The sequence below is a fragment of the Lissotriton vulgaris genome, unplaced genomic scaffold, assembly GCF_964263255.1.
Source record: "Lissotriton vulgaris unplaced genomic scaffold, aLisVul1.2 SCAFFOLD_292, whole genome shotgun sequence".
Lineage (NCBI taxonomy): Eukaryota > Metazoa > Chordata > Amphibia > Caudata > Salamandridae > Lissotriton > Lissotriton vulgaris.
In genome coordinates this window covers 1636471-1902919 of record NW_028249215.1, presented here as the reverse complement: position 1 = coordinate 1902919, position 266449 = coordinate 1636471, and the positions used below count along the sequence as shown (strand labels likewise).

The window sequence follows — 266449 nt, the reverse complement described above, 5'->3', positions numbered from 1 at the left end:
CGCCCGGCAGAGATCAATCCGTGGTATTTCCGTGATTTCAAGACCCGCTCCCTCCTGGCCAAATCTATTGATCTTTACTTCTCCGAGAATGTGGGCTCGGTGAGGTCGGCCGTCACACTCTGGGAAGCCTTTAAGACGGTGCTCCGTGGCGAGGCCCAGGCGATCATCGCTGAGACCCGTCGAACTAGAGACTCTGACATGCTGGCTATCGAGCAGGAAGTGCTGCGCCTCGAGGCCCAATTGGGACCCGATCCGGACCCCTCTGTCCTCCATACTCTCTCGCTGAAACAAGCGGAGTACCACGCCCTGGCCACTAATGCCGCTCTTGTCCTGGCCAAGGAACAGCGAGGCCGTATTTATGATGTGGGCGATAAGGCCGGGAAGTTGTTGGCTTGGCTTGACAGAAGGGAGATGGCCAGCCGTGTGGTGCCCGAGCTCATCGGAGATGACGGTGTGGTCCTTACGGACCCTAGCGCCATTGTTGATTCATTCGCTGGCTACTTTCAGGGGGTCTATGAGTCTGCCTCTGACTTTTCGGAGGCGGACTCGTCGGCCTTCCTCTCCGATATTGACCTGCCCAGCCTTTCCGAGGAGGAGAGGGAGGACCTGGATAGGGACATCACTGCTGATGAGATTGACCTTGCGATCCGTTCACTAAATACCGGGAAGGCCTCCGGGCCTAACGGTATACCGGTGGAATTGTACAAAATCCGTTCGGACGCGGTCTCCCCGCATCTCCGTAGAATGTTCTTGGAGTCCTTTGAGAGAGGCTCTCTCCCCCTGGACCAACGACTAGCTACCATCGTGGTCATCCACAAGGAGGGCAAACCACGGGACGTTTGTCGCTCATACCGTCCTATTTCCCTCCTTAACGTGGAGCCCAAGGTCCTTGCCAAGTTGCTGGCTAATCGCTTGATTGGAGTTATTGGCGATCTCGTGCACCCCGACCAGTCTGGATTCATCCCCCACCGTAACACTGCCCTTAACTTGCGCCGCCTCCATGGTGTTATGGCCAGGGCCCACACTCTTGAAGAGCCGGCAGTTCTGGCGTCCCTGGATGCCACTATGGCCTTCGACTCGCTCGAATGGCCGTACCTGTGGGCAGTTCTGACCAAACTCGGGTTTGGGCCTGTCTTTGTGAGCTGGGTGAGGCTCTTATATGCGGACCCGATGGCCAATGTCACAGTCAATGGTCGCCTCTCGGCGCCATTCCCCCTACGTCGCGGTACTAGACAGGGTTGCCCCCTGTCCCCCCTCTTGTTTGCCTTGGCCCTCGAACCACTTGCAGCATTATTGCGTTCGCATCCTGACTTGAGAGGCATTACATGGGCCCCTGGCTTTGAAGACAGGGTCTCCCTGTACGCCGACGATATACTGCTTTACCTGACTTCCCCCTGCAGATCCCTTATCGTGGCCTGTGATGTCATCAAACTTTTTGGGCGGTACTCTGGCCTGGTTATCAACTGGGCCAAGTCCTCCCTATATGTCCTCAAGGGGGATACTCCGCGTCTCCCTAGAGGCTGCGGTATTCAGATTGCCTCACGTGGTTTCAAATACCTGGGCATTTACATCTCTGGTAATCCCAAGTTAAGGCATGACAACAACCTGCTTCCCCCTCTTCAGCGGTTGCGGCGTGACGTGGACAGCTGGCGCCATCTGCCACTCTCCCTCCTTGGCCGTGCCGCTCTTTTCAAGATGATGGCCCTGCCCAGGTTCCTGTACGCACTTCAAAACGCTCAGGACCCTGTCCCAGCCCGCTACTTCCGTGATCTCGAAGGCCTTCTCCGTACCCTCCTCTGGGAGGGTCGCCCCCGCGTTGCCTTTCACAAACTCACGCTCCCCTGGTACGATGGGGGCATCGCCCTCCCGGACGTGCGCCGTTACTATTGGTCCTCGCAGTTAGCTGCCCTAAACCATGGCTTCTATGGCCCAGTGGTGAGTCCCGGCTATGCCATGGATAGGTGGCTGATGGGCGATGGTAATTACTATCGGGCCCTATACTCTAAGTCTTTTGACCGAAAGTTGACGGGCCCCACCCGCACGGCTGTCCGCACCTGGCGAGCGGTTACTAAGGCACAAGGATGGCAGGGCAGACTCACGAGGTTCACTCCCCTCTTTGATTCCGACATCCTGGGTAGACTATGGCACACCAAGGGATTTGATAGATGAGACCTTATCGGCATCAGCAGAGTTGATGACATGCTCTCCAAGGGTTTGATTAAGACCTTCCCCCAGTTACAAGCTGAGTACCAGCTGGGCGCGACGGAGTTTTTTCGCTACGCTCAGCTGCGACATGCGCTGCTTTCGGCCTCTCCGCCGGACGGCGTTATTCCCGAAAGCTCCCCACTGGAAGACAGGATCCTGGATGGGCATATGCCGGACAGCGCAATCTCACTCTCATATAAGAAGTTAATCAATGCACGCACGGACCTCCTCCTTAGTTTGAGAGACCAGTGGGTAGCAGATGGCCTTGAATTGGACGACGAGGATTGGCAGAGCGCGGTTTCCTCTCCTAAGGAGGTTGCCATTTCTTCCCGTCTTCGCCTCGTGCAGTTCAAGGTCCTGCACCGGGTGTATATGACAGGGCCCCGATTGATGCGCATGGGTTTCTCGCCTGACGGTCTCTGTCGCAGGGGCTGTGGAGCTCCTGCCACTTTTCTACACATCCTCTGGGACTGCCCGGTGATCGCCTCCTACTGGAGAAGGGTACACCGCGTTATGGAGGAGGTTACTGGCGTGGCTGCCCAGGCGGAGGCCCGTCGATGCCTCTTGAACGTATGGGAGCCTTCCGACCACAACGTTGCACAGACTAGATGGGTTACCCTTGGGAACATGGTAGCTAAGAGGGACATAGCCCAGAGATGGGGTGCGGCCGAGGCCCCCCTACTGGTACAGTGGAAGGCCAACATGGACTGGTGCATGTTTAGGGAGAAGACAGTCTATGTGGCCAGAGGGAGACCTCGAACTTGGACTAAAATTTGGGGAGCATGGAATGATTTATAGGGGGGATGTGTGCTTACCGCCGGAGCCAATCAATCGACATGATAATGCTTCTCCCTAACCTGTGACACCAACTGAGCTCTAGTGTAATATAGTCTCCTGATACCTTCCCCCTCTCGCCTCTTTCCCATTCTGCAATTTGTCCTTGATACGTGTTTCCCTGCCTCATTCCCTACCCATCCCTGACACCCAGCGTCACACTTTATACACTGCCACTTTCGCGCCCGCGGGCGCCTGTTGTTGTATTTATATCATATAAAATTAACCTTCGATGATTATGTCTCAATTGTTTGACACTATTTTTCTCCTTTATTCTTGCTGCCTTGCCTCCGGGATGTCAGGCTGAATAGCTGTGTGTTCTGGTATCAATAAAGGTTTTCAAAAATTTAAAAAAAAAAAAAAACTTCACTAGCCAAAACTCCCATCTCTCTCCAGGGAGAGCATTTTTCACCGGAGTTATCTTGACATTTTTATTCTTGCCTGGAAATTGCTGAAGGCAAAGAACGCAGCAGCAGGTGCTTTGAAAACCAAACTAAACTTGCAAGCACGGTGCCCCCTGAAGTCAGCGCCTGGTGCGGTGGCACCGGTCGCACCGCCCTAGAGCCGGCCTCCTCCATAGGTAGAAAAGCTGCCTCCTTCTCTCCCTCTAAGACCTAGAACTTCTACTACTGGCCTCCTCCTCGTCCAGTTGTTAAAAACTGATCCTCAGAAACAAGGACCAGCTACTACTCAGTGCTTCACCATGAGATGTTTAACTGATTACAAATACATGTTTAGCCTCCCGAATAAAATGTCTATTTCAAGAGTCAGTGGCTCGTGTTTTCTCTGATTCTCCTTATTTCGGACAGTCTCCTGTAACAGAAGATCAACCCGCAGCCTTTAGGCCTCACCTGATTGCTCTTTACAAAACACTTAATTACAACATTTTTCATTTGGGAGCCGAGTAATCCAGGGCGGAGCTTTATCTGTAAATGTCTGGTTCGTTTTCCTCTTTATTACGGTTTTGTCTGTGCCTTGATTGCTCATACCCTATTCAGTAGTCGCTCCCTCTTTGAAACATATTAAACCTTCTGTCAGCGTTGTAGCTTAGGTGTGATGTTGGCCACCATAACCGGAGGTGAACATGACTGTGTGTGTGTAGTGCTGTGAGGTGGGTCTTGCAGGCGGGTTCTCCTCTTCCTGTGGGATTAATCACTGGTGCTCATTTCCTCTCTCAATGATGTTTATTACATCCTTTTCTAACCCTCTGCTGTGCAGCCCCCTCCGTCTTGTGTTGGTGTGTAATTATATTGTACCATGAAGAGGAGCTCACATTTGACACTTTGCCAGCCTGTTATTACGGAAGCACACCTACACATGCAGGAAACCTCCTAGTTGCATCATCTAGTGTTGCATTCCTTGCTATGTCTTGCTGAGGGTCAGACAAACTCTCTATTTTAGATGCGTGATGTGCTAAAAAGCAGAGTACGTGTGAAAGACTGTCCTCCACCTTTCATCGTTTCACTGAAGTTATTTACATAAAGTACATTAGTCCTGCAGCTATTACACAAGTACATTTTACTCCTGTTTCCACCGCGAGAGAAGCTGCCCACATGTTTCTGCACTTACCTGCTCTCCCCACTGATGTAACTCAAAGACAGCTATGAGTACGAAATATATTTTTAGATCTAAAGCAGACGAGAAATATAGACCTATCGTAAATCTTGCTTAACGACCTATCTTGAACCATGGTAAATACATCTCATATTTCTTCAAGCATATACAGTAGAAGGCGGGGGAGCTCTGGGAGAACAGGGTGGGCTGGCATGGCTAGGCCTCGGACACAGGCGAGGCATCAGGGTCTTTGGCTGGAATGGAAAGCGAGAAGGGGCAGGTTAACAAATCAGCCCACCCCAAGTGCTCTGAGTTACCTATAAGCAATGCCATTGGAATTATGCGATTCTGCGGCCGTGACGATGTTTGCATGATTTTGGATTTGCCGCACTTGCCACATAAGCCATCATCTTCCACATAATCTGCTGATTTATTTTTTTTGATTTTTTTTATTTCAAAAGTTTTTATTAAAATATAACTGTGCCCCCAAACATCCACGCTGAACAAGAAAGTGATGAGCACATGGGAAGCATTGACAACAAGACAACTCAGTGACGAGGAAAAAAGCAAACTGTGGAAGTCAGCCACAACTAACAAAGTCACGCCGCAATTGGCGCAAACGAAATTCTGGCTCCTTCATAGAGCCTACTGGACCCCGGCGAGACTACACAAAGCAGGCATAAGGGACACTGGAACATGTTGGAACTGCGACAAATAGAATGGCAGCCTGGAACACCTCATTTTCGAGTGTCACAAAGTCAGGAACTTCTGGAATAAAGTGAACACTTTCATCAACGCTGTCACAGGCAAAGACATACCAATTAGTTTCGTTGGTCTCGCCACAGGGTTCATGACGGACTGCCTAGAAAACAAGGAGGAAAGGGACCTAGTGGACATCCTACTGACAGCGGCAGTAAAAATCCTGCTAACAAACTGGAAGAACACGGCCAAAGCCACTTTCAAAAACTGGATAAACTGAGTCACCTTCCTCAGAGGCGCAGATAACATCACTGGCAATTTCTCGAAGGAGCACAACGCCAAAAACGACATGTGGGAAGCCCTCGACGCTCACTTGGAAACACGCCGGACCTAAAACCCGACACCCCCCCCCCCCCCCCCCCCCCCCACTATCTCCCTCTCCGCTTTCTTTCTCTCTCCAGGGGGGGTCATGTTGTATACTCAAGGACAAGCCAAACCTATACCCTAACTATGTATACAGCGGACAACCTGGTGGCGAAACAAGCCCAACCCCCGAATGTATACCCCCCTAGAAAACACAATTTTGACAGAATGTGTGACAGTCAATATTATTTTTGCATAACGTACTTTTATCAAAACCCTAATTAGTGACAACTCATAAACCGAGGGGCGCTGAGATTTTGAATTTCCAAACTTCCCACCAGTCTTTGGATCCGTGAATGTCATCAAAGTCAACTGGAGGGCGGTCACAGCCACGGCCCGTCCAGGTAAGAGCGGTGGGGCGGTGAGACCGGGTGAGGGGGGATTTCGACGGACGATAAACAGGGCAAATTCATTATTTATTTAATTTCCCCTGGCCATCGTGTAGTTACGGGGTAAGGTGACGGGTAGGTAGGAGTTAGATGGTGTAGAGTACATATGTTTCTGCCTACTAAGTATGATCTGCTTCCGTGCAGAGATGCATTTCTGTGTTTACAACATGGCTTTACACCATATATCGTACACTGTTGGCACTGTTTAGGAACATTAACCTTGTGTGTTAATTAATAGAAACGCTTTAACAGTTGCATGGTAGAAGTGGTTTGTTGAAAGGTTTGCGACGATCTATTACGGAGGCAAATATTGCAATGACCAGAGCCTGCAGATCTAACTTTCCTTTCTCAGTAGGATTGATCCTCCTTTTTCGATTCAGGGTTTTTTGATTAAAAAAAAAAAAAATGTACAAACATTTTTATTGAGTTTTTTTGTAATAGCCAAGTCAAACTGGCCTACAGCAGAAGATAAGACATCCTAAATCAAATGTCTAAACTCAATGACATTTTTACTATATGCGCAGACCAACCCCACCTCCCTCTATGCCCCACAATTCGACAATGACCACATCTCGCAGTACAGCCCAGAAGCACCCCAAGGAAAACTCAAGACCAGACACCATATTGTCGTACGTCCGCATCAAGTAGGGGCTCCATAGTGAAGACCGGGGCTAGGACAAGACCCCTGTAGTCCACCCACCGCTGTCAAATCTTTGTGTGTTTTTGTGGGCACTCTCGCGCCCGATACACTTCAACTTTCAGCCTCATGCAGTGATCAATTACTCTAGTCTAGCAATATCCCTCTTCGCCAGTGTCAGGCCCAGGAATAGTACATTGGGTTGGTATCTATTTCCTCCCATCCCCTCAGTGCTGTGGAGCAAGAATAGCCTCTGATCCTGTGGGACCACCAAAGAAAGAACCTCCTCGATGCAAGACACCACACCAGAAGTCGCTAACGCCACACAGTCCCAAACTGGAGGAAAGGGTTTTGGGAATTTGTTTAATTTTTTTGTGCTCCCCCTTCTGTCAGGAGCCGGATCTGTGTATTCAGCATTCCCCGCAATATCACTCCTGCGGCGTTTGTATTTTCATCATGGACTCTGGTTTGTACTTTTACTCATCCCCGTCTGTTCATTCTCTTCTGGAGTTTGAATTTGTCCATCAGATTCCTGAACACGTGTGTTTTTTTCGGTTTATAGAAGTTCAGCCTCTGAGGCTGCTCCTTGTGACACCTGTGGTTGAACCAAATAGCACTTTGGAAGCCCTGGTCTGTATTGTTTGTCTCCATCTCTGCTCTTTCTGTATCTAAACGTCTTTATTTTGATGCCTTTCAGTGACAGGCTAAAAATGACTCCTGAAAATAATGCAGAAAGTAGCCCCAATTTGCAAAGATAAATAACACCTAGGTATGACTAATCATGAGATACACAATGCTACAGCATAATCACAGGGACTCCTAGGCAGATGGACGATGTTTGTTGTCTTTGCACTTCTGTCTCTTCACTGACGAAGAGCCTGGCAGAAGTAGTATCCCATAATTATGAAGACAAGTCTTTCCTGCATCCCCGTTCTTCTGCCCACACTGTGTGTGTAATTGAATTGTTTGTGAAGTGTTCCGGCTTCTTCCCAGTTGGATGAAAATTGTAGTCTTGTCAGCTCTGTACAAGCGCTGAATTCCTGGCAAGTGGCTTCAGTGATTTCGAGAGCTTGGTGGGGTTTGAGGAGGGGTTGGGGCCTGGCATTTTTCTTCTGATGTGTAGATGAAAAAGTATCTTCTAAATGTCAAATGCTGGGCCGAATCTCAACCGCTACCATATGTTAGAACTTCTCTTTCTATAATATTAGCTGCCATTAAAAGAAACCAGAAGCAGTGGTTCATTTGTTTTTTGCATAATGACTGTTCGCTTTATTTCACCTCCAATTAAAACATAGAATTATAGATGAGCAACTGTGAGAAACTTGAGATTGTGAGCGACATCATACACAACTCAAGCTAAGCTGTCGCCTCTGATGTAACTTAGAACCACTTTGTGAGAAAACGTCCCCATTATTTACTGTTATCCATCTACATTTTTAGAAATGGAGCCCACTTAAAACATCTGCTACTGCTTTCAAAGATTTGCTAGGGTTGAGAACCCATGGGATAGATGTACACAACATGTCCTAACTCCCCTCAGCCCTTTGTTACCGCTGGTGTCCTGTCACCCACACAAACCACCTTTGGGCCATCACGTCCCTCCAATCAAAAACAAAATACATGACATCCTGCCATGCTCCCACACCACCATTAGCATTTTTCCCAAATAAAATTAAAAGTACCGAATGTCCTTCCACCCACTCTCCCCACGCTCTTCATTTACCACCCTCTGCCCATCCAAATTTGAAAAAGAGCTGGCCCTATGCCACCCACTTACACCATACACTGCTTTCACTTCAATCCACACCACTTCCCAGCAAATATATAAAAATAGCACCTGGTCTACTGAAACTTACCCCAACCACTCCTTCCCCCAGTGCTGTGCAATCCACATTCCGATGGAGCAGAGAACAAGCACTGCACTGACATACTCTCTGGTAGCCCTTCATGGCTACCACGAATTCCTCTCTGGCAAAGCAGCAGGGTGAAACAACTTTCCAGCTGTTATGACATCATAGCAGTGAATAACCAGATTTAGAATCTGGTGTTCACACTAATAGCTCCTGGTGAGAGCTGTCCATAACTATAGATGGGTAATGGTGAATAACTGGGATTTTATTTTTACCAAGGGTTTCTCAGTGACATCAAATAGACAAGAGCAAAGGTCAAGTTGTCTATGATGTCACGCTGGAACCCAAGGTGAAAACTATCCTGGTATTCACTGCTTACCCATCTATACTTGCATGTTATGTAGTCCTGCCCACCCCCATATAATGTTCCCCCTCCTTTCAATTCTATTCAGGGGCAAAGGAATAGAAGAGAGCCATACATAACATCCTGCCTCCCCTCCCAAGGATAAAGTGTTTGCCTCCTGCCACCCAACTTCTACATTTACACACCTCCACCCCCTGCCGAATTGAAAAAATGACCTAGTGTCTAGACAACATCACCCTCTGTTCAGACCTCCCCTTCCCTACACTCACATTTAACAAGCATTAGAAATGCAACAGGTCCCTTATGTGTTGGACTTGAAGTTATTTGCATTATAAATACCATATGTGGCAAAAAAAGGGCCTATGGGACCTCTTTTGGCCACATATGATACTGCACTCTGGAACATGGCTAGGTAAAAAAATATTGGCATTTATAATGCCAATAAATCCAAGTCCAACGAATGCGAACCCACAGAAAGGTTCCGTCATGCCAGTCATCCAGTCTATTAATAGACTGTCAATAATACATTAGGTTTCTGTGGCTGCCTAAATAAATCAAAAGGCAATGCAAGACTAAGAATGCAAGCTTGCTTGGGTGAGAATAGCGACCTATAAGTAATAAGTACCTATGGCTGGTGTAAAGGCAAACAGGAGTATTAGCATACACGAGAAAGTAAAACAAAACGTGGCACTCGTGGAACGGGCTTTGCACTGATAGTTAGAATGTATATAGCATGGCCGAAGGGGGCTGCGGGCCAGAGCGGGATCCATGTATGCGAGACCATGGGGGGAGCAGAACAGGAAGGCCGCTCTGAGCAACCACAGCTATCCCGCTAGAAGCAGCCCGCGGTGATGTATGATTGTCAGCCACAGAAGAGCGTCTTTCTTTGAATAATAGTAGACATCATGCCAGTTTATTATTAAAATGCCAACTGCTTTTTAGTGACTATAGAGGGCATTAGCATACAAAAGAAAGTAAAACAAAGCATGGCGCTTGTGGAATGGGCATTGCACTGATAGTTAATATGTTTACAGCATGGTGTGAAAGGGCTGCGGCGCCATTTTTGACTGTGCGCCCATGTTAATATAAAAGCGGGCGCAGTGCTGAAACTTAAAGCGCGGCGCCCGAGGGCAGGATGGGGCGGTGGGTGCCATTGTTTACTGTGCACCCATTCTGTTAATCTAAAAGGTTGAATTTGCAGAGGCCTGCGGGTAATTTAAATTGTAAACAAATGTTTGACAGTCGAGTGCACAGCAACAGAAAGGCGCAACTAAACCATGTTAAAGATGAAGCGCGTTCTGAAAGAAAATGTTTTACTTACACAATGGCCTCTCGCATTGTATGCCGCTTCTTCTGAGCATTTGGAAGCAGTGAAAAAAGGCTGTTTAAAAAAAAACGGTTCCAGGAGAGCACGTACTGCCTGCAACAGCTAGTAGGAGAAAGTCCTTTAAGAAAATAGTGCTTACAGTCTGTAATTAAAACATCCAGAGTAACAACACAAGTAAAAGGGACAGTCCTCCTGGGAGGTTACAGAAGTAGAAAAGGCGGTACTAAGGAGGGACTATTAAGCCTATTGAAGAATCAAAAGCAACCATTTAGAAAGGACAGTAACATAAGCCAATTGAAAAGATAGGTGGATAATGGGCGAAGTTTCAGGTCCATAACTGATTACAGCATGTCTCGAAGAGACAACGAAAGCACTGCCTAGGCGAGACCTAAAAACATTACTGGGTCTCTGGCCAACCACCTTACCACACCCAAATGGGAAAAAATACCTTGCCTCTTACCACCCATTTGCAGCACCCTCTGTGCCTTCCCTCTCTGCAGGAGCCGACTTTTCTGCCCTTACTTTCAGAGCAGAATACTGGCCCCGTGCTGACAGTGCCTCTGTTAATGCTGCTCCTCAAGAGGGTCTGCAAAGACCTGATGCTGACAGGGGAGCAGGAATTGGAACAAGCAACACTGTGCCTGCAGTCTCCTGCCTTCCTTGGGGCTGTGGAGGCCCGGGAGATGCGGTGGAAGGGGGGGAAATCCTTTACAACGCGGATGTTACACCGCAGTTCCCTTACGACGCAACTTTTACAACGCAAGTTGTAACAACGAATTGCGCTGGGGGGCACTCCAGGATAGTAAATAGTTTAATTTACTATCCAACTCCTTCCCTACTATCCACGGGGACTGGAGTTGGAATAGTAAATTAAACTATTCACTATCCAGCCCCCAACAACGCAAGTCGTGGTAACGACTTGCGTTGTAAAACATGCGTCGTAAAGTACTGCGATGTAAAACATCGCGTTGTAACGACATACATCCGGTGGAAGGTGGTTGAGGCTACCAGATGAAATTTTGTCACCTCGTTCTGGTCTCCACAGACCCAGACGAGGGGGCGAAGAAAACTGAAATGTTTCCCCTGGTGAAATTGTAACAATGGGAAAACAGTTTAGTTTCCCATTGTTATATAATAGGTTTGAATATCCAGATATTGGTCTGGTTATTTATGATACAGACTTCTAATGGAAGCCATCTATAACAAAAACATTTTCCCCTTTGAAAGTTTATCTTTATTTCCATATATTTCAGTCAGTATTGTTCAGTGGCGGCTCCTCTACTAAGACGGAGGAGCGTCGCCCCACTCCTTGGCAGCAGTGAAAGAAAATAAAAATAAAATGATAATAACTTGATGTTATCATAATTTTATTTGTTCCTGCTGTTGCAGCATGGGGGCGGGGCTGCTCTGCCCACAGATTAGGGCAGGGGAGGAGTGGTGGCCACACTGAAACACACATGGCGCTTTGGCTGTCCGTCTTGGGCCGGCCAAACAGTCATGTGCACTTTGCATGTTCTCCACCCAAGCTGCATTACAGCCTGGGTGGAGAACAAGCCCAGGCTCCCAGTGCCCAACTGAGCGCCGAACTACGGCACTCAGACCAATCACAATGCTGCATACAAATTCTTTTCTACCCACCTGCAACAAAAGCATGACCCTGTCCCAGAATCCATCTTTCCACACAAGCCTTCTTCTTACCTGCATGCTGTACTCTAATATGTGCTTGCATTGCTGCGACTCCAGCTGTCACTGTTGTTACTGCACAAAATTTCACGCCACTTGTGCCATCATTATGAGTAGCTCGGAATTCTCAACTAAGCTGATGAGAGCAGTTGCCAGCTCCATTGGGGATCACAGGTGGTGTGGTTTTTTTCGCAAAGGTATTTCAGGATACATTATACCACATTTTGTACCTGGAGCAAAACATCTAGCTACTTGGTAGACTACCCCTTTAAAAAGCCCGAGATTACTGGTTGACAAGTGGAAGTCGGTGTAGAAACACTGATTTCCACATGTTCTTCCTTATTCTGTAGTGCCGCACAGATAGTCAACCTATAACCATAGGTGATAACTCTGTAATACTTGATTTAGTTGCTCAGTATTCTGCCAGTCAGTACCGGGTGACTTCCAATGTAATGGTGGGCCTTAAAAATCCAACTGCAAGTTGCAGCCCTATACACAATAATAAAAGGAGCAGAGCAAAAATGGCACCCTTGCAGTACTAAAAACCCGATTTCAAAAACCCACAGAAGTAGCACAGAAGAGCCAATAAGTTTAGGAAAAACCATCACTAACTGAACAGACGCTCTTTGATATTACAGCAGCATGCCACAACGGAAGCAGCAGACAACATGTGATGACCTGCTTGTGCATAAAGCAAACTCTCATAACTGTTCAGTACTGTGTCTGGCTGAAAACTGATTGCAACATTGCCACACCTTTGTTATGCAACCCCTGGAGTGCACAAATCTAAAACTTGGCATATAGAGGAAATATGCACTGTCAGACAATACAGAACAGGTCCTATCCCCAGCTGCTTGCTTAATCCAAATCCCACAGAAAAAGCGAATTCCAGTGTAGACGTTTAAAAAAATGACAAAGGACACCGCTATCAACACCAGTGCAGTCCTTAGCCCCTTGAGTCTTTGATAACCATCGCTCTAGAAAGAATATGCAGGCACAAATCACTACTCCTGCACCCTAAGGGCTGATTGGTAAAAGCTCTGCTAGTAAAACACTGCCCTGCTCTAACATATCAACTAGACATAAAGCTAACCTTATAAACCTGGTCTTAAAACAAAAGCAGTGGTTTCTAGATGTGCCACACATGCACCTATGTTGTATTTTAACCACCATTCACATATTTCACTAGTTACACAGCTAGGTAACCCCCTCACTTGCACTCATCTTTACGGTGACTTCGGATCTAAAAGATCTCCGACAAAGAGACCCCAGACCCGTTAGGCATTGCAGCGCCGGCCTGACGAGGAGCGCCCAATTATGAAGCATGACACCTTAACAGGTGTGTGAGGGCACCAAGATCTGACCTTCAGGTCTTCCTATGACAGGATTATCAGCCACAAGGGTCAACCCTTGGTGACCGCCTTTGGCTGAGGAGTAACTAATCCTATCTTGAAATCCCTTCTTATGTTGCTCATCCTTTCTATAGTACATTGAGTAACTACGGTTTTGTAACCTTTCAAACATAAATAAGGACTTCAGAGTTGCCGCTTAGCTACACACTGCCCAGTCAAACTCCATTAAATGTCGAGTTTCACTGCCATGCTGTTAACTCCCAGTGCTGTTCTAAACCGCATTAGAACATTGGAATGTTGGGAGCTCATTGAAAACAATGGAGTGCTCCGGGGTAATAATGGCTGGTATAAGCCTGGAGCTCCAACATTCCAATGTTTCTTTGTTCACAGCTCTGGCTGTGAACAAAGGCTTCAGGGAGCCCGAGGGGATTCCAATCCCTCACGCTCCCAAAAGGCTTTATTTTTTTGGTTAGAACATTCTGCCCTCTAGTGGCAGAATGTTCTAATAGCCTTATAGCCCTTCGTAGCTGGGCTATGCCGGCTATTAAAGTCCCTCTCCCTTGTTAAAGGCCCTCTCCTTCGGCTCGGGCCCTTAACGCTGGAGAGGGCCTTTAATAGCCGGTATTGCCCTCTACCACGGGCTGTAAGGCTATAACGTTCCTACTCTGCGACCCCTTAAGAGGGTCGTAGTTAGGTTTCTGGAGGTTATCTTGAAAGGCATACAGGTATAGCTGGCCTATTTGGAAATCAAAAACAACAATTGATGGACAGAATGCAGAACAATGTCATACATGCACCCCAGTACAGAGATCTGGGCCTAAATCCATCGTTTTTTTGCACTCCACACCACCCCAGTTCAACATGGCCATATGCAAATCAGCCTTGACCATGTGCCTCATGGGAACAGTCCAGCCCGAACTGCCAAGCCATGTCTTTCCTTGACCGGAATCAAGCATCCTAGGACCGGTTTCTGGCTATCAGCCGTCTTCAGCCAGGATAGCTTGACTCCAGTGGTGTGGAGAGCATGGGACTCACGTCTGAGCATACCCATCCCACTCGGGGTGACAAATGCAAAAACAACAATTGATGGACAGAATGCAGAACAATGTCTTACATTCACCCCAGTACAGAGATCTGGGCCTAAATCCATCGTTTTTTTGCACTCCACACCACCCCAGTTCAGACAGGGCCAAATGCAAATCAGCCTTTACCCTGTGCCTCATGGGAACAGTCCAGCCCGAACTGCCAAGCCATGTCTTTCCTGGACCGGAATCAAGCATCCTAGGACCGGTTTCTGGCTATCATGTGGTATAACATTGTTGTTAAGTAGACATGGGGAAGCAAAGTTGTGAGGTGTGGCATGTTGCTTATATTTTTTGTGTGTGTTTAAGGCGGGAGGTGTATGAGTCAGGGGAGGTGGTGCAGCATGTGGGTCATGTAGTAATGTTCTAAATTGTCCAATGGATGAGAGGAGGTTAGAAGAGAGGTGCTGTATTGCTGTATCTGTGTTAGGTGTGGTGGAAGAGTGAAAGCTTGGCATTGGAGTGTGTTCCTTTGTGTGGTTTGAAAGATGGGTATATGTTTGTATTTTGTGATGGTAAGTATTATGAGGTGTTGCGCATTGAAGATCTTGTTGTGCTGGTGTGTGTGATATGTTTTGCTTTTGAGGAGTAGTGAAAGGGGTGCTGATGTATATGTTTCATGCAATGGATTTCATGCAATGGATTTGCTTGTATAGTATTGTTTGTGAGAGGAGGTTGTGACGTAGAGGGGGTGGTGATGTGTTTATGAGTAGAGTGTATGTTGTGTGTAGGAGGGAATGAAGTAGAGGTGAGAGTGTCTATCGTAGACTGGTTTGTTGCAAGAGTTACAAAGTGTGGTGGTGTGCAGTGTGTGTGTTGTGCGTTAGTGTTATTATGGTAGAAGGGAGAGGAGGGTGTTTGTTGGACAACTGATGGAAGGATGAATATGCGTTTGTTAGTGATAAAAGGTTGTCTCCCAAAATAGAGTATGTGAGTCGCTATTAGGAAGGGGTGTGACAAGAGCGTCACAAGGGTATGTATGATTGTTTTGTGACTGTATTCCGGTCGTAAAACAATCACAGTTTACCGCCTATTTCAAGTAGGGAGTAAGCCAGTCGTAAACTGGAAGGGGTCCTTTGTGACTTGCTGCAAAACGTATTTTAAGAGCAGGCAGTGGCCCCACAAGCCACTGACTACTCTTAAAAAATGAAACTGAAACATTTCATTTTGCTTTTTGAAATGCAGCCCGTTTTCCTTTAAGGAAAACGGGCTGCATTAAAAAAAATGTTTAAAGTTGCTTTATTTTAAACAAAACCGAGACATGGTGGTCTGCTGTCCCCAGCAGGCCACCATCCCTGTGTTATTGCCCATTCCCAGTGGGTCCAAATTGCGACCTGCCTCATGAATATTAATGAGGCATGTCATTTGCGACCCCATTGGGAATCATTAATGTGTCTCCGACACATTAGTACATTTCATTTTGCGACTTCCAAATTGTGAGTCTCTAAAAAATTCAATTTGCGAGTTAGAAAATGTAATTGTCGTACATCTGGCCCTAGGTCCTTATAATCAGTCAGGTGAATTAAACTCTCACACCCTCCTCAATATTAAGAATTCCTTTTAACTGGTGATCGTTTACTCCGAAGGGCTTTCCTACAGCTTACTCCGAATTTCTCCCAGTATGTTGCTAAACTCTTCTCAGCTTGCAAGGAAAGCCTAACAGAAGAAAACTGAGCTAGTTAAATCTCATGCCTCACAAAACGTATTAAAGGCTTTATTTTACAATATGTAAGACATAAAAATGTATATATCTGTCACCTTGTTCATCATGTCGTAAATTCACTTCGCCAGTTCTACATGTCAATCTTGATGGTTCAATAACAATTGCATTTAGAACATCTGGTACAATGTAGCATCATATCAATAATTATCCTACTCCAGAAGCCTTGCCTCCAGCCCAACCATATATCATGTCTCGGATGCACAGTCCCCCGCTCCTAAATGACTTTCCGTATAGACATACAATAATACAACATCTCGAATTACAGCTGTCAGTGTTTATGATAATAAATCTGATACAATCATCCCACTCCCTCAGACACTATACCATTTTCTGATTGAGAGTTTGAGGCTTGTTTAGTTGTTTAGTCGAAATGGACACCATGTATCCCTGGGGCGGGAAGTGGATGGCATGATACTGGCGTAGGTCTCTGCAATGACATTGCAAGAAGCTAAACTGCGCAGCCAGTCCTGTAATTTGGGTGCTGTCTTCCTACCCCAGTGTATGGCAACTTCCCTTTTTGCCAGTAATAGTCCCAGTGATGCAAGACGTCTGACCCCCTTTGGGAAGTTCACTGTGTACCCCAGTAGCGCAATCTCTGGAATAGGATTGAGAGGCAAGCCGACTATTTTCCCAAGAGTAGAGTGAATGCCAACTCAGTAAGTAAGGGCATGTCCATGCCAGGTGTATGAAATCGGCGTGAGGTGCAACACATTTTAAACATGTATGCTGCCTAGTTGCAGCTATCCTGTGTGCCTTGGCAGGTGTAAAATAGGCGCAGCGAAGAAATTTGAAATGAAGCAGCTTATGTCTGCTATTAGGGGATATTTCTTTGGTGGCCGCACAGCATTTGGACCACTGTTCATCTGTTATTTGCTCGCCTAGATCTTCTTCCCAGTCCTGTCGGAGCTTAGTGTCACACACCGGTCGCATGGTAGCTGTTAGAAATGGGATTTCTGGTTGGCTAAGGCTTGCGCCAAAGTCAGGCAGAAACCACCATTCTACGTCAGGGCAAGGAAGTCACCCGCCAAGATAACCCCTGCTCACCCCCCTGGTAGCTTGGCACGAGCAGTCAGGCTTATTTCGGAGGCAAGTTGTAAAGCGTTTGCGCGCTCACCCAGCAACAACACCCAAGGCCCACCACAAAAGAAACTCCACACAAGGTTATATATAAAAATAGCCTTTGTATTGTACAAAACACATTAGATAATAAATACACACTTTACAAGGTGCCATAGGCACGGGCAGAATTTTTCAGGCGAGTAGGTAGATGGGACAGGGCCACGTGCGCCACTGTCAGGAATAAACACTTTTTAGAACTAGCACTTGGTAGAATCAGCACTTTGTAGGAATAGCACTTTGTAGGAATAGCACTTAGAGCACAGAATATAAAATCACTGTAGCACAAAATAGCAACTGTAGCACACAACCAGTAATCACTGGTTAGAGGTAAGTACCACCTACGCAACCCTAACCACCTTAGGAAAATATCACGCAGGGAATCATGAACTCCCTAGTAGGACCTATATTAGGAAAAACAACCTCCTAAGCATCAAATACATTCAGAGGTATAAAACTTTACATATGATGCAGAAATCACATTAGGCAGGTACTCCCAAATTGCGCAAGAATCACATAGGGCATAGACACATAAATGGTCCCCAGACCAACTGGCCTCTCAGGGGCTGAAATGCCCTGTGTCCACCTAAGTCCGGGCAGGCTGCGCAGGCAGCAAAGCAAGACTGCAGAGCCTAAGCGGAGCAGCTGCCCAATAAGTGCTGGGCAGCCGTGGAATCAATGGGGCCAACACGTTGGAACCTCGTGGGCTCTGAACACAAACTGCCCCCTTGGAGCCTCGTGGGCTCAAGGAACAAAAGCTACCACTGGGGGGAGCGGCCCGCTGCCAACCGGGGCCGCTCTACCCTCCAGAGTAGTGCCCCCAGGAATGCAGGAGCCTCGCAGGCTCTAGCCACCAAAACACTTGTGGCCCTGTGAGCCTCACTGGGCTCAAGAACAAATGCGGGGCAAGGTGGGAGCGGCCCGCTGCCTTCCGGGGCCGCTCTACCAACAAAGGAAAATGCCCCCGAAGACGTAGGAGCCTCTCGCGGGCTCTGAACCAAGAATGCGCCAAGCAACGTTGGAGTCCCGCTCGGGGGACTCAGGGACTCAAGGAAATGCCCAGGAGCCTGGGTGGCTCTAATTAGACAATGCACGCTTCGTTGGAGTCCCTCTCGTTGGACTCGGACTAAACTAATGCCCCCGGTGGAGCCTCGGTGGCTCTAAGCAAAGGTCCTCGCGCTGGAGGGGAGGGCCGGGCACCGGCAATGTGCCCTGCCACCCTCCTCTTCAAGAATGGACCCCGGGCCCCACTCACCGGATCTGCGGGCTCCTCCGGACTCTTCTGGCCGGTCTCCGACGCGGAGAGCAGTGCGTCTCCTCTCAGCGCGGCGGCGTCTCTGCTGCGTGCGGGCTGACTTCGGCGATTCCCGGCACCAGGCGCCAGGCGGGGCTCTCCCCCTCCTCAGGGGAGCCCCGCTCGAGCCGGCGCTGGCGTCCTCGTTTTTTTTCTTCCTGCTCGCACTGGAGCGTGGGGTGGGCTCCCGTCAGCTTCCGGTTTGCTCTGGCGGCCCTGCCCACGTCCTCGGCGCGGCTGCCTGACTTCCTGGGATGCCCGGGCTGCGACGGTGAAGTTCTCGGGGCCAACGAGGGGTAGGCACCCTCTTTTTAGGTTTACAAAAACGCGGGGGAGATACCCTCAGAAATAAATAAATAACACAGGGTGGGCTCCCGTGAAGGCAATGCAAAGGACCGGGGGATACCCACGCCGGGGAATCCCGCAGGAGGTGATCCCAGCTCCGGGCTGCAGCTTAAAAGTGAAAGCGCTCTGCTGGAAAAAGAGATTCAGCGCTCCCGGGAAAATAACACACAGCGCTTCCCAGGCGCTGTAAGGAGGGACACAGTGCCCCAAAGCACCAAAGGGCAAAGTCCTCCAGGAGGGGGGGATGAGGGGGGGTGGGGCGCAAAGACTGGACCCAGGGGCCTGCTCACAGGGCCCTCCAGGCAGGGAGGCAGTCCCAGTGGCGGTTCCTCCTGGCACCCAGCAGCAGCAGGCCCCCCTCCAAATTCAGCAAGAGAACCTTTTGCAAGGGGACACCAACTTCTAGAAGTGGCACTTCCACACTAGACACATTCACGCCGCACACATCATCGCGCAGCATTTAATCACACGAGTCCGCACATACCATACTCGAGCTTGCACTCCCCACGCATCAGGAACTAACATGGACACATGCATTCCCCATGCATTCCTATGGGAGGGCAGGCCAACCTCACTACACGCACGCACTATACCCTGGGACACAGTGGTAAAGTGCGAAGAAACCAAAAATCTCTACCACCAATTCACTTTCATAAGCAAAAAGTTCAGGGGTGAACCTGCCAGAAGGGCCTAGTCCAACAGTAGCGCTAGCTTTGTACAGTTTGGAAATGAGACGCACTCCGTCAGAGTTCTCTATTACTAGAGTGAGTGGGGGAAATAAGTCCGGTTCAAGTGGAAATGTGGGGAGCATAGCCCGCAGAGCCGACCGCACATGGGTCATAATAAATTGGGTCATAAAACTGCTATCAGTGTACCGTGTATCGTCCTCAAGTGAGAATACATGTCCCTCAGGATATAGATTTCCTATTTTGACTACGTCTAACGTAGCCTGCACCAGGCCTTCCCCAGGACTTGGGATTCATCTAGCTTTTAGCAGAGGAAGGGCGGTCTGCGGAGGAGTATAGGGTCGTAGCGCCAGTGAGCTTTCTCGATCTTCCCCATGCCCAGCTGGTGGTAGACACCGATTCTATGTCGCGTGGATCGTGAGGGAAACCCCGTGCCTTGCTAAACTTACATCTGTGTTTTTTTGTTCAAGCGGGTCAAAAAAGGTTAAAATGTATCTTTAATGAATGCGATGGTTATGAATTGAGCATTACACCAATTTGCATTAACAAGGACCGATTTTCATCAAAGATCTTCTCTAAATTCCTTACATTTTTGCCCGGGAACGCAGCAGGCCAAGCATTGGTGGTAGGTGAATGATGAGGAAGATCATATTTTTCTCTTTGTAAAAAAGATCAACTTTGTTTCCAAAGAACTTGTTTTCAACAAAACAGTGGTCGTTCATGGACGTCGATTCACCAAAATCCCAAGGGTAGCGGAAGTGGCATCATATACCCTTTTGCCTTAACCCCTTCCATGCTGATGACAGAACGGTTCCGTCATCAGCATCGGTTGAGCTGTGCTGATGACGGAACCGTTCCGTCATGACTCCGCCCGCGCAAGGCGCAGTCAGCACAGGCGGAAAATACGCCCCGCACGGAAGGGGTTAATGATGTCACAGGAAGTGATATTATATGACCTTTCACTCTGAATCGTCCCAAGAAGTAATGTGTCATGACCCTAATCCTGATGACATCACATTAACTAACATTGCTGAAGTTACATCATAATTGCACATTTAATATTCTATATCCTTCTAAGGGAGAACAGCAATAGACTTTGAAAAATACTCACTAAATATTCAAATCCTTTCATAGCGTGCCTAGCTAATGAAACCTGACAGCCCCCATGAGTTTGCCCAATTATATTTTTCAAATGTGCTACGGGTGCCCCCTCTTATATCACAAATTACCTCCATTGCTAGTACCACCATTTTGCTATGGTGGACCCTTTTGCCCAAACATTACATACAATATCCAGTGGCAGAATTTTCCTAATACTGCTTCTCTTGCACTATGGATGTCCCTTATGTCAAAGGTTATGTCTAATATGTTGTGGACCACATTTTGTCATGGATGGCCCCATGCCATTGCCACAGTTGTCTTCCCATACGTAAAGAATTTCCTCCAATGTGCATCACCAGCATTTTGCCACAGGTGCTACCTACGCCAAGGATTTCGTCCGGTAGGACAGCGCTGGCATTTTTTAATGGGTGCCCCATTCCAAAATGTACCTACTGGGTGCCAGCACTGGCATTTCGCTGAGGGTATCCTATATGCAAGTATTGCCTCCAGTATGCCAGTGCCAACATTTTGCCAAGGGTGCTTCTGTACTTCAAGAAGCATGCCAGGTTCAACAGCGGATTTGCAAGCATAACAACACAGGTTCACTTATATTCACTGACTCACACTCATTCTCTCATTAACACTAATTTGCACTCATTAATTTTCACCTAGTGTCTTGCACTCTCTTTTTCCTTGAATCACTCACTCGCCTTCGCTCTGGCTGAATGATGCATATGCACTCATTTTAACACACACACTCCCACGATCTCACATGCAAACATACATACATAGACATATACACGCTCGCACACAAACTCACTCTCACCCACATGCATGCACACAACATACATTTAACGCCCTTTTATTTTTCTTACCTCAGATGCCAGTGAAGGTCCAGATCTTGCTGCTCCACTTTTTATTACACTAATAGTGAATAATGAACTATTATTCACTATTAATGTAATAAAAATGAGCAGCAAAGAGGGTTGGAGCCTGACTCTGATAATGCAGACACCATAGTGTTCCCGGCACTGCTGTTGCCACCTATGAGGCCAGGGGTCTCAAAGATAGTGCCAGGGGTAGCATGGGGTAAGCTAGGGGTCTCAACTGCCACCCCTGTGGACCCCTAAATGACGTTCATGTGGTTGTTCACTTTTTTCTTTGCCAAAGGCAGTTAGTGCTGCATGCATAAGAAGGGGTTTTTAGATTTGCATGTTTCAGACCAGCAATGGAAATGATATTCTGTTAGTGACGTACATTTTAAGGTTAGTGCACTGACAGGCCTCCGCTTGAGATCACATTAACGTCATATTTCAGCCCTGTGTGAACTCTTTCCATGGTGCGTGACCTGGGGCCATGTTTTCTCTCAGAATCTCATTGTGCATTGTGTCACATGGTGGGGAGTGTTAATAAAGCAGAGCAGTCTGTGTAGTGCAAATGAGATGAAATCCGGAGAGCATGTGATCCAAAATTCTTGTTTTTTGCAACTTGCAAAACACCATGCTCTTACAATGGCCATTGTTTGAAGATTAGTGATTAGTGGGCGGCTAATAAAATCATGCGTCTAACTTGTTTTCTTTTTTTAATACACGTAAATTGTGAACGTTGTTACTTTTTTCAAAGAATCTTCTTCCCAGTTTTGAGGGAATGGTTAAAACTGTTGCTTCCGATGGCAACAATATGAGATCCACTTTAAAAGTAATGGAAACATGGAAATCTTTGATTTTTTAACACCAATGTTACTTATACAAATATGGAAGCATTAGCCACAGAGCAGCAAAGCCACCTGTCTTCCCTTAACCGTTCACCATGCTTTACCCAGAAATCAAATGTTTTGCAGCACCCTGCACCTCCAAGCAGAGCCCAGCCCTTTCTAAACCCGGTTTTAGAACAATGGTGCATTAACCAACCAAAATTATGTTTTACCAAAAGTCAGGTTCTCTTTCCCCAATAGCTGGAAAATGAATTCTCTATATGAAATTGTGGGCCGAACTCTGTCTCTGGTATAACCATGCTTTCAATTCAATTCAAAAAGCTTTATTCGACTGTGTGAAATACAATCATGAAAGTGCACAAAAATACATATATATACAAGTCATGTTTAAAAAAGTTAAAACAACAGAAACAGATAATCACAGGTAAAATATATGATATCACGGTCAAATGTGAGTATACTGTTTGTCAAAGACATGTTTACGGGGGTAATATAGTTCGGCTGGGAGTTAGCCTTCCATGCTTTTTCTGAATTTCAGGGCTGTTTTTAAAAATTTGCATGTAAAGAAAGTGCTGTCACAGTGCAGCATTTGGAGATATAGTACTGCTGGCTTTATTTGCACAAAGTTCAGTTTCTTAAGCAAAGGTTTTAAGAATATTTTCCGCGGTCTCGTATAATAAGAGCATATGAATAAAAAGTGTGCCAGATCTTGCGGAGACTTGTTGTCGCAGCCGCAAGGTGGCAACACTTGCCCTCTATGGGCTCCACTCGGTACGGCTAGCATCAGGTGATATAAACCAAAGCGAAATCTGCTCAGCAAGAAGCGCTCATATCTGGAAATGGACCAGGATAGGTATGGTTCAATTCGTATACATGTTTTAGTTAAAATATGTCTCATTACACTACCCTTCTTCAATTCAATTTCTTCCCTAGCAAGCTGTCGGTTCAGTAAGAAAGTGTCCTTTACGTATATTACATCATGCTTGGATACATGCTGAGGTGTTAGGAAGAGATCCAACCTGCCCAGATCTTTAAGGCAGTTTCTGATGTATTTTAGCCAGGGTATCTTGAGTTGCCCTTCCCAGGTGAGTGCTTCAAGAAGGATGTTATGGGTTAATGGTATTGCGTCGTTCAGCCAGCAATTTAGCCTGCAAAGCAGAGGATTTACAGCGAGCTTATCTCCTAGATGTGATATGCCCAATTCCTCATGAGTGGAGAAATTAGCAGTGCTTTGTGGTAGACACAGGACCTGTTTTAAAAAGTTATTTTCAGTGATTGTAAGGGCGTCCGCTGGAGCGAAGCCCCAGAGTTCACTTCCGTAACAGGCGACCGCAATGCTTTTAGCTTGGTATAATTTCATCAAGGCGATCACTGGTGTATTGCCCATTTTGCATGCAAAGTCCATTATTCCAGCGTTGGTCCTTATTAGTTCGCCTTTCTTTTTGTTTATAGCGGGACCCCATGTAAGTTTATGATCAAACAATACTCCAAGGTATGAGAAGGTTTTTGTTGTTGGTATTTTTTCCCCGCTGACAGAAAAGGGGTAAGGCTTTTTTGATCCTAAGCCTATCTTCATGACAAATGATTTGGAATTGTTGATGCTCAGGCCACGCAAATTCATAAATTGAAGAAAGGAATCTAATAGTTTCTGAAGTCCAAATGCGGTTCTGGATATGAGGACGGCGTCATCTGCGTAGAGCAGAACAGGGACGCCCTTTTTCCCTATGCAAGGATAGTCCGTGTCGGTTTTTAAAAGATGCTCCTCAAGACCGTTTATATATAAGTTAAAAAGAAAAGGCGCTAAAATACAGCCCTGCCTAACCCCCCGATTGATTTTGAAGTCTTTAGTTACTTTCAAGTCTTTTGTGTATCGAACATTTGCACGTGTATCATTATGAAGGTCAGCCAGAAAATTGATCAGGTTGTTTTCAACGCCCATGTTCGACAAGACGTCCCAGAGTTTGCTTCTATCAACACAATCAAAGGCCGATGAAAGGTCCATGAAGGCCATATATAATGTTCCGTTTCTGGCCAGGGTATACTTGCCACTGATTAAGTATAAGTTCAGGCATTGAGTTGTTGTTGAGTGCCCCGGTCTGAAGCCATACTGAACGGGTGTCATTATGTTGTTATTTTTGGCCCACGTGGACAGCCTGTTTAAGAGGATCCCTCCCACTACTTTAGCGACTGAATTTATCAGGTAGATTGGTCTGTAGCATGCTGCGTTAGTTCTGTCGCCCTTCTTATATACAGGAACGATGGTGGAGGCTCCCCAGGTCTTTGGAACCCCAATTACGGCCCGGCATTAATAACTGCTGTGAGAATTGGGGCCCAAAAAGAAATGTTTGATTTGAATAAGTCCGGGGGAAGGCCATCTGGACCCGGGGCTTTGTTACTAGTTAGACCGTGGATCCCCATTTCAACTTCTTTGACTGTAAAGTGCAAAGGTGCGCCTTCGGGAAGTTTGGTAACTTGTGTTGTTTGTGGGGCGTCGCTCTTGAAAATTAAACTGAAATGAGAGATCCATTCGTTCTCGGGCATAACAGTTCCGAGACTGGCAGCGTTGGGATCGTCGAACAGTGGCTTGTTGATTATGCTCCAGAACTTCGAGCTGTTACCCAAGGTTGAGGGATCAAGCAAGGTTTCCCAAATGTTCTTTTTTATGATCTTTTTGCGGGATGCCAGAGCAGTTTTATATTCTGATCGCAAGACCTTGATAAGTGCGGGGTCTCTTGATTTATTCTTGAGGGCAGTTTTCAGTTTTCGATTGGCTGATGAGCAAGTGTGATCAAAGTTGAACAGTTGTTCCTTTTGTTGGTACAGAGAGCAATTGATCAATTCTTTTTGTAACCACAACAAAGGCAGATAGGATGGATTCCGGGGGTATGGTATTAGAGGTACAAAGGTTGAGTTCTTGTTCACAGCACTTTATGACAGACTCATGCAAAATGTCGCTATTTATCGTAGACCATTTCAGGCGGCGGTTGTTATTAACCGGTTTTAGTACTCCCGGGTCCTTGAGGTTTTTCCGGAGTACAAACGGACCACGTTGTAACTCAAGGTAGAGCGGGTTATGGTCACTATAAGTGCTTTCAAGTATGTCAAAGTTTAAGACCTGATTTGCCACACCAGCTGAAAGAAGTATGTGATCTATAAAAGAACCTGACTCTGATCCTTTATAAGTTGGAGTTTTAAAGGTAAAAGAGTCATCTTTCAGAGATAGTACCATACTCAGGTTCAGGACATCTGTTAGAGTGTTCATACTTGTTCCTCGAGGGCAATGTGTAAAGTGAGGACCTGATCTATTTCCACAGCCCAGAGAGCCCAGGGATGTCACAGATGGATTTCCACAAATATGCGTGTTAAAATCGCCAACAATTATTTTGTCCCGGGACAGTTTTGTCATGTTTTCACATAGGAAATTTTGAAGAGTGACGATATTACATTCTCCTGGTGATGTGGCAGAGTTGTAGAAGTTGACCAGGGTTAATCCTTTTTTCCCCTTCCTGAGATCCAGTATCTGAATATTCCTACTATCCAGCTGTGTGTTATTTATCTGGGATATGAGAGACAAGCTGATAAATGTTGCTAAGCCCCCCTTTGCCCTACCACTAGGTGAGGGAGATGCGTGGACAAAGAAGCTTTGATAGCCCTCAATGAAGACGTTATTGTCTACAAGCCAAGTCTCCTGAAAGCACAGTATGGTGTAGTTTTTGACAAAAGATACCCACATCGAGTCGTTTACTTTAGCAGCCAGTCCTGCGACATTCCATGACAGGATTTTGATGGAGTTGAAATCATTGTGATCTGTCGATAACTCTGTGGTCATGTTAGGTGAGGGGTGCGGTTTTGGATTAACATTACTTGCTGGATCTATCAGTTGACCTCTGGTAGTGAGTGGGGAGTGGAGAGCTATGGCGGTAGGGGAGCTACTTGCTTCAGGTAGGGGAGGGATAGAGGCGTGATCTAGGGGAGGGCTTTCTGAGCATAAGGTTTTCGTCGTTGTTACAGTGTTAGCTAGAATAACACCTGAGAGGTCAAAGGTTATTGTTGGATTATCCTTACATGTTGTGTTAAAATAAACTTGGGTATCTAACCGGTCAAGTGAGGGGCCAGGGGGGAAAGCGGATGGCAGTCAATCCACCTCGTCCATATAATCATAGGTGTGTAAGGCGTCATATCTATTTGATGTTGGGATCCCGAAATGATTATATCGTAAATGCGAGTGTTTATAATCTCGGTGATGAGTGGGCCCTAGTCTCTCAAATGTTGCTGGGGGTGGGTAGTTGTACGTTCTGTCTTCCCAAGAGTGATCATATGTGTGTGGTTCTAAGTCCACAAACATCCCTTGAGTTGGATCAAGAGGGGGGGCCCAAGGTTGAAAGTGAGATTGCGGTGCAAGGAGCCCTTCTTGGACATAGTGGCGTTTATAATTTTTCCTTTGGCCATCCGAGTGAAGGGGATAGAAGTAACTTAGGCCCATTGTTCGAATCAGACTATTTGTCGCGGAGCTCCTCCAGTTTGCGATAAATTTCGCCGCTCCTCTGTTTTTAAAAGTGACCACGATACTATCACCCTCTGTAGATTTAAATCGTGTACCCACCCAATCTACTCGCTTCACGTGGGAGATGGTTCCTATTATATTGGGGGTAAGTGGCCTGTGGATAGTTAGCCATTGCATCACTTTGTTCTTTAATTCCACGTAGGATTCCCCCCTATTTTCAACTATTTTGGGTACCCCGATCATGACTATTGTGTAGGCATTAGACTCTGGTGGTAAGTTAATATGGGTGGATGTTCGTGCCATGGCTTGTCTGGGTTGCTGTACTGCAGTTGCTTTAGTAGGTATATTCACAGTTGGTAGAATGGGATGTCTTGATACCTCATCGGGAGCGGTATTTGTATTTGAAGGACAACCCTCCGTAGCCCACTCACTGTCATCGTCATCCTCACGTATGTGGGTCATTTGCGTGTTGTTAGTGGGAATAGCTGCAGTCTTCTCTGGGGGATGTGCTATTTGTGGAGTTAAGGGCGAATCATTAGTAGCAGGGGGACCCTGTTGCTGTGTCTTTTTCTGTTTACCTGTTCTTATTAGTGGGTCACTTGATTTTTTTACTATTTTTGGATTTTTAGCATTAAGGGTTGTACTTGCTGGGACAAAAGTAGGGCTTGTATTGGGCATTTTTAATAGTTTGAGGATGCTAGACGATATTTCATGTTGCGCTCTCTCGAATTTACCTAAAGCCTTTTCAATGTTGGCAATCTGTTGGCTAATGGGTTGTAAGAGGGATTTAACCAGGATTTCGATCTCACTCATAGATGGTGTTTTCACAGTGGGTGTTTTGTCTATGTGACCTGTCTGATCATTGACCTCAATACTCTCTGCGTTGTTCTTGCTGTTTCGGTGTGCCTCCAGAACCCGAGAGGGAGACGATGGGGCCCCCGTGAAGATGGATTCGGTGGGTTTCCCCTGAGTTGGTTTCTGCCACATATCTTTAATTGAGCGTTTCGGTTTGGCTGATAGGCAATGGTTTTTTTTCATGAGGTGTTTTGTTTTGCGTTTTTTCCGGATACACTTGGGGATACTGGTTTGTTTAGAAGTTTGAACTTCTGTCAAGTGGGTAACCGTTGTGTGGCTCTCTGTTAAATGAGCATCAGGGACTGGTGACGAAGTGTGTTCACGGTTTCTGTTGTTTCCACGGTTGGTTAGAATCAAGAGGCTACTGTCCAAGGTATTCACTGTAGAGTCAGTAAACAAAGTTTTTGGTGTATTATCCTTGACATGCGACCTTGGTAGGTCTGTAAAGGATTGCATCAGTAGGGATTCCTGTGATGTAGAGGTATCGTTCATATTTTGGGTATTGTTTGTAGTATGTGAGGACAGGTTAGGGAAGCACAAGTCTGGTGTCAGAGAGAGTCGCCTCTCTGTGTCCTGGATGGCATCCGCCACTACACTAATAGTTTTTTGCAACATGATGTCTATGGCAGTTATAGTGGGTAGTGGTGTACTCACGGTTTTTAGTCTGGTGTTAGATCTTGTTGCCATCGGAGTTTTCTGTGCTTTGGTCATCCTTGTTCAGTATTTAATTATCCACACTCCGTATGTTCTTTGCGTTTGTTTGACTTAGGGATCCTATCTGTCAATCTTAGGGAGGTGGCCCGACCCGGCCACTTCAGGCCCCTGAGGGCCACAGAGGGCCCGCCCTTTGCCCGGGCTTAGCCCCGGGCGCTCCCGCGACGCGGGGGTGACGCTGCCTTTATGCGCCGCCTGGCGCGATGGAGTCGGCGTGTGGCGCCGCAAAGGCTGTTGGGGCTTGTAGTTTGGGTGCCCCCCTCCGCTCGGCGGCCGCTTCTCGTGGTCAGATGCGGCGGCGGGAGGGGGACACTGCAGGCAGGCTCCAGGGGTTGGTGAAGATATCCCCTTTGAAAGTTATCCCCTCGCTCGGTCAGGCTCCTCAATACTTAATGCAGCAATCGCCGTTCGCGTCACCCGCTCGGCCAGGGTGACGCTGCCTTTATGCGCCGCCTGGCGCGATGGAGTTGGCGTGTGGCGCCGCAAAGGCTGTTGGGGCTTGTAGTTTGGGTGCCCCCCTCCGCTCGGCGGCCGCTTCTCGTGGTCAGATGCGGCGGCGGGAGGGGGACACTGCAGGCAGGCTCCAGGGGTTGGTGAAGATATCCCCTTTGAAAGTTATCCCCTCGCTCGGTCAGGCTCCTCAATACTTAATGCAGCAATCGCCGTTCGCGTCACCCGCTCGGCCGGGGTAACGCTGCCTTTATGCGCCGCCTGGCGCGATGGAGTCGTCGTGTGGCGCCGCAAAGGCTGTTGGGGCTTGTAGTTTGGGTGCCTCCCTCCGCTCGGCGGCCGCTTCTCGTGGTCCGATGCGGCGGCGGGAGGGGGACACTGCAGGCAGGCTCCAGGGGTGGGTGAAGATATCCCCTTTGAAAGTTATCCCCTCGCTCGGTCAGGCTCCTCAATACTTAATGCAGCAATCGCCGTTCGCGTCACCCGCTCGGCCGGGGTGACGCTGCCTTTATGCACCGCCTGGCGACATGGAGTCGGCGTGTGGCGCCGCAAAGGCTGTTGGGGCTTGTAGTTTGGGTGCCCCCCTCCGCTCGGCGGCCGCTTCTCGTGGTCAGATGCGGCGGCGGGAGGGGGACACTACAGGCAGGCTCCAGGGGTTGGTGAAGATATCCCCTTTGAAAGTTATCCCCTCGCTCGGTCAGGCTCCTCTATACTTAATGCAGCAATCGCCGTTCGCGTCAACCATGCATATAACCATGCTGCAATTGATTTCTACGTAATCATCCATTTTTACTTTGCAGAATTTGTGTTTTTTTGACTGAAGTTGTTATTGTGACACAGTTGACCACTTTCCAGTGTATGATAATATACCTTCCTTTTTCTGTAAATATCAAAGTTACGAACAATGCATATCAGTACGCATCTCTGTGCCTATTAATGTCAAAGCTACTTTGTTAAAGAAATAGACTTTTTTGAATTTTAAAGAAATTTTATCATATTTTCATTATTAGCACGGAAGCCCTTCCTTGGATGCGTGTGGCCGTTTACCAGTGGTACGCGTAGTAACAGTAGATTTTGTAGTACTCAGTATAATAAGCTGCATGGCTAACTACGTAGGGTCCCAAACACAATAAGACATGATCTTGCTACCAGAACAGATTCACTTGGACTTCATGTGTATCTGTAGCTTCCACTTCTTTGTGTGCTACGTGGGTGGTTAATTATACGCGGTCTTCCACCATGAGTCCCTGTTCTATTAGTGATGATGTTCCCTTCATGTACACCCCAACGTGTAGTGCAACACAAATTCTACTGAAATAAAATACATGAAAAAAATGTGTGCAGAGGTATGGAGTGCCTCACGGAAGTAACACCATGAAAGTCCACTGGTAGGTTTTCACCAGTAGGCTCAGGTTCTTATCATTAGCACAACCATACTAAAATAATTAAATATAAACAAAAATAATGTGCAGGTGTAGTGAGCATATAGTGAACCAGTCGTGAAAAAACTGGTGATAGGCGCTAGGACGTGTCTCCCTAGTGCTTATAAATTCTGACCCCAAAATAAAGTGGAACCTGTGACTTTAGGACCACGTTATTAACAATAAAAACGAGCTAAACCTACACTAGCTGTCCTCTTTTTTTCAATGCCATGGGTTTGCTCACATTAAAAGACACTCTGTTGCCTTCTATCTCCATAGAGGGCCAACATGTTTCATTGCCATAGTGTATTTAGGCAATTTCTTCAGGGCAAGGGTCAGTTTCACCACTCTGCATTCATTTCACATGTAGATAAATACCGCTTGAGCATACCGGTGACCCCCTTTCATTTTCACTGTAGTGGTCCGTTCCCAGTGCTACTTCTTCTTAGCCAGGTTCGTTTAAGTGTACTTCCTTAACTCGTCCACTATGTATGGTCCCAAAGGCAAGACCTATTGGCTATGCTAATGCTTGTTTCATAAGCTCCTGTAGTATCTGTACCCTACTCTGTGGGAAGCCTGGCAAAGTTTTTGATGAACAGACGTTAGCTGCTTCTTTGGTCTCTGGGGGAGCACCGTATCGTCACTGCCCCATCTTACAACTTTCTGGGCACCTGGGTCTCTGAGAGTGCCTCTGCAGTTAAACATCTGAAGGAGCTTAAACCTAAAATTGACAAAACCATTCTGTCGCTAAGACGCTTATGCCACCGCTTGGACAGTCCCTCAGCAGAACCAATGTTGACAGTGCTCCGGGCAAAACTGATCCCTGCCATTGCATATGGGCACATAGCCTACCCTGGTGCATTTGACAAAGTGGTCAACGCGGCCCAGGCGAAAGCCTATAAGATGGTGCTACAGGCCCCTAGATACGCAAGGAACAATAGATTAAGGCTAGAAATAGGCCTTAAGCGACCTGAGCTGGTATTATTGGGGGACCTTTTAAAACTCTATATTAGAGTATTGAAAGCGCCAGAACATTCGTAAAAGCACTCCCTAAAATCAATCTTTGATGATGTGGGCTCCCCCTGGCACTCAAAGGTAGGACAAGCTATTGCAGCATTGAAAATCGAAAGAAGGAGTTTGCCCCTGCACGAAATTCCATTCTCAGCCTGGGCCCAAGCAGTTAAGCGCCAAGTCCGGATGATTTCCTTTGGACTTGACCTTGCATCTCTTCGGCAAAATCCACTAACTCAGGCCCTGGACAAATCATATATTCCAGGTAAACCCCAACCTTACCTGCAAGACCCAGTATCCACTTACGCGAGAAAGAAAATTTTGTACTTTCGACTTTTGGCCCTCAGGATCATGGACTTCAACCCCAAATGGGCCCGTACGGATGGCACCTTAGCCTGTCGTCTATGCAATTACCGTAAAGAATCCTGGCTACACTTGTTGTGCTGCTGCACAAAGCTGGCCAATGACCGCCATCGCTTGCTGCTTCTGATTTTACGGAACACGGTCTATAGAACTTGCAGAGAGGCTTCGGACTGGTGCCTCTCAGTCTCCACGACCTGTTTGATAGCCAGAGTTGGGAAATTTATACACCAGGTAAAAATGGCACTCGACTCCCACTTAACGGCATTGTCTGCAAAGTAACTGGAAGCCTTCGGCCCCAGTTATCCAACCTGGGCTGGTTTAAAGATCCAAGAAGAATCCATCTTTCGTCAACAGCCCTTGGTACATGAATTGACTCTACCGAACTTTCATGTGCCCCCCCTTATCAGTTGGGAAACACTGGTGCAACCTATACATCACTCCTTTTAAAAGAACTCTGTTTTGGACAGCTAATCAGGACTAATATGTTAGTATTTTAACTTAAAGTGACTTTCACTTTTATGAGTGGATGGGACATGTGAGGGGGGGAGTCGGGACGTTCATAAAGCTTTTTTAATTTTTTTTATCTTATACTGTAAAGATTTTAAGTAATCATGCAGTTTATTAATAAAAATGTCAAATTGCTTCTTTGTTGTGGTTGCAGGTAGGTTAGCTTTGGACCGACCTGCTTTACAGGTAGGCATGTTCATCATGGGAATGTATGACAGAACCACACATACCATTACCACTCAGTCTTTACCACACAATGCCTTTAACAAGCACGGCCTTTACCACGCAAGTCTTTACCATGCATATGCCTTCACCATGCATACCTTCACAATAAAAATGCAAGTATATATCAGGTAACTAAAAACCTATATAAATTGTTATCAACCCCTAGCCCCTAAACTCAATCACTCCAAACCCTAAATACATCCTTACCACCCAATGCCCTTACCCCTAAATCAAAAAAATACCCTTACCCCCCTATACCCCTACCAACCCTAGAAACACCCTTTCCACCCAATACCCTTACACACCCCTAAAAACACCCTTACCACCCAACACCTTACCCTAAACCCTAAAATTACACATAATGACCCTATCCACCCTCAACCCTAAAAATACCCTTACCACCCAATACTCTGACCCTCCGGTTATGAATAGGGGTCTCTTGTTTACTGTGGCATGCACCCTGTCCAAGTCGGGACCCTTCCTTCCAGCCAGGATAAGGGTTTTACGCACCCAAGATAAACCCTGCTCACCCCCTTTGTAACTTGACACGAGGAGTCAGGCTTATTTTAGAGGCAATGTGAAAAACATTTGTACAAAACACACCCAGTAACACAGTGAAAACATCACAAATGGACCTCACACCAGCTTAGAAACATATTGTATCTTTATCTGAATAAAACAAGACCAAAATTTGATTTTTAGAAGGTTTTAGCAATTCTGTACATAGGAAACTACAGATGCAGTGATTTTACACAAAGTACCTTCAGATGCATCAAAATTCACAGGGCAAAACAGCAGCAGGGGAGGGACGCGTTGGAAAACAAAGTGATGTGTCAGTTTCTGAGTCCTTGAGGAGGCGATGCATCAGTTCTGCTGCACGTAGGAGAAGTGTTGGGTCAAAACCAGACTTGGAGGAAAGCAATGCCTTGAAATCCAAGACTGTTCTGGTCTGCGGATGATGCTTCAGAAAAACAGCCGCACAACAGGGCTTGCGTCGGACTCAGTGCGGTGGTCTTAGACTTTAGAGACCTGTGCGCTGAACTCTGGCTGCAGCAGTTTCTTCGGCTGTGGGCAGGTGCTGTGTCGATTTCGCCGGCCACACGGCGCGGTGCATGGAAATTCTTCCCACATGGCGATCCTGCATTGGAAAAACAGGCCCTAGAAGGGCGATGATCCATTTTGTGTCTGGAGTGCCAGTCCCCTCTCCCTAGCGGTGACTCGGCCCCGTTACTCCAGCGCCTTTCCTCAGCACCGACCAAGGAGGCTCTGCCCCTCCCCTCTGCATCGTCTGGTACCCATTAAGCCACACTGGGATTCGGACACGGTCTCGCACGGTGGCCTCTCGCCAGTCAGAAGACTCTCTGGCACGGAGCCCGACCTGAGCCATGACTGATTGGTGGCCCCCCTTTCACTGAGGTAGGCCTCGGGCGGCACTGCCTTTCCCCAGCGCCTTGTTTTGTTTCCCCGTTGTGAAGAGGATTGGAGTGGTCCCCTCGACTTCTGTGCATCAGCAGTGGTCTTGCCTCAGATTCTTTGACTTGGGGATACAGCTGGTTGTTGGTGACATTACAGTTTTTTTTTTTTACAGTTTTTGTTCTTATTTTATTTTGGTTTTATTGTCCCCATCCATTTTGACTATTGAGTTGCCCCCCCACTCGGCCTCTTCATATTCCTCACGAAAATGGCAGCAACTGGCAATGGTAACGGAAGTAGGACTAGACCTTTCTGCCCCCTTTAATAGGAATTGAAATAGGACTGCACCATACAAATAAACAAGGGTCGATTGCAGCTCCCTTAACCAGGCCTGACCAGGTGGCGGCCATCTTTTGACAGTTTCCAACCCGAAATTCCACTTAAATACCAATGAAAAGACACCACACAAGTCTTTATCCTACTTATATATATTTATTTATTTATCTATTTACTTATACTAAAGTCAAGCCCCTCTGCACTCATTATGAGGTCATGGTCAAGGGACTATAGTACATTGTAGGATTCTGAACTTAGTATACTGTTAGTTGCTCAATTACAGTCTTGCCTTTTGGGCTTTACTTAACATACTCTAAATTTATGATTGATGAATCACCACGTCTGGAAGTGACAGATGACCTATGGTCTAGGGCTTTGCTGGGACGTCACTATACAACCATTACTATATTACTATATTTCCATGGTTGTTTATTCTCCTTAGCGGACTCACATACTTCCCATCCTTAGTCCATTGCAGATATTCCTCTGTCCTATTATTTTATTATCTTATTTTTTGATGTGTTTTATTATTGTTGTCTATTTTGGTATACTTTTTATTACTATGTTGTTCTTTTATTGTTGTTTATTTGATGTGACTTTGCTGTTCCCCCATTAGTTATTCTATTACTGTGATCTCCCACATTTCCCAGTAATTTTTGCGTTGGCTTAATGAATCTCTTCCTTATTTCCGCCTTTCCCTTCCCTGTTGTGATTTATCTTTTGGCTTAATCTGTGTGTTTCCTCGCCCTCTCCATTCTCTCCCAATCATGCCTCCCCTCCATCTTTCCTTCTCTTCCTCAGTATCTCCTATCTCGAAAATTGGTCCCAATTCCTGGTCTATCCTCTACCCTTCACATCTCACCAAACATGGTAAAAAAAACTTTAAACACAAGCTCCTCAGCCTTCACCCTGAAACCTTATTTGCCGATTTCCACAATACAGTCAACTCCTCCTTAATCACTAACTACATCTTCTTCTCCAAACGCCCCTCTAAATGGAAAAGCTTATTTCTTCAACACCTCCCGATCTTTAACTCCCGCAATATTCTGTATGGTGTTAAACTTTCCACCTCCCCCTCCTCTTCCTTTCCTGGAAACATTGACATTTCCATCTTCAAATCTGGTAATCTTCTCATCCAAGCGTCTGAAAATCACCTCTACATCTTCGAACTCCACTTCAGCGTCTTATCCCACTTCCTCGATCAATCCTTGAACCCCCCCCTCCCTCCCACCCTAGCACCCCCCAGTCCCATTATCTCCCCCTTTACCTCCTACCTCCCTAACTCTCCTCTCCGATCTTCCTACAACCTCTCTCAATAACGACGTCTACTCCCAACCTACATTGTCTACTCGAACTCTCAATACTGGTACCAGCATTGACTCCCTACTCCCCCCAGCCTCATGTTCCCTCCTCCCTGGTCCACCCAATCGTCCATCCAGCCCTGTTGCCCTCACTCTACCGCAATTGTCCCCCATAGCTGACTGCGTTATCACCAGCTCTGACTCCCTACCCCCAAGCTCCCCCCTACCTCTCCTTACGGTCTCCCCCACTCTACTCCCCCTAGCCTCACGTACCCTCCTCTCTGGCTCACCCAATCTTCCACCCAGCCCTGTTGCCCTCACCCAACCGCAACTGTCCCCCATAGTTGACCACGTTTTCACCAGCTCTGACTCCTTACACCCAATCTCCCCCTTATCTCTCCTTACCGTCTCCCCCACCTCCTCCATGATCCCTGAGGTTCTCTCTCAACCACTACTAACCACTCATACCCCAAACTGTATACATTTCTCCGACTCTCTTATCTCGCAATCACCCAACTTCTCTGCCTCGCTCTCACCCACCTTCGCTAATGGTTCTCTCTCCCCCTTCCCCCCTCTGTCCCCTCCCCTCCCTCTTCCATCCCGACCCCCAACCCTACTACCCCTCTCCCTCACCCCTCTATCCCTCTTTCATCCCCGACTCCCTACACTACTTCCCCGCCCCCTCACCCCCCAATCCCCCAATACCACCGCGATACCTCCGACTCCAGAATCGCCCACCCCTTGGATGCTATATATCCCCTCCCTCCTCTTGTACTCGCCTCACATAATCCCACAGCAACTCCTACAACTCCCCCGCTGACCACTCCCTCTCACACGCCCTTGCTCTCTCCTTCTACCCTTAACACACCTACTTCCACATCCTGTTCTATCCTTCCCCTTCCTTTAAGTAGTGATCTTGTTAAACCCAATTCCCCAACCACTCCTATCTCCTTGATCCCTCCCTCCCCCGCCATGAAAGATCAAACCCATCATAACCCCCTTCTCCTCCCCCCCCCCTGGTTACCCCACCCTTCCTCTCCCTAATCCTAACACCTACTCCTCACTCCTCCCAAAAACGGTCGATCCACTCCACTCCTCTCTCCTTACACTGTCACTCCTTAATATCGAACTTCTCCTCTCGTCCCTTATTTTAGATCTCTCCTCCCTCAGATCTGAAGTCTCACTCTTTAATAAAGCCCGCCTCGGCGGGTCTTGGGCTCAATTTCCCCGGACCTGATAATTCTCGCCTCGGTGCCTATTCGAATCATGGGTCCCACTCTGCAACTCTAGGCAAAAGCTTGCTTAATCTCCACAACGGCCCCAACAGCGCTAGGATGCCTGGCTTCACCTTGGGGGTGCCCAGGAGTGGGCACTTCACAGGGAAAGGCCAGGAAGGGTTCCACAGCGGTATGTGCACAGCGCCTTGAGACCCCTTCAGGGGTGATTCGTGCGCTATATAAAAGCACTACATTTACATTTACATTTACTTCCCACAGCAACAGCTCCCCCATTATTGACACCATCGAGCACTCTTCTCATGACGCCCTCCTCCCCTCAAACTCCCTGACCTCACCTAAACCCATGGAACCCGCCAATGCACCCCTACCCTATACGGCTGCCTTGATCTCCTCTCCCCAACATATTACAGACCCAATATCCGTGGAGATTAACTTATCCCTGAACCCTCCCTTCTCCCCCCTTCCCCCACCGCCCTCCAGTCCCCCGTTCCCTCAGTCTACTATCCCTGTCCTCCTAGGAACGAGTTGTCTCCCCCTTCACCCGTCATCTCCTAGACCCCCTCAACAACTATCTTCTATCCTCCCTGATCCCCGTACGCAATGCCCCGACACCGCACCCCTCTACTGCATGCTGATTAACTGCCGATCCGCATCCTGCCATGCGACCAATATTGCTGAAATCCTTCTTAATGAAAACATTGATATTGCATTCCTCACTGAAACCTGGCTCAACCCCCACTCTACTCCTATCCTTGACTTGCTCATACCTCCTTGCTATTTCATCATTAGAAAAGACAGAATAAAGCAAATGGGAGGAGGCCTTTCCCTAATTCATAAAAAGGAACTGAACCTCACACTCGTTCATCTCCAGGACCCTTCTTCCTTTGAATACCTTTGTGTTGATCTTACTGCCACGGACTCCCCCACCATTCGGCTACATACTATCTATCACCCCCCCGGTAATCCCATCCCCTTCACCGTTGAGCTGTCTGATCTCATCACCCAATCCTTGCTCACTCACTGCAAGAATCTCTTTCTTGGCGACTTTAACATTCACTGGAATAATAACTATGATCCATCTGTCATCCTCCTTAAAGATATCATTGACATTACTGACCTGACACAACTCTGCCAATCCCCGACTCACTCTAAAGGCGCCACCCTTGATGCCATTATGACTAGCAAAGATCTGGCTTCTCTCTCAACGATTCTTCCAGTCGACTGGTCTGATCATCACCTTATCCTCTTCACTATGAACTGCTCTATTCCTCTCCCCACTCCTACTGACACTATACCCTTGAAACATACTTGTAATCTGCACCTTATTCCCCCCGGCGAGTTGGAATCCTCTATCAAATCCCGTTTTCTCTTCCCCTCCCCCTCTCACAGCACCAATGACCTAACTAAACATTACAATAATTAAATCTAAGTGCTTGACCAAATTGCCCCAATCAAAATGAAACCGCAAAAAAATATTCCTCCCAAATCCTGGTTTAATTCTGACCTTAATAAAGAAAGACGGGCCCTCAGACAGTCGGAACGCTCTTGGAGGAATCATCCCTCCCCCGATAACCTGACACTCCTTAGACACGCCAGAGCCAATTACAAGAAGCACATCTTCGCTGCAAAAGCCTCTTTCCTCCGCACCCAACTTGACCAGGCTTAAAACCGTCCCAGAGAACTCTTTAGCATTATTAAAAAACAAACCTCCTTTGGCCCCCTAAAATAACTGCCACTATCGAAAGATGTGAAGAAATCGCCAACTTCTTTTCGAACAAAGTCAACTCTATTGAATTATCCTTCTCTTCTCTTCCTCTCCCATCCCAATCTTCCATCAGCCAACAACACCCCCTAATATCCATACTTCACCATGCCCATCTTTCCCTCCGTGCCACGACCCTTCTATACCCCCCTTCTCTACTCCACCCTGACCCTATCGCTAAAGACACCTCTACCAAAAATAATGCCTCCTGGAAGGAATTTCAACTAGTTTCTGAATCTACTGTCCTCAATATCATCTCTAAACTCAAACCATCCTCTCACACCAATGACCCTCTACCCGCCCAGTTTTTCCAGGAACTTAAACACATCATTGCCCCCATCTGGACTAATATCATCAATTCCTCCCTTGCCACGGGTTGCGTCCAAGCATCCCTTCAACTTGGTCAAATCTCTCCCATCCTTAAAAACCCCACCGCTGATCCTAATGACCTGAACAATCTACGCCCTATCTCTAATCTTCCCTTCCTCTCCAAAGCCCTTGAAAAATGTGTACTTTTCCAGTTCGACAAACCTATCACTTCCTTCAATCTCCTCGACGTTTTCCAATCTGGTTTTAGAAAAGGTTACAGCACAGAAACTGCCATGCTCAGTATCACGGATGACATTCATCGCTCTCTTGACAAAGGTGAATCCTCCCTCCTTAGCCTCCTTGACCTCTCTGCGGCGTTCGACACTGTTCACCATCCCACCCTTCTTAACACTCTTAAGGACCGCTTTGGGTTTGAGGGCATTGTTCACCAATGGTTCTCCTCTTATCTCCAAAACAGATCTCAACAAATTAAACTCAGTCACCGTCTCTCCAAACCTCAACCTGTCTCACTTGGGGTCCCACAAGGCTCTATCCTTTCTCCTACCTTATTTAACTTATTCATGGAACCACTCACCCTCATCCTAAAACAAGCTAATATTAGTTACCACCTCTATGCGGACGACACACAACTATACTACAAGATCAAATCCCGCCATGACATCCATCTCCTCAATGATACCTTGAATGAAGTCCAAGCCTGGTTCCATCTGAGTCATCTTAAATTGAATCCCAAAAAAACTGAAGTCATTCTTTTCACCCCCAAAAACTGCTCTCTGCCCATCCAACTCTGGATCAATGACATCAATGCACTCAACTGCTCCCTCTCCACTTCTAACTCTGTCAAATCCCTGAGCATCAGCATTGATAACAATCTTACTCTCGTCCCCCACATTAAAAATGCTGCAAAATGTGCTCTCTTCTCCCTTCTCCACCTTAAAAAAATCAAACCTTTCATTCCAGCGGACGATTTCAAAATTGCTGTCCAATCTGTTGTACTTTCCAGACTTGATTATGGTAACGCCACCCTTGCTGGCACCCCTAAAGTCTACCTTACCCCGATCAAATCTGTCCTCAACCTGCGGGCTAGACTCCTTTCAGATTGTATACGTTTCGATCACATTTCTCCTATCCTCAAAAACCTTAACTGGCTCCCAATTGAAGGTAGATTCACCTTCAAGTTGGCCTGTATTACTCACAAAGCCCTTCACCAGGACACCCCCTCTTACCTCTCTGACAAACTACAAAAAGCTGGGTGCTCCAGGTCCTTGAGAAGCACCAACGCCCTTGTCCTCATCCCCCCCGAGACTCAACTGTACAAAGACACAATCACATGCTTTCTCTGGCAATGCCCCTACGATCTGCAACTCGCTCCCCAAAGATCTTCGTTGCAACCCCTCCTACCCTCTCTTCAAAAAAAGACTCAAGGTGCTTCTTCCAAAGAAATATTGGGGCACCTAAAGTCCCTATACAGATTCAGTCATCATTTCATTCTCCTCAACCCACCCCGTCTCTCTTCTTTTCCTACTGCCTCCCCTCCTTCTCACTCTACCCTTTTCTCTCCTATCTTTCAATCCATCCTCATCCCCCCTACCTACCCCTAAATTACTCCCTTTCCTCAATCTCCTCTTCTAACGGAAATGTTTGATCCCATGCCAGTTTATTATTCACTCTGTAACTGTTCTATTCTGTACTTGATGTTTATCTGTTCTTATGTTTATTATGTGTTCTAGATATGTACTCTTCTTATCTGTCTGTAAAGCGCTCTGATACTCCTGGGTCCAGTAGTACTATATAAAACCTTTTAAATAAATAAAATAAAAAATAAAATACATTTATGTAGCAGGAACTACCTCCAAGGGCCCAGAACTGGAATTGGCACCACAAGGCAGGTCAGAACTCCAAGCAGGTGAAGTATTTGTATCCCTGAGACTTCTTTATAGGAGGCAAGCTCTACTTCAAGCCCTTGGAGAACCTTCTTAAGCAAGATACAGCAAAGTAAAACTCTAGTCCTTTCCACTCTCCACAGACAGAAGCAGTAACTGCAGGCCAACCCAGCAAAGCAACACACAGCAAAAGGGCAGTAGTCCTCCTGACAGCTCTTCAGCTCTTCTTGGCAGGGTCTTCTTAGTCCAGAAGTGTTCTAAAAGTCTGGGGTTTTAGGCCCCATACTTATACCACTTTTGGCCTTTGAAGTTGGTGTACTTCAAAAGTAAGTCTTTGTTGTTTACAAGTTGTTCTCTTGCCCAGCCTTGCCTCCAAACACACTCCAGGGGTGCGGAGACAGCACTGTGAGAGGACAGGCACAGCCCTATTCAGGTGTCCGTGACAACTTCACCAACTACTCTAGCTCAGGAAGACCTATGAGCCTGGTGATGGGTCATCAGGATATTCAGGACACACCTCGGCTCCCTTTGTGTGACTGTCTAGAGTGAATGCGCAAACAAGCCCCTGTCAGTCTAAACCAGACGTTGCTTTCGCAGGAAGGCAGAAGCACAGGATGGCTAAACAAGAAAATGGCCACTTTCTAAAAGTGAAAATGTGCTTCCAGACGTTGGAAGCATCCCTTGTTGAGGCACTACCTTTGGTTCTTGAAAAATAAGACTCCTCCAGTTATTTGTTTTCAAACATAAGTATCATTTATTGTATTCATTTAATTCTTTTGTGAAGTTTTAGAATTTATTTTTCCTTCCATTTTCACATATGTCTGTTTATAATTAAGCATTAAGTCTTTACACTTTGCTCCAATGCATTTCGGCCATAATGGCCTTTTTCCGGGAGCTTTCCTGTCAATGAAAGGATATTGTATCCTAGCATTTTATACATCTTAACCAAACCGATATATAAAAAGAGCAATCAATATACATTTCTTTGCGAGATACACACAATGCAGACTCATGGTTGTGTAATTAAATGTTTCGGTCTCTGCCCCGTGTGTCTGTTTGTAACTATCCATTACAGTGAAATTGTAGCGAAAAAAAAGTTCACTCACGTGTTTAAATGGCCGTGGCGTCTTGGTTGTGTGGAACGATAACGGAACGAGCTTTCTGATGTTATGCTCCAAACAGACGAGTCTATTCGCGTTTGGTGCGATATGAGTAAACTTCAGGTTCAGGTTTTAATGTCTTTATTTCGATAATGAAATCATAAAAGACAGTTTTGACAAACATTTAAAACACAGTTTCATTATCTCTACATAATACAAAAAGTCTTATAAAATGGATATGCCTATATATAAACAACAGACTAAACACAATATGGAATCCACAGTTAAAAAGTGATTAAACCGTTAAATGGCAGGAAACAAGACATTGCTTTTAACAAAACTTAAAAATATATGTGGCAGTTGCTAAAAGATACTATACACTTTACACACTTTACACACTTTATTTGATCATGTGATGATTGAATTCCTTCTTACCCTAATTGCCCATGCCCAGCCCAAATATTTAGCCAAACATATCACAGTAAATTCAGATGTGTTTGTTTTTAAGGCCCATATAGCATCTGAGGATTTTTTACATTTTAATCGTTTAAAAATGGGTTTTAGCCATTTTGAACGGGGTTCTCTATATTGGGGACAGGCGAACAAAAAATGCCCCTCTGATTCCTTACACCCGGGGCAGCAGCTACAAAGATTAGTACTGTTGTTGCTCCAGGATGAGGTGAAGGAATTAAGGGGTAATGAGCCCACTCGAAATTGGTGGAACAGTTTTCTGTCCAATGGCCTGGAGATAAGATCCCAATATGTCTCGCGTGCTGGGTCCAGTTTGAATCTTAGGAAACGCCCCGTCAGATTATCAGAGCTGGATGCATGTGCCATAGAGGAGCGAGTTGAGGCCCAGAATAAACTCTTGAATTCCTTTTTTGGGGGGAAGTTGTTAGTGCTTGGCGAAACCCACAAGTGACTAAGACCCATGTCACACAGGCTCTTTTTCACCGACTGAAGCCAGGGGATTCGCTCAGAGCCCCCAATTGCCTTCACCTCGATTAACTCCTTGGCAAAGAGTGTCAACTCTTCCGTAGTCCACAAACGCCTCCAAGTAGACACTACTCTATACCTTGCCATGTCTGTTATTGGGAGGCAGCCCATGTCGTGTCAAAGAGGGATTGAAGGAGTTGATTGGGGAAGCCCCACCAAGTTGCGAAGGAACCTACACTGGATTTTGTACAGGCTTGAGAGATCCATAAAGCCCCATAACTCTGCCCCATAGAGCGTCGCAGCATTGATTTTAACATCATAAATTTGTAATGCGGGGGCTACTCTTTTGGTGATAGATTTCTTTTGCTCTCGCAAAAGGCAACCAGTCAATTGGGCTAGTTTTAATTGCTGGGTCTCTATTTGGGGTATCCAAGACAAACGGCAATCCAGAGTGAACCCCAGATACGTCATCGTGTCAACTTGTTCCAGGTTTACCCCATTAAGTTGTACACTACTACGTATAGGTTTTTTCCTGGAGAAAACCATAAATTTGGTTTTCCCCACATTTATCTGGAGGTCATTTTGGTTGCAGTATTCCTCAAAGTGATTTAGTGCCCTCTGCAGACCCCCCCTCGTCTTTGATAAGAGGAGGGTGTCGTCCGCAAAGATCAACATTGGGAATTTAGTCCCCGCCAAGGACGGTGCATCCGTATTAATAGACCCGAAGAATTTAACGACCTGATCTATGAAGAGTAAAAATAGGGTGGGTGCGAGAACGCACCCCTGGCGGACTCCTCGAGACACTGGGAATGTGTCCGTAGTTTGCCCTTGTGCCCCCCATCTGACCCTGGCGAAATTATCTTCATGTAGTCTAACAATAATTTCCACTAATTCCCCCGGCATTCCTAGGTCCCTTAATACCCGCCATAGTTTTTCCCTCGGCACCAAATCAAAAGCTGATTTCAAATCTATGAAAGCAGCGAAGATGGTACCCCCACCAAGTATGACAAACTTCCAGAAAATCATACAGAACCTCAAGACCTGGTCAATGGTACTTGTACCAGATCTAAAACCCGCCTGTAATGGGGACAGTATTCCTTCAAGCTCCATCCACCCATGAACCCTCACCAAAATCATACGAGCAAACACTTTCTGAAAGCAGTCAATTAGGCTAATTGGGCGGTAGTTCCCTGGGTTAGATCTATCTCCCTTCTTGTATATGGGGAGAATCTCTGCCCCTTTCCATGTCTTGGGGATAGGGGCACCTCTCGCTATGATGTTAGCTATACTAGTTAAGTAGGGTACCCATAGGCCTATATTTACTTTAAATAGGTCTGCCGGGATTTGATCCAACCCAGGTGCCTTCCCCCTCTTTGTTAACCCTAATGCATACTCCGCTTCTGCTTCAGTAAAAGACAGGGTCGTGGTTCTAGGAATTGTTACCGTTAACATGGTTGGTCTGGACAGGGAGTCAAAGGATACTGGACAAAATTGGGTAGAGTAATGTTTAATCCAATCTTCCGGGCATACATGGTTAGATGGGGTACGAAACTCACCATCCTTTCCGCATTTAACAATGTCCCAGAATTTGGTCTGGTCGTTTGATTTACTGGCGTCCAGAAGGTCCGCCCAAAAATCGTCTTCCCATTCCTTCTTAGCCACCCATTGCACTTTTTTGTATCTTTTCCTGGCCTCTTTAACTGCGACAGAATCTCTAGATTTAACTTGCTCAATGAGGTAGCTATGGGCCTCTCTACATTCTCTATTGTACCATTTTGCTCTTGGTGGATTCTGGTGCCCAGTGTTAGACTTACATGGCTTGGATAGAATAGTTTTAAGTTCAGAAAAACAATTGTCATGTAAGTCCATCATCTTATGTAATTCGCCCTGGCCCTGCTCAACAACAACGGTCCTCATATGGTTTAAAGCATTTAACACCACATTTTCAATGTTGGCCAGTATCGTTACATCATTTGAAATTAGAGCCCACTTCACTCTCCTCCGATCGTTTGATATGGTTACAGCCCCTTGCCCCCTAGGATCAGGATCCCCTAACCTTATCTGATCAAACATTTTAAAAGTCAGGGACAGGGAGTTATGGTCACTTTCTGGGCGTATTATGATTTCCATATCATCAATTACACTCCAATATTCCATTTTTATAAAGATGTAATCGATCCGACTTTTCCTCACACCATTGTCAAAGGTGGGTTTAGCTTCAATGTCTGATTTGGTGCGACCATTCACAGCCCTTAAACCCCATGTAAGGCAAAAAGCTGTCCAGTTCAGAGCGGCCTCCGTCGCTTTGACAGGGACTTTATTAGAAAGTTCGGGGATTTTCCACGTAGCGTCTTCTTCAAACCCCCAGTTGTCCTCCGGCAGATACAATGGCTCAATCGTACAGTTGATATCCCCAGCCAAAATGATGAATGAGGTTTTATTCCAGCCCATTAGTAGTGTATCTAAGGCAGCTATCAACTTGGGGCATCGGCCACCAGGGAGGCCTCTGGCGTATATGTTGATAATAAGCAAGTCCTGCCCCCCTGCTTTGCTCAAGCTTATGGCCAAAATATCCGGATTATCTATATGCAACTCTGCAGCTGAGAAACAACAGGCCTGTTTTACCCATGTGGTTAGTCCCCCAGACGCCCTCCCCTTTATACCTTTTATTGCAGGTTTAAAAAAGTTTAAATATCCAGCCTTATAGAACGGAGCTGTAGCCCACGTTTCCTGCAACAATACGACCTCGTAATTATCTATGAACCCCAGCCAATCCTCAGATACTAGGCGTGACTTGACTCCAGCAACATTCCAGGACACCATGTGTGAAGTTAGTAAGTCTGTCTCTGCATGGTTGTTACTAACTGAGAGTGGGGAATGGGGACTCGAGAGGCAGGTATTTATTGGTCCAATTTCCTCTATGTTAGGAGTGGTAGCATTGATCCCCTCAAGCCCCCTCTGCTTCCTGGTTATATGGGGCATGGGCAGTTGCTCCTTTGCTAGTTTTAGAGTGAGAGTGGATGGGGTATGCACTCCTTCAGCTTCCACTGGTACTAGGTTGGGTGGCTGGGTCGGAGCCCATAGTCCGTCAACCCATTCAAGGTCTGACAGTGCTTCAAAATGATTGTAGAGGGGAGGATAATATTGGGGATAGTGTATTGCAGGCTCTCGAGGTCTTCCCCCTTTAACTTTCCATGGATTGTGGTCCATGGGGTTAGTTTGGTGTGTATGGGGGTAGAAGTAGCCAAGATGTAAGGTCTGGACATCACCCAAACGGGCGAATCTGGCTTTCCTCTGGATTCTATCCACTACCCAGGGGTCTCTGAATGAAACTAAAATACAGTCCCCTTCTAGATCTTTTTCACCCTTTCCTACCCATTCTACTCTCCTTACGTAGAGGATTTCGGTAGGGGACGACGGGGGAAGTGGGCGGTGTTTGTTCAACCAGAATGTGACCTTGTTCCGCAAGTCCACTTGGGATTCTTTGATACCCTCTCTAAGGGGGGCCACTCCTGTTAAGACAATTGTGAATTGACGCGCTTCTGGGGGAAGGTTAACCCTCGGTGGATTTCTTATAGTTCTATTATTTGTCTTTTTATTCCTATCTGGATGTGGGGTTTTATTATCCCTTCCCGGTGCTGGTGTATGTACCAGGGTATTTTTTTGTTGGTTTGATACACCATTCACTTGGTGTTTTTTCCCCTGTGAGATGTTGGCTGCTAATGGATTTTTGGCCTTAATTGATTCTTTGGTTGGGACTCTGCTAGCAGATGGTGTAGTTGCCCCCGTTTGTGGTTTCTTATTTAAATTAGTAGTCGATGTCACTGCGGGATTGGTTAGAGTTATCCCCGTATTTAAAGTTGTACCCCCTGTTGGGTTTGAGCCCCTCAACTTTGAGCTAGTGGCTGTTAAATTTTGTAAGAGGTCCATGTTAATGTTAATGGCTGCTTCTAAAACGTCTATTTTAGCAGACATTATCCTGGCACTCTCTAAGACCGGAAGCAATAAAGTTTTAACCATTGCTTCCATTTTTGTCAACAGGACGTCATCGCTACTAAGACAGGTTGGACAGGGGTTTGAAGACCCAGGTTGGGCCAATGATGGGCAAAACACTATTGGGGGTGCTTGAGTGGACTGGGAATGGGAAGAGCTATTCGCTTGATCTAATTTGGGTTGTTTCTGTGTCATAACTCCCTGTGGGCTTGAAACATGTTTTCTTTTTCGTGATGCCTGTTTAGTGGTTACTAGTGGCGGGACGGGGGTACTGGGTAAGATAGGGACTTCTAATTGCGAAGTTCCTGGCGAACTACGCTTATCATCGTTCTCTATGGGTAGGCTATCCCCGTCTGTACTAGACACATTATTGTCTGAATTCTGGTCCATATTTTCTTGTGGTCTAGGTGTTGTAGCTTCGACCCCATCCTCGTGGACTATTATGTCAGCGGCTGATGAAGAAATGCAGTTAAACGCTGCATTGGTTAGTGGGCTTTTTACTCGAGCCAGGGCACCTATTGAGGAGCGTTTCCCAGTAACTAAGTCCAGGGACAGTCTGTGCTCAACCAGTTCAATTTCTTTTTCTAATATTCCTGTGGCTCTGGTAATAAAGGCATCTAGGGGGCCTGAGACAACACCCTTTGAGGTTTGGATATGCACTAATCGTTGTTTACCAGATCTCAGGGCCATATTTGAGTGCAGGTGTTTAGAGCCTCTGGGTACAGTTTAACGGAGTATCTAAATATAAGGTAGAACCTGGAGTATGGGCCCAACCCAACCTCGTCCGACCCTGGACGGCCACAGACGGTCCCGCCCTTGTCCCGGGCTTCTCCCGGCGCCCTCCCGCGCAGCGGGGATGACACTACTCTTTTGTAGATGGCTGATTGGACTCTAGGGGCGGAGCCGGCAGGGAGAGCAGCCCAGGTGACCACGGGCGCGCGGGGGCTCCTGGAACTTGGAGTCCCCCGCTTCTGGCTCGCAGCCCTGCCGGTCAGAGAAGCAGCACACCTGAATGCCTCACAACCGCTCCTGGCCGCGAAGCGGGACCCGCGAAGCGGGTCCGGCGAGGGGCAGCGGCGGGAGCAGGCAACAGGCAGGCAACACAGGCAGCAACGACCGCCCTCAGCTCCCTCCTTGGTCGCTGGAGCAGTAGGTCCGTAGTTTTGGCAAAGGAATCCCTTACTTTTGGAATGCGCATTCCAAAAGCCAGTTCATTAATGGCCATATGCAAATCAGTCCGACCCTGTGCCTCATGGGAACAGTCCAGCCCGAACTGCCAAGCCATGTCTTCCCTGGACCAGAAACAAGCATCCTGGGACCCCTTTCTGGCTAATCAGCCGTCATCAGCCAGGCTAGCTTGAATCCAGTGGTAAAGTGAGCAAGAGACCCACGTCTGGGCATACCCTGCCAACTGAGGGCGAAAAAAGCAAAACCAAAGGGGATGATGGACGGAGTGTTCCCATGGGGCACAGGGTCAAGACTGATTTGCATATGGCTGGGTTCAAACTGGAATGGCATGGTGAGCAAACAAAACGATGGCTTTAGGCCCAGATCTCTGTACTGGGGAAAATGTATGACATTGTTCTGCCTTCTGTCCATCAACTGTTGTTTTTGCATTTGTCACCCGAGTGGGACGGGTATGCTCAGACGTGAGTCCTGTGCTCTCCATGCCACTGGAATCAAGCTATCCTGGCTGATAAGGGCTGAAAGCCCGCAACCGGTCCTAGGATGCTTGTTTCCAGTCCAGGGAGGACCTGGCTTGGCAGTTCGGGCTGGACTGTTCTCATGGGGCACAGGGTCAAGACTGATTTGCATATGGCTGGGTTCAAACTGGCATGGTGAGCATAAAAATCGATGGATTTAGGCCCAGATCTCTGTACTGGGGTGAATGTATGACATTGTTCTGCATTTTGTCCATGAACTGTTGTTTTTGCATCCTCTATTGCTCTGCAGTTGTTTTCCTCAGTGTTGTTCACCTATTGGAAACTGTAATAGTAATGCATTGCATGCCTGTTCTGTCTGTGGTTCTCTGTTTCCTACTACATATTCTAATAGTATTTATCTCTGTTTCCACCCACTTTGATGTTTCAGGCTTCCATCTTGTTACCATGGGTGCTTCTGTTGTTCTCCATTTCCTTGAGATCGGACGTTTTACTTAAAGTAGTGATAAGTCTACAAATTTACTTACGATTTTGGCCTTTTTTTGGTCTTGGCATAGATCCTAGTAGGCAAGTTGTTAGGTTTTTGAAGTTTCTTCTCCTTTTGTTTCAGTTAATGTTGATGCAACTTTTGCCCAGTGGTCAAGTTAGATCGTCACATGACTATATTCTTCCTTTCTGCATCGAAGACATCAGTCTGAACCTCTAGGGTATATGTGATGTGGAATCAGATGTATCTAATGGTTTTACAGCCGCAAACAGTCCGAATTGGATTGTGCAACATTAAAACCGCTTTTTCCAATGTACTAAACCCATTTAAGAGGACAATAATGTTTTATATTGATAATTGAGTCCCTGAGGCTGCTTCTTATTAGGAGTTTTTAGCGCCACCTTTCGTTTTTTCCTTTCATTAGTCCTCTGGTTACTTGATGAGCAGGCTTGGTCTATTTATCATCTTTGTGAATCTCTTCCTTTCGTTATCGAGTGCAAGCATACTTATCGATCCATCTGTTAGCTTCAGTTTCCTCAGAGAACCTCTGTGCCTTTCCATCTGTTATTATTTTTTACTTGCCCAGAAACAGCAACATGTTTTTTCTCTCTCTGCTCCTCTGTTTTCGTTTAACTTCTAGAAAGTTGTACCTGGCATTTTCACCGGGAGGGTGTAACCTAGGAGCACAAGAATCCTGAGCTTTTTGCATATGGGTTGCTTTTTGTATTGCTTTCAGGAGTATTAAGTCCCTATCCTTGTAATTCAATATTCTATATGTGGTCGACCCCTGTGAGGTGTTGTGAATATTCCAAAGATATTTAAGGATTTTTCAAGATTGAGTCTTTTGGTATACCATACTTCCAACATGGAGCTTCCCTCGGTTGTGTCTGTCAACCTCAGAAACCAGATATTCCTTCTGGTTTTGTACCACACCTCCATGTCTTCTGCCCTGAATTCCAGTGTTTTAGCTCTTTCTTGGGGCTTCTGTATTTTTTGTTGTATTTCACAGGATTCTGGAATCACCTTGATATTCTATATTTCATTGTCAGAGACTCTTTCTGCCAATTTAATCAGGTCTGTTGGCAGCAGGCTGACCTCTGTTGCCACTAAGTCTATCTTGTGTGTTGCTGTAGCACTTTGTTCCTCCATAGCTAAAGGATGAGATCAGATGTGCTCTCTGTGAAATCTATTGGGGCTACAAATGTGATCTGACAGTTTCCTTGTCTTGTAGCACTTTCTTGTATTACTTTGTTGTGATCTACTACACCTAGTCCTGCTCCTTTCTTCATAGTTTCCTTGTCGGTGTTGGTGCTCGTGTTATTTAAAGTAGAAACGTGTTCTTCAGCAAAGGAATTAATACCAATCAATTCCTGTAGTCTCTATACAGTGCTATAAAGTGCTGCTTGCTTCCTTCCCGTACCTGGTAAGTGAGATATTGCATACTTTTTTTCCACAAGTTATTATTATTATAAAAAATTTTTATAGAGCGCGTAGTCACCCTGAGGTATCCCAGCGCTAAAAATCCCTACACCAGTGGGGGCGGGGGTGAAAGGAAGGGGACAGCAAATTTAAAACAGAAGCAAATTATAAACAGAAGCAATTTCAGGTAGAGGTGGTTGAAAGTTGTTAAGGGAATAAGTGGGTTTTGAGTCGTTTCCTGAATCGCAGGTAGTTCGATTCTTTCCTCAGGTCTCGAGGGAGGGCGTTCCATAGGCGCGCTGTGTGGATCGAGAAACGTCTTCCACCCGTGCGGGCTTTCTTGAATCTGGGCAGGGTGATGAGGGACTCCTTGTCCGATCGGAGAGATCTAGAGGCTTTGTAAGGTTGTATAAATTTCCTCAGAATGGGGGGGCCCTGATTCTGTAGAAGCCTATGGGCCAGGCTTAAGGCTTTGAATGTTACTCGTTCCCTCACTGGGAGCCAGTGAAGGAGCTTCAGAGCAGGTTTAGCTGAAGCTCTGGCAGGAGTATGCGTGAGGATCCGGGCTGCAGCATTTTGAATTTTCTGCAGTTTGTTTAAGGTTGCTTCTGGTGCGCCCAGGTATATAGCATTGCTATAGTCCAGCCTGGACAGTATGAGGCCTTGGATGAGAAGCCTTTGCGATGTGGGTGGAAGGAGGGGCAGGATCTTTCTCATCGATTTGAGTAGCCCGAAGCAGGTGCCTGCTACTTTTTTGGCCTGCGTGGTGAATGAGAGATCTGTTTCGATCCATACTCCCAGGCTTTTTACTTCCTGTTTCGGGGGAGGGGGGGCTCCCAAACAGGGTGGCCAGATGTTCAAAGGGAGGGTGAGTCCTTTCTGACCCAGAAGGAGAATGTCAGTTTTAGACCCATTCAGCTTTAAGGCTGGGTTATTCATCCACCCTTGGATCTGCGTCAAGCAATTGAATAGGTCCGCTGGCTGTTGACTAGGGTGGGAAAGGGAGACAACTAGTTGTGTGTCATCCGCATAACTGACAATGCTCACTCCGAATGGGATGACGACATCCTCCAGTGGGGATATATAGATGTTAAACAATGTGGGGCTCAGGGAGGAGCCCTGAGGCACCCCGCATTGGAGGGGTGTATCGGAGGAGCGGGTGTTATTTTCCCAGATCTGGAAGGAGCGTTGGGCCAGAAAGGATGAAAGCCAGGATAGAGCGGTACCTTCTACTCCTACCTTCTTGAGCCGTTTAACCAGGAGTTGGTGGTTGACGGTGTCGAAGGCCGCGCTCAGGTCGAGGAAGTTGCTGCAGTCTTGCGAACAATCTCGGCTCATTTTGTTCTCGGAGGACCCCTATTTCCATTTTGCGTTCAAGGGTCAATACTCCTAATGCCAGTCAAATCCTAGTTATGATCTATTTTCTCTGCCAAACCAGTTGGGTCCTAACAACTGTGCTACACGTTTTCCCCATGTTGTTATATTATAAATGTTAAGATACGCCTATATCAGTGTGTTAATTTTAATGTTCAGTGCCCACTCACACGGGTTCATTTACTTTCCAGCCCCAGTTCTACAAGCCCAAGTCAACATCTCCTTTGCGAGCACCGACCACAGGTCCAGAACTCTACCTTTAGTTGTTTGTTGTGATTTGTAAAGTAAAAAAAAAAATTCGGTTGGAATCTGCTGCTGCCTTTTATGCTCTGGTCGCTGGAATGCTAGTCTGCGCTCCCCCCCCCCCCTTCTGAAACACAGGGGAGCTTACTTCCTGTCAGCTATGAAGTGCACTGGTTCAACAGCTTGCCTGACCTTGTCTTCAGGATTGGACTCAAGATGCCAGCTAGACTTTGGATTCAGTAGGATTTCCACGCTGCAGCTTTATTCTCTTGGTGCCACCCCTTTTCAATATGCCAAGCAACATCTTATTGTGTCTTATCTTCAGTTCTGCTTTTTGGACAATCCAGCTCATGCTTAGATTCTGTTGCTGGGGGTGCAGGATGAGTTTCTGTATCACAGATTTCTTAGGTTTTGATGCTTTTCACTCAAAGAATTTAAGATGTAGGATTTAGCTAGAGCAGGAGCTGAGCAACAGCACGTCCCCACTCTTTCGGCCTGGCCACCCACGTCACCAACCAGATATTTGTTTAAGATCATTTTGGCATAGACACTTTCATTAGGTTGTGTGGACAGTATTGAGACAAGCAGACTGAACCTTTTAGTAAGATGTTCTGAGAATCTATGGCTATTCATATATTTAAGAGGATGTAGGTTCTGTGCTGGCTCCCATGGACATCAAATCTTGTTGCCATTTTGAGGTATCCGGTCCAGCCTGCATGCTTTTGTCAAACACTAAAAACCTTTTAAGAAAAATAGAATGTTCAACGAAGATATTTCCCAAGAAACGTTGTTGTAAGAATATTGCATAATATAGTAGGAGTTTGAAATTGGCAGTCATCTGAACACTGTTGGCATTGTTTTTATGCTGTACCGCTCCCAGATTTTCTCAATAACAACAAAACAAACTGATAGGACAGACTGCAGCTTAATCGTTAACCGTGCTGTGGCACGAAAGGTTTTTATTGTTTTGCTTATACTGGAAGAAAAGCATATTTCATCAATTGTGGGGATTTCAGTGTAAATTCTTTCCTTGGCTTTATGGAGTGTGTTAAAAGACACTCTGCGGGCCTCTGCCAAGCTGAAGTCACTCCCTCTTGAGAGGACATTGTGTTAGAGACTCTTCTTTGAGGGAAATATCTGCAAAAAAACTGCAGCAACAATCTCATGGCTGAAGATAATGTTTGGCCTCAGGCAGGGACTTCTGCTTCCTAGACCTCTTTCATATCATCAAGACCGCTTCTTTCTGAAGGCAGAGACCAATCTCCCTTGACCAGCTTCCACTTGAGTGAGAAGAGCATCAGACATTCTGCAAAATCTGAAAGTTACCTACTAGCCCTTCCTCTAGCCCTGATTCGCAAGGGCCAATCAACCGTTTCAAGAAGGTAACAAGCGGCCCCTGCAAATCAAGGCTTGGTGCTCAGTAGAATATTAGCTTTCCAAGTCTCTTGATTCTCTCCGAGTAAAATGAATGTACCAGTCAAGGTCTAGTTCAAAGAATGTGGTGTGGTGGTGGAGACCAGTATAACACATTTGCATCAAAATGTGGTTGTCCACTTTAATCTATACTAATATAATAAAGAGAGAGCCCAAACCTTTGAGGCGGGTAATCTCTGGAACCACAGCACCAATCACAACACCCAATACAGCGTTGGAAAGGGCAGTTGCAGCCGAAGGACATAGGCTATGCAGACGCCCACCATATACATTTAAAAGGTAAAAGAACCGTGCCAGCAAAGTAGTCCCTTGTGGGCGTGTCTGCGTTGTGCTGTGGGCGTGTGCTGTGGGCGTGACAAACGCTGGGGGCGTGTGGTACGTTCCGCCCTTCATCCCATGTCTCATATCGTGTGCTAATCCCACCCTGCTCCCTTTAAAAACCCCTGCACCCCATAATCATAACCCACCCTTACTCCTTAAAATACCCTAACACCCTTAAACACTAACCCATCTTCACCCTATAAATATACCCTGTACCCCAAAACCCAAACCTATCCCTAAACCCTAGAAATACCCCTGTACCCCAAAACCCAAACCTAGCCCTGAACCCTAAAATACCCCTGTACCCTAAAACCCAAACCTACCCCTGAACCCTAAAATACCCCTGTACCCCAAAACCCAAACCTAGCCCTGAACCCTTAAAATACCCCGGTACCCCAAAACCCAAACCGACCCCTGAACCCTTAAAATACCCCTGTACCCAAAACCCAAACCGACCCCTGAACCCTAAAAATACCCCTATACCCCAAAACCCAAACCTAGCCCTGAATCCTAAAAATACCCCTGTACCCCAAAACACATACCTATCCCTAAACCCTAAAACTACCCCTGTACCCCTTAACCCAAAACTATATCTGAGCCCTTAAAATACCCAAACACCCCAAAACATATACCTCAGTATCACAAAACATATACCCCTATACCCATACTTACCTTATCCAAACATTAAAAAAAAAAACATGCTTTTACCATTAATGCATTTACAACGAATTTCGTTGTAAATGTATGCGTGGTAAAAGCATATAAAATGTAATGCCATGCGTTATAATGGCATTGCGGAGTCATGGTACTTTCGGAGTGATGATATGCGGAAAGAAAGTTGCGGAATAATGGGTGTTTACCCTCCCCGGTAAGTACATTGGTGGCACGGCGGCCCACATCTCCAGCAACATACTCATATTTTTTCACCACCCATTTAAAAAATGCACAGTTCTCTCTCATTGATGGCCAGCACAACATACACTTTTAGACACACCTCCCGCTACAAGTTCTAGAATTGCGAACTTTAGAGCTGGGGAGCTACGTTCGAATCTCGGCATCAGCTCAACATCCTGTGATTCCAGGCAAATCGCTTTGTCTCCCCTTGCCTACCACAAATGAATGTGTTCTTCTGTAATGTAAATTGTGCTCATGCCATGTTGTCGAGTTTGCGCTATATAATATTGCAAGGAAAAATAAAGTTGGGAAACTCGAGTTCACACACTACTGAACGCGCACTCTTAAGTGCATCAGCAGTGCACTTTGAATCAGAGCATTTCACAGGCCTGTCACAGTTGAGAAATGCTATCAAAACGAAATCCTACAAAACAGTATACTACTGGCCGGCAGCAATTCATATCCGGACAACGTCGGGACGGGCTGCTAGTAACACTGTAAATATGTACAGTGAAAATAGGAAATCAAAGTGGAGAAGTGTGGCTCAATGGTTAGAGCGGCAGACTCTGATGCAGAGGTCTAGCCCGGGACCAGGGTTCAATTCCCCGCCTCGGCGGGTCTTGGGCTCAAAAATTCCACGGACCTGATAATTCTCGCCTCGGTGCCTATTCCAATCATGGAGTCCCTCTCTGCAACTCTGGGCAATAGCTTGCTTAATCTCCACAACGGCCCCCACAACGCTAAGGATGCCTGGCCTCCACCTTGGGGGTGCCCAGGAGTGGACGCCTCACAGGGAAAGCCAGGATGGGTTCCTTAGCGGTATTCGTACAAGCGCCTTGAGACCCTTGCGGGTGAGTAGTGCGCTATACAAGTATCAATTTACATTTTTTTTTTAAACAATGCAAGATTGCATACCAAATGCTCATAAAACAAATAAAGTGGCAAAAGAAGGGCCCTTACATTACACATAGCAAATATTGTTCACCATCTGTCGGATTTCTGAACTTGATCAATTTGATGCTCATAATTGTTTGAGAACAATAAACATCACAATCATCTTATCAAAACTAGTAGCTGATCGAGTGCCTTAAGAAAATAACTCGAAACCCACAAGCCCCAGGGCTAAAGCAAAAAAGGTAATAAAGTTTTTTTATTACTATTTTATTTTTCAGCACCCCATCTCGAACTAAGTGTCAGGACGGGTCAGGGCCTGTACTGCCGAGTGGCAGCAGCAGGGAGCAGTAGGCTTCATTTTAAAATGTACAGGTCTCTTTGGCCAGCCATCTTGGGACAGGCAGCCAGACCTGTGCATTTTAAACTTCTCTAACCTAGCTATGTTAGACAGCTGGGTTAGAGAAAGAGCAGGCCTCCAGTGCTCTTGAGAGCGCTGAGTGAGGCCTCTCTCTCAAATCCTGTGGCTGCTCTCCTGCTGTGAGAGCAGCGCCAGGATTGGGTAGTGCAGTTTCCTGAGTCCAAAGCTTCGAGAAGACACCTGAGGGAGTAGGACATCTCGCTGTAAGCCAGAAAGGTTAGTCTATTTTATTTATTTATTTATTTGTGCCTCTTGCCTCACCACCCTTGGTACATACCAGCCGCCACTTACCTAACCTCCAGGACACCATTTGATTTCTTGAGAGATTGTTTCAATTCTTAATTTCTCTTCATTTAAGGATATTACTCCATCACGACTCATACACTAGCTCATGTGTGTTTCACAATACCAGGTTTTATCGTGTTTGCTGTGAATCCAAGTGTTGCATTGACGTTTACAAAAAAATGATGTATTGAATGCTTGAGTTAATCTCAGCCACTAGTAATTACTCGGGGCGCATCCCAGTCCATCATTCTTTTGCCCACCATGCCAACTCCGTTTGGATCCAGCCATACGTAAATCAGTCTGGACTCTGCTCTAAAAAAAAAAAACAGTCCAATCCGAAATCCCAAACCAGGTCTTCCCTAAACTGCACCTCAAGCAACCCAGCAGCTGTTTTGCCCTGATTGGGGCTAGTCATTCAGGTGCATTTTAGTTCCAGTTGCAGAGTGAGCACAGGACCCATGGCTGGTCGTACCCATTTCACTTAGGGCGGCACACTGAAGTAAATTAAAAAGTAATGGATGCATTCTTAAATAATCTCAGCCACTTTCTTATTTTGCGTGAGTTCAAGTGGGACCACTTTAGAGAGGTGTTCCAAGGAATAGTTTTTAAGAGCCTAGCCCACTACATAGGTGAGGAGAGGAGGATGAATGTAAGGGAGCGAAATGACACCCACAAATGCGTTCCTGGTATTGTGTGCAAGGGAGTCAAGGTGATACAAAGTAGTGTTGTTGCAATGTTTGTGTGGGAAGAATTAAGGCGCATTTCTGCTATGTGTCCCTCATGACCTTTGATCTAATTAGCTTCTTCTGTACTTGTTTTATGCCAATTTTTACCTTTAAATATCTTAAAGTTCTTCTTTTGTTTGGAGAATTTGACATGCCTATGACAGAACGCTTTCTATATGTTCCCCACCCTAATTAGCAGGCTGGTTTGGTTCGTGATTATCTCAAAAGTAACCTTCAGGCATTCCACGAGTCTCTTCAACCTTTGATTTACACAGCCATTTGTCAGTGTAGTTAGGTTTTCCTCTGTTGTGATCCTTACTCCTGGCTTTGTTATATGTTATGTTATAGGCATTTGTTAGAGCGAATACGACTCACACCCGGAGGTGTATCTCGACGCTTAGCAACCAAAACAGCAAGTGCACTCATTAAAACGTCCTCGTTTTTAAAGGTTTTTTTAAATTTTGAAGAATTGTGGCACAACCGGATTTGCAGAGAAAGCCTGTTTCAGTGAAAGTGGGTAAGACCACCAAATCTGGAAGTGCAGATACGAGGCGTTTTGGGTACTCTTGATGCGATGATCTGAGCAGTTTTGTAGGCTGGTGTTGAGTGAATCTATCATGCAAGTAAGTAGGAAACTGTTTGGTTAGTGCCTTATGGGGCAGACAGTGCAGTATGAAAATGGCATGTTTCTTAACTAGTAGATAATGAAGGGCTTTCAGGATGGGAGCAGAGGGTGAGCGAGAAGGGAGGTTGCAGATTAATTGGGCCCCTGTATTCTGCACCACTTGGAGCTTAGCCTGCAGTGAATCATTTGCTGCCACTAGTAGTGCATTCCCATAGTCCAAGCGACTTGTAATCAGTGCTTGGACTAGGGTTTTTCTTCATGACGCAGGGATCCATGGAAAGACTTTCCTAAGTAAACGCATAGTGGCGAAACAGGTGCCACAGGTTGCGCTGACTCAGTCTTTCATAGAAAGGGTCTGATCCAATTTGACGCCAAGATTTTTAACCACCTGTTTTGCAAAAGGGCAGGTCCTAATTCAGCAGGCCACCAGTCCCTTGACCAAGACCCTAAGCCTTGCCAAACAAGACTGTCTCAGTTTTTTCGCCATATTATTGGAGGCAGTTGTTGCTCATCCAATCAGCAATGTTCTTCATCAGCACGCACACCGTGGTTTATCCATATCTGACCCTGCCCAAGGGAGATTACTATTGTGGTTTCATCGGCATAAGACACAATCTCGAACCTGCTAGATCTAACAATCTGCACGAATGGGCCATGTAGACATTAAATAATGTAGAGCTGAGGGAGGAACCCTGAGGGGTCCTTTATTGACCTGCATAGTGCGGGAACTAAAGGCGTCTATGGAGATGGTTTGGGGCTGGTTGCTGAGAATATTCCTGATTCAGTGTAGTACCCTGCCATGTATACACACGTAGTGCAGTCTTCTGATTAAAATTGGGATTGACTGTGTCGAAAGCTGCTGACAGATCTAGCAGTACCAGTTTTATTGGAGTACCTGCGTCTAATGACAGTCTAATGATATCAATGACTGACACTAGTGTGGTTTCAGGGCTCTGCATCGCAATTAAACCAGATTGTGATGGGTCAAGGATCTTGTGCTCTTCCAGATAGGCGGCCAGTTGTTTATTTATGTTACATTCTAGGCATTTTCCTAACAGAGGAAGCAAAAAGATAGGTCAGTAGTTGGAGAGAAATTCAGGATTGGCATTTTTTCTTGTAATATTGGAGACACTTGGGCAGACTTCCACTCAGCCGGGAGAGAGACAGAATATAAAGAGTTTAAAAAGCTGAGTGACACAGGGCCCAATACAGTGGGTTAATAAGGATGCGATCTGGGGGGGTGGGCGGGGGTGCATATGTCCCCTGGGGAGCCAGATTTGATGCTGGCCTGAATCGCTTGTACCTGCTCTTGTGAGCATGGTTCAAATTTCTCTAATGCAGACATACTATTTGGGGAAGTCAGATTGAAATCCGTTTGAGTCCCTGGTTGACATTGTGCGGCAGGGACATTTTCATAGATGGCGTTGATCTTATCTTCAAAACAGCCTGCCAAAGAATCTTATAACAATTGGATGGCTGGTATGGAGCGACTGCAAGCGCGCGGCTTTACATATTCGTTCAAAGTTTTGAAAAGCTCCTTCGTGGAATTTCCTGCTAGATATATTTTCCCTATGATGTGGTGTTTGCAGGAGACTTTGATATGTTTATGTCGCTGTTAAGCGACACCCTATAGGTTTCACGCTCCGAAGGACATTTAGTCAAGTGCCGTCTGCGTTCTAGGCATTTGCACTTGGATATTTCCAGTTGCAGTTCATCAGCGTACCAAGGAGCATGGCCTCTGGGTGAAATAGATGATGCCTGTTTAGGTGGAGCGATTTTTATCAGAGGCCTTAGTGAGAGAACCGTGGTATGCGGTCAGGACATATTCCAATGTGTGAGGGGTCGCAAACGACGCAAGGATTTCGGAGCTGGAGTCAGGTGAGACTGCCTGCGAGTTTCCCCTTACTCCACCGATTCCTGAAGTGGACTTCATAACCACTTGGCTACTAAGGATTTGTAACTTAATCAAACAGTTGTCATCCATGTTAGAGATGGTGGAGGTTTACTACTGATTTCTCCGGAGTTGGAAAAATTAGGTCTAATGTGTGACCTACTTGATGTGTAGGTCCTGTCACTTTGTGAGGAGCCCAATCAGCTCCATGTCCGTTAAGGGCAGGACCACACTAGTATCCACATGGAAATGGAAATCACCCGGGAGCAGGAAGTTGTTAGACGATAAGATGTTTGGTACAATGCAGTCCATGATTGCATGGCAGAAATATTTTTTTGCACCAGGCAGGCAGTAAGCAAGTGCCCCCTTCCAATAATTGGTGGGGAAAAGTGTGATTTTAAATATACACAAATCCACACAGTCTGCAATTAGGGTATCAATAGACTCAAAATTCAGAGAATCTTGAAAGGCGATAGCGCCTCCAGGTCTGATCTCTCTATCTAGTTTAATCATGGAGTAATTCTCTGGTAGGATCAGTGCGATGCAAGGAAGAGCTGCAGAAATTACCTGGGTCTCCGTAAAGAAGCAAATGTTAGGGTATAGAGTATTATTAAGAGCCTATATTTCAGTGGAATGCTTGGCCTTAGACCTGATGTTACATTGTAAGCCCTCAAGTGCCTGTGGTACCTTGTAAGATGTAGCCCCCTGCCTCTTTAGTTATAGGGGGTATGGGAAGGTAAGTACGCAGCTTCTCAGTCCCAGTTGAAGACGTGACAGCCAAACCAGAGAACCGACACTTCTTATATGAGATTGGGCCCTATAAGAAGGGGTGGATACTTTTGGGTGTTGAGTTTATTGCACATTTGGTACAGTTCCAGCGTTTTGTAATGCTGAATTGTATGGCTTCCCATAAGCGTGGAGAATTCTATGGACCAAAGAGCAGGGGGTCTAGCCTTTGGTGACGTCCAGGCATGGATGGGTGCAGACAGACTTGCCTTTAGCACGCCCTCTGCATGTCCGTGCCCAATGGTCGCTTAAATAGGTGTCTCTGAAAGGAGCAGCGCCTAGACCCCCGACCTGCCAAAATTGCGTTTTTTTGGGTCAACAAGGAAGTCGGCAACCCATAAAAAAACTCTCTCCGCTCAATCAGCTGTTACCACGGCATACCAGAGAGTGTTCGTGATTAGAAGTAATCCCCTTTAGAAATGCGGTTCAAAGATTAACAAATAAAATCACTAGTAATTCACAAAGATTAAAAATAAGCGTGGAGTGACAAGCACTTGCCAAGCAGTTACAGCGCTTTATGATGGTTAGGCATTAACTAGTGCCGGAACAGTCTTGGTGCTTACCCAGTTTTATGTGGATGTCCATTCAGTTGTGTCTTTGTCTGATGATGCAATTCATGAGAGTGACATAACATTACGTGTATATATATAAAGCTTATTTGTACCAAACTCTACAGTTCTCATTTTATCAATCAAGGGAGGACGATGGGTAATTTGGACCAACTGGGATTCGAACTTGGGACAGTGGGTTCAAAAACACCCCTGCAACAGATGCATTAGTTCACTGAGCCAGCAGACCTGTCTCTGCTCTACATTTAGGGGCCTAATGCGATGGAGGTCAGAGGCTTTCCGAACCCCATCATCGGTTTCAATTCCGACCGGCTGATTATGTATCAACTGTCAGAATTTAACCAGCTGGCTTCCCCATCAGCAAGTCGGAACCAGATCGTAATCCCAAAGGGCGGGCCTTTCAGCCCTTGGGATTACAATGCATGGTTTCCATGCTGTCCTGTCCGACATGGAAACCATGTCGGAAAGCATGTTTGGGGGCCCCCAGTGGGGCCCACTTCTGGGCGCAGCCTCTGGTTGGTGGCCGAGGGGGGCACCTGTGGTACTCCTCTGTTAATCACTGTACCCTATTCATGGTGCAGGGATTAACACCACCTCCCATTTGTCTATGGGGGCGTGCTCTATGGCCGATTTATGGCCGTAAGACATGCTCCCATAGTGAAATGTCAGAATGCGACAGAGTGAGGCGGACGGGACCGCCGACTGGACATCGGTCGGTCCCGTTTACAAGAAGGTATTGGGCAGATTCAAGTCCACCCAACATCGTAATCAGCCCCTTAGTAGCAGAAGAAAGTTGTCCTGGTGGTAGCAGTAAAGACAAATCCGTGTTTTTAGAAAAGTCTACTTTTTAATAAGAACAATACAAAAATGTTTTTAGGGAATTTTTTCAATAGAATATGCTGCATGTTTTCAACATTTTTTTGCGCATTTTTATCAACAATTGGTTTTCAGCATTTCGTAAAATTCTTATACACATAGATCAATATTAAAATCAAATGGGAACATATTTTGAACTGCAAGTGACAGCAGTTTCGTTTGCTAAGTAAAGGGGAGTTCAACTAATCAAAACTGCTCTGAGGTTGACGGTGTACATATTTATGCAATCTTTATTGCAATAGTTTCTTCAGGAAGATAATATGAAAGTTGTAATTTTTTTTTGCCGAAACTTGTGCTTACTCTCGGCTCAAAAAACAAATAAAAGTAGGAACATGATTTAGAGATAAGCAGTCAAAAACTTGTTCACCTTCTGATACAAAATCTAAACATTTCCTTGGTCATTTTCGCAACCTGACTTCAGCTGTAGCCAATAGTTTAAAACAGGAATCAAAAAACATGAAATAAAGTTGTTATTGCCTTTGTGCTGGAACACTTTGTGAAAACCACAGCAATTAACTATTGTATCCAAAGAAACATTCAGAGTCTCTTCAAAACAGCCTGAGCAGCAAGCATGCCACTGTACTCACTCTAGATAGTTTATCTGTTGTGTTGGATTTCTATGTTTATATTCCCATTTTTAAGTGGAGTCTCCCCTTTCACAAATGCTGCCTGGGGGCCATCTTTTGAAAGCAGTTCATGTTTCCTATTCTACAATGGTTCCATCGCCCATCTTTGTGAGTGTGGGAAAGCATTTTTTGCCGGGTCTCGATAAGCAAAAATGCTGAAGGAGCAGAGCATTTTGATTAGATTTTCCTGGCAATTTGCAGATTTTTGTCTTGTCATTTGGCTCCAGTCTGTGTATGTTACTTATTGATTCCCTTTTGCTAGACACTCCACTCTGCCCAACTTTCCTTGCCAATGGCTAATTGATTTGCCTTCCACCTTTAATTTCCATGCCAGTGGGCAGTCTTGTACACATTTTTGGTGTAAATTTCTCTGACTTGTAGTGGCGTACCGATACTTGCTGTCACCTTTCCTCTTCAACTGAGCGAGCTTCACTCTGACCCATTCCCCCTTTTCCAGCGATGTTTCTTTGACTTTGTGTCTCCTGTTATAGTGGGCTGTGTAGATCTTCTGCGCTTTTTCCAGGTTGCTGCGTACCACAGCCGGAGACCATTTGCTTTGTACTGTGCGTTTTTTCCATGCCACGTTGTCTCTGGTGAATGGGTCCCTGCCCCTTAATATTTTTAATGGGCTGTATCCGGTCTTTGTGGGAGTAATTCGGTAAGCACATACTGTGCACTTGAGTTCTGCCTCCCAGTTCTTCCCTGCATTGATGGCCGCCTGAATTGATCCCATTATTACTCTATTAAACCTTTCGACCAGGCCATTCCCTGCTGGATGATATACCCGGGTGTGTTTAGTTTGTATTCCGTTGCGTTCCATGAACTCGTTCTACTTGTCAGACGTGAATTGGGGTCCATTGTCACACGTTATGACCCGTGGGATCCCTTCTCTCAGAAATGTGGAAGTAAGGAAGGCCCCTATGGAAAGTTTTCACAATGGTTTTCGTGTCCAGGCACAGTCTATGCCCAAGACTTGGTCGTCTATGCACAACACGCTTTCATCGTCGTCTTCGCCGACCCCTTCTTCCGTCTCAGAGTCTTGGGCCATGTACTTGACTGACGTTTTCCGGGGTTTGCGTCTTCAAACCTTCTCGAAGTGTCCCATGATTCCGCAGTACATGCATTTGGCTCTGAAGGCGGGACATCGTTTGTCGTGGGCCGCATGGGCTTGGCTTCCGCACCTGTAGCAACTGTTCTCGTCTTCCCCTTGAGGCTTCCGGTTCATACCTGTCTTGGGTAGATATTTCTTGAGCTGCTTACGTTCTTGTGGGGTGGCGTCTGTGACTTTGCTCCCAGTAGCTTTACTGGCATTTTCCTTTTTGGCTGCTTCAGCACACCTCTTAACGAGTTCCGCCTTTTTGACCAGGGCCACTCTCTCCTTGAGGGGAGCTTCTCCGCTGACCCACAACTTCTCCTGTATCGATGTGTTTACCGTATGCATGATGATTTGGTCCCCTATAAAGTCGTCGTAGAGTTCTCCAAATTTGCAGGTGACTGCCAGTCTCTTAAATGCCGCCATATAGTCGTCCACTGATTCCCCCGCTTCTGTTTCCGTTGGAAAAAGTTAAAGCGGTCAATCGCTATGCAGACCACTGGCTTATTATAACTGTCTGATTCCTCAATGGCGTGTTGGAACACATCTTCGTCTCCGTCCGGTCTGGTCTTCTTTACCAAGTTCATGTACACCCTGATGCCTTCTGGGCCCAAGTTGTGCAGTAGGATTTTCTTTTTCCGCGTGCTTGGGAAGACTTCACCCCCTTCTTCCTCCAGAGCTGACAAGTAGTTGAGGAAGTATTCCTTCCAATCCTGTTTCGGTAGAAAGGGAACTGGCTTAGTGAGGGAAAAGGTTTGGGCGCACATGGCTTCCGGTCTTCTTGATGCTGCTTCGTTCACCCTGTGCGGAGGGCTCCCTGGTGCACTTTGGTCTTGTGGGCTGGCAGCCCCTTCCTGGGTGTCTCTGTCCTCGCCCACGCCGCCTTGAACCTGGTGAGCCTGTGTCGGGCATCCAACGGTCTCTCGGCTTGCTTGTAGTTTCTAGATCTTGTGTGGTGCCTGGTCCTGCTGCGACTGGGCTCCCCCGCTGCTGAGGCATACCTGTAGGGGCTCCCTTACCCAGTATGTGTTGGGTGGGTGGTGCTTAGATGGCCTGCTCTGCTCCCTTGGGGTGAGCTGGTCTTCTCTCCCACAGATTAGCACCGTCGGTCTCCTTATTGCCCATTTCTCCTGACGTGGCTTGGTGCTTGTGGTTGGCTGGGTGGTGTTCTCTAGTCTCCCTCTGCTACCCTTGGTCTGGGGCTTATTCGCTCCTGCTGTCCGCAGTGTGGCACTGCATGAGTGTCTTCTTCACTTTGGAAGGGGCACAGCTGCACCCCGGCGAGGGTGTCCCCAGTCTGTCCTTGTAGGCTGTACCCCCTTGTGGGGGGGTCCTATGCAGTGCTGTGTCCCTTAAGTGATGTGGAGCTGGACAGGGTCGTGCTCCTCCTGCTGCTGCCCTTTGAGGTGTTGTTGCCGTGGGGGAGGGGCACTCTGGGCTTCGTGACTCCCACCCAAGTGTCCTGGGCGCTGAGGCAGGCTTGGGTTCTGTGCGCTGCAGCCGCTGACATGCACATGCAGTGAGGGAGGGGCTACACGTACTCACGGTACCACTGCTCTTCCCGAAGTGCGTGACTGGCCGGCTGCGCTGCTCGTCGCTGGAGCAGCGCCTCTGTCCTGCTCCCTGTAGAAGCTACCCGCTTCGGTACACTGACCTCCGGCGGCTCCCCTGCCGCGCTTGTTATCGTTCCCTCCGTCACGCCGCGCTGAATGTGCCTGGTAGGCGCCGTGTCCTCCTCCCCCAGCCTCGTCGCCTATTTGTAGTGAGGCAGAGGGGTTCATTTAGGAGGCGGACACTCAGTTTTTAAGTATGTGAGTTCCTTTATTAGGAGCGCCGGGGTGAGGCTCCAGCTCAAACATAGGCTGGGCTACTAATAGCCAAACATGGCCGCCCGCGCTCTTAGTGTCCTCGGTCACGTGGTGCCCGAAACACTAGAGCGCAACACTTCAGAGTACTTTCTTGTTTTTGGTTATCTAAGCTTCACTGTTTGAGGTTTAGGGTAAAGGTTCGGTCTGTCTCGGCCTTATTATGATCCATGCTCTGGGATTTGTGGACGATTGGCACAAGAGATCCCTATTGCACTCTTTTGCAGCAAGACTCTAAATTGTTCATGCACTTAAATTCCTTTTAACCAGATACATTTATTATTTTTTGGGGGTTAATATGAATCACTCACTATTCAGGATTCCAAAAATCCAGGAGCTCATGTTTCAAAATTTTAAAGTTCTCTTTATTCTTCCTTTAATTCAAGTACTGCAGTTAACCATTGGTATCAATTGTACACTTTTAATTCCACAAATAATGTGTAATGAGCGCAACTGTCCCAATGGAATTCGTTCTACATCAAAAAACACATTCTTTGATTAATAAATTACTACCTAGTCAACTCATCTTAATTTTCAGTTGCCTCTTTTGGTGTAAAAACCGGAAACTAGCTAGTTTCAGCCCGAGGGGGTTTAACGCAGAGGCAAGGCTCCTGGAAAAAATAAACATGCTTCACCAGACAAGATGCAACATTTGTTTCCTTCAGGAAACACATCTGCCTAAAAACCTGATTCTGCCTTAAATGCAAATGACTCTCAAAACAATGTCTAGCATCAAGCTCTCCAAAATGAGCCTACCTTCAATGAGAGAATTATTTTGTCACTGCGAATTTGTGTGAGATCCTAAGGATTGTGATGGATAATGCTGACTGGTCACTTATTTTACTTGCATGCTCCCAATTTTGAAAATGAAAAAATTCTCAAATCTGCATTTGATATGGAAAATTGCATAGGAGGCCTAAGCAGAGGAGGTGACCTGAACAGTGTTAAAGTGTTTGGGTCCTATATCTGTTGATTTTACTTTTGTCAAGGAATGAGAGATTACATTTTGTGAGATATTGTCCATTTAATCTTGATACATGAATTTAAGAACCTACTGCAATTTTTTGTTATTTTGGAGAATGTAGGCAGTGGTACTTTTCTATTGTTTAAAACTCAATAAAGAGATTTGATCATTAAGATTACCGTGTATGGTCTCACACTCTGTTTCAGAATATATGTGCAATGCATTATGGAGCTAGACTTTGGTCTCACTATTCCTTGATGTGCTGTAGGGCCAATGTTTTTAAAGTTCCTGGTTGAGTGGAAAGTGTTTGTTATCTAAATCCCATCTTTGCTCAAATTTCACCATGAAACTTACATCTTTGTTACGTAATTTAGTGGTCCAGTAGTCTCTTTGATCACCAACCCTAGTGTTCCATTAATCGCCATGTGAAAGAGGACAAACATGTTCTTGAGATATCAGATTTTACTGGTTTAATATAATGAGTTATGGGCTTCAGTTCTACTACTTTGAAACATGTTTTTCTGAATAAATATGGCCTCTTTACAATGTATTTTCCTTCTCTTCTCCCGTAGGTTATGGAGGAAGTCTTTAAGGTGGTGACAACCAATATCCTTTCAAAATGCCCTGAAGATGTGGAACTTTTCCACAAATATGTATCTCCTGGACAAAAGGTATGGCACGTTTCGAAAACTATTCTCCTGAGTCTGTCCTTGTTAGCAAAAATAGCCCTGGCAAAGCCAATATATTAGATCTGTTTGCTTTGCCAATGTTTTTTTAAAGTAGCCCATAAACATCTGATTCTTTAAAGTATGCATCACTTAAGATTTTTTCCAGTGGCAAGAGAAATTTGCGATCATACATGTTTGACAATTACTGATTGATTTTACAATTTTGTGTTCACATTCGAGATACCTAGATGCTACTAAAGATTTCTGAAGTATGACTATACTAAAAGGTAGAATTGATTCACATGTACATTATTTACTTCTGAAATCATTGTTTGTTTCTTACCTGATTATTTGTTTTAATGCTGCATTTGTGTTTCTTTTATCAAGGACAGGTTAGAAAAAATGCTGAAAAATAAGTTTGCTATGTAAGTAAAATCATGTTTATCACTTTTACAGCTCATGTATATCATATTCTTTTGTTATATGGTTACTGTTTGAGCATAATGTCAGTTTTGCTTGATCAAAAGCAAATAGGTTTATTATGAGTAAAATAGTGTGAAATCTTAAGTATGTTCTTAAAAGGTTTACAAGTGAATGGTGTCCTCTGCAAGGCTCAGAAGAGCAGTTTCCCTTTTTCCATATTTTTCTGGTCTGACTGGTCAGCACACCTGGCAACCAGAAACATTTGTGAGCTACACTGGAGAGGTCTTGGGATCCGCCCACATGTTAAGAGCCAGGAGTACATGTTTTGATTGGGCAGAAGTTGTGTGCTTTCACAAAAAAAGTGCTTACCATAGATGGTACTTGCCCTCCATGCAGCTGTTATCATTTTGTTTATTTATCCAGCTGCCTAAGCTCAAACTTTCAAGGGCATACACATGACATTGGAATGCTATTAAAGTATCTTAGGTAACTAGATAATTGATGTTGTTTTTCTCTGTCAGCAGCACACAGGGAAGGAGGGCAGTCATTAACCTACTTGGATTTTTAGGTCTGGCTTGACCGTGCAATTGTCACTTTTTTTGTTGTGTACACCAACAGTATTCTATAGTTCTTTGCTTCAACACAAATACATATCGATTCACATGCTATTTACTTCTAATGCTTCACATTACCATACAGTCTTTCTTTGAAGCCAGACCTATTGGCATTGCCAAATCTTGTTCTACAGTTCAACAGTTAGCTCAAATACTTTATGTTCTGGAGTACTTGGAGTGGTCTTATCACGCAATGCACTTTAGATAATGAAACACAAATACAAGAGTAATAAGACCAAAAAGTGGCTGGGTTAGAGTTGCGCAAAATCTGTCTTTACAGTGTACCCTATTTTGTATTTGTGGCAGTGCTCCAAGAACCGGATGCTGCCACTTAAACCCCTCCAAAATTTGAGGACAGACATCCTGAAAACATAAGTATCAAAATAGTCCTGAGCACCAATTCAATTCAAAGTTGGTAGTCCACACGATGTAATGAAATACAACACCAACTTGTAGCATACACGTGTTTCGTCTTACGATAATTCAACCATTGACTTCATCAGGGCCCATTAGGTAAATCTTCAAATATATAACAATATGTATCCTTCGTTCCTAAATACAGTTGATATCTGGTAGCTACCACATATTTCTCTTCACTCAATCACTTGTTCATGTTAATATCTATGATCCGAGTCCAAATACATATGTGGACACTGCATGGACCGTTTTTTTTGCCTTTCCATGATATGTATTCAGAAACGACGACGTATGTATTTGGACTTGGATCATAGATATTAATATGAACAAGTGATTGAGGGATGAGCAATATGTGATGGCTATTAAATACCAACTGTATTTAGGAACGAAGGATAGATATATATATATTTTTTTAAATATTTGTTATTGAAAACAATGCAGGGCACATGTTAATCAAGTGGCACAAACACTGGGCATCACAGATTACATTAGATCTTTGCGACTTTCTACTCAGCAGTAGACTTAGCTGGCCAAAAAAAACAATTAAACAAACTCCTTCCCTTTAATACTACCTTGGATTCCCTCCCTCTCCCTCACCCCTTATTCAGATTCACTCTCCCCATCTAGCGTTGGCGGTTCACATAGATAACCTCTATATTTGTTCAAGTCCTCCCAGATTTTCTCCCATTTCCGGGGACAACCCCAGTGCAGATAAACCACCCTCTCCGCCATCATTGCCGCTTCCAAGTCCGAGCACCAATCTGTAAGCGTCGGTACCTCCTCGGATCCCCAATACTTGGCGATATTTCGTTTAGCATAAATTACACCCAGAGTCACCCAGTCCTGAGCGGGGTGTGTGAGATCATTCGGCTCCCAAAGGTTCAGGAGGCAACACCTCGGCTCCGGGAGAATGGACACTTCAACCACCTGGAACACCGTTCTCATGGTTTTAGCCCAGTACACTGCAATTCGGGGGCATTGCCATATAGAGTGAAAGAATGTTCCCTCCTCCCCGCAACCCCTAAGGCAAAAGTGGTGTGTGGCCCTTCCTATGGTGTGAAGGGTGACCCTTGTATAGTATACTCGGTGCAATATCTTTAGTTGTACTAATCTGAGCCTAGAGGGTATAAGATATTGCTATATATTTGAAGACTTACCTTGATTTACACAGTGGGGCCAGATGAAGTCAGCGGTTGAATTACCGTAGAACGAAACGCGTGTTGGCTTCAAGTTGGTGTTGTATTTCAATGGACATATATGAAGCTTAAAAATAAAGATTGAATTACAACAATTACATTGTGTGGACTACCCACTTTGAATTTAATTGGTGCTCTGAACTATTTTGAGACAATTACAAGAGATTGCTTTCAAACCCTTATGAGCACAGATCTACATCTATATCTATCTATGCTAATATAATAAAGAGAGAGCCCAAACCTTTGAGGCGGGTAATCTCAGGAACCACAGCACCAATCACAACACCCAATACAGCGTTGGAAAGGGCAGTTGCAGCAGAAGGACTTAGGCTATGCAGACGCCCACCATATACCCACCATATACATTTAAAAGGTAAAAGAACCGTGCCAGCAAAGTAGTCCCTTCTGGGCGTGTCTGCGTTATGCTGTGGGCGTGTGCTGGAGGCGGGACAAACGCTGGGGGCGTGTGTTACGTTCCGCCCTTCATGCCATGTCTCATATTGTGGGCATGTGCTGGGGGCGTGGGCGTGTGCGGGGCGTGGGATTACGGAAAAAAAGCGAGTGTTCTGCCCAATATTTCATTGTTTTTTCTTCCCAGGTTCTGTACATTCCAGCTCTGGGTGTCCACCCTGCTCCCTTTAAATACCCCTGCATCCCATAATCATAACCCACCCTTACTCCTTAAAATACCCTAACACCCTTAAACACTAACCCATCTTAACCCTATAAATATACCCTGTATCCCCATACCCAAACCTATCCCTAAACCCTAAAAATACCCATGTACCCCAGAACCCAAACCTAGCCCTGAACCCTATAAATACCCCTGTACCTCAAAACCCAAACCTACCCCTGAACCCTAAAAATACCCCTGTACCCCAAAACCCAAACCTAGCCCTGAACCCTAAAAATACCCCTGTACCCCAAAACCCAAACCTACCCCTGAACCCTAAAAATACCCCTATACCCCAAAACCTAACCCTGAACCCTAAGAATACCCCTGTACCCCAAAACCCATACTTATCCCTAAACCCTAAAACTACCCCTGTACTCCATAACCCAAAACTATATCTGAACCCTTAAAATACCCAAACACCCCAAAACATATACCTCAGTCCCCGAAAACATATACCCCTATACCCATACTTACCTAATCCAAACATTAAAAAAACATGCTTTTACCATTCATGCAATTACAACGAATTTCGTTGTAAATGTATGCGTTGGAAAAGCATATAAAATGTAATGCCATGCGTTATAATGGCATTGCGGAGTCATGGTACTTTCTTAATGAAAGTATGCGGAGTGATGGTATGCGGAAACAAAGTTGCGGAATAATGGGTGTTTACCCTCCCTCCGGTAAGTACATTGGTGGCACGGCGGACCACATCTCCAGCAACATGCTCATATTTTTTCACCACCGATTTGAAAAATGCACAGGTCTCTCTCATTGATGGCCAGCACCTACATACACTTTTAGACACACCTCCCGCCACAAGTTCTAGAATTGCGACATTTAGAGCTGGGGAGCTATGTTCGAATCTCGGCATCAACTCAACATCCTGTGATTCTAGGCAAATCGCTTTGTCTCCCCGTGCCTACCACAAATGAATGTGTTCTACTGTAATGTAAATTGTGCTAATGCCATGTTGTCGAGTTTGCGCTATATAATATTGCAAGGAAAAATAAGGTAGGGAAACTCTAGTTCACACACTACTGAACGCGCACTCTTAAGTGCATCAGCAGTGCACTGTGAATCGGAGCGTTTCACACGCCTGTCACAGATAAGAAATGCTATCAAAACGAAATCTACAAAACCATATACTACTGGCCGGCAGCAATTCATACCCGAACAACGTCGGGACGGCTGCTAGTAAAAATATTAAAAAGATAGTTTGTGGCGTAGGGTTTTCTGGGGGCTGCCTTGCGTCTGGAAAAGTTTCCTTTTTAAGATCTTTAAATATATTTTGTGTATTATTGAGAAGCTCTCTTGTTATTCCTAGAACTCATCCGAAATTTGATGTAGCTGTGTTCTTTGTCTCTAGGTTTGTCCTTAGTGCTGTATGTATTATGTAATAAAATTCCGTATTTCTCTTATATCCTGGATTCTGTATATCGCTCAGGACAGTCTCAGGGAACTTAGGTAGGAGATACAAATGAAGGGGAAACATTAACACCCAGTAGTCACTCAATGGATTGGCGTAAGGCTGGAGTCTGTTGTTAAGACCCTTAGTACTTGCTAATAATTAGTGATTTAAGAACTTGATTAGACAACCCACAGTCATTAGAGTTACCAACCCACTCCATGTCATTATGGTACAGTCTCTGGTCTCCTAAACTCTTAAACAACAATCACTGTTTTCAGGTGTGTTAGTCCAATTAATTTATTGGAAGCATGTAAGACTACAATACCCAAAATGCAATAAATGGTCACACGAAAATTTAGGACTGGAAGCCGTGTTCGTAAAAACCTGGAAGGTGGTGTTCGACTTGAAGATCCTCAATTTGTTCTTGCATGATATTGTAGTAGCTGGTCTTAGGCATCCACCCAGCTGGCCAGCAAGGCCTAAATATAAACAGTTCTAAATATTTTTGCTCTCTCTCATAGTCTGTGTTGGAAATGGCCATTTTTGCAGGGTCACCCCTAAACGTTTTGCCTAACACCTCCCCTTTTTAGGTCGAGCTGGCGTTGGAGCGCGAAGCCCTCCCGCCAGCGAGTTCTATAGTCACCGTGTTAACTGGCAAGGGAGATAGAGCTGTGCACGAGCCGCTACTGGCCTGTGCACGAGCCGATTCAGCTCTGTGAACGCGCACGTCTCCGGAAGACGTGCTGCGCCCGAGCCGCCTCCCGCTTGTTATTCTGGCTCCCCACCTGTCTGAGTTTGTTCTTGTGCACAACGCTAACACGCTGGCCAGTAGACCACTTCTAAAGTTAAATAAAGTCCACACGGGCTAATCGGCAGGTTGTGCCACTGCAGCTTATCAAACACGAAACTGGTTGTACTCATTAGGATTTTTACCTCTAACCTTTCGGTGTATCCGAGTAAACGAACCACAGAGGCCACTTAGTCATGAGGCCCAATAAGTAACTGAGGAACAGCCAGGGGCGTAACACAGGCCCCTGCAGTGTGGGGGGGCCCTCACGCTCCAGGAGCCCACTCACTGACTCTCAGCAGAGGCAAGCAAGGCAGCCTAGAAGCCTAAATTAAACAGTGATCGCGCAGGCCCCACGGACGGTGACAGGATCCATCTATTTAAACATTAAATTCCAGGGGGTTAATAACACTGGCCCCTGCAGGGGGCCCCCACGTTCCAGGGGCCCCCTCACTCTCGGCAGAGGAAGACAGCAAACTTAACCAAGTCTATTAATGCGCACACAGCATGCCACGGCCGGTGACTCTATAAACATTAATTATGGTGCCGTGGTGCAGGCGCCCTGACGGCCTGCCTGAGCCTTTTTTTTAATAATTAAATAGTTGGTGCGCACTGCGCAGTAGTCAGTACGCCCAGGCGGGGCGGGTCTTCTCCATAATTATGATGCGTGGGAGTGGCGGCGAGCAGTGGTGGTCTATGCATCTGCGTGCCGCGGTCTTCAGGGTGGGGGCGGGATTGGCGACCAAGGCTGCCAATTTTGTCATGCACATGCGCATTGTAATTTAAACTGCTGTAGGGTGCGACTGCCGTGGTAGTAGAAGAGTACTTAGCCCCTGCCCTTGGCCTGGTGGCTAGCCACGCCTAGTCGCCCTGTCTTCTGCTGGCCGCCTTCAAAGCTGCAGGCCAGCCAGGCCTAAGGTGAGCGAGTATGTCGTGTGCTGTCATGCCTGCTCAGAACTCGGAGGAATCGGATCCGATCTAATGATTAATATGAATGAAGCTGGATATGCATTTTCAGGCATTGGTGTTTGAGAGCGGCGGAAGCTGGGTGTTATATAAAGAGGGTACCGGGCAGGTAAGTGTTTGATGCAACGGACGAGGGGACGGACTTCTCCTGGTGAGTACACTGCGTGGGCAATACTAACTAGGATAATCTTGGAGAGAGAGATTTTACTCGGGATTTGGATTGTAATTGGATTCTTTGGTGGCGTGCAGGCTTTAGGCATGCATTGGCACTCTTATTCAGACACACACATATATCCATACACAACACACAAATACTCCTGAAACAGATAACCACCCACATTCACACCTTTACTAGGGACACTCTAACACGCAGAAAAACAGATCCATAAAGACATGCTTGTACTCACACACAAACATATACAGACATCAAACTATGTGTAACCATAAACACAAAGACACACGTATACACACACACACACACCCTGCACCTGCAAGCAGAGACCCTTGGAATGACGTCTTTTATGCAGTGAGGGTACGAGTCAATCAGAACGTGGGGAATCTCAGACAGTGTGAGCCATGAAAAAAACAGGTATAAGGGACTCGACATGCATAATTGCATATAGCTCAGAGGATGGGGGATGTGACTTGGTTTGGGTGTCTACAGCTCCAGAAAACAAGAGCCAGGGCGTAGGGGCATTCCATTAGTCCAGGGCAGGTGTACCCCAGGAAATTGTTGCGTTATAATCTAGGGCCCTGATCGATACTGTGACCTTATGCCCCTAGTCGGCTATAAATCCATTTATTCCCTAAATTGGCATAACCGTTCAAGTGCAATATTCAGACACTCGTCTCTGGCCTCACACGAACAGAGCCACATTTCAGAATCGCTTTCTCTGCCACTTCCTTTGCAACCAATTAGTGCAATGACATAGCAGAAGTTACTATCTAAGATTCCTAGATTAACACTCCAAGTTCTTCAACAAGATAAAAACTCAGCAACCTGGAAATCCCCGCTTGCTGTGTTTTGATGAGTAATAGAACTCTAATGAGCACTGATAGACGATCACTTCCTAGTGACATCTTTATTGACGTCTTATGTCCAAAAACGTACGTCAAACAAGGCACCTTTCAGGTATAAATATTACCAACGTTGCCTTAAGCAAACGCTGTCTCGCTGTGCTGATGAAGCTGCTAGCTGTCTCGCTGTGCTGCTGAAGCTGCTAGCTGTCTCGCTGTGTTGCTGAAGCTGCTAGCTGTCTCGCTGCTGCTGAAGCTGCTGTTATGCTGATGATACCATAGCTGCTATCGCTACTGCTATCGCTGCTAACTAGCGAACGATGGTGTGGTGAACTTAGGAGCTGAACAGCCGTCCCCTGCAAGAGCCCAGCAGATGCAAGCTGCCAACGGACGCTGCCCCTCCTCCTCCTCCTCGACGCGCTGAGAGAGACGCTGTCTTTTCTCCTGCAGAGAAATCCAGCTCCGGCGTTTCTAGTCTACCCTTGCGGGTGACTGGGATATCGACCCCCTGAAGGAGATACCAGACCTCCATCATTCTATTCCAGAGGTATGGTGTTGACTAAACCCTTAAGAGAGAATTCCTGAAGCAAACCTTGGCAAAACCAACTTAACTTAAAGCTACTTACTTACTCCCCTCCCAAGTATTAGGCTTAGGTCAGGTACACTGGGGTAGGCGCAGTTAGAAGCACCAGTTGAGTATTTTAGCCTAATGTATATATGAATGTATATATGTTTTATTCATTTTAAACCATTGTATGGCTAAGAAACCATATCAATGCTTTCAAGTATTATTTCGCAATACTCATCTTACTGTACGTACTTTTTATAATAACAAGTCTTGCAATTGTGGCAATTCATTTCTCTTGTACGAGAAGAAAGACTGTTCAATAAATCTTACCCTTTATTGACAACGCCCATCTCTCTATTCTCTACATATTGTGAAAGTAAACTGCACAACCACTGACTGAGTAAAATAACTGTCTATTGTTTCACACGACCCTAGAGATTGACTCTTATCTGAGGAGCAAAGTTGTCATGTTGCACGGTTGTTGGAAAACTGAATCCCTTCTTGGCTGTGCCAGGGAAGCTGATCACTTCCTATTCAGTCAAGAAAGTTTCCAGTGACCTCTGAGCTAGTTGGTAACAAACCCAATTAAGTTTAGCATAGTCAGTGGAGGCCTGGAAGATCCGCACTTCTACGTCGATACTACTGTTTGTTATTCCAATGCGCAGGGCCTATTGGGAAAATAGGAACTACACTACAAAATGAGCACCAAAGACTGCCAATAATGTGAAATAACCTCTAGATGCAGAGTAGGAATCTAACCAGGGGCGTAAAACAGGCCCACGCAGCTCCTGTGGTGTCCCAAGCTCCAGGGGGCGGAAGCTCAGCACAGCACTTCGGCCAGCTCCTCATAGGATCTGGAGGGGGCCCTCCACTCACGTTGCATGGGGGGCCCTTAAGTTAAGTTCCGTTACGCCCCTGCAGGTAACAGCGACCACCAGTGTCTTGCGGCAGTGAAAGCCCTGCTCCAGAGCAGAGACCAGGGCCATTGCCGGGATCTGCCCAGCCCCTCATTCGCATGTTTGCCATTGTCAGACGGTCAGACGCAGAAAGGGAAAAGCAGCATGCGTGTGTCACTGCCCCCATCCATACGAACCGTCGTGCAAGGGAGAACTGAAAACATCAGGGGAGGCTGCCTCAGACAGGCTGACCTCTCACCCCTTCCGACAGCTCTACCCCCCTCCCCCCTTCAACCCATTGCATCCTCAATTGGGCTTCCCCTAGACCAGCGCGCTCTTACTAGCCTGCTGTGTTCGCAGCACTATCAAACATACACTCACTCATGCATCATCATCTTTTCATCGTTTGTCAAGTTTGCCACTTGACGAACACGGTCTAGCTCGTAAACACCTCGCTCTGTCGGGGAAGGCGCGCGACAGATCGGACGTGAAGCAGATTCAAGAACAGGGCTTGGCAGTCCTCGTGCAGCGGGTGTCCGCTCTTGTCTTCCCCCGTGATTGGCAATATATCTAATGACAACGCATATCGCCATCAATATCTGGGAGTGTCCTCTTATTCAGTGGGCTCTCTCGTGTATGGCCGCAGGCCTTGAGGAGTGTAGCTGTCCTTCCTCTATTTCTTACTGTTACACATGAGACCAATAGGGAGCACTTTGCAGCCTCAGCAGAATATATTCTGCTGGTGGATCCATGGGGGTTTGGGTGTCCAAGACCATTGCATTATTTTTTAATAGTTTTCAAAAATAACTTATCACCTGCTTTTCAGAGTTTTTTTTAGGTCTAGCCTCGGGACAGTCTTAGCTGTCTCACCAGCATCCTGTTTTTCAAACAAAATAATAATAAAAGTACCCACGTACATACATCATACAGTGGCTGGCAGCCAGTTGTCCTCATACATCGGTCTGTTCAGTTCTGTTCACATTTTGCCTCCACCCACTGCAAGACACGTGAGCCCGCCCCTTCCGCCTATAAGTGCCTTGAGCTGTGAGTGATTTTCAGATCCATGTGATCTGGCCTGGTGGGAGCACTGGAGTCTCTTAGGAAATTCGGGTCTCACAAAACATGTGATGACAAAGGCAACTCTCAGAACAGGACAGGTGCCCTCACTCCACTTCCATTCATGCACTGCAAATGAAGAGGAACAGCCTGGGCAGCACTAGTGCAATCTTCCCTCACACAGTTGACATCATGCAACTCCCCCTACACACACATACACTGAGTAGGAACAACATAGGCAGGACCAGTGCAACATTCCCTCACAGAGAATACCCGCATCACAGGTGGCTTCCTGCAACCCCCTCCACACACGCCAGCACACTGAGCAGGAACAGCATGGGCGGCACTTGGACCACCTTCCCTCACACACAGAGCAGTATAGGCAACATCAATTGAAGGTTCCCTCTCACATAGATCAGATACAGTATTGAAGGGGTATATACACTTGAGAAGTTAACAACTTGTTACTTTGCCACTTTCAACTTATCTACAACAAGGGGTGGTGAGGGACAGAGTCTCTGAATTAAACAGAATACTCTCACCCAGTCAAGAGATCAGGGCTAGATCCAACACCGTTTTTTAGCTCACTGCACCATCCCAGTTTCAGAACCTGGCTGTATGCAAATTAGTCTGTTCCTGTCCCAGTGCATGATGGGAACAGGGCAAACCAAACTACAAAAGCCAATTCTTACACTGGGAAGGAAACAAGCTACCGGGGACCGGTTTCTGGCATTTCAGCCTCTTCGGCCCGGCTTGCTTGAATCCTGATGGTGCAATGAGCAAGGGACTCACATCTGAGTATACCCTTCCACGCTTAGGGTGGACAAAAATATTTACAACAAGGGGTGGTGAGGGACAGAGTCTCTGAATTAAACAGAATACTCTCACCCAGTCAAGAGATCAGGGCTAGATCCAACACCGTTTTTTAGCTCACTGCACCATCCCAGTTTCAGAACCTGGCTGTATGCAAATTAGTCTGTTCCTGTCCCAGTGCATGATGGGAACAGGGCAAACCAAACTACAAAAGCCAATTCTTACACTGGGAAGGAAACAAGCTACCGGGGACCGGTTTCTGGCATTTCAGCCTCTTCGGCCCGGCTTGCTTGAATCCTGATGGTGCAATGAGCAAGGGACTCACATCTGAGTATACCCTTCCACGCTTAGGGTGGACAAAAATATTTACAACAAGGGGTGGTGAGGGACAGAGTCTCTGAATTAAACAGAATACTCTCACCCAGTCAAGAGATCAGGGCTAGATCCAACACCGTTTTTTAGCTCACTGCACCATCCCAGTTTCAGAACCTGGCTGTATGCAAATTAGTCTGTTCCTGTCCCAGTGCATGATGGGAACAGGGCAAACCAAACTACAAAAGCCAATTCTTACACTGGGAAGGAAACAAGCTACCGGGGACCGGTTTCTGGCATTTCAGCCTCTTCGGCCCGGCTTGCTTGAATCCTGATGGTGCAATGAGCAAGGGACTCACATCTGAGTATACCCTTCCACGATTAGGGTGGACAAAAATATTTACAACAAGGGGTGGTGAGGGACAGAGTCTCTGAATTAAACAGAATACTCTCACCCAGTCAAGAGATCAGGGCTAGATCCAACACCGTTTTTTAGCTCACTGCACCATCCCAGTTTCAGAACCTGGCTGTATGCAAATTAGTCTGTTCCTGTCCCAGTGCATGATGGGAACAGGGCAAACCAAACTACAAAAGCCAATTCTTACACTGGGAAGGAAACAAGCTACCGGGGACCGGTTTCTGGCATTTCAGCCTCTTCGGCCCGGCTTGCTTGAATCCTGATGGTGCAATGAGCAAGGGACTCACATCTGAGTATACCCTTCCACGCTTAGGGTGGACAAAAATATTTACAACAAGGGGTGGTGAGGGACAGAGTCTCTGAATTAAACAGAATACTCTCACCCAGTCAAGAGATCAGGGCTAGATCCAACACCGTTTTTTAGCTCACTGCACCATCCCAGTTTCAGAACCTGGCTGTATGCAAATTAGTCTGTTCCTGTCCCAGTGCATGATGGGAACAGGGCAAACCAAACTACAAAAGCCAATTCTTACACTGGGAAGGAAACAAGCTACCGGGGACCGGTTTCTGGCATTTCAGCCTCTTCGGCCGGGCCGAAGAGGCTGAAATGCCAGAAACCGGTCCCCGGTAGCTTGTCTCCTTTCTGGTAAAGAATTGGCTTGGTAGTTTAGTCTGCCCTGTTCCCATGATGCACTGGGCCAGGGACAGACTGATTTGCATATAGCCATGTTCTGAGCTGGGATGGGGCAGTGAGATAAATAACGGTGATGGATCAAGCCCTGATCTTTGGACTGGGTAAGAGTGGTCTGCTCAATTCAGACACTCTGTTCATCACCACCCCCTTTTGTAAATCGATTTTGGCCACTATAGGTGTGGCAGGGTATACTCAGACATGAGTCCCTTTCTCACTGCTCCATCAGGATTCAAGCAAGCCGGGCCGAAGAGGCTGAAATGCCAGAAACCGGTCCCCGGTAGCTTGTCTCCTTTCTGGTAAAGAATTGGCTTGGTAGTTTAGTCTGCCCTGTTCCCATGATGCACTGGGCCAGGGACAGACTGATTTGCATATAGCCATGTTCTGAGCTGGGATGGGGCAGTGAGATAAATAACGGTGATGGATCAAGCCCTGATCTTTGGACTGGGTAAGAGTGGTCTGCTCAATTCAGACACTCTGTTCATCACCACCCCCTTTTGTAAATCGATTTTGGCCACTATAGGTGTGGCAGGGTATACTCAGACATGAGTCCCTTTCTCACTGCTCCATCAGGATTCAAGCAAGCCGGGCCGAAGAGGCTGAAATGCCAGAAACCGGTCCCCGGTAGCTTGTCTCCTTTCTGGTAAAGAATTGGCTTGGTAGTTTAGTCTGCCCTGTTCCCATGATGCACTGGGCCAGGGACAGACTGATTTGCATATAGCCATGTTCTGAGCTGGGATGGGGCAGTGAGATAAATAACGGTGATGGATCAAGCCCTGATCTTTGGACTGGGTAAGAGTGGTCTGCTCAATTCAGACACTCTGTTCATCACCACCCCCTTTTGTAAATCGATTTTGGCCACTATAGGTGTGGCAGGGTATACTCAGACATGAGTCCCTTTCTCACTGCTCCATCAGGATTCAAGCAAGCCGGGCCGAAGAGGCTGAAATGCCAGAAACCGGTCCCCGGTAGCTTGTCTCCTTTCTGGTAAAGAATTGGCTTGGTAGTTTAGTCTGCCCTGTTCCCATGATGCACTGGGCCAGGGACAGACTGATTTGCATATAGCCATGTTCTGAGCTGGGATGGGGCAGTGAGATAAATAACGGTGATGGATCAAGCCCTGATCTTTGGACTGGGTAAGAGTGGTCTGCTCAATTCAGACACTCTGTTCATCACCACCCCCTTTTGTAAATCGATTTTGGCCACTATAGGTGTGGCAGGGTATACTCAGACATGAGTCCCTTTCTCACTGCTCCATCAGGATTCAAGCAAGCCGGGCCGAAGAGGCTGAAATGCCAGAAACCGGTCCCCGGTAGCTTGTCTCCTTTCTGGTAAAGAATTGGCTTGGTAGTTTAGTCTGCCCTGTTCCCATGATGCACTGGGCCAGGGACAGACTGATTTGCATATAGCCATGTTCTGAGCTGGGATGGGGCAGTGAGATAAATAACGGTGATGGATCAAGCCCTGATCTTTGGACTGGGTAAGAGTGGTCTGCTCAATTCAGACACTCTGTTCATCACCACCCCCTTTTGTAAATCGATTTTGGCCACTATAGGTGTGGCAGGGTATACTCAGACATGAGTCCCTTTCTCACTGCTCCATCAGGATTCAAGCAAGCCGGGCCGAAGAGGCTGAAATGCCAGAAACCGGTCCCCGGTAGCTTGTCTCCTTTCTGGTAAAGAATTGGCTTGGTAGTTTAGTCTGCCCTGTTCCCATGATGCACTGGGCCAGGGACAGACTGATTTGCATATAGCCATGTTCTGAGCTGGGATGGGGCAGTGAGATAAATAACGGTGATGGATCAAGCCCTGATCTTTGGACTGGGTAAGAGTGGTCTGCTCAATTCAAACACTCTGTTCATCACCACCCCCTTTTGTAAATCGATTTTGGCCACTATAGGTGTGGCAGGGTATACTCAGACATGAGTCCCTTTCTCACTGCTCCATCAGGATTCAAGCAAGCCGGGCCGAAGAGGCTGAAATGCCAGAAACCGGTCCCCGGTAGCTTGTCTCCTTTCTGGTAAAGAATTGGCTTGGTAGTTTAGTCTGCCCTGTTCCCATGATGCACTGGGCCAGGGACAGACTGATTTGCATATAGCCATGTTCTGAGCTGGGATGGGGCAGTGAGATAAATAACGGTGATGGATCAAGCCCTGATCTTTGGACTGGGTAAGAGTGGTCTGCTCAATTCAGACACTCTGTTCATCACCACCCCCTTTTGTAAATCGATTTTGGCCACTATAGGTGTGGCAGGGTATACTCAGACATGAGTCCCTTTCTCACTGCTCCATCAGGATTCAAGCAAGCCGGGCCGAAGAGGCTGAAATGCCAGAAACCGGTCCCCGGTAGCTTGTCTCCTTTCTGGTAAAGAATTGGCTTGGTAGTTTAGTCTGCCCTGTTCCCATGATGCACTGGGCCAGGGACAGACTGATTTGCATATAGCCATGTTCTGAGCTGGGATGGGGCAGTGAGATAAATAACGGTGATGGATCAAGCCCTGATCTTTGGACTGGGTAAGAGTGGTCTGCTCAATTCAGACACTCTGTTCATCACCACCCCCTTTTGTAAATCGATTTTGGCCACTATAGGTGTGGCAGGGTATACTCAGACATGAGTCCCTTTCTCACTGCTCCATCAGGATTCAAGCAAGCCGGGCCGAAGAGGCTGAAATGCCAGAAACCGGTCCCCGGTAGCTTGTCTCCTTTCTGGTAAAGAATTGGCTTGGTAGTTTAGTCTGCCCTGTTCCCATGATGCACTGGGCCAGGGACAGACTGATTTGCATATAGCCATGTTCTGAGCTGGGATGGGGCAGTGAGATAAATAACGGTGATGGATCAAGCCCTGATCTTTGGACTGGGTAAGAGTGGTCTGCTCAATTCAGACACTCTGTTCATCACCACCCCCTTTTGTAAATCGACTTTCAACTTATCAGCTTGCAAATTGGTGACATTTAAAAAAAAAAGGGGATTAGAAAGGGATCTTGGGTGGCAACCCAAACATTGCTCTTCACACCCTGAGCCACAGACACGAGGTATCTGGTGGTTCTATCGCATTGTATGTGGAGGAATGACACAAAGGTCTATATTTACTAATCTTTCACACAACGCAGTGTGTGTGTGCGCTGAGTCTGCATCCCATTGGGCAATTTCTCTAGCCTCCTGGCTGCAATCTCTAGGGCCGAATGCCCCTGCCTCTGAACTTTTTGGGTCACGCCTCCCAAAATAAAATGTAATGCAATGCATAGTAAACAACTGTGTTGCATTACATTTCTTTACAAAGCCACATAATGTGGCGCAACTCGCACTTTGCATGGCTTCGTAAATATCTACTAAGATTTTGCATAGTGCCTGTGCCACAAAAGTTGCACAACCTCGAAGCAAAATGTTAGTAAATATAGCTTCAAGTCTGTAAACTTGGGCCCAGATTTTGAAGCCCTTGGGTTGCCATTATATCATGCAAGGTGGTGCAAGGCAACCCAGGGGCTTCAGTGAGATTTACTAAGCCATGCAAAGCCAGCCTGTATGGCTCTGCATAGCTTAGTAAATCCAGAGTAACACAAAGCAGCGCAAGTCGATGCCTTGCATTACTCAGCGTTGGGAAGGGGAATAATATACTTGACCAAAACAGAGGCGTAATAGGGAGAAATATCTTTATTCCTCCTCATTATTTCTTCTTTCAAGGTGTACTGCATCCTGTACCACAAGTAGAAAGAGGAAAATGCATCTGAAAATAGATTTTGTGCTGAATAGGTCCCTTCCTGCACAAAAAATTCCTACCTGTAACACAGGCATGCTTCCCCCATGGTGTAAGCGTGCATTTGCGCTAGGTTGCAGTGTGTGCGCCAGCACAGAGAGCAGGAATGTGCCATACATTAGTACATTTGATACATTCCTGCTTTTGCCATTTGATGCAGTGCAGCAAGTTGTGTTGCTGGGCTGTGTTGCGCCAAAGTTAGTAAATGTGTGCCTTGGTGTTGTGCACCACTCAGTACCGAACATATACCTCATAGCATCCATACCCGACATGTGTATGGATCTACACGCTCGCTTGCATGGCCCTACGGCTTTCCGCCATTTGACGGGGAAATGCTGGATTGCTTGCTTTTTAGGTTGAGCAGACCTACATTCAATGTGTAAGCATTGATGGCGTCTGCTTTAGACTTATTGTCGCCCGTATTTAGGAATGAAGACACGAGTCAGACGCGCGCTTTTTCATAGTCAGTTTTGACCTCGGGAGCGCGCGTCTGAGCCACGCTTACGCAGACGAACTCACCACACACACACACAGACACAGCCAGCCCCCACCCCTCTGCATGCACGCACACACGCTGCCACCCCATCATCACACACACACATACACGCAGGCAGGCACACACACGGGTACAACACACGAAGGCACATACAAGCGCACGCCCCCTCCGGCTTACATACACACACAAACGCGCACACACACTCCCAACCCCGCTCACCGGGCACACGCAGGGCTTCCATCCCTGGGGGGGCGGGCACCGTTAATGTGCCCCGACGCCCCCCCTCACCTTCTCCTCTTGTCCTGTCCCTCTGTGTCTAGACTCCGCAGCCCGCTCCGTTGTTTCTCCGCCCCTTCAGGACAGTTCGTGCGTGTCACGCCTCTCCTTTCTCCCGGCCGGAAATCCCATTTGCGTGTCAGGACTCGTTTTCACCACGCATTTTTTTTTGTTTTGTCGCGGGCTTGTTTTTGATTCGAAGACGCCTCTTGCACCAAAAAAAAAACAGTAGCAGACAGCAGCTGCTCATGGTCTGGTTGTTCCCGTGTTTCAACTCTACAATTTTGCAGCGAACTGTGCCCTAACTACATGGCGTAATTACACAATGTGGTGTAATTTCAGGACTTTTACGTAAGCAGCCTAACATGAAATTCTAAAAATGGCACAGATTACATCAGCGTAATTAACATTCGGCCCGGGCTAAGAAAACGAAGGCAATACGTGCGGAATTCGGGGTGGTTAAATACCGATTCTGCACGTTAACTCAGTTCAAGGGTAAACTCGGAATAGGAGGTATTTACCACATCCAGCAAGTATGTCACTTTGAGGCAACGTAGTTTTTCAGGTGGTGTTCGTATCTCTCCTATTCACAATACTTGTATGAGAACCATGTCCTTATTTCAGCCCAGGCACTGAAGGACTGGCGAGGGCAATCTTCACAGCCAGCAGCTAAAGATCAGTGTCAGATTCCCCTGCCAGCAGAATGGCCAAGCAGGCCAGGCTACAAGACTGGATGAGCAAGTACCATCCCCATTCTATGACTCTAGTCTTCATGATAGGCAGTCTTTGTTGCTGCACCTCAGTGGAACAGTAAGGAGTGCAAAGTTTAGAGAGAGCTAGAGTCAGCAGAAAGGTCTTGGGCTACATGCGTGAGCCTGGTGGCACGTATGCAGGCTGGAGTTTGCTTAGCTTGATGTTGCATGCGCCTTCAGGCAAGGAAAGGGGTTGCAGCTGGTTGGCACACTTCTGTTGGCATCCAGTCGAGGAATCAAAACTAAAGTGGATGGGCACTTAGACTTTTCACAAGGTCGTTTGATAAGAGCCAGGCTTCGAGGGAAGTCATTTTTTGAAAAGGTCATAGTGTTTAATGATAGCAGGCTGGTTGGAGATTTTGCACTTGGCAGATGATAGGAAACTGGTTAACGTATTTGTAGTTTTTTTTTTTTTTTACATCATAGTCACCCTTTGGTGGATTTGGCACGATATCGTCAGTGGCGTAAAGTTTGCAGTAGAGCCAGTGGGAGGACATATGGTTGGTTAGCCAGAGCTAGTTTTTGTTTTGGGGAGGTAGCTCTGTAGACATTCCTCACGTCTCGCAGGAAAAGGCAAGAAGTAATGAACAGGAAGTAATGTAATGTAAGGGAGGGGAGTTGAAGGATGTAGTGCACGCCTGTACCAAATGCCAGCAGCTGAGACATCTGCTACAGAACTTGAGGTGGGAACTGCTCTTACGGAGTGGAAAAAACAATTTGAAATGGAAGGAAGGTATAACCTGCATGGACAGTCACTTGGTCTTACCATTTCTCCTTGCCGATGCACACCTATTTGCTTTGGCCATGCTTTTTAATAATTCTGTTCCACATTGGCAAAAAAACAAAAAATACTTGTCTCCTAATGCCGAACTTCAGCAGAAAAAAAGCCTGAAGAAAACTATCTTGATTCTACAGTGGTCCCTTTGACTCGTGCACATGCATAGTGGATTTTCATCACAATAAAATACACTGAACATAATCTTCACAAAAGTTATTTACAAAAGTTTAAGCTATTGGCATTATAAATTACAATAACTTTTACTTAAGTATTAATTATTAAAAAAAATTAAAAGCCATTGTTATTTGTAATATCAATACATCTAAATCACGTAAATACAACATCTATTCCATTACAAATGCTATAGGTGTCACATTTGCGAAAGTTATAACTATTGGCATTGTAAATGACAAACCTATTAATTTAGCTATTTTCAAAACCAACACAAAAATTAAAAAATTGTCATTTACAATACCAATAGCGCAAACTTTCCTAATGCGAGACCTATTGCATTGCAAATGCTTGTTCCTTAATTTGTTTTTGTTGGACTTAGGACTCTGTGCACTTTACCGCTTCTAACCAGTGCTAAAGTGCTTGTGCTCTCTCCTTAAAACATGTTAGAATTGGCTTATACCCAATTGGCATGTGTTAGAACTGGCTATTTCTGGTAGGCTAAGGCTGACGCCAAAGCCAGGCAGAACCCACCATTCTAGTCAGGGCAAGGAAGTCACACGCCAAGATAACCTCTGCTCACCCCCTTGGTAGCTTGGCTCAAGCAGTAAGGCTAAACTCGGAGGCAATGTGTAAAGCATTTGCGCCAGCGCACAACAGCAACAACATACTAGGCACACCACAAAAGAGACTCCACACAAGGTTATTATAAAAATAACTTTTGTATTGTAAAAACACATCAGATAAAATCACACATCTACATTGTGCCAACTGGCACGGGCAATATTCACAGGGATTATGTACACCAGACAGGGCCACATGGGCGCCTGTCAGAATCAGATATAGTACTTCTAGATAAAAAATAATAAACATAAAATGGTAATCACAAAGATCACAACCAGTAACCACTGGTAACAGGAACCAGGACCTTACTAGGACCACCTGTACTAAAAAGAACAACCACCTAAGTATCACACAGCATTTAGGGGTCTAAGAAAGAATACATTACTCATGATGCAATAAACCTACATTCAGAGGAGTAGAAAAGACAACCACCTAAGTATCACTCAGCGTTTAGGGGTCTAGGAAAAGAACACATTACCCATGATGCAATAACCTACATTCAGAGGAGTAATAAAGAGAAACACATGATGCCTAAAGCATTCAGAGGTGTTAAGAATAAAGCACATGATGCAATAAAATACATTCAGGGGTGCAGCGCAAGAAGACACATGATGACTAAGCATTCAGAGGTGTTAAGAATAAAGCACATGATGCAATAAAATACATTCAGGGGTGCAGCGGAAGAAGACACATGATGACTAAGCATTCAGAGGTGCATAATAAATCAATAGCTCAAAAACTCACATTAGCAATAACTATTAAAAAGCATAGAAATCACATTGCGCCAACACTACATAAGCCACTACCTGTGGCAGTCCCTAGGCCAACTGGCCTTGTGGGGCAAAGGTGCCCTGAGTCCAAAGTCAGGGTGCGCTGCCATGCAGCGCCAGTTTCAAAAGTACAAAAAGCCTAAACGTGGCAGCTGCCCACAAAGTGCTGGGCAACTGGAGAATCAACAAAACTGCGCCAGGGCCCTCACTGGCCCTTAGGCGCAAACTGTGCCACACTGTTGGAGCCACACAGGCTCTGGGACAAGGCAGGCCCATCGTTGGAGCCACAGAGGCTCTAAAAACAATGTGCTCTCTGGTAGGAGGGGGCGGGCACCGACGATGTACCCCGGCGCCCCCCTCCAATTAAAATGGCCCCCCCAGGGAGCCTCTCGGGGCTCTAGAACGTTGGGGCGACCCGCTGCAAGCTGGGGCCGCCCTTGAAGCTCTCGTGGCCCCCCATGAACAAGGAGCGCGAGCTCGCGCTTCGGGAGGGGCGCACACCGACAACATGTCCCGGCGCCCCTCCCGCTCGTTTGCAAAATTGGTGGGGCGGCCCACTGCCATCCGGGGCCGCCCTGACTCAGCACCCACCACGGGAAGAAGAGAGGAGCGACCCGCTGCCATGGGGCCGCTCGAATGCTGCCTCGATCAGGCACTGCCATTCGCGGAGTTCCCCGCCTACCCCCAGCCCTTCAAACACTCACCCGGCTGTTCGGGGGCGGGGGGGGGGGGGCTCTGCCTCACACGCGGCTTCCTCTGCTGGGCTCCCCTGACAAGCGCCAGACCTCTTCTCTCTCCCCGGGGTCTCCCTTCACTCGGGAGCCCCGGGGAACCGGGCAGCCAGCTTCCTGTCCTCCTTCGAGCCGCCTCGTCTCCCGGCCGCACTTCACTCCTTTCTCCCGCCTCCCAAGCTGCGGGGCGGGACTTCCGGCCGGCCGCGAAGGGATTGGCCGGCCGGCCAGGTACTTCCGGGTCGCCGCGGGCAGCGCGGCGGCCCTTTCCTTAGACAGGCAGGCGCAGGCACAGTTTCCCGAGGAGTGGGCTCCCTCGTGGAAAATACATAATGTCACGGCAAGGTCCCTGGCAGGGTAGGCACCTGCCAGAGGACAATAAATCCAAAATAAGCGAGGTGGGCACTCGCAGGATCGATAATCCACATACGGGCAACATCGCAGGGTAGGCACCTGCCAAGTCTCACGCATAGGGCGTGAGACGCTAAAAACGCCCGTAATATCGCAAAGAGTGCTCTCAAGGCGCTAGGGGCATAGACAAGCCCACAGGAACGACCCCTGCATTAAGAAGGGTCCCAGCATCACAGGTGAAGGTCTCCAGGGCAGAACAAAGTCCAGCAAAGGTCCTCAAAGATGCAGCCAGGCAGGGGGACAGCCAGGAAGAGTCCCCCAGCAGTCCATCAGATGTCCAGGAGCTGGGCAGGGCCCAGGGATTCCCCTGAGACCCAGCAGCAGCATGCCCCTGGCAGATTCAAGTTAGAAACAAGAACATTTTGGAAGGGGACACAGCCCCTTCTTATATACAGGAAAGTCTTTGAAGTCCTTGGAAGTCCTTTGAAGCAGGCAGTGTGAGAACCAGCCAGAACTGGTTACAGGGAAGTCCCTTCAGTATCAGGGACAGAGGTGTCAGTCGCCCAGCGGGAGGTGGAGCCAGCTTTGTAGTTAGGCAGGCACAGCCCTTCACTATCAGGTGCCATCTCCTCCCACTTCCCTGGCAGCAGATGCTGCCTTTCATCCATGGGCTGACTCAGACAACCATTTGGGCTCTCCATCCCCTGTCATCCTCAAACCAGACAGTCAATCCACAAGCAGGCCCAGGCACTCTGGGCCAGGCTCACCAGCCAATCACACGCCAGCAACAACTTACACAAATATGCCAACTTCCAAAAGTAGTACTTCTAGACTAGACACAGTCATGCCGCATACATCATTTTGCAGCATTCACTCTCACGAGTTCATACATACCAAACTTGCCCCTGCACTCCCCACACATCAGGGACTACCATGGGCATACATATTCCCCATTCATTCCTATGGGAGGGCAGGTCACTCACCATACATACACAGAGAGCTCCAGCACTTTACACTGTACCACAGTGAAAAAGTGCGCAGAGGCCTAAAATCACCAACACCAGGTTCCATAAACAGGCTAGGAAAAAGCAAAAAGTCTAGGGGTGAACCTGCCCAACGGGCCGGGTCCAACAGCATGTTTAATGCACTTGTAATTCCCTTGTAAGGTAATACTACATGTGCCAAGGGACTGCACTTTTAATGCTACTAGTGGGCCTGCAGCACTGATGTCTTAGGCTTGCCATTTCAGAGCCTGTGTGTGCAGTTCACCTGCCATGTCAACCTGACAAGTTAAACCTCTTTGTGTAGAAGCAGGAACCTCATCAGGTCCCCCTAAGTTCCAGATACACAGGCAACAAATATGAATTGACAATCATACAAGTTGAAACAATTTCTTCTGTTCTTAATCCCATTTAATCCATTAGTAATCCATTTGAATCCATACGGTTTGTGTTTCAATGTTTCAACAACAAGTTCAACGAGATGCCTATCCAGGCGTTTCTCCTGAATACATGGCGATTCACCATTCCTTATAATTCAGCATAGATGATGTAAAACAAAAGCATTTCGAGCAAACTGCCCTTCCTCAGGTGTAACAGTGATAAAAAAGATCTCCTAAGAACCAACAATCACTAGAACGACACCAAACATACTAGTATGACATGTCGTGAAATTAAAATGATGTAATCTGATCTCCATCAAATGCATCCAATAAATAAGGTGGAGACTAATCAAACATGTGTATGTAAAAAATAAACCTAAATAGTTTGTGCAACATTAACAGGCGTAAATTACATCGTGAAATTAAATGCTGAATAATGTGCCCTCATATTTGTACTCTGTTCTAAGTGAGTGTGCCTGTGCTGAAAACCCTCACTGAAATTGTGCACGGAATATGCGTAAAAATACTACTACAGTCACCAAAACCCCATAACATAACAGAGCATTTTAAACTGATAACTTAAATGCGCCAGTAACTGAAAAACTAATTTACCTGCAACAATAAAGCACACTAGAACTTTCCAATCCATAAATGAATACTCTGATAAAACAAATGCGAGTGTGTCGAGATATTTATAAATTATCCCATGTAATTAGCCCGTGGCAAGTGACACCAGTACAGTGTAAATAGACAAAATACTGTGATCACGACATACACCCACTATGATGCAGAGAAAGTGAACCACGAATTAACAATGCTAAATGAAAATCTGATACACAAGTTGCTTTAAAGGCAAAAACATGCATGTAATAAACAATACAATTTTCAAAACACAAACAATATTAAAACATGAATAAATGAAACAGGACATATGATAATATAGACAAATATGTGCAAATAAATATGAATGTTTAATCATTGACAATTTCTTGTATGTACACAATTTTTTCGATGTTTACTAATTAGTTTAAAAAAATCATAAATAACTCCGGTTGTGTTCTCGAAACAGCAAACTATGAAAAAAAGTGAACCTCCAGTTTTATGTACCCAGTAAACTGCTTTCGTGACCATGATAACAAAATGATGAAACTGTCTCAAAACACGGTTGTAAAAAAACTATCTCATTGACGTGAACTTGTTTGTCAATTCATATTCGCTGGCTGAGCAACATATTCATGCGGACGGACGGACTGAGCGTGCTCCAGGTTTCACGCCTAAACAAGGACTTTTGTAATTTGCTGTGCATTCTACTACATTGATGCATAAAGATAAACCTTTTGCCAGGCCCAAACCTTCCTTTTTAATAAATATAAGTCACCCTTAAGGTGGGCCCTAGGCAGCCATATGATAGGGTGGAGTGTATTTAAAAAGTTGGACATGTACTTTAAAGTTTTACATATCCTGGTTGTGAAAAGCTGTCTGTTGTTTTTGACTACTGCAAGGCCTTTATATCCCATAGGATAACATTGTGATTACCTTATTACGTTTTGTAAAAGTAATTTCCAAATGGGAACATATATTTGATTCAAGTTTGGTGTCTCTGGAATCACAATTTAAGATCACAGTTCCTAGGGAAGTAGGATTTTAAATTGCAATTCCGAAAATTCCACTTTCAGAAAGTTGGCATTTTCTTACATTAGCTCATTTGGTACCTGTTGACTGTCTCATCATGTGTCTGGGGTATTTGACAGTTGGGCTTTGTGTATTCCTCTTAGACAGCCACACACAATGGGAGCTTAGTTGTGACCTGATGGCCGTCTTGGCAGGATGGAAGGGAGGAACTGGGCATAGCCTCGCTTACACCTGTTTAGACTGTGTCCTGTTCACACATCAAAGGGCTACATAACCCCTTATAGTGAGTTTGGAGCCAGGGCAGGAAGGACAGAGACTCTGTGTACTTCAAAGACATGTCTATGAAGTGTACCCTCCTTCAAAGAAACAACTGGGTATAAGTACTGGACCTCAGACACCATCAACTCTGTACATCTCTGGACCTGTGGAACCTCTCCCAGGAAGATGGACTGTTGTGCTGCTGAAATGACTGTAACTCTGCTGGATACCACTCTGATGGAGCTGCTGCCTTGCTGTGCTGACCTGCTGCCCTCATGCCTGGAGAGGAAGACCTGGACCTAAAATCCATTTTGAATTGAGGACCCCAGAGGGACTCAAAGGGCTTCTCAGCTGGCTTCCTGATCTGAGCCTCATGGACATAAAAGGCTCTCCAATCTTTAAAGCGTTCCCGACCTCTCCAAGACGCACCTCTCAAGTCCCTGGGCCCTTGGTGTGGTTTTCCCGCTCTTAAAGTCATGCTTTTGGGCTCTTTCAAATGAGCCCTTTCTCTCCTGAACCGCGCCGCTCACACAAAGTATCAGTGCGGGCCACTGCAAGTTGATCTCTTCACCCAGCAAGCAATGTCCGCTGGCGTGGATCGCCACTCCAACGCCCGGCCTGCTCTTCACACCCTGTGACCGTAGTCGGTGACTCTTTCCTTGCTTCCGGCGAACTTCTGCCCTGCGAATGGGGCTCTTGGCACAAAACGTGAGAAGTAAAACTTCAGTGGGACTAATGTGGGACTGTATCCGATATGCGCTCAATCACGTTTGTGAACTTTTGTATTTGACCCAGTCCTGCGTAAATAGATATCCCCGGTTGTTGCTTTATGCTTTTAAGCACTATTTTAGTTTATTCTTTAAAAATTCCTAACTCCGGTTCTACTGATTGGATTTTTGTCGTTTTGGTATTGTTTTATTTATTAAATTAAGCTCTATTTTACTAACTTGGTGTTTTCCCAGTTTTACTGTTTGAAGTGTTGCACAAATACTTTACTCATTGCCTCTGTGCCAAGCTACCTGAGAGAGACCACAGGTTAATTTAGGGTTTACTTGTGCCTTGCACTGACTAGGATTGTGGTTACTGCTTGACCTGGGCTCATACCTCAGTCATCGAGGAACCCAATTTCTAACAGTCAGCGTGCCATAGAAGTTGGCCCTTGAAAGATGTTAATGCTCTTTTAGTGCCAGTCATACTTCATAGCAGCCCTCCAATTCCTGCTGTGTTAACCAGTGCTATAATATCTATTAAATGAGGATAGAGGAATTACAAAAAGTTCCTTACCCAACAACATTTTATTTTTTTCCTAAGATTCTAGTACTAGAGATTCCTCATGCCCAGCCCATTCTATTTAATTACTTTTGATAGCAATAAGACATTTATTTTTACAGTTTTAAATTGTTTTTCCCCTGAATCTGCTGGTGATTGCATAACTTTCACCCACATATTTATGTAGTATGTGTTATCAGCAAATCCTCCCAAATAGTTGGATGAATCATTTGTTATTGCCTTCTAGCTTCATACTAAGAAGTAGACATTATTCATTTTTCGTGGTAAACATGACACACTGGAATCCTGAGAATCTGAACATCTTCTGTTAATAATGTATAATTTTAACTTGCCTGACGTCCATCCCTTTCTGATCCATTCCTAAGTCTTCCTACTCAAATACTGTTCATTTATGAAAATTGAATAGTGGAAAAACACCTGAAAAACTAATTAGCAACAGAGGTATACAGGGCTGCATTTGAATGGTTGCACACATGATGTTGAGTTAGCTGACTCTCATTCAGGGAGTGTTTCTTCACTTCTTTCTATATCCTATTTTTCTCATGTGTTACATATCTAATGGTATCAGGGTTTTGTCCAAGGGCAGCTTCCTCCATTCGTAAAGTGTGGCACCGCCCCACATTAAGGATTGTATAGGATTAAGTATCAGCGCTTTAGGTTATGATGTGAAAGTGTATGTGTGCTTTCTACAAGCCCTAGCCCTGCCCCAAGTGCATTTTTGGCAAACCTTCCCCCACAGTCCCAACTTACCGTAAGTATACCTCTGCCCTAGCTACTTTCTTGGTGCTGAATGACAAGTCAAATCTTTATGGCCCTGCTCTGCTCAGGGAAAAAGATACTGTATGAGGAAGAGACTTCCACAGTGCTGTCTCTAAGGTGGAAAACCTACATCTGCTAAGACGAGGTGCATTAAGCCTTGGAATTGTTAACAATAAGGCACAGGAAGTTCTTTGGAGAATCAGTGGAATAATTGCTTGTGTGATGGTAGTATCAACAAGCAACAAATGGTCTGGGGAGTCAGAAGAACACAATACAACTGCAGATCATTGGTCACAGAGATGAGGCAAAGTCACAGTAAACAATGTAGCAGCCACCAGAAGAAAATGTGATTCCTGGCATTTGGCTATCGCCTTCCGTGTTGTATTTGGCAGCTCTTGATACCCACAACAACGGAGTAGGGATTGCTGTATCCATCACCATTGATGTTTTTCTTTCCGTACCCCTCTCATAGTAATGTTACATTGTCTGGTATCTCGCGAGTTGGATTTGGGAGCATTATTCTTTGCATCTCAGATAGGGTCCTTCTACTTAGACTTGTTGACCATCTCCATCTTCCAAGGTCTGGCCTTAGAACAAATCTGCAGGAGCACTCAAGTTTGTGTTGACCATCTCCATGTCTGCAAGCCTTTCTAGTGTTAGCCCTGACCATGTTTTTATGATGTATGCCAGCGCACCAGTGTGTCAATTTTGGAACCTTTTATTTAAATGTGATTAATGAAATTCTGTAAATAATAATAAAAAAAATTAAACCTACTGCTGTTTTTGGGGCTCTATTGGTATATAAACATCTGTGCAAAACAACATTTTTATGGGAGAAGTTTTATGGAAAAAAGGAAGCTGTAAAGAAAATTATTTTTGATGAGTTAAATAAGTAATTCTCAGTTCTGATGGCAGGATTTTTAAGTGGATAAGTACTTACAAATGTATTTTTAATGTTGCACCATGGGTATTTGTTGATCAAGGATTGGTTGTGTTCAGTGTTACAACTGACGTGTGTGATAGGTTGGTTTTGTTCACCTCCAGGCCTCTCTCTCTTCAGATCAAGAAGCGCAAATTGTAGCGTAAAGCGCCTTTTTATGGCAGGTCACGATCATTACTGATGTGACTGACCTGGACATCAATAAAAATGTCAATGGGATATCTTTGATTGAAACTTTTATAACGTTCTGTCTATTTTACGGGAGTGTTTGCCGAATACAGGGAGTACACTGAGGCAGTAAGCCACTTATCTGGTGGTTGCCCATACCTCAGGTTTAGAAAAATATATACCATTCAATTTTTTTATGTTCACCATTTTTTTACTGCATTATTTGGAGTGTCCTCCATAGAAGAGGCTGGTATTTTTCTGCTTAGCAATAGTTACAGCTGAATACACCGTAAAATGTGCTAGAGAACTATGGTGCTCATGCTGCCACTTGTGTGCAGAGTTTACCCCCAAACCTGTATGACAGGTTAAAATCAATATGAACTATAGTCAGGGCCAACTGAGTTATGCGTCAGGAAAGGGCCAAATTATGCGGCAAGGTAGAGTAAATGATGCAGGTTAACTATGATGATGCACATTTTGTAATAGAATTGCTTCATTATTTTGACATTTTTAGGTCTTGCAGACCTAGCGCTGGAGCGCGCATGCGCTCTTCGCTCTGCGAGGCTTATTGTCATCAGTACAGGGCTTTGAAAACCTCACCACACGCTCGTATGTGTGGTTTTGTTTTCGTGACAGGCTATTGGCTTTTGGGTGCATCTTTCTAAGAAAGACAAGACCAAAGTTGGCAAGGTATGCCCAGACGTGGGTTCCCTGCTCACTTTGCCACTGGATTCAAGCTAGCCTGGCTGATAATGGCTGATAAGCCATACACCAGTCCCAGGATGCTTGTTTCCGGTCCAGGAAAGACATGGCTTGGCAGTTGGGGCTGGTCTGTTCCCATGAGGCACAGGGTCAAACTGATTTGCATATGGCCATGTCTGAACTGGAGTGGCGGAGTGAGCTAAAGAATGATGATGGGTTAAACCCAGATCAGTAGACTGGGGGTGAGTGCTTGCAATGTTCAACGCTCCGTCCATCATCCCCTTTGGTTTTGCTTTGTTCGCCCTAAGTTGGCAGGGAATACCCAGACGTGGGTCTCTTGCTCACTTTGCCACTGGATTCAAGCTAGCCTGGCTGATGACGGCTGATTAGCCAGAAACCGGCCCCAGGATGCTTGTTTCCAGTCCAGGGAAGACATTGCTTGGCAGTTGGGCTGGACTGTTTCCATGAGGCACAGGGTGAGACTGATTTGCATATGGCCCTGTCTGAACTGGGGTGGCGGAGTGAGCTAAAGAATGATGATGGATTAAACCCAGATCAGTTGACTGGGGGTGAGTGCTTGCAATGTTCAACACTCCATCCATCATCCCCTTTGGTTTTGCTTTCTAAGAAAGACAGCACGCAATTGGGCAAAGGCGGACGCATGTCCCGCCTTTGCTCCGCCCACGGCCTGTTGCTTGCGGTTACCCACACAGGCCACCTCTGTTTTTAATTATCGTGCACAGATGCGTGCGCAATAATGGAAAACAGATGTCTAGCTGTGGCGCGCGCACTACTCGCATGCTTGTTAACGTGATGTTCCTCAGACTGCGTGTCTTGGAGATGGTTTTTGCTGGCAGCGCTTGTTTTTTTCAGCATGGGCTAAGCATCGCCTGATTTTTTCAGTGTATGCTCTCCATCGATGGGGACTCTGTGTCCACTTTCCATTTGTGGAGTACTCCAGTGTCCACTTTCCAATACTGGGGTCATCCGGGGTCCACCTTCCATTGTCGGTTTCCACCGGCGTGGGTTGGCACCACCATTATTTTACAGGCAGAGTTTGCCAAGCACTTCAGACTCTTTCAGCATGGGTTTAGCATGACCTTGGCATTTCCCGGGTCTACAGCTGGTGCATGTGCGTTACAGGTTGCCTCAGCATCGCTCTGCTCCTCTCGCCCTGAGCACCAAGCTCTGTCTGGCGCTGCACACACTGGTGGCATGCTTTAACTCCTGCCCGCAGCGCCTCTGTCTGCACCCCACCCGCTTCCAGTCTGTCCCTCCTCCTACCTTAGTTGCCCCAGATGCTCCCTCACTCCCTGTTGTCTCTAGTCAGACTCTGCCCACTTATTGTAAACCCCCCAGCGTCCATTTTTCTGAATGGGAGAACCTTCTGTCGCCCCTCCTCATTGGATGGGGGCAAGCATGCAGGATTTGCATCGGCCAATCGATTCTCGGTGAGGAAGGGGTTGCTGGAGAGAATCTGCACCTCTCTCCTCGCCGTCTTGCCTATCACCTCGGATCGCGCGCCACTGTCACCAGCAGAAGGTGGGGATGGTCTGGGTTCGCTGTGGAGATGGAGGGGGCGGGCAGGCGGTTGTCGCTAAGAATGGAGTAGGACTGGGAGGTGCCTACACTGGGCATTGAGACGATAGGCAGGGCGGGTCTAGGGCTGCTGCCATTGGACAGTGGAAACTAATTGCTTTGGATAACTGGCATAGAGAGAAGAGTTTAGAAGACGCTGATATTGGCTAATCAGGGGGCAGATAGCATTATAGAGTGCTAATGCAGCCAATGGACATGCGGGGATCAGGTGTATAATGATCAAACTGGGTATAAGAGGGCAATAAGGAGTTAGGGCTGCTGACGTTGGGGAATGTGATGTGAACAGAGAAGACAGAAGAGGTTTGTATGCTGTCACGGCGTAGAGAGCATGGGAAGTTTTAAAGGCAGCAGATATTGAGCATGCCGGGAGTACTGTAGCATTACAGTGCTTATGCTGCATGCTGACACTAGGCAGGCAGGGTCCAGGATGGGGGCCTGGGCAGGCATGGTCACATGGTGCTGACTCTGGACATAAAGAGTCACTGAGGTCGGTGTCAGGAGAATGGTTGGACTGGGGAAGGTTACTTACTGAGAACTGATATTGGGCATGAAGAGGGCAGGCACAGAGATGACACTGGGCACAAAGAGCTCAGTGAGGGCGATGGGATGCTTCTGCCACTGGAGGGGCTTGGTCGAGGGTGCCAGTAGTACTGGGTGCACAAGCAGCTGGGAATGTGCCCACACTGTGCATGGAGAGGGCATAGAGCACCGCTGGGTGATGAAAGGCCTACCACTGAGGAAGTGGACATGCCGATGGCAGGTAAGATCACAAAGTGCAGTCACTGGACTTGTAGGGTTAAGGACTGCAGACCGTGTGCTCGGATGCGGTAAGTGAAGTTTTCAGGGCGCTGACACTACTCTTGAAGGGGACTAAGGTTTTCCTGGCCCCTCTGTTAACAAGCATTTGCAATGCTATAGGTCTCGCATTTACACGCGTTTGAGCTATTGACATTGCAAATAACAATGTCTTTTATTTTTGTTTTCATTTTTAAAACATAAATAAAAGGCATTGTCATTTACAATGCCAATCGCTTAAACTTACGTAAATGCAAGGCCTATTGCATTGCAAATGCTTGTTTAACTTGGTAACACTGTCTGGGCATTGGTTGCACTTTATCAGTACCAGTTTAATACCTAAATATGGCAGTAAGCATCAGAAAGGTGACGAGTCCAGCTTTTCTAAGGGCTTTCACCTGCACAGCAACACGTCGCTTCATTTTTAGTAACTTTTGAACCGTTTGGACGGGGAACACATTTTTCTTTTGTTGAAATCTGCAGATTTTGCTGCACCTAATGGATTTTGTAGCAAATTCTGCAAATCTATAATTATGCGAAAATGGCCGTGGCAACACAATCGCATAATTTCAGCGACCCTGACTGTAGTATAGAAAATATGCTTTGAAAAAAGGTAACATCATAAAGGGCACATCATTGACAATGGATACATTTGAGTGTGTCCTCTCTTCATTAAGAGCTGGTGGTAAAAACACGAGTCGTGCTAGCATAGTAAACCACTGGGAACCGACCTTTAGAAATAAGAGCTTAAAGCAATGCAAGTTTCTCCATAAAAGAGAAGAAAATCGCATAGTCTTGAAACAGAGAACAATTGTGGACACTTAAGCAGCCAGTGCAATGGCCTGTGTTCGACCTCATGGTCACAGGTTCAAATCCCGATGGGTCCACTCAGCCTTTCATCCATTTGAGGTCGAAAAAATGAGTACCATTGAGTTGGGTAATAATAAACATGTGCTCTTTAGTTTGCACCGGACAATGCTTGCACTTGTAATTGTGAACAAAGGAATGCCAGGTCTGTATTGAAAAGTAAATGAAAATGTTGTTCCGTTGTCTAGCATTTTTAAACATTTAGATTTATTTACCCATGACTGGTTTCTGTGTATTTACAGAATGTCATATACTGAAGCTATTGATGTACTGAAGAAAGCTACAGATGCATTCAGATTTAAACCTGAGGTGGGTATCACTTTTGGACTCAAATGACTTTGGATGGACTGTGGTAGCTATGAACAACCTCATTCAGGGCTTTCATTGCTCTGACGTAAACAAAAGGTGACCCAATAAATGGTGATGCAATAGGTGGCTAGGTTAGTGTCCCTGCAGTGTGCATGGGTCTACAGTACCAGAAAAGAAAGAAGGATGATCTAGTGACCGAGCAGAGTGGTAGATCCTCCAGTATGTATGGTATATATGTCCAGAATACTTCATGAATTTGGAAATGTAAAAATTTGTGAAAGTGATAGAGGGTGGCATTCTACAACAAAACCTGTTAAGCCTAACCCATAGAAAAGATGACTGCCGCATCTACAGCTCTTAATATAAAAAGATCTTACACCATACTTTAGATTTCTGAATGCTGTAGCCAACTGTTGCAGGACACTGATTTGCACAAAATACCTCTTTTGTAATTCACTATTATATATTATGGAACCTGTCAATAATGTTAGTAAGTTGCACGGGCCTCACCCATAGTTTTGAGCCACCCACAAGGGGCACATAAGGCTATGCCACAATAACTAACATGATTGACTGCTCAGTGTCGCTTGATGCTACTGATCTATGAATGTGCCAGTGATGTGACCTCCTTCTCTAGTCAGTTGTCCATTGCACTAATCTTCCCCTTACTGTGCAAAGGGTGAACCCGATATGTAAACAAAGGCTTCTGCTCTGAGTTTAATTAAATCCAGCGCTCTGCTTCAGTGATATGATGGCCTAGCATACATGGGGTTGCAGCTAACTCAGCCACAACAGAATGTGTAAAGCTTACTGGCATTGGTGTGCAGGGGAAAGATATTTTGACGGAATCGGCATGTCACTAATTCTAGTGAAAAGAGCATCACTGACTTAAGAGCACTATGACCTCATAAGAAGGATAGGTTTGCAAGAGGCAGACTAGCCATACATTTGCAAGTTTGAATGGTAGATTTCCAGTGTTTTTTGTCTTCACCAACATAGGAATTTGGGAAACCACTAAGTTACAGTTTCTTCAGTGCCTGCAAGCACTTTTCTGTAATTTTGAACAAAAGCACTTAGACATAATGTGTTGCACTTCTTGTTGAAAAGAAAATAAGATTGCATATAGTTCCACTTTTTAGGTCTAGCCTAACAGACCGTGCAAGCTGCCTGATTGTGAAAGACGTATTCTGGGCTTACCAAGAACACAAAGGGACTTGGAGCCTGCCTGTGCGTACCGATGACTGGCTTTACTTGCTTTAATCGATGGCTATCCTTGTTTCAGACTGACCATCTTGTGTTTGTCCCTTCCATGGATCATAGCCTTTTTTCATCTCTTCCATTAGCTAGCTTTTGTGCTTCCTATATTCGCCTTTAGGGACAATTTTTTTCTTAAGCCCTCCATAAGAGTGCATGTGTTTTCAGCTGTCTTCCTTGTGTGCTTCTCTCAACCCACCTTCTCCTTGTTGCTTGCTCTCAACTCACTTCCTACCACTGCTGTCACTCACTCCCCTAACCTTTCCCCTCTTTTCTCCCCACAAGCCTTCCTTTTTCGATTTTCTTCAGGCCCAACAGCTGCATTTTGCTGCCAGGCCAGAGACCTAGCAATTAGCAATAAACTACAAAGAAGAGCGCGAGTCATTGAAAGAGCAGCAAACATCTCACATCCCAAGCAGTTCTCGGTTTCTGTTTTGTACTTGGTGAGCTGTTTGAGACTTTCCTTTGTAAATCAGTGGTCTTGATTATTGTGGAAATAAAAAAAAAGTTGGCAATAAAGAAAAGTCCATTAGCGATGAAAGAGAAAAATATGCCCAATCAATATCCCTCACAAGACTTTCCCAAGAGCAGAAAGCAATAAATGCCTCATGTAAAAATTACTAAAAGCAAAAACTGAAAATAGCTATTTGGTTCATTTGTCAACATCACAGTAAACATCTGCATGCCATTTCATCATTCATTATATGTGGAGTCCAAAACCTATCATACAAATGAGAAACTAAGTTTGTTGCCAAGTCAAGCATTACTCCACCATGAAGGGAAGCTTTCTGGCCATGAAGAGTCCAAATGTAAACACATTCTGAAGCTGATTGCAGGATTTTTACCCACATGAAAACTACTAGCATCCCCTCCTAATAATTGGCTCCAGTGGAATAACAGTGCACCCCAGAATGCATTGTGATTGGCTGTCACGAGTTTGAATCCCAGCAAGGCCTCTTTAGACCATTTCAATTTAACAATTGAGGGTGGGACGGCAGGGCCCACAGCGAAAATGTGTTAGTTGGGTCCATGATCAGTGCAAGAGCTGAGGAGAGCAGGGTGTAAATCCAGAGCCGAAACAATAAAGAGCCTCTTGTGCAGTAATTTGTGTGCATGTATATGTGCACATTTAGTTGTTAGTGTGTGACATTATGTCCCTGCCGAAAAAATGTGTAATTCCCCAAAAAGCTATACCTGGTGTGAAGGACCACCAAAAGTATATACGAGCACCTCGTAAAAGGGGTCTGTCTCAGTTGTGTCTGTGCTGGCATAATAATGGCCATTCAGGACTATTTTGGTCAATCATGGTCTAGTCGTAGCATAATGTCGGCCATTATTGGCGTACTAAGAGCATGAAAGACCTACTTTGAGCCATCCGGGACATAGTGGTGGCCACTCCTCACATAATAATGGCCATGACTGATATATTGTGCGCATCCTGGATATGTTGGTATCTCGGCACAGTGTTGGCATGATGGTGGGCATTATTGGCATTTTACAGCCATCATTGGTGTTATGGTTCGCCTCCACAATCTATAATTGTAATGCCTGGGCATTCTAAGCAGAAACTGTCCATGTGAGGCATTTATGCATACGAATAGTCAGTGAAAATGGTAAATTAATGTGTTGGGATTGAGTATTTCCCGACAATGAAAATTTATTTTTGAAGGCAACATTTATGTTTTTTCAGAAAAGATTTTTCTTCTGGAAACTGTAGTTTGTTGGCCCTAAATGGAAAGTGGTGTTTGATAGAAAACTGTGCATATTCAGAAACGTATGTGCTGATGCATACAAAAAAAGTGCAGTTCGAAAAAAAAGCAAAGCTGATAGTTAAACGATCATTCAAGCCGAGTTGGAGAGGCTTGCTGTTATCGTTCTGTCCTTCGCACATGATGCGTGGCTGGTATTTCATTTGTCATTTCATATTGATAAGCTTTTTCCTGGCATTTCTGTTGGTAACCTTTCCTGGAATGCTTGAGTGGCCAGTACTGATTGATAATGCTGCTGAGGGTGCGTATACTGTAATGTCACTTATGTGGTCACTCTGTTATATTTATCAAATGTGCTAGTAGCTCGGAAGGACTTTACTTGAGCAGAAGTAGCTCTCTAAACAGAAAAGGTTGGAGACCCCTGTTCTAGGCAGAGGTGAACTGGCAGCTCAAACAGACCACACATGTTTGTTTTAAATATACTATTCTTAGTGGGCAAGCCTTTGTCAGAGGTAGGGCTTGTTAAGATGTAGGTGTACAGACTCAACCGTGTTTAAAAGACACGTACAAATGTCTAGGGCGGGAGAGTGCCTGGTATTGGAGTGCATGGCAGGTTTGCTTTCCTTGAGTCAAATGTTTTATTTAAAATATGGTTTCAGCTTACTCATTATGCATGCCATATCTTTGACTTTGCTGGGTGAATTGCCTTTTAGTTGTAAGCGCTCAACCTTTTCTTGCATATGAACTGTTTTGGGAGCATTAATGAGCACGCGGTCCCGAGGTATTTTTGGAGGAACCCCGTAATTATCACACCGCTGGCTTAATGACAATATCTGTGCTGGGCGGAAACCTACGACCACATCGTTGTGTTGACAGACAGTAACAATCAAGCACGCACGAGCGCCACATCAAACGGGCCGTTCTGCGTGTGAGGCGAGCCCCGCTAATGCTGCTAATCTTTCTTGCAGTGGGGCTGCGATCTCCAGACTGAGCATGAAAGGCACCTGGTGAAGCACTGCGGAGGCGTGCCCGTCTTTGTTGTCGACTACCCCTTTGATCTCAAACCCTTTTATATGCGTGATAATGGAGAGAGCCCACAACATACGGTAAGTAAACAAACAAGATGGCTGCCGTGTTCATCCACTGCTTTTACATCTTCTGTGAGACGTCCATGAGAAATTGATACGTTTATGTTGCATACTCTATCTACAAAGTGATTCTAATAAGCTTACCTGTGTGCTAGTGCCCTTTTCCACAATCAGTATAAAAAAAACCTGAGCAAATAAGGTCTCCAGAAAGCAAATTATTTGTTTAACAATTCACAGAAATGTCAAAGAAAAGTTTTAGAAAGCTGAGGAAGGACTAGTCATACATGTGTCTGTGTGTACACGCATTGCTTTTTGTAATTAATTCTTCATTGAAGTTGTATAGAAACATTATAAAGATCTTTAAACGCTCCACTTAAAAAATACAGATTTTTTTAAGTAGCTTCCAGTAATCGAAAAAACTGGAAAAACAATCTCTCCACTGGTTTGCGTATACAAGTACCATACTACTTTAGTACAATCTATATTACTATATTAATATCCTGGACAGACGACTGGGGTATGCTCTCAGAAGATGTGTGCATGAATGCAGAGGGAGTGGTCAATCAGATTTTTCCATGTTTGACAACGGAACGTAGCCATTCCTTTTATCTTTAAGAAATATCATAAGGCAGTGGTTGGCTCACTTATCAATACTGAGTTGGACTATGGGAAAGCTTTATATACAAGCCAATCCGCATTGTGTTAAGCCTGTGGGCAGTCTAGAGCGCTGTTGCAGGGCTCGCTTCACTCTTAATGAGTGACCTGCATTGGCTCCCAGACAGTAGGTTTGTGTTTTTTTCTTCATTTGCCATTGGAGTGCTTTTAATAATGCTGTCCCCATCGAACCTCTGGCAGCTCAGATCAGATCCACAGCCTCCGTTCAGGGCTTCACTTTTGGTGCGTCAGAACATAAAATATCTCTATTCGCGAATGATGCTGTCCCCAAATAGTTGAGAGATGGGATGTGTCTGGATGCACGGAGTGCTCGGTGATCTCAACATAGAGTTAGTGGTCCTGAAAATTAGATTTAAACGAGGAGGGGTCGTAATTTGTCTGATCGGGCACTTCTTTTATTCAATACCCTACCTCACCATCTCTGCTACATGTCTAATTCCATGGATTTCTGAAAAGTAATTTATCTGATAAGCTTTGGGATTTGAAACTGTGTGTTCTTTGGGCCTTTTGACCCCTGCCACACAGTTTCACCCAATTTGGGGGCTACTTCTGAGGTTCGGCATACAGGCAGTGCCAGGCCTCTGCCCCAGCAACAGTCAATCAAATCCCTTTGAGATCTGGGGGCGGTTATCAGGCAGGCAACTTGCAGGCCTCAAGGGGCACTGATCTTCCCAGTCCTCCTCCCCTGCAGCATCAGCATCCAAACTGTTTTAGTTTGCCCTTAGTGGTACACGACTGCCACGTGGGAGGCAGGATTAAACATTTCCTCCAAGAGTGGCAAGCTAGTACTTCTGACGGCTGGGTCGTTCAGATCATTCAACAGGTTGTGCCCTTCTGTTCTTTCTGACCCTCTGTACCTTCTGCCCAAATCAGAGCGGCTTTCAGAGAAGCACCTGGCCATCTTGTTGCAAGAGGTGCAAGCTTTACTGTCCAAGGGGGGCTATAGAGAGGGTAATGAGCACGGAAATTGGTACTAGTTTGTTACTTCTGCTATTTCCTCATAACAAAGGAGCACCGAAGTTCCAACCTTTTTTAGATATTTGATCTCTGGATGTCTTCCTATGGATGGACAAATTCAGAATGCTCACACCGGCCAAGGTTCTTTCTACTCTGGATCGGGCAACTGGATAGTTGCCTTGGATCTGTAAGACACATACTTTCATTTGTCCCTCCTGCTGTCCCACAGATGTTACTTGTGCTTCAAGGTAGGCCAGAAGCATTTTCAGTTTGCCATTCACACCTTCGGCTTTATCCAACACCCCTCAGGTGTACATGAAAGTGAAGGCTGTAGTTGCCACACATCTTCAGAGGTCGGGGAAACAGGTCTTCCCCTTCTTCAGAACTGGCTGCTGAAAGTGGGCTCTCCAGAGTCAGTGGTAGACCACCTCCAGATGGCAGTAAACCTCTTGACATCACTGAGGTAAACAATCAACATGCTCAAGTCACACCTGACTCCTTCACAGAGGCTTTCTTTAATAGGAGTCATCTTGAATATGTTATGTGTCTCAATGAGAGTAGTTCTGAGGCTTTTTTTGATCTTCTGGCCACATGTATCAAGCTCGTCGACTATACCAGGTGGCATGTACAGGCTCTGCAGTGGAATCTGAAGTCTAAGTGAGACCAACACCAAGGAGACCTGTTGGATACCATCCATTTATCGGATGAAACTGCAACAGATCTGCAGTGGTAGACCCCTCTCCCGACCCCTCCCAGAGCTGAGGGTGGTGATGGATGAATAATTGCTGGGTTGGGCGGGTCATCAGGGAGAGGTGGCGATCAGACTTCTCTGGTTGAAACCAGACTTCATACTGATCTGTTAGAGTTGCTGGCCATTCTCTGCCTTTGAAAACCCTCCTACTGGCCATCAAAGGGAGGCTGGTACAGGTTCTTATGGACAACACCAATGACTTTTGGTACCACAGTAAGCAAGATAGAGCGAGATCCTCTGCCAAGAGGATCTACCCCTCTGAAGTTGGCTGGAGCATAAGGGCATCTGCCTGATCATGTGCCACCAGGCAGAATCTTTAACCCCTTCGATGCGCATGACAAGGTCAGCTCGTCATGGGTGTTACCTGCGCTGCGCGTGTGACGAGCTGACCTTGTCACGTAACGCGGGATTTTCAAAAACGCAGCGGGAAAACCGCTGGCGCGCATGCGGTTAAACATCACAGTGGATGAGCTCAGCCAACAGCACCTGGTGAGTCACAAACGCCCTTTACACTGCCAAGTGGCACAGACCATCTTCCACCATTGGGGAGATCAATGACTAGATCATTGCTATCATCGAGAATTTGCAATGTCAAACCTTTTGTGTGTTGGAGTTTTCAAGAAGGCTCTTTCTTCTAGACATATGCTGGCTAGAGTGAGTGTGATACTCCTCTATACCTTTCTGCCTTTCCTGACTCGAGTTCTGAAGATCAGGTACAACCATGCCCACGTCATCTTAGTGTCTCCAGATCGGGCCAGGATAGTATGGAAGTACAAACCTCTGGACATGAGCATTTTTTTCTCTGCTCAGACTACTGTTTCGGGAAGATCTTGTGTTGCAGCAAGAGGGCAGGGTTCTGTGTGATCTACACTTCTATGTTTTGCAATTGAGCAGCAGTTCACTTTGTTCGACTTACCTCTCAAGGTTTATAGATGGTATCCTTGCTGTGAGGTATCCTTCTACACTCACAGTATGAGGCAATAACATTTCTATGGTGAAGTCAGGGCTTGCTGTTGACATAAATGAAGGTTATCTGTTGGTCTTTCTACTTTTTTGTGTTTGCTGGACCAGCCATCTTTGATTAACTCACCAGGTGTGATGATCATGGAAGTTTTAAGCCACATTTTTCCTCCAAAACATTTTGTCATGCTACAGGAAGATCTGAGTTTGGTCCTCACTTTCCCAATGTGTACTCCCTTTGAACTGATACACAGCTGCTTGCAACATCTTTTGACTCTAAAGACGGTCTTCCTCATCATGATAATTTCAACTCCTGGTGTGAATGAACTCCATGCTCTCTAGGTGCAGCCACCGTACACCATGTTTTTCTCAGATAAACTGGTGTTGATGACCAGGGTGGCCTTTTTGCCAAAGGTTGTGACTCCTTTTGACCTTGCGCAATTTATCACCCTTCCAACGTTATTTGCTCCGCCTCACCGCTTGAAAGAGAGACTCCATTGACTGGTCCCCAGAAGAAACTTGTTTTTACATCAGTCGCAGCAAAAAAAATGTTCAGCTTTTTGTGGGGTTCTCTAGGGCAAAGAAGGGAAAGGCAGTGCAGAAAAACAGTTTGCCAGGGTGGGCAGTCCTCTGGATTAAATCCTGCTTTGCCTGTTCTTATCATCTGTCAAGCTGCAAGGTGGGTATCCGTGCACATTTCACCAAGCACTACTGCCTTGATAGTCAGGTCTTATGGGAAGGGCACTTTGCTTGTTTAGTCCTCCACAACCTTTTGATCTGGGAAAACTACACAGACCCTCCACCTTGAGAGGTACTACTTTGGTATCTATTCTAAAGTGAGGAATCAGTGTTTAAAAGTATCCATAAGACGAGCAAGTTACTTACCTTCATTGACAGTCTTTTTTGTGGGTACCCTAAGCTCAGAATCCTCATTGTCCTCCCACCTCCCATTTCTGTGAAGTGGTCCATTTACCATCTACAAATGTTCCAAATTAAAGATTTGCATATTGTTACTTCCACTTATTTTATGTTTCCTGTCTAAGGGCAAGGAAGTGGCCAACACAAAACAAAATGACGTCTCCACATATGGATGGCATCTGTATGTGGCTCCACTTCATCACTTCCGGGGTGAAACAGAGTTACTGTGGAGCCATGCGTTGCCACCTGCCAGCTCGTGGGAGCACTGCTGTGAATGCTTTCCAGATCTAGTCTGGGTCCCGAGGAATATTCTAAAGTTGAATAATCTACATATAGATAGAGTATCCACCAGAAAGAGCATTACTGGAGGTAAATAACTTGTTCTTGTGGGCAGTTCTCACCTACATCTGCATTTTACATTTGGGTGGACTTGACAGGGACAATCACTTCAAACTGACTGAGATGTTTGAGGTCATCTGTTAGCCACCTCTGCATCTTTCAATTGGATTGACCTGACAGTTGTGTTTACTCTTTATTTTAGATGTCATTGGCAAAGAGGGCCCAGAAATTCTTCAATATAAATTTCCCTAGAGTACATCTCTGTCTTTAGCAAGACTGAAAAACTGGAATTATTTACCAGTTTGGAAAAACACAGGGCCATCTCTTATTCCATAAAACCATCAATTACATTTGACTGCTGAGGAGGATCGAAAGTATCACAAATCTTTTGGATTTTCTTAGAAAAAAAGTTTGGAAAACTCATTCAAAATTACTGGGTCAAGAGTTGGAGTCTCTGGACAGTAATTGCACTTCTGTGGCATACAGTTCTGTGTTTTTCCACCAACACTGGCGACTAACACACAAACACAGTTTTACCGGGTCAAAAACAACATGCGCATTCCCATTGTGAACTGAATAGCTGCATAATCCCCATATCATAGCGTGATGTCCCATTTTGGTCAGACTCCATATTGTCCCATAGGGTCTTTCTACACTGTGCCGGGAATACAAAAATGGTTAATTTGAATTTCTGTCTGAGATTTTTAGATCTTGGAATTTCTGCATGTGTGTGTGGGTGTGCATCTTTTGCATTCTTGTTTGTATTGATCCAGGATTATATGTCTTATTCTAGACTGTTTATGATTGCAAATTACCATTGATCAAGTCCTCTAAATGTCATTCTTTTTGTAAGGTGGCAGCAGTAGATCTTCTAGTGCCTGGAATAGGGGAGCTTTTTGGCGGTAGCCTGAGAGAGGACCGGCTCAGCATTCTTCAAACACGCCTGGACAGGTACACCAGTGTTGGGTTTATTTCTTTTTGTGATTTTCTGTTTTTAGATCATTGCACCATTATTTCCAAACCAAAGAGGATTGAAGTTCTCATTCTTCTAGCCATGTGTGATACCATTTTGCTTTTACTGGATACCCTAATATGAAAACATAGTGAAACATCTGCAGGCAAAGTTTAGTATCTTATTGTATATTTCCTTGGATTGTCAGCATTTAATTGTTTTTCATTTTTCTTCACTCAAGCTTTAGCCCCTTCTGGGCAAAACAACGTTGATAATCTTGATATGCTTTAAGTAATTCACTTTCAGCAGAAAATCTGTGTAATTTGCAATGTAACGCATACGTGGATTAAGTCTCTTACAGTCCAGATAGATAATGCCTTTGTAGGCCATGTGCACAATTTAATACTAGTTCATTTCTTAACATTTATCTTCTGGATTATGAATACAGACCAATGGCTGTAGGAGAGTAGGGTCTGCTTTCCTATGGTCACCCCACTTTTTGCTTCACTGGTTTTCGACTTAATGTGGCTGTGGGCCTGATAATCAGACCCACAGCCCAGCTGCTCTCTCTCTAAATTCAATACAATGTACTTTAGGTACATTATCAATTGGATACTGGATCACCTTATGAGCCCCTGCACAGTGTACTATAGGTACCCAGGGCATAGGTGCACCCAAGGCCTACCAGGGGCTGCAGCATATCTTTTGCCACCCCTGGCTGGCCATTCAAATTGACGCAACTGGCTGATCACTCAGCTGGGGCAAGGTGGTGTAATCACCCCTTGCTTAGATATAGTATACCTATATCTAACCTTACGTCTGGACACATATACACCTATAAGACACTCCTATGGCAGGCCATAACAATACTGAAGGCAGAGTGCTTGGTTTTATGGGAGATGGTGCTCTAGCATGAGCTGAGCCTGTCTGCAGCTTTCGGAACCATGTCCTTATAGCTGTGCTAGGATATTGCAATACCATATACTCTTAAGTGCATTATGAACCTCCCGGTTAAATCCTAACTATGGTTTGGCTTTATCAAAACATGTCGAGTAAGGTGTCATACGATTTGGAATCCTACCCCCTCACCAGTCCTGGCGACCGGGGTAGCATTCCACCCTTCTAGAGGGAGAAGACCTGTTGTTCCTACTATTCCCGGTTAAAGTTAACCAGATCCTCAGCATCACAAAATGGATGCTGCTACCACAGACACAAGTCTGACCTCCTGCTGCTGGGAGTCCTTCCAGCGAGGGAGGCTTAGACAATAGGTTTCCTGCCTTGGGAGGTGCCAGCACCACCCCAGACAGGACTTTGTGTATTGGGACAGGGAGGGCTGAAAGGATTGAGACACTGCCTGGGGCACACAAGGTGTCGCATGCATAGGCCAGTTCAAACCGGTGCTGGGGCACTCCAGCCCCAGCTCTGGCGCGAAACTGGACAAAGGGAAAGAGGTGTAACCGCCCCCTTCCCTGGTCCCACCCATAGGAGGGACCTAGCAGGTAATCCAGCCCCTAAGATTGGTATATAGGTAGGAGCTGAGTCTAGAGACTTTAGATTATCCTGACTGAAACTTTGAAACGAAACTCTGGACCTTCATCACTCTACTTTGGAAGAAGACGACTGAAGGATCTCCCTTGTGGTCAAGGAGTGACCACCCTGCACTAGCAGGCACCATCCAGCGATCAACGACTTGCTTTGCCGCCGCCTCCCGCCAGAGCCCGAGCCCAGAGCCTGACAAGAACCGGATTCCCAGACATCCAACAGCCCAATCCACAGTCCCTGCAAAGCTGAGACCCGTGGAGGCGACGAGAGACGTGGGACCGGCCATCTTGAAAAGTCTGCAACCTTCTAACTGTGCATCCCCCGAGGCCTCCTCGAAGCTGTGCATTGGGGATTGAGAAGCCCCAGCCCGAGCAGCATCTGCACCAAAGATCAGCCCTGCACACTCCACGAGTTCTGCGTGGGGCCCTTAAGCATTTTCCTGCTCAACGCGTCTGCCCGGTCACTTGCCCGTTGGCTAGTGGCCATCTTGGCGACGATTCTGTGAAACTACACCGCTGGTCTGGTTGCTCCAGACTGGCCCTTGCTTCCCTCAAAAGATGCAGCACCTCAGACCTTGCTGGTCTGAGTAAGAAGCCTACATCGATTCCTTCGTGGGTTGCCTTTGCCATGGCTTGTTGACTCCAGTCTTGAAGCCGACACCGCCGACAGCGAGAGCCTTCGTGGGACAGTCCGTGCCTGCCTCCTGGTCGTTGTCGATGCCTCCTGGTCCACTTGGCTGCAGAGACAAGCTTCCCATCAGCACCTGATTGCAACGCAACATCACCTGGTTCCATCCTGGTCACTGGCTAGTGACCCAGACTCTGTCCCCTCTGCTTTCAGGTCCTCTACATCTTCGATCCACCATTGGATCCACCCGGACTCTTCTCTTCTGGCTGCCTGCAGCATCTTTTCTCCAAGGCTCCATAGATCTCCACAACGAACCCCGACACACTTTGGGACCTATGCACCCACTTCCTGTGGGTTAGGTAGCGCGAGTACTACGGTGCTCCTGTAAAGGGTTACACTCCTAGTGTCCTAGTTTCAAGTGGTTAAGTTCTAGTCCAGTCATAAGACTCCCAAAACTTTAACTTTCCATTTTTACGCACCCATTGACTTCTATACGTGCACTCGTGTGCCTTTAGACTCTGCACACGCATCCCGTGAGCCTCCTGCTCCCTAACCATTGTTAGTCCAGTGTAGCCCCAGCGATTCCCAAAGCCCTAGGCCTTACCATTGTTTGTGACGTGGTACTTATACCACTTTTTTAATATATGGTTTAGCGGGCCACCCGGCCCTATCCATAATTGTGCAACTTTTGTCTATTCTATTAAGTTACTTGTTTTGCGCTTGTGCTTCTGTGCTCATAAAGAGTTCAGCGGATTTGTTTAGAATCTGTGTGGTGTCCTTTCATTTGGTATTAAAGGGATTGCATATGGTAAAACAGCTGGCTTCACATGCCCTCTTGAGTTTAGCCTAAGACTGCTTTGTCCATGCTACCCCTAGGATAGCTGGTCTATAAGGTTGACTTTACAACCATCACCATAAGGGTTGTCTAGACTGGTGTAAGGTGCTCACTAGAATAGTGAACATCATATACCAGGCCAACTTCTCACAATGGCTTTTCTACATTAATTTGAAAAAGTGGATTGAGGTTGCTTGTTGTTGCACATCTTCTCTTCTCCACATGCTGACGAGTGGGTCGAGGTGCATCAATCTGCTTCTCATGTCAGTTCATTTTTTGGTTTCCATATAACAGAATTCTGATGTTGTTACTAAACAGCCCTCTTGGCCAAATAGGGCTCTATGTGGCTTTCCCCAACTATGGAGTACACTCTAGCCTGGCTTCTACTCGAAAGACGAATCTTAGAAAATGCTCACCCCATCTTGCTACTCTCCACCAAATTTGAATCCTTCTTATTAGCCAGACACATTTTCAAAAACCCTGCTAACTTTAGACACAAAACTGAAAGTCTCAAAAAAACATTCTAACTTGGTTTCCCTTTGGAATAACTCATCATTCAAGATTAACGGCATTCCACTTAATTGGAAATCTTGGTCTTCCAAAGGGATCCATTTTCTGTCACGATTAGGTCTAATAAATCACGCACTTTCCTTCAGAGAATTACAGTTGCAGTTCAACCTTGACAATATGGACTTTTACGATTTTCTTAAACTTAAATCTTGTATTTCTAAGGCCAATCCACCCTCCCAGAATCCACCCCTTCCTAATCTAATTGCCGTTGCTAACAATTGGGGCCATTATGGGCCGTATTACACATATGGCGCATTTGCCTTGATTGTGCCAGGCACAATCACGAAAAATGCGCCACATTAGGGTGAATGCGCTGCCCTGGGGGCAGTGCATTCTTGTGAAAAACAGAGCGACTGCTTTGAAGCGGCTCCTTGTTTTCACAGTGCAGGCGGCAACCCACATGCACGTTCAAAGGAGATTAGATCCCCTTGCGGGAGGGTGCAGTCATTGACTGCACCCACCTAGAAGGCGATGTCTGGGGGTCCATGGGAACCCCTTTCTCCCACCAGAGAGCTGCAATCAGGGGGCACACTGACAGTGAACCACCTTTTAGGTGGCACACTGTCAGTGCGCCTCCCCGGATAGCTTTTTTGCCTCAGCGCCCGCGTCTGTAATATGGCATGGGCGCAGAAGCAAAGGGATTCGCCATGCCCCCCCCCCCCTCATGTAAATGAGGGAACACCAACTTGAGGAAGCGGCAGCCCCTTCTGTAATACCAAAGTGCCCAGGGGGTGCACAAAGCAGTCGTAAACACCCGCTGAACCCACCCCCGGGGCACTTCAATAATAAGGCCTCTGGTCTCACAATACTATAAACATTTACAGTCCACCTCCACACGTCTAAACCTAGATATGCAGGCAAAATGGAACCAAGACATTCCAATATCCCAGGAGACTTGGAACTTAATTTGGAAATCGGTCGTTTCACCTGAAATCATCCCAGCACTCTCTCAAACCAAGTTCTGGCTTTTACATAGAATGTTTTGGACCCCATCTCGTCAACATAAAGTTGGCCTTAAAGAGGACCCAAACTGTTGGAATTGTAATAATGATACTGGAGATTTACCTCAGTTACCCTATTTCTGCAGTGCTGTTAGGACGTTTGGGGACAGTGTGTTCAGATTTCTCTCATCACTATTTGGGGTTTGGATTAAATGAGATTTCCACGCTATCATTATGGGATTACTTGATCCTCACATAACCTCCAATTATGATGCTTTACTTCTACATATTTTATAGGTAGCAGCTTGTAGATTCATCCTTAGCAATTGGAAAAATACTGCAGCCACATCATTCAAATCCTGGCTGAACTGGGTTGCACATATAGGAGGCGGAGACAATATTGCTTTAGAACATTCTCCTTGGAAGTCACAACATAGAGCCTTATGGGGAACATCGACACCTTCTTTGCTGCCAATAAACCTCCATGAATCCTCATGCCAAATGTATTGACTACTCCCCTCTACACTTATCATACTAAAACTTACAAGCTTGCCCTAAAGATGACATAATCACAGTGCATTCTTATCCTCCTTGCTACTACCACCCTGCGACATCTTAAAATTGTGAGCCATTGTTCATATATATTGTTTTCATACTGTCCTTTTGTTTGCTTTTCTGTGTAATTGTGAAATATTTTTAAGATCATCGTATATAATATCTGTATGTCTTACAAATGAAAAATTCTTTCGATACTATGTCTTATTATATTAATTGATAATCACTATGAAATACTATGCTCCAACTCGATTCCCTCACAGCAGCCAGTGCTACTTTTTGTGTGTTTTACTTTTGTCCTCTGCATTTTTCATTTTGAGATTTTATCGGATTACTCGTGCGAATACTTTCCTGTGTATTATTTTTGTTCTTTCCCTTCTTTAGATTGTTTGTTTTATGCAAAATTCTATAAAATTCTTTGAAGGAAAAAAAAAGAATTGTGATGTTGCAGCTTGCACCTTACTTCTTGAAGGTGTCAATATCCTATTCGACAATGTGAGCCAAAAATTGTGTGCTAGATCCACAAAGCTGAAGCTGAAGGAACATATGTAAAGTTTTATTTTTATTCTGGGTGTAAAGCATTGTAATTATTGTATTGCCCCTGAGGTGTGTCTTTGTAGCACAGTTGAATTGCTAACCTGTGGACAGGAAGTAAAGTTGTGTAAGCAGTGTGCCTCTCTGTGCAGTAGTAGTACACATTTCTTCAGCCTCTTCTGGTTTTCAGTATTATTGCTCTTCAACACTCCAAACTCTATTGGCTTGTATAGTAGTTTGAAGGTTTACTGCCTGTCTTTGGTTATATGTGTTGGAGTGTCACAGGGCTTTTTCCTACCTTCACTCTTGGATTATTTTTAAGGTAAAGTACAGAACTGCTTCTAAGTGTAGAAGAGATTATTTTCACCAAATTATCTTTTAGTATCTCAGTTATAAGCAGTCGTTACAGAGCTCCACATGAAGCAATAGACTGCTTTAGTGTGTTATGTTGCAGAAAATTGAAATCCCTTGATGTCATTGATAGGCTACCCAAATGGCCAAGATGTTTTCATACAGACTTTATATGATGTGGCTATTTCATTAGGACCATGTAGCCTAAGCTTCAAAGGTATTAAAACCGGTATGTGCACAGTTTAGACTGCCATAGACAACTAGAAATCTTCAGAAATCTTGCAGTCTAAATCACTCCCAACTCAGCTCGCTGTCGGAATCTCAACTCAACCCCCTTGTTGGGAGCTCTAGAGATATCCTCAGGTTGAATACACCTCCTCCCACCATTTTGGGCTGAGTAGCCATCTATAAAATTATGACATTGCCCAAACTCCTATCCCATGAAAACTTCCCATACGAAATCCCCAAGTAATAATTTCACTTAAACTGTTGACAGGCAGGCACACTTTTCTTTCAGCTGAGAATCTCCAGAGAATCACCTTTGAAAAATGTATTCAATCTGTATAGAAATAGGGCCTGGGAATGGCAGATAATTGTTTATACTGTTTGACCAGGGACAGAAACAACCTGCCACTTCACCTTGCACTGGACCTATCTGAAGCATCTCAACTGTAATAATGTTTTTATGGGGTCCCGGTATGTAAATCCCTTCCCAGTGACTATGAACTGCTTGTTTAGCGCCGGGATGGCGTAACATTGACACAATGCTGCTCCACCCAATCAGACTGTCTGACTTCATGAAATTGGATCAAATAGAGATCTCTAGTCAAGAAGACATATGGGAAAGTGACTGCATGAGATGCTTTGCCACTTTACATTAGGAATGGAATGTGACTTCCATAAGTCTCTTTTTGTAGGTACTTACAGCTTAGAAAGGCTATGGACAGATGTCCAACAGGCACCAACATCCGCCGGACTATAACCCACTGGAGATAAAGTTATTTGTAGACCGCGTAGGTAGCAAAGGCATTTCAAGACTCTTGTCAAGCCTAATATCCATTCCCCAAACACTTTGCAAACTTGTGAGCTCAATGGGAAAGTAGCCTAGCCACAAATGACAGGGGAATATTAAGGTGATGCACAGATGGCACATTGGGAAGTGGCCATGACAGCCAGTTTGCATGTGATCCAGTTGATTTACTTGCGTAGAGTGTACCTCACGACAGACAACTTATTCAAAATCGTTAGATTCCCCTCACCTGACTGTATGTGATGTCGTTATTAGGTAGGGGACTTTTTCCACCTTTTATGGGGCTTTCAGATAATACAGAAATACTGGCCTAACATTTTTTATTTAATTATTTAAAAAATATATTTTTATTGTTTTCCATACACAACTAACGTACAAGATGAACAATCAAATCTACATACGAGCGTGGTCTTGCCAAGGCACGTGCAATAAAATGTGACATATGATGCTACGTTCAAAGCAGAGTATCCGAGTAAATAAAAAACAGTTGTCATCAACCTGCTTAATCTGCGAATAATTTCATATTAGCCCCAGGACACCCATGCAAGAACTGCATGTATGCGATACAAGGCCTTATCACAATTAAGTCAACTTGTGCTGCCCTCCCTCAGCCCTCCTGCCTCCCAGCCACTCTCACCGGCGTGTCGATTATAACAGCAGAGTTTAACAGAATGATAAGTTATAATAATTGAACATTGACATGGCACCATACATACAGCAATATGAAATATTGTGACTATAGTAGAAGGGGGGAAACAAAAAACACTGCCATGCGCTTCCATACTTTTGCTTAAGGACATTCACATTTCGAGTCACCATCCCCAATAGGTACGCTCAATTCCGGTTTATCTTGGCTGGGGTGAGATATGCCCTGTGCAATATGAAGAAATGAACTAATTGGAATCTGGCATTCCTAGTGCCCTTTCATGCCCTCCTAACTATTTGCATCCAGGTCGAGTCAGGTATTTCTTTATCCATATCCACCTCCCAGTGGGAGCAGAGTCTCTTCAGTGGCAACAACCCTTCCTCAAGCATTTGTCTATATAAGCAGGTGATGGCCTTATAAGTGCTCTCCGCCATCACTACATACTGGCATGCTGCATTCACCGGTGGCTCTAGTAGGCCCGTGCCCCAGTATTTTTGGATGGCAGCAACTAGGGCTGTATGGATTAAATAGTGACCCCACAGAAGCCCAAAGCTCTCCTGAAGCGCATCATAGGGCAACAAGACGCCATCTCCGTACAAGTCTCCCACAACCTGCAGCCCAAGAGTCTCTCACTCCGCAAGGGCCGACCAGTCTCTGCCATGCAGAAGTGCTGTACACATGCCCAGCGGTATCTCCGGGGCGTAAGGGCGCTGCACCCCAACTCTGTTGTGGTACCGCTCCCAACAAAGCCTCAGAGTGCGTTCCTCAGCTAATGAGTCGGCATGCTACTTTTGTTGTAGCACCACAAATGACAGCACATGCCGTGGTACATCCGGCTCATAGTCTCGTTCGGGTCCCCTAAATTCCTGTACTTCCGCTTGGGTGAGGCCCTGGAACTGTGCGGCCAGGTAGTATAATTCGAAATCAGGAACAGCAAGTCCCCCCTTAGCTCTTGAACGCATCAGTGTGTCCATTTCCACCCTTCGCCTCCCGCCCCCTCAGATGAAGCCGCTCACCATAGAACGGAGCTGCCGGAAAAAGGCGACAGGTATCCACACCGGCAATGTTTCGAAGAAATAAAGTAGCCGGGGGAGTGCCAGTATTTTCAACAGGTCCAATAAATATAGACGAAATCAAATCTATATTTAGAATGACATGTCCAGCCGGACAGAGGTCCTTCAAGCGCCAAGCATCTACCTGGTCAAAAATCTTTGAAATGTATTGTTCGATGTCTTAGTAAATTGTCACCTTGCATGCAAAATCACTGTAAATACGAATCACTTAAGATGGCCACCACAATATGCACCCCTCGTTTATGTTTATGCCTTAAGCCTCACGTGGTTTGACCAATCACCGCCCACCCACCCCTTTTTTACTTCCTGGTTCGATTGCAACAGCACGCCAGGGCAGATCTCCAAGACCGTCCATATCGGTGAGTAAACCAGCATTCTAAGGTACCGCTCCTAGGTCGGAACGCTGCAATTAAGGTTCCTAATTCCCCCTCTGTCTTAACAGGCTTTCCCTGGCGTCGCCCGGTTACGATTGAGTAACGCGGCAACCCACATCCTTCTTGGGTAAGATTTAGTGCATGTCCAGAGCTCCACACTGTACCTCAGGTAATAATCACTGGATAATCCCATGTTTATTTATAGACTACTTTCCCCATTCAGGGCTGCTGGTCCGGGCCTTATCGCAATTCCGTACGGCCGGATACTAATCCCATGCTGCCTCGGTAAGCAAACTAAGTTCCTTAATTCGACCCCAGTCGCGATATAGGCACGTAATTCTACCTAGTCCACGTCCTACCGCCGACTTCAATTTTGCACCTTCGCATTAGGCACCAATAATTACAACCCCCACTTCGACTAATAGTTCGCGGACCTGAACCGAGACTACGTCCACCGTCGAGGTCCAGAATGCACGACCGTAATAGGCACCAACAATCAGCCTTGGCACAGAACGCCAACTAGCGTGTTTCACTCCGACCACAAACCCATGCAATCCTTACCCCACCGCGTTGTTACCACGTCTTCACTGGCCTCTCGTGTAAACCTTGTAAAACCTTCACCATGGTAACTGTTGTTTACACATTGCACAAGGAGTCACTTGTTCCGAACCAATTAGTGATCTGTTCTTAAAGTATGTATTTTCCTTTCTTTTCCTTTCAGGCATTTTTTGAGGTTTAGCGATAAAGGCAATTATTGTTTTGTCCTGATGATGGTCCCCATGACTGTTTAGGGGGACCGAAACGCCGTCAACTTGCTTTAGCACCTTATGCGCATATTTGATTGCTAAATTGATGTAATGGTGCTGTTTGACATTTTCTGTATAATTAACATTTAAACAGAACAACGTTTGTTTGCCTTAAAAACCGTCTAACTTTCCACCAACTGTAAACACCCTGCAAGTGTTGGGCACAGGCTTGTGTACCACACAGGGCTCCTGTGGAAGGTATCTTTTTGCTATTCTGAATCATTGTTTATTAAGTAAAACTTGAAGGACCTCTGTCCGGCTGGACATGTCATTTTAAATATAGATTTGTATTCGTCTATATTTATTGGTTCTAAATTCGAATGTACATGGGACCATTGTTGTTTGAATAAGTATGTTCCCCGAGGTCCTCTGCTGACTGAATTGGGGCCCTTTGTTGTTTTCAATATATAACTATTTTCAACAGGGCCACACGGCCTGCCACCGACAATGGTAAGGTTCCCCAAAACTGCATGCTTCCCTTAAGACCTCTCATTTCCCTCCCAATATTACCCTCTAGTAAATCATCCTGGGTATGATGAATATCCTACCCTAAATAAGGGAGGCAACTGGGTTCCCACGTGATATCGTGCACAGGCGTAGGCGGGTCGCATGCCTGAGCCACTGGGAAAATGCAAGTTTTCGCCCAGTTCACTCTTAAACCAGAGAGTGTCCGAACCTGCGAAGGAGAGCTCTCGCTCCCTCCAATACCTCCCCGGCGTCATTTAAAAACATCAAGAGGTCGTCGGCATATAATGAGATAAAATGCATCTGACCGCAGAGTCACAGGCCCTGAAATGCTCTCCCCAATCTGGAACAGATTGCCAGTGGTTCTATGGCAAGGGCAAATAATAATGGGGAGAGCGGGCAACCCTGCCGAATGCCTCGCCCCACTGGATACGAGGAGGAGATGACCGTTTCTACTTTTACCCTGGCACTTGCCGACGAGTATAATATTTCGGTCCAGCCAACATATCCCTCACCAAGCCCGAAGGCTCTCATAACAAACAAGCATTTGCAATGCAATAGGTCTCGCATTAGGAAAGTTTGAGCTATTGGTATTGTAAATGACAAATTTTGTATTTATGTGTTGGTTTTGAAAATAGTAAATCAATAGCTTTGTCATTTAAAATGCCAATAGTTTTAACTTTCGCAAATGTGAAACCTATAGCATTTGTAATGCAATATATGTTGTATTTACGTGACTTAGATGTATTGATATTACAAATAACAATGGCTTTTTTTAAAATAATTAATACTTAAATAAAAGTTATTGTAATTTATAATGGCAATAGGTTAAACTTTTGTAAATAACTTTTGTGAAGATTATGTTCAGTGTATTTTATTGTGACGAAAATCCAAGAACAGAAGTGAAATATTAACATCTTTTTGTGACATTTGTAATAAAGCTTGAAACATTGAGAGAACATATTTGAACCAGTTGTTGTTGAATGGTCGCACAGATTGATGATGTGGTGGCGCTGAGTGATGTTGTAGTGGCGACGTGTGATGCTGTGGCGTTCAGTGATGCTGTGGTAGCGCATAGTGATGTTGTGGTGCCCCTGAGTGATGCTGTGGTGGTGCTGAGTGATGCTGTGGTTATGCAATAGTGAGTGCGATATATAGATCGAGTGAGGGCGATAGATAGAGTGAGGGCGATAGATAGAGTGAGGGCGATAGATAGAGTGCGGGCGATGGATAGAGTGCGGGCGATGGATAGAGTGCGGGCGATGGATAGAGTGCGGGCGATGGATAGAGTGCGGGCGATGGATAGAGTGCGGACGATGGATAGAGTGCGGACGATGGATAGAGTGCGGGCGATGGATAGAGTGCGGGCGATGGATAGAGTGCGGGCGATGGATAGAGTGCGGGCGATGGATAGAGTGCGGGCGATGGATAGAGTGCGGGCGATGGATAGAGTGCGGGCGATGGATAGAGTGCGGGCGATGGATAGAGTGCGGGCGATGGATAGAGTGCGGGCGATGGATAGAGTGCGGGCGATGGATAGAGTGCGGGCGATGGATAGAGTGCGGGCGATGGATAGAGTGCGGGCGATGGATAGAGTGCGGGCGATGGATAGAGTGCGGGCGATGGATAGAGTGCGGGCGATGGATAGAGTGCGGGCGATGGATAGAGTGCGGGCGATGGATAGAGTGCGGGCGATGGATAGAGTGCGGGCGATGGATAGAGTGCGGGCGATGGATAGAGTGCGGGCGATGGATAGAGTGCGGGCGATGGATAGAGGGAGGGCGATGGATAGAGGGAGGGCGATGGATAGAGGGAGGGCGATGGATAGAGGGAGGGCGATGGATAGAGGGAGAGCGATAGATGGATAGAGTGAGGGCGATGGATGGATAGATGGATGGATAGATGGATGGATAGATGGATGGATAGATGGATGGATAGATGGATGGATAGATGGATGGATAGATGGATGGATAGATGGATGGATAGATAGTGTGAGGGCAATAGATGGATAGATGGATGGATAGATAGTGTGAGGGCAATAGATGGATAGATGGATGGATAGATGGATGGATAGATAGTGTGAGGGCAATAGATGGATGGATGGATGGATAGATGGATGGATAGATAGTGTGAGGGCAATAGATGGATGGATGGATGGCTAGATGGATGGATAGATAGTGTGAGGGCAATAGATGGATAGATGGATGGATAGATGGATGGATAGATAGTGTGAGGGCAATAGATGGATAGAGTGAGGGCAATAGATGGATAGAGTGAGGGCAATAGATGGATAGAGTGAGGGCAATAGATGGATAGAGTGAGGGCAATAGATGGATAGAGTGAGGGCAATAGATAGATAGAGTGAGGGCGATAGAGTGCGGGGATTAGATAGATAGAGTGAGGGCGATAGAATGCGGGGAATAGATAGAGTGGGGGCGATAGATAGAGTGAGGGCGATAGATACAGTGAGTGCGATAGATAGATGGTTGTGTGTGTTGTGTTTGGGGTTGTGTGTGTGGTTTTTGGGGTTTTGTGTGTGGTTGTGTGTTGTGTTTGGGGTTGTGTGTGGGGCTGTGTGTGTGGTTGAGTGTGGTTGTGTGATTGTGTGTGGTTGAGTGTGGTTGATCATGGTTGAGCCTGGTTGTGTGTGTGCTTGTGGTTGTGTGTGGTTGTGTGTGTGGGGGGTTGTGTGTGGGGTTTTGTGGGGGTGTGTGTGTGGGGGGTGTGGGGTTGTGTGTGTGGTTGTGTGTGTGTGGGGTTGTATCTGTGTGGAGTTGTGTGTGTGGGGGGTTTGTGTGTGGTTGTGTGTGTGTGTGTGGGGGGGGGGTTGTATTGTGGGTTGTGTGTGTGGGGTGGTTGTGTTGGTTGTGTGTATGTGGGGGGGTTGTGTGTGTGGGGCTGTCTGTGTGTGTGTGGTGGGGTTGTGTGTGTGGTGGGGTTTTGTGTGGGGGTTGTGTGGGTGTGGGGATGTGTGTGGGGTTGTGTGGGTGTGTGTGTGGGGTGGGTTGGGTGTGGGGGGGTTGTGTGTTGGGTTGTGTGGGGGTGGGTGTTTGTGGGGGGGGGGGGTGTGGGGGGTTGTTGGCTATACCAATGCTTGTTATAACGCTGAAACACACACACACATGGGACGCCACAGCAGAAACCCTTTTGCAGCTGCTGAGTCACCTTTCTCCCTCAGTCATATCACTGTTTTGCTAATCTGTCCAACCTCATCACATGAATGATCAATCAGCAGGTAGGGTGTGAAAGAGAAATGACGAATGAGTCAAACAACCAGGAAATACTTTCGGAATAAACAGCCTCAAACAAACACCAGCCCGACACACAGGGGGGGCGAAGATTAGAGGTGGTCTCTGGGTAAGTCAACAAATTAAAAGGCAGGGCTGAGCGTGGGCCCACCGAATTAATACCCGCGAAGGGTCAGCTTGAGCATGAGCCGAGCACCCCAATATTTTGCATGTAAAACGTGTAACAAACAAAATGTAAAAATATGGCTTAGTCAAAAGAACCAAGATCCAGGTTAGATATTTTGTGCCCCTACACATGGCCTGTACATTTACATAGTCTATATAGCCATTTACTAGAAATGATTTTACACACTCTGGTTTTTAAAAATATAAATGCCGATGTGAAGCCCATACCTTGAAGGTGCCTGCGGGACCTGTGCAGGAAGGGTGTAAGGAGTGAGGGGGGGAGGGGTCGGGCGGTCTAGTGAATGTCTGCTGGAGGAGGAATAAGGAAGTGTTCACATTTGCTCCGATGCAGCGCCCCCGCGCAATCCGATCAGAGGGGGCCGCTAGAGGGGTCAAGGTATTGTTAATTCAGGATACTTGCAGGGTTTTCGCAGCGGAGCTCGGTGCTCACGCTGCTGATCAAATCGGCTTTTAAGTCACACCCCTCAAATACTGGCCCAACATTATGGATGTTTAGGGTGTGACCGTCAACAAGCAGCTGGCCGCCTTCCTGGAGACAAATGGATCCCTCGACCCCTCACAGTCTGGCTTCCGTGCCAACCTCGATTTACAAAAGGGGGTGGTGATGAACAGAGTGTCTGAATTGAGCAGACCACTCTTACCCAGTCCAAAGATCAGGGCTTGATCCATCACCGTTATTTATCTCACTGCCCCATCCCAGCTCAGAACCTGGCTATATGCAAATCAGTCTGTCCCTGGCCCAGTGCATCATGGGAACAGGGCAGACTAAACTACCAAGCCAATTCTTTACCAGAAAGGAGACAAGCTACCGGGGACCGGTTTCTGGCATTTCAGCCTCTTCGGCCCGGCTTGCTTGAATCCTGATGGAGCAGTGAGAAAGGGACTCATGTCTGAGTATACCCTGCCACACCTATAGTGGCCAAAATCGATTTACAAAAGGGGGTGGTGATGAACAGAGTGTCTGAATTGAGCAGACCACTCTTACCCAGTCCAAAGATCAGGGCTTGATCCATCACCGTTATTTATCTCACTGCCCCATCCCAGCTCAGAACCTGGCTATATGCAAATCAGTCTGTCCCTGGCCCAGTGCATCATGGGAACAGGGCAGACTAAACTACCAAGCCAATTCTTTACCAGAAAGGAGACAAGCTACCGGGGACCGGTTTCTGGCATTTCAGCCTCTTCGGCCCGGCTTGCTTGAATCCTGATGGAGCAGTGAGAAAGGGACTCATGTCTGAGTATACCCTGCCACACCTATAGTGGCCAAAATCGATTTACAAAAGGGGGTGGTGATGAACAGAGTGTCTGAATTGAGCAGACCACTCTTACCCAGTCCAAAGATCAGGGCTTGATCCATCACCGTTATTTATCTCACTGCCCCATCCCAGCTCAGAACCTGGCTATATGCAAATCAGTCTGTCCCTGGCCCAGTGCATCATGGGAACAGGGCAGACTAAACTACCAAGCCAATTCTTTACCAGAAAGGAGACAAGCTACCGGGGACCGGTTTCTGGCATTTCAGCCTCTTCGGCCCGGCTTGCTTGAATCCTGATGGAGCAGTGAGAAAGGGACTCATGTCTGAGTATACCCTGCCACACCTATAGTGGCCAAAATCGATTTACAAAAGGGGGTGGTGATGAACAGAGTGTCTGAATTGAGCAGACCACTCTTACCCAGTCCAAAGATCAGGGCTTGATCCATCACCGTTATTTATCTCACTGCCCCATCCCAGCTCAGAACCTGGCTATATGCAAATCAGTCTGTCCCTGGCCCAGTGCATCATGGGAACAGGGCAGACTAAACTACCAAGCCAATTCTTTACCAGAAAGGAGACAAGCTACCGGGGACCGGTTTCTGGCATTTCAGCCTCTTCGGCCCGGCTTGCTTGAATCCTGATGGAGCAGTGAGAAAGGGACTCATGTCTGAGTATACCCTGCCACACCTATAGTGGCCAAAATCGATTTACAAAAGGGGGTGGTGATGAACAGAGTGTCTGAATTGAGCAGACCACTCTTACCCAGTCCAAAGATCAGGGCTTGATCCATCACCGTTATTTATCTCACTGCCCCATCCCAGCTCAGAACCTGGCTATATGCAAATCAGTCTGTCCCTGGCCCAGTGCATCATGGGAACAGGGCAGACTAAACTACCAAGCCAATTCTTTACCAGAAAGGAGACAAGCTACCGGGGACCAGTTTCTGGCATTTCAGCCTCTTCGGCCCGGCTTGCTTGAATCCTGATGGAGCAGTGAGAAAGGGACTCATGTCTGAGTATACCCTGCCACACCTATAGTGGCCAAAATCGATTTACAAAAGGGGGTGGTGATGAACAGAGTGTCTGAATTGAGCAGACCACTCTTACCCAGTCCAAAGATCAGGGCTTGATCCATCACCGTTATTTATCTCACTGCCCCATCCCAGCTCAGAACCTGGCTATATGCAAATCAGTCTGTCCCTGGCCCAGTGCATCATGGGAACAGGGCAGACTAAACTACCAAGCCAATTCTTTACCAGAAAGGAGACAAGCTACCGGGGACCGGTTTCTGGCATTTCAGCCTCTTCGGCCCGGCTTGCTTGAATCCTGATGGAGCAGTGAGAAAGGGACTCATGTCTGAGTATACCCTGCCACACCTATAGTGGCCAAAATCGATTTACAAAAGGGGGTGGTGATGAACAGAGTGTCTGAATTGAGCAGACCACTCTTACCCAGTCCAAAGATCAGGGCTTGATCCATCACCGTTATTTATTTCACTGCCCCATCCCAGCTCAGAACCTGGCTATATGCAAATCAGTCTGTCCCTGGCCCAGTGCATCATGGGAACAGGGCAGACTAAACTACCAAGCCAATTCTTTACCAGAAAGGAGACAAGCTACCGGGGACCGGTTTCTGGCATTTCAGCCTCTTCGGCCCGGCTTGCTTGAATCCTGATGGAGCAGTGAGAAAGGGACTCATGTCTGAGTATACCCTGCCACACCTATAGTGGCCAAAATCGATTTACAAAAGGGGGTGGTGATGAACAGAGTGTCTGAATTGAGCAGACCACTCTTACCCAGTCCAAAGATCAGGGCTTGATCCATCACCGTTATTTATCTCACTGCCCCATCCCAGCTCAGAACCTGGCTATATGCAAATCAGTCTGTCCCTGGCCCAGTGCATCATGGGAACAGGGCAGACTAAACTACCAAGCCAATTCTTTACCAGAAAGGAGACAAGCTACCGGGGACCGGTTTCTGGCATTTCAGCCTCTTCGGCCCGGCTTGCTTGAATCCTGATGGAGCAGTGAGAAAGGGACTCATGTCTGAGTATACCCTGCCACACCTATAGTGGCCAAAATCGATTTACAAAAGGGGGTGGTGATGAACAGAGTGTCTGAATTGAGCAGACCACTCTTACCCAGTCCAAAGATCAGGGCTTGATCCATCACCGTTATTTATCTCACTGCCCCATCCCAGCTCAGAACCTGGCTATATGCAAATCAGTCTGTCCCTGGCCCAGTGCATCATGGGAACAGGGCAGACTAAACTACCAAGCCAATTCTTTACCAGAAAGGAGACAAGCTACCGGGGACCGGTTTCTGGCATTTCAGCCTCTTCGGCCCGGCTTGCTTGAATCCTGATGGAGCAGTGAGAAAGGGACTCATGTCTGAGTATACCCTGCCACACCTATAGTGGCCAAAATCGATTTACAAAAGGGGGTGGTGATGAACAGAGTGTCTGAATTGAGCAGACCACTCTTACCCAGTCCAAAGATCAGGGCTTGATCCATCACCGTTATTTATCTCACTGCCCCATCCCAGCTCAGAACCTGGCTATATGCAAATCAGTCTGTCCCTGGCCCAGTGCATCATGGGAACAGGGCAGACTAAACTACCAAGCCAATTCTTTACCAGAAAGGAGACAAGCTACCGGGGACCGGTTTCTGGCATTTCAGCCTCTTCGGCCCGGCTTGCTTGAATCCTGACGGAGCAGTGAGAAAGGGACTCATGTCTGAGTATACCCTGCCACACCTATAGTGGCCAAAATCGATTTACAAAAGGGGGTGGTGATGAACAGAGTGTCTGAATTGAGCAGACCACTCTTACCCAGTCCAAAGATCAGGGCTTGATCCATCACCGTTATTTATCTCACTGCCCCATCCCAGCTCAGAACCTGGCTATATGCAAATCAGTCTGTCCCTGGCCCAGTGCATCATGGGAACAGGGCAGACTAAACTACCAAGCCAATTCTTTACCAGAAAGGAGACAAGCTACCGGGGACCGGTTTCTGGCATTTCAGCCTCTTCGGCCCGGCTTGCTTGAATCCTGATGGAGCAGTGAGAAAGGGACTCATGTCTGAGTATACCCTGCCACACCTATAGTGGCCAAAATCGATTTACAAAAGGGGGTGGTGATGAACAGAGTGTCTGAATTGAGCAGACCACTCTTACCCAGTCCAAAGATCAGGGCTTGATCCATCACCGTTATTTATCTCACTGCCCCATCCCAGCTCAGAACCTGGCTATATGCAAATCAGTCTGTCCCTGGCCCAGTGCATCATTGGAACAGGGCAGACTAAACTACCAAGCCAATTCTTTACCAGAAAGGAGACAAGCTACCGGGGACCGGTTTCTGGCATTTCAGCCTCTTCGGCCCGGCTTGCTTGAATCCTGATGGAGCAGTGAGAAAGGGACTCATGTCTGAGTATACCCTGCCACACCTATAGTGGCCAAAATCGATTTACAAAAGGGGGTGGTGATGAACAGAGTGTCTGAATTGAGCAGACCACTCTTACCCAGTCCAAAGATCAGGGCTTGATCCATCACCGTTATTTATCTCACTGCCCCATCCCAGCTCAGAACCTGGCTATATGCAAATCAGTCTGTCCCTGGCCCAGTGCATCATGGGAACAGGGCAGACTAAACTACCAAGCCAATTCTTTACCAGAAAGGAGACAAGCTACCGGGGACCGGTTTCTGGCATTTCAGCCTCTTCGGCCCGGCTTGCTTGAATCCTGATGGAGCAGTGAGAAAGGGACTCATGTCTGAGTATACCCTGCCACACCTATAGTGGCCAAAATCGATTTACAAAAGGGGGTGGTGATGAACAGAGTGTCTGAATTGAGCAGACCACTCTTACCCAGTCCAAAGATCAGGGCTTGATCCATCACCGTTATTTATCTCACTGCCCCATCCCAGCTCAGAACCTGGCTATATGCAAATCAGTCTGTCCCTGGCCCAGTGCATCATGGGAACAGGGCAGACTAAACTACCAAGCCAATTCTTTACCAGAAAGGAGACAAGCTACCGGGGACCGGTTTCTGGCATTTCAGCCTCTTCGGCCCGGCTTGCTTGAATCCTGATGGAGCAGTGAGAAAGGGACTCATGTCTGAGTATACCCTGCCACACCTATAGTGGCCAAAATCGATTTACAAAAGGGGGTGGTGATGAACAGAGTGTCTGAATTGAGCAGACCACTCTTACCCAGTCCAAAGATCAGGGCTTGATCCATCACCGTTATTTATCTCACTGCCCCATCCCAGCTCAGAACCTGGCTATATGCAAATCAGTCTGTCCCTGGCCCAGTGCATCATGGGAACAGGGCAGACTAAACTACCAAGCCAATTCTTTACCAGAAAGGAGACAAGCTACCGGGGACCGGTTTCTGGCATTTCAGCCTCTTCGGCCCGGCTTGCTTGAATCCTGATGGAGCAGTGAGAAAGGGACTCATGTCTGAGTATACCCTGCCACACCTATAGTGGCCAAAATCGATTTACAAAAGGGGGTGGTGATGAACAGAGTGTCTGAATTGAGCAGACCACTCTTACCCAGTCCAAAGATCAGGGCTTGATCCATCACCGTTATTTATCTCACTGCCCCATCCCAGCTCAGAACCTGGCTATATGCAAATCAGTCTGTCCCTGGCCCAGTGCATCATGGGAACAGGGCAGACTAAACTACCAAGCCGGTAGCTTGTTTCCTTCCCAGTGTAAGAATTGGCTTTTGTAGTTTGGTTTGACCTGTTCCCATCATGCACTGGGACAGGAACAGACTAATTTGCATACAGCCAGGTTCTGAAACTGGGATGGTGCAGTGAGCTAAAAAACGGTGTTGGATCTAGCCCTGATCTCTTGACTGGGTGAGAGTATTCTGTTTAATTCAGAGACTCTGTCCCTCACCACCCCTTGTTGTAAATATTTTTGTCCACCCTAAGCGTGGAAGGGTATACTCAGATGTGAGTCCCTTGCTCATTGCACCATCAGGATTCAAGCAAGCCGGGCCGAAGAGGCTGAAATGCCAGAAACCGGTCCCCGGTAGCTTGTTTCCTTCCCAGTGTAAGAATTGGCTTTTGTAGTTTGGTTTGCCCTGTTCCCATCATGCACTGGGACAGGAACAGACTAATTTGCATACAGCCAGGTTCTGAAACTGGGATGGTGCAGTGAGCTAAAAAACGGTGTTGGATCTAGCCCTGATCTCTTGACTGGGTGAGAGTATTCTGTTTAATTCAGAGACTCTGTCCCTCACCACCCCTTGTTGTAAATATTTTTGTCCACCCTAAGCGTGGAAGGGTATACTCAGATGTGAGTCCCTTGCTCATTGCACCATCAGGATTCAAGCAAGCCGGGCCGAAGAGGCTGAAATGCCAGAAACCGGTCCCCGGTAGCTTGTTTCCTTCCCAGTGTAAGAATTGGCTTTTGTAGTTTGGTTTGCCCTGTTCCCATCATGCACTGGGACAGGAACAGACTAATTTGCATACAGCCAGGTTCTGAAACTGGGATGGTGCAGTGAGCTAAAAAACGGTGTTGGATCTAGCCCTGATCTCTTGACTGGGTGAGAGTATTCTGTTTAATTCAGAGACTCTGTCCCTCACCACCCCTTGTTGTAAATATTTTTGTCCACCCTAAGCGTGGAAGGGTATACTCAGATGTGAGTCCCTTGCTCATTGCACCATCAGGATTCAAGCAAGCCGGGCCGAAGAGGCTGAAATGCCAGAAACCGGTCCCCGGTAGCTTGTTTCCTTCCCAGTGTAAGAATTGGCTTTTGTAGTTTGGTTTGCCCTGTTCCCATCATGCACTGGGACAGGAACAGACTAATTTGCATACAGCCAGGTTCTGAAACTGGGATGGTGCAGTGAGCTAAAAAACGGTGTTGGATCTAGCCCTGATCTCTTGACTGGGTGAGAGTATTCTGTTTAATTCAGAGACTCTGTCCCTCACCACCCCTTGTTGTAAATATTTTTGTCCACCCTAAGCGTGGAAGGGTATACTCAGATGTGAGTCCCTTGCTCATTGCACCATCAGGATTCAAGCAAGCCGGGCCGAAGAGGCTGAAATGCCAGAAACCGGTCCCCGGTAGCTTGTTTCCTTCCCAGTGTAAGAATTGGCTTTTGTAGTTTGGTTTGCCCTGTTCCCATCATGCACTGGGACAGGAACAGACTAATTTGCATACAGCCAGGTTCTGAAACTGGGATGGTGCAGTGAGCTAAAAAACGGTGTTGGATCTAGCCCTGATCTCTTGACTGGGTGAGAGTATTCTGTTTAATTCAGAGACTCTGTCCCTCACCACCCCTTGTTGTAAATATTTTTGTCCACCCTAAGCGTGGAAGGGTATACTCAGATGTGAGTCCCTTGCTCATTGCACCATCAGGATTCAAGCAAGCCGGGCCGAAGAGGCTGAAATGCCAGAAACCGGTCCCCGGTAGCTTGTTTCCTTCCCAGTGTAAGAATTGGCTTTTGTAGTTTGGTTTGCCCTGTTCCCATCATGCACTGGGACAGGAACAGACTAATTTGCATACAGCCAGGTTCTGAAACTGGGATGGTGCAGTGAGCTAAAAAACGGTGTTGGATCTAGCCCTGATCTCTTGACTGGGTGAGAGTATTCTGTTTAATTCAGAGACTCTGTCCCTCACCACCCCTTGTTGTAAATATTTTTGTCCACCCTAAGCGTGGAAGGGTATACTCAGATGTGAGTCCCTTGCTCATTGCACCATCAGGATTCAAGCAAGCCGGGCCGAAGAGGCTGAAATGCCATAAACCGGCCCCCGGTAGCTTGTTTCCTTCCCAGTGTAAGAATTGGCTTTTGTAGTTTGGTTTGCCCTGTTCCCATCATGCACTGGGACAGGAACAGACTAATTTGCATACAGCCAGGTTCTGAAACTGGGATGGTGCAGTGAGCTAAAAAACGGTGTTGGATCTAGCCCTGATCTCTTGACTGGGTGAGAGTATTCTGTTTAATTCAGAGACTCTGTCCCTCACCACCCCTTGTTGTAAATATTTTTGTCCACCCTAAGCGTGGAAGGGTATACTCAGATGTGAGTCCCTTGCTCATTGCACCATCAGGATTCAAGCAAGCCGGGCCGAAGAGGCTGAAATGCCAGAAACCGGTCCCCGGTAGCTTGTTTCCTTCCCAGTGTAAGAATTGGCTTTTGTAGTTTGGTTTGCCCTGTTCCCATCATGCACTGGGACAGGAACAGACTAATTTGCATACAGCCAGGTTCTGAAACTGGGATGGTGCAGTGAGCTAAAAAACGGTGTTGGATCTAGCCCTGATCTCTTGACTGGGTGAGAGTATTCTGTTTAATTCAGAGACTCTGTCCCTCACCACCCCTTGTTGTAAATATTTTTGTCCACCCTAAGCGTGGAAGGGTATACTCAGATGTGAGTCCCTTGCTCATTGCACCATCAGGATTCAAGCAAGCCGGGCCGAAGAGGCTGAAATGCCAGAAACCGGTCCCCGGTAGCTTGTTTCCTTCCCAGTGTAAGAATTGGCTTTTGTAGTTTGGTTTGCCCTGTTCCCATCATGCACTGGGACAGGAACAGACTAATTTGCATACAGCCAGGTTCTGAAACTGGGATGGTGCAGTGAGCTAAAAAACGGTGTTGGATCTAGCCCTGATCTCTTGACTGGGTGAGAGTATTCTGTTTAATTCAGAGACTCTGTCCCTCACCACCCCTTGTTGTAAATATTTTTGTCCACCCTAAGCGTGGAAGGGTATACTCAGATGTGAGTCCCTTGCTCATTGCACCATCAGGATTCAAGCAAGCCGGGCCGAAGAGGCTGAAATGCCAGAAACCGGTCCCCGGTAGCTTGTTTCCTTCCCAGTGTAAGAATTGGCTTTTGTAGTTTGGTTTGCCCTGTTCCCATCATGCACTGGGACAGGAACAGACTAATTTGCATACAGCCAGGTTCTGAAACTGGGATGGTGCAGTGAGCTAAAAAACGGTGTTGGATCTAGCCCTGATCTCTTGACTGGGTGAGAGTATTCTGTTTAATTCAGAGACTCTGTCCCTCACCACCCCTTGTTGTAAATATTTTTGTCCACCCTAAGCGTGGAAGGGTATACTCAGATGTGAGTCCCTTGCTCATTGCACCATCAGGATTCAAGCAAGCCGGGCCGAAGAGGCTGAAATGCCAGAAACCGGTCCCCGGTAGCTTGTTTCCTTCCCAGTGTAAGAATTGGCTTTTGTAGTTTGGTTTGCCCTGTTCCCATCATGCACTGGGACAGGAACAGACTAATTTGCATACAGCCAGGTTCTGAAACTGGGATGGTGCAGTGAGCTAAAAAACGGTGTTGGATCTAGCCCTGATCTCTTGACTGGGTGAGAGTATTCTGTTTAATTCAGAGACTCTGTCCCTCACCACCCCTTGTTGTAAATATTTTTGTCCACCCTAAGCGTGGAAGGGTATACTCAGATGTGAGTCCCTTGCTCATTGCACTATCAGGATTCAAGCAAGCCGGGCCGAAGAGGCTGAAATGCCAGAAACCGGTCCCCGGTAGCTTGTTTCCTTCCCAGTGTAAGAATTGGCTTTTGTAGTTTGGTTTGCCCTGTTCCCATCATGCACTGGGACAGGAACAGACTAATTTGCATACAGCCAGGTTCTGAAACTGGGATGGTGCAGTGAGCTAAAAAACGGTGTTGGATCTAGCCCTGATCTCTTGACTGGGTGAGAGTATTCTGTTTAATTCAGAGACTCTGTCCCTCACCACCCCTTGTTGTAAATATTTTTGTCCACCCTAAGCGTGGAAGGGTATACTCAGATGTGAGTCCCTTGCTCATTGCACCATCAGGATTCAAGCAAGCCGGGCCGAAGAGGCTGAAATGCCAGAAACCGGTCCCCGGTAGCTTGTTTCCTTCCCAGTGTAAGAATTGGCTTTTGTAGTTTGGTTTGCCCTGTTCCCATCATGCACTGGGACAGGAACAGACTCATTTGCATACAGCCAGGTTCTGAAACTGGGATGGTGCAGTGAGCTAAAAAACGGTGTTGGATCTAGCCCTGATCTCTTGACTGGGTGAGAGTATTCTGTTTAATTCAGAGACTCTGTCCCTCACCACCCCTTGTTGTAAATATTTTTGTCCACCCTAAGCGTGGAAGGGTATACTCAGATGTGAGTCCCTTGCTCATTGCACCATCAGGATTCAAGCAAGCCGGGCCGAAGAGGCTGAAATGCCAGAAACCGGTCCCCGGTAGCTTGTTTCCTTCCCAGTGTAAGAATTGGCTTTTGTAGTTTGGTTTGCCCTGTTCCCATCATGCACTGGGACAGGAACAGACTAATTTGCATACAGCCAGGTTCTGAAACTGGGATGGTGCAGTGAGCTAAAAAACGGTGTTGGATCTAGCCCTGATCTCTTGACTGGGTGAGAGTATTCTGTTTAATTCAGAGACTCTGTCCCTCACCACCCCTTGTTGTAAATATTTTTGTCCACCCTAAGCGTGGAAGGGTATACTCAGATGTGAGTCCCTTGCTCATTGCACCATCAGGATTCAAGCAAGCCGGGCCGAAGAGGCTGAAATGCCAGAAACCGGTCCCCGGTAGCTTGTTTCCTTCCCAGTGTAAGAATTGGCTTTTGTAGTTTGGTTTGCCCTGTTCCCATCATGCACTGGGACAGGAACAGACTAATTTGCATACAGCCAGGTTCTGAAACTGGGATGGTGCAGTAAGCTAAAAAACGGTGTTGGATCTAGCCCTGATCTCTTGACTGGGTGAGAGTATTCTGTTTAATTCAGAGACTCTGTCCCTCACCACCCCTTGTTGTAAATATTTTTGTCCACCCTAAGCGTGGAAGGGTATACTCAGATGTGAGTCCCTTGCTCATTGCACCATCAGGATTCAAGCAAGCCGGGCCGAAGAGGCTGAAATGCCAGAAACCGGTCCCCGGTAGCTTGTTTCCTTCCCAGTGTAAGAATTGGCTTTTGTAGTTTGGTTTGCCCTGTTCCCATCATGCACTGGGACAGGAACAGACTAATTTGCATACAGCCAGGTTCTGAAACTGGGATGGTGCAGTGAGCTAAAAAACGGTGTTGGATCTAGCCCTGATCTCTTGACTGGGTGAGAGTATTCTGTTTAATTCAGAGACTCTGTCCCTCACCACCCCTTGTTGTAAATATTTTTGTCCACCCTAAGCGTGGAAGGGTATACTCAGATGTGAGTCCCTTGCTCATTGCACCATCAGGATTCAAGCAAGCCGGGCCGAAGAGGCTGAAATGCCAGAAACCGGTCCCCGGTAGCTTGTTTCCTTCCCAGTGTAAGAATTGGCTTTTGTAGTTTGGTTTGCCCTGTTCCCATCATGCACTGGGACAGGAACAGACTCATTTGCATACAGCCAGGTTCTGAAACTGGGATGGTGCAGTGAGCTAAAAAACGGTGTTGGATCTAGCCCTGATCTCTTGACTGGGTGAGAGTATTCTGTTTAATTCAGAGACTCTGTCCCTCACCACCCCTTGTTGTAAATATTTTTGTCCACCCTAAGCGTGGAAGGGTATACTCAGATGTGAGTCCCTTGCTCATTGCACCATCAGGATTCAAGCAAGCCGGGCCGAAGAGGCTGAAATGCCAGAAACCGGTCCCCGGTAGCTTGTTTCCTTCCCAGTGTAAGAATTGGCTTTTGTAGTTTGGTTTGCCCTGTTCCCATCATGCACTGGGACAGGAACAGACTAATTTGCATACAGCCAGGTTCTGAAACTGGGATGGTGCAGTGAGCTAAAAAACGGTGTTGGATCTAGCCCTGATCTCTTGACTGGGTGAGAGTATTCTGTTTAATTCAGAGACTCTGTCCCTCACCACCCCTTGTTGTAAATATTTTTGTCCACCCTAAGCGTGGAAGGGTATACTCAGATGTGAGTCCCTTGCTCATTGCACCATCAGGATTCAAGCAAGCCGGGCTGAAGAGGCTGAAATGCCAGAAACCGGTCCCCGGTAGCTTGTTTCCTTCCCAGTGTAAGAATTGGCTTTTGTAGTTTGGTTTGCCCTGTTCCCATCATGCACTGGGACAGGAACAGACTAATTTGCATACAGCCAGGTTCTGAAACTGGGATGGTGCAGTAAGCTAAAAAACGGTGTTGGATCTAGCCCTGATCTCTTGACTGGGTGAGAGTATTCTGTTTAATTCAGAGACTCTGTCCCTCACCACCCCTTGTTGTAAATATTTTTGTCCACCCTAAGCGTGGAAGGGTATACTCAGATGTGAGTCCCTTGCTCATTGCACCATCAGGATTCAAGCAAGCCGGGCCGAAGAGGCTGAAATGCCAGAAACCGGTCCCCGGTAGCTTGTTTCCTTCCCAGTGTAAGAATTGGCTTTTGTAGTTTGGTTTGCCCTGTTCCCATCATGCACTGGGACAGGAACAGACTAATTTGCATACAGCCAGGTTCTGAAACTGGGATGGTGCAGTGAGCTAAAAAACGGTGTTGGATCTAGCCCTGATCTCTTGACTGGGTGAGAGTATTCTGTTTAATTCAGAGACTCTGTCCCTCACCACCCCTTGTTGTAAATATTCCGTGCCAACCTCAGCACCGAGACCGCCCTCATCGCCGCCACCGATGACATCCGAGCCCTGATGGACAAAGGAGAAACAGCGGCCCTCATCCTCCTAGACCTCTCCGCAGCATTCGACACCGTCTGCCACCGCACCCTAGTACAGCGCCTCAGCAACGTCGGTATCCAGGAGAAGGCTCTGGAATGGATCATCTCTCCTCGACGGAAGAACATAGAGAGTCCGCCTACCACCGTAGAAATCAGAGGCCACCGAAGTCATCTGCGGCGTCCCTCAGGGATCCTCGCTGAGCCCCACCCTCTTCAACGTCTACATGAGCCCCCTCGCGGCCATCGCACGCCAACACAACCTCAGCATAATCTCCTATGCCGACGACACCCAGCTGATCCTCTCCCTGACCAACGACCCCGCCGCCGCCAGAGCCAACCTGCACGAAGGGATGAAAGAGGTAGCCGAGTGGATGACGACCAGCCGCCTGAAACTGAACTCAGACAAGACGGAGGTCCTCATCCTGGGCTCTTCACCCTCCGCCTGGGACGACTCCTGGTGGCCTCCCGCCCTGGGCCCCGCACCCAAACCGACAGACCACGCACGAAACCTGGGCTTCATCCTGGACTCCTCCCTCTCCATGACCAGGCAAGTCAACAACGTCTCCTCGGCGTGCTTCAACATCCTACGCATGCTACGGAAGATCTTCCGGTGGATCCCCACCGAGACCAGGAAGACCGTCACCCAGGCCCTCGTCACTAGTCGACTGGACTACGGCAACGCCCTCTACGCCGGCACCACCGCCAAGCTTCAGAAGAGACTCCAGCGGATCCAGAATGCCTCAGCCAGACTCATCCTCGACATCCCACGAACCAGCCACATCTCCGGACATCTGAGAGACCTGCACTGGCTCCCCGTCAACAAAAGAATCACCTTCCGCCTCCTCACCCACGCACACAAAGCCCTACACGACCAAGGACCGAGCTACTTCAACAACCGAATCAACTTCTACGCTCCCAAACGCCACCTCCGATCGGCCAACCACGCCCTCGCCGCCGTCCCCCGCATCCGAAGAGCGACTTCAGGAGGAAGATCCTTCTCCTACCTGGCCGCCAAGACCTGGAACGCCCTCCCGACCGACCTGCACCTGACCCAAGACCACCTCTCCTTCAGGAAGAAGCTGAAGACCTGGCTGTTCGAGCAGTAGCGGCACCCCTCCTCCCCCCAGCGCCTTGAGACCCTACGGGTAAGTAGTGCGCTCTATAAATGCCATTGATTGATTGATTGATTGACCCTTCCATTCTAAGGATTCTAGAGGGCACCAACGGCTCCTGGGAGGAAACCTCAATTGAAGTGGGCTCGTACCACAAAATGGTGGAGATTCGAAAAAGCCCCCTCAAAGCAGGCCTGGTTGAGGAGCATGGATGCTTACTCCATACTGGAAGAGCAGATCTATCAAGCCAGGGAATGTACACATTACATTTGTAAGGTATGGGGACAGTGGTACCTTCACTTCATCTTCTTAGGAGGCATTCGCACACCTCCCAGTCTGTCTTCCTTCGCACACCTCCCAGTCTATCTCCATTCGCACACCTCCCAGTCTGTCTTCCTTCGCACACCTCTCAGTCTATCTTCCTTCGCAGACCTCTCGGTCTACCTTCCTTCGCACACCTCCCAGTCTATCTTCATTCACACACCTCTGTCGCTCTTCCTTTGCGCACCTCCCAGTCTATCTTCCTTCGCACACCTCTGTCGTCTTCCTTTGAGCACCTCTCAATATATCTTCCTTCGCATATCTCTCAGTCTATCTTCCTTTGCATACCTCTCAGTCTACCTTCCTTGGCACACCTCTCAGTCTATCTTCCCTGGCACACCTCTCAGTCTACCTTCCTTGGCACACCGCTTAGTCGCTCTTCCTTGGCATACCTTCCTGTATATCTCTCTTGGCACACCTCTATATCTGTATTTGCATGCCTCTCTAAGTGTAAGCAGTTTTTACAACAATATTACACAAAGCATTAGCGAAGGCAAGACGCTGATAGACCACCCCAGACCAATTGGTTCTTTTTATTTCTGCCAATATTCCTTTGACTGTACTAAAACCTAACTATAAGGTATAGTTTCTTGTAGGGGTTTTCAGGTAGATTTCATCCATTAGTTTGTTGTTATGTAAGTCTCAGTTTTCATCCAGCTACTTCGGTATACAGTATGCCGCAATAGGGCAGCACAAATTAGAAAATGACTGACTTCACTTTTTGATGCAACGTGCTGCCCTTTCACAAGGACCACATCCACAAAGAAAGTAGTCAAATTCTGCGTTAGGGCTTCTATGGTAATGTGTTTGTTGATTAAAAAAAATAAAAAATAAAACACATTTTTTTTGCCTTAACCTGTTATGTTTTCAAATTGATGAGAGTCCGGCAGCTTTACCGACAAAACAGTTTTCCACAAACCATGAAAGAACAAAACGGGAATTGCTAAGGCAAAAAGGCTGGTTGTCACTGCTAGACCTATTTGCTTTGCCAATGTTAATTTCACTTTTATTTATAGCTTTAGGTGTTTCATATCCTACATTGTGTTAACACTGATTCACATCATTAACTAATACTGTGAGTACCTTGTTAGACCAGTGATTTGCACTGTGGTGGCTTTAATGTATTACCTGTCTAATCAGATCAGTTTATTCATTTGTTTGCTATTCTGATGTTGTTGCTTTACCAATATTTTTGGTTTGCGAGAGGGTCTTTGGGGTATCCTCAAACCCAAGTAACTGGTGTAGCCTCGTAAGATGAGAGACAATGTCATTCCAATTGAAGCTATATCAGACGCACTGAAAAGGATTATTCTCAGTATTTCCTATTTATAATACAGTGTATTAAAGAGTTGTTTACTGAAAAACCCCATTAATGAAGTGGGGTATTATGAAACAGAATGATAACTGCATTACAAAGAACCAGAAAGCAAGGACTAGTGGAAGTAAAGTGTATTCTGTGAGGTGAATTTACATTGTTCCTGCGGTCCAGTTGGCTGGATGCTCTTCCTTGTGTAGTACGGAAATGTCCTGGCACATGTTCAGTCTAAGTAGATTTTGCCAAGTATTCATTGTCCCTTCTTTGCATCCTCTGTTGGGGCCAACTGTCCTAGGATATATCTGACACATGTTTTTGTTTCACTGTTTCCCCCCCATCAACTTGGACAGGGTTAGTCCTCGTTTCTCCTAACATCTGCAGAGAAAGATCTGTTTTATTACTGGGTTTTCAGAGCACCTGCATTTAAGGAAGTGTTTTGGGTCGTCACCTTTCTTACAGATTGCTGAAACACAATGCTTTTGGTCTCAGGATCACCCAATGTCTGCTGGGACAGTAGTCTAATCTTTTCAGCAATGATTTTAAACATGAATATATGCTTCTACAAAAATCAGTGAAAACAGTGCATATTGTACTGGAATTTCTGTATTTGTGTAAGATAGAGGCCTTTGTTGAAAGTACTGTAGTTGCCTAATACAGAAGGGTGTACAATCTGTACCTCCTAAGGACTATTTCTTCTAAGGAAGGAGGTCAGCAAGGATTCTCAAGCTTTTTAGAGAAAGCATCTAATCGAATACTAAGCTTCATTAGAGATTCTGTTCACAGTACTGGGTCTGAGCCCCAGGACAATGTGTCTGATATATTTTTAAACAACCTTGTACATGAAAAGATAAAGGTAGGATATGGACCTTCCAGTTTATGCACACATAGGAGCTCCAAACAGATACACCATCAGTGTTTAGATAGAGCAGTTTCAAGTGAGACTTGAGTACAAAGTAAACCAGAAAAGAGACCACAGTTTGAGTCCATCAGATATTGATGTCTGAATAAATAAATTTCCAGCCAATTCTAGAATGCAGGTTTTGTTTATATAAGGGGATCATAGAAGGGTGATTCATATAAAAGTGACTTCTGTTTTGAATATGTGTTCCTCCATATAGGTTATACCTTACCAATCCATTAAAAAGTCTGCTATGGGGAGATACCCTAGGGATCCGTTGGTAGAGTCTGTGTCTTCGAAATTGACGCTGGTGCTCACTCATGAATGGTCTTATGGTGAAGGCTTAGGGCCTTGAGCTCTACTTATTGCAGGACATGGCATAAGTACAGTGCCTTGAGGTTTGGGAGATGTTGTCCAGTTGCTTCAAGACAACAAGAAGGCAGGCTGCAAAGGGTTAGTGCCTTTGGAAATCCATCAGTGTTTTAACACGATTGTTCCCGTACATGTTGTTGCAGCAGTCCAAATATTAGGAAGTTAGTTCCTGAGCAAAGGTGGTTTAATTTAGATGTGGAGAAGGCAGCATCTTGTAATGATGGAAGAAGGCAGTCTAGATAACTTGTGGTTCATGGAACATGTTTGCATAGTAAAATATGAGTATGTGGATGTGTGCCTACAGCTCGTAAGAAAAGCATGATGTAAACGTCTTTTTTTTGTGTTGTTTCTGGGTGTCAAACAAAGGAGCAGGTGAGGAATATTCTTTAATCATGTTGCATTTTTTTTTAATAGTTGCATTTTCTTTGATTGGTATACAGGTATTAGAGACACGTATGGCACATTCACTGAACAAAAACTGAACTAAAGCAGATGGATGTACCAAAAAGTTTGAAAAAAGAAATAAATAAAATTGGCATATATGAATCCTTCGTCATTCTTCCCCAGTGACTCCGGAAAAATTAAATATTTCTTCTTGCAGGGTCTTCTGTTGGGAAAACATGTATTTTTAGCTCAGACTCTACCGGGTTAACTTCATTCTGTGAAAAATCTGAGATTTTGTCAGAGAAGGCTACACGGATTGTTTGGGGTGGATGATGGTGTTCGGCTGCCCTTACTTTCATGTGCCCGACTCGCAGTCCCACTGAATTCTACTTTGGTTATTGGTGGGTTTGGAACACTCAATTTATTTTCCTGCCTTTTAACCTTATGTTAGCCCTAGCCTACGTAGTCTTTAAAAAGGCGGTGGTTGCAGTCCATCTTCTTACGTTGGAGATGCGCATATTCTTATGCCTCTACGCTCTTGAAGGTAAGCTTTCAGCAGTCACTCGCAGACTACCTACAGACAACAGTGATTCTCCTGTCATCAATGGCATTCTTCATCAACAAGTCCAAATACCACTTCATAGGAGTCTTCCTGGATATGACGGCTTTCAATGCTTTTGTAGCCATGCAGGACATTCAAGTTGTGATCCAGATATTTCGATTCGCTTATGGGTTCTGGCTTGGATGATTTTGAGGATTCTTGACATCATGCATCCTGCTTCTTGCCTTATGCCCATGGCACACGCGTGCTGTGCAGTGGAACCTTCGTCTACAATATACCCAGCATTGGGACTGCCTCTTGAGTTTCATCTATATTTCAAAATATGTAGAGCAAGACTTTCAGTGGTGATTGACAGACGCCAACCTGGCCTCCTGCAGGCCCTTTTTCCTACCTCAACCAGGGCTCAGAGGAGTGAAGGATGCATCGTCTCTGAGTTGGGACAGTCACGTGGGATAGATGGATACCATGGCCTTTGGTTTTGGAAACAGGAGTAGCGTATCAATATTTTAGAGCTTCATGCAATTCGGTTGGCCCTGAAGGCCTTTCTCTTGTCCATCAAGGCAAAGTATGTCCAAATCCTGAAAGACAACACAGCTGCCATGGGCTGCTTTTCTCTTTCCCACATCGCTGTAGGAAGAGGCTTCACCAGTTGGAACCAAAAACATCATTTTCTTTTTACATCGAACACATAAAGATTACCAGGTGCAAGACCAACTTTTCATTGGGAAGAGAGATAATTTACTCCATAGCTATATTTTTCCTTGCAGGTGATTTATGTAGGATGCCAGATTAGATTAGCAATGTATATTGCCTCCAAGGGCGATCTTATTTCTCCAGCTAGAGGAATTGGTTTGCATGGTGATACAATACATATTCTAAAGTGTGTTGGAATCTGCAGTAGTAGTAGGTGACTGTCAAGCCTCTAAACATATGTAGTTATAGTCGCTTGTGGAGTAGGGGCAACTCTCACATGTAATTATGTCGAAGCCTTTAGTATCCATAACTTGCAATATATATTTTAAGTTAAATTAATCAAATGTTTTCTCAGAGCGTACAGTAGCAAATACTGTTTGAATGGCTATCAAAGCAATTTATGCACTGAGCTGTGTAATGGTGATTAAAATAGTACATGAAAGATAGGCAAGGGATGATCTTTGTCTGATATTCACTCACCAGTGAAGAATCACCGAAGACTGTCTCTAGTCGAGTACGGTCACAAGGTCTTTAACACTTGTATTTGTTTGATCTAACTAAGTTATGTTTTTGACAGGCACACCCTGGTGAGGCCTAACTGCAAAACTTCCAGTAGATGTTAGATGCAAAAGGCTGATGAAATTCAAATTCCAGTCCATCCTGGAACACCTCTCTTAATTTAAAAACTGTGAGAGCCAAGTCTGAGGTATTCTGCTCTAGCAGCTACTTGCCACACTTGGTATAGAGACAAAATATCGACTCCAAAATATCGACTGGACATAATATCGAGTTTTAAATATAGACTGGACAAAATATCGACTGGACATAATATCGACTACAAAAATATCGTTTTTCAGGTAAGTGAAGTAATATCGACTGTCTAAAATATAGATAGCAAAAATATTGATTTTTTAATAATATATAATATTTTATAGTCTATTTTTATGTAATAATATGTGTGAATAGTGTGTATTAATGTTATTAAATATTTTATTACATGAATTTTGTTTTGATAATAATTGCGTAATGTAATTCTGTAGCGGGTTGTGGGTTTATAGGGGAATAGGGTGGGAAGTAATTTAATAATAATTAATTAATTAATATATGTTTGTTAATATTTTTAATTAATAATTAATTGATAATTAATTAATATTAATTAGTTAATTAATTAATATAATTTTGAATATATTTTGTATTAGTAAATAATTGTTAATTAATTAATTGTAATTAGTTAATTACATTAATTAGAGTACATTTTTTATATATATAATTTTGTGTTATTTTAAAGTAATTAATTTTTATAAAATAATATTAATTATTAAAATAATTACACCTAATGTTCTAATATATTTACTTTATTGTTATTGTTAATTAATAATTAATTGGTAATTAAATAATATTGATAAATTTTGGGTAAAGGGGTATTTTTAGGGTTCAGGGTCAGTTTTCAGGCCATGGGTAAAGGGGTATTTTTAGGGTTCAGGGTCAGTTTTCAGGCCATGGGTAAAGGGGTATTTTTAGGGTTCAGGGTCAGTTTTCAGGTCATGGGTAAAGGGGTATTTTTAGGGTTCAGGGTCAGTTTTCAGGCCATGGGTAAAGGGGTATTTTTAGGGTTCAGGGTCAGTTTTCAGGCCATGGGTAAAGGGGTATTTTTAGGGTTCAGGGTCAGTTTTCAGGTCATGGGTAAAGGGGTATTTTTAGGGTTCAGGGTCAGTTTTGGGTTTTTGGGTAAAGGGGTATTTTTAGGGTTCAGGGTTAACAAATAAGATTTAAAAAAATTATTTTTATTATTTTCATTTATTATTTTATTATTATAATTTAATTTAAGTCGTTTTAAGTATATTTTAGTAATTAAAATTTAATATTAATTTAATTTAACACTGTTTTTAGTAAAGTCGATATTTTTTACATCTATATTTTTGTTAACGATATTTTGTACTCGATATTTTTGTACTTACCTGTTTGTAGATACAAACTCGATATTTTGACTGTCGATATTTTGTCCACGATATTTTGGTAAGTCGATATTTTGTCAGTCGATATTATTTCAGTGATCCGCCACACTTATGCACTTACTGGCAATGTGCAACTGTACCAATTTTGCAATTTGGACAGCCTTCCATCCTCACCTGCCAAAAACCAGAGCTCTTTAAAGCTGACGCACCTCCAGAAAACCAGATCAGACTCCAGGCTGGGTTGGAAATGTTTGGAAAACCATACAGTGAACTACCAAATGCACTGTAATGTCAAATTAATGGTAGATTGTGCTAATTAACAAGAACAACACTAACAGTGAGTCCACAGGATGTCACATTTTTGCCAGTGACTGCTGGTCATGGACTGGTAACAAACCAAAGAAAATCTCACCAAGCTATACAAGCTCCTTTCTATGGCCACTCCCATGGGGATCTCAGGTGGAAACATCAACCACTGCCACTCCTTCATCCAACGCAAGTAAGTTTTATATTCTTGGGACTTAAAAATAACAGAGCCTCTTGCAGGTCGTGGACTCCCAGGAGGTCTCATGATTTGTTCCTGGCTGAATGCACGAGGCTGGTCTGTTTAATGTGAACACACCAAGTCATATTTCATGTCCAAGCTGATATGAGACTATTAGCAATTAGCATCTTTCTGGATGACCGGCTGCATGTTAATATTTTCTTGAGTCCAGCTTCAGGTTTTTCAGAATAAGCCTTCAATCATGACATTGCAACACACTGAAGCTGCCACAAACGTATTATCTCTTCTTTTGCTCAGACTCCTGTTACCTAATGGATGTGTGATCTATTGTGAAAGGTAAGTGTCCAACCCATCTGGGCAGCACAGCGCATATTGTAAAAACAATATACTACTTGGAACATGACTGATGCCAGAAATTATGATGGCTCTCAGTATCTATCTGTGTAACTGCACAATAATCACAAATCGTCAGAATTTAGTAGAAAGTTTGGAAGACTTTCAGTACCCATAGTACATTAACTTAAGTGCTGCAACTTCACTTCCTAGTGGCCAGTTTGTCCTTTTCCACATAGTTACAGTTATTAGGAAGGCTGCCCTCTCTTTGCAACTTCATTGACCCAGAGTTTTGTTCTCTTTTTTTTGTTTTGAAAAAAAACATATTTTATTGAGTTTTTACAGTAACACATGGGCAATCGCCTGACATAAACCGTTTTGAGACAGGATAATGACAAATTACCAAGTATGGAAATATCATTGGGTATATTTTTTATATATAACAAAAGTGAAAAACAAACCTTTACGCAGACATTCCCACCCCACCCACACTGGTGAGCATTTTTAGAAACAAATACATGTCCAAAGAGAGAAAACGTTTTGTTCTCTTTCGTAGTAGACGAACACCCTCTGGTGCTGGAGTCCGACACAGCCTGTTTCTCGTTATCCAGTATGTAGCGACTAGAGCGCAATCCGTACACATAGATTGTCCATCTCTCTGCAGGAGCTGAAGACTTGCTTATTGGATAGAGAGAGAGGGCCTGTTTTAGAGCTCGTGGACAGGTTACTCCCTCACCAACGTGAGAGATATCCCCTCTGCCGTATTACAAGTGCCATAGGATTTAATGCACTTGTAATACAGTGGACTGGATAGCCGTCACATTTGTAACGGAGTAATCCGTCCACCGAACTCTAAATCAGACCTAGAGTGTTTTTATCACATACGGAGCGACACAGGGGCACAGGTTTACTCAAGAGATTACGCTTTTGTGGTAGAGCTACACACGATCACTTTCTTGTATGGCAGCAACTAAATGCACTTGAGGATCAGCTTTCTCCCTTTTTCTCGATTCTCCAGGAGCAGGAGATATTTAAAACTAATACAGGGAGGTACCCATGGGTGATTTGTCAACATGAAGCTTACAAATAAATCTGTGATGTAATTCCATTGTTCAGGCTAAGGTGACCCATGCTACTTTGATGAGAAGCCACGTATGTGTTTAACACGAAAGACATTATTTGGAAACCCCAACAAATTTAATATACAGTTATTGAGGAAATAACTTTGTTTAATGCTTCTGGTAAATATTTTTCCTAATTTTCGGTGGAAGAATGCAAAGTTAAAGTGATGAATCACTGGTCAGCAAGAATATTTTCCAGTAAGAGCTTCTTGTGACCTTAAAAACCTCAGTTTACTGTGAAGATTCATTTAGAAATGAACTATGCAACTTGCTTGATTTATAGTGTTTGTTTCCTATCATTTATCTTGTCTCTTTCCTGCTTTCCTTTTCCCTTAATACATTGAATATTGATCCAGTGAGCCATGGTTTCTGACAGACTGTATATTTAGTTTTTGGACATGGCCACTCATGAAAAATTGATGTCATCAGAAGTAATGCAGTTATGGCTTCTCAAAATAATACAGAGCGCTTAGTGTGAGCAGCATCACGAGTTGGCACAGAACAGAACTGGACATGGGAAAGCGCAAACTTTGCATATTGTAATACTAAGCAAACATACTATCTGTGCAAGAAGTAATGTCCTGATGGAAGGTAGCTGCTAGAAGCAGTAGATTTGGAATTGTCCTGCAGGAAGGTCATGTTTTCAAGTGGGATGAGCCAAGTCCAGGCATTACTGGGTGGTTAATAAAAATGAATTTACTACCTTCATCCTTACAGGGGACCAGTGACTATATTGGTAGTGAAATAGCCTGACTCTTTGTTTTCTCATGTGATAATCGACCTAAGAAAGTCCCTGCCAAATAAGAATACAAGGTGTTACAAAAATGCATCAATAGGTTATTTATGAAAGAGTCTAAAATAGTTCCTTGATTATTTGTTCGCAATCCTAAATGGTCTTTCGAAGTGCGAGTCGCTAGGCTTTGAATGTTATCTGTTTCATATACAAAACCTAAAACAAACAACGTGTTAAAAAAAAGTTACAAGAGCACCTATCTTGGAAACCTGCACATTTTCATGAATTGAAAATACAGACAGTTCTTTCTGTATGCATGACTGTACAAATGCACATACGATGTTTTTACACAATATTGCAATATGTCTTTTATTTATTTATTTTCTGTCCGGTTGGACACTATTGCTCTCAGTGGAGAAACCCCTCTCTTACATCCCCACCAATGTTGGGGTCGGAGAGTTACTCCTGCCCTTGACAAATGTAAATCGCTTGCCCTTTCCAGGGTGGGAAAGAACTAAGAATGCTGTTTTATTTCTCATTAATTTCGAAATCATTAAAACCACATACAATTTGAGGGCTTATTACAATATGGGATATTTTACGTCATAAACAATTGAGTATAACTAGAATGCCCTAGTATTGCAATAAAGATAATGATTAGTCACCTGTGTGAATACATTTTTAAAATATTTATGATAAAGTGAATTTGAGGAAGTTTTGAAAAACAACTCAACTTTCATTTTTACACATCGGAAAGCAACAAAATATTTTCAGAAGCAAAAAAAAACCTCGGATTATTGATTGTAAGCAAGTAATCACATTGCCTAAATTCCAGCAATTAAATATCTGTTGTATAGTTTAGCATAAAAAGTGCACATTCTCTCTACAGATTAATTGATGCAGTCAAATGTTATTTATTCACTGTGTCTCGTGCCAATTTTCTGTATCCAGTTTTTAAAACAACAAATCATTAAAACTTGGTAAGTGTAGTAGCAGGTAACCACTTTGTTGGACCTTGCCCTTTTTGCAGGTTAATCCAATACTACTAGTGGGCCTGCAGCACTGATTGTGACACCCACACAAGTAGCCTTGCAACCATGTCTCAGACCTGCCACACCAGTGTCTGTGTGTACAGTTTTAAACTGTCATTTTGATTTGGCAAGTGCACCCACTTGCCAGGCCCAAACCTTTCTTTTTATTACTTGTAAGGCACCCCTAAGACAGCCCCACAGGCAGGGTGCAATGTATTTCAAGGGTAGGATGTGTACTGTGGTGTTTTACATGTCCTGGTAATGAAATACTTCTAATTAGTTTTCCACTACAGCAAGGCCTGTCTCTCTCATAGATTATCATTGGAGCTGCCTTGTAACATCTTACAAGGGTATCTGCCAATATGGACCTGATACAAAATTGGAGTTTGGTGTCTCTGGACTCATATTTTAAAAACACATATTTTAGTGAAGTTGGTTTTTAAATTGCAGGTCTGAAAATTCCTCTTTTGGAAAGTTTGCATTTTCTTCTCTGCCTCTCCGTGGAATACACATCTGGGTTAGAATGACAGTTTGGCTTTTTGTGCATTCTCTCTAGACAGTCACACAAAGGGAGTTGAGGTGAGCCTTGCATATCCTGATGGGCCATCACCAGGCGATGGCTCTTTCTGAGCTAGAGTGGTGGGAGGAGTTGTCACTGACACCGGAATAGGGCAGTGCCTGTCCTCTCACAAAGCTGTCTCCACCCTCCTGTAGTGTGTGTCTGGAGCCAGGGCAGGGAAAGGCAGGGTCTTGTGCACTACAAAGACCTTTTTTGATGGTTGCCTACTTCAAAGTCTGAAATGGGTACAAGTTCTGGATCTGTGACACCATATACTCAGAACAGTTCTGGATTGAGGACATTCAGCCAGGAAGAAGAGCTGGATGCTGTCAGGGGAACTGCACTCTGCTCTTAGCTTTGCTGTGCTGCCTGCTGCTTGCTGCCTGCTGCTTCTGTCCTGGGAGTGAAAGGACTGGGCTTTGCTTCCAAGATCCTCCTTTCTGAGGTTCTCCAACAGCTTAGTTGAGCAAGCCTAATGTTGAGAAGTCACAGAGCCATCAAAGACTTCGCCTACCAGCACCTGCGCTCTCTTGCTAAGAGTCCTGTCTTACCAAGATGTACCAAATCCAGATTCTGGGCCCATGGAAGTGAGTTCTGGTGCAACAAGAAGAAGAAATCAACACATCTGCTCACATCGACATTTGGAATGAGTGCATCCATGCAAAACTCAACGTGTCTCTACTGTCTGCAACAAAGTGCGATTCCCGCTCAACGCAACAACCACGACTTACAACAGAGGCCCCAGCTTTCTGTCGCAGTGCCTCCAAGGGATCACCACTGCCTGAATTTAAATCACTGTAGTCCGTGACACACCGCTTCGACACAACAACTGCTTCGATGCTGCACGACTTGACTTTTGATGCATCATCTGCGCACCGTCCCTGAGTGCCGCTTTTGTCATTGACACTGCACTGCAGTATGGAACCAATGCATTCTGCCGCAAATGATGCATCACCTTCCCTCTGGCAGTAAGGAACTGATGCCTCGCCTCCCCTCCCTACAAATGCTTCCAATGCTAGACCTCGCCTGCGCCTCACCTTTGACTTTTTAACACATCCAAGGTACTTTGGCCTAGTCAAGTTCATCCTGTGATTTAAGGGGAATACAATTGCATTTAATCTTTAAAAATTGATATCTTGACTTGTGTATGTTGGAGTTTTGTCTAAACAAGATTGTCGTGTTGTTCCTAAGGAAGAGAAGAGAATGACAGTCTGTGATGCGGTTGATTTATGGCAGGGTAACCAGGCGGTAGCCCTGGGAATCCATTTTGTTGGATTTAGTGCCCTCACACACCCTTTCAGGTGTCATGCTTCATCATTTGGGCCTGCTCCTCGTTGGGTCGGCGGTGCAATACCCAACGGGCAACACCTCATAGAGGGGCTCTTTGGCGGAGATCTTTTTCCAACAGCCGTATAGATGAAGTGCGGGTGTGGGGCCAGAACAATGGGGTAGACGTGATATTGTGTGTTAAAATAAAGCTAGTGGTACCAGGAATACTTTATTCAGAAGGGCCACTGCTCTAGTTAAAAGCAATTATTCTAGAGGAGAGTGGTGGAAAATGATGTTTCCAACTGTCATCTAGAATTTGTGTAGTCCGGTCAACATGTTTCTCGCTACTGTGCAATTTGTCTAGCTATTCTTCAGGACCCGGTTGACTATTAGCAAATATCTAATGTTGTAAAACTGTCTACGCTAGTACCCTAGAGTGTGGTGCTTCTATTCTCTAGTGGGCTACCACATTAGTGGGTAAGGGTAAACTTGATATTATATTACCCTTCTTCTAGTTGTGATTGTCAGTACCTGTTGAAGGAAGAGGGGAGAACATATCACAAACAGATTGGTAACAGGTGCATCAGTGACTGTAATACTTGTGCGTTTAGCATGCCGGTGAAAAATCAGGCGTGTCACAACACCATTGCACAAGTGTATCAAACCCTCTCACTTGTGAAGACTTGGTGAGAGTGTCATGTGAACATCTAATAAACTTTTAGAATAAAATATGAACACCAATTCGGTGTTAACGAAGATATACCTTGGGCTAGTCTTTAATTTCATTAAATTAGTACATCCGCCCTAATCTGCATATTTACACTTGACAACCTGGCCAATCTCGGTCTCAAACAACTTGGTGACACCCCCACTCATGTTGCCGGACATACGCTCGACCCAATCTTCACCTCCAGCAAACACATCTCCTTCGATCGCACCACAGCTCTCCATTGGACGGACCACAGTTGGGTTCACTTCAGCTACAAAACCACCTCGAACCACAACCCCCCACAACCTATCCCCTGAAGAAAATGGAATAAAATCACCACCGACCAACTCCTCACATCGCTCAACCGAAACCCACCCGCCCCCTCATCGGACCCAAACCAAGCTGCCATCGAATTCAAACAATGGATCACTCACAGCGCCAACGAATTAGCACCCTTGAAAAACCATCACACCAAACAAGGCAGCAAAAAGGCCCCCTGGTTCAACGAGGACCTTAAGAAATCCAAAAAGTTATGCCGCACTCTCGAGAAAACATGGAGAAAAAACCCAACCACCGACAACATGACCACTCTCAAGGCAGCCACCCGCAAACACCACCAGCTGATTCGATCCACCAAGAAATCAGCATTCAAGACTCGACTCGACAACAACGCCCACAACAGCAAGGAACTATTCAACATCGTCAAAGAATTCACCAACCCCACCGCAGCCTCAAACGACATCACTCCCTCCCAAGACCTCTGCGACTCGTTATCCTCCTTCTTCTACAACAAAATTGCCGACATACATAACAGCTTCGAAAACAGTCCCAACGAACAATCCTCTCCACCCCCCTCAGAACCCAAACCATCATCTAACAACCTCAGCGCCTGGAACCCAATCACCACTGAAGACACCATCCGCCTAATGCACTCCATCCACTCTGGCTCACCAACCAACCAGTGCCCCCACCACATCTTCAACAAAGCAGACTCCATCATCGCACCCCTTCTCCGTGATGTCATCAACTGCTCCTTCATCTCTGCTACCTTCCCAGAAAGCTGGAAACATGCCGAAGTCAGCGCCCTCCTGAAGAAACCCACAGCAGACCCCTCTGAACTTAAAAACTACCGCCCCATATCCCTCCTCCCATTCTCGGCCAAAGTCATTGAGAAAGCCGTCAATAGCCAACTCGCCGCCTTCCTCGAATCCAACAACTCCCTCGATCCCTCACAGTCCGGCTTTCGAGCCAAACACAGCACCGAAACCGCCCTCATCGCAGCAACAGACGACATCCGTACACTACTGGACAACGGAGAAACAGTGGCCCTCATTCTACTCGACCTCTCCGCCGCTTACGACACTGTCTGTCACAGCACCCTCATACAACGCCTCAGCAACATCGGCATAAAAGGAAAAGCCTTGGATTGGATCATCTCATTCCTAGCCGGAAGAACTCAGAGAGTCCGTCTTCCCCCATTCAAATCTGAGGCCACCGAAGTCATCTGCGGTGTACCACAAGGATCATCACTAAGTCCTACCCTCTTCAACGTTTACATGAGCCCACTCGCTTCCATCGCGCGTCATCACAACCTTAACATCATCTCCTACGCTGACGACACCCAGCTGATCCTTTCCCTCACCAAAGACCCCAACACCACCAAAACCAATCTTCACGAAGGCATGAAAGAAGTAGCCGTATGGATGAAAAACAGCCGCCTTAAACTTAACTCAGACAAAACGGAAGTGTTCATCCTAGGATCATCCCCCTCTGCCTGGGACAACTCTTGGTGGCCTGCGGACCTGGGCTCAGCACCCACTCTCACAGACCACGCACGTAACCTTGGCTTCATCCTAGACTCTTCACTCTCGATGACCAAACAAGTCAACGCCGTCTCATCCTCCTGCTTCAACGTACTTCGTATGCTCAAAAAAATCTTCCTTTTGGATCCCCACCGAAACAAGAAAGACTGTCACCCACGCACGGGTTACGAGCCGACTAGACTACGGAAACACCCTTTACGCTGGAATTACAGCCAAATTACAGAAAAAACTCCAACGCATCCAAAACGCATCAGCGAGACTCATTCTGGACATCCCTCGCCAAGACCACATTACCGGCCACCTAAAAGACCTCCACTGGCTTCCCTTCAATAAGAGAATAACATTCCGTCTCCTCACTCACGCACACAAGGCCCTCTACAAACTAGGGCCCGAATGCCTCAACACTCGACTATCCTTCTACACACCCACCCGCCAACTAAGATCCTCCAATCAAGGCCTCGCCGCAGTTCCGCGCATCCAAAGATCCACCATGGGAGGTAGATCCTTCTCCTACTTGGCGGCCAAGACCTGGAACTCACTACCCACTCACCTCCGCCTTACACAGAACCACATCTCCTTCAGAAAAGAACTTAAAACCTGGCTATTTGATAAATAATGAACCCCTCCCCAAGCGCCTTGAGACCCTCTGGGTGAGTAGTGCGCTATACAAATTCTTGAACTTGAACTAGAATTACATAAGTCAATACTCCTCAAGAGGCTCCCAAGAGGAACCTAGAACCCATCATATATTGTGCCATAAAGAATAATCACTTTAATGAACCCACGAGCCCAGGATGGCCTAATTGCTGCCTTCTATGACCTATAACACTACCCATAATGTCACCTCAGCATGGCGTCAGTTAGTCTTAGGCCCCACCGTTAAGTGTAATTGCTTTCACTGCTTGAATAGAAATAGTTAGTGCCCCTCACCGGAAGACCTAGTGCCTTAAGGGAGATAATCCTAACGAACTCAACATGGCCGAAATGTTGCCTCCCAGGACCTATAAATACTGTCCAGAATGGTATCATAGCACGGCATCAGACACGCAAGACCCAACCACGAAGTACAACTCCTATTTAAAAATTAGATATGAAAACGCTAGCGCCCGACACCGGCAACTTCAAATGTCAAAGTGAGGTGAGGACAAAAAAAACTGGTTTATTTACCGACTGTGTAGTCCCGATTCAACTTCAAACAAATTATTTGATTTAAGCCTAGCGTTCGCTAAACCTATACTTATAAAACAATTATATAACAAATAGAGCGACATGCTATATATATCACATTATGTAAAGCTTTAGCCACTACAATATGGCCCCCATTGGAGTTATCCAATCAGAGCCAGGGCTCACCCCTTATAACTGGAACTCACCCCTCCCACTTCCCCCACCCGGTTCCAGCGGCGAAGGGTAGGTGCATTCAGCGAAGCCCAGGCATTACCAAGTAAGTGACATGTAGTTAGGTAAACAAAACTTTTGTAGCCTTCTACTCTGTGTCCCTTTCAGCTCGCAGTTTTTAATAAGTCTAGCATCTCTTTCCAACCGTAACAAAATGGCCCACCCTTAAAATACATTTAGAGTTGTTTTAAGCGCACAGCATTGGAATAGTTGTAGCTGCCTACTCTGAGTTACTTTTAGCACGCAGTTTCGAAATTACTCTAGGACCCCTTTACAACCGTAAATAAATGGCCCTCCCTTTAAATACACGTAGAGTTGTTTTCAGCACGCAGTACCGCAATAGCTGTAACCCCTACAACACTCTAATTCGCTTAAAAGCCTGTTTGCCAGTGACTCCGCTGCAAAACCCTGGCCACTATCTTATGAAAATAACGTGAACTAGAAATCCGCACACAGCGGCAGTAAACACCAATAAATCTCTGATTACTAAAAAGCCTGTTTGCCAGTGACTCCGCTGCAAAACCCTGGCAACTAGCTTACGAAAATACCGTGAATTAGAAATCCGCACATAGCGGCAGTAAACAACAATAAATCTCTAATCGAAATGATCTGATTGAATGCGGGCAATTCTCTTACTCCTGCCTGTCATACCCAGAACGAGCATAGGGCATACAACAGTGATGGTCTCACGGCGGACATACTATGTATTAGCAATGGTACGATGTCATTTGATATTAATGAGCGTGTATGACACAAGAAGCAGGCACACACACCAGGGGCCACTTGTTTGAGTTCTACTTATTTCTCTAGCCCCTGACTGAATGCGAGCAATTATTTTTGGCGATATATTCCGGCTTTTATATACCATGAATGAGCTTAGGATACACAACAAACAAGGGGTTCAGCACAGAAAAAACAACGTATCATTAATGACAACGTGGTTATTCAGTATTAACCAGCGTTTACGGCACATTAAGCAGGCATGCATACCAGGGGCCCCTCCAGTGGGACTTAACTATCTCTGCATGTCCACTAAAGAACACTACACTAGATCTTGAGAATAAACATCCCTATATATCGGGATGATAGAATAGAGATCCCTCCAGAACAGCAAAGCCCATAGTGTACCTAAAAGGAGAATATATGAGAATAGATGTACACATATCTAAGAAATGTATCAAAGACAAAACTTTTATAATACATTGTGAACATTACCAAGACATTGGACATATGTATACAATATTAGATATTTACTAATAGTCAATCGGGTCCTGAAGAATCGCTAGACAAATTGCTCAGTAGCGAGAAACATGTTGACCGGACTACACAAATTCTAGATGACAGTTGGAAACATCATTTTCCACCACTCTCCTCTAGAATAATTGCTTTTAACTAGAGCAGTGGCCCTTCTGAATAAAGTATTCCTGGTACCATTAGCTTTATTTTAACACACAATATCACGTCTAGCCCATTGTTCTGGCCCCACACCCGCACTTCATCTATACGGCTGTTGGTAAAAGATCTCCGCCAAAGAGCCCCTCAATGAGGTGTTGCCCGTTAGGTATTGCACCGCCGACCCAACGAGGAGCAGGCCCAAATGATGAAGCATGACACCTGAAAGGGTGTGTGAGGGCACTAAATCCAACAAAATGGATTCCCAGGGCTACCGCCTGGTTACCCTGCCATAAATCAACCGCATCACAGACTGTCATTCTCTTCTCTTCCTTAGGAACAACACGACAATCTAGTTTAGATATAATATTTGGGCACGTCGTGTTTGGACCTCCTACTCTTCTAGAGCAGCAATAGCCCGTTCCTCCTCTCTTTTTGATACCAAATATGTTGGAGTTTTGTCATTTTTGTCTTGTAAAAAGATAGATATGGGCTATTTTTCTAAACTGGTGTGGTATCCTTTTGTAGTTTTTTCACTGTGTTACTCAGCGTGTGTGTGTGCTCAAATACTTTGCACATTGCCTCTGAGATAAGCCTGACTGCTCTGTGTCAAGCTAGCAAGGAAGTGAGCAGGGGTTGTCTTAGCTGTGTGGCTCCCTTACCCTGACTAAAGTGAGGGACCCTAGTTGGACAGGGTGCAAACCACTGCCAACTTGAGACACCATTTCTAACACACTCATAAGAAGAAATTATGTTCAGGAGGAAGGAGAAGTGAAAAAGTAAAGAATGACTGAGTGCATGACTAGTGCATGAGTGCAGGAGAAAAAAGGCAGTAGATGTTCAACGCGCTTTCAATTGTTCTGATGTTACAGAAGATACATGTGAGAAAGTTACACTAAGGGTGTCATCATATGTTGTTTTTGGTAGCCAAAATGAATCTCTATTAACTGATGAGCCCACAAATGCCCTATCCAATCGATGATAACAAAATGCAGACCACCATGCTTTGAAAGATAAATTTGAAGAACACTCCCAATTAAGGATTATTTGTTGAAGAGCGATAGCCAATAAAAGATCCAACAACTTATTGCGAAATAAGGGCGAATCAGTAGGGTTTACCAAGACTTCCAAAAAATGCATTGGAAATCCTAAAAGTACTAAATCTAAAAATACTAAATCAACCTGATTTGATTCCACACTTTGTATCAAAGGGCCAAAGTATTTGGACACCAGAATAGCATATGTAGTAGCTCACAGTTGGGCTGAAAACAAGCCCAGCAACTGGATGATGGTTGGGAAAATTTAGCAGTGTTCTAGAGGTTTTATGATTTTACGCCAAAGTTTATCCCAAAGAGATATTACCAATATCGTTTTCCCATGCTAGTTCAATCCCAAATTTGGGTCTCAATACAGTTGAAGAAAAAGTGATTTATAAATAAGAAGGTCTTTGGGATAAATCTATTAAAGATTAGGTAGACTATTAGTAAGGAGGGCCGAGTCCTGAGATTCATCTACAGAATAAAGAGCATCAAGTACTATATTTCATAGAAGAGAAAATCGAGTTTGGAATGATGCAGGACAAAGACATTTTGATTGAAATTGGGGAAACTTAATAGGGTCAGTATCTTGAAATAGGTCTGCTACTAAAGTAATAACACAATCCCTCAAAGCCTTCAAATAAAAGACACCCATTTTTAAATTTATTGAGTTTATTATGCCATAAAGTCGATTTAAGAAACTCTTTACAAGTGGGAGAGAGTGGAGTGAGATAAAATGATAATAACGAATAGGTATGGTTGATCGCCACTGGATTACGACTCAAGGGGTGCGAGGAACAAAAGAACCTCTCAAAAAGAGAAAGGAGTAAGTAACATTTGTTTAGTGTCCAACCATAGAGGAGAAAAAGGGAAAGCTGTTTTGTTTTCCAAAAAGAAGCCAGACAAAGGCAAATGTCCTTGTGATATTGATGAAATCTGGGAAGTGTACCCCTCCCTCCCATTTGTCTTTCTTAAGTTTGCTCAGGGAAATTAGACATTTTTTCTTCTGCCACTAAAAAGTCAAAAGAACAAGATCAGGTTTCTTAAAATATGTGAGGGGAATGCAACCAGTATTATCAAAATGGTACAAAATATAGTGGGCAAGACAATCATTTTGATAGAATCTAAGTGACCCCACCAGGATAAGAAGCAAGGGTTACAATTAGAAGTTAGTGACTATAAATCTTGTTAGTGACTATAAATCTTCGGGAACTGCTGTCTAAATCAGAATCTCTGTCTCGTTACTAGAACAAGTAAACCAAAGACCCAAATATTTTATTGTGGAAGAATTCCATATAAATCCCGATGGATAAAAAGAGGTTTTAATACAAAGTTGTTTAAGGGACCGAGAAGAGAAAGAATTCCCATAGTAATGCTCACATGGGCTTATCTGGATTTGACACAAAAAGAAGAATGTCATCTGCGTAGGGTGCTAATTTCAATTGAGAATCACCAGAATAGAAGCCAGAAATTTAGGAATTGTCAAGAATACAAGAAAGAAATGGTTCCAATTCCAGAAGGAACAGAAGAGGAGACAGTGGGAAATCTTGACATGCACCTCTATGAAGTGTAATAAAAGAGCAAGTCCTACCATTCATTACCACTGAAGCCTTAGGTGAATTGTTTAATAACTAAATAAAAGAAATGATCTGGGTCTAAAACCATGCCAGTAAAAGGACTTAAACATAAAAACCCACCCTAATCTGTCAAAGTCTTTCTCAGCATCGATGGTGATTGTCGCTAGGGGATAGGGTAAATGAGAGGCTCTAATTAAGTCATTAAAGAATAATCTGCTATTATCTGAGTCAAGTCTACCTTTAATAAACCTTGACTGCTCCTTTCCAATAAGATTTGTAAGCAGGAATTAAGATGTAATACTAAAAGCTTTGCAAATGTTTTGTAATCGACATTAACTAGAGAGATTGGTCAATTATTTTTTCCAAGAAGTTGGATCTTTACCATCTCTATGGATGAGACAAATGATGGCCTCCTGGAATGTACCAGTAGTAGTAGCAGAGGAAGTGAATAAAGTAGACGATTGCAGTAATCTTGCCATCAATATGTCAGGAAAAATGCTGGAAAAATTCCACAGAAAAGCCATCTGTGCCAGGAGTTTTACTTCTCCTAAGGGGAGAGATAGCCGGAAAAAATACTTGAAGAGATGTCTTTCTCAAGAGAGAAAAAATCAATGCTACTTACTTTAGAATTCTTACATACTTTTGAATTGACAGGGTTTCCAAAGTAAGTAGCTATCACAGATTGAAGAGGGACAACATCGGGAGTGTATAAAGTTTGAAGGAGATTTTCAAATTCACTAACAATATTAGTATCCTTAAAAATGTGATTGCCTGGAGAAGTCTTTAAGGAATCAATTGAAGTGCGTTGCTTTTTGATCTTGAGATAATTAACTTGTAACTCACTAGCTTTGTTAGAACCACCATATTAACAAGCACTACTTTTGAGTAACGACCGCAACACCAGCACCCTGCTCGACAACCTCGCCAACCTGGGACTCAAGCAACTGGTGTCCACCCCCACCCACCTCGCCGGACACACACTCGACGCTGTCTTCTCATCCAGCAAGGACATCAACTTCAGCCACACCACAGAGCTTCAATGGACGGACCACAGCTGCGTCCACTTCACCTTCAAGAAAACAACGACCCACCACCACCAGCAACAGACCGCCCGCAGAAGCTGGAACAAGATCACAGCAGACCAGCTCGCCACCTCCCTGAGCCAGCACCCTCCTGCCAGCTCAGCGAACCCCAGCCAGGCCGCCGACAACCTCACGAAGTGGATCAGCAACTGCGCGGACGAACTCGCCCCACTGAGGACCCCGCCCAGCAGACCCGGCAGCAAGAAAGCCCCATGGTTCACCGACGAACTCAAGAGCTCCAAGAAGAACTGCCGAGCCCTCGAGAAAGTCTGGAGAAGGGAACCGACACCGGACAACAGGACCTCCTTCAAACTTGCCACCCGGAAACACCACCAGCTGATCCGCGCCGCCAAGAAAACAGCATTCAAGGACCGGTTGGACAACAACGCACACAACTGCAAGGAACTCTTCAACATCGTCAAAGAGCTTTCCAACCCCAGCGCAGGAAACAACGACATCACCCCATCGCAAGACCTCTGCAACTCCCTGGCTTCATACTTCCACAACAAGATCGCGGACATACACAACAGCTTCAACAACCAACCAACGCACACCATGACCGAACAACCACCCCCCACCACCACCCTCCACGCCTGGACCCCGATCAGCACCGAAGACACCATCCGCACGATGAACTCCATCCACTCCGGATCACCGACCGACCCCTGCCCTCACCACGTCTTCAACAAAGCCGACGCTGTCATCGCACCCCACCTGCGAGACATCATCAACACATCCCTCGACACCACCATCTTCCCCGAGAGCTGGAAACACGCCGAACTCAGCGCCCTACTCAAGAAACCAACAGCGGACCCCACCGACCTCAAGAATTACCGCCCCATCTCGCTCCTCCCGTTTCCAGCCAAAGTCATCGAGAAGACCGTCAACAAGCAGATGGCCGCTTTCCTCGAGACGAACGGATCCCTCGACCCCTCACAGTCCGGCTTCCGAGCCAACCACAGCACCGAGACCGCCCTCATCGCCGCCACCGACGACATCCGAGCCCTGATGGACAATGGAGAAACAGCGGCCCTCATCCTCCTAGACCTCTCCGCGGCATTCGACACGGTCTGCCACCGCACCCTAGTACGGCGCCTCAGCAACGTCGGAATCCAGGACAAGGCGCTGGAGTGGATCACCTCCTTCCTCGACGGGAGAACACAGAGAGTCCGCCTACCACCGTACAAGTCAGAGGCCACCGAAGTCATCTGCGGCGTCCCCCAAGGATCATCTCTGAGCCCCACCCTCTTCAACGTCTACATGAGCCCCCTCGCGGCCATCGTACGCAAACACAACCTCAGCATAATCTCCTACGCCGACGACACCCAGCTGATCCTCTCCCTGACCAACGACCCCGCCGCCGCCAGAGCCAACCTGCACGAAGGGATGAAAGAGGTAGCCGAGTGGATGACGACCAGCCGCCTGAAACTGAACTCGGACAAGACGGAGGTCCTCATCCTGGGCTCCTCTCCCTCCGCCTGGGACGACTCCTGGTGGCCTCCCGCCCTGGGCACCGCACCCAAACCGACAGACCATGCACGCAACCTGGGCTTCATCCTGGACTCCTCCCTCTCCATGACCAGGCAAGTCAACAACGTCTCCTCGGCATGCTTCAACATCCTACGCATGCTACGGAAGATCTTCTGGTGGATCCCCACCGAGACCAGGAAGACCGTCACCCAGGCCCTCGTCACCAGCCGACTGGACTACGGCAACGCCCTCTACGCCGGGACCACCGCCAAGCTCCAGAAGAGACTCCAGCGGATCCAGAACGCCTCAGCCAGACTCATCCTCGACATCCCACGAACCAGCCACATCTCCGGACATCTGCGAGACCTTCACTGGCTCCCCGTCAACAAAAGAATCACCTTCCGCCTCCTCACCCACGCACACAAAGCCCTACACGACCAAGGCCCGAGCTACCTCAACAGCCGAGTCAACTTCTACGCTCCCAACCGCCACCTCCGATCAGCCAACCACGCCCTCGCCGCCGTCCCCCGCATCCGAAGAGCGACTACAGGAGGAAGGTCCTTCTCCCACCTGGCCGCCAAGACCTGGAACTCCCTCCCGACCGACCTACGCCTGACCCAAGACCACCTCTCCTTCAGGAAGAAGCTGAAGACCTGGCTGTTCGAGCAGTAGCGGCTCCCCCCCCCCCCAGCGCCTTGAGACCCCACGGGTATGTAGCGCGCTTTATAAGTGTCACTGATTGATTGATTGATTGATTGATGCAGTATGAGTAGATTCTTCATTAATTCTCATTTTAGCTGTGACTACGTCTGGAAGGGTAGTATTTGACTTCAATTTCATGGAAGCAAGTAATGACTTGTGTTTTTGTTGGACACGTAATCAATTATAAAATCACAAGCAGTAACCTTAAGTGTCCCGCACTAATGGGATTGATAAAGCAGGGTCGTTATGAATGTTAAGAAATTAGGAGACAAAATAAGAGAAAGGTAAGAAAACTCAATGTATTTTAGTACGAAATTATTGAATTTCCATCTGAAGAGGAGGTTTTATTTTTCAGTCTTCACAATCTTCCCATAAACTGCTAGTGAGGTCACACAAGTAAAGTTCAAAGAAAAAATATGGTAAATAAAAATTATCAAGCAAAATAGCCTGGAAGATGTGGTGAAATACACAATAGAAAATCATGAGTCTGTCTTGAAATGATGATATTTTTCCAAAAATTTGTAATATATATTGCTTGTCTTAATACAGGTAATTAAAAGAAGGCTTCCTATATTATATATAATATATATCATGGAGCAGCTAAATGCTCACTATAGGGCACCAGCAAGAAAAACGTTGCTGTGACAGGAATTGAAAAAAAACAAAATGGCCACTGTGACCGGCATTTACCTCTGAGGCAGCGGCGGTGAAGCCAGAAGGTGATGAAAGGCATGTAAGAAGATTTCCTCTGCAGTCACTCACATTTTAAAGATGTGTTTGCACTCTCCCCCCAGCCAAGGACACGGTGCCAGAGTCAATTTAAAGGTGGCGCTGTGCAGAGATCACATCTATGCAGCTATCTTCTACGGCTGCCAAGTCACGCCCGCCTTTTCAATTCATTGTAGATACACTGAACCAAGTCCTTGCATCAGAAGTTTTGAAATCGTACGTTTGTAGCTCTGGGGGTCCCCAGATTTCTTATTAATACGTATTTACACTATCATGCTATACCAGCAAGGTGGTTTAGTCCTCGCTGTTGACTTGCAGAGCAGTGATCTTGAGATCACAAGTTCATGTCCCAGGAAAGCCAATTCACCCTTCCATTCTTCAATAAACAATAAAGTGACTATAAAGTGGTGTTGAAGTGAAATTAAATTAGTTCACAGTCACTCCTGTAATTCACTGCGCTGTAAAATGTAAGATGTGATGAAGGATGTTTTTTATAAAAATGAAGGTATTTATTTTCTAATTCTTATTAAGGGGGAGATATGCTGTAGCTGAAGTTTTCCTCAGTTCATTGGTTACCCTTGATGTCATGGCTGTATGATAAAACGTCTCACAGATTCGTATTTTTGCACCTATTAGTCCATTTCTTCTGTCGTCATACCAATACCATTAATTCTGTGTAACTGTACCCTTCTATAACTTATGCAGGACAATCTAGATAGCTGGAGTAACCGAGCATATATCTTTAGTAATTGCTTTAACTAATTCTACCTTGTTGTTTCACCACACTGACACCCATAGCAATAGTGCAGTGATATTGTTAGCATCACTTATGTAATTCAGACCTCCCTTGTGTTTAAATTGAAAACTGCTGTTGACCTGAGAATGCTCTACCATTTACAGAGGAATCTGTTTTCTCCTGTTTCAGGTGTGGCAAGTCTGCATATCTTTACAAACTGTTTCCATATTGTGCACTAGCTGCTGCCTTAGCTTTTGAAATTTGCACAATGGCACTCACAGGACAGCTCCCCAGAATGTTGAAACCTTGATGGCGGCTCAGATTGCTTCAGTCATTAGTTTTAGTTGTTATTCATCTGTTATTACAGATCACAAGTGTATTAAACGGCATTCCTAGATCTCTGAATGAATAAAACCTCATTAGAGGTTGTTGCTTACCTTTCAAGAGCCTGCCTTTTTTATTTTTTCTGCCTTGGCACATAAAATTCAATTTTGGAGACATTTATTATACAATATTTGTTCTGATTCGATGTGCATCATGCTCACTCAAAAATGTAAGGACCCAACTGCACTGCAATTTCTTCTCTGACATCTCTAGTTCACTTAACAGTTGCAGTCACTTCTTTATTAGGACCATAGCCAGGGCTGAATTTGGGCTAGTAGTTGCCAGTGGGGGGCACCAACACTTATTTTTGGGGATAGGCACTTATTTTCTGTATCAGATATTTACTGAGTGCAAGAGAGGGAAAAACACACACATTGGAAAGACAGAGGAAGAAAAAAATGGCACGCCTGTCGCAAACAAAAAGCGGGAACCTGTAAAAGTGAGAAAAAAGGGAGAGTGTCTGATAGTGAGTTTAAGACTACCGGTCTTGGTATTTGGCACACCAACGTTTAATTGCACCAGCGACTAGCTTCTGAGCAGAGCTTTGGCAACAGCACTCTTTCTTTCTTTCACAAATAAATCACTGGCCATAGTTAAATAAAATATATAAATCTGTTTGTAATTGGATCCAGACAATTTATAAAGGTAAATCTATTCCTATATTCCTTAGAGTAGTCTATAGTGAAGTTATGTTATCCCTTCTGAAAGCAGCCTTTAAATCCATAATACTAACATTCAGTACTCCCCAAGTCCTTCCTTGATAGCTGATTGGATATCAGATTGAGTGAATGAATTGATGACTATGCTCTTACGATGTGAACGCAATAGTTTACTAGTACCTTTCCCCACTTTGCATTCTTTGAAATAGGCCTAGAATATTTCAGATCTGACCGTCATCCGTCTTAAATAAAACAGCGTGTATGGCTTTATTCCATCAACATGAGATGAATGCCTGATTTAAGTATAAAGTGAGAAACCTTGTTAGGAATAAGCATGGAAGATCTGTTTAATGTGTCGACAGATAACATGGCATCCAACAAATCTTTATTTGCCCTGCAAGTTAAGTACTGTATGTCCGAAGGCACCGCGGTATTTTTTAAAGGTTGCTCGCAGATTACAGATTTGAGTTATTCTAGATTGCTGCAAAGCGAGCAACTAGTACAGGAATATCATCATCTTTATTTCGGCAACATGTGCCATAAAAGGTTCAAATGAGATTAAATGTAAAACAGTGCATGTTAAAATATATACAACCATTAAAACATATGAATCGATGTACAAATATAAGGACCAGCCATTCCACATAATAAAAATATCTAAATCACATTTTATCATTTTACAATTTATCATAGTTCCCCATCTAGAAGATATATCCTCTTACGCCAGACTATCCCCAAATATTTAGCTATAGCAAAGACTATGTGCCCAGATAGATCAGTCTTAAGAACCCTATATGCTTGCAGACAATGGGAGAATCCCAGATTTTTGCATAAAGGTACAATCCACTTCCTCCGCGCCTGCACATAAGCGCTACAAAAAAACAATATATGTAAATCAGTTTCTTGTTCAGATTTACACCCTGGGCAATGAGACTGGGAAGATTCGGCCCATTTACTAGTATAGGCCCGTACTGGTAAACTACCATACCTCCATTGGAGATACAATTTCCTGATTAATGTTGGGGATATGATATCTAAAACAGTTTCAAACCTATAGCTGTCCTTTACTGTTAAAAATGATGATGTTAGGGTGCCAGAGCCGCTTTCTTGCAGGTGGGTAGCAATTTTGCTTTCCTGATACTTAGTAATGAGCTCCCTCCGTGTGACCCCCGGGCATGAAAAGAGCGGGTCAGACCATAGTGTGGGTAGCCCTAATTTCCCTAATTCTTTCTTAATATAGTTTAGCCAGGGAATTTTCCCTATGTTTGGGAGGGTAAGAATTTCCTGTAATTCTAGCCTGTAGTTCACTAGCTCAGGTACAGACCAAATCCTGCGCCAGAATAATAGGGGTCGTAGGGTCAAATCTTCATCAAGAGGTCAAAGGGCCAGGTCGAGTCTAATAGGCAACAATTTGCCAATCTTCCAAAATCTAGAAGCTCCTCCGCCCTTGCAACTGTACACTTTCCCTCCATCGTTTCTCATGAATTTATTTATATATTTATTGAGAAGTTTTATAAATCACAACTTGTCTTCTTTCAATAATTTTAGAGCACTGATTGAGGTGTGGAGGAGTACAAAAGCATGACAGGCAGATAAAGTGAGACCAACTTATGATTAACCATCTCCAAACTTCTTTGATGGTGACCCTTGGTCTGTGCTGAGTTCAGTTAAAGGCAAGTCTTAAAAGATTAGTTTTCACAATTTTCCTGAAATACATATAGTTGGCTTCAGATTTCAAATTAAGGCAGAGAGCATCCCAGAATGTAAGTCCCTTTTCGCCTACTTATCTTCCACTATTTCATTCTCTTGACTGATCGTTGGGTGATATGATGTATGGACATTGAGTGAAGGCCCGTGGTTGAGGCATAGTGAGATATCCATTTCTGTAAGTGTGTATGGCATTTGTCTCCATATGCATTAACATTGATGCATAAGACTTTACATGTGATCCTGACAATGGCAGGGAGCCAGTGGAGAGGCCATGAAAGGCTGGTTTGATGTGTTTGTAATTGCAAATATTGAGGCATAGCTCAGCAGCCTGGTGCTAGAGTCTTTTGATTGTCAGTGAGTTTGTTTGGGAGGCCTAGCTATATTGTGTTATAGAAATCAAGATGTGCCAGGACCAGGCCACTGGTCATCTTAAGGTTGATCAGAGAGGAGGAGTGGGCAGTTACAAGGATCTCTGTCTTGGCACCTTTCATATAAAATAAGCTCTCCTTCACCGAGTGGAACACAAGGTCCGATGTAATGTTGGTTGGGTTTTCTGGCCTGCAGTCCAGTAAGAAGTGGATCTGTGCATCATCAGCTTATATTTGTGAAGTCACCTTGTGCAGTTTGAGGATCTGAGTTAGAGTGCACACATAACTGTTGAATTGAAAGCACCAGAGGAATGGCCTTTGAAGAATATAGCAGGGCACAGGGCATATGGGTGAATCTAGTGATCCAATCCATATTTTCTTGTCTCCAACTGGGAAGAATGAGTGGACCCATTGTAGGCTAGTCCAGAATTCCTTTCCACTGTGTATCCTGCTCAAGCAAAAATGTTGTCCTCAACCAGGCAAATAAAAAAGCTCTTTCCTTATATTAGCCAGACGGTTTTTGTGCCCCTTCGTTAGCAGAATCGTGACTGATGGTCATGAAGGACGTGTTTCAGAACCACATATTCTCAATGCTGTTGTGTCAACTGTCCAAGTCGTGCGCTCTACAAATATTTTAAATTCAAATTCAAATTCAAATTCAAATCCTGACCAACAGCCATTGCAGGGAGCAAATGCAATATCTCACTGACAAGCATTTGGGAATATCCTGGACAAGCTGAGCAGCCGCATTCTGGATAGTCTGAAGTTTATTAAGCGTGGATATGTTAATATTTAAGTACAGAGAATTGAGGTAGTCAATGCAAGAAATAATAAGTGGGATGACCACTGCAACTCTGAGCTCAGTTGGAATGAAAGGAAAGACCTTTCTTAGAGTTTTGATAATGTAAAAACAAGAGCTCACAGTCCTTTTTGCTTGAGTATCGAAAGATTTAAAACACCCCTAAATGTTTTGCCTCCTTAAAAGGAAGAGGTAAAGGGCCGCAAAACTCTGGCCACCACAATTCAGACCATACCGCATCAGCATTCAATTCAAGCCAATTCTTTTTCATCCAGTTATTAATGTTGATCATACAGTGTTTAAACCTCTCAGACACCTCTGGAATATCGTCGAATAGGGATACAATAATATCTGTATCATCCACATATAAAAGTAAACTGAACCCAAGGACCTGTTCAACTGGCCAAAGGTGCCACGTACAAGTTGAACAGCATTGGGCTGAGAGAGGACCCCTGAAGCACCCCACAGGGTAGCTGGAAAGGGCTCGCCCTAAACTGACCTGAGCTCACAATGTGAGATATGTTAATGATAAAGGACTCCAACGCGGTCAGAGCGGTGCCCCCCACCCATGCCTGGTGGAGTCTGTAAACCAGGCAAGAGGGGTACACCATGTAAAACGCCGCAGAAAGGTCCGGCAGCACCAAGATGGCAGATCCTCCCTAATCAACTTGCCAATCAAGGAGATCTGTTTCTGCCAGCAGCGTAGATTCCGTACAATGGCCACCACGAAACCTGTTCTGTGAAGAATCCAAGAGATCCACAAGGTGTGTGGAGGGGTGACATTTTAGGGAGTTTGGATTCCCCCAGTCCCAGTAGTGGAATTTTTTCTTGTGATTGGGTGCCTCTTGAATGTGCATCTCGTAGGAGGGCTTTTTGCTCTACGGATGACTTGGTAGACTCTCTTCTCTCTTTTGTAGTGTGTTTTGAGCTCTTTGGTGTGTCCCTGGTGTCACTGTCAATCGAGGTTTAGCTTGTTGCATTTCAGCTCAGCAAGCTCCCCATTCACCACTCGTAGATGGATTTGGGGCCCTTACTGTGTTTTTAGGGTTTAGTGGGATGTCTATTATTTCTAGATTAGATTATATGTTATGTTAGAGGTTGCCGAGCAGTGGTTCTGGGTCAGTTGACATGTCAATTGTTTTTGGGGACACTATGCATTGACTCTAGCATTTCTTTGCTAATGTTTCTAAGTGTCTGAATGTGAATAGGGGATATAAAACTATGTAGAGGATTTGTAAGGTTGTTAGCAGCAAAGGACTGATCATACAATGGCTGTGTTTGCATACTACTGTGAGAGGTTTGGGGATTTATTATAAACATGTGGTCCAATCTGCTCTCAAGGCCACTTGCCATCTGGGTAAAGCCAAGGGCCTACATGTTAATGAGGAGGTTGATGGCAGGTTTGGCATCAGGATTATCTATCCAAAAATTAAAATCTTGTTTTTTGGGTCTGTAAATGAAGAGTGAACTTCAGGATTTTACCCTACCCGTCTCCTCATTGCCCTCCTCTATTATTTATTATGATTTTGCTGCCAGGGAGGAAAGAATTTGTTGAAGAATATGACTCTGTTTTCCACAAACAATGCGTGATGCCTATTACTAGGCAGATTGATACAGAAGAACTTTCATGTCTGTGTTGTCTCTCATGGCTGAACAGCTATTTATCAGACCAAATTTAATGTAAGGGACTGAAGCTTTTTTTGTTCATTCAGAGTACGTGTAGGCAGTGCCTCAGCGTTTAAGGGTTCGATGAGAGTAGAGTAATGGAGGTGGGGGCTCTAGATAGGTGGTGGGGGGAAGCCGGACTCCAGATGTGTGTTGAGTCAGGACAGATGATTGACGGAGAGTTGGAGTCAGGTTGCATAGGCTTGGTGGTAGTAAAGTGGTGCTTTTCAGTGTGATTTTTCTAGCTGAAGGAGATTAATCTTGTTGATGGGTGGAAAGTATGGTGAGTGGCATAGGATGCACATCTGTGGTCTGGGTCTGAGGAGAAAGTGTGCCTATTCATGCTCAGGTTGTAAGAGATCATCCAGAGCCTCAAAACAATTACCAAGAACTGCCATCATTGTTTTTTATTATTATTGTGCCATTACTCTGAACTCTAAAAAGTGAGTTTTGAGTGTACTCTGTGAGAAGTAGGAGCATCCAGGCACTGTAGGCACTGTAGGCGTTTCGGTAGAGGGTCTGAATTGGAAGATGGGGCACCATGCTTTTGGGCTGGATGCGAACAAGAGGATCTCTGTCTTGGTGATTTTTGGCACAGGGCTAGTATAGACCTCCACAATCAGGGTTTATGTGTATGAAATCAACATGCCTTACTTTTGTCTTTTTTAGCCATTTGCTAGAGAATGATGACAAAAGTTACGGGGTAGAAATCATCCGTGTGCCAGTATATTTAAGTTCAGAGTATCTTTGTCACTGATATTCCTTGAATATTCCATGTTGAGATGGAGTAGGGGTAGACTGCTTCCATTTCACAGGGTGGTGCAGGAATGCGGGCTACTCGCCGAGTGAAAGGTGGAGGTTTAGAACACAAATGCTACAGTACTGAATGGGGTTTAATACTGTGATGAGCCTTGCATGGGGAGTACCTGTGGTGAGCTGCACAGGAAGCAGCGATAGATTTGTGTGATATTGGTGAAGTGGTTACACCTTTGGGATCTGTTGTGTCGCCCGGTGCTATAGTGCGGTGTGGCTGATGCAGGAAAGGACACCGACCGGGTAGTACCTGGGTATATCAGTGTCACGTGTTCAAATTAGATTCTGAATGCAGTAAAACTCAGATAGTGGGTGAGAAATAAGCAGACAACAAAAGGGATGGGTGGACTGCTTGATGTCAACATGATCCTCTTTATTTCCTTTTAACAATGCTTACATTTGGATCTTCAGCTGCCTGTAATGATTCATACCAGCATTTTATTCAGCTTTCTTCATGTGACTTGAAGACAGTAAACAGTCTGTGTATTCAATAATTAGATGTTAGAGAGATACTGGTAACAGAACTGGAGAAAGTGAAGTCAAGGGACAATTATATTTGCCTTAAGTTAATTTCCTTTTGATTTCAGTATTCAATTTAAAGGTCCTACATTTATTTGAACACTGGGCTATTAAACGTTGTACTGTTCATCTGTCGTTTCAGCAATCATAATGCTCCTGTGTTGACCTTCTCAACTTACTTCCATCATTTCTAAAATTTTCTGATTAACCTACAAGGCCCTTGACCTTGAATAGCCAGCTTGACATGGCAAGACGCTGTAGATCTCTGGTGGGATTCTGAGGGACCACTCACTAGATAGCTATCAAGAGACTGCCTGTCCCTAGAATCCGTTGCTCTGTTCTCTCTGCCTCTGTATTGAGAACTAGCAGCCCGCCCCAGCGTTGCCTGGGGCAGAAGGGGGCCGGGGGCAGCATTTCAGGCTTGCGTGCACTCCCGCCCCGGCCCCCGCCTGCCACGACATTGTTTGTGTCCCGGACAATGTCATGGCAGGCGGGGGGCGGGGCGGGAGCGCACGCAAGCCTGAAATGCTGCCCCCAGACCCTGAGCCTTACCGCAGTTGTTCCGGCCCACCCTCCCGCACCGGCTCCCTCCCGTCCCGTGTCCCAGAGCCTTACCTGAGCCGCCGCTCCTCCCTGAGCTCCTCACTTCACCGCTGCTCCTCCTCACAAGCCTGAAAATCTGCCCCAGAGCCTGAGCCTTACCGCAGTTGTTCCGGGCCAACCTCCTGCACCGGCTCCCTCCCGTCCCGTGTCCCAGAGCCTTACCTGAGCCGCCGCTCCTCCCCGAGCTCCTCACTTCACCGCCTCTCCTCCTCGTCATCACGTACGTTGCGGCCAGCACTACGTCGTGGCCGTCAGCGTCGCGGCCGGCGCTACTTCCAGGGCACTACTTTTTTTTTAAAGTTATATTTTTAAATTTACGTTTTTTTTAAATTTTCTATAGCCTATGTCCATCTGCACACCCTGAGGATTACAACAATGTATTGGGTGTGTGGATTGGCGCTGTGGTTCCCGAGTTTACCTTGCCAAAAGGTTTGTGTTCTCTCTTTATAATAGTAGTATAGATTTGAAACAAACATTTTTTAAGACATGTCAAATTCAAAGTAATCATTGAGCTTTTGAAGAAACATTTTGTGAAAGCATATCTACCTGCTGATATTGTAACATATGGTAGATAATAACTGGTATGGAATTAAAAAAAATACTCTGAGTGTAAGTTTGCTGTATGCTATTTTGGAATTTCAGTGTATCATCCCCGAGCAATGTGGTAGTGTAAAGATGGAACAGTGTTTTGAAAGGATTACTTTTATCTTTGCATCAAGGTGAAGAGTGGAGAACAGCAGTGAGAAAATTAGTTTTGACATTTGGGCAACATACCTTTTTAACATCTGCTTAATGCATTTCCATGTCATTTAATTTGTGCAGGCGACATAATGAACCATTTATACAACACAATACACATCTTGTACAAAATGGTCTGTCTCCCTTATAAACCAGTTTTGATTCTGTCTATAATCTTCTAGCCACATATTCGCTCCTAGTACTGGGTCCTTATGATTATTGCACTACATTCCATATTGCAGTGGGAGTTACTTCATACTGGTTCGAAAAGAAAGCGGCATGAGAATGAGGTGGCTGGCTGTGGCTTGAAAGGTGGAAGAGGCAGAAATGTGATTGGTGATAGGGTTAGAGTAAAACTGGGACAGAAAGTGAGAATGGGAGTTGTTAGACCTGGCACCTTGGCGTGAGTCTCCCTTCCACTTTTTGCTGATGTGCCTCCGATGTTTTGCTGGTTTTCCGATACTCAGGGCACTGCGCCACGGCTGACCCGTGCCGCAGTGCAAGTGCTCCCTACTGTAAATTGTACATGCGATTGGTATCCATGATTGGTGCATTGAATTTACTGTCAGTCCCTAGTAATGCGCACTAGAGAGTGCCGGGGCTTGTAGATGCCAATACTGCTGGTGGGCCTGCAGCGCTGGTTGCGCCACCCACCGAAGCAGCCGTAAAGATGTGTCTGGGAACTGCGGCCGCAGAACCCGCGTGCGGTCTCGTACTGTCACGCTAGCTGGGCAAGTGCACCCACTTGCCAGCCCCGAACCTTCCCTTGACTACATATTAGTCACCCCTATGGTAGGCCTGCGGGCAGGGTGCGTTGTAGGTGTAAGGTAGGACAAGCCCTGATGTGTGTGGCATGTCCTAGTAGTGACTTACAACCAAAACCGTATTTCACTATTGAAGGCTACCTGCTCCATTAGGCCAGACTGAGCTGCTGGAATTATTACACCCTATAATCCCAGCAGGCTCAAGGAGCATGGTAGCGAGTCATGTTTAGTATGCCTGAACTCAGGATGATAAAATATTTCTTTTAGTAAAGTTTATTTTAGTATCCTGGGTTTGCAAATGCTACTTTTAGAAAGTTAGCATTTGCTTGCTTAACCATTTCAGTCCGCCTCTGCTGGTATGTGTATCTGACTGTCTGGGACGTGTGAGTGACAGGGCTGGAGGGATGACAGGTGGTGAATGCGCAGATTACACCTTAGTGGGAGGTAGGAGTGCCTCTTGACTCGAACTGTAGCTGTGCTCGGCCACCACAATGCTGGCTCCACCCTCCTGGGGAGCGGCGGATGACTCGGCCGGCACCTGGCCCAGGAAGGGCGAAGCCCCCATCAACAAGGTACTCTGGTCGCCCCTGTCCGCACAATGCTGGCTCCACCTCCTGTGGGGCGTCTGATGCGCCTGCCCCTCACACTGAAAGCAGAAGCCGGAGTACGCCCGCCAGGGTACTCAAGGACTGAGAGTGGCTATGCAAAGGCCCCCCTGGCCTGCGAGAACAAAAGAAATGGCCTATAAAAGAAGGAGCCCTGCTCCTTGAAAATTAGATCCTGTTTGGGCCACAGAAGGACTCTGCCCGACGAGAAGGACCGTGAGAGACAAGGAAGGGTGCTGACTCTTGCCTGTGTCTGGTGCCTTGCTGCCGAAGGAGAGGAAGGAGAAAAGACTACGAGAAGACTTTTGCTTTACTTTGTGCCAAACTCTGTTAAAGAGATCTCCAAGGGCTTGCAACTGAACTTGCCCCCTGACCAGCGCCCCAGGACCAGTGGGCGCTACACCCTGAAAGGAAGCGACTGCGGGTGCTGGCCATCGCTGCAGTGCCGACGGAGGAATCTCCTCCAAGGCAACGACATCCACCTGACCACCGTGACCGGGGCCCAAAGCAACAGCGAAAGCAAAGTAAGGACCAGCCGCCGCTGGCCCGAACACCGTGACCGCAACTGCACCGGGAGCCCGAGAGCAAAGCAAAGGAGGACCCGTCCGGTCCGAGCTCTCGAGTTGACTGCGCAACGAGCAGCCACTCACCTGCAAAGACGGACCGTTGCCCTGTGAGAATCCGCAAGGTCGGTAGCCTGCCCGACAGCCCAGCTGTGAGCGCACAGCTGCACCGGCACTTGGCTGGGTACGTCCTGCACTTGGGGACCGTACTGCCACTTGCCGCCACCACACAGCCGCCGCCTCCAGGGTCGGAGCGGACGACGAGGAGAGGACCCTGCCGCCACAGAACACCGCTGCCCCGGATGACCCGTGAACTGCTCGGCTGAGAGCCGCAACGAACAGCGACTCCGGGAAGGCAACGCGACGTGGGACAGATCCCCTGGAAGCCGCCTGCTCCACAAGAACTTTTGTTGACATCGGCCTGAGGGCCCTAAGAGAACGCTTAAACTGCTAGAAAGAACTGTGGTAACCTGAACTGAGTAATTTGCAACCGTTATCGTAAAGTACGTTGACTGTATTCACAAGCCTGCTTAAAATCTATATAAAGATATATATTTTTACAGAATACAGTCTGGTCTCGTTGTGTGGTGGGTTGGTTGTGAAGGTGTACTATTGCAAGTGTTTAACCCTATGTGCCCCAAAGATTAGCCTACGACTGCTTAAGCCACACTACCTAGAGGGTAAGCAGAGGTTGTCTGGAAGGTAACCCTCAGCCCTGACGAGGAAGAGGAGAGTCCCTGCTTGTCGCTAGTGTTGCACTGCGCCAACTAGAGACTCCCCCTTCCTACATTGGACGCAGCGGTGAGGATTTTCGAATTTACACTTGCGATATCTATACCTGAGCTTCTGACCACTACACAAGGATTACGGTCCAGTTACTTAGCCACAGACTTTGCTTTTGAATTTTGCCGAAAAGAAGATTCCGAGTGCGGAAGCCATGCCGGGCACAAAGAGCCTGGATGGAGCAGAGTCCACGACCTCCGAGGTGTTGGAGGTGGAGTGGGACCCCGCAAAACTGGATAAATATTCCAGGGATGAACTGAAGTTCTTTTGCAAGAAACTCAAGGTCCCGCACGCTGGTTGCAAAAACAAGACACAGCTCTCCAAGGCCCTGAAAGCCTGGATAGAGTCCAGAAAGACCCCGGAGGATCAAGACGCCCTCGCCGAGCAGAATGCAACGGAGGAGCAGAATGCACTTGGGGATCTGATTGACCTCGAGAGGCAAGACAGCGTGCACAGCTTTGGTAAAGGCCTGTCGCCAGAGGAGCTGGCAGACAGGAAGGAAACAAGGAATCACGAAAGAAAGCTGGCAGAATTGAAAATCCAACTGGAGCTTGAAACAAAAAGAATGGCGCTGGAAGAGCGAAAGCACCAAATGGATTATGAAGTGAAAATGAGGGAGATAAGTCTCAAGGAGAGAGACTTGGATCGTCCTCCCTCTGGTGGCAGCACATCGTCAGTGCAGGTAGAGTCAAGAGTGCACATCCCGAAGGACGTAGTTAAGGAGTTCTTTAAGGGGGATGACATAGGACAGTGGTTTAGGGCATACGAGGTAGCCATGTCCTCCCACCGGGTCCCTGACAAGGATTGGGGAGCGGGGTTGTGGGGAAGGTTCCTTAGCGAAGGGAGAGATACCTTGCTAGATTTGCCCGTTGAAAATCAGAGGTCCTATGCCCACATGAAAGAAGCTTTAATGAACAGGTACGGGCTTACCCCTGAAATGTATAGACAGAAGTTTAGGGGATGTACTAAGCGGCCTGGGAATACGTATGTGGAGTATGTGACTTACTTTTGCAGAGCACTGGATGGTTGGGTGAAGGGTAGCAAAATTGATGAATTTCAAGGTCTCTTTGATTTAATTGCATGGGAGCACTTGTCTGATCACTGTTTTCCTGAGTTACGCCAACACCTGATCGATAGCAAGCTGTCCAACCCGAGGAAGCTTGCTGAGGAGGCGGACCGCTGGCTCAGCACCAGGGTCCACAAGGGTCCCGTGGGAGACTCCGCCAAGAGTGGGCAGGGTCCCCAGCAGAAGAGTGGGGGGGACAAGGGGGGAAAACAGAAAGGGTTCCAAAAAGGCCCCCAAAGTAGTTCCCAGGGGAGCCCGCAGCAGGGTTCTCAGCCTCCCCCACCCCCGAAGCAGAATGGGGCCCCGACAGGTAAACCTGTTCCAAAGGGGCCCTTCAATTGTTACAAATGTGGCGAGCCTGGGCACATATCCAGTGACCCCAAGTGTCGCCTGTTTGGAAAACCCGCACCCACTGGTGCTCCGCCCCGTCAAGTGACTAGTGTTCACTTGGGAGAAGAAATGATGGTCCCGGGGGTGGAGATCCCGTTCACATGACCCTGGTCTCGCTTGGAGACAGTGAGATGATCCCTACGAACCACCTGCCCTCTAACACTAAGAAATATGGGCAGGTGGTGATCATCAATGGTAAGGAAGCTGAGGCTCTTCGAGACACAGGAGCCAGTGTGACTGCAGTGAGGCAGCACCTGGTGTCTCAAGAGCAGGTTGTACCCCATGCCTACTGTAGGGTTATCAACGCTGATAATTCAGAGAGTCAGTGTCCGATGGCTCAAGTTCCCTTCGAGTGGGGGGGGGTCTCTGGTACTCTGCAGGTCTGTGTGAGAAAAACCATGCCTGTTGACTGTTTGCTAGGGAACGACTTGGAGCACTCCCCTTGGGAAAAGGTGGAGAAGACGACTCACCTGCGGATGGTGGGTCTGCCTGACTGGGCGTGCGTGACCACCCGGTCGACGGCAGCCAGTAGGGGTGATCGAGAGGTCCTGGAGCCTGAAGGAGAGGCCCAGGAACCGGCCTTAGGGAGAAGGCGCAGGGGGCGCGGGAAACCGGCCCCTGAAGTTCCCACGGTCCAGGAGGAAGCAGACCTTGAGGGGGATGCCCTGGAGCCTACAGGGGAACAGATCGCCGAACTGGGGGACCTGCCTGAGCTGACCCATTGGCAGCAAGAAGGAGGACCCTCCAGGGAGGAATTCTGCAAGGAGCAGAAAGAATGCCCTTCTCTCGTGGGTATGCGGCAGCAGGCTGCAGACCAGGCCAATGGTGTTCAGGCCAAAACACATTAGGTGTACTGGGAGAACGACCTCCTGTATTCAGAGCCTAAGGCTGCTGAACCTGGGTCAGCCCGTGTGCTGGTGGTACCCCAGAAGTTCAGAGCCTTCCTACTGGGTCTGGCTCATGATGTGCCTTTAGCAGGACATTTGGGGATGGACAAGACCTATGACAGGCTTGTCACCCACTTTTACTGGCCCCAAATGCACAAGAGCTCAGACGCTCATTGCAGAACCTGTCCGACTTGCCAGGCAAGTGGGAAGACCGGAGGGAAGAACAAGGCTCCCCTCCAACCCTTCCCTGTGGTCGGTACGCCATTCCAGCGAGTGGGTATTGACATCGTTGGGCCTCTGGACCCCAAGACAGCCATGGGCAACAGGTTCATCCTGGTCTTGGTGGATCATGCCACCCGGTACCCTGAAGCCATCCCTCTGAGGACAGTGACGGCCCCCGTGGTGGGACGTGCACTGATTGGAATTTTCTCACGAGTGGGATTCCCTCTAGAGGTGGTGAGCGACAGGGGGACCAATTTCATATCCAAGTATATGAAGTCCCTTTGGCAAGAGTGTGGCGTAACGTATAAGTTCACCACGCCTTACCATCCCCAAGGTAACGGGTTGGTTGAGAGATTCAACCGAACCCTGAAAGGGATGATCATGGGCCTAGAAGGTCCGATGAGGCGTAAGTGGGACGTCCTCTTACCATGCCTGCTCTTTGCATATCGCGAGGTACCACAGAAGTCCCTAGGGTTCAGCCCCTTTGAACTGCTGTACGGTCTCCCCGTGAGAGGACCGCTGAGTCTGGTAAAGGAAGGCTGGGAGCAATCTCCCAGGAAACCTCCCCAGAATGTATATAGCTACATGCTGGCCTTCAGAAACCAGACCAGACGCTTCAGACAACTTGCCGAGGCAAATCTGGAAGCAAGCCAGGAGGAAATGAAGCGGTGGTACGATCAGAATGCCACTCTGGTCGAGCTTCAGCCTGGACAAGAGGTGTATGTCCTGGCCCCAGTGGAGCCCTGTGCCCTTCAAGATAAGTGGACAGGCCCATTTGAGGTTGTGGAGCGCAAGAGCCCCGTGACATACTTGGTGGACATGAAGACGCCCAGGAACCCTTTGCGGGTCCTACATGTCAACCGCCTCAAGCCCCACTTGCGAAGGTCCGAAGTGGGCATGTTGTTGGCAACTGATGACGGAATGGAGGAGGAGTTGGACCCTCTTCCTGACCTCTTGGTGGCCTGTGAGAAAGATGGGTCAGTGGATGGAGTTAACCTCTCACCCACCCTGACCGCCGAACAACAGGAAGACTGCCGCCAGTTGCTGGGGCAGTTTCCAGATCTGTTCTCCCTGGTTCCGAGTGTCACAGATTGGTGTGTCCATGATGTGGACACTGGAGACAGCTTACCTGTGAAGCATAAGGCTTACAGGGTGACTGACAGGGTCCGGACCTGCATCAAGGAGGAGGTCTCCAAGATGCTTGCCCTCGGGGTGGTTGAGTCTTCCAGCAGTCCTTGGTCCAGCCCCGTGGTCTTGGTTCCGAAGGCTGCTGCGCCGGGAGCCACACCCGAACTCCGGTTCTGTGTGGACTACAGAGGACTCAATTCAGTCACGAAGACTGACGCGCACCCCATCCCCAGAGCTGACGAGCTCATTGATCGGCTAGGGGCTGCCCGGTTCCTCAGCACGTTTGATTTAACGTCTGGGTACTGGCAGATCGCCTTGACCGATGGGGCAAAGGAGAGGTCGGCATTCTCTACACCAGATGGGCATTTCCAGTTCCGGGTTATGCCATTTGGAATGAAGAATGCCCCTGCCACCTTTCAGAGATTGGTCAACCAGGTGTTGGCTGGACTGGACGAGTTCAGTGCCGCCTACCTGGATGACATCGCGGTGTTCAGTGGCACCTGGCCCGAACACCTGCGACACCTCTGGGAAGTGTTGATGGCCCTGCGCAGAGCAGGCCTCACAATCAAGGCAAGCAAGTGCCAGATTGGGCAGGGTTCCGTGGTGTACTTGGGACACCAAGTTGGGAGTGGCAAGGTAGCACCCTTGCAGCCCAAAATTGAGACCATCCTGGCTTGGGAACCCCCCAAGACCCAGACTGCAGTGAGAGCCTTCCTGGGGCTCACTGGGTATTACAGGAGGTTTGTCAAGGGTTATGGCACGATCGTGACCCCCTTGACAGAGCTGACTTCGAAGAAGCAGCCCAGGAATGTGATTTGGACTGACACCTGTCAGAAGGCTTTTGACACCCTGAAGACTGCCATGTGCACGGCGCCCGTGCTCCTGGCTCCTGATTTTTCCAAGGAATTCATAGTGCAAACAGACGCTTCAGAGCATGGTGTAGGGGCTGTTCTTTCACAGATGACTGAGGAGGGCTTTGACCAACCTGTAGCCTTCATAAGTAGGAGGTTACTTCCACAGGAAAGTAGGTGGAGTGCGATAGAGCGTGAAGCATTTGCTGTGGTCTGGGCGCTGAAGAAGCTAAGACCCTACTTGTTTGGGTCTCACTTCCGAGTTCAGACGGACCACAGGCCCCTCAGATGGTTGATGCAAATGAGGGGTGAGAACCCGAAACTGTTGAGGTGGTCCATTTCTCTACAGAGTATGGACTTTACGGTGGAACACCGCCCTGGCACCGATCACGCCAACGCTGACGGTCTGTCCAGATTTTTCCGCCTTAGTGATGTGGAACTCCCTGGGGAAGGGTAGTTCCCCCCACATTTCAGCTGGAGGGGACACATGTTAGACCTGGCACCTTGGCGTGAGTCTCCCTTCCACTTTTTGCTGATGTGCCTCCGATGTTTTGCTGGTTTTCCGATACTCAGGGCACTGCGCCACGGCTGACCCGTGCCGCAGTGCAAGTGCTCCCTACTGTAAATTGTACATGCGATTGGTATCCATGATTGGTGCATTGGATTTACTGTCAGTCCCTAGTAATGCGCACTAGAGAGTGCCGGGGCTTGTAGATGCCAATACTGCTGGTGGGCCTGCAGCGCTGGTTGCGCCACCCACCGAAGCAGCCGTAAAGATGTGTCTGGGAACTGCGACCGCAGAACCCGCGTGCGGTCTCGTACTGTCACGCTAGCTGGGCAAGTGCACCCACTTGCCAGCCCCGAATCTTCCCTTGACTACATATTAGTCACCCCTATGGTAGGCCTGCGGGCAGGGTGCGTTGTAGGTGTAAGGTAGGACAAGCCCTGATGTGTGTGGCATGTCCTAGTAGTGACTTACAACCAAAACCGTATTTCACTATTGAAGGCTACCTGCTCCATTAGGCCAGACTGAGCTGCTGGAATTATTACACCCTATAATCCCAGCAGGCTCAAGGAGCATGGTAGCGAGTCATGTTTAGTATGCCTGAACTCAGGATGATAAAATATTTCTTTTAGTAAAGTTTATTTTAGTATCCTGGGTTTGCAAATGCTACTTTTAGAAAGTTAGCATTTGCTTGCTTAACCATTTCAGTCCGCCTCTGCTGGTATGTGTATCTGACTGTCTGGGACGTGTGAGTGACAGGGCTGGAGGGATGACAGGTGGTGAATGCGCAGATTACACCTTAGTGGGAGGTAGGAGTGCCTCTTGACTCGAACTGTAGCTGTGCTCGGCCACCACAATGCTGGCTCCACCCTCCTGGGGAGCGGCGGATGACTCGGCCGGCACCTGGCCCAGGAAGGGCGAAGCCCCCATCAACAAGGTACTCTGGTCGCCCCTGTCCGCACAATGCTGGCTCCACCTCCTGTGGGGCGTCTGATGCGCCTGCCCCTCACACTGAAAGCAGAAGCCGGAGTACGCCCGCCAGGGTACTCAAGGACTGAGAGTGGCTATGCAAAGGCCCCCCTGGCCTGCGAGAACAAAAGAAATGGCCTATAAAAGAAGGAGCCCTGCTCCTTGAAAATTAGATCCTGTTTGGGCCACAGAAGGACTCTGCCCGACGAGAAGGACCGTGAGAGACAAGGAAGGGTGCTGACTCTTGCCTGTGTCTGGTGCCTTGCTGCCGAAGGAGAGGAAGGAGAAAAGACTACGAGAAGACTTTTGCTTTACTTTGTGCCAAACTCTGCTAAAGAGATCTCCAAGGGCTTGCAACTGAACTTGCCCCCTGACCAGCGCCCCAGGACCAGTGGGCGCTACACCCTGAAAGGAAGCGACTGCGGGTGCTGGCCATCGCTGCAGTGCCGACGGAGGAATCTCCTCCAAGGCAACGACATCCACCTGACCACCGTGACCGGGGCCCAAAGCAACAGCGAAAGCAAAGTAAGGACCAGCCGCCGCTGGCCCGAACACCGTGACCGCAACTGCACCGGGAGCCCGAGAGCAAAGCAAAGGAGGACCCGTCCGGTCCGAGCTCTCGAGTTGACTGCGCAACGAGCAGCCACTCACCTGCAAAGACGGACAGTTGCCCTGTGAGAATCCGCAAGGTCGGTAGCCTGCCCGACAGCCCAGCTGTGAGCGCACAGCTGCACCGGCACTTGGCTGGGTACGTCCTGCACTTGGGGACCGTAATGCCACTTGCCGCCACCACACAGCCGCCGCCTCCAGGGTCGGAGCGGACGACGAGGAGAGGACCCTGCCGCCACAGAACACCGCTGCCCCGGATGACCCGTGAACTGCTCGGCTGAGAGCCGCAACGAACAGCGACTCCGGGAAGGCAACGCGACGTGGGACAGATCCCCTGGAAGCCGCCTGCTCCACAAGAACTTTTGTTGACATCGGCCTGAGGGCCCTAAGAGAACGCTTAAACTGCTAGAAAGAACTGTGGTAACCTGAACTGAGTAATTTGCAACCGTTATCGTAAAGTACGTTGACTGTATTCACAAGCCTGCTTAAAATCTATATAAAGATATATATTTTTACAGAATACAGTCTGGTCTCGTTGTGTGGTGGGTTGGTTGTGAAGGTGTACTATTGCAAGTGTTTAACCCTATGTGCCCCAAAGATTAGCCTACGACTGCTTAAGCCACACTACCTAGAGGGTAAGCAGAGGTTGTCTGGAAGGTAACCCTCAGCCCTGACGAGGAAGAGGAGAGTCCCTGCTTGTCGCTAGTGTTGCACTGCGCCAACTAGAGACTCCCCCTTCCTACATTGGACGCAGCGGTGAGGATTTTCGAATTTACACTTGCGATATCTATACCTGAGCTTCTGACCACTACACAAGGATTACGGTCCAGTTACTTAGCCACAGACTTTGCTTTTGAATTTTGTCGAAAAGAAGATTCCGAGTGCGGAAGCCATGCCGGGCACAAAGAGCCTGGATGGAGCAGAGTCCACGACCTCCGAGGTGTTGGAGGTGGAGTGGGACCCCGCAAAACTGGATAAATATTCCAGGGATGAACTGAAGTTCTTTTGCAAGAAACTCAAGGTCCCGCACGCTGGTTGCAAAAACAAGACACAGCTCTCCAAGGCCCTGAAAGCCTGGATAGAGTCCAGAAAGACCCCGGAGGATCAAGACGCCCTCGCCGAGCAGAATGCAACGGAGGAGCAGAATGCACTTGGGGATCTGATTGACCTCGAGAGGCAAGACAGCGTGCACAGCTTTGGTAAAGGCCTGTCGCCAGAGGAGCTGGCAGACAGGAAGGAAACAAGGAATCACGAAAGAAAGCTGGCAGAATTGAAAATCCAACTGGAGCTTGAAACAAAAAGAATGGCGCTGGAAGAGCGAAAGCACCAAATGGATTATGAAGTGAAAATGAGGGAGATAAGTCTCAAGGAGAGAGACTTGGATCGTCCTCCCTCTGGTGGCAGCACATCGTCAGTGCAGGTAGAGTCAAGAGTGCACATCCCGAAGGACGTAGTTAAGGAGTTCTTTAAGGGGGATGACATAGGACAGTGGTTTAGGGCATACGAGGTAGCCATGTCCTCCCACCGGGTCCCTGACAAGGATTGGGGAGCGGGGTTGTGGGGAAGGTTCCTTAGCGAAGGGAGAGATACCTTGCTAGATTTGCCCGTTGAAAATCAGAGGTCCTATGCCCACATGAAAGAAGCTTTAATGAACAGGTACGGGCTTACCCCTGAAATGTATAGACAGAAGTTTAGGGGATGTACTAAGCGGCCTGGGAATACGTATGTGGAGTATGTGACTTACTTTTGCAGAGCACTGGATGGTTGGGTGAAGGGTAGCAAAATTGATGAATTTCAAGGTCTCTTTGATTTAATTGCATGGGAGCACTTGTCTGATCACTGTTTTCCTGAGTTACGCCAACACCTGATCGATAGCAAGCTGTCCAACCCGAGGAAGCTTGCTGAGGAGGCGGACCGCTGGCTCAGCACCAGGGTCCACAAGGGTCCCGTGGGAGACTCCGCCAAGAGTGGGCAGGGTCCCCAGCAGAAGAGTGGGGGGGACAAGGGGGGAAAACAGAAAGGGTTCCAAAAAGGCCCCCAAAGTAGTTCCCAGGGGAGCCCGCAGCAGGGTTCTCAGCCTCCCCCACCCCCGAAGCAGAATGGGGCCCCGACAGGTAAACCTGTTCCAAAGGGGCCCTTCAATTGTTACAAATGTGGCGAGCCTGGGCACATATCCAGTGACCCCAAGTGTCGCCTGTTTGGAAAACCCGCACCCACTGGTGCTCCGCCCCGTCAAGTGACTAGTGTTCACTTGGGAGAAGAAATGATGGTCCCGGGGGGTGGAGATCCCGTTCACATGACCCTGGTCTCGCTTGGAGACAGTGAGATGATCCCTACGAACTACCTGCCCTCTAACACTAAGAAATATGGGCAGGTGGTGATCATCAATGGTAAGGAAGCTGAGGCTCTTCGAGACACAGGAGCCAGTGTGACTGCAGTGAGGCAGCACCTGGTGTCTCAAGAGCAGGTTGTACCCCATGCCTACTGTAGGGTTATCAACGCTGATAATTCAGAGAGTCAGTGTCCGATGGCTCAAGTTCCCTTCGAGTGGGGGGGGGTCTCTGGTACTCTGCAGGTCTGTGTGAGAAAAACCATGCCTGTTGACTGTTTGCTAGGGAACGACTTGGAGCACTCCCCTTGGGAAAAGGTGGAGAAGACGACTCCCCTGCGGATGGTGGGTCTGCCTGACTGGGCGTGCGTGACCACCCGGTCGACGGCAGCCAGTAGGGGTGATCGAGAGGTCCTGGGGCCTGAAGGAGAGGCCCAGGAACCGGCCTTAGGGAGAAGGCGCAGGGGGCGCGGGAAACCGGCCCCTGAAGTTCCCACGGTCCAGGAGGAAGCAGACCTTGAGGGGGATGCCCTGGAGCCTACAGGGGAACAGATCGCCGAACTGGGGGACCTGCCTGAGCTGACCCATTGGCAGCAAGAAGGAGGACCCTCCAGGGAGGAATTCTGCAAGGAGCAGAAAGAATGCCCTTCTCTCGTGGGTATGCGGCAGCAGGCTGCAGACCAGGCCAATGGTGTTCAGGCCAAAACACATTAGGTGTACTGGGAGAACGACCTCCTGTATTCAGAGCCTAAGGCTGCTGAACCTGGGTCAGCCCGTGTGCTGGTGGTACCCCAGAAGTTCAGAGCCTTCCTACTGGGTCTGGCTCATGATGTGCCTTTAGCAGGACATTTGGGGATGGACAAGACCTATGACAGGCTTGTCACCCACTTTTACTGGCCCCAAATGCACAAGAGCTCAGACGCTCATTGCAGAACCTGTCCGACTTGCCAGGCAAGTGGGAAGACCGGAGGGAAGAACAAGGCTCCCCTCCAACCCTTCCCTGTGGTCGGTACGCCATTCCAGCGAGTGGGTATTGACATCGTTGGGCCTCTGGACCCCAAGACAGCCATGGGCAACAGGTTCATCCTGGTCTTGGTGGATCATGCCACCCGGTACCCTGAAGCCATCCCTCTGAGGACAGTGACGGCCCCCGTGGTGGGACGTGCACTGATTGGAATTTTCTCACGAGTGGGATTCCCTCTAGAGGTGGTGAGCGACAGGGGGACCAATTTCATATCCAAGTATATGAAGTCCCTTTGGCAAGAGTGTGGCGTAACGTATAAGTTCACCACGCCTTACCATCCCCAAGGTAACGGGTTGGTTGAGAGATTCAACCGAACCCTGAAAGGGATGATCATGGGCCTAGAAGGTCCGATGAGGCGTAAGTGGGACGTCCTCTTACCATGCCTGCTCTTTGCATATCGCGAGGTACCACAGAAGTCCCTAGGGTTCAGCCCCTTTGAACTGCTGTACGGTCACCCCGTGAGAGGACCGCTGAGTTTGGTAAAGGAAGGCTGGGAGCAATCTCCCAGGAAACCTCCCCAGAATGTATATAGCTACATGCTGGCCTTCAGAAACCAGACCAGACGCTTCAGACAACTTGCCGAGGCAAATCTGGAAGCAAGCCAGGAGGAAATGAAGCGGTGGTACGATCAGAATGCCACTCTGGTCGAGCTTCAGCCTGGACAAGAGGTGTATGTCCTGGCCCCAGTGGAGCCCTGTGCCCTTCAAGATAAGTGGACAGGCCCATTTGAGGTTGTGGAGCGCAAGAGCCCCGTGACATACTTGGTGGACATGAAGACGCCCAGGAACCCTTTGCGGGTCCTACATGTCAACCGCCTCAAGCCCCACTTGCGAAGGTCCGAAGTGGGCATGTTGTTGGCAACTGATGACGGAATGGAGGAGGAGTCGGAGCCTCTTCCTGACCTCTTGGTGGCCTGTGAGAAAGATGGGTCAGTGGATGGAGTTAACCTCTCACCCACCCTGACCGCCGAACAACAGGAAGACTGCCGCCAGTTGCTGGGGCAGTTTCCAGATCTGTTCTCCCTGGTTCCGAGTGTCACAGATTGGTGCGTCCATGATGTGGACACTGGAGACAGCTTACCTGTGAAGCATAAGGCTTACAGGGTGACTGACAGGGTCCGGACCTGCATCAAGGAGGAGGTCTCCAAGATGCTTGCCCTCGGGGTGGTTGAGTCTTCCAGCAGTCCTTGGTCCAGCCCCGTGGTCTTGGTTCCGAAGGCTGCTACGCCGGGAGCCACACCCGAACTCCGGTTCTGTGTGGACTACAGAGGACTCAATTCAGTCACGAAGACTGACGCGCACCCCATCCCCAGAGCTGACGAGCTCATTGATCGGCTAGGGGCTGCCCGGTTCCTCAGCACGTTTGATTTAACGTCTGGGTACTGGCAGATCGCCTTGACCGATGGGGCAAAGGAGAGGTCGGCATTCTCTACACCAGATGGGCATTTCCAGTTCCGGGTTATGCCATTTGGAATGAAGAATGCCCCTGCCACCTTTCAGAGATTGGTCAACCAGGTGTTGGCTGGACTGGACGAGTTCAGTGCCGCCTACCTGGATGACATCGCGGTGTTCAGTGGCACCTGGCCCGAACACCTGCGACACCTCTGGGAAGTGTTGATGGCCCTGCGCAGAGCAGGCCTCACAATCAAGGCAAGCAAGTGCCAGATTGGGCAGGGTTCCGTGGTGTACTTGGGACACCAAGTTGGGAGTGGCAAGGTAGCACCCTTGCAGCCCAAAATTGAGACCATCCTGGCTTGGGAACCCCCCAAGACCCAGACTGCAGTGAGAGCCTTCCTGGGGCTCACTGGGTATTACAGGAGGTTTGTCAAGGGTTATGGCACGATCGTGACCCCCTTGACAGAGCTGACTTCGAAGAAGCAGCCCAGGAATGTGATTTGGACTGACACCTGTCAGAAGGCTTTTGACACCCTGAAGACTGCCATGTGCACGGCGCCCGTGCTCCTGGCTCCTGATTTTTCCAAGGAATTCATAGTGCAAACAGACGCTTCAGAGCATGGTGTAGGGGCTGTTCTTTCACAGATGACTGAGGAGGGCTTTGACCAACCCGTAGCCTTCATAAGTAGGAGGTTACTTCCACAGGAAAGTAGGTGGAGTGCGATAGAGCGTGAAGCATTTGCTGTGGTCTGGGCGCTGAAGAAGCTAAGACCCTACTTGTTTGGGTCTCACTTCCGAGTTCAGACGGACCACAGGCCCCTCAGATGGTTGATGCAAATGAGGGGTGAGAACCCGAAACTGTTGAGGTGGTCCATTTCTCTACAGAGTATGGACTTTACGGTGGAACACCGCCCTGGCACCGATCACGCCAACGCTGACGGTCTGTCCAGATTTTTCCGCCTTAGTGATGTGGAACTCCCTGGGGAAGGGTAGTTCCCCCCACATTTCAGCTGGAGGGGACACATGTTAGACCTGGCACCTTGGCGTGAGTCTCCCTTCCACTTTTTGCTGATGTGCCTCCGATGTTTTGCTGGTTTTCCGATACTCAGGGCACTGCGCCACGGCTGACCCGTGCCGCAGTGCAAGTGCTCCCTACTGTAAATTGTACATGCGATTGGTATCCATGATTGGTGCATTGGATTTACTGTCAGTCCCTAGTAATGCGCACTAGAGAGTGCCGGGGCTTGTAGATGCCAATACTGCTGGTGGGCCTGCAGCGCTGGTTGCGCCACCCACCGAAGCAGCCGTAAAGATGTGTCTGGGAACTGCGACCGCAGAACCCGCGTGCGGTCTCGTACTGTCACGCTAGCTGGGCAAGTGCACCCACTTGCCAGCCCCGAACCTTCCCTTGACTACATATTAGTCACCCCTATGGTAGGCCTGCGGGCAGGGTGCGTTGTAGGTGTAAGGTAGGACAAGCCCTGATGTGTGTGGCATGTCCTAGTAGTGACTTACAACCAAAACCGTATTTCACTATTGAAGGCTACCTGCTCCATTAGGCCAGACTGAGCTGCTGGAATTATTACACCCTATAATCCCAGCAGGCTCAAGGAGCATGGTAGCGAGTCATGTTTAGTATGCCTGAACTCAGGATGATAAAATATTTCTTTTAGTAAAGTTTATTTTAGTATCCTGGGTTTGCAAATGCTACTTTTAGAAAGTTAGCATTTGCTTGCTTAACCATTTCAGTCCGCCTCTGCTGGTATGTGTATCTGACTGTCTGGGACGTGTGAGTGACAGGGCTGGAGGGATGACAGGTGGTGAATGCGCAGATTACACCTTAGTGGGAGGTAGGAGTGCCTCTTGACTCGAACTGTAGCTGTGCTCGGCCACCACAATGCTGGCTCCACCCTCCTGGGGAGCGGCGGATGACTCGGCCGGCACCTGGCCCGGGAAGGGCGAAGCCCCCATCAACAAGGTACTCTGGTCGCCCCTGTCCGTACAATGCTGGCTCCACCTCCTGTGGGGCGTCTGATGCGCCTGCCCCTCACACTGAAAGCAGAAGCCGGAGTACGCCCGCCAGGGTACTCAAGGACTGAGAGTGGCTATGCAAAGGCCCCCCTGGCCTGCGAGAACAAAAGAAATGGCCTATAAAAGAAGGAGCCCTGCTCCTTGAAAATTAGATCCTGTTTGGGCCACAGAAGGACTCTGCCCGACGAGAAGGACCGTGAGAGACAAGGAAGGGTGCTGACTCTTGCCTGTGTCTGGTGCCTTGCTGCCGAAGGAGAGGAAGGAGAAAAGACTACGAGAAGACTTTTGCTTTACTTTGTGCCAAACTCTGCTAAAGAGATCTCCAAGGGCTTGCAACTGAACTTGCCCCCTGACCAGCGCCCCAGGACCAGTGGGCGCTACACCCTGAAAGGAAGCGACTGCGGGTGCTGGCCATCGCTGCAGTGCCGACGGAGGAATCTCCTCCAAGGCAACGACATCCACCTGACCACCGTGACCGGGGCCCAAAGCAACAGCGAAAGCAAAGTAAGGACCAGCCGCCGCTGGCCCGAACACCGTGACCGCAACTGCACCGGGAGCCCGAGAGCAAAGCAAAGGAGGACCCGTCCGGTCCGAGCTCTCGAGTTGACTGCGCAACGAGCAGCCACTCACCTGCAAAGACGGACAGTTGCCCTGTGAGAATCCGCAAGGTCGGTACCTGCCCGACAGCCCAGCTGTGAGCGCACAGCTGCACCGGCACTTGGCTGGGTACGTCCTGCACTTGGGGACCGTACTGCCACTTGCCGCCACCACACAGCCGCCGCCTCCAGGGTCGGAGCGGACGACGAGGAGAGGACCCTGCCGCCACAGAACACCGCTGCCCCGGATGACCCGTGAACTGCTCGGCTGAGAGCCGCAACGAACAGCGACTCCGGGAAGGCAACGCGACGTGGGACAGATCCCCTGGAAGCCGCCTGCTCCACAAGAACTTTTGTTGACATCGGCCTGAGGGCCCTAAGAGAACGCTTAAACTGCTAGAAAGAACTGTGGTAACCTGAACTGAGTAATTTGCAACCGTTATCGTAAAGTACGTTGACTGTATTCACAAGCCTGCTTAAAATCTATATAAAGATATATATTTTTACAGAATACAGTCTGGTCTCGTTGTGTGGTGGGTTGGTTGTGAAGGTGTACTATTGCAAGTGTTTAACCCTATGTGCCCCAAAGATTAGCCTACGACTGCTTAAGCCACACTACCTAGAGGGTAAGCAGAGGTTGTCTGGAAGGTAACCCTCAGCCCTGACGAGGAAGAGGAGAGTCCCTGCTTGTCGCTAGTGTTGCACTGCGCCAACTAGAGACTCCCCCTTCCTACAGGAGTGTCCAAATTTTCAAAGCCTCTATCAGTGATGAGGGCTGGAAAGAGCGTGCCTACATTATCTGATGGAAATGTGTGGAATTTAAGACAGATTGCTCGTAAGCAAGCAATTGTTCTGGAAAAGGACATCAGCATGGCAGTACATCCATTGTCAAGCTCCCATCATCCAGAAGCCCCATAAATTTTGGAGAGTTGCCACCAACTATCCGGACTTGTTGAAAGCGGGAAAGGGGGCTTAGTGGAAGGAGTACTTGTACTCTGTTCTAGATAAGTGCTAACGTGACCAACACCCCAAAACATAGATGTCAGAAGATTGTTGTGAAGGCTCTTATCAAGCAGTACCCACGGACTGCCTTGAGGAGGACTCTGTTTCCTGCTTCACTATGGAGTAGCTCAAGAGTGAGCTAATTGAAGGTCACCTTGTTGGATGGATTAAATGACTCTAACGAATGTCTAGAGTCTATCTTAAACCTAGTTTAAAATGCACCCATCTTATGATACTTCAAACACAGCTCTCTTGCATTTGTACAGGGGTTGCCCAGCTGGGCCACCATCTCAGAGCTCCTAAAGATCCAAACATACCTGCTTATTCTTCGTAGACACGGTGTGCCTCGTGAACGCACTACTTACACAGATCACAAGCACATGAAGTGACTTTTTTCAGAGAGCCTGTAACCGGCATTCCCATTGTATCCTTCCCCTGCCTCCACAATCCTCTACTTTCATGTTCAATATTTTCATCCACAATCTAAGTGAGGCAAGTCAACACTTGTCCCTGTAACATCCAAGCAAAAGTCTGTGTAATGCAGCATCCCACGACAGTGGTTTTATCATTTAATAAAAATAATCTACATAAACTACGCGTTCTGGTGTAAAAAGGTGCTTATTGTTTTGCAATTTAAAGGTCCTACATTTATTTGAACACTGGGCTATTACACGTTGTACCGTTCATCTGTCGTTTCAGCAATCATAATGCTCCTGTGTTGACCTTCTCAACTTACTTCCATCATTTCTAAAATTTTCTGATTAACCTACAAGGCCCTTGACCTTGAATAGCCCGCTTGACATGGCGAGACGCTGTAGATCTCTGGTGGGATTCTGAGGAACCACTCACTAGGTAGCTATCAAGAGACTGCCTGTCCCTAGAATCCGTTGCTCTGTTCTCTCTGCCTCTGTATTGAGAATTTGAAACAAACTTTCAATTTTTAAGACATGTCAAATTCAAAGTAATCATTGAGCTTTTGAAGAAACATTTTGTGAAAGCATATCTACCTGCTGATATTGTAACATATGGTAGATAATAACTGGTATGGAATTAAAACAAGCACTGGCGTTGCCAATAGGTCTCGCAGTAGGAAAGTTGGAGCTATTACAATTGCAAATAACAATGCCTTTTATTTTTGTTTTCATTTTAAAAACATAAAGGGCTTTGTCATTTACAAAACCAATAGCTCCAACTTTCCTACTGCGAGACCTATTGTGCACTGCACAGTGTGGGTGAAAGTGGCACTGCGTGGGTGTGAGTGGCTTTGAGTGAGTGGCGTTGCGTGGGTGAGTGGCGTTGCGTGGGTGAGTGGCGTTGCGTGGGAGAGTGGCGTTGCTTGGGTGAGTGGTGTTGCTTGGGTGAGTGGTGTTGCGTGGGTGAGTGTGGTGTGGCGTGGGTGAGTGTGGCATTGCGTGGGTGATAGTGGGCTTGCGTGGGTGTGAGTGGCGTTGCGTGGCTGTGAGTGGCGTTGCGTGGCTGTGAGTGGTGCTGTGTGGGTGAAAGTGGCACTGCGTGTGTGTGAGTGGCTTTGCGTGAGTGAGTGAGTGGCGTTGCGTGTGTGAGTGGCGTTGCATGTGTGAGTGGCGTTGCATGTGTGAGTGGCGTTGCATGTGTCAGTGGCGTTGCATGTGTGAGTGGCGTGGCATGTTTGAGTGGCGTGGCATGTGTGAGTGGCGTGGCATGTGTGAGTGGCGTGGCGTGTGGGAGTGGCGTGGCGTGTGGGAGTGGCGTGGCGTTGCGTGGGTGATAGTGGGCTTGCGTGGGTGTGAGTGACGTTGCGTGTTAGTGGATGCTCTGATATTGTTGCTGTGACCTTAGAGGAAATGGCATGACATCCAGTGCTTGATTTTGCCAATGGATGAATCGTACAATCAACAGCAGCAAAGACGATGGATCCATTGCACAAAGAAGTTGCTCTGACTGAGATGTGATTATATTAGCTCCTTTCCTTAAGTGCTTCAAAATTGGAAATCTTTGTTAATGGCTATAAATGCTGTTTTACTATTAGGATTCCTAATTTTCGTGACCGTTCTAGAAGCAAGTAACTATAGTTTAGAATGGGGCCTTTCATGCGCCTAACTCTAAACAGTTGGGGCTCCCTGTGACTCTCGTCAAACATTGGGATGGGATGAGATGATATATCCTGATTCTTCAGCACTCTGGTAAGCTGAACACTAAATACTCGACCTGTACACGTTGCAATATTCTGTTCTGAAGACTGCAGGGACTCCGTGCACTTTGACTAGGCCCCCCTCCCCCCGCTGATACCCAGCAGGGCAGGGGTGTAACTTGATCTGCGGAGGGGAAACGAAGACCAACCTTGCGACTTCATTTCCTTTGTGAGTTTCACCAGCTTGTCCCCTGCTGACGCCTGCTGCCTCTCCAGTCTGTGGATCGGTTTCTTGGGTCCGGTTTACAGCCCCCACATTCCTCTTTTGGCGACCCTTTCTTTGTCTCCTCCTTATCAGCTTGCCTTTAATTTCTCATCGAAACCTTTCCTCAACAAGTTTGTTTACAATTTAGCTAAAATGCCTGTGCTTTATGTATCCCCAATGACGCCTACGGCAAAATGAGAAACAAAAGAACATTTGCATTGCCTTTTTGCAAGTATTAATTTTTGTTGTTGTCTTGCATGGTGACCTGAAACAAAAGTCGCTCCTCTCCCAGCGCAATCTCCTTTCCAGAAGGAAAAAACGTTGTCTGCATCTTTGTGATACTGCAGCAGCAACTGTATCAATGTGTGTAAAAACGCTACACGTATCAGTAAAAGGGACAGGAACACTGCTTTGGCGCAAAATGTAATATACATTTGTAGTCACTTAAAAAACAAGCACTTCCTGATGATTCACCACAGAAGTAAACAAACTAACAAGAACATCGCTGAAGGAAGCTTTTAGGGGCGGGGAAGCCTGTAAATGAGGGGAAAGAGAAGGTCTGATGCTCCGATGCGAGGCACAGCAAATGGTGGTGTGTGACATGGATGGTAAGCAATTAGGGGGGAGAAGTGAGGCCAGCGAATGAATTTGCGTTCCAGCATTTATCTGTAAGACTAGGTTCAATGAGAAATTTTCTTTTGTAGAGAGAGGGGAGGTGCTGGTGTGGGAGGGGGGAGGTGCTGGTGTGGGAGGAGTGCTGTTAGGGCAAGGCTGTGTTTGCGGGGAGAGAGAGGGAAGGTGCTGGTGTGGGAGGGGGGAGGTGCTGGTGTGGGAGGAGTGCTGCTAGGGCAAGGGTGTGTTTGCGGTGAGAGAGAGGGGAGTTGCTGGTGTGGGAGGAGTGCTGCTAGGGGAGGAGAAGCCTGATGCCGGATGGGGGCGGGAGAGCCTGGGAATGCGAGAGGCTGGGCTTGCATGCAATGCGCGTGCATGTACACGGGAACTGCAAGAAAACCGCGGGGCTGAAAGCCCTTTGGTTTGACTTGTGTTTTGCCGACATGAATTCTCGCTCCGCTCGAAGCGCTTGCGCACATCGATAGGTCGCGAGACCTAAAAAATACTTTGTGTGCAAGTTGGCTGTATGCTATTTTGGAATTTCAGTGTATCATCCCCGAGCAATGTGGTACTGGAAAGATGGAACAGTGTTTTGAAAGGATTACTTTTATCTTTGCATCAAGGTGAAGAGTGGAGAACAGCAGTGAGAAAATGAGTTTTGACATTTGGGCAATATACCTTTTTAACATCGGCTTATTGCATTTCCATGTCATTTAATTTGTGCAGGCGACATAATGAAACATTTATACAACACAATACACATATTGTACAAAATGGTCTGTCTCCCTTATAAACCAGTTTTCATTCTGTCTATAATCTTCTAGCCACATATTCGCTCCTAGTACTGGGTCCTTATGATTATTGCACTACATTCCATATTGCAGTGGGAGTTACTTCATACTGGTTCGAAAAGAAAGCGGCATGAGAATGAGGTGGCTGGCTGTGGCTTGAAAGGTGGAAGAGGCAGAAATGTGATTGGTGATAGGGTTAGAGTAAAACTGGGACAGAAAGTGAGAATGGGAGTGTCCAAATTTTCAAAGCCTCTATCACTGATGAGGGCTGGAAAGAGAGTGCCTAAATTATCTGATGGAAATGTGTGGAATTTAAGACAGATTGCTCGTAAGCAAGCAATAGTTCTGGAAAAGGACATCAGCATGGCAGTACTTCCATCGTCAAGCTCCCATCATCCAGAAGCCCCATAAATTTTGGAGAGTTTCCACAAACGATCCGGACTTGTTGGAAGGGGGAAAGGGGACTTAGTGGAAGGAGTACTTTTACTTTGCTCTCGATAAGTGCTAACATGACCAACACCCCAAAGGATAGATGTCAGAAGATTGTTGTGAAGGCTCTTATCAAGCAGTACCCAAGGAGAGCCCTGAGGAGGACTGTGTTTCCTGCTTCACTATGGAGTAGGTCAAGAGTGAGCTATTGAAGGTCACCTTGTTGGATGGATTAATTCCCTCTAACGGATGTCTAGAGTCTAACTTAAACCTAGTTTAAAATGCACCCATCTTATGATACTTCAAACACAGCTCTCTTGCATTTGCACGGGGGTTGCCTAGCTGGGCCACCATCTCAGAGCTCCAAAAGATCCAAACATACCTGCTTATTCTTCGTAGACACGATGTGCCTCGTGAACGCACTACTTACACAGATCACAATCACATGAAGTGACTTTTTTCAGAGAGCCTGTAACCGGCATTCCCATTGTATCCTTCACCCGCCTCCACAATCCTCAACTTTCATATTCAATATTTTCATCCAATATCTAAGTGAGGCAAGTTTACACTTGTCCCTGTAACATCCAAGCAAAAGCCTGTGTAATGCAGCATCCCACGACAGTGGTTTTTTCATTTAATAGACATATTCTACATAAACTACGCGTTCTGGTGTAAAAAGGTGCTTATTGTTTTGCAGTTGGCACCCAAATGCCACATAATTTTCATTGAAACTGGTATCTTCTTGGCTTTTTAAAACAGATAAGGGTTGAATAATAAATTGTTTTCACAAGGTTATCATTATGGTATGAGCTGAGATAGCTTGTCATGTGTCAAGTGTTTGTGAATGCCTGCAGGAGTAGATGGAAAGGGCAGAGTGATAAAGGGGACAAAGCAATCTCTACTTTACAGTGGCTGTCATCGCCATTCTGAATCTAAGCCGATAGCCAGTGCGCTGTTTTCTATGATAGGAGCCTCTTCCTATCTGAGTTCTCTCATGTACCTGATTACAGCAGCATGAAAATACTGTATTTTGTCCATCTGGAAAAATAATGTTTTCTGTGTGACCATAAACAGGGGAGATGATAATGTGTTCTATTAGATCGCCTTTCCAACGTTGATAAAGTTCTCCTGCAAGGGACAAAACACATGTCTGATATGAAAGCTCTTTTGCTGTTTGGAAGTGGAAGAAACAAAAACACAAAGTGAACAAGAGCAAAACTCAAGGAATTTTGTTAACACTTTATTGTAAGAATTTATGTGTGCATGTGGCCCTTTTGATCAAGGATGTGTAGTGGTTTTCTGCAGTTGTTTATGGAATGATCTATGTGTGATGCCTGTGTGCAGCAAGGAGTTGGGACATCCACCACACTATTCAGCACGTAAACATTGTTCACTAAAGGGTGGAGTTTCAAGGGTGTGGGCTGATGTTATACCATTGCTTAGTTCTATTGTTTGCCAACTTCCATGCAATTTTGACCTTATCTTAGTATCCCGATGATACTTAGTGTCTGAGGGAATTATCCTTCCGCTGTCTGTGCCCTGGGAGATTTTTCCATTCCATCAAACTGACCATGAGGTGATATTGGCAAGTGGTCTACCGATGACCCATCATGACTGAGCCAATACAGTGTGGGCTACCTAAAAACATGCAGACAAATCTAAAGTCTACAGGTTAAGGAAGCCAGAATCTTTTGGAAAGTGATTCTTTGGAACAAGTGCTCCACTGGCTAATGGTGGAGCCAAAGAGAGATTCTTAGGAATCTGGACACTACATAAGCCCTATTGAAACAAAGGCTGGGGGCACCCCATTATAAACCAGTCCTCAATCTCCGGTAAACATTGATTAATACAATGAACATTCTAGTGTTTTTAGGACTTCCTGGCCCTAATCGCTGTAACTCTTAGAGTGGGATCCTGATGGCGGAACCCATTTACCTGCACTGCAAGCATATGCTGAAAATTAAGTTGTTCCTACTGGCTTCTATTACCTGAAACTCACCCCCTCAAAAACAGAGTTTGTGCTTGTATAATCTATTACAGCGGAATTGTCTGTTCAGAACTGGCTCAACTTCCTGAAACCAGGTGGAATGACACTCAGTCGTCCCCAGTGCAAAGTTTCTAGGTTCCTGCTAGATTGTATATTCCACTTTAGACAACACTCCAATGGATACTTCTAATAGCAGATTCCTCACATTTAGAATATCACCATGTGCTAGACTGTATCTGGAAGATGTTTCTGAATAGCCCTTGTGTGCCTGTAGGTGGCATGGTTCTGCTCCCACTTGGATTGGTTCCACTCCAAAATTGAGTTCAGTCGGAACTGAACACAAAGCAGGTTCAGAAGGCACAGACGGTGCAGAGGGTGGGTCAGTTGGCAGTAACTTAACTGGAGGCCTTTCTGATTCATGGGGCCCAAAGGCATGTCAGAGGAAACCGAAGATGTTGAACATAGCCTCTTTAAACATCTCAATCTGTTGTGCAGTCGCCGACAGATATGTAAATTCGGGGTGCATTTGGGATCAGCTGCGGAATCGGCTCCTCAGAAGGAAACTGGGATTCAGACAGAGGGGCACCTTGACGTCCTCTCGCAGCATCTCAAGTGGAGAGTGGAGAGGCTGGGACAAGGTCCGCTTGGACTTCTTGGGCTTCTGTTTGGGTCTGGACTTGGACCAGCTCGAGAGCGGAAACGGGTCTGTGTCCTTGACTTAGAGCGGGAGCAAAAGTGGAACTTAAACAACTTCCAGCGGTGCTTGAAGATCTACAGTTTGGTTTTGCTGAAGTCTTAGATTTGCAGTTGCCTTCCAATTAGATAAAAACCAATGTTCTCATAACTGGACAGGTCTAACCTGAACCTCTACTGCTATTCAACAAAACCCTTACCCAACACCATCATGGATATTGGAGCTAAACCCTGCTCATGCTCCCCATTGAACAGACAGGTGGCACGTCGCTACAGACCTGCTCCATGTGACCCTGCCTTCCTGATGCAGCGCCCTGCTCCTGAGAGCCTGGAAGTACAAGCCTCCGCTCGCAGGGTCAACCCCAGTTCTTCCCTAATACCCCCTCTCCTCCAGACAGACTGTCAAAAAGCACTGAGGCATTTGGGAATAGAATGTTTTCTTTTGCTAGCCCTGCCTTCTGGGCAGTCAATCACAAGTGTTTGCTGCCACAGTGCCCAATTCATTATAAGACAGTCACAGAGATCTTGCCAGCAGTCCCAGAAGAATTCCGTGCCAACTTTATACGGACCATTCAAGATGGCCAGGATGTGTCAAATATGAAATATGAGGAGGCCCAGACACAACCAACTGTTTAGGCAGATTGGTCTTCACTAGCGTGGTGCTCTGGCGCCACGCACGAATGAGATCCACGGGCTTCCATGCGATGTTCAAGCATCACTCATGGATATGCCTTTCTATGGGTCATGCATGTTAGGTGAGAATGCAAACTCCATCCTCAATAGCTTCAAAGAGAGTAGACCCACAGAGTGCTTCCTTGATCTCCCAGGGCCTGTAAGACAGCCTGTCCAACGATTTCACCTCTTTCTAGGCATTGCTAGGGTTTCTCCTACAGACTGTGTCAATTGCCACAACCCCAACGACAGACAACCAAGTCCATTGGGGTTGAAATGGGGAATCCAGCAGACCACATCAAGGCCCACAAGGACAACAAACTTCCAGTCCCCAGCCCCTCCGACAGCAGCCTCTAGGCTAATTTGGTTTACCCTTAGAAGCACCCTACCACCCCGTAGGAGGCAAGTTGAGTCATTTACTCCATGAGTGTGTAGCAAGGTTACCATCAGACAGGTGGATAGTCCAATGAGGCTACATCTTGCCTTTGCTTTCCATCCTGCTGCATCTTTCACCCAAATCAGAGCGGCTTTTAGAGGATTATTTGTCCCTTTTGTTGCAGGAAGCTAAGGCTGTATTCTAGACAAAGGAGCCATAGGGAGGGTCACGGACAAAGATCGGATCTGGGTTCTATTCTAGTTCTTTCCTTGTACTGAAAAAGAGCAGAGGTCCTCGCCCAATTTTAGATCTTCATACCATCAATTTATTCCTGTAGAAGGACAAAGGTCCTTGTCCTATTTTAGATCTGAAACCCCTTTATTCCTGTGGAATGACAAATTGAACATGCTCACACTGGCCCAGATTTCATCTGCCCTGTATCTAGGAGATTGGATGCTCCCTTATGGCCTCAGAGGCTGAGGATACTAGTCTTCCCCTAGCCCAGTGACTGGATGTTGAATAGCGGGCTCACCACAGTCAGTAGCGGACCATCTCCATACCACAGCGAACCTCCTAACATCTGTGGGGTTCACGATCAATGTGCTGAAGCCACACTCGACTTCTTCGCAGCGACTCCCTTTCATCAGAGCCATCCTGAACAGCAATGCACCTTCAGGCGTTCCCTCTGAATCAACGAGTCCGAGACATTCAGGCTAATATCCCAGTGTTTCACCCTCAGTCCTGGGTCTCAGAATGACTTTGAGGCTCCTTGGCCTGCTGTCATCCTGCTCATTGACCATGCCAAATGGGACATGCAAGCTTTACAGTGGGATCTGGAATCTCCGTGAGCTTAGCACAAGGGAACCTGTCCGATTCCATCCCACCCAAAATTGACAGCGGTGACAGACTCTGCACTGCTGGGTTGGGGAGGTCATCTGGGAGAGGTAGAGATCACAAGACTATCTGCCTCCACATCAACTTGCTGGAGCTGCAGGTCATTCGATTGACATTGAAAGCCTTCTGGCTATCTGGCTATCCAACAAGGGGAGACTGGTTCAGGGCCTCACTTGCAACGCCACTGCCATATGGTGTTTCAGCAAGAAGCTGGGGGTGGGGTCCTGATTTCTGTGTCTGGAGGCCCTGCTACTATGGACCTGGCTGAACCATTAGGGCATTTCTCTATTAGTCAACACCTGGTGAGATCTTTAAATTCCAGTACGGACAAACTCAGCCAGTGACATCTAGCAAATCAAGAATGCCAATTGCACCTAAAAGTGGTACAGGCATCTTCCAGCAGTGGGGAGGACCCTGGCTTAATTTCTTCGCCACTGTCGAGAATATGCAATGTTAACGCTTTTGCACTTTGGAGCTCCAAAGAATGCTTTCCCTCGGAGACACATACTGCCTAGAGTTTCCCGCCACAACCTCTCCTGCCCCGAGCTCTGAAGAAAATCGGTAACGACCCGGCCCAACTCATGCCAGTGGCTCCGGATTGGGCCAGGAAAGTGTGGTACCTGGACCTTATGGGCATGATTCATTGTCCTCCGGTCAGACTGATGCTTTGGGAAGATTTTCTGTTGCAGTACTCAGGCCTTTGCAGTCTACACCTCCATGCATGGAGATTACACAGGGGCAGTTAACTGCATTCGATCTACCTTTCGAATTGGCGGATGTCATCTCGGCAGCCATGCGTTCTTCTATAAAGTCTGTTTACACTGGACGATGGGGCCAGTTGTGACTTGGTGTGGCACCCATAACATTGACCCTGTGCAAGTCAACCTGTTGGATTCATTACTGTTTGTTTTGTCAAAAAATTAATTGGGCCCTAAATCTTTAAACTCACTCTCCTCCAAAGGTGGAAAAAAGGAGAGAGTAGAGAAAACAAGCTTCATATCCAGGTTTTCTTGGTAAAAGGAACCAGACTCCATATCCTTTTTTTATCTCTTCTACCTTATTCAAAAAACAGTTATTTACCTTGTCACACAAATTCAATGAATAAATCACCCTGCATAGTATGCTTTTGGTGTCAGTCAACTTTTTCACCACTTGGAAAATACCCTTCTGTGAACACTAACTGACCTCCTCCATCAGTGTTCTGCACACCCTGTCTCAGGTCCGCCGTAAGCCACCAAGCTTGCTTCTTCCGTCATACAGGGAGTCAATTACTCCATTGCACGTGCACATCGATTGCTCTGTGTACCAAGGGGTGAAACATATCTCTGTGCACATCAACCAAATTCAGGATCATAATATTCTCTGATTTCAGTGTTTCAGCTAAGTCTATTAGTCTATTAGGCTTTCCAGTTCCTAATTGGGAGACTAAAGCTAGAGGAGTAAGATTTATCAGACTCCAGCGGAATACACCACCTAATCTGGAAATAATCTGACCCGACACAGTGGACAATAGTGAGGTTCATAATATCAAGGTCAAGTGACCAAACTGTATCCAGAGATTGGCCTTTTATGTGTGCAGGGGTCCTTATAGGTCTACCTACATTACAGGACAACATTGAATCAACAAACTCTTTAGCAGGAATGCTGTATGTTTGTGGTGCCTCACACGCACTCTGATTTTAACAACCACAGATGTTTTACATGTAATTCTGATTGGGCAATCTAGTGCTTTGTGGTGGGTATTTGGTGGGACATAGTTTTTGCAAATCTTCTAAGTAAATTAATTAATCAATTTCTCAAATTTGTTTATGCTTTTTGTTGTTAGCATACATTTAGCACTTCAACACGGTTTGAAAGGAGTTTATGTTGTCATTTTAGCCACATACGCTCACCTATTGATCTGGTGATTCAAGATGTAGAAAAAGGGAGAAAGGTGTTGGGTAGTATTATATTTCTTCAGCCTGGTCCTCTCTTTGTGGTTAAATAGCTGCTTGTTGAATTCTCATTGGTGTAGAATCTAGAACAAATCTCCATTAATTCCTCAACTATGGCGCTTCATATATCAAAGGCCATTTTAGAGCCTAATATATGCCAAACTATCATGTTTTGGTGTTGTTGGTTGATGGTAAATTATCTGGACAAGCGGAGCAGAAACAAATACAACGGTTGTATTTTCACTGATTTTTTGAAAGTTGCATTGTCTAAATTCATTTTTAGGGCTCGCCTGCTGATGCGCTTCTGCGCATCGCTGGCGAAGCTCTAATGTGGCTTATCCAGTGTTTAACGACCACTGGCGATTCCACTGGCGATTTCTTGAAGTGCATGTGCTTTTTAGGTCATTGCGCAAGCGCAAGCCCTAAAAAGCGCGTGCACAATGCCACCAGCCGCCTGCCTGCCTGCCTCGCATTACCACATCAAAGGCAGCCCGCCCCCCCTCCCACAGCTTCTCTAATTATTCACTGCCGGCCGGCCGGCCGGCCGTACTTTACATCACGCCTGTTAGACCTGTTACTTCACATAACGAGTGCGGCTGAAATCCACATGCACGGACACTAAACATATTTGTATTACAAATAAATCGATCACAGTGAATAGTGAATCAAGGCTTCCAAAAATATCAGCAACGCTTCTATACAGGAAGTGCTCAAGGCTCGCAGAAGGTTCCCAGGGGCACTATACGACCAATGAGGTGCACTACCTGTCCCCGCACACAGTGTTGCTCAGTGCAGGCTGGTACATTGATTTCGGGACACTATAATACAACCGAGGGGTCTGCTCCCGCTCCTCGCTGCACCGCAATAAAAGCTCTGTGTGATGGCTGCTCAGCCACGGGGGGGAGGGCCTTTCTCTCCTATTCGAGCATACAGTTAGTAAAGTCGGGTAGCTTGTCAGCATCAAGAGAGACGTATTGGAAGACTTTGCTTGCCAGCATCTTCCTGGGCTATCATTAACTCTTGCCGGGAACCACTGATTTAAGCGTTTCTCTTTTCCTGACATGATGCTCACCATACAGTATCAGTATTTTGTTTTATACTGCGTGACATTTTAATCATCGGTGTGCTTCTTATTGGATTCTTCAGGATTGCAGGGTGCACTTATGTGGCTAATAGAGGTACCTTTAAAACTCCAGAGGGACACCTAGTAACAACCTATGATACTGCACCCTTTCCCTGCTTTGTGTATTTTCTATTTTTGCTTATGCTAGTACTGGGAGTCCGAGACTCCCTTGTGTCAGGCACAGTAGAACACCCCGTCCATATTACTTTAGTGCCAAGAGACTGCAACAGCAGAAGAAAAGAACTAATGCCTAAACGTGCAGCCCTAGAAAAGGGAGCATAAATGGAGAGCCTGTTTTGTTTTTGCTTGGCAGGAACCACTGCGGTAAGCGATTCTTTTCCCGACACAATCCTCATCAAACTATAAGAATTCCGTTTTCATAATGCGTGGCCCATGTGTGGCAGAAAGCAGATCAAAACGCTGAACTCCAGCCTCCAGTGAGCTAATGCACGGATAAGTTACATTATTTCGCATTTGAGGAGGATCACAATTTTTTTTTATACTCATCAGCATTCTTTTGATTGGATTCTTCAGGATTGCAGGGTGCAGTACCTTATGTGGCTAATACAGGTCTAGAGAAACACCTAGCAACAGCCTGTAGTACCACACCCTATCCCCGCTTTGTGGATTTTCTTTTATTGCTTTCGCTACGGCTTGAAGTCTGCCACTCCCTTGTGTCCAGCACACTAGAACGGTTAGAAAACTATACAACCACTCTTTTCAGAATTTTCCGTTTTTTGCTGTAGCATGCATTTTCTAAATGATCCCCCCCACTGCAAAAAATAAACAAGCTCCACCGAGGCACCCACATACACAGCTCCACCGAGGCACCTACCACACAGCTCCACTGATGCACCCACCACACAGCTCCACCTATGCACCCACCACACAGCTCCACCGAGGCACCCCCACACAGCTCTACAGATGCACCCACCACACAGCTCCACCTACACAGCTCCACCGATGCACACAGCTCCACCGATGCACCCAGCACACAGCTCCACCGATGCACCAACCGCACAGCTCCACCGATGCACCAACCACACAGCTCCACCGATGCACCAACCACACAGCTCCACACATGCAGCCACCACACAGCTCCACCGACACAGCTCCACCGATGCACCCACCACACAGCTCCACCGATGCACCCACCACACAGCTCCACCGATGCACCCACCACACAGCTCCACCGATGCACCCACCACACAGCTCCACCGATGCACCCACCACACAGCTCCACCGATGCACCCACCACACAGCTCCACCGATGCAGCCACAGATGCAGCCACCACACAGCTCCACCGATGCACCCAGCTCCACCAATGCACCCACCACACAGCTCCACCGATGCACCCACCACACAGCTCCACCTACACAGCTCCACCGAGGCACCCACCACACAGCTCCACCGAGGCACCCACCACACAGCTCCACGAGGCACCCACCACACAGCTGCACCGAGGCACCCACCACACAGCTACACTGATGCACTCACCACACAGCTCCACCGATGCACCCACCACACATCTCCACCGATGCAGCCACCACACAGCTCCACCGACATAGCTCCACCGATGCACTCAGCTCCACCGATGCACCCACCACACAGCTCCACCGATGCACCCACCACACAGCTCCACCGATGCACCCACCACACAGCTCCACCGATGCACCCACCACACAGCTCCACCGATGCACCCACCACACAGCTCCACCGATGCACCCACCACACAGCTCCACCTACACAGCTCCACCGATGCACCCAGCTCCACCAATGCACCCACCACACAGCTCCACCGATGCACCCACCACACAGCTCCACCGAGGCACCCACCACACAGCTCCACCGAGGCACCCACCACACAGCTCCACCGAGGCACCCACCACACAGCTCCACCGAGGCACCCACCACACAGCTCCACCGATGCACCCACCACACAGCTCCACCGATGCACCCACCACACAGCTCCACCGATGCAGCCACCACACAGCTCCACCGACATAGCTCCACCGATGCACCCAGCTCCACCGATGCACCCACCACACAGCTCCACCGATGCACCCACCACACAGCACCACCTGCACAGCTCCACCGATGCACCCACCACACAGCTCCATTGATGCACCCACCACACAGCTCCACACATGCAGCCACCACACAGCTCCACCGACACAGCTCCCCCGATGCACCCACCACCACCAATGCACCCACCACACAGCTCCACCGATGCACCCACCACACAGCTCCACCTACACAGCTCCACCTACACAGCTCCACCTACACAGCTCCACCTACACAGCTCCACCTACACAGCTCCACTGACACAGCTCCACCGATGCACCCACCACACAGCTCCACCGATGCACCCACCTACACAGCTCCACTGATGCACCCACCACACAGGTCCACCGATGCACCCACCACACAGGTCCACCGATGCACCCACCACACAGCTCCACCGATGCACCCACCACACAGCTCCACCGATGCACCCACCACACAGCTCCACCGAACGACCCACCACACAGCTCCACCGAACGACCCACCACACAGCTCCACCGAACGACCCACCACACAGCTCCACCGAACGACCCACCACACAGCTCCACCGTTGCAGCCACCACACAGCTCCACCGATGCAGCCACCACACAGCTCCACCGATGCAGCCACCACACAGCTCCACCGATGCAGCCACCACACAGCTCCACCGATGCAGCCACCACACAGCTCCACCGATGCTGCCACCACACATCTCCACCGATGCACCCACCACACATCTCCACCAATGCAGCCACCATACAGCTCCACCAAGGCACCCACCACACAGCTGAACCGATGCACCCACCACACAGCTCTACCGAGGCACCCACCACAAAGCTCCACAGATGCACCCACCACACAGCTCCACCGAGGCACCCACCACACAGCTCCACCAAACGACCCACCACACAGCTCCACCGATGCACCCACCACACAGCTCCACCGATGCACCCACCACACAGCTCCACCGATGCACCCACCACACAGCTCCACCGATGCAGCCACCACACAGCTCCACCGATGCAGCCACCACACAGCTCCACCGATGCACCCAGCTCCACCAATGCACCCACCACACAGCTCCACCGATGCACCCACCACACAGCTCCACCTACACAGCTCCACTGATGCACCCACCACACAGCTCCATTGATGCACCCACCACACAGCTACACCGATGCACCCACCACACAGCTCCACCGATGCACCCACCACACAGCTCCACTGAGGCACCCACCATACAGCTCCACTGAGGCACCCACCATACAGCTCCACCGAGGCACCCACCACACAGCTCCACCGAGGCACCCACCACACAGCTCCACCGATGCAGCCACCACACAGCTCCACCGATGCACCCAGCTCCACCAATGCACCCACCACACAGCTCCACCTACACAGCTCCACTGATGCACCCACCACACAGCTCCATTGATGCACCCACCACACAGCTACACTGATGCACCCACCACACAGCTCCACTGATGCACCCACCACACAGCTCCACCGATGCACCCACCACACAGCTCCACCGATGCACCCACCACACAGCTCCACCGATGCACCCACCACACAGCTCCACCGATGCACCCACCACACAGCTCCACAGATGCACCCACCACACAGCTCCACAGATGCACCCACCACACAGCTCCACAGATGCACCTACCACACAGCTCCACCGATGCACCCACCACACAGCTCCACCGATGCACCCAGCTCCACCAATGCACCCACCACACAGCTCCACCTATGCACCCGCTACGTTTTTTGCTGTAGTGGGTGCATCGGTGGAGCTGTGTGGTGGGTGCATTGGTGGAGCTGGGTGCATCGGTGGAGCTGTGTGGTGGCTGCATCGGTGGAGCTGTGTGGTGGCTGCATCGGTGGAGCTGTGTGGTGGGTGCATCGGTGGAGCTGTGTGGTGGGTGCATCGGTGGAGCTGTGTGGTGGGTCGTTTGGTGGAGCTGTGTGGTGGGTGCCTCGGTGGAGCTGTGTGGTGGGTGCATCTGTGGAGCTTTGTGGTGGGTGCCTCGGTAGAGCTGTGTGGTGGGTGCATCGGTTCACCTGGTGGACAGCAAGCTGACCAACCCCCGGAAGCTTGCAGAGGAGGCGGACATCTGGACAAGTACCCGGGTGTCCTCAAAGGGGACTGGAGGGGATTCCCAAAAGGCCGGACAGGGCGCCCCTCAGAAGAAGGAGGGGGGAGATAAAAAGCGGGAGTTCTCTAAAGGTCCCCAAAACAATTTCCAGGGAAAGGGAACAGGTTTCACTCCTAAGGCTAACCCGCCCAGAAACCCTCATCCTGGCCAAAGCCAGCAGCCAAGGGTTGTCCACTGCTTCGAGTGTGGTGGTGTTGGACATTATAAGGGAGATGTCAGATGCCCAAAGAGACCACCCCCTCCCACCGGAGGAAAAGCCCCGGGAGTAGCTAGTGTAGCGCTTGGGGAGGAGTTGCCCTTAGATAAGGGGGGTGAGTGGGCGGGTGTCACCTTAGTGTCCCTGGGAGAACGGGAGATGGTTCCTAAGATCCAGGTGCCCCCAAATACTGCTAAGTATGGGCAATGGATCACCATCAATGGCCAGAGAGGGGAGGCTCTGAGAGATACAGGAGCCAGTATGACTATGGTGAGAAGTCAACTGGTGTCTCCAGAGCAGGTGGTTCTCAATGTACTCCACCCCGCCGCGATGGCTGACGGCAGAATGGGCCACTATCCCGTGGCTGAGGTTCCCTTTGAGTGGGAAGGGGTTGCAGGTTCACTTTGAGTTGCCGTAAGCCCTGCCGTGCCAGTTGATTGTCTGCTGGGGAATGACGTGGAGCACAATGCTTGGAGAGAGGTGGAATACCGGACGCATTCAGCGATGCTGGGTACACCTGACTGGGCCTGTGTAAGCACAAGGTCTGCGACTGCCCGGAGAGGGAGTTCGCCTGGGTTGGAGCCTGGAACAATGGCCCAACCCGCTGCCAAAAAGGGACAGAACCGAAGACAGGAGAAGCCTGCTTCGGCTTCCACACCCCATGTGACAAATCGGCCACCTGCGGTGGTGGACCAGGAGTCCGTGGAGGGGGAAGTAGTTTCTCTGGAGGACCTGCCCATCCCTGCTGAGTGGCATGTGGAGGGAGGGCCTACCAGAGAGGAGTTCTGTAAGGGCCAGAAGGAGTGCCCTACCCTTGAGGGACTGAGGCGACAGGCTGAAGCCCAGGCAGCAGGGGACGTTGCAGGACACTACCACATTTACTGGGAGGATGGACTCCTCTACAGTGAACCCAAGGTACCCTTACCTGGTTCATCAAGGGCCTTGGTAGTCCCACAACGGTACCGACCCTTTCTGCTGGAATTGGCTCACGAAATACCCTTGGCAGGACACTTAGGTCAGGACAAGACCTTTGCTCGGCTTGTCCCCCACTTTTACTGGCCTCAGATGAAAGTGGCGTCTAACACCTTCTGTCGGACATGTGTATCCTGCCAAGCCAGTGGGAAAACATAGTGAAGCTGAAAGCTCCCCTGGAACCACTTCCTGTCGTTAGCACCCCCTTTGAAAGGGTGGGCATCGACATTGTAGGGCCATTGGATCCACCAACAACAGCTGGTCACAGGTTTATCCTGGTTCTGGTGGATCATGCCACACGGTACCCGAGGCAATTCCTCTGAGGACTGTCACTGCACCTGTGGTGGCTAGGGCCCTAATGGGGATCTTTACCCGAGTGGGTTTCCCCAAAGAAGTTGTGTCCGACAGGGGGACCAACTTTATGTCAGCGTATATGCGGGCAATGTGGAAGGAGTGTGGAGTGACCTACCGGTTCACCACTCCCTACCACCCCCAGTCCAATGGACTGGTAGAAAGGTTCAACAAGACCTTGAAGGGCATGATCAGAAGTCTGCCGGAAAGCCTGCGGAGGAAGTGGGACGTCCTCCTACCCTGTTTGCTATTTTCCTACAGGGAAGTGCCACAGAAGGGAGTGGGCTTCAGCCCCTTCGAGCTTCTGTATGGGCACCCTGTACGCGGTCCTCTCAGCCTGGTGAAGGATGGATGGGAAAAGTCTCCCAGGAAACCCCCCCAGGATGTGGTGAGCTACATGCTGGCCTTCAGGAGCCAAATGGCGTAGTTGTGGAAGCAAGCTTCTGACAACTTGGAGGCCAGCCAGGCAGTAATGAAGGAGTGGTATGACCACAACGCTCACCCGGTGGAATTGGAGCCTGGCCAGAAAGTGTGGGTGATGGAGCCTGGAGAGCTAAGTGCCCTCCAGGATCGCTGGACAGGCCCCTTTGAGGTGTTGGAAAAGAAGGGTAAGGCCACATACCTGGTGGACCTTAAGACCCCACGACAGCCCCTACGGGTGCTTCATGCCAACCGACTCAAGCCCCACCATGAGAGGCCCGAGGTCATCTTAATGATGGTGACTGATGGGGGGGAGGAAGCGGAAAGCGAACCTCTCCCTGACTTGTTTTCGTCTCAAGAAAAGGATGGGTCAGTGGAGGGAGTAATTCTCTCTCCAACCCTAACTCCTGAACAGCGGGAGGACTGTCGCCAGATACTGGAGCAGTATTCTACGTTGTTTTCCCTTGTCCCGGGAAGGACTCACCTGTGTACCCATGATGTGGACACAGGGGACAGCCCACCAGTGAAGTCAAAGACCTACCGGCTGTCCGACAAGGTGAAGGCCAGCATCCATGGTGAGGTTACCAAGATGCTGGAGCTAGGAGTTATAGAACCTTCCAACAGCCCCTGGTCCAGTCCGGTGGTTCTAGTGCCAAAAGCCGCTCCACCAGGCACCACTCCAGAACTGAGGTTCTGTGTGGATTACCGGGGACTGAATTCAGTTACAAAAACTGATGCTCATCCGATCCCTAGGGCGGATGAATTAATTGACCGGCTGGGAGCTGCCCAATACCTAAGTACCTTTGACCTCACTTCGGGGTACTGGCAGATCTCCCTGACAGAAGGAGCAAAGGAAAGGTCAGCCTTCTCCACGCCTGAGGGACACTTCCAATTTTGTGTGATGCCCTTTGGGCTCAACAATGCCCCTGCCACTTTTCAGCGGCTGGTGAATCAGGTCCTCTCCGGAATGGAGGGTTTCTCCGCTGCTTATCTGGATGACATTGCTGTCTTCAGTAGCAGTTGGGAGGACCATTTGCAACATTTGCAAGCAGTTCTCCAGGCCCTGAAACAAGCTGGATTGACGATCAAGGCCAGCAAATGTCAGATTGGGCAGGGGTCGGTTGTGTACCTTGGACACTTGGTGAGTAGGGGAACAGTGCAGCCCCTTCAGGCAAAGATAGAGGCAATCATGGCCTGGGAACCCCCCAAGACCCAGACTGAGGTCCGAGCTTTCCTGGGCCTCACAGGCTACTACCGTCGCTTTGTGAAGGGGTATGGCACTATTGTAGCGCCTCTCACAGAGCTCACCTCAAAGAAACAACCTCGACGGGTAGTTTGGACGGAGGCTTGTCAGCAAGCCTTTGAAAAATTGAAGCAGGCAATGTGTGCAGCACCGGTCCTGAGGGCCCCAGACTTCTCCAAGGAGTTCATTGTCCAGACAGATGCATCAGAACATAGCATTGGGGCAGTGTTATCGCAACTGAATGAAGAGGGTCTGGATCAACCTGTAGTTTTCCTATCCAGGAGACTGCTTCCCTGGGAACAGAAGTGGAGTGCAATTGAGAGGGAAGCTTTCGCGGTGGTGTGGGCTCTGAAGAAGCTGCGGCCATACCTGTTTGGCTCGCACTTCCTGGTTCAGACTGACCACCGACCCCTTCGTTGGCTGATGCAGATGAAGGGGGAGAATCCCAAGTTGCTGAGATGGTCCATCTCCCTACAGGGAATGGACTTCCGAGTGGAACATCGGCCTGGAGTGGACCACGCCAATGCAGACGGTCTCTCTAGGTATTTCCGCCTTAGTGATGAGGACTCCCAAGGGGTTGGGTAGCTCTCCCCACTTTCAGCTGGGGGGGACGCGTGTTAGACCTGTCTGGCCTTTTGCATAGCCCCACCTATTAATTGTTTATTTTGTCCCCTTTTTGCCCCTCATACCCTTCTCATCTTTTTGTGTCCACTAGATTTTTATGGTGTTGGCCTGGGGGATGGATGCTCTTTTGCCCTCATGGTTTTTCACCTTAGGCCTAGGTGCCTTTCCTGACAGGAATTCACCTAGTTATACAAAATGGTGGCTTTCAACTGTCACAACCGTCACACCTGAGATCTGTCCCATAGGATAGAATAGGGCATTCCAGAACCTTCTGGTCCCTTCTGGACCTCTGAGGGACAGCCTATATAAGGCGGAATGCCGGACAGCCATTTTGTCTTGTCAGAGAGGAACAGCTAGAGTGAAGGCTGAGGTCTGGAAGGGGTAGGGTCCTCACAGGGTGGACTGCTTCACAAGGGTTGCCTCCTGACTGGGATCACCACCCCCCATTCCTGTTGGCCTAACCAAGTTAGTCCCGTCCTGCTGACCCTGGACAGGGAGTTGCCTCAAGTCAGGTGAAGGGGTTAATCCCAGTTAACTGTGGAGCTGCGGAAATCCCTGCTGTGGGGAACGGAAGTGAGAGTCCCCCTTTCGCCTTCTCCTGTCCAGTATGAAGGGTTAGCTGGTTCCTGCTAAGAATAGAGGATTGGTGGCTCAAAAGTGAGAGACTTCACCTCTAACCCCCTTCTCTAGAGTGGTGAAGCAGACTACTGCCCTCGTGAAACTGTGGTCCCTCACCGGTGTCTGGTCGTGCAGCCAGTGAATACACCTCCCCACTCGTGAGGAAGAGGAGAGGAGAGTCGGGGCTCTGGTGGCTGCGTTGTTCGTGCTGATTCCGCCGTGGGTGGGACCCCTGGGGCATCGATAGCGTTGTTGTGGCAGCGCGACTGATCTGAGGAGGAAGGGGGCTGGTCGAGCCAGAAGCCGTGCGCCACTGCGCATATCCCAAGCCGATACAGTTCTCCCTGACAGGAGGGGCCTAGGATCGAGCAGGCCCGTTGTAGAGCCACTGCCAGCGTCAGGCGGGCGGGGCAGACTCTGTTCCTGGACCGCTTCTCTCCCGCACATGCGCGGTAGCGCCTCCGCGGGGAAATCATTGAAGGCAGCCTGAGGGGAGATCCCAGAGGAGCGGCTCCGTAGAGCGTCTGCCAACCGGTGAGAGCGCCGTGAGTCACACCCAGGAGGGCGCCTGCTCCCCTGATCGGAGAAGGAGCAGGGAAGTCTGTTCTTCAGCGGGGAGCTCACCCGAAGTGGAAGGGAGCGGCTGGTAACCAAGAGTTCAAAACTTCACCGCCAAGTAAGCTGGGAAGCCTGAGGGGAGGGAGAATCAGGACTAACCCAACGCCTGCCGGTAAAGGAGGACTGGGCCATACTTCATCCTGACTGGCCTATTAACCAAGGAACAGTGCAGCACTGGTTGGTTTCCGCATACAAAAGGGAATAGGGGGCCTACTAGGTAGCAGTTTCCTGATAAGCCAGCTGAGATAAAATATATTCACCCTCTACCTGGAGGGTTTGAAGGTGTCAGAGGCCTATGACAGTTGAATAGCACATCCTCTCACAGCCATTGGTGTATGGAACCATCTTCAGCTAGTACTGGAAAGGGGGGGTTTGACTAAGAAGTTGATATCCTGTACTGGAGAATGCCAATCTGTTCCCTGAAATAGAATGTCTGTGGGAAGGTTGTAATTAACTGACAAGAGCTTAATTTCAGAAGGAGGTTTAAAAAGTGTTAATTGGAGTACAGTACTATTGCACATGATCTGTTGAAGAATGTATATGTTTACCTGTAAAATATAGAGAAGTAAGAAGATACAGTGAACTTGATATATATGATAGTGGAAATTTGAAATCCAGCAGAAGGGAAAAGAACTTTTATAAAACAATTCGTATTTTTCCACAAAGGATTGGTGTAGCGTCATTTTTGTGTGGATGTGCATGTAATTACTGCTGGGTGATATGCAACCTTTACACATGTGCCTCTATTAGTGATTGTCTTACCCTAGGCCAGGCTACCCTAGGTGACCTGACAACTTTAGGTCCAACAGGCAGATACTATATATTTTCTGTTTTTGTTTTACCAGGTTTGTTTTTAAGGCTCAGGCATAAATACAAATAAACAACACATTTACCAATCAAATGTGTAAATAAATTATACGTTGGGAGTTGGGGTGTAATGACGACTTTTCACGCAAGGAGATGAAGGGGAGCAGAGTTTATTCTCCACCAGTCGAGGACGCACCTGGATCAAACTGCCAGGAGAACATTCTTGGCTAATCAAACATCAGCATTTCATGAACATTGATTGGATGTGGAATGCCATAAAGTGCTGCTGAACTTGTAGATAGATCTCCAGATCATCTTCCCTTCTTCATGAAAATTTAATATTTTATATTCCTATGTAAAACCACATTCTACAGAGATGAAAACATACTATAAAAAGGAACATTACACATTTTGCAAAGTGCCTAAGACTGAAAACGAAACTGAGGACGAATGAAACAGAGGTTCAAATGAACAATATAAGTGTTGCGATATTTGACAGGTTTTCTGGCAACCCTTTCCTTTTTGATCCTTTGCAGTAGTTCTTGCGATCCATCCTGTTCCTCTCCGCAACCGACACCCTTTATTCCCCTCAAATTCTGAGCAGGCTGTTCACTTAGACAATTTTGTTCACCTTTCATGTCCATTTACTTTGACCATGATTCCAATACCAGCTTGAACATGGACTGGTGCCCTAAATGTGTATGCCTTCTGCTAAGAACGTGTACCACGCAGCTAACAAACTGCAAGGTGATGTTGGAGCTATATGTTTTCGCCCAGTCTTTCATTATCCTAATCTTGCCAAAAAAAAATCATTTGAGTAGAAAACAGTTCTTATTATTAAAGAGAGCGCCTAACAATGGTGTTATGTTTTAAATTCTGAATTTGTACTTTAAAGAATAAGGACTCTTAAACTATATTGCCTATTAGTATTGATGACATGTTACTCCTACCTTGCACCTTGTAGTCCTGTCTGATGTAACATTTCCCATACACTGATTTACACACATATGATATGCTCTGTGCAATGTGTGTGTAGTGTAAAGTGCTCTGACACCTTACACTGGTATGAGTGGTTCTATAAAACTAAATGAATCTGAGAGACAGTGGTTATGGAGACTTGAGGGGCACTGTTAAAGGGTGCTAGAGAGGGAATCCGCGGCAGAGGTGGTCATTGGAGGGGGCGCCAACAAGAATTGTCGCACAGGGCGCCGCCAGTGTTAAAGACGGCCCTGAGGGTTTGCATTCCATTCCATCGCAGAGTGGGACCAACCTTGTATACAAATCAGCATTAGGCCCGCCGCGACTGGAGCCTTCCAACCCAAACTCCGGCATTTAAGAAACGTAACCCTTTAACTGCGGGGGTTATTCCCCCGCTGTGCTGGGGGGCAGGGGGCGCGCAAAACACTCCGGTGCTCACGGTGCTCGTGTACTCATGACGAGCTGAGCTCAGCACGGCCACACCCGTTTCCTTAGAACGCTCAGCACAGCAGGGGAATTATCCCCGCGTGTGAGCGTTTTAACGGCCATGACGAGCTGAGCTCGTCATGAGCATGGGAGGGGTTAAAACAATCAACAGAGGAGGAAATATAAATAACATCTACCTTCAGGAATCAATGATCCTTCCTGGAAATTGTCGCCTCTGTCCCTCGAGGTTACACCAGATTGTATTTAAAATACTAACTGTAGCTTGAATTATCGACAAACAAAAACACAGCTAAAGCTGCGGGTGGGAGGAGGGGGGGGGTTTCTAATCAGTTGGACGAAGGCTGCTGTTGTGTATGTAGCAGGTGTGATTGACTGTTCGTGTAACTGGGTAATATGTTCACTGACCTTATCAAAATGTGAAGGCTATTGCTTTATGAATTTGTAATTAAAGGACACACAGATTCTCGCCCCCATCACACGTTCTGTGTTCTTCCCTTTTAAGTCCTAGTTGAACCGCTCGTGTGTAACCTGCACAGACTGGAGTGCTGCATAGGAAGGGGAGATGGAATTTGTGCAGCCATCTTTCCTATAATCACAAGTTACACTCAGACTTGTTGACAAGAGCCTATTCTAGAAGCATATTATGCCTCCTATTGATGCTCTATTAAAGTGTGATGCATAAACTGTAAATTCTTGACACTGCCTTGTTCTGTTTATTGAATTTTGGGTGGTATTCCTTCCAGATTGAGTCATCAGTATGTTCTTATAAATATGCTTAGGATCGTTATTTTAGGTATTGTTATTTCTTCTTGAACTTACTCTTGTGTTTTTTTCACTGGTTTCTCTTTTTTTTCTTTATAGATTAGGTCTCACGGATGCCTACCAGTGGTAAGTCCCTGAGGCACTTTTTATTACAGCTTTTACTTCTGCCTATTAATCAATGTTTGCATTGTGGGTCCAGTTTTCCCTGGGGCTATCGAAGATTTTTGTTCCTATTTTGGCTCTATGGAAATTACTTGTTTTTAATGAACGAGGCCGTTTCTTTCTCTTTTTGGTCGGCAGCAGCATGAGAGGTCATAGCATTCATGGCAGAGGTTAGAGGTCATGGCATACCGAGCTGCCATTAACAATACAATGATTGAGCCCTGTCTGTGCTGGCCTCAAAGGGCATGTGGTATTGTCCTGGAGTGAATGGTCCATCTACAACCATCAGCAGTGCTTTCTCTTCTTGTCCTTGCTTTTGAGTGGAGGTCTGCAGTCCAAGGGCATAGTCAAGTGTGTTTTGAAAAGATGTTAAACAAGCAATGGCAATGCCAGTAGGTCTGGCTTGTGAATAAAAGTGTTTTTGGTGTCATTCATGGGTGTAGGCATTCAGTAAGTCATCACACATGCATTCTGTCACTCATCTTAGAACTCATGCATCCATTTATCCATCGACTCATTCTTGCATTCACCCTCTGACACAACATCAGTAAAACACACACACGCACAACAACTTATGTAAGATATATTTTTTTTAATGCAAGTACAAAAAAACCAACCTGCTGCCTTCTCCCAAGGCGGCGAGAGGCCGGGTAGGTTCAAGCACCTGCACAAACTGACGCAAACATTGTGACGGCATATCCCTAAGCCGAACCTTATGGGACATTACGCCCATATTGAATAGATAGGATCATTCTACAATTCCAATAAGTGGCACTACTAAATTTCATTAGGCCACTATACCACCCTAGCACTCACTTCACTCCCTTCCTGGTCCAGAAGAAGCACAAAGAATCTCCTCCTGAGACCACGACACTGGGCGAAACATGTTGACCCTACCCCCATCCAAAACAGACTCCACATGTGTCTAGCTACTGAGGGCCATTATAACCCTCGAGCAGCACACAACCTTCTGGTTTTTTAATGATGACAGAGGGACTTTTTCTATTAAACTGTACTACCCTGACTCTCTTCTAGCCATCTTTTAACATTTGCACTTTACACCACTTTACATTCAGACCCACACACACCCATACAACTAGATCACTCTAAAGATCTCCAACAATGTGACCCTTCGGGGTACCCGTAAGGCATTGTAGCACCAGCCCGAAGAGGAGCACCACCCCAGGATGAAGCATGACATCCTTTGAGTTTTGTGAGGACATCAAGTAACGGACACACTGTCCCCTACCACTGTCTTTAAAGAACTACACTCCCCTATCTCTTTTTCTTTCTCATTCTTCGGAAATGTGACTCCCCTCAGTGACGGCCTTCTAAATATGGGCAGGTGTATATTTGCAACTAAACATAGGAGAGGAGTTCGGTTTGCAGAGGTATTTTTAGACCTGTCAGCCTTATGGTGGTCTTCCCCCAAACATTTCGACTTCACCCTCATATGTTGCTTATTTTAATTTTGTTGACTTTAGGACTCTGCACTTTACCACTGCTAGCCAGAGCTAAAATGCTCAAGCTATCTCCCGAAAACAAGGTAGAATTTGCTTACAGCGGGTTGGCATATTTAATTCCCTTAAGTCCCTGGTAAAGTGGTGTACCATACACCCAGGGCCTGTAAATTAAATGCTACCAGTGGAGTGGAGTGGTGTTTCATGTAGTGGAGTGTCATGTCGTGGAGTTTCATGTAGTGCATTTTCATGTAGTGGAGTCTTGCAGAGTGCAGTTCCATGTAGTGGAGTGTCGTGGAGTTTCATGTAGTGTAGTGTCGTAGACTGGAGTATCGTGAAGGGAGTAGAGTAAAGTGGAATGGGATAGAATGTCAGAGTGGGTGGCATAGAGCAGAGCAAGGTGGTGTAGAGTGGAGTAAAGTAACATGGAGTGGAATAGAGGAGTTGCTTAGAGTGTACTAGAGTGGCGTGGAGTAGCATAGAGAGGAGAAGTGTAGTAGTGTGGAATGGCATAGAGTGGAGTGTCGTAGAGTGAAGTAGCATGCAATGCAGTGGAGCAGCGTGTCTTAGATTGGAGCTGCATGTCATAGAGTGGAGTGGAGTGGAGTGGCGTGTTGTAAAGTGATGTAGACTGGAGGGGCTTGGGGTGTCGAGTCATGGAGTTGAGTTGCGCAAAATGCAGTGGTGTAGAGTAGATTGTTTCAGAGTAGAGTGGATTGGCATGGAGTGGTGCAGGTTAGAGTGCAGTGGTGCAGAGTGCAGTGGTGCAGAGTATTTAGAGTGGATTGGCGTACAGTGGAGTGATGCATAGTAGAGTGGCATAGAGTGTGGTGGCTAACAATATATTGGCATAGAGTGCAGTGGTACAGAGTAGAGTGAAGTGGTGCAGATTGGAGTCTCTTAAAGTGCAGTGACGTGGAGTTTTGTGTCGTGGAGCATTGTGTCGTATATTGGAGTAGAGTGTAAAGTGGAGTGGCATAGAGTGTCAGAGTGTGGTGGCATAGAGCAGAGCAAAGAGGCGCAGAGCAGAGTGGCGTAGAGGAGTTACTTAGAGTGTCGTAGAGTTGCATGGCATGGAGAAGTGTAGTAGATTGGAATAACATAGAGAGGAGTAGAGTGAAGTGGTGGAGAGTAGAGTGTTGTGGAGTGATGTAGAGGGGTAGCATGCAATGCTGTGGAGCGGCATGTCGTAGAGTGTAGCTCCGTGTCATAGAGTGGAGGGGCATCTCAAAGAGTAAAATGGAGTGGTGTGTCATAGAGTAGAGTGGCATGTTGTCGAGCGATGTCTCGTAGAGGGGAGGGGTGTGGCATGTTGAGTCAGAGTGGAGTGGCGCACATTTTTATGGTGTAGAGTAGATTATTTTAGAGTAGAGTGAAGTGGCGTTGAGTGGTTCAGGATAGAGTGCAGTGGTGCAGAGTAGATTGGCATAGAGTGCATTGGCGTAGAGTGGAGTGATGCAGAGTAGAGTGGCATAGAGTGTAGTTGCTAACAGTAGATTGGCATAAAGTGCAGTGGTACAGAGTAGAGTAGAGTGGTGCAGAGTGGAGTGTCTTAGAGTGCAGTGACACAGAGTAGGGTGGTGTGGAGAAGAGTGGAATGGTGTGGAGTGTCGTAGAGTGGAATGACATAAAGAGGAGTGGAGTGGAGTGGCGGAGAGTTGACTAGTGGAGTAGAGTGTCGTAGAATACAGTGGAGGGGCATAGAATGTAGTTCGGTGGAGTATGGTGGAGTGTGGTAGTGTGGAGTGAAGTCGTTTTTCATAGAATAGAGTGGAATAAAGTGTAGAGCGAAGTAGAGTGGCGTAGATTTTTGTAGACTGGAGTGGCGTGGAGGAAAATAAAGTAGAGCCACCTAGTTTGGAGGGTCATAAAGTGTCAGAGTGGAGTGGCAAAGAGTGGAATAGAGTGTCATAGGATGGAGTGTCATAGGATGGAGTGTCGTAGAGTGGAGTGGGGTGTTGTAGAGAAGATGCAATGGAGCGGCATGTCGTAGAGTAGGATAGCATTTCATAGAGTAGAGTGGAGTGGTGTGTTATAGAGTGGAAGGGCGTAGAGTGGCCTGTCATAGAGAGGAGTGGCGCGGCTTAGAATACACCACTCAACTGGTGCAGAGTGGAGTAGCGTAGTGTGGAATGGCGTAGAGTACATTTTTTCAGAGTAGAGTGAAGCGGCGTGAGTGGAGTCGTGCAGCATTGGGTGCAGTGGCGTAGAGTGGAGTGCAGTGGTACAGAGAAGAGTAGTGCAGAGAGCATTGGCGTAGAGTGCAGTGACGTGGAGTGGAGTAGAGTGTTGTAGAGCATAGTGGTGTATAGTGCAGTTGTGCAGAGTAGATTGGCTTTGGTTTTGAGTAAAGTGGTGTACAGTGCATTAAGGTAGAGAGCAGTGACATAGAATACAGTCATTTAGAGTGGAATAGAGTTGTGCAGATTACTGTGGCACAAAGTGGAGTGTCGCAGCATAGACTACAGTGTTGCAGAATGGAGTGCAATAGAGTGCAGTGGCGTAGAGTAGACTGTTTTATAGTAGAGTGAAGTGGCATGGAGTGGTACAGTATAGAGTGGTGTGGCATAGAGTAGGCTGGCATAAAGTATAGTGATGCAGAGTAGATTGGAGTGGTACAGAGTAAAGTGCATTGGTGTAGAGTGCAGTGGCATATAGTGCAGTTTTGTACAGTGGGGTAGAGTAAAGTGGAGGGGCCTAGACTGCAGTGGTGTAGAGTGGAGTAGAGAGTAGATTGTTTCTGAGTAGAGTGCAGTGGCGCAGAGTAGGGTGTTGTAGAGTGCAGTTGTGTACAGTAGAGTGGCATAGGGTGGAGTGGTGCAGAGTAGAGTACAGTTGCGTAGAATACAGTGATACAGAGTAAAATAGAGTACAGTGACGTAGAGTGCTGTGGCATAGAGTGTAGCAGAGTAGATTGCCTTAGAGTGCATCGGTCTTGAGTAAAGTGGTGTTGATCCAGCGCCAATCAGGGATCGATAATCAATAACATTACACCGGCCCATATAACACTTACCCAATACACATCCGCTGAAATGACGATGGGTGAGTTTGAAGACTAATGAGCACTCAAAATCAGTTGTTCATTATACAGACTGGTATCTTACACTCTAAATACATAACTGAGTCTGCATATCAACTTCTTTCCTCTGGTCGATGACCTAAAGTTGAAAAGTTGATGGTTATAATAATAACTATCTATCTATCTATCTATCTATTTATCTATCTATCTAGCTATCTATCTATCTATCTATCCTTTTTACCAACTAACCACAAACTCGATGTAATGTTAATAATGTTTATCACCAAATAATGCAGTAAATTAGAGCTCAACGTGTACAGATTCACAAAGCAAACAATGCATTAATCAAAGAGAGAGAGAGAGAGAGAGAGAGAGAGCGAGAGAGAGAGAGAGAAACATTTATCAAATGCAAACAGTGTCAAACTCGTATCAAATGAATAAAATGCATATGAAGGAGTGGATAGGCGTAGAGACAAAGGTTTCAGAGATAAAATACATTTGCAAATAATTATGCAAAGTACGGAATCATTAGCTAATACTAACCTAAGGAAATAGTGAAATACCAACCCCTGGCCACAGAGATAATAGGAGGTCCCCCGAGATAGATTCAGGGAACAAAGATTAACAGGATACTGGTTGCAGGACAGGAACAGGAGACAGGTAGGCCTCAGCAAACTGACGGACAGCGTCCATCTCCCTCTAAGCTCTCCCAACACTTCCTCAAACACACCGCCTAAGGCACCTCAATTATACCCTAAAACCTTCATGTCCAAACCACAATAGTTGAAACATTTACAAAAACTCGATCTCTCATTGGCTGATTTGGGGTGTGTTCTATCACACCACCATAGTCGCGATCATATGTTCTTAACACTCTTTGTCTTTCATAAATTACACTACATTATCCACGTCCGATGACTTCATATTTCCTTTGGTAAATAACATGTTACAAATTACTACAAATTCATTGTTCATTGCTGCCATTTTCTGCGGAAGAAGTTTGTACAATTCTCTTGCTTCTCATGGCCATCCTTCCGTTACTTTGCAGTCAAACAAAATGCCTCTTGAAGGTTACTAGCCTCAGCCACCGCCACTTCTCTCTCAGAGCTTGATTTTTGGTTTATTAAATGATTTTTCTTTTTCAACCCATTACAGACATGCAGAAATGTAGGCCCATACGTTTCTCTACAATGAATAGAACACAGACATTATTAATTTCACGAAATGTATTTTCTCACTGTTTATCACCCACCATTGCACTATCCCCTGTTAAATCCCTAGCAAGACCATTAATGTGCAAAAACTGCATTATTTTTATTTTAGAAGCAGAACGCAAATGAGGCCTAGTCTTGCATATATTAGTCTCATATTATTTCACGCATGCGCAAAGCATTTTGTGTTCTTGTATTTGTGCACGTTAGTTTCACAGCACACTATTAATACTGAGAAATCAATCCGAGCAGGTTTTATTTTCTCAAAGCCCTGCTCCATCAGTGTAGAGTGCATTGTCGTAGATTGCAGTGGTGTACAATGCAGTGGTTTAGAGTAGCGTAGCATCGACTGGAGGGGCACAATCAATCAATCAATCAATCTATTTGTAGAGCGCGCTATTTACCCGTGAGGGTCTCAAGGCGCTGAGGGGGGGGGTGGAAGCTTCGCTACTGTTCAAAGAGCCAGGTCTTGAGGAGTCTTCTGAAGGCGAGTAGGTCTTCGGTCTGCCGTAGGTGGGTAGGAAGGGTGTTCCAGGCCTTGGCGGCGAGGTAGGAGAAGGATCTGCCGCCTGAGGTTGTTCGTTGGATGCGGGGGACGGCGCGAGGGCGAGGCTGGCGGAGCGGAGCTGGCGGCGAGGGGTGTGGAAGCGGAGTCTGCTGTTCAGGTATGCTTGTCCGGCGTTGTGGAGTGCTTTGTGTGCGTGGGTGAGGAGTTTGAAGGTGATCCTCTTGTCGACGGGGAGCCAGTGTAGGTTTCTCAGGTGGGGGGTGATGTGGCTGCGGCGGGGGACGTTGATGATCAGTCGGGCGGAGGCATTTTGGATGCGCTGTAGTCGCCGTAAGTGTTTGGCTGGGATTCCGGGGTAGAGTGCGTTGTCATAGTCCAGCCTGCTGCTGATGAGGGCCTGTGCCACCGTTCTTCTTGTTTCAGTCGGGATCCACTTGTAGATCATGCGGAGGGTGTTGTAGCAGGAGGAGGAGACAGCGTTGACCTGTTTGGACATGGAGGGAGGAGTTGAGGATGAATCCAAGATTGCGTGCGTGGTCGGTGGGTGTCGGTGCTGTCCCCAGAGTGGTTGGCCAGCAGGAATCGCCCCAGGCTGAGGGGTTGGGTCCGAGGATGAGGACCTCCGTCTTGTCTGAATTCAGTTTCACACGGCTGCTCCTCATCCAGTCGGCGATGGCCTTCATTCCGTTGTGGATGTTGGTTTTGGCGGTGCGTGGGTCCTTGGTGAAGGAGAGGATGAGCTGAGTGTCGTCAGCCTAGGAGAAGATGTTGAGGTTGTGGTGGCGGGCCACTTGTGCGAGGGGGGCCATGTAGATGTTGAACAGCGTCGGGCTGAGGGAGGAGACCTTGGGGACGCCGCAGATGATGTCGGTGGCTTCGGATCGGAAAGGTGGGAGGCGGACGCTCTGGGATCTGTCGGAGAGGAAGGATGTGGTCCACTCGAGGGGCTTCTCTTGGATACCGGCTTCTTGGAGGCGTGTTTTTAGAGTGCGATGGCAGACCGTGTCGAAGGCGGCCAGGAGGTCCAGGAGGATGAGGGCAGATGTTTCGCTGTTGTCCAATTGGCGCCTGATGTAGTCTGTGGCGGCGATGAGGGCTGTCTTGTTGCTGTGGTTTTGTCTGAAACCGGATTGGGACGGGTCCAGGATGTTGTTGTCTTCGAGGTGACGGGTCAGTTGCATGTTGACGATTTTCTCGATGACCTTCGCCGGGTACGGGAGCAGGGAGATGGGCCGGAAGTTCTTGAGGTCCTTGGGGTCCGCCTTGGGCTTTTTGATGAGGGCGTTGATTTCGGCGTGCTTCCAGCTTTCCGGGAATGTCGCTGTTTCGAAGGAGATGTTGATTATCTCCGTAGTTGGGGTGCGATGGCTGCGTCTGCCTTGTTAAATATGTGGTGTGGGCACGGGTCTGTCGGTGATCCTGAGTGGATGGAGTTCATGACCTTGCGTGTCTCGACGTCGCTGATGTTGAACCAGGAGGTCAGGCGGTTGGTGCTGTTGGTGTTCATGAGAGGGGTGGAGTCTGGCGTGGTCAGGTCGGTCGTGGTGTTGAAGCTCTCGTGGATGTCGGCGATCTTGCGGTGGAAGAAGATGGCCAGTGAGTCACACAGTTCCTGTGAGGGCGGGATGTCGTTGGTGTTGGCGCTGGGGTTGGAGAGTTCTTTTACAATGCGGAAGAGCTCTTTGCTGTTGTGTGCGTTGTTATCCAGGCGTTCTTTGAAGGAGGATCTCTTGGCTGATCTGATGAGGTGGTGGTGTCTGCAGGTGGCGTCCTTGAGGGCTGCGTGGTTGTCCGGTGTGCGTTCGTAGAGCCATTTCTTCTCCAGTTTCCGACGTGCGCGCTTGGAGGCCAGGAGCTCGTCGGTAAACCAGGTGGCTCTTTCTGGCGTGGTTGTTGGAGGGTTTCTTCAGTGGGGTGAGGGTGTTGGCACAGTCGTTGATCCACTGTCTGAGGTTGCGGGCTGCGGCATCTGGGTTGGTGGGGTCGGTGGGTGGGTTCTTGGGGAGGGTGGTGATCAGCTGATCTTCGGTGACTTTGCTCCAGCAGCGGCGAGACAGCTGTTGGGTGCGATGGTGCGTGGTTGGTTTTTTGAAGGTGAAGTGAATGCAGCGGTGGTCGGTCCAGTGGGGTTCGGTTGTGTGGTCGAAGGTGACGTGGGCGCTTGTGGAGAAGATGGCGTCCAGCGTGTGGCCGGCGGCGTGGGTGGGCGCGGTGACGAGTTGTCTGAGGCCGAGGTTGTCGATCAGCGGGGAGGAGTTGGCGTCGTTGTTGTTCTCGAGGTGGAAGTTCTGGTCCCAGAGGAGGATGTAATCTGCGGAGGCGAGTGTGTGGGTGCTGGCGAGGTCGGCGATGGAGTCGCTGAAGCAGGCCCCGGGTCCGGGGGGTCAGTAGATAAGAGTTCCTCTGAGGGTGGTGTTGGGGTCGGTGTTGATCCGGAAGTGCAGGTGTTCGGCGGAGTTGAGGGAGTTGTCTGCGTGGGTGGTGGCCTTGAGGGTGGACTTGTGGAAGATGACTATTCCTCCTCCGATGCCGTTGGTGCGGTCCCTGCGGGTGATCTTGTATCCGTCTGGGATGGCTACGGCGATGTCTGGTGCAGAGGAGTCATTCCACCACGTCTCAGTCAGGAAGGCTACGTCCGGGCCTGTGGTGTCGAGCAGGTCCCAGAGCTCGATGTCGTGTTTGCGTGCGGAGGTGGTTGGGTCTGGTTCTTGGTGGTTTGATGGTTCTGTCGCAGGTGAATCTGCAGCTGCGTAGATTGCAGTGCCATAGAGTGGAGTGGTGTAGAGTAGAGTGCATTGGCATAGAGTCTAATAGAGAGGTGTAGAGTGGTGCAGAGTAGAGTGTTGTGACGCAGAGTGGATTATGCATGGTATGGTAGTGCACTGACATTACAGATAACACATTTTCAATTGAAATGACCATTGCATTGGCACAGATATTTTACTGATAAATGTATATAGCACAAAAAGGATAATATGTGGAAATGACATTGACCAGTGTGGTGATTTTTTTGGATCATATTCAAATATTTGTTTCCATCACACTTCAGAATTGCCAAACAATGTGCTCATTTGTGCATTCCTAATTCTGAAATATCTGGACAGTCCATTCACAAACATTAAAATGTTGTTGTGCGCTAGAATCCGATATTGTATAGCCTTCCTTCAGGACAGCCCTGCTAGCCAGCATGACTGTCACATAAATCCGCTCACTTTGAAGTCGGAGAAAGAAAAGCAAACACCATGCTCCCTTGGAAGTCAGAGCCTGGTATTTGAACTCTGTCTTTGAATGCACAGCAAATGTGACAAGATGAGAACAAGATTTAAAGGCCTGTTGACAACATTTGAGCACTAGTAGTAGAATACAGTAAATAGGGTATGTTCCACAGGAGGGACAAACTGAAGCTAGACAGCCTAAATCAAATAAAGCCAGCAAATAGAAAGCAAGAAAATATGAGTTACACAGTCAATGGTAGGCAAGGAGCAGAATGCATTCCCAGGGAAGCTTACCTAAGTCCCCAAGATGTCTGTAGCAAATCAGACAGCTGCGCTGTCTGGTAGACTTCAGCCTAAAAATGGGACCCTGAGACCTGCTCCCCAGTTCACTTTCTCGACCTGGGAAGGAGTCTCAGAGGACTGCCTGTTGCTGTGGCCTGCTGTGTACTTCAGAATACTTCTTTGCTGCGTCTGGAAGGACTGCTCTGCTGCCTGAAGCCTCCTTGAACCCTCAGATGCCTGAGCCCTGTTTCATCACGTTAACTCAGGTCTACTGGAGGGACTCTAAGGGCTAGTTGGTTGGTCTCCTGATCAGAGCCTCAGAGACAGAACCACGCCTGGCCCCAGCCTGAGTGAGTCCCCACAAGTCCCCACAAAAGTGCCCCTCTAGTCCTGGACCCTTGGTGGTGGTACTAAAGGTCCCTGATAACCAAAATCTAAAACTTGAGATTTAAAAATATTTTGACTAAAAACCCCTTTCAGAACCGTTTCTTGGCTAAAAACTGTCTGAGAACTGAGAGAAGACTGTGACCAACCTGCTCTTCAATCTGCCCAAAGTGCTTCACCGGTTGGCCTGAAATTCGCGCCAACTCCCACTGCATTCCTCCCCAGAGCAGCAAATCCTGTTCAGCATTCCTTCGCCGAAGGGGTATCAGGCCTTGTAGAACTTTCGTTGGCCACAGCCTCCAGCCTCGTCCCACTGGAGATTTTCGACTTCCAAAAAAGTGTCTAAATCTGAATGAAGAAATCTTCACCGAGGCTTCGTCCAGCAGCTCCCCGATGACTACATTCCCTCCTCGGACTCCACCTGCAGCCTTGCCCAACTGAACTTTCCCTTCTCAGAACATTTTCTTCAAATTTTCTTCTAAGTCCGAATGTAATTGCCAACTGAGCCCAATCCACCTCTTGTATCCGACCCGCACTCCTTAGCTGTCAGACATATTTTTCTACTTTTACCGTGTCTTGCGCAACCAGATGTCCACAGTTGGGCCTTTGATCTTTTAGGCTCTAGTTTTTTCCTTAAAATTTCAAAATTCGTAACTCCACTTCTAGTGATTGGAGTTTTGTTGTTTTGGCACCAAATAATTGATTACAATGTACTCTATTTTTAGGTCGAGCATTCGAGACCTCTTGTATATACTTTAGTATATACTTATTATATACTTATGTTTATGTACTTTGTGGGCTCTGGAGATAAGCCCTAGGACTTGTCTGCTTCCGCTTAGGGACTTTTTTTTCTGTTCAGCTTCCTCTATTAATTGTCTTGATGGAAAAGACCAGCAAAGGTCAGTATAATACCAGAATTGCTTTCTGCCGAGAGACTTTCTTTTTTTGTATTGTTCTGGCTACTGCCTCCATTTAACTTTCTTGATAGAAAACGAACAGCAGTGGTCAGTTAAATACCAGAATCACTTTAGCATTCTCTAGATTCCAGTCCATAAAAATGGACTTCCAATTTCAGTGTTATGACCACCGAAGGCCCTGATTTTATATTACAAACAGAGGTTTAGACTACACCATTTCCCTCTGAAAGGCAATATTTCTCTCCATGTGTTCCATACCTGGTGTGTCAAGCAGTTTGGTGCTTACTTTTTCTCCATGTTAAAGAACAGTAGATGTTGCTGCACCCAAGCTAATGTGCTGCATAGCTAAATACATATAAGCTCCCAAAGGCGAGACCGATTGCATTGCAAATGCTTGTTATTAATTGGTGTGGAATTTTTCTTGTGTTGGGTTTTCTGCATGAATACGTTACACATTGGCTCTAAGTTAATGCTGGCTGCTTTTGTTGCAAACTGCCACCGGATTAAGCTCGGGTCAATTTAGCAACTTTTTTGGTTCATCTAGATGGGTGTTGTGGCTGTTGTTTGAGCAGGGTTAACACCACCCTCAACCAACAACCCAATTTCCCACAGATATTATACATAGCCCATTGTTTTAAAGTTTCAGCATGGCTACCACGTTTTAAACTGTGTAGGCCATCTTGAAATGGTAAAACAGTGATACCCTTTGGACAACAACATTCCTTAATGCTCACCTGATTTAGAGGAAACGGCCAGATGGAGTACATTATTTATTGATATTTTTAATGCAATATCCTGGAAGACAGCTGAGCTTGTCAGGCCTTCTGAACAGATTCTAGCAAGAATTATTACAGTGGAAATCTTCAACCCCTTGGATTTGTCAGAAGGGGTAACCAACACTAAAGACCTCCCCTACATAGGTAATCTGTGAGATTCCATGCAACAAAATAACTACCTGTAGGCTTCAATCCAGAGTAATAACAATCCATCCATGGAATGGCTATTGACTTTGACTTATTGATTTTGATATTGAGGTATTTTATGTCAGAGGCAATTAGAAACCAAACCAAACAGAAGCGAGAAATCACCAACCGGGGCCTATGCCTAACACACCAGGTATGAAATAAACACGTTTTAAGATGTTTCCTGAAGATAGAAAGGTTAGGCTGGGCTCTGAGCTGGTATGATAAGTTATTCCACAATTGAGTCGTAATGTGGAAACGTATGCTTTTCATAGTCCATGTCAGGCTTACTGCTTTATCATTACTTTCCAATATAAGTAATCAGGCTTATAACCTGTATCATTGGCTTGTCCCCATAACCAAATCAGACCTACTGTGTTGGTCATAAGCTTTCTGTCAAGGCATCAGGTATACTGTAATAAAATTACAAATCTGTAAACAAACAAAACCCAGCTGTCAAAACTATATAAAGCCCCTACTGATAGAGCCTGATGAGGATGGCCATAGCAAGAATCTTCCATCGCCATAGTTTGGTCAGGTGGGTCAGCAAAACCATTACCTACTACAGTAGTATGCAGGATTCAATGTTATAAAAGACTAGGCCTGGGGGGAATTTAAATTACGGTGACATAATTCTTGTAATTTCAGGAATTTCATGTTGTGCTTGTTATGTATTATTTCCCAAAGTTACACCACTTCGTGTAACATGTAGCTATGGCACAGTTTGTTCCTGTGATATCATGTTGCTGCAAAGAGAACAAGCAGAATGCAAGCAGCAGTTATTTGCAGCATTTGTGTTTATTGTGATTTTTTCCCCCCGCAATATGCATCCTCATGTCAGTAAGTCAGTCAAAAGCATCCTCATATCAAAAATTGAGGTGATGACACATTTTCTACTCAAATATACTGCTAAATAACAGATGTGCATCACACGTACTTATGCGTAATTTCCCCCAAATTTTGCATAATTACATGAAAGCAAATTGGACCAATTTTCCGCCTCTCTACAAAATACCTACTTACAGACTTTAGCCACCCTTAAAGGCCTATTGCCTTTAACACATGCCTTTCGCAATAAGTAGCGTTTACAATTGGTTTGACACTAGAACCAACGCAGGTCTACTGAAGTGTGCATAAGCTGGCAACTCTTGCATACAGCTATAAAATTGCGAATATGTACAGAACTGCAGTTGGCAAAACCGTATACGACCCCTCACAACAGTGTCTAACAAGAATCATCACAATGTAAATCTTCTACTCCCAGAGTTGACCAACACCAAACACTTGCTCCTATGGTATCGGTAAGTTTACATGTAAACAGATATCCATTTATAACCTGTAACACTGTGTTATAACAATTCACTGCTAGTGTACTATTGGCTTTAACAAATGTTTCTCACAATAAATAAGCCAGGACTACTGCCTTTGTCATATGTTTTTATAATAAACAGATCAGACCTAGGGCATATAACATAAGTTTTCCCTGCAAAACAATCAGGCTATAGTTGTTATTATTGGCTTGTACCCCAAACCAACTCATTCCTTCTGTACTGAGTGTATTCTTTGACACGAGGCAGCCATCAGGCACACAGTCATAACATTTTATTTTATTTTATTTAAAAACACTTATTAAGCGCACTGTCACCTTGCAGGCATCCTGGCGCTGACTAGTTCAGAAAGAAGCGGACAGTGACCGAGGGGGGCGAGAGCTTTCAGGCGGTTACCCTGGGAAATAGCCAAGTTTTAATCATTCTCCTGAACGGAAGAAGTTCCGTAATTTGCCTAATCTCCACCGGGAGCGTATTCCAGAGTTTGGCAGCTTCCGCCTCGAAGGATCTGCCTCCGGCTCTGACTTTCCTGAATCTGGGTACCACTACCAGCTTGGCCGCAGAGGATCGAAGCTGCCTAGTTGGAATATACCAGGCGTATTTCGATTGTAAGGAGGCCGGGCCAATTCCATGGAGAGCCCTAAAAACTATGCATAGGGCCTTAAATTGTATCCTCTGTCTCACCGGCAGCCAATGCAGTTTGCCAAGAGAGGACGGCCCATGTGCTCTTCTCGGAAGCCCCAAAGCCAACCTAGCAGCCGCTGATTGGACCCTTTGGAGCCTATCCAGCAGGAACCCAGGGGACCCTAGCAAAAGGGCATTGCAATAGTCCAGCCTGCTGAGGATAGTACACCTTACCACTTGAGCACGAGCTTGGGATGGTAAAAGAGGCAAGACTTTCCTCAGGGAGCGTAGGATGGCAAAGCAGCAGGCGGTCGTCTTTTTACATGCGTCTCCATACTAAACCTTTGGTCTAACATGACCCCTAGATTGCGGACTGAGTCCACAGGCCGTACTTTGGTCCCTGTTTCCGGGGGCCAAAAGTTGTCTGGGAACGGCCGGGAGATCTTAGTCCTGGTACTAAAGAGCACCTCCGTCTTCCCCGCATTAAACTGGAGGAAGTTGTCCTTTAGCCATTGTGACGTATCACGCAGACAGTTGTGGAGAACCTCCACAGATGTTGAATCCTCTCCCTCCAAGGAGAGGATCATCTGCGTGTCGTCAGCATAGTTTACAATCCTGATATTAAAGCTTTTAATGAGTGAAATCAGAGGTCTAAGATACAGGTTAAAAAGTATTGGACTAATTGCTGAGCCCTGAGGAACCCCATGAGATATCAGAGTAAGGCTGACTGAAAAGGAGGCAGAGACACCGCCTGCTGCCTGTCCTGCAAAAATGATTGGAACCACAACAGAGCAGTACCTCTCACCCCCGCCTCAAACAGCCGCTTCAGCAAGATCTTATGATTCACCGTATCAAAGGCGGCAGACATATCTAGCAGGATCAGAAACGCTGCCTGCCTCCTGTCAGCACGCCTCTGAAGCTCGTCCATAGCGGTGATTAGGGCTGTTTCGGTCCCATGGGCTGGCCGGAAACCAAATTGATCAACATCTAGTAATTGGTGACATTCCAGATGATTGGAGAGAGTGTTACTAACCAGACGCTCGACAATCTTGGCTGGAAAAGGTAGCAAGGAGATGGGTCTATAGTTTTTTGAGCAATCCGGATCCAGAGAGGGCTTTTTCAGCAAAGGAGATACTAACGCCCGTTTCCATTGAGCTGGGACGATACCAGTCACAAGTGATTGGTTACATATTAGGTGGAGTGAAGGAAATAGTTCCTCCTCGTATTCCTTCCAAATTTTATGTGGCACAGGGTCTAAAGGAGACCCAGAGGAAATCCCTCTGGCTAGCTCCCTAAATGCCTCGTACGTAAGAAGTGGGAACTCAAGTAAAAGTTCTTTCGGAACCACGACTGGCACAGCCATCCTGTCCACTGGAGACTCAAGTCTTATATCAGGGGGAGGAACATATTCCGGAGAAACTTCCAAATCCCTAATGATTTGTTAAATTTTTTCCTTAAAAAATTCAGCAAGGTTCTCGCAGAGTTCTTGGGATGGGACAATAGCATTTTTGGAGCACTCCGGGTTAGTAACACTATTCAATATATTAAAAATGCTCCTGGAATTGTTGGTGGAGTTACAAATCAGAGAGGAATAGTATTCTGCCATGGATTTCTTAATCAGGTTCTTATATTCTAGAACCTTGTTTTTCCACACCTCCTTAAAGGCTTCCTTATAGTCACGTCTCCACCTTCTTTCAGCTTATTTACAGCCCTGCTTCAGGTTTTTCAGTATATCATTAAACCAGGGGGCAGAGTCATTACCCTTACAGCTACGTGTTTTTTGAGGAGCATGAACATCCAGGACAGCTGTGATTCCAGTGCATAGTGAGGCATAATTTTCCTCTACTTGCTTTTCCCCATTAAAGAGCTGCTCCACATGAAACACCTCCCCTAAGGAATGCAAACGTGCAAGAGCCCTCCAATCTCTGCACCGAAATTCCCTAGTAGTCTCAGGAGCCTTGTTATGCCCACCATTTATGTATATAAAAAATTTAACAAGTGAATGGTCTGTCCACTCCATGGGTAAGGTTTCCCCCATAACCACCAGGTCAGGAGCCGCGAACACCAGATCTAAAAGGTGTCCCGCCTTGTGGGTTACCCCCTTGACCAGCTGGGAGAGGCCAAAACTTTTGCAAGACTGAAGTATGTTGCAAAGACCCAAATCAAGGGAGCCATTGCGCCATAGATTAAAGTCTCTTAGAATAATCAGCTTATGATGGGAAACTGCGATATTAGTCAGAGTAGCTAGTAGCGCTTGTTGCTGCTGAAGGCTAAACGCCATTGGCGGTCGATAACATAATACCCCGGTAACAGTAGTCCCGGAGTAGGACCGGATCGATGAACCCAGAAGCTCTGTGCCCTCAGTCGGATCTAAAACGAAAACCTTAACACTACAGGTTGCATTAAAAATGTATACATTACAAATGTATACAAAATTACAGTAGGAAAAGCAAAATACAGTCTCTCTGAGAGCTTTATAAGGATTATCGTAATGCATATCCTCTCTCCCTGCTGTTGGTTTGCATCGGCCAACAACACCAAAATCCTTAGCTATTGCGGTAATCAGTGAGATTTCATGTTCAAAATACCTCCCTACAGGCTTTAGCACAGTGCAAAAACAATCAATGCTTAAAAAGCCTATTGCCTTTAACGCATGCTTTTCCCAATATGAAGGTGATGCCTACTTTCTTTGTCATAACATTTCCTAATGGATCAAACCTATGGAATGACTTTTCCCAATGAACGGTAAGGCCTGTAGCAGGGGTCTCCAACCTTTTCTGTAATAAGAGTTAGTTATTTTCTGTGAAAATCATGCTGAGCTACTGCTATTATTCGTGTTGTATAGTGGCCACATAAGACAAGATTACATTAGTGCCCACCTCGTGTACGGTTGTAAGCAGTGTTCACTTCAGTGCATCAGGCTGGGTTTCCAGCAGTAATGCAAAAGAGTTTCATCTATCTGGAATACCTCTAGATGGGCAATACATACCAGGCCTAGCTGCAATGCCTCTGGCACTAAGGTTATATACGAGTAATAAAGCCTCGTCGGCGCTACCTGATTGATCACTCAAATTTCATCTTTAAATATACTTTGAAAGTTCAATCATATTTCTCCAGGCATTGGCTATTTCATCTTCAATACACCTGTTTCAATGTTAGTATACATGTGTTAATTCATCCATGCAAAAGCATCTTACTCAGTAGGCCAGGCTGCATGTGGGAGAGCTACTCACAGGTAGCTGGAGACCTACCAGTACCTCACGAGCTACTCGGAGAACCCTGACACATAGTCTTTACCATCGGCTTTACACCTTAACTAAAACAAGCCTACTCAAGCGCACATAAACGAGTAACCCTCATACATACAGTGATTATATTATAAATATGTGGAAAAATACATTTGAACAAACAGATGATGGACAGTGGACCATATACGAATTGCAGCACCTGTGCCGTCAATTAGCCATATAATATAAACCACAAAACAATTTTGTGTGCCAAATGTGTCCACTGTCCTTGGGCACCTCCCCACTAAAGGGGATACAAGACAAAGAACCACCAGATTGGCTCTGCACCCCAATAAAGTCCTTAACTCAATATGTAGATAATTATTTTAAAAAACTAATTTGATACGGTAAATCACTGCTAATGCAAAGTCGTCTTGTTATATTTTTCTTTTTTATTCCATTTTAACCAAAGGTCATCAGCCAACGCGTTTCATCCTCTAGACATCAGACTTCTTCAGGGCTGAAAGTAAAAAAAAAAACATATACATATGTACAAAACATTCATAAAGAATTAAAGAAATTAAACGAGTTAGCAAAGCGAGGACTCTGGTGAAAAAAACGAATAGGGTTATGAGGAAGACTTCAGATTCACATTTGGCTTTTGTCACCCAATACACTGACAATAGCAATAGAGTGTTTACGATCCTTAAGAAACATTTGGGTTTGCTTTATGATACTCCCTGCTTGAGGGAATACGTTTCGTCTACACTGAAGGTCACTTTCCGTAGGGGGAAAACCCTGAGGAATATGCTTTGCTCAGCTATGTGAGGGACATTACTAACACAACCTGGCTCTCCCAAGCGACCAATGTTTTTTTTTTTTACCTGCCAGGCCTGTAATGTGTGCCCTTTTGGCACTAACAAGACAAAGAGGTTTAGATACAACATCAACAAGGAGTAGGGTAGTGTAGGGGTAAAAATTACTATTCCCACTCCAGTGAGTGCAACAGTAGGGTAAGTGTTGGTTAGTGTATAGGTAAAAATTACTATTACCCCTCCAGTGAGTGCAACAGTAGGGTAAGTGTCAGATAGTGTAGGGGTACAATTTACTATTCCCATGTACCCCAAAATCCATACCCACCCTAAAACAAAGAAAATCCCTAATACTTACCTTCTAATGTGTTGTAATGGCATGCGTTGCAATGGCAAGGGTTGTAATGGTATGTATTGTAATGGCATGCGTTTTAGTGACATGAGTTTTAATGGCTGCATTGTAATGGCATGCGATGTAAATGCAGTTGCGCTGTAACCGCTGCGTTGTAAAGGTAGTGCATTGTAATGGATGTTTCCCAGATTAGCGTAGCCCTGGGCACCTCTTATTGCTTTCAAACACACAATTGTACTCAGAAGTCTAAAGTTGATGATGAAAAGGAAAGAGCAGTGGTGCTGTTTGAGTTAAAGAAACATTGTAAATGATCTACTTTACACTTTAACCGCATTACACTGCCTTGTTAAAGCTCTATCCTATTGTAAACTTTATGCGTAATAGTGAACCTTCTCAAGGCAACCATACTACTGCTGGTTCATGCTGCAGGAGAAACAAACAAAATAATTAGAGCTCCATGGAGGGAGAGCTCTTTTTCTGTGGAGGCCCAAAACGCCTCCTCAATCAAACGTTTACTCCTGCCCACCAACATGTGCCCTCTCTGTAGTACTCCTGAAGGCTCTTTTGTAGGTTGGATCACATATGGTTGCACAACATTGTCAAGCCAACCCTAAAAAGAGGAAATAGTTCATGATGGAGCAGCTCGTGGATAGTGCCCAGAATGGTGTACAAGATGCCCTCCAATTAAGTAGTTTCTCAGAGGCATACACTATTTTAAATGAGCAAAGCAATGAACCAGTATGTGATCGTTCCATGTAGACATATTTATTCAGCTACGTCGTATTTTTGGATTTGCCTTAGCCAAACTAATTGTCTATATTTTGCGCTTTTAAAAACTATACTCATCTCACTATAATATTAACCCCCCATTTTCTGTTTGTGGGCACCATTCACTGTCCAGTCTTTGCACTCCACCGGTCTTCACTCATGTAACTCTATGCGCTTGGAGCAAAAGTGTTTTTCAGGGTTCTGCTGGGACCGCTTCCTCTGTCAATTGTTCCTCTTAATTAAAATGTTACTACCAGCAATATTTACAAGATGCAGGCTGCCCTACTAGGGTGGTCATAAGTGTGTAAGCTGCCACCTATCACTTGGAGCTGTCTAGGCACTAATTCACCAGCAAACACTTGCTATATGCAGGGATTGACAAGATTCATTATTTTGACAACATAAAATATTTCAGGATCCTTTCTAGGCTGACTTCCATCCACACAGTAGAACAATCATAGAGGCTGGTGTCAGGGTAGAGTGGCGGCGCAATGAGGGAAAACAGACAATAACGAAAATACACACAAAAAAACACAAAAAAAGAACTTGCCTGCCAAATCGCCACTCTTCTGCTCCTCTCTGGCTCTAGTCCACTGCAGCACAGGCTCCCAGACTCCGTTGCTGCCAATCCAGACGCTGCTCTCATGCTGCTCGCAGAATAAGAGCAGTGTCAGGATTGGCCTGAGTGCCCTGGATTTGCGCTCCCAGAGAGACTGGGAGCCTGTGCCTGCTGTCCCCAACCAGGCAACACAGCTCGGGTTGGAGACATCTCAGTGCGCATGTCAGTTTAACTGTCCTAAGACAGCCGGCCAAACCGACATATGCACTGACAGCAGTGTGCACCACTCCTCCTATAGCCTGTCACTGATTAGGCCCTGCCCCAATACTCGGCCCAGGAAAGAAAATAAAACGATAACCTGTTTTATTATCGTTTTATTTTTTGAGGCTGCATGCAGAGGGGCGACGCTCCTCCGCCATAGCGGAGGAGCGGCTGCTGAGAACAGTCTCTGCTGACTGAGTACTTGTTCTACACTCTAGGGACCCTTTATCTCTTGGTTTGATTTGGCACCGTCACTAAATTCCAACTTGATGGTCGTGTTGCAAGAAGTGGTCTTCAGAGGGTCAGCTCTGGTTGGAGTCCGCCTCCTGTGTTTAAACTCAGAAATGACCCCTGGATGCTCCTATTCTGTCTTTGGATTTTAGGTTTATGAACTGTGCTGTGACATTGATCATCATGAAATTCCAAGCATCTAGTTCCTAACACCTAATAAAACTACCATCAATCATCTTGCTGACTTGGATCATTGGTTTGTTCTGACTATTTAAAGGCGAACCTATCTCCGGTAGAATGTTTGAAATTCTGCATCCTTATCCCCTGTCCCCTGCCTTATTCCAGCAAGCTTTGGCAATTCTAAAAGTTATCTTGAGGTCTGATTGTGCAAATAGTGTTTATCTTTATCCCAAAAATAGAAGTTTGCAGCATTGTAAAATTTAGTAGTCTTGCAGGTAGATTCATCAAGCCGAAATCGTCTCGCAAAGGGCCAGATTCTGAGAATCTGGCCCTTTGCGAGCGCAATTTTTGCATTTGGGATTCATCATCCCAAATGCAAAAATCGCAATTCTAGAAATCGCTAAATTGCGATTAATTGCATTTAAGGAATCTCAATTTGAGATTCCTTAAATGCAATTCATGAACCATTTTAAAATTGCGAATTCGCAATCTGGGGCCGCTATTTACCGCGAAGTCTAATTACGTGGTAAATAGCAAAAACATAGAAAAATACACTTTAGTGCATTTTTCTAAGTTGTATGTTACACACACACATGTCCTTTGGACATGTGTGTGCGCAACACCAGTGTACATTACCATTTCAGTGGCGCTACAGGGTGTCCTTTGGGCACCCTTGAAATTGCTTCCTTATTTGCGATTCGCTAATTGCTGATCGCAAATAAGGAATGACTCCCCATTCATTCCTATGGGCCTTTAGGCCCATAGGAATGAATGGGAAAGCCATTCCTTATTTGCGATTTAGCAATTAGCGAATCACAAATAAGGAAGCAGTAGAAATCGCATAGAATATTGCGATTTCTACATGCATCCCGTTTTGCGAGTCTTTAATAGCGATTCCTTAAAATTCGCTAATCAGGATTCGCAAAACGTTACTTTGAGGAATCTGGGGGTTACTTCTTTCTGAAGTACCAGTGAAAACCCATAGCTCATCCATGCTGGGACCGTTGCACCAGCCCCCGGATGAGTAGTGCGCACAGATAAGGTCATCATCTATCAGGTCATCCATGCCCAGGACTCTCCCATTGAGCAGGACCAATTGTCTCCTTAAAGACCATAGTCACCTCTTAAACTGCTAATTTGTTCTTGTATGCAGTGATGGCCGATATGATCAAAGAATCAATCAATCAACAGCATTTGTAAAGAGCAACACTGTTACCCTTAGGGGTATCTGGGCGCTGTGCCTCTGTCGAGGAGTCTCTTTCTGAAGTCTCCCGGCGAGGGGGCCGTACGGAGTTGGAGGGTAAGGTCGTTCCAGGTCTTGGCAGTGATGGTATAGCTCCCTTTTTCCTACAGAACTGCACATGCATGGAATGACCCCTCTGTTCATGTGTACTGGATCTGTGACTGTTTTCAATTTAAATGCTTGAAATGTGGTTGATTATTCTGTGACTGACAGGCAACCACCGCATGGTGAATAAGTGACCACTCACAGCAAATTTAATACAAATTGAAAACATTCTGTCTCCAGTGCTCTAAATTGCTGCATAGGCACAAGCTACCAAGATGGAGTATCCCAGATATCACCCTCCTGACAATTTCCAGTTTTCCCTCTGACAAGGCTTATGTCATAAAATAATGCACAGGCACAGGATAGCAGTGGGGCTCTAAAAAAACACCTTCAGACTCTAAGAACAAAAGACTCTCTCTATGTGCACCCTGGCAGTTTATAACCACCCCACAAAGTAGTGGTGGAATTTTCAAGCATACATAGTGGTCTCAATTGCAGAAAGGCTTGGTGGAGTTAAAAATGTCTTCTAAACTTCACTCATGTAATCACAGGCAGCCAGTGCAGGGACATCAATACTGCTATGACATGTTCTGATCTTTGAAGTATCTTGAAAAATCAGAGTGCAGAGATGCGGACCCTTGGAAACTGTTGGTCATGTAGGCTGGGACGGCAAAATAGGTACTGTTTACACTCAGAGCACACTTTGACAAGTCTGAGTGACTCTGAAGTTTCTCTCAGTCTCCAGGGGTCTGAAAGGGTACGAGGCTGGTTGCCTTGGATGATGGCCTGAGTTGTGCAGCCTTCGCTCTCGATGGAGACCAAGTGCGAGGCTTAAAATTTGATGATTAGGATAGTCATTGGTTGATGGCTTCCAATCTGGCCGGTAAGTGATGATGGGTTGATGGCTTCAAAACTGGCCAGTTGTGATGATGATGGGTTGTTGACCTGCCTTTGGCATAGTCTGGTTGTCGAAAGTGTAGTTGTAGCATGTAAAGCCAAAGCAGTGGTTGACTGTAAATCCTGGCAACAGGTGGCTGTTAAAACTATTTGTCAAGGAGACAAATCCCGGTACGATGGTTCCTATACTGTATGTAACAAATGTGGCTCTCCTCTTCCGCCTGCATATATTGTAACTTGATGTGCAAGTTTTTTCAATAAAGGTTTTTGAAAAAAAGGAGACAAATCCTAGAGTTAATTTTCACGATGGTTGTCAAGAATGAGAGTTGAAGTGCAGGTATGTTAGCTGCTTGAGTGGTTTGGAATGAATCAATCCTGGCCTGTATTGAGCCATCTTTGTGACCTAATGGAGTTTATCGAAAGTGCTACGATTCGCGATGTCAAAGGCCAAGAAAAGTAGCCTGTGGATTGTCTTGCTTTGAAACAGTCACTGCACACATTTACATTAATGAAATGCCACACCTGCTAATGGTAAGTACGAAAACTGAATGTGTTTGCACAGGTTTTGATGAAACACACAATAGAGGAGAAGCATAACACCACCATCTTCTCCCACGTAAAGTGCTTTTTGATTCACATCTCTTGGCATGTCCACAGTTGTATTGTATTGTAGTTGTATTGTAGTGTGTTGCACACCTGATGAGGTGCCATAGCCAGTGTGAGGACGGGAAGCATGTCCCTTCTTGAGAGTGCTATGCTGGCAGAGTGTTTGTCTGTCATGTGGCCCACATGGGACATGCTTGATGTCTTGCGCGAGGACCAGAGTTTATTCATTTATTTGAAAAGTTTTAGAAAGCGTGAACATGACCCTTGCAGGTATCGGAGCGCTGTACAAAGAGGCGAAAGCATGGATATACTCAGTAAAATGGAGGTCAACACTGTCAAAACTACAAGGAGTAAACAATCAATGTCAGGGACCGGGTAGTGGGCCCGCTAGTTCAGTTTCAGACAAGCCATAGAGTGCAAAGGAATTCCTGTAAAATACAGCAGAACCATCATAAAGTGGCTCAGAACAACAGAGTTAAGTAAATGATAAATCTGTAATCTGTTTAGCTAGTATAGTTTCAGAGGGGCCCTAGCATAAATAACAATTTACGAAACTAGCATAAAATAAATCGAGAACAACATGTTTAAAAAATTGTCAAATCTGTAACAGGGTGACTTGAGAAAGAGAACAAGTTGATGCAGTTAAAGTTCACATAGGACAAGCCATTTGGACTGTTTCTTGAAAGAGGCAGTGGAAGGATTGGCTCTAATCTCAGTAGGAAGAGCTTTCCAAATTCTAAGAGCAAGACTGGAGAAAGCACGTTTGTACGTACTTTTCTTTTTGAATTTGGGAGGTTTCAAGAGTAGGGTAGACGTACTTCTTAAGTTTCGACCCGAGCCAGAAAGAACAAGCTTGTTCGCCAGATGGGCTGGGGTGTTGTAATGCAAAGCTTTATACGTTAGGCAAGCTACTTTAAAACGTATCCTTGCATCAATAGACAGGCAGTTACGTTTCAAAAGGTCAGGTGTAATGTGAACGTGATCGTGTTTTTTGGAGCCTGTGATGAGCCTGGCCGATGCGTTGAGAGTGGCTCTGAGAGGGGCCAAGCTCGCTTTAAGGAAGCCCCGCAAGGGTCACCAGACCATATTCCAGTTGTGAGATCTCCGGGGATTGTACTGAATTTCTTCAGGCGGATGGAAAGGCTTGATTTTCTTAAGGGTGTTAAGATGATAGTTTGCACCCCTAATAGTAGCACTGATGTGAGCTTGCATATTAAGGTATTTGTCCAGGGTAATGCCTAACAATTTAGCGGAGTCAACCACGTGAGGGGTGCAGTTTAGGGCTGTGAGTTGTTTCAGCCAGTCCAGGGTAGGTGCAGAGTGGTCGTGGGGGGCAATCAGCAGGAATTCAGTTTTGAGAATATTCAACAAAAGATGGTTCTGGGATAACCATTTTTGAATTTGAGAGAGATCCTCATTCAAAGTTTTAATGTCATCCGGAGAGGAGATTTTCAAGTAAATTTGCGTGTCATCCGCGTACAAGTGGTAATAAATGTTAAAATGGTTCAGAATGAGAGTAAGTGGTTCCTTAAAAAGGTTGAAGTGCCTGGGCGAGAGTGCAGATCCTTGTGGCACTTCAATCCTGACCGGTGTACCAGATGCAAGGGAATGGTTGAGTTTAATACTTTGTGTGCGGTTTTGTAAGAAAGAGGCAAACCACTTTAAGACCGTGCCCAAGAGACCCATCCTATGTTGAAGAAGATTAATCAAGTTTTCATGTTTGATGGTGTCGAAAGCAGAGGACCGGTCAAGAAGGATCAGAAGACAAGGGACATTTTGATCAAGGGATTTCAGGGCGTCATCTACAATGTGAGTTAGTGCAGTTTCAGTACTATGCCCTGCTCTGAAACCGTATTGATAGAAGTCAAGTAGTTGAAATTTCTATATATGGTTGCAGAGCTGCTTGTGGATGCATTTCTCAAGCAGATTGGCTAGAGTCATGATGCTAGTGATGGGCTGGAAGTTGTTAGGATCAGATAAATCAGTGTTGGGCTTCTTAGGGATGGGAGTGACTTGCCCAATTTTGAGGCAATCCTGGATGCTCCCTTGCAGGAGAGATTCATGAATGATCCTTGACCAAAGAGGTAGAATGGCCTAATTGAGGTCTTTAACATTTTTAGCAGGCAGTGGATCGCTGAAGTGATTGACCAGTTTTAGAGTTGCCATATCGTGCTGTAGCTCTGTGAAATCTGGCAGGATAAAGGAATTCCAAGAGGTGTTGTTTTTGGGAGAACGGCCAGAGCGTAAGGAGACTGCCAAGGGCACCACAAGTTCCGCTGATGATGTGGTGTATTTTAGAGGCAGCACCATGGGAGTGACAGGTTGCAGCTCCAGTTCAATTTTCCTAGTTTTTTTTCAAAGAAGTGCACTGAGAAGTCCTCTCCACTAGGAAGTGGATTCAAGGGAGACAAGGTGGGGTCGGAAGTGTGGTTAGCTTGCTGTTTGATGATTTCAAATAGCATCTTGGGTCTGTTTTTAGCGCCGTCCGACTGCACCCTAAATGGTCAGTTTTAGCAATGCGGATTGTTTTGTTGAAAGTACTTCTCATTTTCCTTAGCTGATAGAGGCTTGTGGTGGATGGGTCGTTTCTCCAGAGCCTCTCTGACACCCTAAGTTTACGTCGTTCATAATTTAGGGAACCATTAAACCAAGGTTTGGATTGTTTGAGAGGAATCCTTTTGAGTTATTTTGGCGCAATGTTGTCATAAATATTAGCCACAGTGCTAATGTAGTGATCAGAAAGCTCGTCAAGGTTGGTCATGTTGGGAGGAGGCTGAAGTCTATTCATAGTGATGGAAGTAAGAGCATTGATGTTGGCATCTCTCATGTTGCGAGGCAGTTTTTTATTTTTTTTAACAGAGTTTTATATAGCACTAACATGACCCGAATCGGGTATCAGAGCGATTTACATAGCACTAGTTGCTTTACATGAGGACACATTCATTTTTGTTGGGCACAGGGAGATTAAGTGATTTTCCCAGAATCACAGGATGTTCAGCGGCATTGCTGAGACTCGAACCCAGTTCCCCAGATTCGAGGTCGACCGCCCTAGCCGTTAGGCCAACTCCTCTCCCAACAGTTGTTTAGCTTTAAGCGGTTGTCCCTTTCTGCGAGTGATCTTTTCCAGTATGTGAAAGAAAAGTTGATGATGATCCGACCAGTCACATGGTAGGATGTCACCCAGTTGATTGATATTGTCTTTAACAATAATGAGGTCAAGGATGGCACCTTTGTTGTGGGTAGGTTTCTTACAAACCTGAGAGAAGTTGAGATAGGAGAGGAAAGACTTAAAAGAGCTGACTAAAAGGTCATTGGTGTCATTCCAATGTAGGTTAATGTCTCAGAGGAAGACATGGTATAGTTGATCCAAGAATGAACTAATGACCGCCATGAATTGTGGTGGCGTTGTGTTCTGTTGCTACACCTATGCCTAAATTTGAACCGAAAAGATTGATAGGATGCTTAAGCATAAGATGCTGGTGTAGAGATTGATGGAAAGTTGCGAGTGTGGTGTGCACAATGTTGGAGAAGTTTTTGTGTTGTCCATGTATGTCAGGGACTGCACAAAACGAGTTGCAACAAGCGTGTAGCTGCACCTGCCTAACGATATGTGGGAGGATGTGTAAGAAAAGAAGCAATGGTTCATGCATGCTGATACCTACCAGTGTTGGCTTGGTCTGTCTCATAGAGTTTAAACGATCTTGAATATGGGCGTAGGAGATGCCCAGGGGTGAAAGGATGCTACCCTTAGGGGTGCAGTCTTGCATCACCAGCAGTGCATGCTCTGGCTTCCACACAGGAGCTGTAAGGGATTTACTCGTAGGGATGGGTTTTATGTAGTTAAAAAAGTGACGCTCAGTATGAACAAATGAGTTACTGTGTAACATTACAAACAGTGATGTGCATGATGGCGTCCAGTTTCCTTGCGTTTCTCTCTTTTTAGTGATTACATTACGAGGTAAGGTGCTTATATGTGTCATATATTGCAATATTACAACTCTGCATGACACATATTCTAAATGAATAAATGTTATGAGCACTGGCATTTTGCTGTGTGTTTACTTCAAAACAATATGGTAATTGCCCTTGAAACGCCTGAGCTAGGAGACAGCTCCATTAGCTGCAAATCATAAACGTATTAGTTTCATACTGACCAGCAATGGGATGGGGGAAAAGCCTTTTTTTTAAACAAAACATGCAACAAACAAATAGACCCTGATGTTTAAACGCATGTGGAAAGCTCTTGTGTCCCTAAGCAAGCGCCTTCGCCTTTCGGCTCAATGTGCTGTAGTGGGCCGGCACTCTACCTCCGCAGTTTGCTGCATGACCAAGTCACACCAGAGAATTCCGCTAGCCTTTTTCTGAGCTCCAAGCTAGCACCGAGATGCACTGCCAAGACCTTCTGAGTATGCCATTGTGTGGTTTATGTTACTTTGATTGGTGTGTTGGAAACAGTGCCAAAAGCAGCCTGCTGCTCCACAGCTGCCTGGTTGAAAAAGACCTATTGACAATTCCCAAGAACTTACAGTGGGCTTAAAGCTTGTACATTACTGACCATTGGTTGACTTTATTGTCGCTCCAATGTACTTGCTTCTTATTTGCTAGCTTGTCTTGTCCATCTCGTGTTTGTCCCTCCCCTGGAGCATATCCTCTCTACTTGTGTCCTTCCACTGCTCACTTTTTTTTTTGTGCTTTTGCTTACGCACTCCATGTGCATGTTTTCCAGTTGTCTCCCTAATGGGCTTTTCTCCCCTGTCACATGATTTGTGGTGTTCTCTCTTATCCCTGTGTTTTACTTCCGCCCCCATCTCCCTCTCACGTGTGCTACTCTCCTTCATCCGTGCTGCTCTCTCTAACTCGTGTTTGCTTTTTCCTCCCCTCCCCACAGCTTCCTGTTCTCACCAGCTCCTCTATTGCGCTACACCCCCACAGTCCTGTTATTTAGATTTTTTTTTTATGGCCAATTGCCATGCCAGTTAGCAGATTGCTGCTGGCCATTCCACATTTTAAATAAAAGCGGATGGGCAAGGCTTTAAGTGGGGCGGGTCTTGCCGGTCCTCAGCATCAGCAGTTCAGTAAAGCAGGTATTGAGGTGGATCCTATCGGGCTCTCCATGTTTGCCCTCACCCTCAAGGTGAAAAAGAAAATCTTATCTGCAGCAGTACCTACCTTCACTGCATGTGATGTAACTTCAAAGAGAATCGCTTTACTTCTTTCACAGTCTCATCATTCCAACACTGAAGCATTTTCAATATTATGTACAAAGGAGCCATAGTTGTTGCTTATTTATCTTATGCCTCTAACAACCGTTGTCAAAGCCAATAGTCCTGGCTTGTTGTAGGTGTAATGTTACTTGGTGTATTACATGTGTGGATGAAGTAACAGAAGCAGCAAATTACCAGGCACAATATGCTAAGCACAGATTTTTAGCATACATGTTTTAAGCTGCGCCTTAATTACATCGACCACGGCCCTTTAAGAGCCCCCTCAGTTTTTTCATCCTACTTAACACTGCGGATGGGTAAATTGAGTAGAAAACATGGCACTAGCGCCACTCTCCTATATCATGACCGAGGGACACGCCTGTGCTGTAGCATTGGCGGCACAATAGAACAAAAGGCATTGGCAAAGACACAACACATTGGCCTTGCCAATGCTTATTGCCTAGTGCATGCACGCCAATTACTTTGTGTCTTAACACTTCGGTGCAGAGCTTGTCTGCGCTTGGGGGTTTGCCCACCGTTGTGTGGCTGCCTGGTTTGACATCGACTCCATTTGGCAAATACAGCTGGTTGGTATTGTTGGCGTCGTGGAATTCTAAGCTTGACCTACTTTCTAGACCTTTCCCTCTTCTATTGTCCACTATCCTTTTCAATCAACTAACAGACTCACATGTACACCGCTCAGATTAAATGAAAAGCGCTTCAACACCTCATCAGGGGTAGCAAGCACTGTATAAATGCAAACCCTTCCCTCTCCTATCCCTCCACTATCCTTTTTCAATTCAAATAAAAAATGCCCAAGTCCTCCACTCAAATTAATTTCATATCTCCCTATACTAATCCACCACTAATACTTTTTCGGTTCCAGAGTAGTGTGCGAGTCACCAAAAAGCGATTTGACGCCTTGTATGGGGGAGTAAGCGCAATATAAATGCAATTACAATTACTAGCCAATGTAAAATGAGGAGCTGAAAAGATGGTGACTTGGGTGATCTCCCCCTTTAAGAAAAAACCGATGCAACAAAACTCTGACTTAAGTATTTGTTTTGTTTTCGATTGTTTTGCTACTTGAGCATAAGCAATGCCACTGAATTGAAATGAAGGTGCAAATCCAATCTAAATTTCTAGGGCAAACTAGCATCCTGTTTCTGCACCCAGACACTTCTGTGAACACACCTGTGCGGCTCTTCTGGACGTGCTTATCTTCTTATGTTAAACTGCAGAGAGGTCATTGTTTACGCGAACACCCACCCATAAATGCACTTCAAGCAGTTTGTCAGACTCCTTTTTGAGTGAGTTTTGTTAGGACCCATTTTAAAAGGCCTATGTGCCTCCTTTTCATGTCTTAAGAGCCACAGCACACAAGTATTGGAACCAGCAGGTGTGTTTCTGGGACCATCTGTCCACTGATGTTCAGTATACTGTCTCAGATGTGGTGCCCCGGGCACATAATAATAATAATAATAAGACATTTATAAAGCGCCTGGCTGCACAAACTGTGTGTCCCCGCGCTAACTGCTGATATAATACATATCCAGAGGAGTAATGGCATGGAGCTCAGAAGAAGGATTACTTGCTAGGGAACAGATGAGTTTTTAGTTTTGCCCTAAATCTCATTTCGGATGGCTCCATCCGCAGGTAGAGCGGGAGTGCATTCCAATACTTGGTGGCCAGGTATCGGAAGGATTTTCCTCCCATTTTAGCTCTTGTAATTCGGGGAATTTTAAATAACATCATACCCGATGATCTAAGATCCCTAATCGGGCGATGTATGGTAAGGAGATTTTTTAGGTAATCAGGGCCTTTGTTCTGAGCAATGCGGTGGGCATAGCAAAGGGTCTTAAATTTAATTCTCTCCTTAACAGGGAGCCAATGGAGTTTGGATAAGGCACCTCTAGCAGATGTTCTTCTTGGGAGACCGAGCACCAGTCGGGCTGCTGTGTTCTGTACACATTGTAATTGGTGAAGGCCCTTCTGGCTGAGACCAATCAGGAGGGCATTCCCATAGTCCAAATGGGGTGTTATTAGAGCATGGACTATGGTTTTCCTGGCTTCGGTGGGAAGAAGGTCTAGCACCTTACGAAGAACTTTTAATATGCCAAAGCATTTTCCCGTTATCTTGTTGATTTGGGTCTTACCGGAGAGGTCGGAATCCAGCATAACGCCTAGATTTCTCACCGTCTCTGCGGGAGTAGGCAGCTTGCCCAGTTCACTAGGCCACCATGCATGAGACCATGCAGAGACCTCTCTCCCCACCACCAGAACCTCTGTCTTATCTCCATTCAGACGGAGACAGTTGTTATTCATCCAGGCCGCTACCGCCGACATACAGTCCGAGAAATTGGTGGCATATTCTCTTCGGTCAGGGGTTAGCTTGAACACCAGCTGGGTGTCGTCAGCGTAGCGTAGCTGACAATGCCCACCCCAAAATCCTCTACAATGTGTGCCAGGGGTTCCATATAGATGTTAAACAACGTGGGGCTCAAGCTAGAGCCCTGTGGAACCCCATGGCTCACCTTCCGAGGAGATGATCTGAAGGGTGGGCAGTGTAGCTGGAAGGTTCTGTCGGTCAGAAAGGATTGAAGCCAAGCGAGTGCTGGGCCCATTACTCCCATATCCGAGAGACGAGACAACAGAGACAACATGTGTGTTTCTGGGTCCACCTGTCCATTGATGCAAGGTATACTGTCTCACATGTGGTTCCCCGGGCACAGGTGTGTTTCTGGGGCCACCTGTCCATTGATGCTCTGTATACTGTCTCATATGTGGAGCCCCGGGTACAGGTGTGTTTCTGGGGCCACCTGTCCTTTGATGCTCGGTATACTGTCTCAAATGTGGTTCCCCGGGCACAGGTCTGTTTCTGGGGCCACCTGTCCATTGATGCTCGGTATACTGCCTCAGATGTGGAGCCCCGGGTACAGGTGTGTTTCTTAGGCCACCTGTCCATTGATGCTCGGTATACTGTCTCACATGTGATGCCCAGCGTACAGGTTTGTTTCTGGGGCCACCTGTCCATTGATGCTCGGTATACTGTCTCAGATGTGGTGCCCCGGGTACAGGTTTGTTTCTGGGGCCACCTGTCCATTGATGCTCGGTATACTGTCTCAGATGTGGTGCCCCGGGTACAGGTGTGTTTCTGGGGCCACCTGTCCATTGATGCTCGGTATACCGTCTCTGATGTGGTGCCCCCAGTACAGATGTATTTCTGGGGTCACCTGTCCAATGATACTTGGTACACTGTCTCAGATGTGGTGCCCCGGGTACAGGTGTGTTTCTGGGGTCACCTGTCCATTGATGCTCGGTATACTGTCTCAGACGTGGTGCCCCGGGTACAGGTGCGTTTCTGGGGCCACCTGTCCATTGATGCTCGGTATACTGTCTCAGATGTGGTGCCCCGGGTACAGGTGTGTTTCTGGGGCCACCTGTCCATTGATGCTCGGTATACTGTCTTAGATGTGGTGCCCCGGGTACAGGTGTTTTTCTGGGGTCACCTGTCCATTGATGCTCGGTATACTGTCTCAGACGTGGTGCCCCGGGTACAGGTGCGTTTCTGGGGCCACCTGTCCATTGATGCTCGGTATACTGTCTCAGATGTGGTGCCCCGGGTACAGGTGTTTTTCTGGGGTCACCTGTCCATTGATGCTCGGTATACTGTCTCAGACGTGGTGCCCCGGGTACAGGTGCGTTTCTGGGGCCACCTGTCCATTGATGCTCGGTGTACTGTCTCAGAAGTGGTGCCCCGGGTACAGGTGCGTTTCTGGGGCCACCTGTCCATTGATGCTCGGTATACTGTCTCAGACGTGGTGCCCCGGGTACAGGTGCGTTTCTGGGGCCACCTGTCCATTGATGCTCGGTGTACTGTCTCAGATGTGGTGCCCCGGGTACAGGTGCGTCACTGGGGCCACCTGTCCATTGATGCTCGGTATACTGTCTCAGATGTGGTGCCCCGGGTACAGGTGCGTATCTGGGGCCACCTGTCCATTGATGCTCGGTATACTGTCTCATATGTGGAGCCCCGGGTACAGGTGCGTCACTGGGGCCACCTGTCTATTGATGCTCGGTATACTGTCTCAGATGTGGTGCCCCCAGTACAGATGTGTTTCTGGGGTCACCTGTCCATTGATGCTCGGTGTACTGTCTCAGACGTGTTGCCCCGGGTACAGGTGCGTTTCTGGGGCCACCTGTCCATTGATGCTCGGTATACTGTCTCAGATGTGGTGCCCCGGGTACAGGTGCGTTTCTGGGGCCACCTGTCCATTGATGCTCGGTGTACTGTCTCAGAAGTGGTGCCCCGGGTACAGGTGCGTTTCTGGGGCCACCTGTCCATTGATGCTCGGTGTACTGTCTCAGACGTGTTGCCCCGGGTACAGGTGCGTTTCTGGGGCCACCTGTCCATTGATGCTCGGTATACTGTCTCAGATGTGGTGCCCCGGGTACAAGTGCGTTTCTGGGGCCATCTGTCTATTGATGCTCGGTATACTGTCTCATATGTGGAACCCCGGGTACAGGTGTGTTTCTGGGGCCACCTGTCCATTGATGCTCGGTGTACTGTCTCAGACGTGTTGCCCCGGGTACAGGTGCGTTTCTGGGGCCACCTGTCCATTGATGCTCGGTATACTGTCTCAGATGTGGTGCCCCGGGTACAGGTGCGTTTCTGAGGCCACCTGTCTATTGATGCTCGGTATACTGTCTCATATGTGGAACCCCGGGTACAGGTGTGTTTCTGGGGCCACCTGTCCATTGATGCTCGGTATACTGTCTCAGATGTGGTGCCCCGGGTACAGGTGTGTTTCTGGGGCCACCTGTCCATTGATGCTCGGTATACCGTCTCTGATGTGGTGCCCCCAGTACAGATGTATTTCTGGGGTCACCTGTCCAATGATACTTGGTACACTGTCTCAGATGTGGTGCCCCGGGTACAGGTGTGTTTCTGGGGTCACCTGTCCATTGATGCTCGGTATACTGTCTCAGACGTGGTGCCCCGGGTACAGGTGCGTTTCTGGGGCCACCTGTCCATTGATGCTCGGTATACTGTCTCAGATGTGGTGCCCCGGGTACAGGTGTGTTTCTGGGGCCACCTGTCCATTGATGCTCGGTATACTGTCTTAGATGTGGTGCCCCGGGTACAGGTGTTTTTCTGGGGTCACCTGTCCATTGATGCTCGGTATACTGTCTTAGATGTGGTGCCCCGGGTACAGGTGCGTTTCTGGGGCCACCTGTCCATTGATGCTCGGTGTACTGTCTCAGACGTGTTGCCCCGGGTACAGGTGCGTTTCTGGGGCCACCTGTCCATTGATGCTCGGTATACTGTCTCAGACGTGGTGCCCCGGGTACAGGTGCGTTTCTGGGGCCACCTGTCCATTGATGCTCGGTATACTGTCTCAGATGTGGTGCCCCGGGTACAGGTGCGTTTCTGGGGCCACCTGTCCATTGATGCTCGGTATACTGTCTCAGATGTGGTGCCCCGGGTACAGGTGTGTTTCTGGGGCCACCTGTCTATTGATGCTCGGTATACTGTCTCAGATGTGGTGCCCCGGGTACAGGTGTGTTTCTGGGGCCACCTGTCTATTGATGCTCGGTATACTGTCTCAGATGTGGTGCCCCGGGTACAGGTGCGTTTCTGGGGCCACCTGTCTATTGATGCTCGGTATACTGTCTCATATGTGGAACCCCGGGTACTGGTGTGTTTCTGGGGCCACCTGTCTATTGATGCTCGGTGTACTGCCTCAGATGTGGTGCCCCGGGTACAGGTGTGTTTCTGGGGCCACCTGTCTATTGATGCTTGGTATACCATCTCAAATGTAGTGCCGGGGGTACAGAGTACGATGTCTTTTTTTTTTTTAAAGTGACAGAGTAAACCTAGTGGCTGGAAATAGTTCTGCACCCCCAATCGGACTCGTAGCAACGGTGCTCCATAAATCATACACAGTATAAACAAGCAATGGCAAAGCTAGCATGTCTGGCTTTAATGTGCAAGCTTGTGCAAACAGAATCTGCGCATGCTTGTGTTTAAGTCCGCACATACAAAATTAAGCTTGGGTTAGTAATGTAAGGATCTTAGATCTAATACTAGATTGTTGAATCCTAGGGGGTTAAGGAAGAATGGATACGTAGTGATATTGTGCACTTAAGTGATTATTTGTACTGGTGTACGAACAGAAGATTGTGTCTTTACTTGAAAGGATTGGGGGTGGTGATCGAGATAGAATACATGCTTAATACACAATTTCAAACTGCATTTATGTATTCCTGGTTTAAAGACAAGTGTCTAAACATTAATAAACTTGAACCCAACTCAACTGTGTTAGCACATGCAAACAGAATTTGTGCATGCTTGTGTTTGAGTCGGCACATTAAAGTGGGACATTGTGGCTTTGCCAATGCTTCCTGTCCAGCAAAAGCCATTAGCGAATGCTTCGCCAAAACAAGCCGTCCAATGCAAGCTATTACTAGATGCCCCTGTCGAGTCAGTAGAAAAACTTGTACACTTTTTCCTAAAGGCGGGAAGCACCGAAGATTATTTCTAGAAGTCCCTCTGGAGTCTGGATAGAAAGACATCTCTACAGATATATTTCAATATTAAAATACAAACATCACTCTAATTTCAAGAGGTACCATGGATAACATGAGATGTTTCCTATTTGTAGAGAAAATTCAGTAGAATTCCATGGTCTATAATTTCGAAGGGAGTGCTCCCATCTCCTAGGCAAGCATCACTTTTCATCGCCACCTCGGACACACACCGTAAGAGTTTGAAGAAGTGCAGTTTTTGTTACTCAGCCAATGCAGAAACCAGGATGGAGAAGATAATTGAGATAGGATATGTTGAAGTTTATGAGCAATGGTCTTGCCTTTGTTTTTCATGTAGTGGAAGGTATTCTGTAGGCCTGTAGTTGGACATTGTTTGGACAGGGGACATTTCGCTAGAAAGATGGTTAAGTGAGTGAAGCACTTAGGGCCTAAATTAAAGTTTGGCAGACAGAGTTTGCTCCGTCAGGTTGGTGGAGGGCATTGCCTCCACCATCCCAAAGGACTTTTGCCTGCCAAATTTAGAGTTGGCCACCAACCCTGCACACACCTCTCTACATTGATAGAAACCACCATCAAACGGTTACTGTCATTGTAGAAAAAGTTTAATGGACGGTTCTCTCAACCATGATGGCAGGTTGTCAAACGTTTCAAAAGGTTTGTTTTCGAAATCAAACTCCCAAAACGCTTAAAAAAAAAAAACGAATTGCCCCCACCACCTGGGAGTTTCCACCTAGGGTGTGGGTGTCATTATTGTGTTTTTTCCTGTCGCTTAACACCAGTCTTTTCATGTTGGTGACGTACAGGTAATAAAAGATTTTACACTGTTAACTCTAAATAAGGTGGACGATATAAAATCCCTCGTTTTACGGCCCCTAATCCTTCGCGCCATTGAAATAACCATTCCATCAATGGAAACAACGGGGGCTCCATTGATGGAATATTTGGGGTCAGCCCGACACCAAAGCGGTTGGGCAAACTGAGGATTTGACAGACTGGGTGTGCTGTTGCGTTTGTGACAGAGTACCCGATCCACCAAACTCTTAACCGGGCCTTTAAAGTTGATATCTCCATGTGATCTTAGTCAGACGCTTGAATCCGTGCATGTAGGTCCCTGCATTTCTTCCCCTTGAGGCCAATAATAGGAGAACCTGCTATTAACAGTGCTTACAAAACAAAAAACTGTTGCATTAACCAAAATAAAAACTCCAAATGTTTTACTTATCATTTTTGTTTTGTTACTTTTATCCTTATTTTTGTTGGTATCTCTTTAAGAACCAGAACCGTTAGGGAAGGATTGGCTGGCCACACATGAGATAGAGTGGCTCTCCTTTCCTTGCTTACCTCGGACTTGTGTCCAAAGCAATTCAGGCACTGTTCAGCCAGAGCAGGAAGACCACCCGAAAGACACATTCATCTGCCTCTGAGCACCATCATTCATGAAGTGAACTATTGCTGCTTTTGTTAAGTACTATCCCTCAAAAAGAAAATTTACTTTTTCTGTTTTTCAACCTTAGGAAGGTTGATAATTTGATAAATTCCAACATGACTAAGGTGCTCCTCATCTGCCATCTTATCTTTCAGGCAAGGAGTACACTGTTTGATCTTCACTTGTTAGATGCCATTATCATCCTTATTAGAAAGACCATTTATGCTCTCCTTAACAAAGTGACTTTTTAGTTCCTTAGGAATTTTGTTTTTGCACCAAGCATGCCACAATGTTGGAGGTGCAGGACCAGGATTTGTTACGTGGTGCGCACTCTCATTAGGTACAACCGGCATCACACTGGGATTCTGCGCCTAATTTGTTTTGCAAAACAAGCACTGGCAAAGGTAAAAGGTCGCGACTTCGAGGTGTTAGCCTACCTTTTGACTTTGTCAGTTCTTGTTGTCAATGCTGAAACGCATCAGCAAAAGGAAAAAAGTAGAAGCTTTTTGCCAATGCTGAACGTCAGAAGTAAACAAATAAGCTAATATCCATCGTTGTTGGAAGATGATGTCAATAAAGCTTATAATGGATGAGAACCCAGCGTTCTTATTGTTTAGTGCGTCCTTCTACCAGCTATAATGGTGGTGTCCAGTTGGTGGTAAATAAAAAGCAATAGAAGCTAAGCCTTCTGTACTGAGACAGGACATTTCAGGGATGGATGGGCGAAACAGATGAGCTGGGAAAGGGAGGGGGAAAGCAGGGAGCTGTATGACTAACTCAGAGAGGGGAGGGACAGAGAAGCAAAAGAAGAGCTGAGAGGGAGATTTCATTGGAGAAAGCAGCACAGGAGGGAGAATTCAAGACAACACATGCACTCGCCTGGTGTGCTGAACAAATGGCCCTCTGAGGCAACAGAGGAGCAGGTGTATGGGAAGTAACAAGGAGTTTGTAGGTGGAGGGGAGGGGAAAAGCAGCACACTAGAGAGAGCTATACAGAGTATTGGAGGAAAGAGGCACACGAAAGAGACAACTGGGAAAACACCTGCATTCGTCTGGAGTACTTGAGCAAAAAGAAAAAAGTAGTTTCCTAAAAACATGAGCAGTAGAATGACACAAGTATAGAGGCTATGCTCCAGGGGAGGGACAAACACATAATAGACAAGCCAACAAATAAAAAGCAAGCAAATGTGAGTGGCAATAAGCCCAACCAGTGGCAAGTAATGAGCTGTGTGCCCCTCCCTGTATGTTCTTGGTAAGCCCACAATAAGTCATTATCAAACAGACAGATGCACTGTCTGATTGGCTTTCACTAGCACTGTGCTGCTTACACTTACTCCATGAGGTAGTGTTAATGGCATCACCTGGGGAGTTTGCAGGAGGGGCTGGTGCCCCATCGATAAATGTCCTCATTCCCCCACCACAACCCCTTGTGCCCCACCACTAGCAACATGCGCTTCTAGCAAAAAAACGTACATTGCTCTCCCTGGGAAGTGTGATGTTGTTCCTGTTTATATTTCAGGTTTACTTTCTCTTGCATTTCCTAAGAGTATTTGCTGATTCCAAGATGGTGTGTTTCTGTAGTTTTTTTATATAGCATTTTACCTTTGTATAGTGTATTGTGTGAAAAGAGTTGCCTGTAGGTCTGTTTGATTTCAGGTTCTGGGTGGGCCACGATTAAGAACTATGGTGTTTAGGCGAAAGTCAATAAGAATTTCTCAGAGTGCCCGTCACAGGGTAATAAAGTTGTCCAAACTACGTGTTCATCTAATGATTTGCAGTAAATAAATCTCTGGTGAAGAAGTCTCAACCTCTGAGTGTGCATCGTTATTCAGGATTTGACGCAATTAAAGTAACCAGTGTTTGGTTCCAGCCTGTGACGCACCACCCGACAACGGGACTAAACCCAGTAGGAACTTAACCGATGGTATATTATATATATATATATATATATATATATATATATATATATATATATATATATATATATATATATATATATATATATATATATATATACTGGCTCAGTCTCGAAGCCAGAAACCAACTTAAACTGGCTTGCATCACACACAAGGTTTTTTTATGCCAATTCCCCAGCCTATCTCACCCAGAAATTTGTGATCTCCAATGGAGCCAGAACTACAAGGTCCGCAGTTACATGTTGCTCCAACCGGCACGGTTGCGGGAAAAAAATATGTACAATCGGGCCTTCTCTGGGGTCGCCCCAAGAATATGGAACTCACTTCCGCCCGCCATCAGAAGACTTCTGTCTCTGACGCACTTTAAAGAGGAGGCTAAAACTTTCCTGATGGGCAAATTCCACTCCTAACGCTTGCAGTTCAGTTACGTCAGCGACTTTAGTTTCTCACTCTTGTATGGTTTTATCCACGGTGTCCCGGATGATACTTGCCTGATACTACTGGACGTCCTACCCTGGATTTGAGGCTACATTATTGTATTATTGTTATATCTGGTTTATCCCTATTGTGTCCTGATGTGCTATTGATTACTTTTTTTATTTTTGTTAATGCAACTACTGTTTTACCCCTTTTGTAACCACCTATTCTAAGTCCTGTATTCCTCCTGTCAATTCTGTAAAGCGCTCTGATACCCTCACAGATCTGGTTCGCGCTCTATAAAACTCAAACAATAAAATATATTCTAAGGGCAGGGTGAGGCTTGGGGCTGGGGCCATCGCGAGAGCAGTGACGACAGGGAACGGTTACTCTACTATCAGAATGCATCGACATGCGCACTGAGCTGTCTCCAACCTGAGCTGAGTTGCTGGGTTGGAGACAGCAAAGCACTGGCTCCTAGTCTCTCTGGCAGCACAAATTCAAGGCGCCCAGGCCAATCCTGACGCTGCTTTCAAGCATGAGAGCAGCGCCCGGTACGGCAGCAGGGGAGTCTGGGAGCCTTTGCTGCAGCGAGGACACGGAGCAGAAGAGTGGCGGGCGACAGGTAAATTCTTTTTTTTCTATTTTTTTTAAATGTTTTCTTTTACATTTCCCCTCAACCCGTTGTCCGTTTTAACCCTCCTGCCGCGCCACTATGCCCGCACACCAGCCTCTACTGATGCAGAAGGAGCCAGACAGGCTCATTCTTCTTTAGCTTTCATTGGTGATGACGTCAGCTTTCCTCCGAGCAGCAAAGGATTTCCCTTCCTTAGGTACAAGATTCTAGATGTAACATGCAATGTACTGGAATTGTTGCATCCGAGTGCTAATGCTAAAACTATGCTTAGCGGCCAATAACTGATGTAAACACTTCAGAAATGAGCACAAGCAAAAATAATCAGTATGAACTCTTTATTTACATTGATTTTACAGCAAGGTCTAAATCACACCCGAGTTCTGGCGCGAATGTTACTTATGCTAGCGAGTTTTTGTGTTCTTAATCAATAGTGATGTCTAAATCGCCTCCTAACTTACCATCTGTATTTCTTGACACTGATTTGTCTCCCCTGAAACTGTTGACACTAAATTATTATTCTGAAGCGCTCATTTCCAGGATGGGTGGGGGGGTTGTGTTAGTAAAAGATTGAGCCACATGAAATTGAGATCAATCCAGTTAAAATCATACCAGGCAAGGTTCAAAGTCAAAACCAGGAAGAATCATTAGAATCATTTCAGAAGACAAAAGTACCCTATTCAAATCAAAATGACAATACATTTTCAAAATGCAAACAATGAGACTTAGAATAGGACATAGTGTTTATACTGGTGAAATAGCGAAGACTGGATCTAGTCTTGCACTTACTAACCTAATGCAATTATATTCTATGTATAAAATCAAAGAGCAAACTGTCTTAGGGACTGCTCAGCTTTAAAGTCAAGGAAAGTATTTAACATCTTTAAGAACCGACATGGAGGCTGTCTTTAAAGAAAGCACGGAAAAGGCTTCTCTTGCATCCCAAAAACAGAATATTTTAAAGATTTAGATGCTTTGCTTGATGTGAAGTGGAACCAAGGGCTGTACTAACAGAGATACATTGACAAAGCAATCAAGATTGTAGAAATGATATTGCAGAAAACAGACTACTCTAGAAACTCTTTCAAAATTACTCATGTAAACGAACCCGTTGGCTGCTTCGAACGTTCTGCTCCAGTGCTGAACGTTCGAAGAAACGGGTGGGGCCGCGTCGGCCAACGGACGTGCGCAACACTACGAGGTAGTGCTTGCGACGACCATTGGCAGCAGCCACCGGGCTAAACACACATAATTTGTTTATATTATGCTATGTTGATTTGTATAGAACACTAATGTGGAAAAAGGTAGGGCTAGGACCTTTCTCAAGATTTGCCCGGCGCTAACCGCCCTTGTACCATTCAAATTTACCAAGCAATGAGGCAGGCGCCGGAGACCAGAAGGCAGGAAACAGAAGTTTTATTCCGACGGAGCAGAACACATCAGATCAGACAACAAGGTATCGTCTCGAGGTGCTCTAACAGCCTCTCAGAGGCCTGGCCTCTTATACACTGGTTTATGGCATGTGACCTTTCTTTATTACAATCAGAACATTGTGGCATAAAGGAAAAGACATCCCCGTAATCCTCGTGTCAATCCCACCCCCAGATACCTCCACAATAGAGGTCCTCAACCTGCTGATAAGAGGAGGGGGTCATCATGCAGCTGAGTGTTCCGTCGAGTCTTAGGATGTGTGCGCCTGATCATGTCACAGGGGGTGGGGAGGCCTGGATCAATAGAGGGTCCTTTGAAGGAGAGCGACCTCATACAATAAGGGGCAGTAAATGATATCTGCCGGCTTAGGCGATGGCCTCGGACCTGTGTGGACAGCTGGACACGGGGGAAGGGGTCATCAAAGGAGTGGTATTCATGCCGCGTGGACAATCGAGCGCGGTGGGAAGGTTTATCAACAGAGGGTCATTCATGGGAGGAGAGGAGGTGTTGGTCAGGCGCTGGCGTGACTCCCAAGGACAGGGTCATGCAGAAGGTTTATGTTCATGAGGGGGAGGGAGGGGGAGCCAGGGTGCGCGGAGGATGCTTGCTGGGTCAGAGGGGCATGCTGGCGATCGATCGTGGACAGGGAGACCATGATATCTAAAATGGCTGCCGTGCACGTAGTACATAGGTGACAAGCTGGCGCAGATGATGTTCAGATCGCAAACTAAAATTCCACAGTCCTCCCTTTTAACATGTCTCGCCAACTTGTCAGTTTGGGTTTATCCCCATAAGGCCGCGTATTTCTACATCATAGAGGGGACTCATGTGCTCATTTCGGAAGTCCAAAGTCTTTGGGCACATACAATTGGAAACAAGGCCGCACAAAGGTGGCAGACATTGGATACCTAAGCAACACCCACATATTATCACAACAGGTATCAGCACGAAGGAAAACAACCTCCAACCCCAGTTCTTCAAAGCGTCCCAGAACCAGCTCCCAAGCGACCATCCTTCCTGTTCTTGGTGAACCTCTGAGGAAAGTCTGTGGAGGTGTTCAATTGCCTTGTAGACGGAAGGCGAGTTGTCAGGCACGTAGGTGCAGCAGCTAGATCCGATGATGCGGCATGCTCCTCCTCGGTCGGCTAGGACCACGTCTAGGACAAGACGGTTTTGAAGGGTCACAAGGCGGACCGCCTGAAGCTCCGCAGTGTTGTTGGCGAGGATGCCAGCCGTGATGTTGATCGTTGTTTCTACTGCCTGGGTCAGGTGTCGGATAGCGCGGCTGTTTGCCATTGGGCCCCACAGAGGAACAAGTCCCTTTGCTGCATCCAGGAACTGTGCTCCGGTGGAGTCGGCTTGTCCAATGTCGTCTGCACGCCTCTGCCGGTGGTGGTTGGCAGGGGCTACATATGTGGGTGGAAGAACGAAGGCAATGTAACAGATACCCTTCCAACCTTTCGGGAGCCAGGTGTAAGCTTTGGTGCCACACACAAAGTACATGTTCGGAGAAGCAACAAAGGAAGGGGGGTCAACTGAGTCTAATGTTCTGGTGATTCGGCAGGAGCTGTGGCCCACCAGCTGCGTTCCCTGGCCTTCTAGGCACACAAGACCGGTGACATTGATAACAGACAGAGCCACAGTCAGGGTGGCGGTAGTTTGTTTTTGCAGATGAGAGAAGGTGGTTCTGGCTGGATTGTGGAGCACCTGCACCTCGACTCGTTCTTTGGCTGGAATGTCTTTGAGGAAGGTGGCGCCTGCGAGCGCAGGACACAGGGCAGCAGGGGCCTTTCCGGTTTTGTTCAGCCAGAACCCAGAGTAGAAGTGTGACACTGTCCGGCTGGAGGTGGCGTTGTCCTTGTGGCTCTCTTGCATGAGGATCAACCAGGCGAGGCAGGAGCCGTGAACTGAGAAAGGAGAAGGGATGAAGGGGATGGAGTGTCCAGTGGCATGCGGAAGCAGCCCGCAGATCCAACAGTTCGTAGCATTTGCAGCGAGGTTGTGTTGGTGCAACAGTTGCACGAAGGAATTGTTCCAAAATTCCCTCCGCCTTTCTCGGAGCTGAGGCGACAGAGAGATTAGGTGATGCTCTTTCAGAGGTGTTGGCTGTGCAGTAGGTAGCAATGCCTCATGAGCCGGTGTGCTTTCCTCCAGAATCCAGAAGGAGGTCATGAGGAGGAGGCAGAAGAGGAAGACAATGAAGAGTGCGATTGTCTTTGATTTGTGCAAGTTGTCAGTCTTTGGATTTCTATACTGGGTATTTCCTGTTGCTTCCATCATCTTCTTATCTGGCGCTTCCATCATCTTCTTATCTGGCGCTTCCATCACCTTCAAGGGGCTCGGTAGTGGGCAGAACCACAGACCTCGTTTACCGTCTCTCCCGGTAACCCTTGATTGTGTTTAGGTCACCGTTCTGAGATCTAACTTAGTCCGTGGCCTACTTAGCCGAAACTCCCTCCTTTCGGCGCAGGAAATACCCTTCTCTGGATGGCACAGTGGGATCAGAGAATTTTGCAAGTTCGAGTGCCTCAGTATCGGGATAACAGTCCAATATCGGTCGATCTTTGCTCAGGAGCTCTTCTTGGGTGTTGACGTTTTCTGTCGTGGCCAGGTTCGCAGAGACCTTCCGGCAATGATGCGCGTGCAGCCAGTGCTTCTTCCCCTCCACTCGGAGCGCCGTTCGGGTTGTAATCAGCACTTGCCAGGGGCCCGTCCACCGCGGTTCCAGACTCTTGGTCCGTTGGAAATTTCGTATCAACACGAAATCTCCCGGTTGGATGTCATGGCCGGGGCCCCTGGAAGCATCGGGGATGGCCTGCTGCACCTGTTGATGAATGACAGACAACGTTTTAGTTAACTTGCACAAATAATCAGATAGTAGGACGTCTGGGACGTCATGAATGGAGGTCGGTTTGGGAGCAGTCCAGAGATTCATCGGTCGCCCAAACACGACCTCGTAGGGGGTCAAATGGTGCTTGGTGGGAGTGGAGCGCATCGATAACAAGGCCAGTGGGAGGGCATCCGGCCAGTTAAGTCCAGTGGTGGCCACTATTTTTGACAATTTCAGCTTCAGTGTAGCATTATGGCGTTCCACCAGACCGGCGGATTGGGGGTGGAAGACCGCATGAAACCTTTGCTTCACCCCCAACCCCTTTAGGATTAGTTGGATAACCTCAGCTATGAAGTGGGGGCCATTGTCGCTCCATAAAATTCGACAAAGGCCATAGCGAGGGAAGAATTCTTTCAGTAGTACTTTGGCAGTAGTCATGGCAGTGTTGTCACGGGTTGGATAGGCCTCTACCCATTTGCTGAAGGCACATACGATGACTAGTACATACTTCAGGTTTTGGCATCTCTCTAGTTGGATGTAGTCCATCTGAAGGACCTCAAAGGGGTGATTGGGGGTCCCAAACCCTCCCCGGGGTACCACAGTTCCTTTCCCGGGGTTGTGTTGCAGACAGATGAGGCACTGCTGAAGTAGGCGTCTGGCTGAGTCAGGGATTTTGTCGTTGTGCCAGACTTTGGAAATGAGTTCGATCATGGGTGCAGATCCTATGTGTGCGGGGGAGTGTGCCATTGTCAGTATGGGGATCAGGTACGAGTCGGGTAGCAACCATCTGTTTGCATCTTTTGTTCGCCAGCAGCCCTCTTCGTCCTTCAAACCCATCCCTGTCCACTTAGTCAGTTCGTGAGGGGTGCTGGCCGACTGGATGTCTCTGATCATTTCCCTTGCGTCAGTCCATCTCTCTGCTTGTGACCTGGTCACATACATGCGTGTCACTGTCCTAGTCTCAGCTGTGGTTCGTGCAGTGATGTCGGCCAATGCATTCCCTTGTCCGACTAAGTCTGTTACCCTTTTGTGTGCCTGACATTTGATCACCGCTAATCGTTTGGGGAGGAGAACTGCTTCAATCAGAGCGGAAACTAGATCTCCGTGGAGGATTGGGGTGCCGTGGGACGTCAGGAATCCCCTCTCCCTCCACAGGAGCCCAAAATGGTGGACCACTCCGAAGGCATACTGGCTGTCCGTATATACGTTCGCGGTGGTCCCTGCGGCTATGATGCATGCTCGGGTGAGGGCTATCAGCTCTGCTGCCTGGGCAGATCGTTGTGTGATGCAGGCTGTCTCAACTACTGTTCGGGCTGTCGTTACTGCATAGGCAGCTGAAGTGGTGCCATCTGGGAGTTTGATGCATGAGCCGTCTACCCATAGCTCTCCATCGGGGTCAGGAAAAGCAGTGTCTCGGAGATCAACCCTACTCCTAGTCTGTTCGTCCGTGAGGGTCACACAGTCGTGTATGGGAGGTACGTCGGGGTCATTTTCAGGCAGGGGCAGTAATGTGGCAGGATTCAAAGTCGTGCATCTCTTTAGTGTGATGTGGGGTGCAAGTAGAGTCAACTCGTACCCTGTCAGTCGTGCGCTAGTCAGGTGTTGGGTCTTTGTCTGGTTCAAAAGGGTGTCGACTGCATGGGGTACTTATACTGTGAGGGAGTTGGAAAGTACGATTCCCTCGCTCTGACGGATAGAGACAGCAGCGGCAGCTACCGCTCGAAGGCAGGCAGGCAAAGCTCTGGCTACAGGATCAAGAGTGGCGGAGAAGTAGGCACAAGGGCGCTGCTTAGGACCAATCGATTGAGTTAGAACAGACAATGCGCACCCCTCCCTTTCGTGGGTGAAGAGGGAGAAGGGTTTGGAGTAATCCGGCGTTCCGAGGACGGGTGCTGAGCAGAGTGCATCTCGTAATTCCTTAAAGGAGGCTTGACACTCAGTGGTCCAAGGAAGCGGGGAGGGGACATCTTTGGTCAACAGGGCAAGTAATGGTTTCACAATGAGGCTGTAATTAGGCAACCACTGTCTGCAAAAAGAGGTTAGGCCAACCAAAGAGCGGACCTGCTTTTGTGTTTTTGGGATGGGGGTGTCTAGGATGGTTTGGATTCGGTCGGGTGTAAGTTTCCTCCCTTCTTTGGACAGAAGATGGCCTAGGTAAGTCACTTGTGACTGGCAGAACTGTAACTTCTTTTTGGAGACTTTATGGCCATTTTCTGCAAGAAAGTGTAGGAGTTGGACAGTGGCGGTCGTGGCAAGCGGGGAGGTGTCGGCTGCCAAAAGGATATCATCGACATATTGGATCAACACCACTCCCTCTGGTAGCTGGAAGGCATCCAGCTGTCTTTTGAGGGCCTGGCTGTAAATGCTGGGACTTTCAGTGTACCCCTGGGGAGCTCTACAAAATCGGTACGAGCGGGATTTTGAAGTGAAGCCGAAGAGATAACGGCTGTCTGGATGGATGGGGATAGAGAAAAACGCGTTCTTAAGGTCGATAACAGTGAAGGTGGTGGCGGTGGACGGGATGAGGGTCAAAATGGTGGTGATATCAGAGACTACAGGATATTGGGGTACAACCACTTTGTTAATCTCTCGTAAGTCGATGATGAAGCGGTACGCTTTCTCATCTCCTTCACCTTGCTTCTTGACAATAGGTAGGATTGGGCTGTTGCAGACGTTGCTAACCACCTCTTCAACCACTCCTGCATCTACCAGAGACTGAATGATCGCTACCAGTGCCTTCTCACCCTCTGGCGATATCCGATATTGCGGAAGTTTCGGGAGCATAGCGTCCTGTCGTACAGTTATGTGAATAGGATCAATCATCATTCGCCCCACATCAGAGTCATTTTTGGCCCATAGGTACGGAGGCAGGGTGTCAAGCAGGGACAGGTCAGCGTCAGTTATGGAGCACATGTGTCGTGGGGGACGGGACCTGGGCATGTCTGGGTTGTCATGCAGGATGACTCGTATTCCATCTGGGGAACACCTAATGGTAGCTCGAAAATGTTTCAGTAAATCAATGCCCATAATGGCGTCAGGGGAGTTGGAGGAGAGCAGAAATGTCGCGTCAGTGGTGTTGTTTTCTAGGTCAAAAGTAATAGGTACGGACAGGGGGTTAGTGGAGGGCGTTCCATCGAAACCTATCGACGTTATGTGTGAGCCAGACAAGGGTGCCCTTGGAATCAGTCGTTTTGATAACACACTACGTGTCGCCCCAGTGTCTACCAAAAATGGAGACTCTGTACCCAGGACCTTAGCGGTGACATAAGGACCTTGCTGGTCAACACAGAGCTCGACTGGATCCCTCCCTTGCCCCTGGCAGTCCTATGCAAAGTCGGGGGCATTTTCACCTTCGGATAGCTGATATTGGTTCTGTCGGGGACGGTCAAATGTGTTCAGTCTCCCTGATCTGTCATTGTTGGTGTCGTTGGGGTTCCCTCGTCCCTGTACTCTATTCCTCGGACCACCTGCCACATCCCTGGAATCCCTATTTCTATTCATCTCTAGCAGAACCGGACACTGGGATTTCCAATGGCCGAACCCTTTGCAGAAGGCGCATTGGTCATTGCTAATGTCTCTACGTCCAGTGTGGGGTGCTGGGGTGTGATCTTTAGGAGGTAGATCTCTGGGGGTGGTTGATTGGTAGTTCCCCCTTTGGTGTTCCCGTCCTACCGCTATACCCTGTATCTGGGCTATCATTACCCTTTCCTTTAAATCTTTCTTCTTTTTCTCGGACGCCCTATCATTCTCATTCTTTTGGTGCTCGTAATACTGAGCCATCTGAAGGATAGCTGCGGGTTTGGAGGCCCCCCAACTACTCTCACTCGTCTGCAGTTTTTGGGAGACTTCTTGTGTTAGGCCCTTTACATAATTTTGTACAAACAGGTGCTGTCCGGTCGCGGTGGTCATGTCTTGGCCACTGTAGTCGGAGAACACTGTCTCGAATCGGGAGAAGTATTCTGACACATCTTCCTGGGGTTTCTGTCGACAGGCCGTGACTATCGACCAGTCTACCTTTCTTTCCGGGATCAGTGTTTTTAACTTCTGAACTAGTTTGTCTGGGAGTTCCAGTATGTCCTTCACTGGTTTCCTTCCTGGCTCTCGCTGTCTATCTAGTTTACCGAGTTGGTCCCAGGTATGTCCAAACAGGTCCGTGTGGTCAGCCTTCCGGATTTGCTTCCACACGTCAGCTGGCAGACATAACCCAAAGAACAAGTCAATGTCTGCTAAAGTCATTATTGTCGAACCCAAGGCTGTGCCTAATTCGGTATAAAATGCTGTCGGGTTCTTTCTTAAATCGGGCAGGGTTTGTTTGAAGGTTAGGATATCCTGTCGGTCCCATGGTTGGTAAACCCAATTGTACACAACCCTCCCTTTTGCATTTTCATTATTAATATCATCGCTCGTTCCCTGGCCCCGTGGCGGGATCCAGTAAGGGGCCGCTTCTCTGATAGGCATCATAGTATTGGCTACTTCTACCGAGGTTGTTTCAGGGACTGTGACCTTGGCTTCTGGTTTCTGTTCCGTGAGGTGGCGGAAGACCTCAAGCATCTGCATGAAGAGCTCCGTCGCCTCACATTCAGTCCCATCTCCAACATCAATCTTCCTATATAGTGTTGTTAGTTTAGCGGGACCCTTACTTTGATACCTATCTTCATATGCGTTCAGGGTGTAGTAGCTGAATCGCAAGATGAAATGCCGTCTGTGGCTGTCGGCATGTGAATTATATACGTTCATTGTATAATCTTCGCTCTCCCTTCGTTCTACTAATGTCTTTGCTATTTTGTCGATCCCATCCCGCTCATCTTTGCTCAACCTATTTAGCCTGGCTGGTGATTGTTTGCTAGCCTCGGGATCGTCTGACGAAGTTGGTAATGTGGCTGGTGCAGAGGCCGTGAGGGCTGGTGCACTAGCGCTAGGGTCACTTTCACTCACACTCGGGGCTTGCAGGCTTTGTCGGCTGGGAGCATATGGAGGGGGCATGTAGATGATTGGGGGACCTAGCAGTAACTCATCGTTTGCCCGTTGTTTGGAGGGCAATTCAGGGTAGAGCGCAGAGGGGGTCCTAACAGGACATTGGCCTGTCGACCCTGATTCTTGGTTTTGTGTAGCTTCCTTTCTTTCTTTTATTTCCTCTTCTAGTTGCTTTGCGGCTAGGTGGGCTGCCTTTCGTAATTCTTTCCCTATTTTTGCTTCTTCTCTTTTCTTTCGTTGTTCCGTTTCTTTGCGCCACATGCCGATACTGTCGAGCATAGTGGGCGTGGTTTTATTCTTCTGGAGCGCTATTTCTAATGTTTCTATTTTATTTTCATTAAAGGAACCTATCAGTGGCCACTGACTTTCAGGGTTCTTTTTCGTATATTTATGCCATAGTTTAGTGTAAGCTATAGCGACTAGTCCATACTTAGTGAACATGTCCTTATTAGGGGTGCCCTCCAGTGGAGCTGGATGGTTCATCTCTAATAAGCGGTCCGGGCTAAACAGGCTACCAACCAGTGGGGAGAAGATAGGCATGACGGATTACAACGGGGACAAAAGTCTGCACTACCTATCTTATCACGGCGGGCAAAGACTAGACAGAATATTTCTATTCTCCGTTGTTTGCCGGCGGTGAATACCTCAAATGAACCAATACCAAATAATCGGTCAATCAAAACAATTCAGTGGGGAGAATAAGTGGGCACGAAAAGTTATCGTTACCCACTCTTTCTCTACCTGCAAAGAGAGACCTTGTTCTTCCCTGTTTGCAGAAAAAGAATCTCCAGACAATAATCCACGAACGACAGTTCGGGAAACAGTGGGGGAGGAAGATAGGCACGACGGATTACAACGGGGACAAATGTCTGCGTTACCTATCCTTCACTGTTTGCAAAGAGAGAGCCTGTTGTTTTCTCCGTTTGCAGACAGCGAATCTCCAGAGGTTTCAACAAAGCGTAATACTAGTATTATCCAAACAAAAACAATTTTTCCTCAATTCGTCGTGTTTACACGACCTTACCCGGACCGCATGGACGGTTTCCTGTCCTCTGGATCCAGCGCCCGATCGTCCTCTCTCCTTCGTGATGCCCGTGGCACTCCTGATGGTTCCCAGTCAGGACCGTAGATCACTCGAGAGAGGTCTGTTCAGAACTAGTGAAGGTCGGATGATCGGCTGTCAGACGAGGGTCTATCGGACACGAGCTCTTCCCGATCGTTGCAGTCGTTCACTCTGTCATCGGGACCTCTCCCACTGGATCCACGTGTCGCTGATGGGCCCCACGCTTTGGGACGCCAATTGTGGAAAAAGGTAGGGCTAGGACCTTTCTCAAGATTTGCCCGGCGCTAACCGCCCTTGTACCATTCAAATTTACCAAGCAATGAGGCAGGCGCCGGAGACCAGAAGGCAGGAAACAGAAGTTTTATTCCGACGGAGCAGAACACATCAGATCAGACAACAAGGTATCGTCTCGAGGTGCTCTAACAGCCTCTCAGAGGCCTGGCCTCTTATACACTGGTTTATGGCATGTGACCTTTCTTTATTACAATCAGAACATTGTGGCATAAAGGAAAAGACATCCCCGTAATCCTCGTGTCAATCCCACCCCCAGATACCTCCACAATAGAGGTCCTCAACCTGCTGATAAGAGGAGGGGGTCATCATGCAGCTGAGTGTTCCGTCGAGTCTTAGGATGTGTGCGCCTGATCATGTCACAGTGTCACAGGGGGTGGGGAGGCCTGGATCAATAGAGGGTCCTTTGAAGGAAAGCGACCTCATACAATAAGGGGCAGTAAATGATATCTGCCGGCTTAGGCGATGGCCTCGGACCTGTGTGGACAGCTGGACACGGGGGAAGGGGTCATCAAAGGAGTGGTATTCATGCCGCGTGGACAATCGAGCGCGGTGGGAAGGTTTATCAACAGAGGGTCATTCATGGGAGGAGAGGAGGTGTTGGTCAGGCGCTGGCGTGACTCCCAAGGACAGGGTCATGCAGAAGGTTTATGTTCATGAGGGGGAGGGAGGGGGAGCCAGGGTGCGCGGAGGATGCTTGCTGGGTCAGAGGGGCATGCTGGCGATCGATCGTGGACAGGGAGACCATGATATCTAAAATGGCTGCCGTGCACGTAGTACATAGGTGACAAGCTGGCGCAGATGATGTTCAGATCGCAAACTAAAATTCCACACTAATCAACCGAGAGGGTATCCAGATGCTAAACTCACTCTTATGTATTATATCATTTGTATCTTTTGATCGTATTGTCACTGAATTTGTATGATGCCTCTTACACCTGGTGATACGCCAAGTGCATTTGCTGATGGGTAGCTCTGTGGTGGAATTTGTGGGTTGGAAGAGTGCATATTTGTGTGAGGACCACAGTTGTGCTCTTATGTTTTAAGGCTGCGCTTTTGCGTAACTATCAAGTGTAAAGCAGTGAATGGTAGAACGATTAAGATGCTAGTGTCTGGTTGGATAGAAAGAGTGAAATTGTGTGGCAAGTGTCTTGGAGTGCTGTGTGAATGGCGGAGACTGGTCAGATCGTGCCACCACCAGCATCCACCTACCCCTTCCACATGGATGCAGGAGAAAGAGCGATGAGATGCGGCCATGAATGCACATACCTATGTGTGCCATGGTCTGTATCATTTAGTGTGTGAATTTGGTGCCTTTGGGGTGCCCAGGGGCGAAGTGTACTAGCCTTGAGGATGCAGGCTTGCATGAACTGTATTATACGATCTGGATTCTACCTGTCACAGGTAGAGGACCAATCCCTACGATGCGCATTCTGTATCCAACCATTGTATTTGCTCTAATGAATTGCCTAACAGCAGCAGAGAGAACCCCATAAGAGCGGGCATTATACGACCAGCAATATTATAGGTTCTCAAAGATCATTTATGAAGCGAGTAGAAGGGTGATGACCAGGTGTATAACAGGCCATTGTTAAAGCACTGAGGATCCCACTCAGGGGCTTTAACGATTGACCAAGTGTTAATGGAGTATACCACAATACAGTATGTGAGCGGCTGAGGTGAGAATCCCTCAGGAATGGGCACTGCACAGCCCTGGTATATGTTTTGAGGGTTGGTTTAGCAATGGAGAGGAGCAATCCATGGAATAATGAAACACCACACGTTGTTGAGGGTGTGGGTTCCCTTCCTCCCCTGGAGTGTAGTGGTCTGACCCATCCATGCCTGACCATTGTTGAGAAAGACCAGACCTTAAGCTTGCATAAGTCTGAGACCCCACAGGAATGGCATGGAGGTCGCGGAACCAATTTACAGGAAGGAGGGAATATTGCGATGCCAGAAGATCCAAGGACCACTGCTGAAGTGAAGTGGAACTTGCTGTATTGCTAGGAACAACATCATGAAATCAAACATATTCTTGAACTGTTGGTATTTTGTATTAAAAAAAACACTGGTGTAAAATGTAAACTGTTGTACTGCTAAGAGTACAACAGTGAGCAGTACAACAGTTTACATTTTACACCAGTGCTATTTTTTATACAAAATAACAACAGTTCAAGAATATGTTGGATTTCATGATGTTCCCAGCAATACGGTACAAAAGGGGGTGGTTCGGGCTGAGGCACAGGGTCAGACTGATTTGCATATAGCCATGTCTGAGCTGGGGTGGCAGAGTGGGCTAAAGAACAGTGATGGATTAAACCCAGATCTTTTGACTGGGTGTGAGTGTTTGATTGATTCAGATGCTCCGTCCATCGCCACCCCCTTTTGTACCGCTTTTGGCCGCCATAAGTGTGGCAGGGTTTGCTCAGACGTGAGTCCCTTGCTCACTTTGCCACTGGATTCAAGCAAGCCGGGCTGAAGACGGCTGCAATGCCAGAAATCGGTCCTCGGAAGCTTGTTTTCGGTCCAGGGAAGACATGGCTTGGCAGTTCGGGCTGGACTGTTCCCATGAGGCACAGGGTCAGACTGATTTGCATATAGCCATGTCTGAACTAGGGTGGCAGAGCGGGCTAAAGAACGGTGATGGATTAAACCCAGATCTTTTGACTTGGTGCGAGTGTTTGATTGATTCAGATGCTCCGTCCATCACCACCCCCTTTTGTACCGTTCCCAGCAATACAGCAATTTTCGCTTCACGTCGTCAGTGGTGCAACTTCAGCAGATATGAACAGTTCAGGAATATATTTCAATTCAGGTGTGCCTTCAGTAGATTTAACTTCACCATGTAGCACGTTTCAGAGTATTGACGCATTTTGCTGGTGTATAGTCATACGTGGGTCTGCAACTGGCAGGTCATTATGCTGGATGTACTTACGTCAATCTCCATTGCGTGAAGCATTGTTGAAAATAGTTTCAAAATGTGTCAGTCGTGAGTTGGCATACTCACCCCCAGACTCACAGTTTAATATTGCATTTTTTCCCCAAAACAGGTATTTGGAGCTACGTCAGTTTGGATCCGTCCCCCATGGAGGCTTTGGAATGGGATTCGAGCGCTACCTGCAATGCATTCTGGGTGTTGACAACATCAAAGATGTCATTCCTTTCCCTAGGTTTTCTCATTCATGTCTTTTATAGTTTAATGTATTTCACCTTATGAATCATGTATATGCCTATAGTAAAACCTATTTTTATGATTCTTTGTACCTGGTCATCTTTCCTGTAAATGACAGCATTTATGACTTTACCAGAGTAAGATATTACAGGAATATTTCACTGTTGTTTCCAAGCTCAAGGCCTCCTCTAGTATTCCCCCGGTGGCTCCTTAATGCCATGATTTTCTTCCATCTGCTGGCTACTGAAATCCTGTAACAAATATTAACACAGCAAATAGTTTTGACTTTTGTAGGGCATGCACTCACATCACACAGACTCTGCATGCACATATACAGGCAAAGTGATGTTTGCACATAGACCAACAGGAATCTATGCACATTGATCAAAAAATATACAGGCATCCATACACATTGGCCTTCCGTGTCCATGTGCACCAAGAATCCATGTTCACATGCCTTTATATCCATTGCCGTCTAAGCATACAGGCCAAGAGAGAGAGAGAGAGAGAGAGAGAGAGAGAGAGAGAGAGAGAGAGAGAGGTAGCCATACACATGCACCAGGATTTAACACGAACCCATAAACACAAACCAAAAACATGAAGGTACCCATATAAACATGACCGACATTCAGGTAACCATGCACAGAGACCAGCAGGTCCCCTAGAATCACAAATCAACAGACCTACAGGTAGACAGAGAGAAGTCTATAGGCGTCCATAGCTGCAAATTAACAGGCATCTATACACATCTACCAACGGGCAGACCAAAATTTCATAGATAGATATAAAGTAATTGTATGATCCACTGGAATGGTACTGTCAGACTTGTGCATGTTTTATAACAAGACCATAAAAATGTTGAGATGGTAATACTGGTTGATCTTTCTATATCCTGAAGCCAACACATGCCATGGGCACCATCCAGGTCTACCTGCCTTTGACTGTCCAGCAGCTCACTCAGGTAAGTAAGAAGCAGTGTTTGCAAAGTCTCAAAATAATGTCACTTTATGAAGGGACACATTTACAGACAATAACTGTCTCTCTACGCTCGTAACATTTGAAATTATTTGGTCATGCTGAAAAAGCTTAAACCCAAAGTGCGTGTCCGGGCACCATCTGGTGATAGACAGGACGGCAAAGGTCTTGAAAGAATCTGAAATGAAGTTGTTGACAGCAGAGAGCCACCTCAATGCCATCAGTCTTGGGTCAGAAACAGTTTTTAAGACAGATAGGGTGAATGATCACTTTCCTAGAAAATGTCTAAACATTGACCTCCGATTAAAAAAAAAAAAAATTGGAGACTCCGAAAACACCCCCTCATAGAACTTCAGGTTTTGATGCTTATCACCATATTTGGTGTATACTAAGAGCCTATGGCTTACCACTGCAGATAGTTCTCTTCGTCAAGAGATTCTATGAGGATTTTACATGCAAGTTGGGAGATAGTGACTAGAGCTTCGAGGTAAAGAGTGGTGTTAGATAGAGGTTTGTGAGGTCAACGTTGCTCTTCGGCCAACTGAGTGATGTGACAAACAATTAAAGACCAAGCCGGAAGCATCAGATGAACCTCATTCTTTACACTGGAGGACCTTGACTATGCAGATGACCTAGCCTCGCTCTCTCACACACACCAGCATATCCGGGAGAAGACATCTTGCCTCAAAATCTATGCACAGCAAGTGGGCCTGAAGATCAACACAAATTAATCCGAAGTCTTGTCTCTCACTATCCCAACACTTTTCCCCAATCAGGGTGAATGGAGATGACCCAGCCATGTCTGAAGAGTTCACCTACCTAGGCACCACATCGGGCCTGATGGAGGGGGGGCAGTGACATCAAGTAGACAAAAAAAGGCCGTACATGCCTTAGAAGTTGCTGACCAATGTGTGAAGGTCATATCAGTGTAGCACAATCACCAGGCTGAGACTTTACCAGAGCTGCGTTCTGCCCACACTCTTGTATGAATCAGAGTGCTGTCAGATGACGAAAAGGGACCTCACCTAACTGTCAGCCTTCCACACCAGTAACCTGAGAAGAATCTTGTGCATGTTCTTGCCACAAACCATCTCCAACCAGGAACTGCTCACCAGATGCAAGCAAGAGAGCATGGATACCATTATTATGAGTAAAAGATGGAGATGAATAAGAAACACCATCAGATGAACACAAGACTCCACCATAAGAACAGCTCTCCGCTGTACCCCAGAAGGCAAATAGAAGAGAGGCAGACAGACCAACTATGGAAACAGAAATGAAGACCTCAAATCACAGCTGGGGCACCATATAGAACCTTGCCCAAGACAGACAGAAGTGGTGATCCCTTGTTGTTGCCCCACATGCCTCTGTGTGTAATTGGCAGTAAGTAAGTACCATGTCTTTGCGAGAAGAGCTCCTTTCTGAGTGGTCACATAATCAGCTTAGCACTTTAGATTCCTGAACGATTTCTGCGTATCTTGATATTCTCAGAATGTTTTGGTTTTATTTTGGTTTTTTTTGGTTGGCTGTACTGTATTTCTGTCTTTAAATGTTTAAGGACTATAAACATGTTATCCTCTGAGTATTTCTGCTACTCAAGATGAACTTTACACAATTCTGATATAACAATTTCTAATTAGGCTGAAATACATTGTTTTCCCTTTAATGCATTTGT

At 46.8% G+C, this 266449-nt stretch overlaps 1 protein-coding gene across 1 annotated transcript; it reads left to right on the top strand.

Annotated features, from left to right (window-relative positions):
* Window positions 1-65224: 65224 nt before the first annotated feature.
* On the top strand, window positions 65225-263884 carry NARS2 (asparaginyl-tRNA synthetase 2, mitochondrial). Its single transcript, XM_086950286.1, has 8 exons — window positions 65225-65326; window positions 66743-66841; window positions 67226-67263; window positions 98434-98500; window positions 102432-102569; window positions 108005-108102; window positions 210739-210765; window positions 263678-263884. The coding sequence occupies exons 1-8, from the start codon at window positions 65225-65227 to the stop codon at window positions 263820-263822; spliced, it is 714 nt and encodes a 237-aa protein (XP_086806412.1). The 3' UTR covers window positions 263823-263884.
* Window positions 263885-266449: the final 2565 nt, after the last annotated feature.

Coding starts and splice junctions, on each gene's coding strand:
- NARS2 (XM_086950286.1), top strand. CDS start 65,225: ATGGCCGCCCGCGCTCTTAGTGTCCTCGGTCACGTGGTGCCCGAAACA. Junction 66,842..67,225: donor ATGTATCTCCTGGACAAAAG/GTATGGCACGTT, acceptor TCTTTTATCAAG/GACAGGTTAGAAAAAATGCT. Junction 210,766..263,677: donor CTCACGGATGCCTACCAGTG/GTAAGTCCCTGA, acceptor TCCCCAAAACAG/GTATTTGGAGCTACGTCAGT.